We start from the raw sequence: 234,234 nt of genomic DNA on the forward strand, positions 1-234,234 counted from the left end.
ATCCTTTACAATAGCCACAAATAAAATGAAATATCTTGGGGTAACTCTAACCAAATAAGTGAAATACCTGTACAACAAGTCTTTGGGGAAAAAGATTGACGAAAATATCAGAAAATGGCAAGATCTCCCATGTTCTTGAATAGGGATCAACATAGTAAAAATGGCAATCTTACCAAAATCATTCTACAGATTCAAAGCAATCCCCATCAAAATCCCAACACAATTCTTCTCAGACCTTGAAAGAACAATACTCGACTTCATATTTAAAAAAAAAATCCAGGATAGCCAAAACAATCCTGTGCAATAAAGGAACTTCCAGAGGCATCACCATCCCTGACTTCAAGGTCTACCATAGAGCTACAGTAATAAAAGCAGCTTGGTATTGGCATAAGGACAGACATGTAGCCGGGCGGTAGTGGCAAATTCCTTTAATCCTAGCACTCAGGAGGTAGAGGCAGATGGATCTCTGTGAGTTTCAGGCCAGCCTGGTCTACAAGAGTTAGTTCCAGGACAAACTGTAAAACTACAGAGAAACCTTGTTTTGAAGGGAGTGGAAAGAACAGCCATGTGGACCAATGGAATCGATGGAATCAAACTGAAGACCCTGTTACTAATCCACACACCTATAAACACCTGATTTTTGACAAAGAAACTAAAATTATAAAATGGAAAAAAGAAATAATCTTCAACAAATGGTGCTGGCATAACTGAAAATCGACATGTAGAAGAATGCAAATAGATCCGCAACTACTGCAAATGCACAAAACTCAAGTCGAAGTAGATCAAAGACTTCAACATAAAACCTACCACACCGAAACTCATAAAAGAGAAAGAGGGAAGTAGCCTTGAGTGCATTGGCACAGGAGACCACTTCCTAAATATAACTCCAATAGTACAGACACTATGATCAACAATTAATAAATGGGATCTCCTGAAACTGAAAAACTTCTGTAAAGCAAATAACATGGTCAACAAGATAGAACAGTAGCTTGCAGAATGGGAAAAGATCTTCACCAACCCCACATCAGACAGAGGACTAACCTAAAAAATAGACAAAGAGCTCAAGAAACTTGACATTAAATGAACAAATAAGCCAATTTTTAAAAAAACTATGGTACAGACCTAAATAGAGAACTCTCCACAGAGGAATCTCAAGTGGTCAAAAGACACTTAAGGAAATGTTCAACATCCTTAGCTATCAAGGAAAAGTAAATCAAGACAACTCTGAGATACTGTGTTAAACCTGTCAGAATGACCAAGATCAAACACACTTATGACACCTTATCCTGGATAGTATGTGGAGTAAAGGAAGACTCCCCCATTATTGGTGGAACTGCAAACTTGTGTAGACACTTTGGAACTCAGTATGGCTATTTCTCAAAAAATTAGGAATCAGTCTGTCTCAAAACCCAGCAATACCACTCTAAGGCATAAACCCAAAGGATGCTCAATCATACCACAAGGATATTTGCTCAAATATGTTCATAGCAGCATTATTTGCAGTAGCTAGAACCTAAAATCAACTCCTCAACTGAAGAATGGATAAGAAAAATATAGTACATTTACACAACGGAACACTACTCAGTGGTAAAAAAAAAAAAATGACATCTTGAAATTTGCAGACAAATGGACAGAATTAGGAAAAAACCATGCTGAGTGAGATAACCCAGGCTCATAAAAACAAATATAATATGTATTCAGTCATATTTGGCTTTTAGACATAAAGCAAAGAATAACCAGCCTACAGTTCAAATACCCAGAGAACCTAGACAACAAAGAAGACCCTAAGAGAAAAATACATAGATCCACCAAGGAAGAAGAAAAATACAAGATCTTCTGAGTAAACTGGGAGTATGGAGGTGTGTGGGGGGGGTGTAAGGGGAGAAGGAAGAAAGGAAGGATAATGGAGGAAAATGTATAGCTTAATTAAAAACAGTAAGTTATTTTAAAAAAGGAAGAAAAACAATTTAGTTCCAGAAGCCCAGCTATCTTAAATTCTTTTAATCGTAATGTTGGGAGATGTATTCATAGATTTGGTGTACATTATAGCTAAAACAAAGCTTTGAAAATAACTTAAGGATAGATTAAAATGTTTCTGTTAATAGTTTTGAGGTGAAGAAACAAAAAAATATCTAAAGTTTAGAAAAGCATGTAGATGAATGAGGGACTCGTTGAGACCAGGAAACAAGAACAAAGCAGCCCAATTATTATTAACGGATGTGCCTTTATTGCTAGGATTGTTTGAGGAGCAAAGATGATGGCTAATTCCTTTCATCCATTTCTGCCCTCAACTTCCTAATATTAAAATACTGTTAATGAGTGTGTATGCACCCTAAAGATTTAAAGCAGAGCTGACTGACTCTTTTTCATATATAAAAGTTTAGTGATTCTTTTAAGGCTCCCAATGAGGTTACTTTTTGAGATAAGCAATAAAGTGATTGGACATTTCTTTGTAACTGCAAAATGCAGCCTGCCGGCAAAAGAACTGTCTAAGAAAAATACCTTGCTTGCTTCTATGCTGTTAATCTATAACAAGTTGCTTGGGTATGAATGTATACAGATTCCTGAAACAACTTGTTTTCACCTGGAGTATGTAAAATGTTTAATCGTGTAAAGAATATGGAAAAAATGCTGCTTTTTAATTTTATCCATTATAATCATTCACTTGAAAAATAGAATGTAACCAAAAGGTAATTTTTATACTGCTTAAAAGATTTTGCTGGGGTCTATAAGCTGTAAGGGAGAGAATAGTTAGAAGGAAGGATCTGTCTGGCGTCTGGTGTCTGTCTCCTGTAGTGGCTACATGGCTTCTCCTTGAATCTGCCTACTCTTTCTTTTTCAATCTGGCTATATTCTGTTAAGCCATTGGCCAAAAGCAGCTTCTTTATTTAACCAATGGCAATAAAATATATTTACAGCCTATGTAGAGGAATCCCACATCAAATTCCACATCAGTAAGTCAACGATGATAGATGATAGATAGATAGATAGATAGATAGATAGATAGATAGATAGATAGATAGATAGATAGATAGATAGATAGAAAGAAAGAACAGAAAGAACATCTTTGGATAGAAGTAAGAAAAGATATCAAGACAAAAGTAAACCTCCTATGTGAGCCCAAAACTCTCTGTAGCCAATTCTTAAATTATAACAGCACACACAAACACACAGAAGCACAGAGAGAGAGAAAGATAACGAGAAATACAACAAACCCGCAAAACATAAAAAATATCAAAACAAAAACAGAAAAAAAAAAACCAAACCCAAATAAACGGACTGTCAGGTCCAGAAGAAACCGGGGACGAATGATAGACTTTCATGCTACAACCATCCCACAATGCACGCTGGCCTCCAGGCTCACTCAGGATCTGTGACTCCTCTCAGCTCCTCTCTCCCTGGCCCGTACTCTAAATGCAGCTCATTGGCTTCCCTTTCCAAGCTTCTCATTACTACATAACCCTGCTATTTGCCTTGCTGTCTCTTTTATCTTCCTCTCTTGGTCCTCCTCTCTCACGTTCCTCCACTCTTTCTTCTCTCACGGTCAAGTTGAATCTGCTGGCCTTGTTTAGTCTACTACTTTCTCTCCCCACTGTGGATTCTTCCAATAAAACCTTCCCCTCGGATCTACCTGGAAATGGTCAAGTCCTCACCTTATTCACCGATCCAACACAGGTCTTATAATTAATTCATTGTTCATTTCTCTTGCCTGGTCATGTTTAAGTATGATATACTCCAATAGAAACTCCTCTCTGCCCTTTTAGTTTCATTCAGATTGCATTAAATACATACTATTATTCCTTCTGCAAGAAGTCTGGGGTAACGGTTCTCTCTTCAGAGACTTAGCAGTCTCTGAATCACTCTTTTCTGAGCTGAGTCTCAGCTATGGAAAGACAGAAATTGAAACTAAAGAGGAAGAATTTTTGTTCTCGCTCCTCGGCTGTTCCCAACAAGTCCACTTATAACTGGATCCCACTTGTCAGGTGGCTGGTTACCTTTACCCATTGGAGTCGAACAGCCACTCAGGAAGCAGATGGAGCTCTTTGTGTCTCAGAGAAATGGAATCACAGATAGCAGGGGGATTTGAGACATGGGAGAAAGTGTAGGAAGAACCAGCCTGCCTCCATCTTAGGCTTAAAAGCCCTCTTATAGTAAAGACAAAATATTAAAGACAAAAAAATTCTGTTTATGATTAACCCTGCTTTCATGGTTTGGGCTATGCCCATCTGTACCCTTTACTACAAATGGTTCTGTACTGTCTGTTCCAGAAATGGCAACCATGTCTTTGTTTCCAAAGGTTGTTTATAACCATTTTGTAAGCCTATCTTTGTTATAAAAGTTTACATGAACACTCATTACCACCTTTTGACTCCCTGTTACCAGTGACTGCCTCCTTATGCCCCCTTTACAGCCATGTCTTTCTTTCAGGAGCCTGGGTTGGGCTATTGTGTAATTTATGTTCTGCTCCTGTAACCCCCCCTCTTTCACCTGTCATGTCCACCATTTAGAAACTCCCTACCTTGAGCTTTATAAAAATCTTCACTCCCTCACCTCCAATGCTGACCTCTCAAACTCCACCTAAGGGGAGGCAGTTCATGTACATAAATAAAAAAGATGTTTTAATTCATTTGGTCATGAAGATTTGGGTCAGTGATCTGTCTCCTCCAGTCTTTGGGATTAACATGTACTGTAAATAAGATAATTTAACTGATAAATGCAAATTAATTTCAATATGAGAAAAAATTTATTTATTTTAGAAATGGTGTTATTTTCTTTATCTGAATAAAGTGGACTGGGAAAAAGGGGGGCACTAAATGGACTAAGAATAGAACACTGGAAATGTTATTTTCCTGAATGAGATAAGTTTGCATTTATCTAATATTAAAAACATAGACTAAAGACAGTCTACTAGAACTTTACATTTTTATTTCACTTTATTATTTTTTTTTATTTTCCTGCATGCATTTCACAAGTTTGAAAATCAAAGGACAACTTTTGGGGGCTAGTTTTCTTCTTCTACCATGTGAATCCAGGGGTCAAACTCAGCTTATAGAGCTTAGGGGCAGGTACCTTTACCTTCTGAGTCATGTTACTGGCCCTGAATATATACTTTATTAAAGAGTAGCCATGTCCCGTGTGGTGATACACAGCTCTAACTCCAGCTATCTGGGGATTGCATGGAGACCTTGTTGTGAAATAAAGTGTACAAAAGGGAATGGGGTCCATATTAGCATGTGTGAGGTCCAGATGCTTCCAGGCATGTGTGATGTTTAATCTATATATCAATGTAGTAAGATGACAGAGTCCAAAAAAGAGATGCATGTGACCTGCTATTTTCTCCTTTGGGGGATTTGTCAGTACAGTGTAGTGAATAGTCAAACAAAAACAAAATTATTTTGTTCTTATAATTCAAAAATGTGTAAACTATTACAAGATTAAGCATAAAATGCTTAAGAAGGCTCAGTAATTAGTTTTCTCCTAATCTTAAATAAATTGAATAAATAATAAAATTAAAATGGCATGCTTACTCATGAAATTCTCAAAAAAAAAAAAATAAGTCGAGAAAGTAAAATGGCATTGCTTGTAACATGTTCTTAGTCCAGTCATGAAAAAATGGAAACTGAGATATAAATGGAGGCTTTTCTCTGTCCCACACCACCCCACAGCCATTTCCAAATAATCACTCAGAGGCTTATATTAATTATAAAAGTTTGACCAATGGCTCAGGTTTATTACTAGCTAGGTCTTACATTTAAATTAACCCATTTCTATTAATCTATGTGTTTCCACATGGCCATGGAATTACCGATCTGCTGGCATCTTGCTTCTTGGGCGACTGGTTGATGTCTTCCCTTGACTCTGCCCTTCTTCACCTGTATTTTTGCTTGGATTTCTGGCCTAGCTGTATCCAGCCTTGACATAGGCCAAAGCAGCTTTATTTATCAACCAATGAGAGCAACACATATTTACAGCACACAGAAAGACCATCCCACAGCACTGAAAGGTAAATTAATGACCATTTTGACAAACATTCATTATGAACTACGAAGTGTGTTATGTTGAATTTAATCCTGACTATATCTCTCTTCAGGTTGGCCATTGAATTTTGTGAAATAACGTTAACAGTTTCTAAAAAATAATATGTGGAGGCCACAGACACAGCAACCATCTTTTTGTGGTTATTGAATTATTTCAAGGTTTCATTTGTTCTTTGTTTCCTTTCCAACACATTTTTATAGAATTATTTGGAAATTTCATACAATGCATCCCAATTACCCTTGCTTCCCATTCCTCCCAAGTCTACCCTCCCACCCCTCTACCCCACCCCACACACAAACACTCCAAGTACTATATGTGTTGCCCATATATTACTCATTGGAGCATGGTCAAAGCCTTAAAGATAACTGAGTCCTTTCCCATCCCTAACCACAGTTAATGGCTGTGAAGAGCTACACTTCAGCATTTTTATCACAATTTTTAAGGACTCTCCTCCACCGCTTCCCTGTCTAGACACTGTTTGTTTGTTTGTTTATTTTCCTTTTGTAGGGGAGGTTGTTACAGAAGACTTCAATGTCTCTCATTCTGAATTATGAGTCTGGAGTCATTGATACCATTTCAACAGGTGTTTCCTTGCCTATAACAGCCAGCAGCCACATGGACATTAATAGGGTCCCAGCATGGATCATTGACATCAACACGGTTCACAGTGGCAGCATGGACCACAGACATCCACATGGCCTCTGGCTGCAGCATGAAAGATGCACATCAACATAATCTCTGGGGGCAGCATAGACAATAGACTTCATCATATCTTCCTGAAGCAGTACAATGGACATCAACATACATCCCAGTAGCAGATTAGACCACAGACAACAACATGACCTCAGGCTGCAGCCCAGGCTAGGGGAAGCTACTTGTCTTCTAGAGGTCGTATGGACCAAGACCATCAACATAATCTAAGGCTGCAGCAATGATCAGGGAAGGGACACCAGCATGGCCTCTGGTGGCAACATGAGTCATGAACAGCAAGGCTTTTGCTGATATAGTTCAGACCAGGGTACCAACATGGGCTCCAATGGCAACATGGACCATGGACATCAACAAAGGCCTCTAGCAGTAGCACAGATCATTGATATCAGCATGGCCCTGTGGCACAGTGGACAAAGGATGTCAAGATTGCTTGAAGTGGCAGCACAGACCATGGCCCAAGCCATGAACATCAATCAACATAGACTCTAGTGGTAGCATACACCACAAAGGCTAACAGGGCCCCTGATGGTAGCAGGAACCATGGTGTCAATTTGGCCTCGCGGCAGCATCTCAAACTATAAATATTAACATGGCCTCAGTGGACAGGAGAGACCACTAACTTCAATTTAGTTCCCTAGAAGGGAACACGGACCAGAGACATCCATTTGGTCTCAAGTAACAACTTGGTCCACAGGTATCAACATAGCTTGCAGCAGTCACAAGAGGAGAAAGATGCGAGCTGCCAGCTGGAAACTTGCCGATACTGGACAAATATCTAAGCATGTTTTCCCATTCTTAAAAGTTCCTGTTTGCTTTCTTCAAGACAGCTGCTTGCTGATTGCCACTGATACACAGACTGGACCACTAGCCACTACTGTTTTCCAACTAAAGAGTTCATGATGAGTAGCTGGTCAGAACAGGGATCCACCTTTGAGGGAATTTGGGATAACCTAAGTCTGTGTTCCCAGGCCATGATCACCCATACTTGGCTATTGTAGGAGGTCCTACTGTTTATGTGTTGCTTTCATTGGTTAATCAATAAAGAAACTGCTTGGCCTGATAGGGAAGAAGTTAGGTAGGCAGAGAAGACAGAACTGAATTCTGGGAAGAAGGAAGCAGAGTCAGAGAGCCACCATAAAGATACCAGGTCAGACATGCTAAATCTTTCCCGGTAAGCCAGGACCTCGTGGTGAACACAAGATTGGATTAAATCAAGATGTGAAAGTTAGCCAATATGAGGCTAGAGCTAATGGCCAAGCAGTGTTTTAATTAATACAGTTTCTGTGTGATTGTTTCAGGAGTAAGCTAGCTGGGCGGCCAAGACAAACAAAGGGACCCTCTCTCCATCAACACTTGGCTACAAAACAAACCATTTGTTATCACTCTTGAGATTTAATTGCCCAGTTGGCACAGTCCACAATCACCTAGAAGAACATGCCTGAGGCAGTGACCTCCATAGGAGCTGGTACAATGGAGTAAAAAAAAAAAATAAGGGAGAGAGAGTTTAACACAGATTTTTGCTGTTTGTTCGTGGCTTGCCATAGAGAGATTTCCTGATTCAGCAACAGCAGCAGAAAAAAAAGCTGCGTTATTTTAAAGCGCGGCTTCCTGGGGCTGTGCCACCAGTGCAAACTCTGGCTTTATGTTTGTGTTCTCGCTTGGGATCGGAAGGAGAGTGCTCTGAGACCGTGAGGATGACTCAGAGCTCCCCGCCTGCTCCTGGGCAGAAGGCAGAATCAGGCTTAGGCAGGCAGAAGAGCATGGCGAATTCCTGCCGCCATACAGAGACATGTTTTCAGACTGCACAGTGCTCTGCATGTCAGATTTGGATGTAACTTGGATGAAAAGAATTTCTGTGCTGCACGCTCAGTCTCAGAATTAAAGTGCTGAGTGCCACTCCTACCTGGTGGCCCCAGAGCTAGCACAAAATGGTACGTCATCCATTTTGAAATTTTCCTGACTCAGCAGCAGGAACAAACCTGTGTTGTTTTAAAATGCTGGCTTTCTGGGCCATCCTGCCAGGGCAAACTCTGACTGTTGGAGGCAGGAGGGCCGGCAACAGAGAGAGGACTTGAGTGTTGTCTGTTGCAGCTTGTTTGATGGCAAGGGCCTTGAAACACTGTTGACTTGTGGCACTGAACATGGCTACAGCCAATACCTCAGCCATGTGACTGGAAAGCTAAGGAATGGGCTGCATCTAGCCGGCAAAGCCACGCCTTTAGTCCTACTGAGATTGCTTGGTAAATTAAAGACCCATGTGGTCATAAAAAGAGAGATATACAGTAAAGAGAGATTCAAAGACAGAGAGAATTTCTGAATGGTTTAAAGTGTGTTAAAAATATATGCAGACTAAAAGTTGAAGTTCTTAAAGCAAAAAACAAAAAAAGGAAGAGAGTTGTTGTGTGTGGTAGTACACACCTTTAATCCCAACACTTGCGAGGCAGAGGGAGATAGACCTCTGTGACTTCAAGGTGTGGTAGCACACGCCTTTAATCCCAGTGCCTAAAAGGCAGAGACAAACAGATCTCTGTGAGTTCAAGGTGCAGTAGCAAACACCTTTAATCCCAATGCCTGGGAGGCAGAGACAGGCGGATCTCTGAGAGTTCAAAGACAGCCTGGTCTAAAGAGTTATTCCAGGTCAAAGATATATGCTCAAAAAGCAAAAAATTAACCTAGGAATGTCACAGCTTAGATTCTTAAGTGCCTAGTGATTTAAAGGCGCAAATCAAAAGTGCTCCTGGATAGTAAAAAATTGCAGATTCACAATAGGACAGATTCAGACCACTAAATGAGTCACACTATTGGATGAATGTACGTAGACTTGGGAGAGAGAAGAAAAAGAATATAGAGAATAAAGTTAATGGTTTAAAAAAAAGGTAAAATCTTTAAAGAGACAGAGTATAGATAGTTAAGAGATTAAAAGAAATAAAGAAAAATAAGCCACGTAAAAATGGAAAATTCACAGAGAGTCTGGATTATGTACATTGTGTTTTCTTTAAAAATTTTTGACTGTGAAGGAGCTAAGTACAGAGAGACATTTCATTATATGGGCTGCCAAGTGGAACCAGAACGGATATCATGAGGGTATGATTTCAGAATTTGGATCTAAGGATATGATACTTTGGGAAAGAGATTCTTCTTTTGTTTTCACAGAGGATCAGACCTTGTGGATTGCATTTATCCCGATATGGTATGATAGACCACGCCCTCCTGAAGGGTTGGTGTGAACACCTTCAGAAAATTGCTTTGCTCAACTGCCAACTGAGATGAAACTAGCACACAGGTTATACCATGAAAGACCTAATTAACGATGCCCCCATTCAGCAGGAAGCAGTTTGGAGAGAAAAAACTGCGCCCATGATCCCAAATATGGTTTATAAATGTTCTTTTACATTTAAAGGGGGATATGATATAGATATGAATAATTTGCATTAGTATAGATTTTGCATTATTGATAGAGATTTAAGGTCAATTTTGTTATATGTATAAGTGTTTCTGATTTTGATTAAGGTATTGTGATTGTGTAGTTCATTTAAATATGTACTGTATAATTAAGAAATATAGGTAGTTAATGGATAATCATCGATAATAGTAAAGCCTGTAGTCATGTTAGTTAGATTTTCTAGATATATAGAGATATATTTTAGATAGACATTCTTCATGTCTTTCAAAGATTACAGAATAGGACATTTAATGTTTTAATAACTGAGGACTTTTCATGACAATGAGACACTCTGCTCCTGGCAGCACCAATGTACTTCAAAAGGAAGATGGCCATCAAAGAGGCTCGTTATGGAGTTTGATAGCCATTTGGGCAAGAAACTGGACTGTTGCATAAACTGGACACAGAGAACCCACAGAGAGAGGACTACTGAACTTGCCTAAGGTGAGATGATCTTTCGGTGTTCCTGATTCATGAAAGAGTCTGTGAGACATTCTTCAGGACAAGCAGATAGTGACTGCCTTTGAAATTTCCTGCTTTGTGGAAATGTCTGCTGGAAACTATGGGCCTGTAGGCCAAAGAGAGATGCCCCAACGGTACAGAGAAACTTTGGGTGACTGTCCAGGCAGGGAGATGTCTCTGTCATTTCTAGAGTTTTAAAAGTTGCTTTTTTCTTGTTTGCTTAGGTAGTATTGTATCTTTCTGGAGTCTTTGATGGAGTTAAGAATAGTTAGTTATAGTTATAGTTTTCCTTAGTTATGATAAAGATTATTGTAACTTTTACTTGATAACTGTTTTGTTATATGTAATTTTGCTATGTTAAAGTTAAAGCTTTTTTTGTTTGTTTGTTTAAACCGAAAAAGGGGACATGATGGAGGAAGGTCATTAGTTAAATAAAAAGAAACTGCTTGGTCCTCATTGGTTAGAACAAAGGTAGGTGGAGTAAACAGAACAAAACGCTGGGAGGAAGAGGAAGTGAGCTCAGACTCCACAGCTCTCCTCTCGGGAGCAGATGCCTCAGAGAGACGCCATGCCCCAGCTCCGACCCAGGATGGACTTAGGCTAGAATCTTCCTGGTAAGACCGGTGCTCAGAGATTATTAGAGATGGGTTGATCAGGATATCAGAATTAGCCAGTGAGGGCTAGAGCTAAAAGGCCAAGCAGTGATTAAAAGAATACAGTGTCCGTGTAATTATTTCGGGGCATAAGCTAGCCAAGCAGGCGGCTGGGGTGTTGGGGACACAGCCACGCCGCTCCTATTACTACAAAAAATGTAATGTATAATTAAGAAATATAGGTTAATAAATAATCCTCAATAATAGTCAAGTTTGTAGTCATGTTAGTTAGAATTTCTAGATGTGCATAGATAAATCTCAGATGGATAGGCATTCTTCACATCTTTCAAAGACTACAGAATATGGCATTTAAAATATTTTAATAACAGGGTTTTTCATGACAATGAGACATGTCTGCTCCTGGAAACACCAATCTATATAGAAGAGGCCCCTTATGGAGTTTGTTAGCCATCTAGGCAAGAAACTGTTCTTGCCTGGACTGTTGCATAAACTGGAAATGAAAAACTCACAGAGAGAGGACTGCTGAATTTGCCTAAAGTTGAGATGTTCCTTCGGGGTTCCTGATTCATAAAAGAAAAGAGTCTGCAAGACATTCTGCAGGACACAGAAGAAAGTAACTGAACTGTCTTTAAAATTTCCTGCTTCATGAAAAAGTCTTCTGGATACTATGTGCCTGTAGGCTGAAGATGGATGCCCCAATGGTACAAAATGACTTTGGGTGACTGTCTAGGAATTGAGATGTCTCTGAAACTTCTAGAGTTTTGAAAATTTCTTACAATGTACTTCCTGTTTACTTAGGTAATATTACATCTTTCTGGACTCTTTGCTGGAGCTGAAGAATAGATAGATAGTTATAGTTTTCCATAGTTATGATAAAAGATAAAATAGATAAAAATATTTTGACTGTAATTCTTGCTTAATAACTGTTTTGTTATATGTAACTTTACGATGTTTAAGTGGAAGCCTTTTTTTTGTTTAAACAGAAAAGGGGAAATAGTGTCGGAGGTCCTTTTGTATTTGTATTGTTTTCATTGGTTGAATAAAGAAACTGCCTTGGCCTTTAGATGGGGAAGAACTTAGATAGGTGGAGAAAAGAGAGTTCAATGCTAGGAGAAAGAAGGCAGGCAAAGAGAGCTGCCGTGGAGTGGCCAGAGTCAGATATGCTGAATTTTTCCCAGTAAGTCACAACCCCGTGGTGACATACAGAATATTAGAAATGGGTTGAATCAAGGTGTGAGAGTCAGCCAATAAGAAGCTAGAGCTTATGAGCCAAGCAGTAATTTAATTAATACAATTTCTGTGTGGTTATTTCAGGGGTTAAGCTCGCAGGGCAGCAGGACACAGACGGTTCCTTTTACAACATTTTAAAAGATAACTAAATGAAGCTGTAACTGTAGATAACATGCTACCAATCTCCCATGATCACTTTGACACACTCTCTACACAAGCTGTGAGACGACTGCACACTGTAAAGTGTAGCTGTAGGGTTTGCTACAAATCCACCTCCTACGTATGTTGTTCCTGCCACTGCTGATCCCATTGTCACTCAGGTAGGCATGATCTCCTTCTCCTCGGATGGGAACCCTAAAACAAAAAACAAACAAAATTTCTGCAGTTGACCACTGCATTCCCCCAGCAATGATATCTCACTCGTGTCCACTGCTTGTTTATAGCACAAATCACAGAAAGGCAGAGTCCATGAGGAATCACCTGCACTAGTGTTACACCCAGTGACTTTTCCATTCTCAAGGTTCCATTTGGTGACCACACCTTTGTCACTCATCCATGTTTAACCATGTACTGTGTGTAAAAAGCATTTGACAGGTGCTTGCTACCATGTTCACAAGAACTTCATCCATGAGTAGCATCCCAAGGGTGGTTTTCAATTCTACCTTGAAGTACTTTTCACATGTATGAAAGTGGAAGAAAAAGCACTTAGTAAATTCTAAAGGTCTTTAATGATAGACATTTACCATTGCAGTGAAATGGGTCTGTTCAAAATGGCCATGCTCACATCCAAGTGCTGCCTTGGGTGCCCTTTGATGATGAGACTTTAGAGAACATTCCCAATGCCCCTGGAGTCTGTTTCTGTAACAGGTGCAGCTGTGCACACAGCTGTCTGACAAGTCCTGTCTAGCAGTTCTGTCTGCATCCTACAAGGGCAGTTAGCAGTAAGGAAAGATCTTTAAGTAGTGATAGCAGACAGCTTCTACCCCTGATGCCATAATCAGGCTAAAGACTTGGAGTAAAGTAATATTAAATAAAGCTAATTGATTAAAATTCATTAGGATGTGGACTTTATTGGGGACTGTCTATTGCATGTAACACACAACCAACACCAAGGACATCTCCAGTCCAAGGGTTTATTTTTCTTCCATACCAGTACATTTCCCTTCACATGACTCAGCAATTCACCTTTGACAACCACGACTCACACAGTCACAACACTTGAACACAGTAGGAGAAAATGCATTCTGAAAACATACAAGTTGTTATATTCGGTGTTGTCTGCCCACATCCAAGGTTGGTGTGATGACTCTCTGTGCAGGCTAATCCAGTGCTCAAATGTCCCCTTGTATCTCTTCAGGAAATTCTGTCATAAAACAGAAAACTAATATGTGTCTCTCAACTTCAGATACCATTGAGCGTCTCCAACTTACAGCTTCTTTTCAGGATATCATCAGGTTTGAACTGAGAGTAATTGATTTGGAACCTAAATAATCCTCAGTTCTCAGTGGATATATTTTACTGCCATAACCCATAGTATACTGACAACCACCCCTCCTTCCGTAGCTGAGAAAGTACCTTGTTAAATCAGTATTTACAGTTATTAACAGCTGTCACCTTAAGTTTGCAACACCTGCCAGTTTGGGCAAAGACTTACATGACCATGTATACTTATGTTTGGTATGGGAGGTCCTTCTGTGTGTTGCTTTTATTGATTAATGAATAAAGAAACTGCTTTGGACCTATAGCAAGGTAGAACTTAGGTAGGCAGGGAAAGCTAGGCTGAATGCTGGGAGAAACAAGGGTGCAATCAGAAAGAAACAATGGAGCTACCACCAGAGTCAGACATGCCGAAATTTTGCTGGTAAGCCACTGCCACATGGCAATACACCGATTCATAAAAAATGGGTAAATTAATATGTAAGAGTTAGCCAGTAGCTTAACTCCCCAGTCATTCAGCAGGGGCTGCTACCCTCTGCTAAGGCCTCTCTCTCCCTAACCCATCCCATCTTTCACCCAGGAACCTCCTCCCTTCTTCCTCCTTTCCGTGGGGCCACAAGATCTACCATCTCAGCCTGTTTGGGCATTGGGACTGGGTGCTGAGGGCAACAGGGTGGGCGGAAGTTCCTTTGCTTCAATAGCCTGCCTGCAGCAAGGTAGGTTTTTTGTCAGCGAGGTCCCTGGCCAGCAAGGGAACCTGATCCTGTTCCAGAAGATCCATCGGAGGGGTGAGTGTGTTCTTGGCCCACAGCAGGAGCCAGGAAATGGAGCACAGACATTCCCTGACTCCCTTCACTCCCCGGTCATTCGGCAGGGGCTGCTCCTCTCTGATAAGGCCTCTCACTCCCTAACCCATCCCAGCTTGTACCCAGGAAACACCTCCCTTCTTGCTCCCTTCCCCGGGGAAAAAGATCCACCAACTCAGCCTGTTTGGGCGTTAAGACCGGGTGCTGAGGGCAACGGAGTAGGCAGGAGTGGGCAGGAGTTCCTTTGCTTCAATAGCCTGCCTGCAGCAAGGTAGGCCTTTTGTCAGCGAGGACCCTGGCAAGCAAGGGAACCTCATCCTGTTCCATAAGATCTATCAGATAGCATTTGAAGGAAAAGATGGGCAGGCACCAAGGCAAGAATTCCTCCTCCAATCTGAAAAACAACATGAAAACACCAGAACCCAGTAATCTTACAACAGAAGGTCTCAAACACCCTAATCCAGAAGAAGTAGAAAAAAAATGATATTATGAAAGTGATAGAATCCCTTAAACAGCATGTAAAAAATGCCCTTATAGAAATGGATGAGAAGTATAACAAAAAGTTTGAAGAAAAGAATAAATAAGTAAATGATACCCTGGGAAACCAAGAAAAAACAAACAAACAGGTAATGTAAACAGTTCAAAAATTGAAAACTGAAATGGAGGCAAGGAAGAAAACACAAACCAAGGGCCGGCTGGATATGGAAAATCTAGGTCAACGAATAGAGACTACAGAAACAAGCATAACCAATATAATACAAGATATAGAAGAAAGAATCTCAGATTCTGAAGACACCAGAGAGAAAATTAACGCACTGATCAAAGAAAACAGCAAATCCAACAAATTCTCATCACAAAACATTCAGGAAATGATGGAGGAAGGTCATTGGTTAAATAAAAAGAAACTGCTTGGTCCTCATTGGTTAGAAGATAGGTGGGAGGAGTAAACAGAACAGAATGCTGGGAGGAAGAGGAAGTGAGCTCAGACTCCACAGCTCTCCGCTTGGGAGCAGACGCCTCAGAGAGAGGCCGTGCTCCCGGCTCCGGGCAGAGGCACGCAATGAAGCAAGCTGCCAGGTCAGACATGCTGAATCTTTCCCGGTAAGACCGGTGCTCACAGTTTATTAGAGATGGGTTGATCGGGATATCAGAATTAGCCAGTAAGGGCTAGAGCTAAAGGGCCAAGCAGTGATTAAATGAATACAGTTTGTGTGTTGTTATTTCGGGCATAAGCTAGCCAGGCGGCTGGGGTGTTGGGGACGCAGTCCCGCCGCCCTTATTACTACAAGGAAATATGGGACACAATAAAAAGACCAAACTTAAGAATAATAGGGATAGAAGAAGGAGAAGAAGTACAGCTCAACGGTCCAGAAAATGTATTTAACAAAATTATAGAAGAAAACTTTCCCAACATAGAGAAAGATATTCCTTTGAATATTCAAGAAGCATACAGAACACCAAATAGACTGGATCAAAAAAAAAATCCCCTCGCCATATAATAATCAAAACACAAAACATACAGATTAAAGAAAGAATATTAAGAGCTGCAAAGGAAAAAGGTCAAGTAACTTATAAAGGTAAACCTATCAGACTTACACATGACTTCTCTATGGAAACCATGAAACCAAGAGGGTCCTGGATAGAGGTTCTGCAGAAACTAAGAGACCATGGATGCAGACTACTATACCCAGACAAGCTATCATTCACTATCAATGGAGAAAACAAAATATTCCAGGATAAAAACAAATTTAAACAATACGTAGCCACAAATCCAGCCTTACAGAAAGTAATAGAAGGAAAATCACAACCCAAGGAATCCAACATTGCCGACACTGCCTACAATAACTCAGACATCTAGCAACCCTTCACCAGCACAACTCAAAGAAGGAAAATACACAAACCCTACTACCAAAAAAATAATAACAACCGGAGTCAACAACCACTGGTCATTAATATCACTTAATATCAATGTATTCAATTCACCTATAAAAAGACACAGGCTAAGAGATTGGATACAAATACAGGATCCAACATTCTACTGTTTACAAGAAACACACCTCAACCACAAAGGCAGACATCTACTCAGAGTAAAGGGTTGGAAAAAGGTTTTTCAAGCAAATAGACCTAAGAAACAAGCAGGTGTGGCCATACTAATTTCTAATAAATCTGACTTCTAACTACAATCAATTAGAAGAGAACAACATGGTCATTTTATACTCATAACAGAAACAATTCATAAGGATGAAGTCTTAATATCACAATTCATAGGGGAATATCTATGCCTCAATATAAAAGCACCCACTTATGGAAAAGAAACATTACTAGAACTCAAGGCAAACATCAAACCAAACAACCTAATAGTAGGAGACTTCAACACACCTCTCTCACCAATGGACAGGTCAATCAGACAGAAACCTAACAGAGAAATAAGAGAATTAGTGGACGTAATAAAGCAAATGGATTAACAGACATCTATAGAACATTCCAGCCAAATAGAAAAGAATATACCTTCTTCTCTGCAGCTTATGTAACCTTCTCGAAAATTGACCATATACTCAGTAACAAAGCAAACCTCCACAGATACAAAAAAATTTTAGTGACCACCTGTGTCTTATTGGATCACCACAGATAAAAGTTAGAATTCAACAACAATGCTACCCCCAGAAAGCTGACAAACTCATGGAAACTGAACAGTCAACTACAGAACCACACCTGGGTCAAGGAAGAAATAAAGAAAGAAATTAAAGTCTTCCTTGAATTTAATGAAAATAAAGACACAACATACTCAAACCTATGGGACACGATGAAAGCAGTGCTAATAAGAAAGTTCATAGCACTAAGTGCTCACTTTAAAGAAAACGGAGAAAGCATACATTGGAGACTGAACAGCACACCTTAAAGCTCTAGAAAAAAAAGCAGACTCACCTAGGAGGAGTAGAAGACTGGAAATAATCAACCTGAGGGCGGAAATCAACAAAATAGAAACACAGAAAACAATCCAAAGAATCAATGAAACAAAAAGTTGGTTCTTGGAGAAAATCAACAGGATCAAAAAACCCCTATCCAAACTAATCAAACGACAGAGAGAGAACAGACAAATAAATAAGATCAGAAATGAAAAGGGGACATAACCACAGACACAGAGGAAATTCAGAGAATCATTAGATCTTACTACAAAAGCCTGTATGCCACAAAACTGGAAAATGCAAAGAAATGAACATTTTATTAGATAAGTACCATATACCAAAGTTAAACCAAGACAGGTGAACAATCTAAATAGACCTGTGAGTTGCGAAGAATTAGAAACTGTTATCAAAAATCTCCCTTCCAAAAAAACCCCAGGACCAGATGGTTTCAATGCAGAATTCTACCAGAACTTCAAGAAGAACTAAAACCTATACTCCTAATGTATTTCACAATACAGAAACATAAGAGTCATTGCCAAATTCCGTTTATGAAGCTACAGTTACTCTGATACAAAAACTGCACAAAGACTCAACCAAGAAAGAGAATTACAGGCCAATTTCACTCATGAACATTGACGCAAAAAATCTCAATAAAATACTAGCAAACTGATTCCAAGAACACATTAGAAAAATTATCCATTATGATCAAGTAGGCTTTATCCCAGAAATGCAGGGCTGGTTCAACATATGCAAATCTATCAATGTAATCCATCATATAAATAAACTACAAGAAAAAAAACATATGATCATCTCATTAGATGCTGAAAAAGCATTTGACAAAATTCAACATCCCTTTATGATAAAAGTCTTGGAGAGATTAGGGATACAAATGTCATACCTAAATATAATAAAAGCTCTTTACAGCAAGCCGACAGCTAACATCAAATTAAACAAAGAGAAACTCAAAGCCATCCCACTAAAATCAGGAACACGACAAGGCTGTCCACTCTCTCCATACCTCTTCAATATAGTGCTTGAAGTTCTAGCAATAGCAATAAGACAACATAAGGGGATCAAGGGGATTTGAATTGGGAAGGAAAAAGTTAAACTTTCGTTATTTGCAGATGATATGATAGCATACATAAGCAACCCCAAAAACTCTACCAAATAACTCCTACAGCTGATAAACACCTTTAGTAAGGTGGCAGGATACAAGATCAATTCCAAAAAATTAGTTGCCCTCCTATACACTGAGGATAAGGATGCAGAGAAGGAAATCAGAGAAGCATCACCTTTCACAATAGCCACAAATAGCATAAAATATCTTGGGGTAACTCTGACCAAGGAAGTGAAAGATCTATTTGAAGAAAGAAATTGAAGAGGATACCAGAAAATTGAAGGATCTCCCTTGCTCTTGGATTGGGAGGATCAACATAGTAAAAATGGCAATTCCACAAAAGCAATCTGTAGATTCAGTGCAATCCCCATCAAAATCCCATCAAAATTCTTCACAGACCTTTAGAGGACAATAATCAACTTTATATGGAAAAGCAAAAAACCAAGGATAGCCAAAACAATCTTATATAATAAAGAAATGTCTGGAGGCATTACCATCCCTGACTTCAAACTCTATTACAGAGCTACAATAATTAAAACAGCTTGGTATTGGCATAAAAACAGAGAAGTCGACCAATGGAATCAAATAGAAGACCCGGATTTTAACCCACAAACCTATGAACACCTGATTTTCGACAAAGGAGCTAAAAGTATACAGTGGAAGAAAGAGAGCATCTTCAACAAATGGTGTTGGCAGAACTGGTTGTCAACCTGTACAAGAATGAAAATAGATCCATATCTATCACCATGCACAAAACTCAAGTCCAAATGGATTAAAGACCTCAATATCAGTCTGAACACACTGAACCTGATAGAAGAGAAAGTGGGAAGTACTCTACAACACTTGGGCACAGGAGACCACTTCCTGCATATAACCCCAGCAGCACAGACATTAAGGGCAACATTAAATAAATGGGACCTCTTGAAACTGAGAAGCTTCTGTAAAGCAAAGGACACTGTCACTGAGACAAAAAGGCAACCCACTGACTGTGAGGAGATCTTCACCAACTCCACAACAGACAAAGGTCTGATCTCCAAAATATATAAAGAACTCAAGAAACTAGGCTTTAAAATGCTAATAAACCCAATTTTAAAAATGGGGCACTGAACTGAACAGAGAAATCTCAACAGAAGAAGTTCAAATGACCAAAAGACACTTAAGGTCATGCTCAAACTCCTTAGTGATCAGGGAAATGCAAATCAAAACAACTTTGAGATACCATCTTATAACTGTCTGAATGGCTAAAATCAAAAACACCAATGATAGCCTTTGCTGGAGAGAATGTGGAGTAAGGGGTACACTCATCTATTGCTGGTGGAAATGCAAACTTGTCCAACCATTTTGGAAAGCAGTGTGGCGGTTTCTCAGGAAATTTGGGATCAACCTACCCCAGGACACAGCAATACCACTCTTGGGAATATACCCAAGAGATGCCCTATCATATGACAAGAGCATTTGTTCAACTATGTTCATAGCAGTATTATTTGTAATAGCCAGAACCTGGAAACAACCTAGATGCCCTTCAATGGAAGAATGGATGAAGAAAGTGTGGAATATATACACATTAGAGTACTACGCTGAGTAAAAAACAATGACTTCTTGAATTTTGCATGCAAATAGATGGAAATAGAAAACACTATCCTGAGTGAGGTAACCCAGACCCAAAAAGATGAACATGGGATGTACTCACTGATATTTGGTTTCTAGCCATAAATAAAGGACATTGAGCCTATAATTCGTGATCCTAGAGAAGCTAAATAAGAAGGTGAATCCAAAGAAAAACATATAGTTATCCTCCTGGATATTGGAAGTAGACAAGATTGCTGGGCAAAACTTGGGAACTGGGGGCGGGGTTGGGATGGGGGAAAGGGGCTATGGGAAGAAAAAGTGAGAAGGGAAGGATGGGGAGAGCTTGGGGGAATGGGATGGTTGGGATAAAGGAAGGGTGGTATGGGAGCAGGGAAGTATATATCTTAATTAAGGGAGCCATTTTAGGGTTGGCAAGAGTCTTGACTCTAGAGGGGTTCCCAGGGTCCATAGAGATGTCCCTGGGCAACTGAGGAGAGAGAGCCTGAAATGGCCCTATCCTATAGCCATACTAATGACTATTTTGCATATCACCATAGAACCTTCATCTGGCAATGGATGTAGATAGAGACAGAGACCCACATTGCAGCCCTGGACTGAGCTCCCAAAGTCCAAATGAGGAGCAGAAAGAGGGAGAACATAAGCAAGGTGTTCAGGACCAAAAGGGGTGCACCCACCCACTGAAACTGTGGGGCTGATCTAACTGGAGCTCACCAAGGCCAGCTGGACTGGGACTGAAAAAGCATGGGATAAAACTGGACTCTCTGAACATGACGGACAATGAGGGCTGCTGAGAAGCCAAGAACAATGAATGGCACTGGGTTTTGATCCTACTGCATGTACTGGCTTTGCGGGAGCCTAGCCTGTTTGGATGCTCACCTTCCTAGACCTGGATGGAGCGGGGAGGACCTTGGACTTTGCACAGGGCAGGGAATCCTGACTGCTCTTTGGACTGGAGAGGGAGGGGGAGGGGAGTGGGGGATGAGGAATGGGAGGAGGGGGAGGGAAAAGGGAGGCGAGGAGGAGGCAGAAATGTTTAATTACAAAAAAAGAAAGAAAAAAAAGAGTTAGCCAGTATGAAGCTTAAGCTAATGGCCAAGCAGTAATTTAAATAATATAGTTTCTGTATGATTATTTCAGGTTTAAGCTAAACTGGCAGCCAGAAAGAACAAGTGCCCTCCTTATAACAATCATGTTTCTCAGTCAAATATATGTCTGGCCATGCAGGATGACTATTAGCATTACAAGAGAGAGTGCCTTTGGAGTATCTCAGGAATACAGCCAGATGGGTTACTATCACAAGTGGCACATATTAATATATGTCCCCCTGTCCCCTGTATGCCCCAGGTGGAATCCTCCCTCATGCTGCAGCCTTAAGGTCCCTATCTTAAGGCAGTAAATATTCAACAGAACAAACAACAAACCAATTTTGATCATTTCTTACCAGCTCCTCTTGGTTGTCAAATCGAGCTAGTTGAGCCCCTAGTGCCCTGCAGTAGTTCTGGCTGAATGTCCAGTTTTCCTTGTCTTCAGAAAAATAAAAACATTTATTTCCAAATCCAATCCAGTTCCTTGGGCAAACAGCATAGGTATTGTTGCGTGAGATCTGTTCCGTCTTTCCTGCTTTTGTAATGACAAAATAAAGAGAACTCCTCACTTCTCTGGATTTTACTGTGGACAAATACCAGCATGCAAACATGGCATAGTCAAACAAGTTTTTAATACCAAAACTTCGCTTGAAGGCTTTCTGTTATCATATCACATACATTAAATCCATATGAATATATGCTAGCTCTCGTTAGAGACTGTCAGAATGGCTATTATCAATAAATCTCACAGCATATACCAGAAGGGACACTGATTTATTGCTGGTGGGAGTATAAACTGATACATCCAGTGTGGAGGCTCCTTTAAAAAGTTACAAATAGACCTTTGGTGACTCAGCTATGCCACTCCTGGGTATATATGAGAGAACCCTACATCATAACACAGAGACCTGCACATCCATGTCTACTGCTGCCCTGTGTACAATAGCAGCAAAATGAACCTGACCTAGATGTCCATCAACTGATGAACAGATAATGAAATTGTAATATATGAATAAAACGGAACGTTATTCAGACACAAAGAAAAATGAAGCCTGTAAAAAAGTGGTGGACCTAGAAAGTATAATATTAAACAAGGTCACACAAGCTCAGAAAGAAAGAGACCCCATGTACTCCCTCATATGCTTGTCTCAGCCCATAATGCACAGCTGTTGAGTGTGAGCATGGTGTAACACGTAGAAAGGAGAACGAGGAAGAGTGTTGTAAGGTGGTAAGCAAGAACAGGACTCAGCAAAGGGCTCATAAGCCATGAATAGGGCTATAAAGAGCATGACTTTTCTAGTTTCAACTTTGTTGTGTTTTTTTTCTAATTTGTGACGAATAAGAATGTAAAAATTTAAATATAGTGAAAGTCTAAACCTTAACCAAAGCTCCATGGCTTCAGAATGGTTATTCTGTATTCAGTGAGATTCATAGGATTTGGGAGGTGTCAAGTGCGTAAGTGGCTATGCTAATGGAACTATAATATGTTCATTTGTGAGTCCGTCATAATAAAGTAATGTGTGTGTGTGTGAGTGTGTGTGTGTGTGTGTGTGTGTGTGTGTGTGTGTGTGTGTGAAACTCTTAAGGCAGCAAGGTTTCTGAGAACCACTTGGAAAAATAACAGGTATTTTTATTTCATAACTTTTATTTTTCTTCTTTGACAGGTAGGAATGACTATATGACTCTGTGGAAGGGCTACTGAGGATAGAAATAAATGATTTGATAAGAAATATTAAATACTAGAAATGACGATCACACATTTATTTTTAGTGGAGAGCAATTTGTTGTAGTTGTTCCCAGTTCTTATACACACTACCATGAGGCTTTAATGAAAGGAACAAATGCAACAGGCCCTGAGGGTGACTGTTATGTAGAGCCTCCTGACAGTTTACATTATACATACTAAGTCTTGTAGGCAAATGTTTGTCCATGTTTAGACTTGTATATTATTCATTCACATGATTAAAGTTGATTTTACAAAACAATACCATGAATCATTATACCAGCTATGGCAGGGAAGCTGTACAAGACTTTAGCACATTATTCTGAATAGTCTAAAACTAAAAGCTCAGGAACAGCATATTTCTGGAACATTCTATTTAATATTTTCAGACTATAGTTGAAGATGTTAACATAAACCATGGATCGTGGTGGTTCTTTACCGTCCTTAACCATATTACTCTTCACTGTGCTCACTGACCCTCGCTGCAGCAGGTTCCTTGAGGCTGCTACTGGGTTTTTTTTCTCCTTGTCCTCTACATTGAATAGTTTCCCCATGTAGGCATGTCTCCCACATCGCTCTAGAGGTTGCTGAATGTCCTCTTCCTAGGGATGCTGAGCCTGGCCGCCTGTGTTGTTCCTTCACTGCATCTTCCTGCTAGACCCTAAGTTCCCAGAGAACAGGAATTTCCAGTGTGTTTTCTCTCTGCCCTTCACACAGTGCCTGGCTCACGGTGCTCAGTAAGTGCAAATGACAGTGTGGATGTGGACAGAATGCTGCAGGATCTGGAGAATGTTACTCACCTGACAATGACAAAGCAATAGAAAGTACAATCACAGCTCCAATGAGGACAATGATCACTGCATAACAGCAGTAAAGCCAAGCAGGAGACACGGGGGAGACAATTTTGAGACATTTTTCTTGGAGCTTTTTACCTGAAAAATATTAATATAAGAATGCCAACTTGGAGAATTTCTTAAGAAAAATTAAAGAAACTTAGCACAAACTTTACAATCCCCTACATGTATCTGAAAGAGTGCTGCAAACCCCTTTCAAAGAAGGCCCTGGTCCATAAAGGATGGCCATGGTAGAAAGAAGACTAGAGATACTAGAAACAGAACTTCCCTGGGGTCTTCTGATTACTGAACTGAGGGTGTATCATGAAAGGGCAGGAACCTAAAGGAGTGAGGATCACAGTGAAAAACAACAACAGTCAGCTGGATTTCTCTTCAGAAAGTGCTCTGGTTAAGAGTAATGAAAACATTAGGGAAAACTCAGTGTAAATAGACCTATTAACACACTAAGAAAAGAGGAAAATAGAAATATCAATACACAGCAAAATTATGCAAAAACAGGAATTAGAGCAACTTCCTCAACCCTATAAAAGTTATCAATTAAACACAAAACAATAAATCCAACTACACTCTGCTTCATTCCCAAGGGTGCAGTTATTAATGCTTTCCCAGCAATCAGGAGCAGGAGTAGGACGTCTGATCTCTGTTCCAGGATGACTTCACAGGAGTCCATCAAGGGTAAAGAAATAGGGTCACAAAGCTGGAAAATTCCTCAGGACTTAAAATGACTCTTCCACAGGACACAGGTTCAATTCCCAGCGCTCACAAGATAGCTTACAACTGTGCCAACTCCAGTTCCAGGGGACTCATCGCCCTCTATAGGTACCAGGTACTCATGTTACGAACAAGCGTGCAGGCAAAACAGCCATATACGTAAGATTCTTAAAGAAATAAAAGAAGGTTTACACTTCTTGAAACCAGATAAAGGGTTTCTCATCACAGATGATGCAGTTTTATCTGCATAAAAATTATGACAAGCCTATAAAAGACTACTGAATATAAAATATGAATTTACAAAGCTGCAAGATACAATGTCACCATGGTAAAGTCAGTTGTATTTTCTTGTCAAATGGAAATTAAAGTCTAAGACAGCACCATTTACAGTAATGACAGAAACCATAAAATTGTAAAGGTTCATAATCAGCACAATAATTAAGTACATTTAAAGTTATGAAAAAAATCAGGACAGGGCTAGATTGTTGGGTCAGTTGTTAAGAGCACTTGTTGCTCTTGCAGAGGACCTGGGTTTGATTCTAGCACCCACATAGTAGCCTACAACCATCTATAATTCCAGTTTCTGGAATCTGACATCCTTTCCTGACCTTGGTGTGCCCTGGAATGCATGTGATGCACAGATATTTATGCAGGCAAAACACTCATATGCATGAAAATTTTAACATAAAAAAGGAAAGAAATCAAGGCAGATCTAAACACATAATTGTTCTGAGATATTTGCTCCTACTCACACTTCAAGAGTGGCAATAAAGTTTAACATAGAATCAGGGGGAAAAGCTAGTGACTAACTGACCAGAATTAGCCATAGAGGTTTTGGAGGACCCAGGATACAATTAGAGAGACATAGGAAGTGGTAGGAAGGGGTTGAGATAGGTTTGCAAGACCTTTTGTATCTGGACAGGAGAGAGATAGGTCACTGGACACTTATCTACTGCTTCTCTGATCAATCAGGTTTTTACCCCATTATCTAACTCCCAAGTTTTATTCAATAACAGAACAATATAAGAAGTAAAGGCTTCACATGATAAAACGGAACACTCAGTATTGCTCATGTGTAAACAACTCCTGAACAAGTTTATATATGCAACACAGTATCACTTCCTGATGGAGGGGGAAGTGATTGCCTTCAGAAAAAAAAACATAGCATCAAATTATTAAAAAATACTAAGAAGGGGCTGGAGAGATATCTAAGACGTTAAGAGCATTGCCTGCTCTTCCAAAGGTCCTGAGTTCAATTCCCAGCAACCATATGGTGGCTCACAACCATTTGTAATGGGGTCTGGTGCCCTCTTCTGGCCTGCAGGCATACATGGAAGGAATGCTCTGTATACATAATAAATAAATAAATATTTTAAAAAATACTAAGAAAACTAAAAAGAAACTAGAATATTCAAAAGTGATTGTGAAGAAAAGTCGAATTCAGAAAGATCACACTGCCTCATCTCATGATGTATTAGAACAGAAATAAAGACAGCCCGCTGCTAGTAAACAAGTAGACAGAACAATATAGCAGAATAAAAGACTCCAGAAATGATATCAGGAACTCATCGTCAACAGATATTTAACAGAGATGTATAGTTTTTAGACAGGAAGAGTGTGGCACCGCTCCAGTATGTGCTACTGAAACAACCTGGTATCTGTCTGCTAAAAACAAGACTCAAGATGAACTGTAGACCCGAGCACGAAGCTCAATATTGTAAAATCATTGGATTCTTTAAAAAGTGGGGAGAATGCTTGTGAACTTGTCTTGGGCAAAAAAAAATCACTAAATAACAGGAGGCTGATGGATTAGTTGCTGATGTGAATCCAAAGTCTTTAAGGAAGGCCAAACTATGCAGCCAGTATGAAGCTGTTTGTCCAGAAAGTCTACAATATGGTGATGTGTCCCCATCCTACCCACATACCCCATGCTGGAAGGAAAGCCTGCATTTAAGGTTAAAGCAAAAGAAAAAGAAACATTTATGTGCATATTTGTAGCAGCATTAAGGATCACTGTAAAAAACAAAAAACAAATGGAACATTTGCAATCACTCAAATGTCTCCAAGCTGGTGACAAGGTAAATGCACCCTCTCTACACAAGAGACAAGTTGGACCACAAGCCCGCACTTGCCTAGAGCAAATGTCTCCACTTTACCAAGGCAAATGTCCCCAAGGCTTCTGATTCAAAACGTTCGTATACTAACCAGCAAGCTTAAGCAAGGTTACAGGCAGTAAGTCACAGAAAATAGTTTCCTTCTGAGTAACTTTTTAAAAAAGACACCCAACTGTTTCCGGAACACCCCAATTGCCGCAACCCTCTTCCTCCTCTCACTTCTCTACAAGTTTCTTGCCAGCTTTTCATAACTTCTTTGTATAACATTTGACTATGTGGTGTCTTTGCACACTTCTGAATTCAGAGCACTGTTTCTGTATCAGTGGTGCTGTGGATACAGTGTTAGAATCTCAACAGCAGTGTATCTGACATGCTGTTGTCTGAAGAGCAGAATATAATGCTGAGACAATGTGAAAGAAGACAAGTGTGAAGTCTCTCCTTCAGGGATCCATTTTTTTGGCATTCTGGAAAAGTAAGTGTGTAAGGGCTGGGGACAGAGGTACAAAGACTCTGCAAGTGGGAATGGGAAAGTTTGGGTAGGGGTAAAGGTGGTCTATATGTCCTTTATAAGTTATTGTTTAATATTTATTTTATGTGTGACTGTTTTGTTTGGACTTATGTATATATGTGTGCTACATGCATGCCTAGTGTTAGGGGACCTCTAAAATATGTGTTGGATCCCTGGAATAGGAGTTAGGGGTATGTATGTGAGCCACCATATGAGCTCTCTTAGAGGCAGGGCTGCTGATTGGCGGGCTTTCTGAGGGGACTGGGCCTGGAATCGGAGGTACAAGACCAGAGTGTGGATGGGGCCCCCACCTGGAGATCACCAACAGTAGTATGGATCACAATTTCCCCATTTATTCACTGATAAATGTAGGTGGGTTCCAAGTACTGGTTTTTGTGAATGGTGTTTGTAGTCAGAGACTGCTCATTCATTTCTGGGCCTCCCAGACCCAAAATAATCACACAGAAACTGTATTGATTGTAATACTGTGTTACTGGTAGGATTCAGTCATTATGCTGGCCCCTGTCATCTGGCAGGATGAACCCAGGCAGTACCCTGGCCAGCCCAGGTTCCAATGGCTGTTGTGTCACTACAGAGTCTATATTCAGTTGCTATCTCTTTAAGAGACAAGCTCTGCCAACTATTGATTTCTTTCCAGCTCTGCCTGCATGGATTATTTGTCTCCCATGAAGCCTCTGGCTCCCACCTGCCTCCTGGCCCCTTGGCCCACCATGGTCTCTCTCTCGCCATTTTACAACACTTAAAATAATATACAATCAAGTACAAATATATCTTGGGGAGGTAGAGAGGAAGTAGACAATATTTACAATAAAACAGTGTCAGATCTGGGGTTAAAATGCACAGTGGGATAAGTACAGCCCACAATAACGTACGTGCTTCTAAAAGTAGCTGAGGAGTTTAATATATTCACCTTTAAGAAATGTTCCTAATGTGATCTCTCTGCCAATGCAAAAATCCCAATAAGCCAAATCACAACATTATTAAATAATATCCGGGTTTAATGGGATTTAATAAGATTCCTGTGCTCTGGGGTGGCCCTGAGGGGGAACCAGGTGGCCACAAACTTCACTACCAGGAGGAAGGAAAAGAGACCACTGAGGGAACCATTCTGGGGAAGCAGTTTAAGTAGACTGGGGGAGTGGTCAAGGGTTTGGCGGGCTGTCTTGACCCTCCTCCAGGGAGGGGTCAAAGCTTGGCGGGCACAGGGACTGGGCCTCCAAAGATGGAGGCCAGAGACCCGGACTTACATTCACCATAATAAAGTTACGTGTATCTTCATTTTAATGGGTGAATCAAAAAACACATCCTGTTCGACATTGAGCTGTGAGCTGTTCCATCTAGTTCACCAGCAGGGGGACCCACTGGCAGGAGAAAAAGCTTCCCAGGACTTTGTTTTAAGCAGCCCTAGGCTTTGTCTCAGGTCTGGAAGGTGAACAAGAAGCTGCCATCTTGGAAGTTCACCGTCTTTATTGCTTAGTCATGGGCTTTCTTAAGGCCTTCACGGCCCCTAATTCCTCAGAAATGCTTGGTTTAGCTGAGAAACAGTAGTATTGTTCGTGAGCTTTCTCTTTTGGTCAGAGGAGCCAGAGGAGGTGAAAGCTTCAGAGAGGCTGCAGTGAGTTCGAGAGAGCAGGGTCGGCAGACAGGAGATGAGAAAGTGAAACTTCCAGAGAATCTGCAGAGAATTCAAGAGAGCTGGGTCCCCGACTTTCACCTAAGTCAGCTGATTTAAGGACTGGTCACTGCCGTGAGAACTTGGCTGCCATTTTCAGCCCATAGACAAGTCTGGAGAAGGAAGGAAAACTTTACTTTTTAATGTTCCTCAGCACATCAGGTGCTCTGGCTTACCATGAGGAATATGTGACTTGGTGGCCCTAAGTGCTTAGCCTCAACTATTAAAGTCAGGGCAACAGTGGACAAACCTGCTGCTCTACCTCAAGGAGAGGCCTGGGTGTGTGCGGAGGGAGAGTCCTTTAGGTGCGCACTGGATGGCATGGGATGGGGCCGAGGGATTCAAGGGGATACAAGGAAGGCCTGGTTAGAAGACTTTCCTCTTCAGTTTGTCCCCCACCTCCCAGACCAGTATTTCCACCACATTGGGGGCCTGTCCACCTAGAGGAACTTAGCCTGATCTCCTGAGGCTGCCACTAGACCTTTAAGCTAACAATAATTGTGAACTCTGTTTTTCAAGAAATATTCTATTCCTAAACAAAAATATTAAAGTAGGGGTATAGTCATGTCTCAGCACTGAAGAGCATTTGCTACCCCTGTAGAGAGAAGATTCGGTTCATTTCCTGCACACACACAGTGGCTCACAATTGCCTAAGTCCAGGTCCAGGGGATTCAACACCTTCTTCTGACCCCTGTGGGCCCAGGCATGCACCTAGTGCACAGATAAGCAGGCAAAACACACATACACGTAAAATGGATTTTAAAAGTTTTAAATTAAAGGGAAAGAGATTTAAAGAATGAAATAGAAACATTTTCCAAAATGAGAGGATACGGTTTTAAAACAACAATCTCCAATGTCCTTTTCCCATCATTTACCATAACCTGAAACTGAAGATGGATTTAGAGGTGGGATCAGTCTCCCATCCCTGACCTACAGAAAATCCTGGGATGCAGCACTAGGTAAAGTAGGACAGAGATTGTTCCCTGGTGCCACAGAATCCTTTAAGACCTGAAGGAGTACACCTGTGTCCTAAGGAAAGGGGAGAATTTCTGACAGCCTGGAGGTTAGGGATGAAAAACCACACGCGGGTTGGGGAGGAGGGGGGAATGCACTGTGGGAGCCCAGAAAGAAAGGTGGGGGGAGGTGTGAGCAGGGGCACTGGATGGCAGCGACATGCCTGAGCATGCCCAGGTTCCTCCAACCTGTCCTCTAGGAATCTGGACACTTACTTTGCTATAGGAACTCAGAAGAGCTGTTTATCTCTCCCTGAGGCAGCAGGTATCTCACAATCAAGTATGAGTGGCTGGGCTGGGTAGCTGTAAATGTCCTTCAGGCTATGGGGAAATGTAATCTGATAGGCAGCTTCTTCAACCCTAACACCCACAACACAGGGCTACAGTTCTTTTAATCACTGTGAATGAGGCAGCCTCATTGGCTACTTCAGTCCACGCGGGCACTCTGTGCCTCCCTCTGGCGGGAGTTTAAAGAGCGCAGATTCAACAAGTTCGCTGTTGGTTGCTCTTCCCCTAACATGTTTAAGTAACATTCGCCATAACAGAATAATACAGAATTGCACTGCTATGCTTCTACCCACCCTAGGGTTCCCCACCCGCTGCCTCACCGATCCGGAGAGACCCCTGTGGCAAACTAAACAGAGGAAGATTCCACTCCCCTGGTGAAGCTCCCCTTTCTCCCTTTAATTTAATTAACGATTCATTAAATACGTACAGTTTTCTCCCACGCGACCCGGGGAGGTGGACTCCGCAGTTGACATTTTTATGAAGGCTATTCGCCACTTATCTTCTTGATGAAGCAAAGAGACTCGGGTGAATGAGATGGACATCTGAGAACAGACAGGAAAAGCCTGTGGGCGTGGTTTAAATAAGCTCTGCCCAGCTGGTCTGTGATTTGTTGCCTGATTAATCATCCTGAATGTTCACCCCTTTGACATAAAAAAAAAGGTATAAAATCTGCTTCTTGTATGAACGGAATTACAAATTCGGAGAGGGACTCTGCAGGAAATGCGTACCGTAAATGAAATGTGTGCTGCAAAGAAAACAAAGGGAACTTTGATTTGTAGATGTTTTAGATTTTGATAGCGCAAATTCTTTTAAATTAGAACACTTTTCTGTGCTGCCAAGGTACGACGACGGGGAGGTTCACTGTCCTGGGGAAATCAAACTAAAAGCAAAACAGCTGCAAAAGGGTGAGATGTAATTGCCAGTCTCTTTTCGAGCCTTGTGAAAAGGGAAGTGTCTGGAAAGCAGCAGCACCTTCCACAGACACTTTTACAAGGCTGATTGCCCTTCAGTGACCAGAGAGGATGTGCAAGCCTGTGAGTTCAGTGCCACTTTTCGCCCTCTTTTTAAAAAAATGTATATTGGAGAGGGGAGAGAATGGGAAGAGAAACAGAGAAAAATGTATAGCTCAATAAAATCAATTTTTAAAAAAAGAAAAAAAAACATTTACTCCATCATATTGGAAAATCTAAAAAAATAAATGTATATCATCTTATGCATATTTGTGTTTTTCTGAACACATATATGTACACCTGTGGATGTCTGGTACTCCTAAACGCCAAAGAGAGCATCGGGTCTCCTGAAACTGAGCCCTCCTTTTATAGAGCCCTCTCTATACTTACTTATTGCTCTTCTCTGTCTCTCACCTTTATGACCATCAGGGTACTCAGAAGACTAGCTTTCCTCACACTATATTAACAGACAGTTCCCACAAAACCAAAGGTTAAGAGCATCATCGGGTACCATCTGACCCCTGTAACAACACCCCCTCCCCCAACTTTCCTATAACTGCCTCTCTGGTATTTCCACCAATGTACTTGAAAAGTGTCTTCACGTGTGGCTTCCACTGTTGTGTGACTGTAAAGAAAGACTCAGAAAATGGAATTTGGGGAAATCTAAATCTGTGTTCACACATTTTGTCTCCAGAGTAAACTCATACCTCCTCTGAGGTGAGAGTTGTGTTTCCACACAAAATGGGCAGTGACTCTCTGGGAATCAGCAGGTTGAGACTGCTTTATTGGAATAGGGAGGGGACCACTCTTCATGGCATGAAGGTTGAGCACATTTAGAGGGGCTGAGGTGTGTGTGTGTGTGTGTGTGTGTGTGGCTACCAGAAAGTTACAGCTGTGTTTATGGATTGATCGGGAACAGATGAGTTCTTTTCATTGCCAGACATTCTGTTTCTGCAGATGTTGCTGAACATCACTCTGGGATTAAGGAATTCTTTATGGTTTGGGGCTACACTGACCATTGCATCCTGACTCAATTCCTCATGACCTGAGGCTCTTATCCCAACTCTAGAAGGGTAAAAGAAAATGGTGGAAAAGAGTTGACATTTGGGGAGGCTGCTGGTGGATCCCAAAGGGGGAATGAGCATGTTGAGAGGCTTTCAGGATAGATAAAAGCTGCTACTCTGGGGGCATAGAGAGTCCAGTGTTGCTTTGGGCCAGGAAAGCAAGGAGTCTCTGTTGGAGGAAGTTGGTGAGAAGCTAAAAAGTCGAGGACCACACAAGAAAGTTAGCACAATTATAACAATTAGGCCTGCCTAGGGGACTACTGACAGTCCCCAAGCAAAGAGGAGGCCTTCCAGAAAGTATTGTCTACTCTTTCTCTTGTGTTTCTTCCCAGTAATTGTCTAGCATTTCCCCTTACTAGGCCAGGTTCACTCACATCAGAACAGCATTCCTTGCCTAGGAAGAACAGGTGCCCCCTCTTTCTGCAGTTCTTAAGTCCAACCCCTGTGGTTTTGGAAGACCACCACAGCCATATAATGAATTGCATTGCTACTTTGTAACTGTATTTTGCTACTGTTATGAATCATAATGTAAATATCCAATAATCAGGATATCTGATATGTGACCCCCAAAAGAGTAGAGACCTGCTGTGGGAGCACATTCAGCTACTTCAGCCAATAGCCTTTAAGATACCAACCCGCATGGGCGTGGTCTCTTATACCTGAAAAAATCAACCTTAAAGGTGTACCAGCTCTCTTGCTTCCAGCTCCAGCAGTTGCTAGACTCTGTTCCTGTTCACACAGAGAACTGTTGTCTAGTACAGTCATCTGTAAGTTTTCCCCTTAAATAAATAACCCTTTTATTATTCACAATTCCGAACTGGTATGGGATTGTTTTGTGACTTACGTCATCAGAGATCCACAGGTTGAGAAACTTTGCTCTAATGCCAGTGTAGGAATGAGGAAAGCAAGCAGGCAAAAAGAAAGTCCTGCTGGGCCTGTCACTCACATGACCAAGAGCCCACTCTCAGCAGGGCTGATCCACCTAAAGCCCTGCTAAAGAGGCTGCAGGAGACAGTCTTTCTCTACTGAGATAATGTGCTTTTCCTTCCCTGGAACTCCAGTCTGTGGTCACCTGTGGAGCTGCACCAAGCAGTCTGTGAAGTTCGCTGGCTTTTCTGAGTGCTAAATCAGAAGATCTGAGCTTCTTCATGCTCTTATTCTCTACTTTAGGGAGCTGGACAAAGCCAGACTTTTCCACTTCTTCTCTGGACCCACCTTGCTGCTTGCTGTCATGTGACTCCTTGTTGATCCTCATGGTGAATGGATGTGTTTGACTTAACAGGATTTTCTCACTGTCTTTTCCATGTTTCTTTCCCCCCTCAAAACATCCAAGTGGCTGCCCAGATTTGTCTTCCTTGTCATTTTCTCCAAAAATTTAAATAATATTGTACTTCAAGGTTTTTGTTTTGTTTTGCTTTTTTTATTTTTTGCATTTTTTTCATTTATTTCCATTTTTAAATTTAAATATAGTTTGTTTATATTTTCAAAGATAACCTTTTTTTTTCTAACATACAATTGATAAATATATAAGATAAGTATCCATACTGCTATTTTCTTTTTAAAAGTAAATTACAAACATCATAATCCTCAAGAATGAAAATACTTTGTCTTTTATTCCTGATACGAAAGCATAATTACATAGGTATTTTGTTGTTTTTAGATTGAAAAACTTGCCTTATAATTTCCCAAAAAATGTAATATAAAATTTTTATTTTATTTGAAACAATGTTTTAAATTTTGCTTAATAAAGTAGCATTAGAATTTGAACATAGCATTTTCTATAGAGGTATTTCTGGAATTTCCTTCAGGAATTTGTTTATTATATAACGACTTTTCTAAAGCAGTATGTGCCCTAAATTTTGAGTCATCTCACTGGTACTTAAACATATATCTTTTGAGGACTAGAGAAAACTGTGGTTCTTATGTTGTATTAAATCATATGTCTGTAAGGTCCTTTTAGCTCATGTCTATGATATGTTTGAGTTTTTTATTATTAAGGAGACTGTAATAACAAAACGATTTATTTAATAAATGAATACAAGGAGAAATCATAAAATATACTTGCTTTATGTCTCTTACTAGTTTCCTACAATCTGAATTCAGGTACTTCTTTTTAAAGACACAAGTCTAAATATTCAAAACTAACATTCATAAATGAGAAGGAGTATGAAACCTTTGTCATTTTAGGTCTAGGTAATATCATTTGCTGGAGTTGGGGTCCAGCTTCCACTGCATCTCCCTTCCCAACCTTCCCATTGAACCACACTGGATCTGAAAACCCCAGGGCCCAGCCCCACAGGGAACTTCCTTAGCTGTGTACATTGAGAGCTGTGCTATTAGAGTTTCCTTTGTTCTGGATCATAAGAAGCATGGTCTACAGCAACTTCCTGTAACTCACCAGAGTTTAAATTACCAGATCAAGAGTGGACTAGAAAGCTAAACACACACACACACACACACACACTAAAAACAAAAAACAAAGAAAAAAATATATATGGACAAGTGACTGACTTCCATGCTACAAACATCCCACAATGCATGCTGGCCTCCAGGCTCACTCAGGACCTGTGACTCCTCTCAGCTCCTCTCTCCTTGGCCTTATTCTAAACTCCAGCTCATTAGCTTCCCTTTCCCAGCCTCTCATTGCTACATAGCCCTGCCATTTTGGCCTTGCTCTCCTTTTATCCTGCTCTCTTGGTCCTCCTCTCTCACTCTCCTCTGCTCTTTATTCTCTCAAGGCCAAGTTGAATCTGCTAGCCAGGTTAGGTCTACTCCTTTCTCTCCCCACTGTGGACTCTTCCAGATGCCTCTGGTGCTCTTCCTCATATCTACAATAAAAACTTCGCCTCAAACCTACAAGGAAAAGGTCATATCCTCACTTCATTCACTGACCAAATAAAAACTATGAGCCAGGACTTGTCATTTATTCCCTGTCCATTTCCTCTTCTTCAGTTATACTTAAATATGGCATACTCCAATAGAGTTACAAACAAAACAGAGGCTCAAAGCATCTCCTCTTCAACAGAGAGCGAGCCGCTGGGCAAACTAACAGTAATGAGGTTCAACTTCTCTGTGATTCCTCTGTGAATCTCCTCTCTGCTCTTTCAGTTTGATTGCATTAAATACATACCTATTTATCCCTCCTGCAGGAGCTCTGTAATGGCTTTGTCTTCAGCAAGCACACAGAAGACTTGGCAGTCTCTGCAGCACTAATCTGTGAGCTACAGGAAGAAAGAAGTTGGAACTAGTGAAGAAGAATTTCTGCTCTCGATTCTAGGCTGTTCCCAATAAGCCCACTTATAACTGGATCCCACTTGTCAGGTGGCTTGTTAACTTCACCCATTGGAGTAGAACAGCCACTCAGGAAGCACATGAAGCACTTTGTCTCATAGGAAAACAGAATCACAGATAAGAGTGGGAATTGAGACATGGGAGAAAGTGTAGGAAGAACAAGCCTGCCTCCATCTTAAGCTTAAAAGCCATCTTATAGTAAAGACAAAATAAATCAATTTCTGTTTATGATTATGCTCACCTGCATCCTGAAGTACAAATGGTTCTGTACTGTCTGTTCCAGGAATGGAAATCATGTCTTAGTTTCTAAACATTGTTTATAACCATCTTGCTACCCTATCTTTGGTTTTAAAAGGTTACATGGCTATAGTGATATTTCATTTGTATTTTAATAAATAATGCTTGTCTGAAGATCATAGAGTAAAGCAGCCACACTGTTCAGCCATACAGCCCAGGCAGTGGGGGCACACACCTTCAATCCCAGTAGCCACACTAGTCAGCCCTAGTGGCCAGGCGGTGGTGGTACAAACCTTTAATCTCAGCACTAGAGAGGAATATAAACAGGAGAAGACAGGTCTCAGCTCTGTCTCATTCTCAGACTACAGACACTAACATGGCCTCGGGAAAGCACAGACCACTAACATCAACGTAGCCGTGCACAGACCAAGAACACCCATATGGTCTCCAGAAACAGCGTGGTCCATGGGTATCAACACAGATTTGTCATGGTCCAGCTTCGACAAAAATACCTCTTGCCGAGGTAGGGGTATGGGGGTTAGAAATACAAGAATATGAAAACACATGAAAAGTAATAATACAGAAGCCATAGAAAAGTACAGGAGGGTATTTCAGTGAATACTGAAATAACCCACATTTATTTTCCCAAAGTTTTTATACCCAATACAAATGAAGGTGGGGAGGTGGAGAGAAAATGTAACAAAAAACTTTGTATACTTGATAGAAAGAACAACTCAAACAGTTAATTCCTTTAACACTTTGAGACATCAAGTCATTAGCATTTTGTTGTTTAAGCAGTGAAGCTGCCTTAGACCGTGAATCCTGAAGACAGCAACTGCCCAGGTGACCTCACAGTTATAAAAGAAGGAGCAGAAGTACATTTGCATATCCTGACCACCTGTCAGGATTGAATGGACCTACTTGTATGGGCTATCTTAATGTCAAAACAATTAAGTAATCACATCCTGAGTTGGAACTTGCAAATATGCTTGTCAGCTACTTTGAGGAACCTACAACTCTCTAACCATCACACAAGGTGGAAACAGGCTCACATTTTGGGGCCTCCACACAGCCTGTAGAGGTAGACAGAACCAATACAGCTGCAGCCGTGCATGCACCATGTACAGCAACATGGCATGTGGTGGCAGCACACAGCATGGAAGTCTTTTGAGATGGCCCAAACCAGAAAATACACTACTCTCCTTGGGCATCCCGCCATTCCTCAGAGACAGGCTGGTCATGAGGGTGCATTAGGGGGCAGAGCCTGTGAGAGTTCCAGGCTGCTGTTTACCATCCTGCCAGCGTTAGGTTTTTTGAGGTCCAATCAAGAAAATGAACAGGTCTCCATTACAGACATACTGATGTTTCTCAGAGACAGGGTGATCATACACTATCACTAGCACCAGTCTGGGCTATGCTCTTGTTGCCCAGAGACAAGGGGATCTTTCGGCTGGCCAGGGTATCTGGGTGCAGATTCCACTGGAGCTCCAGGTCTCTGCACATCTCTGTGCCCTCAGTGAAGGCACTTTAGGTATGACCATCACACCTGAGGGCTGAGGGCAGCTGCACAGCAGTGGAGATTCCAGGTGGAGAACAATAAAAGAAAGAAAAACTCACCCTATGAGTCACCATCTTAAATCAATCTTCAAATATTTTTTAAAAGGTTCTGATAACAGAAATTACATACATACCAAGGCACATTTACTGGAGATAGAGCCATGCTTTCTGTCACTCTTCCCTGACTTTCTAACAGCAGGGCCGCACTCCAGCTCTGGCTTGGATTGCAGCAGCTGTGGCACCCAGGTCTGAGGCTCCTCCTTGGTGACTGCAGACCTGTGATGCAGCCTGCTGCAGGATTCCCAGGGCAGTGGGGAGAGAGTGCAGGAGAGACTCCACTCCTCTGTTTCCCTCTATAGCCCTCTGCAGGAACCCTGTGTTACACCCATCTTGACTCAATCCTGTCACTGTTTGTTTGCTTGTTTGTTTGTTTGTTTGTTTGTTTGTTTGTTTGTTTGTTTTGAGGGGGGATTGAGAAAGGGTTTCTGTGTGTAGCTTTGGAGCCCGTCCTGGCACTTGTTCTTTAGACCAGGCTGGCCTCAAACTCACAGCAATCCACCTGCCTCTGCCTCCCAAGTGCTGGGATGAAAAGCATCTGCCACCACTGCCCAGCTCCTCCCTTCATTTTTAAAAGTACCTGTCATTCATAGGAAAAGCTAATGAAAAAAACTTCATTGTCTGGCCATAAAAGTGGGGGTCACTAATACTGATGTGATTGTAATTCATATGGCCAACCCATAGCAAAACATTACTTAATTTAGAATCACCCATACTCTCCCAAGTACCCATAAGTATAGTCATCTGTGATAATTTTTACCAAAGATGTCACCACAGAATATGAATTGCTTGTGATATTTATTTAAGATAAAAAATTAATGTTGTAACTGTAGATGACATGTTACAGATCTCTCATGATGACTTTGACACATTACACGAGCTGTGAATCTACTAAAGTATAGCTTTGGGCTTGCTACAAATCCACCTCCTAGGTATGTAGTCCCTGCTACTGCTGATCCCTCTGTCAGTCAGGTAGGCATGGTTTCCATCTCCTCGGATGAGAGTCCTAAAACAAAAAACAAACAAAATGTCTGCAGAGTCGGCCACTGCATTCCCTCCCAGCAATGATATCTCACTCGTGTCCACTGCTTGTTTATAGAACAAATCACAGAAAGGCAGAGGCCATGAGGAATCACCAGTACTAGTGTTACACAAAGTGACTTTTTCATTCTCAGGGTTCCACTTGGAGACCACACCTTTGTCACTTATCTATGTTGGACCCTGTACTGTGTGTACAAAGCATTTGACTGTTGCTTTCTGCCATGTTCACATGAAATTCAGCCATGAGTAACATTCAAAGGGGGGTTTTCAATTCTATCTTGAAGAATCTCTCACATGTATGAAAAGGGGAGAAAATTCACTTAGTAAACTCTAAAGGTCTTTAATGATAGACATTCACTGTTCCAGTGAAATGGGTCTGTTCAAAACGGCTATGCTCACATCCAAACACTGTCCTGGGTGCCCTTTGATGATGAGGCTTTAGAGAAGGTTCCCAAAACCCATGGAGTCTCTGCTTCAGTGACAGAAGCAGCTGTGCACACAGCTGTCTGACAAGTCCTGTCCAGCAGTTCCGCGGTGGCTTCCCGGGGATTCAGAGCCCTTAGTGGCCATCAGCAGTTCTGTGTGCATCCCACAAGGGCAGTTAGCAGCAAGGAGAGATTCCAAGTGCTGAGAGCAGACAGCATCTTCCCCAGATGCCATCATCAGGATAAAGATTTGGAGTGAAACAACACTAGGTGACTCTGACAGATGTAAATTCGGTGGGTTGTGGAGTTACTGGGAACTGCCTGTTGCATGTAACACACAATCAGCACCAAGGCACACCTCCAGCCCAAGGGTTTCTCCCTTTCCAGTTCAGTTCTCTTCACAAGACTCAGTCTTTCACCTTTCACAACGACAACTCACACAATCACAACACATGAACACAGTAGGAAGAAAAGCATTCTGAACACATACAAGTTGTTATATTCAGTGTTGTCTGTCCACATCCAAGGCTTATTTGATGACTCTCTGTGCAGTCCGATCCAGGCAGCAGAATGCCCATATTTTCTATTCAGGAAATCCTGTCAAAAACACAGAAAGCAAAGACATGTGTCTCTCAGTTTCAGATGAGCCTTGAGTCCTACAGCAGGTTTGAACTGAGGGCCAGGAACTTTAGAGCCTAAATAACCCTCAGTTCTCAGTGAATGCATTTTCCTATCATAAACCATAGTAAATTGACAGCTACCCATTTCTCTGGGGCTGTAAAAGTCCCTTGTTAAGTCTGTAATTACAGTTATTAACAGTTGTCACCTTAAGTTTGCAACACCTGTCAGCTCAGACAAAGACTTACATGACCACCATGTTTCTCTGTCAAATGTACGTCTGGCCATGCAGGTTGACTATAAGCACTACAGGAGAGAATGTCTTTGGAGTATCTCAGGGTGAAAGCCAGATGGGTTACTATCACAAATGGCACATACTAATATGTGCCCCCCGGTGCCTTGTATGCCTGGGGTGGAATCTTTCCTCATGCAGCAGCCTTAAGGTTCCTATCTCAAGGCAGAAAATATTCAGCAGAACAAACAACAAACCTACTTTGATCATTTCTTACCAGCTCCTTTTGGTTCTCAAAGTTAGCTAGTTGGGCATTTAGTACCATGCAGTAGTTCTGGCTGGATGTCTGGTTTCTCATGTCTTCAGAAAAATAAAAACATTTATTTCCAAATCCAATCCATTTTCTTGGGCAAGAAGCATAGATATTGTTGCTTGAGATCTGTTCTGTCTTTCCTGCTTTTGTAATGACAAAATTAAGAGAACTCCTCACTTCTCTGGATTTAACTATGGGCAAATACCAACATACAAACATGGCATGGTCAAATGGGTTTTTTGATACCAAACTTTGATTAAGGCCTTCCTGTTATCATCTACACATACATTAAATCCACATGAATGTATGCTAGCGCTCATTAGAGGCTGTCAGAATGACATTATCAAGAAATCTCACAGCAGAACTCTGCAGAAATAGGGGCGCTAATTTATTGCTGGTGGGAGTATAAACAGATACATCCAGTATGGAGGCTCCTTTTAAAAGTTACAAACAGACCTTTCGTGACTCAGCTATGCCACTCCTGGGCATATATAAGAGAACACACCTCATAACCCAGAGACTTGCACGTCGCTTTGTATATTGCTGCCCACGTACAATAATAACAAAAGAACCTGACCAAGAAGCCCATCAATTGATGAATAGATAATGAACATGTGGTACATGTGTAAAACAGAAAGTTATTTAGACATAAGGAAAAATTGAAACTTGTAGAAAAGTGGGGGAATCTACAAAGTATAATATTAAATTAAGTTACACAAGCTCAGCAAGAAAGAGACCCATGCACTCCCTCATATGCTTGTCCCAGCCTGGGATGCACAGTATGAACAGCTATGAGTGAGGAGATGGTGTAACACGTAGACAGGAGAACAAGGAAGAGTGATGTAAGGTGATGAATGAGGACATAATGCAGTAAGGACACATACGCCATGAGTAGGGCTATAAAGAGCATTGTTTTTCTAGTTTCAGTGTTTGTGATATTTTTTTTTCTCATTGTGGCAAATAAGTGTATGAAGATGTAAATATAGTGAAAATCTAAAACCATAACAAATGTTCCATGGCTTCAGAATGGCTTTTCTAATTGGGTAGAAGTTCAGTGAGATTCACAGGGTTTGAGATTTAGCCAGTGTTTGAGTGGCTATGCTAATATAGCAGTGTGATGTGTTAATTTGTGAGTCCATCACAATAGAGTGATTGTATGTGTGTGTGTGTAAGCTCTGAATGTGCAAGCTTTCAGAGAACTGCTTAGAAAAACAACAAATATTTTTTCATAACTTTGCCTTTTTCTTCCTTTAACACATAAAAATGACTGCATGGCTCTTTTGAAGGGCTACTGAGCCTAGAAATAAATGATTTGATAAGAAATATTAAATACTAGAAACGACCCCAATGCACTTATTTTTGGTGGAGGTAGATTAGCTGTAGATGTTCCCTGTTCCAATACTCAGTACCAAGAGGCTTTAATGACGGGGACAAACAGGGCAACAGCCACTTCTTTTCATCTGAGTCTTTGCAGAGATACATGATAGTATAGGTTACAATGACTAAGTCTTACTGGCAAATTTTGTCCATGTTTAGACTTGTGTATTATTCACTGACACGGTTAAAGTTGATTTTATTTTGTTTATCGAGACAGGGTTTCTCTGTAGCTTTGGAACCTGTCCTGGAACTAGCTCTTGGAGAACAGGCTGATTTTGAACTCACAGAGATCCTCCTGTCTCTGTCTCCTGAGTACTGGAATTGAAGGCATGCACAACCACTGCCCAAAGTTGATTTTATAAAACAGTATCATGGAACATTTATTCCAGCTATGGCAGGAAAACTGTACAAGATTTTATCACATTATTTAGAACAGTCTAAAACGAAAAGCCTAAGAATCACATATTTCTGGAACATTCTATTTAGTATTTTCAGACCATGGTAGAAGACATTAACGGAAACCAAGAGCCATGGTTGGGATGAGATGTTCTGTACCTTCCCCAACCGTATTACTCTTTACTGCCTTCAGTGCCCCTAGCTGCAGCAGGCTCCTACTTGGTTTTTTTCTCCTTGTCCTCTGTATTAAATCGTTCCTCCAAGTAGACATATGTCTTCTGCATCTCTGTCTAGAGGTTGCTAAATGTTATCTTCCCAGGGATGCTGAGCCTGCACACCACAGTCTGTGCTGTTCCTTCACTGCATCTTCCTGCTAGACCCTAAGTTCCCAGAGAACAGGAATTTTTAGTGTGTTTTATCTCATGCCCTTTCCACATTGCCTGGCTCACAGTGCTCAGTAAGTGTAACTGAGGATGTGGACAGAATGCTGCAGGATCTGGAGATGTCACTCACCTAACAAAAAAATAAGAAGTGTAATCCCAGGTACAGTGATGACGATGATCTGTGGACAGTAGCAGAAACACCTAGAAAACCTGGGGGAGACAATTCTGAGACATTGTCCTTGTTGCTTTTCATCTGTAAAATATGAATATAAGAATGCTAACTTCTAGATTTTCTTAAGGAAACTAAAAGAAACATGATAAACACCCACTTTACAATTGCCTACAAGTGCCTGAAAGAGTGCTGCAAACCCTTTTCAAAGAAGGCCTTGGTCCCTGCCTGCACCAAGCAGGGTAGGCGCTTTGTTTGCGAGCTGCTCCATCAGCACAGAGGCCTGAGCTCTCAGCCCCAGCAGAGACAGCTTTGGGGGGAGTTTCTGGCCCCGCCCGGAGCCAGCCTGAGACAGGGAGCTCAGAGGTTCCTTGGCCCCCTATCCTTCTTGGGCTCTCTGCAGGGCCTCTACTCCCGGCATACCGCCTCTTTCTTCCTAGCCCACCCAGCTTCCATCCAGAACCCTCCCCACTTCGGCCCCACCGCCCTCTTTCGGCACATAACATCACCCAGCCCAGACTGTCTGGGCACTGGGTCCAAATCCTGGGGCACCCAAGTGTGTGGGAGTTCCTTTGCTTCTATGGCCTGCCTACACCAAGCAGGGAAGGCGCTTGTTTGTGAGCTGCTCCATCGGCACAGAGGCCTGATCTCTTGGCGCCAGGAGAGACAGAGTTGGGGCACCAGGACAGCCATCGTTGGGGAGAGCCAACATTGGCGAGAGCCAGCGTTGGGTAGGCAAGGAGACCTGATCCAGTAAAAGAAGATCGATAAGGGAGCATTTGGAAGAAGAGATGGGCAGACGCCAAGGCAAGAATTCGACCAAAAAGCTGAAAAGCAACATGAAGCCACCAGAAATCAGCGACCTCACAACGGGAGGACATAAACACCTTAATCAAAAAGAAGTAGAAAAGATTGACTTCATGAAAGTGATTGACGCCCTTAAACAGCATGTAAAGAATGCCCTTATAGAAATGGATGAGAAATATAACAGAAAGTTTGAAGAATTGAATAAATCAGTGAATGATACCCTAGAAAACCAAGGAAAAACAGTCAAACAGATAATGGAAACAGTTCAAGACTTGAAAACTGAAATGGAGGCAAAGGAGAAAACACAAACAGAGGGCCGGCTGGACATGGAAAATTTAAGTAAACAAACAGAGTCTACAGAAACAAGCATAACCAACAGAATACAAGAGTTAGAAGAAAGAATCTCAGATTCTGAAGATACCATAGAGAAAATAAACACACTGATCAAAGAAAACAGCAAGTCCAACAAACTCTCATCACAAAACATTCAGGAAATATGGGACACAATAAAAAGACCAAACCTGAGAATAATAGGAGTAGAAGAAGGAGAAGTGCAGCTCAATGGTCCAGAAAATATATTTAATAAAATTATAGAAGAAAACTTTGCCAACCTAAAGAAAGATATACCTATGAAGGTTCAAGAAGCATACAGAACACCGAATAGGCTGGATCAAAAAAAAACATCCCCTCACCATATAATTATCAAAACACAAAGCATACAGAATAAGGAAAGAATATTAAGAGCTGCAAAGGAAAAAGGCCAAATTACTTATAAAAGTAAACCTATCAGACTTACACCTGACTTCTCCATGGAAACCATGAAGCCAGAAGGTCCTGGATAGATGTACTGCAGAAACTGAGAAACCATGGATGCAAGCCCAGACTACTATACCCAGCCAAGCTTTCATTCACTATAAATGGAGAAAATAAAATTTTCCAGGATAAAAACAAATTTAAACAATACACAGCCACAAATCCAGCTTTACAGAAAGTAATAGAAGGAAAATCACTAACCAAGGAGTCCAACAATGACCACAATAACTCAGACATCTAGAGACCCTTCACCAACACAAATCAAGGAAGGGAAACACACAAACTCTACGACTAAAAAAGTGACCGGAGTTAACAACCACTGGTCATTAATATCACTTAATGTCAATGGACTCAACTCACCTATAAAAAGGCACAGGCTGAGAGATTGGATAAAAAAACAGGATCCAACATTCTGCTGTTTACAAGAAACACACCTCAACCACAAAGACAGGCACCTACTCAGAGTAAAGGGCTGGGAAAAGCTTATCAAGCAAATGGATCTAAGAAACAAGCAGGTGTGGCCATACTAATCCCTAACAAAGTTGACTTCAAACTTAAATCAATCAGAAGAGATGGATAAGGGCATTTTATACTCAGAACAGGAACAGTTCATCAGGATAAGTCTCAATCCTGAATATCTATGCCCCTAATATAAAAGCACCCACGTACATAAAAGAAACATTGCTAAAACTCAAGGCAGCCATCAAACTGCACACACTAATAGTAGGAGACTTCAACACTCCTCTCTCACCAATGGACAGGTCAATCAGACAGAACCGAACAGAGAAATAAGAGAATTAATAGAGGTAATAAATCAAATGGACTTAACAGACATCTATAGAACATTCCACCCAAATAGGAAAGAATATACCTTCTCTGCAGCTCATGGAACTTTCTCAAAAATCGACCACATAGTCGGTAACAAAGCAAACATCCACAGTTACAAAAAAATATTAGTAACCACCTGTGTCTTATCGGATCACCATGGATTAAAGTTAGAATTCAACAACAATGCTACCCCCAGAAAGCCTACAAATTCATGGAAACTGAACAGTCAACTACTGAACCATACCTGGATTAAAGAAGAAATAAAGAAAGAAATTAAAGTCTTCCTGGAATTCAATGAAAATAAAGAAACAACATACTCAAACTTATGGGAAACTATGAAAGCAGTCCTAAGAGGAAAGTTCATAGCACTATGTGCCCACTTAAAGAAAACAGAGAAAGCTCACATTGGAGACTTAACAGCCCACCTGAAAGCTCTAGAAAAAAAGAAGCAGATTCACCTAGGAGAAGTAGAAGACTGGAAATAATCAAACTGAGGGCTGAAATCAACAAAATAGAAACACAGAAAACAATACAAAGAATCAATGAAACAAAAAGCTGGTGCCTGGAGAAAATCAACAAGATTGACAAACCCCTATCCAACTAATCAAACGGTAGAGAGCAAATTTGCAAATTAATAAGATCAGAAATGAAAAGGGGGACATAACCACAGACACAGAGGAAATTCAGAGAATCATTAGAGCTTACTACAAAAGCCTATATGCCACAAAACTGGAAAAATGTAAAGGAAATGGACACTTTTTTAGATAAATACCATATAACAAAGTTAAACCAGGACCAGGTGAACAATCTAAATAGACCTGTTAGTTGTGAAGAATTAGAAGAGGTTATCAAAAACCTCCCTACCAAAAAAAGCCCAGGACCAGATGGTTTCAATGCGGAATTCTACCAGAACTTCCAAGAAGACCTAATACCTATACTCCTTAATGTATTTCACAATATAGAAACAGAAGAGGCATTGCCAAATTCCTTTTATGAAGCTACAGTTACTCTGATACCAAAACCGCACAAGGCTCAACCAAGAAAGAGAATTATAGACCAATCTCACTCATGAACATTGATGCAAAAATCCTCAACAAAATACTGGCAAACCGAATCCAAGAACACATCAGAAAAATTATCCCTTATGATCAAGTAGGCTTCATTCCTAGATGAAGGGCTGGTACAACATACGAAAATCTATCAATGTAATCCAGCATATAAATAAACTGAAAGAAAAAAACCATATGATCATTTCATTAGATGCTGAAAAAGCATTTGACAAAATACAACATCCCTTTATGATAAAAGTATTGGAGAGATTAGGGATACAAGGGTCATACCTAAATATAATAAAAGCTATATACAACAAGCCGACAGCTAACATCAAATTAAGTGGAGAGAAACTCAAAGCCATCCCACTAAAATCAGGAACACGACAAGGCTGTCCACTCTCGCCATACCTCTTCAATATAATGCTTGAAGTTCTAGCAATAAGAAAACATAAGGGGATCAAGGGGATTCGAATTGGAAAGGAAGAAGTGAAACTTTCGTTATTTGCAGATGATATGATAGTGTACATAAGTGACCCCCAAAACTCCACCAAAGAACTTTTACAGCTGATAAACAGCTTTAGTAATGTGGCAGGATACAAGATCAATTCCAAAAAATCAGTCGCCCTCTTATACACAAAGGATATGGAAGCAGAGAGAGAAATCAGAGAAGCCTCACCATTCACGATAGCCACAAACAGCATAAAATATCTTGGGGTAACTCTAACCAAGAAAGTGAAAGATCTATTTGACAAGAACTTTAAGGCATTGAAGAAAGAAATTGAGGAGTATACCAGAAAATGGAAGGTCCTCCCTTGGTCATGGATTGGGAGGATCAACATAGTAAAAATGGCAATTCTACCAAAGGCAATTTATAGATTCAATACAATCCCCATCAAGGTCCCATCAAAATTCTTCACAGATCTTGAGAGGACAATAATCAACTTTATATGGAAAAACAAAAAACCCAGGATAGCCAAAACAATCCTATACAATAAAGGATTGTCTGAAGGCATTACCATCCCTGACTTCAAACTCTATTACAGAGCTACAGTGATGAAAACAGTGTGGTACTGGCATAAAAACAGAGAAGTCGACCAATGTAATCGCATAGAAGACCCGAATTTTAACCCACAAACCTATGAACACCTCATTTTTGATAAAGGAGCCAAAAGTATACAATGGAAGAAAGAAAGCATCAACAAATGGTGCAGGCATAACTGGATGTCAACCTGTAGACGAATGAAAATAGACCCATATCTATCACCATGCACAAAACTCAAGTCCAAATGGATTAAAGACCTCACTATCAGTCAGAACACATTGAACCCAATAGAAGAGAAAGTGGGAAGTACCCTACAACAGATGGGCACAGGAGATCGCTTCCTATGTGTAACCCCAACAGCACAGACATTAAGGGCAACATTGAATAAATGGGACCTACTAAAACTGAGAAGCTTCTGTAAAGCAAAGGACACTGTCACCAAGACAAAAAGGCAACCTACTGACTGGGAGAAGATCTTCACCAACCCCGCAACAGACAAAGGTCTGATCTCCAAAATATATAGAGAACTCAGGAAACTAGACTTTAAAATGCTAATTAACCCAATTAAAAAATGGGGCACTGAACTGAACAGAGAATTCTCAGCAGAGGAAGTTCAAATGGCCAAAAGACACTTAAGGTCATGCTCAACCTCCTTAGCGATCAGGGAAATGCAAATCAAAACAACTTTGAGATATCATCTTACACCTGTCCGAATGGCTAAAATAAAAAACACCAATGATAGCCTTTGCTGGAGAGGCTGTGGAGGAAGGGGTACCCTCATCCATTGCTGGTGGGAATGCAATCTTGTGCAACCACTTTGGAAATCAGTGTTTCGGTTTCTCAGAAAATTTGGCATCAACCTACCTCTGGACCCAGCAATACCACTCCTGGGAATATATGACAACAGCATTTGTTCCACCATGTTCATAGCAGTATTATTTGTAATAGCCAGAACCTGGAAACAACCTAGATGCCCCTCAATGGAAGAATGGATGAAGAAAGTGTGGAATATCTACACATTAGAGTACTACGCTGTGGTAAAAAACAATGACTTCTCGAATTTTGCATGCAAATGGATGGAAATAAAAAACACTATTCTGAGTGAGGTAACCCAGACCCAAAAAGATGAATATGGGATGTACTCACTCATAATTGGTTTCTAGCCATAAATAAGGGTCACGGAGTCTACAATTGGTGATCCTAAAGAAGCTAAGTAAGAAGGTGAACCAAAGGAAAAACATATAGTTACCCTCTTGGCTATGGGAAGTAGACAAAATTGCTGGGGAGAAAATTGGGATCTTGGGGGTTGGGTGGGATGGGGGTAAGGGGAGATGGGGAGAGGAAAGGGAGAAGGGGAGGATGGCGGGAACTTGGGGAAAAAGGAGGATTGGGATAAAGGAAGGTTGGATAGGGGAGCATGGAAGCACAATTCCTAGTTAAGGGAGCCACCTTAGGGTTGGCAAGAGACTTGAACCTAGAGTGGCTCCCAGGAGCCCAAGCCGAGGTCCCCAGTTAATTCCTTGGGCAGCTGAGGATAGGGAACCTGAAATGACCCTAGCCTATAGCAATACTGACGAATATCTAGCATATCATCATAGAACCTTCATCTGGTGATGGATGGAGATAGAGACAGAGACCCACACTGGAGCACTGGACTGAGCTCCCAAGGTCCCAATGAGGAGCAGAAGGAGGAAGAACATGAGCAAAGAAGTCGGGACCACGAGGGGTGCACCCACCCACTGAGACACTGGAGCTGATCTACTGGGAGCTCACCAAGGCCAGCTAGACTGTGACTGAAAAAGCATGGGATAAAACTGGACTCTCTGAACATGGTGAACAATGAGGGCTGATGAGAAGCCAAGGACAATGGCACGGGGTTTTGATCCTAAGCAATGTGCTGGCTTTGTGGGAGCCTAGCCAGGTTGGATGTTCACCTTCCTAGATATGGACAGAGGGGGGACGACCTAGGACTTACCACAGGGCAGGGAACCCTGACTGCCCTTTGGACTGGAGAGGGAGGGGTGATGGAGGAAGGTCATTGGCTAATAAAGGAACTGCCTCGGCCCATTTCATTGGTTAGAAGATAGGTGGGAGGAGTAGACAGAACAAAACGCTGGGAGGAAGAAGAAGTGAGGTCAGACTCGACAGCTCTCCTCTCGGGAGCAGACACCTCAGAGAGAGACGCCATGCCCAGCTCCCAGGAAGACGCACGTGATGAAGTTCCGACCCAGGATGGACTTAGGCTAGAATCTTCCCGGTAAGACCAGTGCTATACATATGATAAGAAATGGGCTAGTCCAGGTGCGAGAGTTAGCCTAGAAGAGGCTAGGTAGAAATGAGCCAAGCGGTGTTTAAATGAATACAGTGTCTATGTAATTATTTCGGGTAAAGCTAGCGGGGCAGGCGGCTGGGGTGATGGGGACGCAGCCCCGCTGCCCTTATTACTACAGAGGGGGAGAGGAGTGGGAGGAAGGGGAGAAGGGTGGGAGGAGGGGGAGGGAAATGGGAGGCTGGGAGGAGGTGGAAACTTGGTTTTTTTTTTCCTTTTCTCAATAAAAAATATAAATAAATAAATAAAAATAAAAAAAAAGAAGAAGTCCTTGGTCCATAAAGGATGGCCATGATGGAAAGAAGACTAGAAATGCTAGAAACAGAACTTCCCCGGGGGTCTTTTAGTTACTGAACTGAGGGTGTATCATGAAAGAGCAAGAACCTAAAGGAGTGAGGATCACAATGAAAAACAACAACACAGTCGGCTGGATTTCTCTCCACAAAGTGCTCTGGTTAGGAGTAACGAAAACATTAGGGAGAACTCACTGTAATTACACCAATTCACATACTAAGAAAAGAGGAAAAATAGAAATATTACTATAAATAGCAAAATGATGCAAAATTAGGAATTAGAAGAACTTCCTCAACACTAGAAAAGTTATCAATTAAAAACAAAACAATAAATCCCACTACAATCTGCTTCACTCCCAAGGGTGCAGTTATGAATGCTTTCCCAGGAATCGGGAGCAGAAATAGGATGTCTGCTCTCTACTCCAGGATGACTTCACAGGAGGTCCAGCCAGGGCAAAGAAACAGGTTCATGAGGAGGAGAATTCCTCAAGAGTTAAGATCACTCGTTGCTCTTCCAGAGGACACAGGTTCAATTCCCAGTGCTCACAAGGTAGCTTACAACTGTGCCAACTCCAGTTCCAAGGGACTCATCCCCCTCTATAGGCACTAGGCACTCATGTGATGCACAAAAGTGCAGACAAAACAGCCATATACATAAGATAAGATTCAGGAAGAAAGAAAGGAAGAAAGAAAGGAAGAAAGAAAGGAAGAAAGAAAGAAAGAAAGAAAGAAAGAAAGAAAGAAAGAAAGAAAGAAAGGAGGTTTACACTTCTTGAAAACAGATGAAGTGTTTCTCTTCACAGATGACGTGGTTCTATCTGCATAAAAATTATAACAAATCTACAAAAGACTATTAGATGTTAAAAAATGAGTTTAAAAAAACTGTAGGACATAATGTCAGCATGGTGAATTTAGCTGCATTTTCCTGTCAAATGGAAATTAATATCTAAGACAACACCATTTACAGTAATACCAAAACCCATAACATATAAATCTTTAAAAAGTTCATTATTAAAACTACATTTAAAATTATAAATAAATAGTGACAAGGCTAGAGAATTCGCTCAGGGGTCAAGAACACTTGTTGCCCTTGCAGAGGACCTGGGTATGAGTCCAGAGCTCACATAGTAGCTTACAACCATCTAGAATTCCAGTTTCAGGAATCTGACACCCTTTCCTAACTTTGTTGGGCACTAGGAATGCATGTGATGCAGATATTTATGCATGCAAAACACTCATATGCATAAATTTTTTAAAATAAAAAATGGAAAGAAATAAAGGCACATAATTGTTGCAAGATAAGTGTTCGCACTGGCATTCCAAGATCGCAAATAAGGTTTAACATTGAATCAGAAGTGCAGCAAGAAACTAGAAGACCAGAATTAGTAGTAGAAGTCTTGAAGGAGCAAGGATATAAAGAAAGATGATGGAAGAAGGTCATTGGTTAAGTAATAAAGAAACTGCTTGGCCTCATAGGTTAAAACATAGGTGGGAGGAGTAAACAGAACAGAATGCTGGGAGGAAGAGGAAGTGAGCTTAGACTCGACAGCTCTCCTCACGGGGACAGATGCCTCAGAGAGACACCATGCTCCCCTCACCCGGCTGGCCATGAAGCTCCGACCCAGGATGGATGTAGGCTAGAATCTCCCTGGTAAGGCACCTCATGGGCTACACAGATTATATGAAATGGGCTAGTCCAGGTGCAAGAGTTAGCCGAGAAGAGGCTAGATAGAAATGGGCCAAGCAGTGTTTAAAAGAATACAATTTGTGTGTTGTTATTTCAGGGCATAAGCTAGCCAGGCAACCGGGGTGCTGGGGACGCAGCCCCGCCGCTCTTATTACTACAGAAAGAGACACTGGAAGTAGTAGGAAGGAGCTGAGAAAGATTCATAAGCCCATTTAGATCAGGAAAGAAGAGAAACAGATTACCATTCTCCATTGCTTTTCTGATCAATCAGGTTTTTTTTTTTTCGAAACAGGGTTTCTTCATAGCTTTTTTGATAAGTAAAATTATAACAGTAGTGAATAACTCTGCTGATACGTTAAGCAATATCAGGCCAAAGTACAAATCCAGGTTTATTCTGAGCAAAACATACCCGGGTAGTCCAGGAAAGAGGACAAGCCACATGGGGAAGTCTATGGGTCAGAACTAAAATATCCTCAGAAGTGGGGCCGCTACTTGGCAGGCTTTCTTTGGGCAGGGTATGGAGAGGGCCCGTCCAGGGAAGTGTAGTATTAGGAGCAGCGGGGCTGCATCCCCAGCACCCCGGCCGCCTGGCTAGCTTATGCCCCGAAATAACAACACACAAATTGTATTCATTTAAACACTGTTTGGCCCATTATATCTATCCTCTTCTCGGCTAACTCTTAACCATTTCTAATAATCTGTGTAGCATCAGTCTTACCGGGAAAGATTCTAGCCTACGTCCATCCTGGGTCGAAGCTTCATCGTGTGTGCCTCAGAGAGCAGAGCTATCACGTCTGTCCGGGAGAGGGGAGCATGGCGTCTCTGAGCTCACTTCCTCTTCCTCCCAGCATTCTGTTCTGTTTACTCCACCCACCTATGTTCTAACCTATCAGGGCAAGCAGTTTCTTTATTTAATTAAACAATGACCTTCCTCCATCAGGGAAGATCCCCAACAGTTTTTACACCATTATCTGACTCACAAGTTTTATTCCAAACAGAACAATAAATGTAAATGCTACATAATAAAATAAAACACTCACTATTACTCATATATCAACAATTCCTGAACAAGTTTATATATGCAACACAGTTTCACTTACGGGGTTGGGGGTGAGATTGTCTTCAGAAAAAAAAATTATAGCATCAAACTAATGAAAATTAAAAAGAAACCAGAATAATCAAAAATGATTCTGAAGAAGGGTCAAATTCAGAGAGATCACACTGCCTAATCTCATGACTCCTGGGAAGAGGAAAAAAGACACAGCCTAATTCCTCAACCCCCTATCCTTCTTGGGCTCTCTGCAGGGCCTCTACTCCCTGCATACTGCCTCTTTCTTCCTATCCCACCCAGCTTGCATCCAGAACCCTCCCCCATTCTGTCCCCCTGCCCTGTTTGGGCACATAACATCACCCAGCTCAGCCTGTCTGGGTGCTGGGTCCGAATCCTCAGGGCAACCAGGCGGGCAGGAGTTCCTTTGTCTCAATAGCCTGCCTGCACCAAGCAAGGTAGGCGCTTTGTTTACGAGCTACCCAACCAGCACGGAGACCTAATCTCTGTGCCAGGAGAGCCAGCATTGGGGAGAGCCATCATTCGGCACGGAGATCTGATCTTGGCACCAGGAGAGCCATCACTGGGGAGAGCCATCACTGGGAAGGTACATCAGTAGGCAAGGAGACCTGATCCTCTAAAAGAAGATCCATAGGGGAGCATTCGGAGGAAGAGATTGGCAGGCGCCAATGCAAGAATTCACCCAAGAATCTGAAAAGCAACATGAAACCACCAGAAACCAGCGACCTCACAACAGGAGGAAAGGAACACCTTAATCAAGAAGAAGTAGAAAAAAATTGACTTTATGAAAGTGATTGACGCCCTTAAACAGCATGTAAAGAATGCCCTTATAGAAATGGATGAGAAATATAACAGAAAGTTTGAAGAACTGAATAAATCAGTGAATGAGTCCCTAGAAAACCAAGGAAAAGCAATCAAACAGATAATGGAAACAGTTCAAGACTTGAAAACTGAAATGGAGGCAAAGGAGAAAACACAAACAGAGGGCCGGCTGGACATGGAAAATTTAAGTAAACAGAGACTACAGAAACAAGCATAACCAACAGAATACAAGAGTTAGAAGAAAGAATCTCAGATTCTGAAGATACCATAGAGAAAATAAACACACTGATCAAAGAAAACAGCAAGTCCAACAAACTCTCATCACAAAACATTCAGGAAATCTGAGACACAATAAAAAGACCAAATCTAAGAATAATAGGAGTAGAAGAAGAAGAGCAGCTCAAAGGTCCAGAAAATATATTTAATAAAATAATAGAAGAAAACTTTCCCAACCTAAAGAAAGATATACCTATGAAGGTTCAAGAAGCATACAGAACACCGAATAGGCTGGATCAAAAGAAAACATCCCCTCACCATATAATTATCAAAACACAAAGCATACAGAATAAAGAAAGAATATTAAGAGCTGCAAAGGAAAAAGGTCAAGTAACTTATAAAGGTAAACCTATCAGACTTACACCTGACTTCTCCATGGAAACCATGAAAGCCAGAAGGTCCTGGATAGATGTACTGCAAAAACTAAGAGACCATGGATGCAAGCCCAGACTACTATACCCAGCCAAGCTTTCATTCACTATAAATGGAGAAAATAAAATTTTCCAGGATAAAAACAAATTTAAACAATACATAGCCATAAATCCAGCCTTACAGAAAGTAATAGAAGGAAAATCACTAACCAAGGAGTCCAACAATGACCACAATAACTCAGACATCTAGAGACCCTTCACCAACACAAATCAAAGAAGGGAAACACACAAACTCTACGACTAAAAAAGTGACCGGAGTTAACAACCAATGGTCATTAATATCACTTAATGTCATTTACTCAACTCACCTATAAAAAGGCACAGGCTGAGAGATTGGATAAAAAAACAGGATCCAACATTCTGCTGTTTACAAGAAACACACCTCAACCACAAAGACGGGCACCTACTCAGAGTAAAGGGCTGGGAAAAGACTTATCAAGCAAATGGACCTAAGAAACAAGCAGGTGTGGCCATACTAATTTCTAACAAAGTTGACTTCAAACTTAAATCAATCAAAAGAGATGGAGAGGGGCATTTTATACTCAGAACAGGAACAGTTCATCAGGATGAAGTCTCAATCCTGAATATCTATGCCCCTAATATAAAAGCACCCACGTACGTAAAAGAAACATTGCTAAAACTCAAGGCAGCCATCAATTCGCACACAATAATAATAGGAGACTTAAACACTCCTCTCTCACCAATGGACAGGTCAATCAGACAGAAACCTAACAGAGAAATAAGAGAATTAATGGAAGTAATAAAGCAAATGGACTTAACAGACATCTATAGAACATTCCACCCAAATAGGAAAGAATATACCTTCTCTGCAGCTCATGGAACCTTCTCGAAAATTGACCACATAGTCAGTAACAAAGCAAACATACACAGTTACAAAAAAATACTAGTAACCACCTGTGTCTTATCGGATCACCATGGATTAAAGTTAGAATTCAACAACAATGCTACCCCCAGAAAGCCTACAAATTCATGGAAACTGAACAGTCAACTACTGAACCATACCTGGATTAAGGAAGAAAGAAATTAAAGTCTTCCTGGAATTCAATGAAAATAAAGAAACAACATACTCAAAATTATGGGACACTATGAAATCAGTCCTAAGAGAAAGGTTCATAGCACTAAGTGCCCACTTAAAGAAAACAGAGAAAGCACACATTGGAGACTTAACAGCCCACCTGAAAGCTCTAGAAAAAAAAGCAGACTCACCTAGGAGGAGTAGAAGACTGGAAATAATCAAACTGAGGGCTGAAATCAACAAAATAGAAACACAGAAAACAATACAAAGGATCAATGAAACAAAAAGTTGGTTCTTGGAGAAAATCAACAAGATCTAAAAACCCCTATCCAAACTAATCAAACTAGAAGACTAGGGGTCTTCTAGTTACTGAACTGAGGGTGAATCATGAAAGAGCAGGAACCTAAGGGAGTGAGGATCATAATGAAAGTAGTAGTAGAAGTCTTGAAGGAGCCAGGATATAAAGAGAGAGACACTGGACGTAGTAGGAAAGAGCTGAGAAATATTCATGACACCATTTAGATCAGAAAAGAAGAGAGACCAATTACCAGTCACTTCTCCTTTGCTTTTGTGATCTATCAGGTGTTTTGATAAGTAAAAATATAATGGTAGTGAATAACTCTGCTGATATGATAACTCAGATCAGGCCAAAGTACTAAATCCAGGTTTATTCTGAGCAAAACATACAGGACAAGCCACATATGGAAGTCTATAGGCCAGACCTAAAATATCCTCAGGGCTAAGGCCACTGCTTGGCAAGGTTTCTTTAGGCAGGTTATGGAGAGGGCAGGTCCAGGGAAGATCCCCAACAGTTTTTACTCCATTATCTGATTCACAAGTTTTATTCAAAACAGAACAATAAATGGAAATGCTACATAATAAAATAAAACACTCAATATTGCTCATATGTCAACAATTCCTGAACAAGTTTATATATGCGACACAGTTTCACTTACGGGGTGAGGGGTGAGATTGCCTTCAGAAAAAAAATTATAGCATCAAACGTATGAAAATTAAAAAGAAACTAGAATACTCAAAAATGATTCTGAAGAAGGGTTGAATTCAGAGAGATCACACTGCCTAATCTAATAACTTATGGGAAGAGGAAAAAAGACACAGCCTGGTACTAGCAAAAGAGTAGACACTAGGACAATTCAGCAGGAAAAAAAAGGCTCCAGAAATGATACCAAACACTAATGGTGAAGAGATATTTAACAGAGATGAGTGGTTTTTAGACAGGAAAGGGTGGATCGCTCCATCCAGTATATGCCACTGAAACAACCTGGTGTCTGTCTGCTAAAAACAAGATTGTAGACCTGAGCACAAAGCTCAATGTTGTAAAGTCACTGAATTCTTTATAAAATGGAGAGAATGTTTGTGAACTTGTCTTGGGCAAAATCATCTTAGATTCAAGAGTAAAATCACTGTCTAAATAACAGGAGGTTGAATAATTAGATGTTGATATGAACTTCATGATTTTCTTTTAGAAAGGCAATCTTGTGCAGTCACTATGAAGCTGTTTGTCCAGGAAGTGTACAATACAGTGATGTGCCCCCATCCTACCCACATACTTCATGCTGGAAGGAAAGCCTGAATTTAAGGTTCAAGAAAAAAGAAAAAGAAACCTTTATGTGAATATTAGTAGCAGTTTTAAGGATCATTGTAAAACATGAAACATTTGCCATCTTTCAAATGTTCCCAAGCTAATGCCAGGTTAAACAAAAAAAAAAAAAACAAAAAAAAAAAACAAAAAAAAACTCTCAACACAAGAAACAAGTTGGACAGATGCCTGCATTTGCCTAATTAACTTTTCAACTGATTATATATGATTTATTTAATAAGTTAATATTCAAAATACAGTGCCAGAGCATTTGCACATGCCAGCAATGTTTGTCACGAGGCACCTGTGCTCATGTTGCATTGATGGCGCCCCACAGCTGCTCCTGTTTGTTTTTGTGTTTTTCAGGGGCACCTGACCCCCTGCTATGTAAATATCATTACCACGGGTTACAATTGTCCCAACCTTATGCAAATCAGCTGGCAGGCTGCATAACTTGTAAACCTTTTCTGCCCAGGGGCTATAACAGACAGAAGAGTAAAGACTACAAGGGTTTTCTGATGATGCTTCAATGAAAACCATCATCTCCTCCTTAGTCATCCCAAGTTGGTTTGAAAAACTTGGCCATAGACTTATAAAGACCTTGAGCCACAGCAGGCTTATCGCTGGGTGGGAGTCCCTGGAACCAAGCTCTCTGTGTGACTTCTGAAAGTGCATCAATTCTGATTTGGCTAAAACTGAAGACAAATACTGGGATCGTGAATCTGTGTCGTACTCCAGCCACAGCATCGCAGCTTCTCGAGCTGTTTCTTCCTTTTCTGCATTTAGATTGCCACTGCTGAGAATGTCCATCAGGAGGTCGTGGGGCAGTGGCCACGGCTGAGAATGTCCATCAGGAGGTCGTGGGGCACTTGCCACTGCTGAGAATTTCCATCAGGAGGTCGTGGGGCAGTTGCCACGGCTGAGAACATCTATCAGGAGGTCGTGGGGCAATTGCCACTTCTGAGAATGTCCATCAGGAGGTCGTGGGGCAGTGGCCACGGCTGAGAATGTCCATCAGGAGGTCGTGGGGCAGTTGCAATGTTGAGAATGTCCATCAGGAGGTCGTGGGGCAGTTGCAACGCTGAGAATGTCTATCAGGAGGTCGTAGGGCAGTTGCAATGCTGAGAATGTCCATCTGGAGGTCGTGGAGCAGTTGCAATGCTGAGAATGTCTATCAGGAGGTCGTGGGGCAGTTGCTATGGCTGAGAATGTCTATCAGGAGGTCGTGGGGCAGTTGCTATGGCTGAGAATGTCTATCAGGAGGTCGTGGGGCAGTTGCTATGGCTGAGAATGTCTATCAGGAGGTCGTGCGGCAGTTGCTATGGCTTAGAATGTCTATCAGGAGGTCGCAGGGCAGTTGCTATGGCTGAGAATGTCCATCAGGAGGTCGTGGGGCAGTTGCCATGGCTGAGAATGTCTATCAGGAGGTCGTGGGGCAGCTGTATGAAGGCTTCTGGTGGACACAGCAGTGAACTTTGCTCCACCGTTCTTTCAGCACTCTGCTTTAGCTCGTCACAGCCAAAGAGATGAGCAAAACTCATCAACTGAACACAGCTCTCTGCATTCATTTTTTAATTAAATATCCCCGACAATGCTATAATTCATCTTTTACCTGTAGGAAGCAAGCTGTTTGCTGGAGCTGCTCTACAGTGCTGTCATTTTCTGCCAAGTTCCCCACGCGTGCGTTAGCTGCCACACCCACATTCCTCAGGCGGACGTGCCTCCGCCTGCTTTCCCTTAGTCCAGATCATGCCACTCCACCAGCCTGCACTTACAGGGATGCACACACAGCAGGGACCTGGCTTAGCATGAACCCAAGGCACTAGCTCCCTTCCACACACTTCCTGGGTTGGCCTACCGCCTGTGCCCACCACGCCCTAGTCCACTCCTGCAGCCTTTCTGGCAGCTCCCAGGTGCCCAGGGTTGCACCCACCTTCATCTGGCCCACCACACCCTTTCCACTTGCCTAGTTCTTACACCACTTTACCAGTCCAAATGTCCCAAAGGCTTCTGACTCAGACGTTCCTGTTCTTATACTAATCAGCAAGCTTAAGCAAGCTTAAAGGCAGTGGGCCACAGAAAAGTCTCCTCCCAGCTTACTTTGAAAAGAAACCCGAACTGCCACAACTTGTTTCTTCTTCTCACTTTTCAACAAGTTTCCTGCCAGCTTTTCACAACTTCTTTGTATAATGTTTGACTGTGTTGTGCTTGCATGCTTCTGAACTTATAGGCTTCCTTGTGATTTCTAGTTTTGCATCATGCTTTAAAAAGAAAAATCTTTCCAAATCCAAGAAAATAATAATATAAACTCCTATCTGATTTTAGCTAGTTCTGACTGATGCGGCAGTGTTAGACTTTCAATGCCTGACTAATTTCTCTCAACCTGTCACCAGGTCCATCCATGATAGCACCAAAGGCATCGCCCCATCATCTCTTATTGCTGCATTATATTTGGGAGGATGGACCACAATTTTCCCCATTTATTCACTGATAGATGCAGGTTGGTTCCATGTGCTGGTTACTTTGAACAGTGTTATAATACACAAGCAAGTAGAAATATCTCTTGGGGAGGTAGAGAGGAAGTAGACAATATTTACAATAAAGTGGTGTCCGATCTGGTGTTAAAAGGCTCAGTGGGATGATTACAGTTCACAATAACACGGTGTTTCTAAAAATAGCTGAGGTGATTCCTAATATATTGATCATAATGAAACAATGAACGTGTTAATTTTAATGTGTCAATCAAAACACACATCCTACTCTGACCATGAGCTGTTCAGTCTTTCATCAGCAGGGGGCCCCACTGACTAGAGAAAGAGCTTGCCAGGCCTTTGTTTTAAGCAGCCCTAGGCTTTGTCTCAGGTCTGGAAAGTGATGAAGAAACTACCATCTTGGAAGTTCTCCATCTTTATTGCTTAGTCATGGGCTCTCCTACGGCCTTCATGGTATTTATCTGGCCCCTAATCCCTCAGAAATACTTGGTATACCTGAGAAACAGTAGTGTTGTTCATGAGCTTTCCCTTTTGGTATTAGTCAGAGGAGGTGAAAGCGTCAGAGAAGCTGCATAGAGTTTGAGAGAGCTGGGTCCCTAACTTTCACCCAAGTCAGTTGCTTTATGGACTTCCGCCCAGTGCCATGAGAACTTGGCTGCAGTTTTCAGCCCATAGATAAGTCCAAAGAAAGAAGAAAATTTTTACTTTTGTAATTTCTCCCAGAATAGTAGGTGTTTTGGCTACTTTGAGGAATAAGTGACTTGGTGGTACCTGAGGGGTTACCCACAACTCAAAACTGGGGACAGCAAATCAGACAGAGACCTGCTGCTCTATCATAAAGAGGGTGGGTTCTTCAGTCTTTTTGAGAATTTTGGGTAAGAGGTGGGGGCACTTTAGGTGTGCACTGAATGGCAGAGACATGCCTGAGCATGCCCAGGTTCCTCCAACCAGTCCAGTAGAAATCCAGACACCTACTTTGCTATAAAAACTCAGAAGGGCTGTTCAGCAAAGCCCACCCCCCACCTGGGGGCGTGGGAAACTAACAACTGTCTCCAGAATGCCTGCTTCTGCAGTGCTTCCTCCTGCTTCCTGTGGCCATATTCCATGTATCTGGCCTTTTTGGCATTAAATTCCACTCCTCACTAATCAGTTTACTTGATGATCTTTATGAGATCATTGATGATTTGATTTTATGAACGCAATGATGATTACTTAGATCAATGATTTAATTGGACCTTCTCGGTTAGGACAATAAAGATGGGTAGGGAAATGGTTTTGGTTATTTGGCTACGTGTTCCAATAAGAGATACAAAAAAGGCAAACATAGACTGAAAGTCAGCCTCCCCTTTGTTAGAGGTGAGATTTGCCAAGGAAGGAAACTAAGAAGGAAGTTTAATGCACTATCGACCCATGAATTCTGCCTCTGGAAAAACAGGCTGATGATCAAGAAAATTTTGTCCCTGCACCCAAGGTAGGCCAGCGTTCCTTGGTCATACAGCTTACAGAATTAATTACAGGCACCTTGAAGAAACAAACTTATGAAAAGAAATTAAATGACGCTATTGTGTGTAGGGGAAAACTGATGGTTAGCTGAGCACTCCTTTAAAGTTTCTCTAGAGTCCTTGCGGTGCACTGTGTGGATGCAGGAATGGACTGAAATGCCCATGATCCACAATCCCAGGAACACACTGCTCTGCCCATGAACCCCACAGCCACCTTAACCAGGCCTGCCGCCCATCCACAAGCCTTTCTGCCCAGGACACTTCTGTCTCAGGTAAGTCTTTCCCAGAAGGAGCCCCACCTCAGGTGCATGCCCTGTGCCTGAGGCTCTTGCCCAGAGTGCCTGCACATAGCCCCTCAGATCTTACCTCCTACCAAATGCTGCTCTTCGTTGTTCCCGTTGATGGACGCCGGCGGGTTCTCACCTATCACCTCCTGCAGCTCTTCCTCGTCCCCGTTGATGGACGCGGGCAGGTTCTCACCTATCACCTCCTGCAGCTCTTCCTCGTCCCCGTTGATGGACGCGGGCAGGTTGTCACCTATCTCATCTGGCGGCTCGTCCTCGTCGCTGTTGAACAAGCCGCCAGAGTCCTCAGACATGAAGGGCGCAGCGCCTGGCTAAACACTCCTTCACTCACGAGGCTCTCAGGATCAACTGGCTCTAGTCTCTGGCACCACCTCTGACCTGTTGCATCCTTGGAGCAAGGGCGGTCCCGGGGCGGGGAGGCGCTGCAGCGGACCAACCCTAGAGCATTTCTCATCCTCCTCCACAACCCTGACTCAAGCTTCTCGTCGGGCCACGCCCCTCGGCCCCAGCCTCAACCTGAACCCACAGCAAGGATCAAAATTTCTCTACCCCCAACAACAAGCAGGCAAGCAATATGCAAATAGCTCCTGGGGAGCGGTTGTGTAAGTGAATTCCAGGGGCTGAGGTGTTGCTTCCACCAGAATAACCACCTTGACTGTTAAGTGAGATTTTTGTCAGGAGCCTTGGGATCATTTCAAGCGCCCTGTCATTTGTCATCCTCACAGTTCAGCTTTCTTGGCCTAAGAAGATCGCTTTTTAGTAAAATGGGAAGGGAAAAAATGTAAACATGTAAACCTAGATAAGAGTCCATGCAGACAAGTTCCTCAGCTGAACACCTCAGTGCAGGCCCTGCCGAGCTCTCCAGAAGGAAGTCCCCTGAGCACACCTGGGCGACAGATCTTGTAGAACACTCAGGAAGAGTGGCACGTGGGCCAGCCCCTGCATGACTGAGGTGATTTCAACAAACAAAACCGGATGACAATATTCCAGTGCCAACAAAGTTGTAGGGTCTGGCTGTAGAATTCGTTTCAGGCATTATGAGTGGCACGTTTACTACAGATGATAACTTTCTCTCTCTCCCTCTCTCCCTCTCTTCTTCTCTTCCTCTCTCTCCCTCTGTTCCTTTCCTCCTCTGTCCCTCTTTCCCTCTCCTCCTCTCTTCCTCTCCCTTTCTTTCTATTTTGTTTTGTTTTTCCAGACAGGGTTTCTCTGTTTAACAGCCCTGGCTGTCCAGGAACTCGCTCCATAGATGAAGCTGGTCTCTATTCACAGAAGTCCACCTACCTCTGCCTCACAAATGCTGAGATTAAAGGATTGCACTACCACCTCTTGGCCAAAATTTTTTTATAGTCTTTTAATCTTTTCTTACTCGTTTTATGTCTAAATACGAAAAGTTCCCCAAAAGTCAAAAAGAAGACAGAGTTCCTTATGTAAAAGCAAAGAGCCTTTATTTTATGCAAGTTGGAAACTCGGTCTCACCGCATGTCCAATGTATTGGAATAAACAGAGAGTCCTGAGCTCAGTTAGAGTTGGGTTTTTATAGTAGTAAAGGTGGGGGTCAGAGGTTTCTGAGGTTCAGGACTCATGATTGGCTGACATTTGTCGAGGGGTGTCCTGGTGAGTGTAGGTAATCCTATTTACAGGAGTTAGAAAGTTAGGCATTTCCTTTGGATGGTCTGTTTTTGGATTGTGCTCTGGTAATCTCAGTTTGTTGTCCTTCGGTCCTTCTTGCAACCAGGTATTGCTTCAGGGTAAACTACTGAGACTCAGGCCTCTATTAAATTTACCGATGGCTGAGTCTTATTCTGGCAGGTGATAATGGTTTGAAGTAAAGAACTTTTGGGTGATATGTTCATATTTAGCTTATCATGGCTGGCTCCTACAATTCAAAGGAGAAAAGTGAAAGCAGCATAAGGAGGAAGTGGAGAGGATTAGAATTCTCAAGGTTTGTTCCAATAGAAAGATCAGCAAACCAAAAATAATTGTGGGGCTGTGTGGACCACGGACAGACTTTACATCTTTCTTCCATTACCTGGAAATGAAATAGTTAATTCAGGGCTGCCTCCTCTTTTTTTCCCCTTCCCCAAGAAAGGGAACTAACAATCTCTTGGCAAAATTTTAGGATGCTAGCTCTATATTATCTTCAGATGTCATCGCTGTATATTATTCATGTGTTCTTCTTTACCTCCTCATACATGCGCCTTGGTGGATTAGTGGAGCCAGAACCTGGTCTATAGATCGGGACATTTTATTTCCCTTGTCCCATGAGTGCTGGGATGCAGGCTGCACACTGCGGTGGTCTTTCTCAGGGGTGAATCACAGGTCTCAAAACTCAATCCTCAGGAAGCTGCAGGGGCCACGACACTGGGACATTTCAAGGTGACTTCTAAGTGCAGGACTCTGAAAGAGGCCAGCTAAGGCTGGGAAGAGATCTCAACACAAACACTAGGGTGTGAACACTCTTGGTCCTTGCCCAGTGGAGTGACAGCAGTGGAACCAAGGATGATGTAGTCACAGCTCCAGAATCTTACAGCAGCTGAGTCTCATCTCAGAACTGACCTCACCTCACAGCAGGGCTACCAAATTAGGAAGCCATGTGTGGATTAATTCAAGGTGGAGGCGACGCCCTCATGATCCAATGCCCCCTACAGACTGCATCCATCAGCAGAGACCTAGCCTCTCCAGCTTGGCTTCTGCCTGGGCACTAGATATCTGAACACAACAGAGGCCATATCACACTATACCCCTTTGGCCATCAGTTCAGGTCATGTGACTCCTGCAGTCAGCTGTAGGAATGTATCACTGCTGGGTGTTTTAAAAACCAGGGTGTAATTTCCTTGATTTTTATGCCAAAGCAGACAATGCTTTAGGTCCTGCCAAAATCCTGTGAGGCAAATCAGAGCCTCCAAACAACCTCAGTGGGCACATTGTGTGATTCCTTTATAGTAGAAAGGATGTCTCCAGTCTCCCCACCTTCTCCTCTCCCTCCTTTCCGCCCTCTCTTCTTACCTCCCCTAACCTCTCTGTCTCTCTCCATTTCCTGTTTGAGTATGTGTGTGTGTGTGCAAACATGCATACTTCTGTATCAACCTCAGATCCTCAGCAGCAGGAGCTGTATTTGCTTATTTATCTTGGACAATCTGACTTGTATGCAATGAAACCTCAATGTAGTTTTTATTTGGATCACCCTGATAACTAAGGATATTGACCATTTCTTTATGTGTTTCTTAACCATTTGTGTTCATCTTTTGAAAAATCTCTGGTGAGATATATACAACACTTTTTTAAGTTGGGTTATTGTTTATTTGATGTCCTGTTTTTTAATCCAACGCATATTTTCAATATTGGCAATTTATCAGATGTGTGGTTGGCAAAACATTTCCATAAACAGGCTGTTCAGGACCCTGGTACAGCAATAAGTCTTCCTCAGGATAAGGTATTGAGCTCCCCCCAAAAAACCCTCAGCTATTGGGGTCACAGACGCCATGTAGCCACTTAGCAGAAACATGTAGCTAGAAGCAAACTACAAAAATCAAAAAACAAGATAGTACATTAGAGACTTTCCCAGAACTATGGACTTTGGTGGATTGTATGCTCTCATTTTGGCAGGAATTGCTGGTTACATGTTGGGTTCCCAGACCTGAATGGTACTTCCGTCATGGTGTCTGTTGAGCTAAGCTTTGGTGGCCTGCTAAGTTCTAGGAACCATACACATTCCTCAAAGATCCTGTGGAACTTTGGGTATTCGTCAAATTATGGATTCACCTGTGTACAGAGGGGTTTTTTGGTCTCCTTAGAGCCATGTTTCAACAGAATTTATTCTGTTTTCCATAGTGGAGTAGACAGTTGAGCAAGCAAGATCCTATAGTGAGAACTGGGAGCCACCAACCAGTTTTCAAATCAGGATACCGATAGTTTTTATTAATTATAAATATTTAGCATAACTTAGGTTTGTTTCTGGCTAGCTCTATTAACTTAGATTCAACCTGTTTCTCTTTATGTACCTTTTGCCTTGGGGATTTTAAACCTTTTCTATTGTTACACCTATCTTTCACTGCTTCTGTATCTGACTGGATAGAGGCTGGTTGGCTTCTTGCCCTGGGGTTGTCTCTCCTTCTCTCATCTTATTCTTCCTCTCATTCTTCCTTCTGCTCAGCCTAGATTTCTCCTCCTATTTGTTCTCTCTGTCTGCCAGCGCTGCCTGTTCTTTCTCTGCCTAGCTCTTTCTCAGAACAATCAGGTGCCATAGGCAGGCAATGTGAAACAAATGAACCATATCTTTCCATAAGTAAACAAATGCAGCATAAACAAAAGTTTCTCACCTTTACACAGCTAAAGTAATGTTCTGCAGCATAAACAAATGTAATACATTTTTGCCTAGCTAAAATAATATTCTACAAAGCCCAGCAGCCAAAGAGTTACTGCTGTAGCTAAGAGACACCAGCCAGAGCTCCCTGGAGCCATTGACCATGGGAAGGACCCTGCAGGGCTTCCTCTCCAGATTCTTCACAAGAGCTGCCCACTCATGCTCCAGAAGACTCCAGAAAGGAACCCATATGTCCACCTTGATGCTATGAAACACTCAGGTTGTGCTGTTAACAGAGGGAGACACGTTTCTTGTGAAGACTGTGATGGAAACGTCAGCGAAGGGTTCAACACTTCAGCGTCTAAGATGATTTTGTTCCAGAATAATATCCGAAGTCAGGCTCACATGAGTTGAGTCGTCACCCACAAGCTCATTCATGTGTTCAATCATTGTCGGGCTCATGTCCAATGGTTTACCAATATCAGACATTTGGCATGCTCAGAGAGATCATGAACTTTAACTGTGAGGTCCAACTCTCTGACTCCTTGTTCAGAAGAAATTGTTTATGTCCATGAGGCTACAGATTCAAGCCACAAGCCTCAGAGGAGACTGTTCGCTTGTGAATGAAAGCTTCAGGTTGATTTTGGTTTAAAACAACAATACAAGCATTGAAGAAGGAAAAAAAACAAAACAAAAATGGATCACAGGGAGAGTGAGCTGTTGGAAACACCATCGAGCAGCAGAGGGCAGAAGTGCACCACGGAGGAGCTTCAGTTGCACTCTACAAGGTCATTTTGCAATGCTCTCCACGTGCAGCTCAGATTTTATTTAAATATTTATTTGAATCAAATTTGGCATGCATCGGTGCCAACAGATTAGAAACCAAATGCAGGTCTAGATACTCTCAAGCGACTGCATTTCCCTCAATGATATATTGCTCTTGCTTAAGCCCCTTTGTAGGGTTAAGACAGCCCCTTTAGGGGGCGGGGTTTGCCTCTGTCAAATGCCTGCCAATAAATGGGCGCGCGGGGAGGCAGCTTGGCCCTTTTTTCCTTCCTACCTCCTGTACTATGCTGGAACTTCGGTTCTGTAAGTTTTTCATTAAAGTGGTAAATATTCTTTAATATCTGCATTGCATTTATTTTACGCCGATACACTCCTTGACTTAGGAAGTCTTTCAGGTCCTTTTTGGGATACGGCAGTCTGTGTTTCTGATTTATACTTAAATCCCAGGGTTTTGTCTCGGATCTTGGGCTGTATGCCAGAGGCAGGAATGGGTGGGGATTTATCAGGAAAAGGAAGCAAAAGTCACAATCAGGTTGGGACTTGGCTCTTGACTCACATAAGGAATAAAAGGTGACAGTTCTGTCTCCAGGTGCAAATCCATACAGAGAGTGTCTGAAAGTGGTGAGAGTCAGGATGACTTAACATTTCCCAAGAGCCAGATGCTGCTTTCATGGACAGGGAAGCATTTGTGTTGAATTTCTTAGTGCTACCCTTGGCATTTTAGAGGTACCTGAGAGCCTGGGATCAATGAGGATGGATTCCTAGAAGTGCACTTGTGGGTGTTTTGGTCTTTGTGCAAGCAGCACAGAGTGCACTCACACAGCTTCCCCAGCACAGCCTATGTCACACCTATGGCTGTGGCTCCTAAGCCACAAACCTGTACAGCACAGTCCATGCTTAATTCTGTACTCCTTTGAAACACACGGGTATTTGTATATCAAAACATTTCTAAATACAGAAAAGCTGTACCAAAAAATAATAAAATAATATTAATAATCCACAACAGGTTTCTTTCTTGGACTATGAAGGGACTAGTGTGCTCCCAGGAGGATTCTGTTTCACAGTGCCTTTAAGCAAGATGTTATTTGCCTGGCTTTGGGGATCTTGGGGCTGAGAGATAGAGTCAGGCAGGCAGGTTAATGGATAGATCATGGCCCTTTTTCTTCACCAGTGGACCCACAGCCTCCTATTGAGTATCTTTTCTTCCTTTCCACTTGATCTCTTTGTATATGAATTGGAATCTAGAGAAATTAAAGTTCAGGCAGGGTAACAAAGATCTGGAGAGGCCTCTCTGCTTCCAGAGCCACTTTCAAGGCAGCCACATTTGCTGCTTTGTTCCCTGGACCTTTGGGGATTCCCTTTTAAGATCTTTTACACTTCACAATGGCATCGTCTCTTGGCAGACATATGATGTCTCACATAGCTAGGATATTTTTGTTGTTCTTATTTATTTATTCTCAGTGTGAGGTGAGTACCCCCTCTCTATATAAAGAGTCCATGGACATGGGCTATGTCAAGTGAATAGCAACTATCTGTGTCCACAGGGAGGGCATTGTCCTTCTCACAGTGAAAAGCTGGCTTAAGGCCAGAAGAACAGCCCTTTATGCAAAAGGCACTCGGGTGAGGGACTGGACACACACCTTTGCATCCAACGTGAAAGCTGGGTCCCAGCATAGCTGTTCTGTCCTTGAACAAAACTTCTCCCATTCCTCAGGTCTGGTGTTGGACTGCACTGACCACTTTCAGAAGCACAGATACCACTTTCAGAAGCACAGCTACTTCCACATGGTTGTATATCATTGTACTTCCACATGGTTGGAAGAGCCATTCTGAAGTTATGGAGTGCTGAAGGAGTGGCAGGGCTGCGTTCCTGGCACCTGGCCACACACATGGCTAGCTTTATACCCGAAATAATTACACAGAAACTGTATTCTTTTAAACACTGCCTGGCCCATTAGTTCCAGCCTCTTATTGGCTAGCTCTTACATATTGATCTAACCCATTCCTAATATTCTGTGTAGCCCACAAGGTGGCTTACCAGGGAAGATCTTAACCTGCAGCTGTATGGAGTAGGAGAATCATGGCGACTGCCTAATTCAGCTTCTTTCTCCCAGCATTCTGTTCTGTCTACTCCGCCAACCTAATTTTCTGTCCTATCAGGGCCAAGGCAGTCTCTTTATTTAACCAATGAAATTAACACAAAACAGAAGACTCTCTCCCATCAATGGAGCTTAGTTTGGTTTTAGAATTTCACTGTCAATTATGTGTTTATGAACTCACCACTAAATGAGAAAAACCTATGTAAAAGCTGACACTAGTAAAACCATTTTCTTCATAACTTTTTCATGACTCACAGGCCATTGGACTGCATCCTGTCCTTCCTTGTCACCATATTTCACTGTATTTGTCAGGGTTCTCTAGAGCAACAGAACTTATAGAATGAATCTTCTCTGTCTATAGAAAGGTTATTTATTAGAATGACTTACAGCTAGTCCAATAATGACTGCCTATGAACAGAAAGTCCAATCTATGAGACTGGATGTCTCAGATGGTCTTCTGGAGATGCTGGAATCCCGAAGAAGTAGGCTCTAATGCAGCGGTTCTCAACCTTCCTAATGCTGGGAGCCTTTAATGCAGTTTCTCATGTAGTGTTGACCCCCAATCCTAAAATTATTTTCATTGCTACTTCATAACTGTATTTGCTCCTCCTATGAATCATAATGTAAATATCCATAAGCAGGATATCTGATATGTGACCCCAAAGGATTAGAGACCCACGAGTTGAGAAACACTGTTCCAATGCCAGTGTAGGAATGGACCTGCCAGCATGAGGAAAACAAGCAGGGGAAGAGCAAATCCTGCTGGGCCTGTCACTCACCTGGCCAAGAGCCCACCCTCAGTGATGCTGATCCAACTAAAGCCATGGTAAAGAGGTGGCAGGAGAAAGTGTTTTTTTTTTTTTTTTTTTTTTTTTTTTACTGAGATAGGGTGCTTTTCCTTCCCTGAAATTCCTCTCTGCCATTTTGGCCATGCTCTCTCTTTATCTTGCTCTCTTGGTCCTCCTCTCACACGCTCCTCTGCTCTTTCTTCTCTCCTGGCCAAGTTGAATCTGCTGGCCAGGTTTAGTCTACTCCTTTCTCTCCCCACTGTGGACTCTTCCAGGTGCCTCTGGCTGCTCTTCCTCATATCTACAATAAAAGCTTCCCCTCAAACCTACAGGGAAATGGTGATGTCCTCACTTTATTCACTGACCAAACAAAAACTATGACTCAGGATTCTTAATTATTCACTGACCATTTTCTCTTGTCCAGTTATACTTAAGCATGACATAGTCCAAAAGAATTACTGCTATATGAGAGGCCCCCAAGCTTCTCCTCTACTGTAGAGAGAGACCCAATGTGAAAATCTAACTTTCATGAGCTTCAGCTCCTCTGTGATTCCTCTGTGAAGCTGCTCTTGCCCTTTCAGTTTGATTCAGATGGCATTCAATGCACACCTATTCATCCTTCCTGCAGGAGCTCTGGTGTGGTGATTGATTTCAGCAGGTACAGAGAAGACTTGGCAGTCTCTGCAACACTGATCTCTGAACTGGGTCTCAGCGGCAGGAAGACAGAAGTTGAAACTAAAGAGGAAGAATTTCTGTTTTCAATCCTCGGGTGTTCCCAATTAGCCTACTTATAACTGGATCCCACTTGTCAGGTGCCTTGTTAACTTTGTCCATTGGAGTAGAAAAGCCACTCAGGAAGCAGATGAAGCTCTTTCGATCTCAGAGAAACAAAATCACAACATAGGAGGGCAATTGGGACATGGGATGAAGTGTAGGAAGAATCAGCCTGCCCCTGTCTTAGACTTTAAAGCCATGTTATAGTAAAGACAAAATAGGTCTACTCTGTTTATGATTAAACCATAAATTTCTGTTTTCATGGATTGGGCAATGGCCACCTGTACCCTTATCTACAAATAGTTCTGTACTGCCTGTCCCAGGAATGGGAATCATGCCTTTGTTTCCAAACATTTTTTATAACCATCTTGTAATCCTATCTTGGTTATAAAAGGTTACATGAACACCCATTACCACCTTTTGACTCCCTGTTGCCAATGACTACTTCCTTACGCCCCCTTGACAGCCATGTCTTTCTTTCAGGAGCCTGTGATGGGCTATTGTGTAATTTATGTTCTGATCCTGTAATCCCACCTCTTTCACCTGTCATGACCACCATTTGGAAACTTCCTACCCCTGAGGTTTATAAAAATCTTGTCTCCCTCAACTGCCATGCTGACCTCTCAAACCCCACTTCAGAGGGAGGCATTTCATGTACACAAATAAAAAAGCATGCTTTTTTTTTTTTTTTTTGGTTTTTCGAGATAGGGTTTCTCTGTAGCTTTGGTGTCTGTCCCAGAACTAGCTCTTGTAGACCAGGCTGGCCTCGAACTCCCAGAGATCCGCCTGCCTCCGCCTCCCGAGTGCTGGGATTAAAGGCATGCGCCACCACCGTCCGGCAGCATGCTTTAATTAATTAATTTGGTCATGAAGATTTGAGTAAGTGATCTTTCTCTTCCAGTCTTGAGATTAGTATGTACTGTAAATAAGATAATTAAAACTGCTAAACACAAAGTAATTTCCATAGGACAAAATATTTATTTGAGAAATAGTGTCACACTGTTTATTTGAAATAAAATGGATTGAAACAAAAGGGGAACAAAATAAACTATGAATAGAACACAGAGAAATGTTATTTTGCTGGATTTTATGATTGTAATTCAGGTTTATGAAGTGAGTACAAACCCATAGCGAACACTTATTTAATTTAGAATCACCCATAGGCCTCCAAGTACCTGTAGGTATAGTCCTCTCTGATAGCTGTTATCTCTGATGTCACCACGGGTTAGGTGTTGATTTTGATAATAGTATAAGATAAAGAAATGAGGCTGCAGCTGTAGATAACATGATACAGGGTTCTCATAACTGCTTTAGCACAGTCTACACAAGCTGTGAGACGGCTGCACACTGTAAAGTATAGCTGCTGGGTTTGCTACAAATCCACTTCCTACTTATGTAGTTCCTGCCACTGCTGATCCCTCTGCCACTCAGGTAGGCATGGTTTCCTTCTCCTCGGATGGGAACCCTAAAACAAAAAAACAAACAAATTTCTGCAGAGTCAGCCACTGCATTCCCCCAGCAATGATGTCTCACTCGTGTCCACTGCTTGTTTATAGCACGGATCACAGAAAGGCAGAGTCCATGATGAATCACCAGCACTAGTGTTACACCCAGTGACGTTTCCATTCTCAGGGTTCCATTTAATAACCACACCTTTCTCACTCATCCATGTTGGACCCTGTACTGTGTGTACAAAGCATTTGACCGCTGCTCTCTGCCATGTCCACAGGAGCTTCATTCAGCCATGGGTAGCATTGCAAGGGGGGTCTTCAATTCTACCTTGAAGAATTTCTCACATGTATGAAAGTGGAAGAAAATGCACTTAGAAAACTCTAAAGGTCTTTACTGATGGACATTCACTGTTCCAGTGAAATGGGTCTGTTCAAAATGGCTATGCTCACATCCAAGTGCTGTCCTGGGTGCTCTTTGATGATGAGACTTTAGAGAAGGTTCCCAATACCCATGGAGTCTGCTTCAGTGATAAGAGCAACTGTGCACATAGCTATCTGACAAGACTTGTACAGGAGCTGTGCAGTAACTTCCTGGGGTTTCAGAGCCCTTAGTGGTCATCAGCAGTTCTGTCTGCATCCCACATGGGCAGTTATCAGCAAGGGAAGATTTCCATGTGCTGAGAGCAGACAGCATCTTCCCCAGATGCCATCATCAGGCTAAAGATTTGGAGTGAAACAACACTAGGTGACTCTGACAGATGTAAATTTGCCGGGATGTGGAGTTACTGGGTACTGGCTGTTGCATGTAACACACAACCAGCCCTAAGGCACACCGCCAGCCCAAGGGTTTCTCCCTTTCCAGTTCAGTTCTCTTCACATGACTCAGCCTTTCACCTTTCACAACAACTCACACAATCACAGCACATGAACACAGTAGGAGGAAAAGCATTCTGAACACATACAAGTTGTTATATTCAGTGTTGTTTGTAAACATCCAAGGCTGCTCTGATGACTCTCTGTGCAGGCCGATCCAGGCAGCAGAATCCCCATTGAATCTATTCAGGAAATTCTGTCAAAAACACAGAAAGGAAACACATGTGTCTCTCAGTTCCAGATGTCCCTTGAGTCTCTGTCCTACAGCGACCTCTCCGGATTGCAGCTGGTTTGAACTGAGGGTCATCAACTGTGGAGCCTAAATAACACACAGTTCTCAGTGGATGCATTTTCCTATCATAACCCATAACATACTGACAACCACCCATCCTTCTGTCACTGAGAAGGGCCCTCGTTAAGTCTGTATTTACAGTTAGTAACAGTTGTCACCTTAAGTTTGCAACACCTGCCAGCTCGGACAAAGACTTGCATGACCACCATGATTCTCAAATGTATGTGTGACCTAGCACGTTGACTATTAGCATTACAGATGAGAATATCCTTGGAATGTCTCAGGGCTACAGCCAGATGTGTTACCATCACAAATGGCACATGCTAATCTGTGTCCCGTGTCCCCCAGTACCTAGGGTGGGAATCTTCCTCATGTTCCAGCTTTAAGCTCTCTTTCTCAAGGCAATACATATTCCACAGGAATAAACAACAAACCAACTCATGATCCTTTCTTACCAACTCCTCCAGACTGTCAAAGTGAGTAAGATAGGCCCCCAGCTCCATGCAGGAGGTCTGGCTGGATGTCCAGTTACTTGTGTGTTCAGAAAAATAAAAACATTTACTTCCAAATCCAATCCAGTCTTTTGGGCATGTGACATAGCCAACTTCCCGGCTCGCAATGGCCTTGTCTTCCTTTCTCCCTAGAATGTGCACAGTGCAAATACATATAATAGATAAACATTTCCATGTCTTGGTTCTTTGGCTAACCATTCAATCTCCATTGTGAGGTGTGTGTTTAGACTGTACCTTTCATTACTGATCACTTAGAGACTCCTCCTAGCATGGTGGTCTCCAGTCAAGAACCTTCATGTGGGACTTTAAGGAAAAGCAACCACATGATGGCTCACAGCTATCTGTAGTGATATATAGTGCCCTCTTCTGGCCTGCAGGTATACATGCAGACAGAATACTGAGAATACTGTATATAAAATAAATAGATAGATAGATAAATCCTTTTTTAAAAAAAAAAGTTACAAATAGACGTTTGGTGACTCAGCTATGCCACTCCTGGGCATATATGAGAGGACACTACACCATAACACAGAGACCTGCTTGAACGTGTCTACTGCTGCCCTGTGTATAATAGGAGCAAAATGGACCTGACCTAGATGCCCATCAACTGATGAACAGATAATAAAAATGTGGTACATGTGTAACACAGAAAGTTATCCAGACATAAAGAAATAGAAACTTGTAGAAAAGTGGGGGATGTACAAAGTATAATATTAAATAAGGTCACACAAACTCAGCAAGAAGGAGACCCCATGCACTCCCTCATATGCTTGTCCCCGGCTATAATGTACATTGTGAACAACTGTGAGAGTGGGCATGGAGTTACATGTAAAAGGGAGAACAAGGAAGGGTGACATAAGGTGACAAGGAAGCACAGGATTAAAGCAGAGCCCAAAGTCATAAAAAGTTATAAAAAGCATTACATTTCTAGTTTCAAATTTGCTAGTTTTTTTCTAATTTATGGCTGATAATCGTGTAAAAATGTAAATACAAAGAAAATATAAAACCATAACCAAAGCTCTATGGCTTTAGTTTGGCTTTCCTAACTGGGTAGAAATTCAGTAAGATGCACAGGGTTTGGGACTTGGTCAGTGTTTGAGTGATTACGTTAAGGGTGCAGTGTGATGTGTTCATTTGTGGGTCTATAACAACACAGTGATTGTGTGTGGGGGTATATGTAAGAATTTCTGAATGCAGGACTGATGATAAAAATAACATTTTTCTTTCATAACTTTGCCTTTTTCTTCCTTTAACAGGTAAGAATGACTACAAGGCTCCTTGGAAGGGCTTCTGAGGATAGAAATAAATGATTTGATAAGAAATATTAAATACTAGAAATGACGATCACATATTTATTTTTAGTGGAGAGCAATTTGTTGTAGCTGTTCCCAATTCTTATACACACTACCATGAGGCTTTAATGAAAGGAACAAATGCAACAGGCCCTGAGGGTGACTGTTAAGTAGAGCCTCCTGACAGTTTACATTATACATACTAAGTCTTGTGGGCAAAAGTTTGTTTGTGTTTAGACTTGTACATTAGTCACTGACATGGTTAAAGTTGATTTTATAAAACAATATCATGAATCATTACTCCAGCTATGGCAGGGAAGCTGTCCAAGACTTTAGCACATTATTCTGAATAGTCTAAAACTAAAAGCTGATGAACAGCGTATTTCTGGATCATTCTATTTAATATTTTCAGACCATAGGTGAAAATATTAACTGAAACCATGAATCATGAAGTGGTGGAGTGTTCTGTACCTTCCCCAACCATATTACTCTTCACTGTCCTCACTGCCCCTAGCTGTAGAAGCTTCCTTGAAGCTCCTACTTGGGTTTTTTCTTCTTGTGTTCTGCCTAAATTGTTCCCCCAGGATGACATGTCTCCTGCATCTCTCTAGAGGGATGCTTCTTCCCAGGGATGCTGAGCCTGGCCTCCTGTGCACACCACAGCCTGTGCTGTTCCTTCACTGCATCTTCCTGCTAGACCCTAAGTTCCCAGAGAACAGGAATTTCCAGTGTGTTTTCTCTTCTGCCCTTCACACAGTGCCTGGCTCACAGGGCTCAGTAAGTGTAACTGACAGTGTGGATGTGGACAGAATGCTGCAGGATCTGGAGAATGTCACTCACCTGACAATGACAGAGCCACAGAAAGTGCAATCACAGCTGCAGTGAGGACGATGATCACTGCATAGCAGCAGAGAAGCCTAGCAGGAGACACAGGGGAGACGATTCTGAGATGTTGTCCTTGTTGCTCTTTATCTGTAAAATACAAATATAAGAATGCCTACTTTGAAAATTACATAAGGAAAATAAAAGAATCTTAAAAGAAAAACGCACTTTACACTTGCCTACAACTACCTTAAAAAATGTTTTTTTCTTTAAAGAAACCCTGGTCCATAAAGGATGGCCATGCTGGAAAGAAGGCCAGATATGCCTGAAACACAGCTTGACCTAGGGTCCTCTAGTTACTGAACTAAGAGTAATCTACTGCCTAATCTTGAGGATCCCATGAATCTCAGATCTCACTCGCATGCAAGGATGGACCGTACATCCCATGCCATGTGGGTAGATGAGCAAATGTCTAATCCACAAGGGTGGAGGAGACAAAATTCCTTTGGGAAGACACTGGCTTCAGCCTTTCTAGGGGCAGAAATGACCTCCATAGTCCAGAAGCCAAGACTGACTGTCCAGTGCCTTATGTTTGGTGACAGCCGTGGGAAGCAGTGTTTTCAGTGTACTAGATTGGCTCTGGAGATGGTGTTTTTGTTGTTGGAGCAGAGCTAGGATATGCCAGGGCAGTCTGTTGGGACATTGGTCAGCCTGTTTTTGAGAAAAGAATCACTTGTCTTTTGCTGTCACCTGCAGTGGGCAATGGCAGCTTGGGAAGGAGAACTGCTTCGTTTCTGTATGAAAAGGGAGTTCATTATTGATGCTTCCTTTTGCTTAGGAAACCCCTTTCTCTCCATAGTAAGGTGTTGCATGTGCTATGCTGCAGATGTATTTGAAACCAGTGTGTATATGTTGACTCTAAGACTGGAAGCAAGTGCTAGAGCCCAGGTAAGAACACTTAGTTCTGCCACTGGGAAGCTGTGTGAAGGGTTGGGATTTGCTTCTACTAAGTGTGGCTTTTGGGACTAGTGGCGTTCTGCCAGTGCCCATGTCAGAGGAGCTACAGTCAGCAAGAGAGCTTAGGGAGTTCAATTCACTGAATAATAAATCTAACCCCCCGCCAAGAGGCAAATCCCGATGGAGGGGGTGTCATGGGAAGGGAGGGAGGAGGTGAGGTTGAGTTACAAAATGCCCCTTGCTTCTGCTCTCATTCCTTCTGATTGCTGTGGCCCTGTTCCTGCTGTGTCTGGCCTTGGTATCATTAAATCCCACTCCTCACTGGGCACTTTACTTGTAGATCATAATGAAGATTATTTTTGTGGGAGCAATGATGCTTAGTTAGATCAATGATTTAATTCAACTTTCTGAGTTTGCCTAAAAGATACAGGTATTTAAGACAGTAAAGATGATTAGGAAAATGGTTTAGGTTATTGGGACAATTGCTCCAATAAGAGATATAAAAAAAGGCAAAAATACACAAAAAGTTACCTTCCCCTTTGTTAGATGTGAGATTTGTCAAGGATGGAAACTAAGAAGGAAGTTTCACACATATAAACCCATGAATTCTGCCTGTGAAAAAGCAGACTGATGATCAAGAAAACTTTGTCTCTGTACCCAAACTTAGGCCACAGTTCCTTGGTCATGTAGCTTACAGAATTAATCACAGGCCCCAGTATGAACCTTGAAGAAACAAACTTGTGAAAAGAAATTAAATGATCCTATTGTATATAAAGGAGAACTGATTGTTAGCTGAGCACTCCTTTAAAGTTTCTCTAGAGTCCTTGTGGTACACTTGAAGGAGTCGTAGGCAGATGCAGGAATGGACTAAAGTGCCCATGTCCACAATCCCAGGGACTCACTGCTCTGCCCACGGACCCCAGTGCTACATTGTGGCCTGCGGAACATCCACGTGCCAAGAACATATCTGTTTCGGGTAAGTCTTTCCTGCGGAGGGAGCCCACCTCAGAAAGTGCCCTCAGGCTTGTGCCCAGAGTCCCAGCACATCTCCCCTCGCCCCTGGGCTCTCACCTGTCATCTCCTGCAGCTCGTTGCCATCTCTGTTGATGGACGAGGACAAGATGTTCAAGTCCTCAGACATAATGGCCTTAGCGCCTGGCTCTGCGATTCCCCAATTCACCAGGCTCTTAGAATCATTTCACCTGGGTCTCAACCCACAACTCTGCCGGACCTCGCTTCCAGAAAAAAAAAAAACGCCTTTCAAATTGGCGGCAAACTCCTCCTGCTGCTCTCCACAGGACTATGGTCTTCCAGCTAACTGGCCAGAAGCCACTGGCTCCACCCACAGCCTCCAGCTGCCTTTTCAGGTGTGGCTGGACTTTCAGAAAGCCAGTGAGAAGCAGAGGAGAGAAATGCTCAGGGAGGAATTAATTCACTGAGGGCATCTGAAAGCCAAAAGACAGTAAACTGGTCTACATACAGACAGAACACTTATATGAGGTGAAAGAATGGAATTTTTGTCTTAGGTATAACAGAAATAAAAGGAAAATAAAAATAGGAAAAATAAGAATAAGGAGAGATATAAAGGGAGCATCAGGGAACAAATATAACAAAGAACATTTCAAAGAATTATAGGGGAGACAGCTGAGAAGACAAAGAAAGGGGAAAACAAGAGGATAAAGAACAGAACAGGCCAGGCATTGGAGGTGCACACCTTCATTCCCAGCACCCGGGAGGCAGAAGCAGGTGGATTTCTGTGAGTTCAAGGCCAGCTTGTTCTACAGATCGAATTTGAGGACAGCCAAGGCTGTTATACAAGGGAAACCCTGTCTCAGAAAACCATAAATAAATAAATAAATAAATAAGTAAATAAATAAATTAGAAAAAAAGATTAGGAAGAGGAAGAACAACCAACAAAGAGAAAAATAAACTAAGCTTTGGCCTCAGGTACAGTTCCCCTGTGTGTCTGGGCAGCAGTCCAAGAGTTTGTCTACCCACATCTCCTCTCCAGCTTCTCTGACTGCTGGGGACTGGGCCCCTCAGCAGCAGGGTTCCCTTGAGTACAGCACATCCTGCTGAGTAAGGGGTTTATTGTAGGCTGTTCCCATCTGTAAAACAATCTGGGGCTTTTTCAGGGGGTGATGAATATATGGGCAAAAGGGTTAGAAGACAGAGCAAGTGTCTCATAGTGGAAGGAAGGAGGTCAGAGGACATGGAGGGGTTATTGGAGAAGTGTTGTGGGGTGGATAGTGGGCATGACCCAAATAAAAGGCTGTGATTTATTATTAGCAAGTATCGAGCAGCCTGACCCTTGATGGAGGGAAAGTTAGGAAATCTCAGTGGCTGATGAGGCTCTTGAGAGAGTGTGTATTGAGCATGTGTAGGGGGCTGTGAAGTGAGATTTTCTTTGTCTCAGAGATAAGCAGTTCCACTATGGCCAGGGTCTAGGGGCAAATGTCCAGCCTACAGTGACTATGTCTAGGTGTTTAGAGAAATAAACCAGGGGTAATGTGTGTCCTCTCCAAACTTTTGTGAAAGTGTTTTTGAGGACTTGTCCTTGGTTAGCATGTGAAAGGTTAGTGTGGAAGCCAAAGAACAGACCTAAGTGTATTTATGGGGGAAAGAGAGGATGGAGGGGGAGGGTGACTGGTCTAGGGGCCCCTTAGAGCCATGATAGAGAGCTGAGCAGCAAGGGAAATGTTGAGGGTCCCTATGCAGAGGAGTTAAAGAGACCTGGTAATGCAAGCAGCTCACATTGGTTTGGGGGCGGGGGGCAAAGAGTTCCTCTAACCTGACTGTGGGAATACTTCTCCTCCTGAGATTGACAGGCCCAGATAGGTGACTGATGGCTGGCAGATCTGGGCCTTGTCTCTGGAAATCTTATAGCTACCAGAGTCCAGTTAAGAGGATCATGGAGTGTAGGAGATCCGTGTGTGGAGAAGGCTGCATAAGCAGAGATCGTTTGCATAGTGGAGAAGGAGATGAGATGAGTCCAGGTTGCTGAGGTTCTTTGGTAAGATCTGGTCAAAGTAGTGGGGCTGTCTCAGAATCCCAGGGCAGGCAGAATGTCTACGTCCTCCAAAGTGAAGGCAAAAGGAGCTTGGGAGAATGGGTGCAGAGGGAAGTAAAGAAGTCATATTTAAGATCAAATATAGAAAAAATGGCAGCTGAGTAGGGGATTGAGGGATGGCTTTTGAATGGCTGAGCATCCACAGGGAAGGTGTGAACAATTAATTGCCTGGGTGGTTTTCTTTTTTGTTGTTTGTTTGTTTGTTTGTTTGTTTGTTGAGATAGAGTTTTTCTGTGTAGCTTTGGTGCTGGTCCTGAAACTAGCTCTTATAGACCAGGCTGGCCTTCAATGCTCAGAGATCAGCCTTCCTCTGCCTCCAGAGTGCTGTGATTACCACTGTCTGGCAACTAGGGTGTTTATCTGGAAGTCCTGGACCAGGTGATAAGCACACTTGGGCTTATTAACACCTCGTTGGGGGCATTATGGAGAGAGCTAGTGAGAGTGTGAAAGGGCTGCTTGCAGAGACCAGGGAAGCAGTCAAGCTCAGCCATGAAAATCTACAAGCATGGGGGTGGGAAGTCTTCAGGAGATGGAGATTGTTAAGTGAGTCAGTAGAAGCAGGTTTAGTTTTGGATCAGTATCCAGGAAAAACATAAGAGAAACCCTGTCTTTAAAGAAAAAAAAGGAAGAAATAAAGGAGGGGCCCCTGCAGGTGTCATACAGGCAAGGAAACCCCATGAAGAGATAAGAATGAAAACCCATGCAGATTGACTTCATCAATCTGCATCAGACTTCAGGAAGTCTAATAACAGGTGGTTTAATCCCAATACATTTAAGTCCAGTATAGTTTGGAAAAGAGCTTCCTGGTGTCATACAATCCCCTTTGCAAAAGGAAGCTGTTGGAGGAGGGCTCACCCACTGACAAGAAATGGATAAGCTGGACACAGAAGAAAATTAATAACAAGCTACCAATACAGGCTGAACTGTCTTTGAAATTTAAGATGGGCATCCAAGAGGCTCCTTATGGAGTTCGCTAGCCATTTGGGCAAGAAATTGCTCCTGCCTGGACTACTGAACTGGACATGCAGAACCCACAAAGAACTGACTGGTAAACTGGTCTAAAGGTGAGATGATCCTTCAGGGTTCCTGCTTCGTGAAAGAGTCTGGGAGACATTCTGCAGGATACAGAATAAAGTGACTGAACTGTTTTTGAAATTTTCTGCTTCATGGAAAAGTCTGCCGGATACTATGTGCCTGTAGGCTGAAGATGGATGCCCCAACAGTATTGAAGAGCACTGGGTGACTGTCCAGGTAGCAAGCTGTCTCTGTCATTTCTAGAGCTATGGAAGTTGCTTACAATGCACTTTCTGTTTACTTACTGATTGGCCAGTAGCCAGGCAGAAGGTATAGGCAGGACAACTAGAACAGGAGAATTCTAGGAAGAGGAAAGCCTCAGTCTGCACTTGTCACTCAGGCCCAGAGAAAGCAAGATGAGAATGTGTCACTGATAAAAGGTACCAAGCCACGTGGCTAACATAGAAAAGAATTATGGGTTAATTTAAGATGTAAGAGTTAGTTAATAAGAAGCCTGAGCCAATAGGCCAACCAATTTATAATTAATGTAGGCCTCTGAGTGTTTCTTTGTGATTGAATGGCTGCTGAACAGGGCAGGACAGAAACCTCTGTCAACAACCAGCTAATATGGTTTAAAAAGCAAGACCCCCTGAAGCAACGGTCCAGATGGTACAATAACCATGACAGCTTTAGAACTGCTCACTGACATGAACCTACCACACAGGATACCCCATGAAAGACCTGATTAACAGAGCTCCCATCAACATGAAGTAGTCTGGAGAACAATGCCCAAATTCCCTAAATGATTGTTTATAAATGTTTGTTTACATTTATAGGGGTATATGCTATAGAGATGAGTACTTTGCATTGGTATGGATCTTGGTTTATTGACACAGATTTCAGGTCAATTTTGTTATTTGTACATTTCTGCTCTTGATTCAGGTATTGTGTTTTTGTAGTTGATTTTAAAATGTAATGTATACTTAGAAATACACTTTAATAGTCATCTGTAATAGTCAAGCTTGTATTCATGTTATCAGGCTTTATAGATGTACAGAGATATATTTCAGATTTATAGGTATTCTTCAAACCTTTCAAGGACTTAAGTAATACAGCATTGAGATGTTTTAAAGAACTTAGGTCTTTTAATGACAATGAGACACATCTGCTCCTAGCAGCAGCAATCTACCTCAAGAGGATGATGGGCATCGAAGAGGCTCCTTATGGAGTTTGTTAGCCATTTGAGCAAGAAGCTGCTCTTTTCTGGACTGATTGATGTATGATGTATGAACTTGACATTTAGAAGTCACAGAAAAATGACTGCTGAACTTGCCTAAAAGTTAGATAGTCCTTCAGTCTGCCAGACATTCTGTAGGATACAGAAGAAAATGACTAAAACACTGCCTATAGAGGCAAAACACCTTTCAAATTTCCTGCTTCATGGAAAAGTCTGCCAGATATTATGGCCCACAGGCTAAAGATGGATTCCCAAATATTACAGAAGAGCTTTGGGTGACTGTCCAGGCAGCGAGATGTCTCTGTCAATTTTAGAGTTTTGGAAGTTGCTTAAAAAGTGCTTCCTGTTTACTTAGGTAATATACCCTTCTGGAGACTTTGATGGAGTTGAAGAATAAATGGTTGGTGGCGGGGAAGAGACAGAAATCTTTAATAAATAAATAAATTTAAAAAAAAGAATAAATGACTATATTATAGTTTTCCTTAGTTATGATAAATAATAAAGTAGATATAAATATTGTAATGGTATTTTTTACTTGATACATGCTTTTTATATGTAGTTTTACTATGTTAAAGTTAAAATTTCCTTTTTACTTAGACAGAAGCAGTCTACACCTACACCTGTATGCTTAACATTCCTGGATTCTCTGGAGATATGTGGACTTAAGGACCTTTGTGCTATATTTCCAACAGAAAGAGAAAGAGAGAGAGAGAGAGAGAGAGAGAGAGAGAGAGAGAGAGAGAGAGAGAGAGAGAGAGAATAAATAAAAGGAGGGAAGAAAAACTCTGCTTCCTGAGTTAGGAAATTGTTTGTTAGGAGGCAGGATAGAGAAACAGGGACAATGATGTGGACACCATAAGGAAAGGAAAAGAAACTGCTTGCTCTTTTAGACAAGGTGAGAAGACACACTTGAAGACACAGAAGCTGAGAGAACTAACCATCCCCTTAACACAGAAAACATGAACACACCCAGGATCTCCTCTTCTAATGAGGGCCCTTTCAGATCCCACTGCTAAGCCTGTCTGCAAGGACGCCCACCCCCATGCAGCTGCTGACAGACTTCCACTGCTCAGTCTGACTGCTTCCCTGGTCTCTACGTCAGTGTGATTTCTTATTCTTATCTATTCTGTCCTCTGTTATGGAAACTGCCCTCCACCTTACCTGCACCTTTTTTTTTCCTTTTCTTTCTCTCAAATGTCAGGGAGATAGTCCTGAAGTTATTGTCTGAAGCCTTTTTTCAATTCTTTTATCTTTTTATCTATAAAATTAGGAACTCACATAGGTACCTTAGATTCCGGGGTAATCTACTGGGTGTTCATAGGAAAGCTCTTGGTCTCTTTCTTCAGACTTTTCTTTAACTGCTGTTTTTAGCTCTTATGTTTTAGAGATTGAAGTGACAAACATCGCACCCCATGGACAAGACAGTCAACAGTCATGACTCAATGACATGCAATGGCTCCTAGGGTTAAATAAATAGCAACACAAGGTTCTTCTGCACTACTGCAGGAAAACTCCCTTCAAACAAACTCACGGCCTCAGAACCCAGCAGTTGCCCATTGCAAGATTTGTGTGTGTGTGTGTGTGTGTGTGTGTGGTTTTATTTCTAGGATTTTTTTTTCTGGCTTAAGTATTCTGCCTCCCTGGGAGAACGAAAGGGGTCTTTTTTCCCACCCCTCCTTCAGGACACTTTTCTCTTTCCGCTTTTGGAGACTTTCTCCCCTCTGCCTTGAGGACAAGGATGGGACAAGATTACCTGGAAAGGCTTGCTTTCTTCTGTTCTTGTCCCACCGACATCTGTGGAAAAGATGGGCTGGACATGCAAGATGTGGATTAAGAATTATATCTTGGCCTCTCCCCTTCCACATGGCTCTATGTGTGTTTGGTTCCCTTACACTTGCTACATGTATATTTCCTTTTTAACCAAGAGGAACATACCTCGGTAATGTTTTCTGAGGTCCCTGCCGGTGATAAGGTCTGTTCATTTCTTCTACTGGATCAAAAAAGTAATATCGGCCTTCAAATTTTGAGTTCTTTTGTTTTTGAAATGTTACTTTGCATAATATATGCCGTGTCCTGAAGGAAATAGGGAGATTCTTTTGTGAATATCCACCTCGTTAGTGGCCAGCAGATTTATTGTGTGGTGGCAGAAGAGCAGGGAATCCTCCCAAAATCTCTAGATACCTACAGAAAGTAAATTCACAGAATACCTCGGACAATCCTACCTTAAATAAGCGTTAAAAGTTAAAACTAAAGATATAAAGCTTGGTCCCTGCAAACGAAAGTAACTCCAGAGTCATAGTCTGTGTTTAGGAGCAAAAAATGTGCAGTACAGGCTAGCCTCGAGCTCAGATACTGCTAACTCTGTTTCTTCAGCATATGATACTGGCCTGGGCCACCAGAACAGGCTATAACTATATTTGCAGGGTTTTTGTTGTTGTTGTTGTTGTTGTTGTTTTTGGTTTTTGTTTTTTTGGTTTTTTTTTTTGTTTTTTTTTTTTTTTTTTGGTTGAAGCTTCTTGATTACTTAACCTGCTCAGTTCTTCATTGTGCTTTGGGAGGTTGAAGCACAGGGCTGGGCGCCCCCTCGCGCTCCTTCCGAGTATCGCACTCCCACATGTCCCGCCAGCTCCCAGGCCAGGACGAGTCTGCTCTAAATCACACCCCAGTCTTGCAGCCCTCCACCCTCTTCCTCTGCCCTGGCGCCCCACATTCTGAGATTAGTGCTCAGACAAAGGCTGCACACGGAGATGGCCTGTCGGGACCTCAACACTGAGACCCTTGTCACTGACTTCTGAGTGCAAGGACTACAGGAGAGGCCAATTCGGGCTGGGAAGAGATCTCAACAGGAGCAGTGGTGCCTGAAGACTCGGGGTCCTTGCCCAGTGGAGCAACAACAGGAGAACCAAGGATACGGTAGACACAGCTCCAGAATCTTCCAACAACTAGGCCTCATCTCAGAAAGCTGCCCTCACCTCAGAGCAAGGCTGTGAAATTAGGAAGCCATGTGTGGATTAATTCATTGGTGGAGGCTGAGCCTTCATGATCCAATCCCCGTCACTGCATCCATCAACTTAGACCTAGCACAACAGAGGCCATATAGGACTATCTCCTGTGCGCATGAGTTCAGGCCATGTGACTCTGGCAGTCAACTGTAGGAATGTCTCACTGCTGTGTGTGTTTTAGAACCAGGATGCACTTTCCTTAACTTTCTTCACCTAAGCAGACATCTTCTGTGGATGGTGTAGTGAAATAGAGGCAAAGCAGAGCCTCCAAGCAACCTCAGTGGGCACAGTGTGTGATTCCTATGTATTAGAAAGGAAATCTCCAGTCTCCCCGTTTTGTCTTCTCTCCCTCCATTCTCCCTGCCTCTGTCTCTGACACTCTTCCCTCCGTGTGTGTGGGGGAGGGGGGTATGCAAACATGGATGCTCTGTATCAACCTCAGAACCTCATCAGCAGGATCTGTTTTAGTTTAATTATCTTGGTCATTCTGACTTGTATACAATGAAATCTCAATGTAGTATTGATTTACATTGCCCTGATAACTATGGATATTGACCATATCTTTGTGTTTCTCAACCATTTGTGTCCGTCTTTTGAGAAATCTCTCTTGAGATGTATACAACACTTTTAAAATTGGGTTATCTGACGTCCTGTTTTTGGAGTCCTATACATATTTCAAATATAGGTGACATATCAGATGTGAGGTTGGTAAAAACATTTTCATTTCTGAAGGTTGCCCAGTTGTCTGAATGGCAGTTTCCTTTACCGTGCAAAAGCTTCTTGGTTTCAAGGGACCCCATTTAATTATTATTGATTTAGTGCCTGTTCTAACAGTATCTTGTTCACAAAGTCTCTTTCTGTTCCAATGAGCTCAAGGCTATTCAACACTTTCTTTCCTGCCAGATTCACTGTGTCTGGTTTTACTTTGCTGTCTTTGACTCAATAGGAGATGAGTTTAGTGCAGAGCAGTAAGAATGAACGAGACTGCATTTCCTGACAGGCAGCCATTCAGTTTGACCAGCACTGTTTGTTGAAGATGCGGTCTGTTTTCTCATGCATATGTATAGTTTCTTTATTAAACATCAGGTGTCCATAGGTGTGTGGACTTACATCTCCATCTTCAGTTCAATGCTGATGCTCAATGTGTCTGTTTTTATGCCAAGCTGTTCTTGTTACTATAGCTCTGGAGTAGAATTTGAGATCTCAGATGGTGAGACCCCCAGCAGTTCTTTTCTTCTTCAGAACTCTTTTAGCTATCCCGGGGTTTTTATCTTTCCATATACAATAGAGAATTGTCCTTTTAAGACTTGTGAAGGATTGTGTTGGGATATCGATGGGGAGTGCATTGAATCTACAGATTGCTTTATGTAGAAGAGCCATTTTCATTATATCAGTCCTACCAATCCCTGACCGTGCAGGAACTTTCCATTTTCTTTTTTTTTTCCCCCTTTTTCTTTTCTTTTTTTTTATTGAGAAAAGGAAGAAAAAAAAAACAAGTTTCCACCTCCTCCCAGCCTCCCATTTCCCTTCCCCTCCTCCCACCCTTCCCCCCCTCCTCCCACCCTTCTCTCCCTCCTCCCACTCCTCTCCCCCTCCTTCTCCAGTCCAAAGAGCAGTCAGGGTTCCCTGCCCTGTGGTAAGTCCTAGGTCCTCCCCCCTCTGTCCATATCTAGGAAGGTGAACATCCATACTGTCACCAAGACAAAAAGGCAACCTACTGCCTGGGAGAAGATCTTCACCAACCCCGCAACAGACAAAGGTCTGATCTCCAAAATATATAGAGAACTCAGGAAACTAGACTTTAAAATTCTAATCAACCCAATTAAAAAAAAAAGGAACTTTCCATTTTCTTATACCTTCTTCAATTTCTTTCTGCAGTGTTTTAAGGTTTTTTTTTTTTATCATAGAAGTCTTTCACTTGTTTGGTTAGAATTATGACAAGATATTTTAAATTTTTGAGGCTTTTATGAAACATGTCGTTTCTATGCCAAACACGAAGTGATTTTAATAGGAGAAAGTATTTATTTATTTGAAAATAGTGATATAAATTAAAAAATAAAATGGATTGAAATAAAGGAAGCACTATATGAACTATGAATAGAACACAGAGAAATGTTATTTTATTGAATAATATGATTGTAATTAAGGTTATAATGTGAATACAAACCCATACCAAACTCTTATTTCATTTAGAATCACCCATAGTCTCCCAAGTACCCATAAGTATAGTCCTCTATGATAGTTTTCATCAGCACAGATTATGAGTTAATTTTGATAAAATTACATAAGTTTTGGGGTTTTTTTTATTTTATTTTTTTGTTTTCTTTTCTGTTTTTCGAGACAGGGTTTCTCTGTAGCTTTGGAGCCTGTCCTGGAACTAGCTCTGTAGACCAGGCTGGTCTCGAACTCACAGAGATCCGCCTGCCTCTGCCTCGGAGTGCTGGGATTAAAGGCGTGTGCCACCATCGCCTGGCATAGAACTACATAAGTTAAAGAAATAAACCTGTAGCTGTAGATATCATGTTACAGATCTCTCATGATGACTTTGACACATTCTCTACACAAGCTGTGTGCTGTAGGAATTCCTGCAGCCAGTAGCCTTTAAGGTACCCACCCTCTAGGGCGTGGCCTCCTATACTATATATGCTGACTTCAAGCTTGCATTCAGCATCTCTCCTTGTTTTCCAGATGCTGGAATCACTTGCTGTGTCCTGTTGGAGCACAACATTAGATCTGTGGGACTATCCCTAAAAAATAACCTTTTCTTATACTAAATTCTGAGCTAGTGTGGGACTTCTTTTTTAGTGACCTTCATCAATTGTGAAACTTCTGGACACTGTAAAGCATAGCTGTGGGGCTTGCTACAAATCCAATTCCTTCCTATGTTGTTCCTGCCACTGCTGATTCCTCTGTCACTCAGGTAGGCGTGTTCTCCTTCTCCTCGGATGAGAGTCCTAAAACAAAAAACAAACAAATTTCTGCAGAGTCGGCCACTGCATTCCCCCAGCAATGATGTCTCACTCGTGTCCACTTCTTGTTTATAGCACGAATCACAGAAAGGCAGAGGCCATGAGGAATCACCAGCACTAGTGTTACACCCAGTGACTTTTCCATTCTCAGGGTTCCACTTGGTGACCACACCTTTGTCACTCATCCATGTTGGACCCTGTACTGTGTGTACAAAACATTTGACTGCTGCCATCTGCCATGTTCACATGAACTTCATTCAGCCATGAGTAACATTCAAAGGGGAGTTTTCAATTCTATCTTGAGAATTTCTCACAGGTATGAAACTGGGAGAAAATGCACTTAGTAAACTCTAAAGGTCTTTACTGATGGACATTCATTGTTCCATTGAAATTGGTCTGTTCAAAATGGCTATGCTCACATCCAAACACTGTCCTGGGTGCCCTTTGATGATGAGACTTTAGAGAAGGTCCCCAATACCCATAGAGTCTCTGCTACTGTGACAGGAGCAGCTGTGCACACAGCTGTCTGACAAGTCCTGTCCAGCAGTTGTGCAGTGGCTTCCTGGGGTATCAGAACCCTTAGTGGCCATCAGCAGTTCTGTCTGTGATGTGGGAGTGTCATTTATTAATCTGTTGATTTCATTGGTTAAGCAATAAAGAAACTGCTAGGCCCATTTGATAGGCCCACCCTTAGGTGGGTGGAGTAAACAGAACAGAATGCTGGGAGGAAAAGGAAGTGAGGTCAGAGCCGACAGCTCTCCTCTCGGGAGCAGACGCCTCAGGAGAGAAGCCATGCTCCAGGCTCCTGGGCAGACACACGCAATGAAGCTCTGAACTAGAATCTTCCCGGTAAGACTGGTGCTCACAGATTGTTAGAGATGGGTTGATCGGTATATCAGAATTAGCCAGTAAGGGCCAGAGCAGTGATTAAATGAATACAGTGTCTGTGTAATTATTTTGGGGCATAAGCTAACCGGGCAGGCGGCTGGGGTGTTGGGGACGCAGCCCCGCCGCCCATATTACTACAAATGACGCCCAGACATGTGGCTAACTGAGTCCACAGAAAGCCTGAGAAAGCTTGGAAAAGAATAGAGTAAAGCATGTTTCTTGTGGCAATCTCTTGGGTCTACTCTGCTTGCCAGAGGCAAGCAAGTGCCTCATCTAAGAGAGGCTTCCTGACTCAGCTTTAGCTGCAAAGCCTTGCAGCTCATTAAGAGGTCCTGCCACGAAACACTTAAATGGTGTTGAGGAAAAGCTGAACGCATGCTTTTGTTTTCAGCCGTAGCAGGAAAAAAGCTGCGCCATTTAAAAATGCCGGCTTTCTGGGCCATCCTGCCAGGGCAAACTCTGACTGTTTGAGGCAGGAGGGCCGGCTACCGAGAGAGGATTTGAGTGTTGTCTGTTGTAGCTCGCTGGCTGGCAGGGACCTTGAAACGCCAGTTGTGGCTATAAACATGGCTACAGCCAGTACCTCAGCCATGAGGCTGGAAAGCTAAGGATCCAGCCGTCAAAGCCACACCTTTAGTCCTACAGATATTGCTTAGTAAATTAAAGGCTCTTGTGGTCAGAAAAAGAGAGATATACAGTAAAGAGAGATTCAAAGACAGAGAAAATTTCTGAATGGTTTAAAGTGTGTTAAAAATATATGAAGGCTAAAAGTTAAAATTCTTAAAGTAAACCTCTGTGACTTCAAGGTGTGGTAGCACACGCCTTTAATCCCAGTGCCTAAAAGGCAGAGACAAACAGATCTCTGTGAGTTCAAGGTGTAATAGCAAACACCTTTAATCCCAATGCCTGGGAGGCAGAGACAGGCGGATCTCTGAGAGTTCAAAGACAGCCTGGTCTACAGGGTTATTCCAGGTCAAAGATATACGCTCAAAAAGCAAAAAGTTAACTTAGGAATGTCACAGCTTAGATTCTTAAGCGCCTAGTGATTTAAAGACGCAAATCAAAAGTGGTCCTAGATAGTAAAAAATTGCAGATTCACAATAGGACAGATTCAGACCACTAAATGAGTCACACTGTTGGATGAATGTACGTTGGCTTGGGAGAGAGAAGAAAAAGAATATAGAGAATAAAGTTAATGGTTTAAAAAAAATGGTAAAGTCTTTAAAGAGACAGAGTACAGTTAAGAGATTAAAAGAAATAAAGAAAAATAAGCGACGTAAAAATGGAAAATTCACAGAGAGTCTGGATTATGTACATTGTGTTTTCTTTAAAATTTTTGACTGTGAAAGAGCTAAGTACAGAGAGACATTTCATTATATGGGCTGCCAACTGGAACCAGAACGGATATCATGAGGGTATGATTTCAGAATTTGGATCTAAAAATATGATACTTTGGAAAAGAGATTCTTCTTTTGTTTTCACAGAGGATCAGACCTTGTGGATTGCATTTATCCCGATTTGGTATGATGGACCACGCCCTCCTGAAGGGTTGGTGTGAACACCTTCAGAAAATTGCTTCGCTCAACTGCCAACTGAGATGACCCTGGCACACAGGTTATACCATGAAAGACCTAATTAATGATGCCCCCATTCAGCAGGAAGCAGTTTGGAGAGAAAAAACTGCGCCCATGTTCCCAAATATGGTTTATAAATGTTCTTTTACATTTAAAGGGAGATATGATATAGATATGAATAATTTGCATTAGTATAGATTTTGCTTTATTTATACAGATTTAAGGTCAATTTTGTTATATGTATAAGTGTTTCTGCTATTAAGGTATTGTGATTGTGTAGTTCATTTAAATATGTACTGTATAATTAAGAAATATAGGTTGTTAATGGATAATCATCGATAATAGTAAAGCTTGTAGTCATGTTAGTTAGATTTTCTAGATATATAGAGATATATTTTAGATAGACATTCTTCATGTCTTTCAAAGATTACAGAATAGGACATTTAATGTTTTAATAACTGAGGACATTTCATGACAATGAGACACTCTGCTCCTGGCAGTACCAATCTACTTCAAGAGGAAGATGGGCATCGAAGAGGATCGTTATGGAGTTTGATAGCCATTTGGGCAAGAAACTGCTCTTGCCTGGACTGTTGCATAAACTGGACACAAAGAACCCGCAGAGAGAGGACTGCTGAACTTGCCTAAAGGTGAGACGGTCTTTTGGGGTTCATGACTCATGAAAGAGTCTGTGAGACATTCTGCAGGATACAGCAGATAGTGACTGAACTGTCCTTGAATTTTCCTGCTTTATGGAAGTGTCTGCTGAATACCATGGGCCTGGAGGCTGAAGATGGATGCCCCAACGGTACAGAGGAACTTTGGGTGACTGTCCAGGCAGCGAGATGTCTCTGTCATTTCTAGAGTTTTCTTATTTCTTGTTTACTTAGGTAGTGTTATATCCTTCTGGAGTCTTTGCTGGAGTTGAAGAATGAATAGATAGTTATAGTTTTCCTTAGTTATGATAAAAGATAAAATAGATATAAATATTGTAACTGTAATTCTTGCTTGAAAGCTGTTTTGCTATATGTAATTTTACTATGTTAAAGTTAAAGCCTTTCTTTTTTTGTTTAAACAGAAAAAGGGGAAGTGATGTGGGAGTGCCATATATTAATCTGTTGATTTCATTGGTTAAGCAATAAAGAAACTGCTAGGCCCATTTGATAGGCCCACCCTTAGGTGGGTGGAGTAAACAGAACAGAATGCCGGGAGGAAAAGGAAGTGAGGTCAGAGCCGACAGCTCTCCTCTCGGGAGCAGACGCCTCAGGAGAGAAGCCATGCTCCAGGCTCCTGGGCAGACACACGCGATGAAGCTCTGAACTAGAATCTTCCCGGTAAGACCGGTGCTCACAGATTGTTAGAGATGGGTTGATCGGTATATCAGAATTAGCCAGTAAGGGCCAGAGCAGTGATTAAATGAATACAGTGTCTGTGTAATTATTTCGGGGCATAAGCTAGCCGAGCAGGCGACTGGGGTGTTGGGGACGCAGACCCGCCGCCGCCAATATTACTACATGTCTGCATCCCACAAGGGCAGTTAGCAGCAAGGAGAGATTTCCAAGTGCTGATAGCAGACAGCATCTTCCCCAGATGCCATCATCAGGCTAAAGATTTGGAGTGAAACAACACTAGGTGACTCTAACACATGTAAATTTACCAGGTAGTGGATACTGGGGACTCCATGTAACACACAACCAGCCCCAAGGCACACCTCCAGCCCAAGGGATTCTCCCTTTCCAGTTCTGTTCTCTTCACATGACTCAGCCTTTTACCGTTCACAACCACAACTCACACAATCACAGCACATGAACACAGTAGGAGGAGAAGTATTCTGAACACATACAAGTTGTTATATTCAGTGTTGTCTGTCCACTTCCAAGGATGCTCTGATGACTCTCTGTGCAGGCCAATCCAGGCGGTAGAATCCCCCTTATATCTTTGCAGGAAATTCTGTCAAAAACACAGACAGCAAATACATGTGTTTCTCAGCTTCAGATGCCCCTTGAGTCTCTGTTCTACAGTATCCTCTCCAGATGGCAGCAGGTTTGAACTGAGAGTCATCAACTTTGGAGTCTAAATAACTGTCATTTCTCAGTGGATACATTGTACAGCCATAACCCATAGTATGCATACAACCACCTATCCTTCTGTGGCTGAGAAAGTCCCTTGTTAAGTCTGTATTTACAGTTATTAACACTTGTCACCTTAAGTTTGCAACAACTGCCAGCACGAACAAAGACTTGTATGACAACCATGATTCTCAAATGTATGTTTCGCCTTAGAGGTTGACTATTAGCACTACAGGAGAGAATATCTTTGGAATGTCTCAGGGCTACAGTCAGATGTGTTACCATCACAAATGGCACATGCTAACATGAGCCCCATGTCCCCCAATGTCTAGGGTGGGACCTTCCTCATGTTTGAGCTTTAAGCTCTCTATCTCAAGGCAATACATATTTCACAGGAGCAAACAACAAACCCAACTCCCGATCCTTTCTTACCAGCTCCTCCAGACTGTCAAACTGAGTTAGATGCCCCCCCTGCTCCATGCAGGAGGTCTCGCTGTATGTCCAGTTACTTGTGTGTTCAGAAAAATAAAAACATTTACTTCCAAATCCAATCCAGTTTCTTGGGCAGGTACCATTGACAGCTTCAGGACTTGCAATGGCCATTTCTTCCTTTCTCACTGGAATGTACACAGTGCAAATACATATCATAGATAAACACTTCCATGTCTTGGATCTTTGGCTAACCATTCAATCTCCATTGTGAGGTGTGTGTTTAGACTGTACCTTTCATTACTGATCACTAAGAGACTCCTCCTAGCATGGTGGTCTCCAATCAAGAACCTTCATGTGGGACTCTACGGAAATGTTTCTTTTCTTTGTATTTCAAGTTTGGGAACAGAATCTCTCTATGTCCCCCTGCCAGGCTTGGATCTCACTCTGTGGACTATACTTGTCTGGATTTTGTAATAATCCACCTGTCTGTACGTCCTGAGTGCAGGGACTAAAAACACCATACCCTGAACAAAATCATAGTCATTACCCCTTGAGGACTCTTCCTGATTGCTGGAATCCTTCAGGTTCCTTTCCTATAATCCTGCTTCCCATCCTGCTTTTTTTAATTTATTAGATTTAAAAAATACCAATCCAAGTTCACACCCCCTCCAATCCTCACAGATGGTAAGACACACTGCTTTGTGGAAGTTCCAAGGCCCTCCCTACTATATCTAGGCTGAGAAGATATACATCCAAAGAGAATCGGTTTCCCAAAAGCCAGTACATGCAATAGGGATAAATCCTGGTGTCACTGCCTGTGACCCCTCAGTCTGCCCCAGCCATACAACTGTCAACCACATTCAGAGGGACTAGTTTGGTCCTATGCTTGTTCCTTCCCAGCCCAGCTGGAGTTGGTGAGCTCCCATTAGCTCAGGTAGATTGTTTCAGTGGGTGAACCCATCATGGTCTTGGAGCATAGGGGTGAGGAGAGAAGGGAGGGTGAAAGGTGAAAATGGGGGGGAGAGGAGGGTTGAGGAGAACTTAAGGGAATGGGATAGTCGAGATTAAGGAAAGACAGACCAGAGCAAGGAAAGATATCTTGATTGAGGGAGTCATTATTGGGTTAGCAGAAACCTGTCTCTAGAGTAATTCCCAGGAATACACAAGGCTGATTCCAACTAAGACCCTAAGCAATAGAGGAGAGGGGTCCATTCTTGACTTGCCCTTTAGTCAGACTGATGACTATCTTAAATATCACCACAGAACTTTCATCCAGCAACTGTCAGAAACAGAAACCCACATTGGACACTGGACTAAGCTGCCAAAGTCCAGTTGAAGAGTTGGAATAATGAGAATACATCCTGCTTTCGTAAATACCAGCATGCAAAACAAGACATGGTCAAATAATTTGCTGATACCAAAACTTTGATTAATGCCTTCCTGTTATCATGTGCATATATGTTAAAACCACATGAATGTATGCTGGCTCTTGTTAGAGGCTGTCAGAATGGCAATTACCAAGAAATCTCACTGCAGATATCAGAACTCTGCAAAGATGGGGACACTTATTTATTGCTGGTGGGAGTATAAACTGAAACATCCAGTATGGAGGCTCCTTTAAAAAGTTACAAACAGACCTTTGGTGACTCAGCTATGCCACTCCTGGGCATATGTGAGAGAACACTACATCATAACACAGAGACCTGCACATCCATGTCTACTGCTGCCCTGTGTACAATAGTACAAAATGGACCTGACCTAGATGTCCATCAACTGATGAACAGAAAATGAAAATGTGGTACATGTGTAAAACAGGAAGTTAATCAGACATACAGAAATTGAAACTTGTAGAAAAGTGGGGGACCTACAAGTATAATATTTAATAAGATCACACAAGCTCAGCAAGAAAGAGACTCCATGCACTACCTCATATGCTTGCCCCAGCCTGGGATGCACAGTGTGAACATCTGTGAATAAGGACATGATGTAACACTTAGGAGAACAAGGAGAGTGACATAAGGTGACAAAGAAGGACAGGAAGCAACCAAAGGGCCAAAAGTCATAAAAACGTTATAAAGATCAACACTTTTCTAGTTTCAACTTTGCTGGTGTTTTTTCTATATTTTGGCTAATAAGCGTCTAAAAAGGTAAATACAATGAAACTCTAAAACCATAACCAAAGCTCCAAGGCTTCAGAGTGGCTATTCTAACTGTTTGGAAAGTCAGTAAGAAGCACACGGTCTTTTTCTTCCTTTAACAGGTAAGAATGACTACATGGATCTTTGGAAGGGTTACTGAGTATAGAAATAAATGATTTGATAAGAAATATTAAATACTAGAAATGGCACTCACACACTTATTTTTAGTGGAGGATAAATTGTTGTGACTGTTTCCAGTTCTTATACACACCACCATGTAGATTCAATGGAAGGAATTAATGCAACAGGCCCTGAGGGTGACTGTTACTTAGAGCCATATGACAGTTTAGATTATACATACTAAGTCTTGTGGGCAAATGTTTCTCCATGTTTAGAAGGTGTATTATTCATTGACATGGTTAAAGTTGATTACATAGAACAATATCATGAATCATTACTCCAGCTATGGCAGGGAAGCTGTACAAGACTTTATCACATTATTCTGAAAGTCTAAAACTAAAAGCTGAGGAACAGCATATTTCTGGATCACTATTTAATATTTTCAGACCAGAGGAGATGATATTAACTGAAACCATGGATCGTGGGGTGGTGGGGTGTTCGGTACCTTCCCCAACCATATTCCTCTTCATTGCCCTCACTGTCCCTAGCCTTAGCACCTTCCTGAAGCTCCTCCTTTGGGCTTTTTTTTTTTTTTTTTGGTTTTTCGAGACAGGGTTTCTCTGTGGTTTTGGAGCCTGAATTCTTCCCCCAGGTGGACATGTCTCCTGCATCTCTCTAGAGGGATGCTTCTTCCCAGGGATGCTGAGCCTGGCCTCCTGTGCACACCACAGCCTGTGCTGTTCCTTCACTGCATCTTCCTGCTAGACCCTAAGTTCCCAGAGAACAGGAATTTCCAGTGTATTTTCTCTCTGCCCTTCCCACAGTGCCTGGCTCACAGTGCTCAGTGAGTGTAACTGACAGTGTTGATGTGGACAGAATGCTGCAGGATCTGGAGAATGTCACTCACCTGACAATGACAGAGCCACAGAAAGTGCAATCACAGCTGCAGTGAGGACCATGATCACTGCATAGCAGCAGTGAAGCCTAGCAGGAGACACGGGGGAGACGATTCTGAGATGTTGTCCTTGTTGCTCTTTATCTGTAAAATACAAATATAAGAATGCCTACTTTGAAAATTACATAAGGAAAATAAAAGAATCTTACAACAAAAACGCACTTTACACTTGCCTACAACTACCTTAAAAAATGTTTTTTTCTTTAAAGAAACCCTGGTCCATAAAGGATGGCCATGCTGGAAAGAAGGCCAGATATGCCTGAAACACAGCTTGACCCAGGGTCCTTAGTTACTGAACTAAGAGTAATCTACTGCCTAACCTTGAGGATCCCATGAATCTCAGATCTCACTCACATGCAAGGATGGACCGTACATCCCATGCCATGTGGGTAGATGAGCAAATGTCCACACCACGAGGGTGGATGAGACAAAATTTCCACTGGAAGAGACTGGCTACAGTCTTTCTAGGGGCAGAAATGACATCCATAGTCCAGAAGCCGAGACTTACTGTTCAGTGCTTTGTGTGTGGTGACAGCTGTGGTACACTTGAAGGAGTCGTCGCGCAGATGCAGGAATGGACTAAAGTGTCCTTAGTCCACAATTCCAGGGACAAAGTTTTCTACCCATGAACCCCACTGCCACCTTGACGTGGCCTGCCGCCCATCCACAAGTCTTCCTGCACAGAACACAAGGGTCTCAGGTAGGCCTTTCCCTGTGGAGGAAGCCCCACTCTGGGAAGTGCTCTGAGGCTTGTAACCAGAGTCCCCTTGCCCCTAGGCTCTCATCTGTCATCTCCTGAAGCTTGTCGTCAGTCATCCCCGTTGATGGACAAGGACAAGTCCTCAGACCTGATAGACACAGCGCCTCACTCCACGATCCCCCATTCACCAGGCTCTCGGGACCAACTTGTCTCAGCCTGCAACTCCAACCTGGTGGGTACCCAGGTCTCCAGGCTGTGGCTTGCTCCTCCAGCCACAACAGGACTCATACTTCAAGGTTGCTACCTCAATGGAATCAAACTCAGGCAGCTGCTCTCCACAGGCTGACAGACTGCGGGTGCAATCATCTAGGTACCGTTCATCTGGCCTGATGCCTATTTCAGCTCCGCACTTAAATAGAACAGCTGGTTGTAAAATGATTAACCTAAGCTGATGGAGGCTTCTTAAGCATCTGAGAAAATAGCTCTTTGTGAATGATAGATCCTTGACCTGCTGAGAAAGCTGCTGACAGTCTGTTCTTATTTTCCTAGGCTTATAACTTTATATTTCTTTATTTTTACATTCTTATTTCTAGAATCTACAATTTTATTTTCTTATTCTTAGACTTGTCACAAACTGACACACATACACCCTTTCCAGTTCAGTTCTCTTCACAAGACTTAGTCTTTCACCTTCACAACCACAACTAACACAATCACAGCACATGAACACAGTAGGAGGCGAAGCATTCTGAACACATACAAGTTGCTATATTCAGTGTGGTCTGTCCACATCCAAGGCTGCTCTGATGACTTGCCCAGAGACAAGAAGATCTTTTGGCTGGGCAGGGTATGTGGGCGCAGAATCCACTAGAGCTCCGGGTCTCTGCACATCTCTGTGCAGGCACTTTAGGTATGACCATCACACCTACATTCTTTCTGCCACTCTTCCCTGACTTTCTAACAGCAGGGCCTCACTCCGGCTCTGCCTTGGATTGCAGCAGCTGTGGCATCCATGTCCGAGGCCCCTCCTTGGTGATTGCAGACCTGTGATGCAGCCTGCTACAGGATTCCCAGGGCAGTGGGGAGAGAGTGTGGGAGAGACTCCACTCCTCTGCCTCCCTGTAGCCCTCTGCCGAACATTCAAGTGCCTTTCTGCCCAGAACACATCTGTTTCAGGTAAGTCTTTCCCGTGGAGGGAGCTCACCTCAGGAAGTGCCCTCAGGCTTGTGCCCAGAGCTCCCTGTGCATCACCCCTCGCCCCTGGGCTCTCACCTGTCATCTCCTGCAGCTCATGTCGTCCCGTTGAAGGATGAGGACAGGCCGCTCAAGTCCTCACTCATGAGGGCCTTAGCTCCTGGCTCCGCGATTCCCTCATTCACTAGGATCTCGGGGGAAATTCTTGCGCAGTTCCAACCACGTGTGGAGCCACTGACCACACCTTTCGGGCACAAAGTGACTCAACCCACTTTGGAAATTTAACTCCATTGTGTCACCTGGCACAGTGCGTCATCTGGCCCGATGCCTCGCGCCACCACTCACAGCCTCCAGCTGCCTTCTCAGGTATGTATGGACTGGCAGAGAGTGAGGGAGGAGCAGAGGGGAGAAATGCTGGGGAAGGAATTCACTGAGGTCATCTGAAAGCCAAAAGAGTGTAAACAGACATACAGACAGACAGAGCACTCATATGAGGTAAAAAAGAAAAAAAAGAAAAAGAAAAGAAAAGAAAGGAAGGAAGGAACGAACGAGGTTAGGAAGAAAAAGAAAAAAATAAGAGAATTGTGGTCTTAGGTATAACAGGAATAAGAAAAATAAAAATGGAAGAAGGAAGAATAAGAAAAGATGTAAAGGGAAACATCAGGGAAGAAGTAAAAGGAAGAACATCTCAAAGAATTAGAAGGGGGACAACAAGAAGACAAAGAAATGGGAAAAACAACAGGGAAAAAGAACAGAACAGGCCAGGCAGTGCAGGTGCACACCTTCATTCCCAGCACCTGGGAGGCAGAAGCAGGTGGATTTCTGTGAGTTCAAGGCCACCCTGGTCTACAGTTCCAGTTCCAGGACAGCCAAGGCTGTTACACAAGGGAAACTCTGTCTCAAAAAACCATAAATAAATAAGTAAATAAATAAATTAGAAAAAAAGAGTAGGAAGAGAAACAACCAACAGAGAGGAAAATAAAATGAAGAACTAAGCTTTGGCCTCAGATACAGTTCCCGTGTGTGTCTGGGCAGCAGGCTAATAGTTTGTTTACCCACGTCTCCTCTCCAGCTTCTCTGACTTCCTGGAAGCCCACTGGGGGCTGGGCCCCATGGTAGCAGGGTTCCCTTGAGTACAGTACATCCTGCTGTGTGAGGGGTTTATTTTAGGTTGCTCCCATCTATAAAACAATTTGGGGCTTTTTCAGGGGGTGATCCGATTTATGGGCAAAAGGGGCAAAAGGGTTACAAGACAGGGCAAGTGTCTCAAAACAGAGGGAAGGAGATCAGAGGACGTGGAGGGGTTAGTGGAGAAGTGTTGTGAGGTGGATAGTGAGCTTGGCCCAAATACTAGGCTGTGGTTTATTATTAGTAAGTACAGAGAGGCAGACTCTAGATGAAGGGAAGGTTAGGAAATCTCAGTGGCACGAGGCCCTTGAGTGAGTGTGTACTGAGCATGTGTAGGGGGCTGTGAAGTGAGGTTCTCTTAGCAGGGACCAGCCTCAGCAAAGCAGTGGGTCTGGAATCTGTGATGTCTGGAAGGCAGAATGAACACACAAACCAGGATTCTGATGCAAGCTGACAACAGGACAAGTTCATAGCTGCAGGCCAAGTTCTTCCTCTTCTGCTTTTTCTTGGTCTACTTCTGATGCTGCTGCTGCTTCCCTAACCTTCAAGCTTCAGTTTTTTATTGCAAATTTTACACAAGGAAAATGATTCTTTTTTCTAGCCATGGGTTAATCATTACCTGGGCAAAGCAGTTCACAAAAGTGCAAAGATTCTTTGAAGTCAGAACATCATCATTCATTATGACATTTTCCCAGTTGCCAAGCCCCATGACACCTACTATTTTCTTAATTCATAGATGTGTTACCATCACAAATGGCACATCCTAACATGTGCCCCATACACCCCAAAGTCTAGGGTGGGAACCTTTGTCATATTTCAGCTTTAAGCTCTCTAACTCAAGGCAATACATATTCCACAGGAGCAAACAACAAACCAACTCCCAATCCTTTCTTTTTTTTTAATTTTTATTTTTTTTTAAATATTTATTTATTATGTATACAATATTCTGTCTGTGTGTATGCCTGCAGGCCAGAAGAGGGCACCAGACCTCATTACAGATGGTTGTGAGCCACCATGTGGTTGCTGGGAATTGAACTCAGGACCTTTGGAAGAGCAGGCAATGCTCTTAACCACTGAGCCATCTCTCCAGCCCCCCCCCCCAATCCTTTCTTACCAGCTCCTCCAGACTGTCAAATTGAGTTAGATGAGCCCCCAGCTCCATGCAGAAGGTCTGGCTGGATGTCCAGTTACTTGTGTGTTCAGAAAAATAAAAACATTTACTTCGAAATCCAGTGTCTTGGACAGGTGGCAAAACCACCTTCAGGGCTCTCAATGGCTGTTTTTTTACTTTCTTGCTAAAATGTACACAATGCAAATAAATATCATAAATAAACATTTCTGTGTCTTATCTCTTTGGCTAAGCATTCAATCTCCATTGTGTGGTATGTTTTTAGACTCTACTCTACATTATTGATCACTAAGAAACTACTCCTAGCATGGTGGTCTCTAGTCAAGGACCTTCATGTGAGACTCTAAGGAAACGCTTCTCTTCTTTGTATTGTGAGTTTGGAGACAGAATCTCTCTATGTCCCCTGCCTGGCCTGGATCTCACTCTGTGGACTATACTTGTCTGGATTTTGTAGTAATTCTCCTGACTAAGCTTCCTGAGTGCAGGGACTGAAGACACAATACCCTGACTGCTTCCTTGGTTTCTACATCATGTAATTTTCTTATTGTTATCTATTCTTTTCTCTGTCCTGGAAACTGCCCTCCACCTGACCTACGTCCTCTTCTTCCTTTTCTTTCTCTCAAATGTCAGTGAGATAGTCCTGAAGTTTCCATCTGAACCCTTTTGCAATTCTTTTATCTTTTTATCAGTGAAACTAGGAACCCACAAAGGTACCTTGATTCCCAGGTAATATCTTGGGTGGTCATAGGAAAGCTCTTGGTCTCTGTCTTTAGAGTTTTTCTTTAATTGCTGTTTCTAGCTCTCATGTTTTGGAGATTGAACTGACAAACATCGCACTCCATGGGCAAGACGGTTTATAGTCATGACTCAATGACATGCAATGGCTCCTATTGTAAAATAAATAGCAACATAAGGTTCCTCTAGACTACAGCAGGAAAACTCCCTTCAAACAAACTCAAGGCCTCAGAATCCAGCAGTTGCCCATTGAAAGATTTTTTTTCCTGTGGTTTTATTTCTAGGAAGTCTTTTTCTTGCTTAAGTATTCTGCCTCCCTGGGAGAATGAAAGGGGTCCCTTTTCCCACTCCTCGTTAAGGACACTCCCCCTCCCCCCCCCCCCCCCGCCTTGAAGACAACAACAAGACAAGATCACCTGGAAAGCCTTGCTTTCTTCTATTCTTCTGCCACCATCATCTGTGGGGCTAAAGGCCTGGACGTGTGAGGTGTGAAATAATACTTTTATCTCTTTCTCTCCCCTTCCACATGGCTCTATGTGTGTTTTGGGTCCCTTACACTTGCTCCACGTGTATATCCATGTAAACCAAGAGGAGGAAGTGGATACACCCCGGTAGTGATTTCTGAGGTCCCTACTGGTGATAAAGTCAGTTCATTTCTTCTACTGGATCATAAAAGTAATATTTAACTTCAAAATTGAGTTTTTCTGTTTTTGAAATGTTACTCTGCATAATATATACGGTGTCCTGAAGGAAATCAAGAGATTCTCTTGTGAACATTCACCTCCTTTGTAGCCAGCAGAAGTATTGTGTGGTGACAGGAAGGCAGGGGAATCCTCCCAAATATCTTGGTACTTACAGGAAGGAAATTCACAGTATACCTGAGACAATCCTACCTTAACTATGTGTAGGCCCATATTTCTATATGGTATGGCAGTCAGGCTATCAAGCCATGAGACCCTTCTGAGGGGTCATGGACCCTTTTAGACAAGCTGTCGCTAACCTAACAAAACGTCAGGATATTGTTTTGTTCTTTTTTATGTAATTTGGAGGATGTCTGATAGAAATGCAGATTTAAGTCTATGGGACAGCTAGCATACAGAGCAGACAGGTAGTTGTGACGGTGACTAAAAGCCATTTACCTGGTTACCTAGGAGACAGAAGGCTAATGTATTTTACCCCTCACTTTATGTTTTAGTATAAAATCTGTTTGGAAAATAAAGTGAGAGGAATTCTTCAACATGTGAACTCAGGACTTCTTGAGGGACCACTGAGAATCTCCCTCCCAATAAAGCCATGTGAGTTTTATCTTTTTATATCTGCACCTCCATGCCGGTCCAGAAAGAGATAATTTATGTCAGAGTTTATGTTGGGGTCTAGTTGAGAAAATAACATTGGGTCTGGACTAACACTGGACTCCAAGAACTATGCATTAAAACTAAAGATATAAAGCTCAGTTTCTGCCAACAAAAGTAGCTCCAGAGTCACAGTCTGTGATTGGGAACAAGAAATGTGCAGTACAGGCTGGTCTCAAACTCAGATACTCCTGCCTCTGCCTTCTTCAGCATATGGCACTGGCCTGGGTCACCAGAACAGACTAAGCTATGTTTGCCGTTTTTCTAGTAGAAGCTTCTTCTTGATTACTTAACCTGCTCAGTTCTACACTGTACTTTGAGAGGAAGAAGCACAGGGCTGGGCGCCCCCTTGCGCTTTTTCCGGGTAATGCACTCCAAAAGGGCCTGCCAGCTCCCAGCCAGGACCAGTCTGCTCTAAGCCTCACCCCAGGCTTGCAGTCCTCTACACTCTTCATCTGCCCTGGTGCCCCACATTCACAGAGGGAGATCACTGCTCAGACAAGGCTGCACACGGAGATGGCCTGTCTGGACCTCAACACTGGGACCCTTGTCACTGACTTCTAAGTGCGGGACTACAGGAGAGGCCAATTCGGGCTGGGAAGAGATCTCAATAGGAACAGTAGTGCCTGAAGATTCAGGGTCCTTGCCCAGTGGAGTAACAACAGTGGAACCAAAGATAAGGTAGACACAACTCCAGAATCTGCCAACAGCTAGGCCTGGTCTCAGAAAGCTGCCCTCACCTCACAGCAAGGCTATCAAATTAGGAAGCCATGTGTAGATTAATTCTTTGATGGGGGCTGAGCCCTCATGATCCAATCCCACTACTTACTGCATCCATCAGCTGAGAACGAGCCTCCCCTGCTCGGCCTCTGTAGGGTACCAGACATCTGAACACAACAGTGGCCATATAGGACTATCCCCTGTGCCCATGAGTTCAGACCCTGTGACTACTGCAGTCACCTGTAGGAATGTCTCACTGCTGAGTGTTTTAAGAATGAGGGTTTTAAAAAAAAAATGAGGGTATAATTTCCTTGACTTTCTTTACCAAAGCAGACAATGTTGCAGGTCCTGCCATCTTCCTGTGGATCGTGGAGTGAAATAGAGGCAAAGTAGATCCCCCAGCAACCTCAGTAGGCACACTGGGTGATCCCTGTATATTAGAAAGGAAGTCTCCAATTGCCCCCTCTTCGCTTTTTCTTCCTTCCTTCCTCTATCCCTCCCTCAACCCACCTGTCTTTCTCTCCACTCCGTGTGTGTGTGTGTGTGTGTGTGTGTGTGTGTGTGTGTGTGTGTGTGCAAACATGCATGCTCTCTCTATCAACCCCAGAACCTCACCAGCAGGAGCTGGTTTTTGTTTATTTATCTTGGACATTCTGACTTGTATACAATGAAATCTCAATGTAGCTTCTATTTGCATCGCTATAATAACTAAGGATATTGACCATTTCTTTAAGTGTTTCTCAGTCATTTGTGTCCATCTTTTGAAAACTTTCTGGTGAGATGTATACAACACTTTTTAATTGGGTTATGTGTTTCTCTAACTCCTGTTAGAGAACAAAAACTCCTGTTTTTGGAGTCCTATACATATTTTAATTATTTGCAATATATCAGATGTGAGTTGGTAAAAATATTTTCATTTCTGCAGGCTGCCACATTGTTGAATGGCAGTGTCCACTACTGTGCAAAAGCTTATTGGTTTCAAGGGGCCCCATTTATTTTATTGATTTTAGTGCCTGTTCTAATATTATCCTGTTCAGAAAACCTCTTCCTGTGCCAACGAGCTCAAGACTATTCAACATTTTCTCTCCTGCCAGGTTCATTGTGTCTGGTTTTATGTTGTCGTCTTTGATTCAATTGGAGCTGAGTTTAGTGCAGAGTAGTAAGAATGAACGTGACTGCATTTCCTGACATGCAGCCATTCAGGTTGACCAGCACTATTTGTTGAAGATGCTGTCTTTTTTTTTCTCATGCCTATGCATGGTTTCTTTATCAAAAATCAGATATCCATAGGTGTGTGGACTTCAGTTCAATGCTGATGCTCAATGTGTCTGTTTTTATGCCAAACCCATGCTGTTCTTATTACAATAGCTCTGGAGTAGAATTTGAGATTTCAGATGGTGAGATTTTCAGCAGTTCTCCTACTGTTCAGAACTATTTTTGCTATCCTGGGGGGTTCGTGCCTCCATACACAGCTGCGAACTGTCCTTTCAAGACTTGTGAAGGATTGTGTTCAGATTTTGATGGAAAGTGCATTGAATCTGTAGATTGCTTTATGGAGAAGAACCATTTTCAGTATATCAGTCCTACCAATCTCTGAACATGCTGGAACTTTCCATTTTCTGATACCTTCTTCAATTCTTTCTTCAGTGTTTTAATTGTGTGTTTTTTTTTATTTGTTTTTTTTTTTTTTTTTTTTGATTTTTCAAGAGTATTTTATTCTTTTTTTTTTTTGGTGTGGCATTTATTTTATTTATTTATTTATTTATTAAAGATTTCTGTCTCTTCCCCGCCACCGCCTCCCATTTCCCTCCCCCTCCCCCAATTAAGTCTCCCCCCAGCCCGAAAAGCAATCAGGGTTCCCTGTCCTGTGGGAAGTCCAAGGAACCCCCACCTCCATCCAGGTCTAGTAAGTTGAGCTTCCAAACTGCCTAGGCTCCCACAAAGCCAGTGCGTGCAGTAGGATCAGAAACCCATTGCCATTGTTCTTGAGTTCTCAGTAGTCCTCATTGTCCGCTATGTTCAGAGAGTCCGGTTTTATCCCAGGCTTTTCCAGACCCAGGCCTGCTGGCCTTGGTGAGTTCCCAATAGAACATCCCCATTGTTTCAGTGTGTGGGTGCACCCCTCGCGGTCCTGAGTTCCATGCTCGTGCTCTCTCTCCTTCTGCTCCTGATTTGGACCTTGAGATTTCAGTCCTGTGCTCCAATTTGGGTCTCTGTCTCTGTCTCCTTTCATCGCTTGCTGAAGGTTAATATTCAGGAGGATGCCTATATGTTTTTCTTTGGGTTCTCCTTATTTAGCTTCTCTAGGATCACTAATTATAAGCTCAATGTCCTTGGTTTATGGCTAGAAACCAAATATGAGTGAGTACATCCCATGTTCCTCTTTTTGGGTCTGGCTTACCTCACTCAGGATAGTGTTTTCTATTTCCATCCATTTGTATGCAAAATTCATGAAGTCCTTGTTTTTTATTGCTGAGTAGTACTCTAATATGTATAAATTCCATACTTTCTTCATCCATTCTTCCATTGAAGGGCATCTAGGTTGTTTCCAGGTTCTGGCTATCACAAACAATGCTGCTATGAACATTGTAGAGCATATACTTTTGTTGTATGATAAGGCCTCTCTTGGGTATATTCCCAAGAGTGGTATTGCTGGGTCCAGGGGTAAGTTGATCCCGAATTTCCTGAGAAACCGCCATACTGCCTTCCAAAGTGGTTGCACAAGTTTGCATTCCCACCAGCAATGGATGAGTGTACCCCTTTCTCCACAACCTCTCCAACAAAGGCTATCATTGGTATTTTTTATTTTAGCCATTCTGACAGGTGTAAGATGGTATCTTAAAGTTGTCTTGATTTGCATTTCCCTGATCGCTAAGGAAGTTGAGCATGACCTTAAGTGTCTTTTGGCCATTTGAAGTTCTTCTGTTGAGAATTCTCTGTTCAGCTCAATGCCCCATTTTATAATTGGGTTGATTAGCCTTTTACGGTCTAGTTTCTTGAGTTCTTTATATATTTTGGAGATCAGACCTTTGTCAGTTGCGGGGTTGGTGAAGATCTTCTCCCAGTTGGTGGGTTGCCTTTGTGTCTTAGTGACAGTGTCCTTTGCTTTACAGAAGCTTCTCAGTCTCAGGAGGTCCCATTTATTCAATGAGGTCCTTAATGTCTGTGCTGCTGGGGTTATACGTAAGAAGTGGTCTCCTGTGCCCATGTGTTGTAGAGTACTTCCCATTTTCTCTTCTATCAGGTTCACTGTGTTCAAACTGATATTGAGGTCTTTAATCCATTTGGACTTGAGTTTTGTGCATGGTGATAGATATGGATCTATTTTCATTCTTCTACAGGTTGACATCCAGTTTTGCCAGCACAATTTGTTGAAGATGCTCTCTTTTTTCCATTGTATACTTTTAGCTCCTTTATCGAAAATCAGGTGTTCATAGGTTTGTGGGTTAATGTCAGGGTCTTCTATTCGATTCCATTGGTCGACTTCTCTGTTTTTATGCCAATACCAAGCTGTTTTCAATACTGTAGCTCTGTAGTAGAGTTTGAAGTCAGGGATGGTAATGCCTCCAGACGATCCTTTGATGTATAAGATTGTTTTGGCTATCCTGGGTTTTTTGTTTTTCCATATAAAGTTGATTATTGTCTTCTCCAGATCTGTGAAGAATTTTGATGGGATTTTGATGGGGATTGCATTGAATCTATAGATTGCTTTTGGTAGAATTGCCATTTTTACTATGTTGATCCTCCCAATCCAGGAGCAAGGAAGATCTTTCCATTTTCTGGTGTCCTCTTCAATTTCTTTCTTCAAAGACTTAAAGTTCTTGTCAAATAGATCTTTCACATCCTTGGTCAGAGTTACCCCAAGATATTTTATGCTATTTGTGGCTATCGTGAAAGGTGATGCTTCTCTAATTTCCCTCTCTGTTTCCTTATCCTTAGTGTATAGGAAGGCCACTGATTTTTTGGAGTTGATCTTGTATCCTGCCACATTACTAAAGGTGTTTATCAGCTGTAGGAGTTCTTTGGTAGAGTTTTTGGGGTCGCTTATGTATACTATCATATCATCTGCAAATAACGAGAGCTTAACTTCTTCTCTTCCGATACGAATCCCCTTGATCCCTTTATGTTGTCTTATTGCTATTGCTAGAACTTCAAGCACTATATTGAAGAGGTATGGAGAGAGTGGACAGCCTTGTCGTGTTCCTGATTTTAGTGGGATGGCTTTGAGTTTTTCTCCATTTAATTTAATGTTAGCTGACGGCTTGCTGTAAATAGCTTTTATTATATTTAGGTATGACCCTTGTATCCCTAATCTCTCCAATACTTTTATCATAAAGGGGTGTTGAATTTTGTCAAATGCTTTTTCAGCATCTAATGAAATGATCATATGGTTTTTTTCTTTCAGTTTATTTATATGCTGGATTACATTGATAGATTTTCGTATGTTGAACCAGCCCTGCATCTCTGGGATGAAGCCTACTTGATCATAATGGATAATTTTTCTAATGTGTTCTTGGATTCGGTTTGCCAGTATTTTATTGAGAATTTTTGCATCGATATTCATGAGTGAGATCGGCCTGTAATTTTCTTTCTTGGTTGGGTCTTTGTGTGGTTTTGGTATCAGGGTAACTGTAGCTTCATAAAAGGAATTTGGCAATGACTCTTCTGTTTCTATATTGTGAAATACATTAAGGAGTATAGGTATTAGCTCTTCTTGGAAGTTCTGGTAGAATTCTGCATTGAAACCATCTGGTCCTGGGCTTTTTTTGGAAGGTAGATTTTTGATAACGGTTTCTAGCTCTTCGCGACTAACAGGTCTATTTAGATCGTTCACCTGGTCTTGGTTTAGCTTTGGTATGTGGTACTTATCTAAAAAAATGTCCATTTCTTTTGCATTTTCTAGTTTTGTGGCATACAGGCTTTTGTAGTAAGATCTAATGAGTCTTTGAATTTCCTCTGTGTCTGTGGTTATGTCCCCCTTTTCATTTCTGATCTTATTTATTTGCGTGTTCTCTCTCTGTCGTTTAATTAGTTTGGATAGGGGTTTGTCGATCTTGTTGATTTTCTCCAAGAACCAACTTTTTGTTTCATTGATTCTTTGGACTGTTTTCTGCGTTTCTATTTTGTTGATTTCCGCCCTCAGTTTTATTATTTCCAGTCTTCTACTCCTTCTGGGCGCATCTGCTTCTTTTTTTTCTAAAGCTTTCAGGTGTGCTGTTAAGTCTCCGATGTATGCTTTCTCTGTTTTCTTTAAGTGGGCACTTAGTGCTATGAACTTTCCTCTTAGCACTGCTTTCATAGTGTCCCATAGGTTTGAGTATGTTGTCCCTTTATTTTCATTAAATTCAAGGAAGACTTTAATTTCTTTCTTGATTTCTTCCTTGACCCAGGTGTGGTTCAGTAGTTGACTGTTCAGTTTCCATGAGTTTGTCGGCTTTCTGGAGGTAGAATTGTTGTTGAATTCTAACTTTAATCCGTGGTGATCTGATAAGACACAGGTGGACACTGATATTTTTTTGTATCTGTGGAGGTTTCCTTTGTTTCCGAGTATGTGGTCAATTTTCGAGAAGGTTCCATGGGCTGCAGAGAAGAAGGTATATTCTTTCCTATTTGGGTGGAATGTTCTATAGATATCTGTTAAGTCCATTTGCTTCATTACCTCCAGTAGTTCTCTTACTTCTCTATTAGGTTTCTGTCTGATTGACCTGTCCATTGCTGAGAGAGGTGTATTGAAGTCTCCTACTACTAGTGTGTGTGGTTTGATGTCTGCCTTGAGTTTTAGTAATATTTCTTTTACATACGTGGGTGCTTTTATATTAGGGGCGTAAATATTCAGGATTGAGACTTCATCCTGACCAATTGTTCCTGTTATGAATATAAAGTGTCCATCTCGATCTCTTCGGATTGATTTTAGTTTGAAGTCAGTTTTGTTAGAAATTAATATGGCCACACCTGCTTTTTTCTTAGGACCATTTGCTTGAAAGATCTTTTCCCAGCCCTTTACTCTGAGTAGATGCCTGTCTTTGTGGTTGAGATGTGTTTCTTGCAAACAGCAGAATGTTGGATCCTGTTTTCGTATCCAATCTCTTAGCCTGTGCCTTTTTATAGGTGAATTGAGACCATTAATATTAAGTGATATTAATGACCAGTGGTTGTTTACGCCAGATATTCTTATTGTTTTTGGAAGAAGAATTTGTGTGTCTCCCTTCTTTGAGTTGTGCTAGTGAAGGGTCGCTAGATGCCTGAGTTATTGTAAGCAGTGTTGGCAATGTTGGATTCCTTGGGTTGCGATTTTCCTTCTATTACTTTCTGTAGGGCTGGATTCGTGGCTACATATTGTTTAAATTTGTTTTTATCCTGGAATGTCTTGATTTCTCCATTTATAGTGAACGAAAGCTTGGCTGGGTATAGTAGTCTGGGCTTGCATCCATGGTCTCTTAGCTTCTGCAGTACTTCTATCCAGGACCTTCTGGCTTTCATTGTTTCCATAGAGAAATCAGGTGTAAGTCTGATCGGTTTACCTTTATAAGTTACTTGGCCTTTTTCCTTTGCAGCTCTTAGTATTCTTTCTTTAACCTGTATATTTTGTGTTTTGATTATTATATGGCGAGGGGATGTTTTCCTTTGATCCAGTCTGTTTGGTGTTCTATATGCTTCTTGAATATTCAAAGGAATATCTTTCTTTATGTTGGGAAAGTTTTCTTCCATAATTTTGTTCAAAATATTTTCTGGGCCTTTGAGCTGTGACTCTTCTCCTTCTTCTATTCCTATTATTCTTAGATTTGGTCTTTTTATTGTGTCCCATATTTCCTGAATGTTTTGTGATGAGAATTTGTTGGCTTTGCAGTTTTCTTTGATCAGAGCGTTTATTTTCTCTATGTTGTCCTCAGAATCTGAGATTCTTTCTTCTATTTCTTGTATTCTATTGATTATGCTTGTTTCTGTAGGCTCTGCTCGTTGACCTAGATTTTCCATATCCAGCTGGTCCTCAGTTTGTGTTTTCTTCCTTGCTTCCATTTCAGTTTTCAATTCTTGAACTGTTTCCATTACCTGTTTGATCGTTCTTTCTTGGTTTCCCAGGGTATTATGTACGTATTTACTCATTTCTTCAAATTTTTGGTTATACTTCTCATCCATTTCTATAAGGGCATTTTTCACATGTTGTTTAAGGGACTCTACAGCTTTCATAAAGTCAATTTTTTCCACTTCTTCTGTGTTATGGTGTTGGAGACCTTCTGTTGTAAGATCGTTGGGTTCTGGTGTTTTCATGTTGTTTTTCAGATTATTGGGTGAATTCTTTCCTTGGCGCCTGCCCATCTTCTCCTATCGATGCTATCTAAGGGGTCTTTTAAAACTGGTTCAGGTTCCCCTGCTGGCCAGGGGCTCCTCTTACAAAATGCCCTTGCTCTGTTTCCTGGTTCCTGCCGGGGGCCAAGATCCCTCTCACCCCTCAGAAAGGTCTTCAGGAATAGGACCCGGCTCCTCCTTTGCCACGAACCTCCCCAACCGAAGGCCTACCTCTCTGGTTTAATTGTAGTGGGGCGATCTGTTCTTGGTGTTGCGCGCGGTCCCTGCAGCCTGCTTCTGCTGCTGGGACGGTTCCCGCCGCCAGCAGCCTGTGTCCTCTGCTGCCGCTCTGGTTCCAGTGGGTCCCCGCCGGCAGCGCTGGGCGTCCTCCGGCCGCGTTCCGCCGCCCGGTGTTCCGGCCGCGTTCCGCCGCCCGGTGTTCCGGCCGCGTTCCGCCGCCCGGTGTTCCGGCCGCGTTCCGCCGCCCGGTGTTCCGGCCGCGTTCCGCCGCCCGGTGTTCCGGCCGCGTTCCGCCGCCCGGTGTTCCGGCCGCGTTCCGCCGCCCGGTGTTCCGGCCGCGTTCCGCCGCCCGGTGTTCCGGCCGCGTTCCGTTCCGCCGCCCGGTGTTCCGGCCGCGTTCCGTTCCGCCGCCCGGTGTTCCGGCCGCGTTGCGTTCCGCCGCCCGGTGTTCCGGCCGCGTTGCGTTCCGCCGCCCGGTGTTCCGGCCGCGTTGCGTTCCGCCGCCCGGTGTTCCGGCCGCGTTGCGTTCCGCCGCCCGGTGTTCCGGCCGCGTTGCGTTCCGCCGCCCGGTGTTCCGGCCGCGTTGCGTTCCGCCGCCCGGTGTTCCGGCCGCGTTGCGTTCCGCCGCCCGGTGTTCCGGCCGCGTTGCGTTCCGCCGCCCGGTGTTCCGGCCGCGTTGCGTTCCGCCGCCCGGTGTTCCGGCCGCGTTGCGTTCCGCCGCCCGGTGTTCCGGCCGCGTTGCGTTCCGCCGCCCGGTGTTCCGGCCGCGTTGCGTTCCGCCGCCCGGTGTTCCGGCCGCGTTGCGTTCCGCCGCCCGGTGTTCCGGCCGCGTTGCGTTCCGCCGCCCGGTGTTCCGGCCGCGTTGCGTTCCGCCGCCCGGTGTTCCGGCCGCGTTGCGTTCCGCCGCCCGGTGTTCCGGCCGCGTTGCGTTCCGCCGCCCGGTGTTCCGGCCGCGTTGCGTTCCCTGTGTTTTTTTTTTAAATCATAGAAGTTTTTCACTTGTTTGGTTAGAGTTACCACACGATACTTTAAATTTTTCGAGGCTTTTATGAAAGGTGTTGTTTACATGTGAGTTAATTTTTTTTTGTTCTGTTACTTCTGGAAGTGTTCACCATCTGTAGGAGTTTCCTAGTAGAATTTTTTTTTTTAATTTATTTATTTATTAAGGATTTCTGCCTCCTCCCCGCAACCGCCTCCCATTTCCCTCCCCCTCCCCCAATCAAGTCACCCTCCCTCATCTGCTCTAAGAGCAATAAGTCCTAGTAGAATTTTTAAGATCACTTATGTATATTAACATATCATTTACAACTAAAAATGTGTTTACTTCTTCCTTGCCTGTTGGTATCCCCTGATCGCCAAGTCTCAATATATGGTGGATGACACTTATCGATTTATATATACTGGATCATCCCTGCATCTCTGGGATGAGGTCAACTTGATCACGGAAGATGACTTTTTGGTGATCTTAGAATTATTTTTACAGGTATTTTATTGAGCATTTTTGCATCTATTTTCATAAGGGAACTTGATCCGCAACACTTTTTTGACAGATCTTTCTCTAGTTTAAAAATAGGTTAATTGTGGCCTCATAAAAGAACTAGCCAAAGTTCCATTTGCCTTTATTTGGTGGGATAATTTGAGACACATTGACATTTTTTAAGTCTATTAAAAATTCTGTTATGAATCCATCTGACACTGGGTTTTGCTGTTGTTAGAGTTTTTCTTATTGCTTCTATTTCACTAGGGATTGTAGGCCTGTTTAAATGTTTGTCTTCTCTTGATTTAACTTTGGTAGGTGAGATTCATCAACAAGTTTATCCATCTCTTTTAGGTTTTCTAATATGGTGTATTACAGGTTTCTAAAGTAAGCCCTTATTAGTCTGGGTTTCTACACGGTCTTATTATATCCCCCATTAGTTTCCAATTGTATTGTTTGAGATCTCTGGGTCTTTTAGTTAATGTAGGTAAGGTATTATTAATCTTAAACTGATTTCCTCAAAGAACCAACTCTGTTTCATTGATACTTTGAGTGAATTCGTGTTTATCTATCTTATGGTATCATCACTGAGTTTGATTATTTCTTCTCCTCTACTTACCAAGTATTGTAAGGTATTCACCAGAGAAGAACACTCAGACATGGGTTTAAACAAACAAAAAGTATTTATTGGCCATCCAGTGACTAAACAGGGTGTTCAGGACCCTGGTATGTAGTAATAGGATGTGGGTCTGCTTTTCAACCTGGCAGCCGGAGAGGAGTGCAGACCCTTTGTTCTGTCCTGCCACCTGGCTAGATTAACCCCCAAAATAATTACACAGAAACTGTATTCATGCAAACATTGCCTGGCTCATCATCTCTAGCCTCTTATTGGCTAACTCTCACATCTTGCTTTAACCCATGAACTCTCACATCTTGCTTTAACCCATGTCTGTTAATCTGTGTGTTACCATGAGGTAGTGTCTTACTGGGAAAGATTCATCATGTCTGACTCTGGCAACTCCATGGCGGCTCTCTGTCTGCCTTCTTCGCAGCATCCTGTTCTCTTTTTCTCACCTACCTATGTTTCTGCTCTATCAAAAGGCCAAGGCAGTTTCTTTATTTGACAAATGAAAGCAACACATAGAAAGAAGAACCTCCTACATCATTGGTACAGCAATAAGTCTTCCTCAGAATGAGGGACTGAGTTAAAAAAAAAAAAAACGCTCACCTAATGTGTTGATACACCTGACTTAATAAGAACAAGTAGCCAGAAGCAAGCTACAGAAGTCAAAAACCAAGATTAGCAAATTTAGAGACTTTCCCAGAACAATGGACTTTGATGGTTGAACATAGTCATTATGGCAGGAATTACTGCCTACATGTTGGGATCCAAGACCTGAGTGGTACTTCCATCATGGTGTCAGTTGAGCTAAGGCTTGGTGACTTCATACATTTCTCAAAGTTCCTCTGGATCTTGGGACATTCATCAAATCATAGATTCACCTGGGTGCAGAGGATTATTTTGTCTCCTTAGGACCATGTCTCAACAGAATTTATTCTATTTTCCATAATGGAATAGACAGTTGAGCAAGCACAGTCCTGTAGTGAGAGCTTGGAGCATAAGGATTAATTGTCCAACCATGACCTTACGTAGACAAGGAGAATATAGATTGATACCAATTGTTAGATTCTTGATGTTCTGTCCTTTATCTTTCCTGAATGCTACTTCTGACCATGGCTAAACTTTCTCTAATTATCAGGTTGGCATAAAAGCTACAAGTTTCTCCCAGTGCCATACAGAGACCTGCTTGTCTCATCAAGAGAGGTTCAATTCTCTTCAATTCTGAAAAACAGCCCTGTTTAAGTACTCTGACCGGGCTTTCTGATGAGAAACAGAATTATTTAGATAGTCCAGGTGTATGTCGACCTGAACACTGAGTTACTGGAAGTTTCCATCCGCATAAATAGGGCTGAATTTCCAATTGCAATGGAGGCTGTAATACCTGCCTCCACCAACAGGGGAATGAAATGGAGATGGCTCACAGAACATAGAAAACCCCAAGTCCAACATTGACCCAGGCCCTTTCTTCATCTTCATTACAGAGGAACACCTGTGGTACAATATGCATAAGGTCACACCAGAGGGGGTTCTCCAGTACAAACTATTCAGAAGATGTGTACTTGATCAAGCACTGAATTAGTTCAAGAAAGCCAGGTAGTCTCTGGGACTTGAAATACACTTGATGCCATTCCTGGAAGTGACCTCATGTGTATGGTTACACTGCAGAGGGGAACAATCTAAGGGATGTCCTAGTGACATTAAATAGGCACCATTACCCCTGAGATTCGCACAGGGTGAGATTAGTTGGTCCATTTACAACGGCTAGGTTTGGAAGCAGAACTTGTTGATCAGTTCCATTCACAAAATACTACGTGGGTGTGGGATCTAGGCAAAGCTAGTTTTCCTGACCTATGTATAGTTGGGAGTGGTTAAAGAACTGGTACATTCTTTCTAGCATCCTCAACATTGAGGGTCTAGCATCTGCTGCTTCCTGAACCGTTATCATTCCGGTTGCCAACAAAACCCATAGTGAAAAGGGCTTGCCATCACTGAGGGCTTGTATTCTGCTGGTGCTAAGATAAGTCAGTTTGGGTTGGTGAACTGGATGATGATGGTTTCTGCAGCAGGCTTTTTCTTTTGGTTCACCAACCAGCTCCCAGATCATCACATTGAGAGTTCTTATTCATTATAAATCTTTGGCCTGACTTAGCCTCGTTTATGACTAGCTCTTTTAACATAAATTAGTCTGTTTTTCCTTATCTACCTTTTGCCTTGTTTTTTCTTTTAATATTTTTTTCTATATAACTTATTTTCATGACTTCTGTATCTGACTGGATGCAAGTTGCTTGGCTTCTTGCCCCAGGATTGTCTCTCATTCTCTGATCTTCTTCCTCTCATTCTTCTTTTTCTCTTCTCAGCCTAGATTTGTCCTCCTATTTATTCCTTCAACAAGCTTGCCCTGCCTGTCCTTTCTCTGCCGAGCTAATGACCACTCAGCTTTCTTACAACAATCATGTGCCATAGGCAGGCAATGTGAAACAAATGTAACACATCTTTCCATAGCTAAACATATGCAGCATAAACAACAGTTTCACACCTTTACACAGCTAAAGTAATGTTCTGCAGCATAAACGAATGTAATACATCTTTGCCTAGTTAAAATAATACTCCACAGCAGTTTCCTCTCTAAGACTATGAAGGGACTTGTGTGCTCCCAGAAGGATTTAGTTTCACAATGGCATCAAGCAGAATGGTATTTGCTTGGCTTTTGGCAGCTTGAAGTTGATGGGTAGAGTCAGGCAGGCAGGGTACTGAATATACGTTAACACTTTTTCTTTACCAATGTACACACAGTTCCAGGTATTCTTCTCCTTTCCATGATTTAGCAAACCATCCCCCAGTAGCATCTAGGTGAAATGTTTTATAGAAATCTACCTGGAAGGTGGTTGGTTGGGATAGACTGGCTATGACATGCCTAGTTCCAGTCTTTTTTAATCTTCATAAAGAAGTTCCTGGCTTATGGAGGGTTGGTGTCCTTTCCACTGATGACAAAAAAGAGAAAATAGAACAAACATAATTATAGGGCCTATGTCAGTCTTATCTTTAGGGAGTCAGAGGACCTGCTGATGACCCCTCTGTCCTTATGATGGGTAGTCTACCTATGCTGGGTGTGCTGTGTGCACAGGGGACACCAGTGATGCTGTAGCAGTGTGAGGACCACAGGGTATGAGACTTTCCATATTTGCTCAAGGCTCCGTGTCAGGATCTCTTTACCCACACAAGGTTGCTAGGACCATCTGTCCTCTGATGAAGGCAGGGAGTACAGGTCCCTCATTCAGCAAGAACCACCACCCATTTGTCTCCTGTTGAGTTTATTTTCTTTTTGTCCATTTGATGTCTTTGTATAAAGATGAGGCTCTAGAACAACTAAAGTACAGGCAGAGTATCCAAGTATTGAAGAAGCCACTCTTCTTCTAAAGCCAATTTCAGGGCAGCCATATTTGCTGCTTTCTTCCCTGGACCTTTACAGATTCCCATTTGAGGCCTTTTACACTACAAAATGGCGACCTCTCTTGTCAGACATATGGCTTCTTACATGAATAGGATGTTTTTGTTGTTTTTTTTTTTATTTATTTATTGTCAGTGTGAGGTGAGGAGCCCCCTCACTCTGTGGAAGGTACCATGGACATAGGCAATGGCAAGTGAATAGCAACTGTGTCCACAGGGAAGGCTTTGTTCAGAAGCACAGCCCTTTATGCAGAAGCCCCTCTGGTGAGGGACTGAACCCACACCTTTGTGTCAAAGGTGAAATCTGTAGACCCAGAATAGCTGTTCTCACCTTTAACAAAACTTCTCCCATTCAGTATCTCCTCAGGTCTGGTATTGGACTGCACTGATCACTTTGAGAAGTGCACGTGCCAAGAAGCCTAGGGTAAGGACAGAGACCCCTCATCCTGTTGTAAATGTGGTACTCTCACCCAAGACGAAGAGGTCAGGATGACACTTTATGAACTTGAAGTGTTTATTGAGGCACTCAGACTTGGCCAGTGTCACACACTCTTGCAAATATAAGTCTACAATCAGCCACTAGCTGAGTGAGCAGGTACTTTTTAAAGACAAAAACCACAAGTTTGGCAAATTCCACTAGCCTCAAACACTTAGCAAGTCACAAACCTACATTTCTCCTTGTACTTCCACACAGTTGGAATAGCCATTGTCTATTTTGTTGGTGTTCGCAAAAGCCAACTTTTACTATCATTGATTCTTTGTATTGTTTTCTTTGTTTCTATTTTGTTGATTTCACCTCTTAATTAGATTATTTCCTGCCATCTAGTCCTCCTGGGTAAGTATGCTTCTTTTTGTTCAAGAGTTTTCAGGTATTCTGTTAGCTCATTAGTGTGGGATTTGTTTCTAACTTCTTTATGTAGGCATTTAGTGCTATGAGCTTTCCTCTTAACACTGCTTTTAGTGTGTCCCATAAATTGGGGAATGTTTTGTGGTCATTTTCCTTGAATTTTAAAAAATCTTTAATTTTTTCTTTTATTTCTTCATTGACCCATTGGTGATTCAGGTGAACATTGTTTAATTTCCATGTGTTTGTGGGCTTTCTAAAATTAATATTGCTGTTTAATTCTAGTTTCAAGCCGTGGTGATCCAATACAATCCATGGGATTAATCCATTTTTTTTTGTCTGTTGAAGTTTGCTTTGTTACCTAGTATGTGGTCAGTTTTTGTGAAGGTTCCATGAGGTGCTGAAAAGAAGGTATAATATTAATGTATGGATGGAACGTTATATAGATATTTGTTAAGTCCATTTAAGTCATAACATTTGTTAGGTTTTTTTTTATTTCTCTGTTAATTTTTTGTCTGTCTGACCTGTCTGGAGGTGAGAGTGGAGTCTTGAAGTCTCCCACTATTAGTGTGTGGGGTTTAATGTGGGATTTAAACTATAGTAGTGTTTTTACATATGAGGGTGTCCTTGTATTTGAGGGATGGATGTTCAGTATTGAGATTTCCTCTTGATGGATTTTTCCTGTGACTAATATGATATATTCATCTTTGTCTCTTTTGATTGATTTTAATTTGGTCTGTTTTGTTAAATATTAGGATAGCAGGATAACAACACCCACTTGTTTCTTAGGGTCCATTTAATTGGAAAACATTTTTCCAACTCTTTACTCTGATGCGATGTCTGTCTTTGATGTTGAAGTGTGTTTCTTGTATGCAGAAGAAGGATGGGTTCTGTTTTTGTAATAAGTCTGTTAACCTGTATCTTTTTATAGGTGTGTAAAGTCTATTTATATTAAGGGATATTAATGTCCAGTGATTGCTATCTCCTGTTTATTTAGTTTTCTTTGTTGGTGATGTTATTTTGTCTGTTTTCCCCTTCTTTGGGATTTGTTACTGTGAGATTATTAATTGTCTGTGTTTTTGTTGATGTAGCCAACTTTCTTGGGTTGGAGTTTCCCTTCTAGTACTTTGGGTAGGGCTGGGTCTGTGGCTAGGTATTGGTTAAATCTGGTTTTGTCATGGAATATCTTGTTTTGTCCTTCTATGGTGATTGAAAGTTTTGCTGGGTATAGTAGTCTAGGCTGGCATCTGTAGTCTATGTCTGCATAACACTTGACCTCGATCTTTTGGCTTTTATTGTTTCCATTGAGATACCAGGTATAATTCTGATAGGTCTGCCTTTATATGATACTTGGCCTTTTTCCTTTGCAGCTCTTAATATTCTTTCTTTATTCTGTATGTTTAGTGTTTTGATTATTATGTGATGAGGGGACATTTTTTTAGATCCAGCCTATTGGGTGTCTGTAAGCTTCATGTATCTTCATATGTATATCTTTTTTTAGGTTGAGAAAGTTTTCTACTATAATTTTATTGAATATATTTTCTGTGCTTTTGAGTTGGACTTCTCCTTTTTCTATCCCTATATTCTTATGTTTGTCTCTTCATAGTTTCCCATATTTCCTGGATATTTTGTGTTAAACTTTTGTTACATTTAATGTTTTCTTTGGCTGGTGAGTCTATTTCTTCTATTGTATCTTCAGCGTTCGAGATTCTTTCTTACATCTCTTTTATTCTGCTGTTTATGCTTGCATTTGTACTTCCTGATCATTTCTTTGTGGTTTTCATTTCTATAATTCTCTTGGTTTATGTTTTCTTTATTGTCTCTATTTCTGTTTTCAAGTCTTGAATCATTTCTTTCATCTGTTTGATTGTTTTTTCTTGGTCTTCTTTAAGGGATTTTTTGATTTCTTTGCATTTTTTGTTTGTCTTTTCCTCCATTTCTTTGAGGGAATTTTTTATTTCCTTCTTAAGAGCCTCAAACATTTTAATTTTTAGGTCATTTTAAAGCTATTTTTTTAGGTCATATTCTTCTGTCATCTGTATTTGGATGTTCAATTCTTGCTATTGTAGGGCCACTAGTTTTTGTTGATGTTGTGTTACTCTTTGTGGTGTTCAGTGTGTTCTTACCTTTTCTATCCATCTTTTCCTCTGATTGGTATAGTTGGGGCTGTGTTTCTGGTGATCAATCTTTCAGGTGCTAGTAGATCCAAGGCTCAGATGGTTGCTCCTCATGGTGCAGTCAGAGCCATGGTTCCAGTCACTCTGGGGGTCACTCAGCACTCTGGGGGATCACTCTGTATTTCTAGGCATTATTGGGCCTTCTCACATGTAGGTTGCTTGCTTGGGGCTGCTCATGCTGGGGTTACTGCTTGGGCCTGTTCCAGCAGAGGTCACTGACTCAGGCCTATTCCCACAGATATCTCTGGCTTGAACCTGCTCCCCCAGGGTTTGCTGATTCGCACCTGGTTCAGCAGAGGTCTCTGGCTCAGGCCTGCTCCCTCAGTGGTGGCTTCCTTGTATGTGCTCCTATGAAGGTCATTGCCTTGGTCCTGCAACTGTGGAGGTCATTGGCTTGAGTCTGCTCCTGTGGAGGTAGCTGCCTCTGGCCTGCTCCCAGTCTGGTCACAGGCTCAGTCCTGTTCCCACAGATGTCCCTGGCTTGGACCTGCTCCCACAGAGGTGTCTGACTTGGGCCTGCTCTCTCAGCAGTTGCTCCCTTGTCAGGCTTCATTTTCATTCTGTGAAAACACATAAACATGCCTTTATCCCCATAATAATACATGGTCAGACCTCTTTCATAAACCAGTAGATGATTCTTTCCATTTAATTAGGGTAAATTAATAGAGGTGCCTTCATGTCAAAGTCAATCCATTGCAGATTTTCCAGCAGCATCCACATTTTAAAAATTTAAAACAAATAATGCATGATTGGAAATATTATACACAGCTAAGCATGGCTTCTTGTTAGTAGTGTTTTCTCAGGTGTCTGTTTGCTAGATGTAAGCACATCTCATTTAAGAGAGGCTTCCTGATGTAACTTGAGCTGTAATAACTTTGCAGCCCTTTTAAAAAGATCTGCCACAAAGCACTTAAATGGTGATTATGAATAGCCAACAGCATGCTTCTTGTTGGTGACAGGGACCTTGAAACTCTATAGAGTTGTGGCAATAAACATGGCTCTTGCCAGTACCTCTGTCATGAAGCTAGATTCTGTCTGGTTTTCCCACCTATACTTCCTGCCTGGCCAAACAGGGTTTATTTAAAACGTGATTGACAGAATACAGACAATTTTCCCACACCACTTCCCCCTCTTTAAAAAAAAGGAAAATATTTATAGTTAATTTTTTGGGAATGTGGGTGTAGTATTTAAGGCTACTTTTTGCTGGTTGGGAGTGCTGATAATCTTATGGGGAACCTAAGGAAATTTTAGAGTTATGATTAAGTCTAATCATACATAAAGTATCCTGTGAGGCTTTGTCATCTTAAGCAGCAGTCTGAAAGTGTTTTGGATGTAGAACTCAGACATCTGGGCCATCTCTTTTTATTGGAGATTTTTTAGGTGGTCTTCCTTGATCGAACCTGATTTTTTTTATTTATAATGAATCTACAGCTTTTTATTTTATTTTTTTGAAACAAAAGTAAATCCTCTTTTCCAAAGTAACATACCTTTTGACTTTAATTTTGATGCCTCAGTATCTTTAAAATACCTATCTTGGATTAATTTAGCAGCATTTAAAGTAAATATATTTTAGAAGCTGTAATTGTCCCATACCAAAATCCAAAATGGCTTTAAATGTATTACTTGGTATTGCAGTGGAAGAAGGTATTCCAGGTTGTTAAGCTCCCATTAAGGTTTCATTCCCTTTTCTGGGATCTTGTAATAATCACCATTTGCCTGATTTCTTTTTTGTAACAAAAATGGGAGAATCCCAAGAAAAATTATAAGGCACAATGTGATCATTTTCGAGCTGTTCCTTATTAACTGCTGAGTTACTTGTATTTTTTCCTCTGTCAGGGCCATTGATTCACTGACACACGTTCATCAGATTTCCAATTTATAGGGTTTGCATGGAATTCAATGACTCCTTCTAAAAATATCCTAAACCTGCTGAGTGGGGTCTTTGCTGTGGAGACAAAGAAGACACGTGTCCACTATTCTTCTTTCCAAAATCTTGACTTGGCAACAATCTTGTTAAAACATTTGATCACTACTGAATTGGGAGTATATAAGTAGACTCCATCCGGCTCATAACATCTTGTCCCCACAGAGTTGAAAGCAGGGGGAGAATAATATATGGTTGAAAAGTTCCTTCATGCCCTTCTTCATCTCTCCAAGTTAATTCATCACTACTTTGCTGAGGACTCTGTAAGTGAACAATTCCTTGCAATTGTGTTATGGTACATTATTTAGGCCAAGCAAAAGCCATTGATTAACAGTGATTACAGACACATCTGCATCCATGTCCAGAAAACCAGAAAAACTTCTTCCATTAATAAACAAGTTTTTGCTGCAGCACCAAGTTGAGCATATACATTAAAATTCAACTGATTATCTAAATCTCTATAATTACCTTTTCCTGCAAGCATGTTAAAAGTAATAAGAATATTTTGAGCCCTACTAATATTAGCTCTAAGTTCACATTGCTCAAGGAATGATTTCCACAATAAATAATCTCCTCCAGACAAACAATCTCTAGCCAGTTGTTTCCAAGCTACAGGAGGCAAAGCTTCAATTGCTATTGTCTCCAAAATTGCTTGAGTAAAAAGGAGCCATTGACCTGTATTGAGAACAGGCAATTATTAACTCTTCAAGTTGCTTGAAAGGTATAGATGTGTGGACTCAACTACATTTTCTTGAGCATCCTGCTGTTCTATACCTGGAAATAAATCAAATCCTTGAATATCTTCTTTCTTGGCTGTTCTCCTTGTAATGTGATAATAGTCAAAGTCTGTCAAGAATTTGCAGACTTCTGGACCACAGGAATCATAGAAAATTTTTTTTACTTTAATAGTTGAATCCTCAGGAGGATCTAAATCTGCCACCTCTGAGGGGGAAGGAGAGGGAACGCTCCTTCGTGAGCTTCTCCGTGAACTGCTGCCTGAGCATTTTCACAAGCTCCTTTGTGAGCTTTTTTGCAAGGAAGAAATCTAAACTGCTTCCAATTTTCTTTTATTTAAAGAGTCCATCAGATACCTCAGCCCCTTAGGTTAAGGCTGATCTACAACAGTCTTAGATCCTTTACATAAATGTTCTTCAACATTCGTAGTTAAGAGTGGGAAACCTGTGTCAGGACACGTATGATCCCCTTTTAAGATTTTTATCTCATCATCAGAAACCTATCTTTTGAATTATATCTCATCCTCAGTATCTGATGTGACATCATTATCAGATGATTTTACAGAAGCATCTTCATTAAGCAGTTCCTTCAATGAAGGAGAAGGCTTATTTGATTTTCGGAGCAATTTCAGTCTTTGAGGATGAAGGTCTAAACTGTATTGAATAAATGTCTAGAGGTTAAAAACATCTACTAGAATTTTCTCTAGACCATGTTCATCATAATATTGCTATATTTTAACTGGAATACACTGCCAAGGATCTGCATCCAAGGTTCCTGCTCAGGAAACCAAGGTCAAATCTTTTCAATGAATTCCAAAATTTTACAGTTGCTCACGCCCTACCTTAGCATCTTTGGTCTTTAAAGTATCTTTAAGGAAATGTACAGACAGTTGTTTACTATTTCCTTGGCCCATACTTATTTTTACACTTATACACAAGTTACTTCTTATTTAGCTTTCACACTTCACAGGTAACCTCATTTTATTATTTACGCTGTGTATTTACTTACCTTTATATTTACTACACATGACTCCTGGATAAGCTTGCACAGTTCCACTTTTCTGAGCGCACTCTTAACCTGCTGTACCCATCACATTAATCCCATGCTCAGCCCACTTTGGGTGTCACATTGTTGGACCCCGCTCCAGCAGGAATCAACAGGAGCTACCTGGGAGGAGGATGTGAGGTTAAGAAAATGGCAGATTGAGAGAAACCGAGACAGAAATACAGGATAGACCAAGAGGACTGAGGTTCCTCCAGTCCTGAGTTTATTTCTTAATCAGTATATATACTAATTACAGGCAAAAGGCAGAACAACAACAAAAAAGCAGTACAGTCGGTTAACTGCCTCCCCACATTGTCCTTGTTCATTTTCTGGACTAAAAACAAAAAACAAAACAAAACAAGCAAACAAAAAAACACTGGCAGGGTGGTAAGCAGCAGCCTGGATCTCTTGCAGACTCTGCCCTTTGACCACCCTGATTCTGAGGAATGGAGCCATATCCAAGGTGGAGTATTGCTTTCTAGGTGGGCCTTTTCAAAGAATCTCCATAGTGTGTGATGCCAGCAGATGCCATGTTGCTGTATGTGATTCGTGACAAAACTGGGGCTGTGCTGGTTCTGTGGTTCTATCTGGTGCTGCAGGATGTGCTAATATTTTTGGATCATGTTACTGGAGATCATATGGATGTCCCTGGTCTGTGCTCCCACATGGGGTTATTGGTTGTTAGTGGCATGTGCTGTCCAAAAGGTAATGTTGAGATGCTACTGGGGGCCAAGTTGATACCATGGTTCCCATTGCAAACAGGGGCCTTGTTGGCCTCTGTGATCTGTTCTTCCACTGGTGGCCATGTTGATGTTCACGAATTTTGGTCATGGTCTGTGCTGCCAACATGTTGGCATCCCTTGTTTACTATGCCATCGGGGTGTCGAGAGACACCTATTTGGGGTGACTTCTGCCACGATCCTTGCCATGGGGGGTTGGTGTGCTCCAGGGTAGGAGTGTGAGGATTGGAAATGTTAAGTAGGAGGAATAGAGATATATTGTCTAAGGTTTCTGTCCTGCCTGTTTCCCGCAGTCTTTAAGTACCAAAGAAATCACACAGAGGTCTACATTAGTTATAAACTGATTGGCCCATTATCTGAGGCTTCTTATTAACTCTTATAACTTATATTAGCCCCTTATTCCACTTTATCTGAAGGTCAGAGAGTTTGAGGATGCTCAAAATTGTGTCTACACATCCTGTCCTAGGGGTGTGGTTACTTGCTTCTTTTGACATTGACATGACCCATACAGGTAGATCAGGATATTCAAAAGTCAGGATATTCAAGCATATTTCTGCTCCTACTTTTGAAATAGAAGGTTTGACCATGGGAGTGGGTGCCTTCAGGATACTTGGTCTAGGGTGGACTCACTGCTTAAACAACAGTATGCTAGTGACTTAATCACTCAAAGTATTGAAGCAAATAAATGTGCTACTTGTCCTTTGTATGATGTTAAAGTAGTCTTTTGTCTTCTTCTCTCTGCTGTATTGGGGTATAAAAGTGTATGGAAAATTAAACCTGGACAAATTTTCAGTATTCACTGGAATTCCCTCCTGGTACTTTCCTATGTTTCCTGTTTTATTATTTTTACTCACATCTTTGTATTCTTTACTAACACTTCTAATCCCCATGTTCATACCATGGTCAGTGGTATTTTTGTCAAAGTTGGTCTCTGGCACATTACACAAGTTGTGAAACTACTGGACATGGCCAAATATAGCTGTAGGGCTTGCTACAAATCCACTTCTTAAGCGTGTAGTTCCTGGCACTGCTGATTCCTTTGTCACTCAGGTAGGCATATTGTTCTTCTCCTCGGATGGGAACCCTAAAACAAAAAAAAACAAACAAATTTCTGCTGAGTCCGCCACTACATTCCCTCCAACAATGATAGCTCACTCATGTCCACTGCTTTTTTATAGAACGAATCACAGAAAGGCAGAGGCCAAGAGGAATCACCAGCACTAGTGTTACACCCAGTGACTTTTACATTCTCAGGGTTCCACTTGGTGACCACACCTTTGTCACTCATCCATGGTGGACCCTGTACTGTGTGTACAAAGCATTTGACTGGTGCTCTCTGCCATGTCCACATGAGCTTCATTCAGCCATGTGTAGCATCGCAAGGGTTGTTTTCAATTCTATCTTGAAGAATTTCTCACATGTATGAAAGGGGGAGAAAATGAACTTAGTCAATTGCTAAAGGTTTTTTAATGATAGACATTCACTGTCCCAGTGAAATGGGTCTGTTCAAAATGGCTATGCTGACATCCAAGTGCTGTCCTGGGTGCTCTTTGATGATGAGACTTTAGAGAACGCTCCCAATGCCACTGGAGTCTGTTTCTGTGACAGGTGCAGCTGTGCACACAGCTGTCTGACAAGTCCTACCCAGCAGTTGTGCGTGGCTTCCTGTGGTTTCAGAGCCCTTAATGGCCATCAGTTCTGTCTGCATCCCACCAGGGCAGTTAGAAGCAAGGAGAGATTTCCAAGTGCTGACAGCAGTCAGCATCTACCCCAGATGCCATCATCAAACCAAAGATTTGGAGTAAAATAACACTAGGTGACTCTGACAGATGTAAATTTGCTGGGATGTGGAGTTACTGGGGACAGGCTATTGCATTAACATACAACCAACGCCAAGGCACACCTCCAGCCCAAGGGTTTATTTTTCTTCCATACCAGTGCAGTTGGCTTCACATGACTCAGCCTTATTTCTCTCATAGCCACAACTCACACACATCAAAATACATGAACACAGAAGAAGAAAAGAGTTCTGAAAACATACAAGTTGTTATATTCGGTGTTGTCTGTCCACATACAAGGGTGGTGTGATGACTTCCTGTGCAGGCCAATCCAGTGGTCAGAAGGTCCTTTGTATCTCTTCAGGAACTTCTGTCATAAAACACAGAAAACAAATATATGTGTCTCTCAACATCAGATACCATTGAGTGTCTCCAAACTACAGCCTCCTCTTGGCATGGCAGCAAGGATGATCTGAGGGTCATTGACTTTGGAGACTAAATAATTCTCAGTTCTCAGTGGATGTATTTTATATCCATAATCCACAGTAAAGTAACAACCACCCTTCCTTCTGTGGTTGAGAAAGTCCCTTGTTAAGCCTGTATTTACAGTTATTAACAGTTGTCACCTTAAGTTTGCAATACCTGCCAGCTAGACTTACATTACCACCATGTTTCTCTGTCAAATATATTTCTGGCCATGCAGGATGACTATTAGCATTACAGGAGAGAGTGCCTTTGGAGTATCTCAGGAATACAGCCAGATGGGTTACTATCACAAATGGCACATACAAATATGTGTCCCCCTGTCCCCTGTATGCCCCAGGTGGAATCCTCCCTCATGCTGCAGCCTTAAGGTCCCTATCTTAAGGCAGTAAATATTCAACAGAACAAACAAACCCATTTTGATCATTTCTTACCAGCTCCTCTTGGTTGTCAAATCGAGCTAGTTGAGCCCCTAGTGCCCTGCAGTAGTTCTGGCTGAATGTCCAGTTTTCCATGTCTTCAGAAAAATAAAAACATTTATTTCCAAATCCAATCCAGTTCCTTGGGCAAACAGCATAGGTATTGTTGCGTGAGATCTGTTCCGTCTTTCCTGCTTTTGTAATGATAAAATAAAGAGAACTCCTCACTTCTCTGGATTTTACTGTGGACAAATACCAGCATGCAAACATGGCATAGTCAAACAAGTTTTTAATACCAAAACTTTGCTTGAAGGCTTTCTGTTATCATATCACATACATTAAATCCATATGAATATATGCTAGCTCTCGTTAGAGACTGTCAGAATGGCTATTATCAATAAATCTCACAGCATATACCAGAAGGGACACTGATTTATTGCTGGTGGGAGTATAAACTGATACATCCAGTGTGGAGGCTCCTTTAAAAAGTTACAAATAGACCTTTGGTGACTCAGCTATGCCACTCCTGGGTATATATGAGAGAACCCTACATCATAACACAGAGACCTGCACATCCATGTCTACTGCAGCCCTGTGTACAATAGCAGCAAAATGGACCTGACCTAGATGTCCATCAACTGATGAACAGATAATGAAATTGTAATATATGAATAAAACGGAATGTTATTCAGACACAGAGAAAAATGAAGCCTGTAAAAAAGTGGTGGACCTACAAAGTATAATATTAAACAAAGTCACACAAGCCCAGAAAGAAAGAGTCCCCATGTACTCCCTCATATGCTTGTCTCAGCCCATAATGCACGGCTGTTGAGTGTGAGCATGGTGTAACACGTAGAGAGGAGAACGAGGAAGAGTGTTGTAAGGTGGTAAGCAAGAACAGGACTCAGCAAAGGGCTCATAGCCATGAATAGGGCTATAAAGAGCATGACTTTTCTAGTTTCAACTTTGTTGTGTGTTTTTTTCTAATTTGTAACCAATAAAAATGTAAAAATTTAAATATAGTGAAAGTCTAAACCTTAACCAAAGCTCCATGGCTTCAGAACGGTTATTCTGTATTCAGTGAGATTCATAGGATTTGGGACGTGTCAAGTGCGTAAGTGGCTATGCTAATGGAACTATAATATGTTCATTTGTGAGTCCGTCATAATAAAGTAATGTGTGTGTGTGTGAGTGTGTGTGTGTGTGTGTGTGTGTGTGTAACTCTTAAGGCAGCAAGGTTTCTGAGAACCACTTGGAAAAATAACAGGTATTTTTATTTCATAACTTTTATTTTTCTTCTTTGACAAGTAAGAATGACTATATGACTCTGTGGAAGGGCTACTGAGGGTAGAAATAAATGATTTGATAAGAAATATTAAATACTAGAAATGACGATCACACATTTATTTTTAGTGGAGAGCAATTTGTTGTAGTTGTTCCCAGTTCTTATACACACTACCATGAGGCTTTAATGAAAGGAACAAATGCAACAGGCCCTGAGGGTGACTGTTATGTAGAGCCTCCTGACAGTTTAGATTATACATACTAAGTCTTGTAGGCAAATGTTTGTCCATGTTTAGACTTGTATATTATTCATTGACATGGTTAAAGTTGATTTTACAAAACAATACCATGAATCATTATACCAGCTATGGCAGGGAAGCTGTACAAGACTTTAGCACATTATTCTGAATAGTCTAAAACTAAAAGCTCAGGAACAGCATATTTCTGGAACATTCTATTTAATATTTTCAGACTATAGTTGAAGATGTTAACATAAACCATGGATCATGGTGGTTCTTTACCGTCCTTAACCATATTACTCTTCACTGTGCTCACTGACCCTCGCTGCAGCAGGTTCCTTGAGGCTGCTATTGGGTTTTTTTTCTCCTTGTCCTCTACATTGAATAGTTTCCCCATGTAGGCATGTCTCCCACATCGCTCTAGAGGTTGCTGAATGTCCTCTTCCTAGGGATGCTGAGCCTGGCCGCCTGTGTTGTTCCTTCACTGCATCTTCCTGCTAGACCCTAAGTTCCCAGAGAACAGGAATTTCCAGTGTGTTTTCTCTCTGCCCTTCACACAGTGCCTGGCTCACGGTGCTCAGTAAGTGCAACTGACAGTGTGGATGTGGACAGAATGCTGCAGGATCTGGAGAATGTTACTCACCTGACAATGACAAAGCAATAGAAAGTACAATCACAGCTCCAATGAGGACAATGATCACTGCATAGCAGCAGTAAAGCCAAGCAGGAGACACGGGGGAGAAAATTTTGAGACATTTTTCTTGGAGCTTTTTACCTGAAAAATATTAATATAAGAATGCCAACTTGGAGAATTTCTTAAGAAAAATTAAAGAAACTTAGCACAAACTTTACAATCCCCTACATGTATCTGAAAGAGTGCTGCAAACCCTTTCAAAGAAGGCCCTGGTCCATAAAGGATGGCCATGGTAGAAAGAAGACTAGAGATACTAGAAACAGAACTTCCCTGGGGTCTTCTGATTACTAAACTGAGGGTGTATCATGAAAGGGCAGGAACCTAAAGGAGTGAGGATCACAGTGAAAAACAACAACAGTCAGCTGGATTTCTCTTCAGAAAGTGCTCTGGTTAGGAGTAATGAAAACATTAGGGAAAACTCAGTGTAAATAGACCTATTAACACACTAAGAAAAGAGGAAAATAGAAATATCAATACACAGCAAAATTATGCAAAAATAGGAATTAGAGCAACTTCCTCAACCCTATAAAAGTTATCAATTAAAAACAAAACAATAAATCCAACTAGACTCTGCTTCATTCCCAAGGGTGCAGTTATTTATGCTTTCCCAGCAGTCAGGAGCAGGAGTAGGATGTCTGCTCTCTGTTCCAGGATGACTTCACAGGAGTCCATCAAGGGTAAAGAAATAGGGTCACGAAGCTGCAAAATTCCTCAGGACTTAAAATGACTCTTCCACAGGACACAGGTTCAATTCCCAGTGCTCACAAGAAAGCTCACAACTGTGCCAACTCCAGTTCCAGGGGACTCATCGCCCTCTATAGGTACCAGGCGCTCATGTTACAAACAAACGTGCAGGCAAAACAGCCATATACATAAGATTCTTAAAGAAATAAAAGAAGGTTTACACTTCTTGAAAACAGATGAAGTGTTTCTCATCACAGATGATGCAGTTTTATCTGCATAAAAATTATGACAAGCCTATAAAAGACTACTGAATATAAAATATGAATTTACAAAGCTGCAAGATACAATGTCACCATGGTAAAGTCAGTTGTATTTTCTTGTCAAATGGAAATTAAAGTCTAAGACAGCACCATTTACAGTAATGACAGAAACCATAAAATTGTAAAGGTTCATAATCAGCACAATAATTAAGTACATTTAAAGTTATGAAAAAATCAGGACAGGGCTAGATTGTTGGGTCAGTTGTTAAGAGCACTTGTTGCTCTTGCAGAGGACCTGGGTTTGATTCTAGCACCCACATAGTAGCCTACAACCATATACAATTCCAGTTTCTGGAATCTAACATCCTTTCCTGACCTTGGTGTGCACTGGAATGCATGTGATGCACAGATATTTATGCAGGCAAAACACTCATATGCATGAAAATTTTAACATAAAAAAGGAAAGAAATCAAGACAGATCTAAACACATAATTGTTCTGAGATATTTGCTCATACTCACACTTCAAGAGTGGCAATAAAGTTTAACATAGAATCAGGGGGAAAAGCTAGTGACTAACTGACCAGAATTAGCCATAGAGGTTTTGGAGGACCCAGGATACAATTAGAGAGACATAGGAAGTGGTAGGAAGGGGTTGAGATAGGTTTGCAAGCCCTTTTGTATCTGGAAAAGAGAAAGAGGTCACTGGACACTTATCTACTGCTTCTCTGATCAATCAGGTTTTTACCCCATTATCTGACTCCCAAGTTTTATTCAATAACAGAACAATATAAGAAGTAAAGGCTTCACATGATAAAACGGAACACTCAATATTGCTCATGTGTAAACAACTCCTGAACAAGTTTATATATGCAACACAGTATCACTTCCTGATGGAGGGGGAAGTGATTGCCTTCAGAAAAAAAAACATAGCATCAAATTATTAAAAAATACTAAGAAGTGGCTGGAGAGATATCTCAGACATTAAGAGCATTGCCTGCTCTTCCAAAGGTCCTGAGTTCAATTCCCAGCAACCATATGGTGGCTCACAACTATTTGTAATGGGGTCTGGTGCCCTCTTCTGCCCTGCAGGCATACATGGAAGGAATGCTCCGTATACATAATAAATAAATAAATATTTTAAAAAATACTAAGAAAACTAAAAAGAAACTAGAATATTCAAAAATGATTATGAAGAAAGGTCAAATTCAGAAAGATCACACTGCCTCATCTCATGATTTATTAGAACAGAAATAAAGACAGCTTGCTGCTAGTAAACAAGTAGACAGAACAATATAGCAGAATAAAAAACTCCAGAAATGATATCAAGCACTCATCATCAACAGATATTTAACAGAGATGTACAGTTTTTAGACAGGGAGAGTGTGGCACCGCTCCAGTATGTGCTCCTGAAACAACCTGGTATCTGCCTGCTAAAAACAAGACTCAAGATGAACTGTAGACCCAAGCACAAAGCTCAATATTGTAAAATCATTGGATTTTTTAAAAAGTGGGGAGAATGTTTGTGAACTTGTCTTGGGCAAAAAAATCACTAAATAACAGGAGGTTGATGAATTAGTTGCTGATGTGAATCCAAAGTCTTTAAGGAAGGCAAAACTATGCAGCCAGTATGAAGCTGTTTGTCCAGAAAGTCTACAATATGGTGATGTGCCCCCATCCTACCCACATACCCCATGCTGGAAGGAAAGCCTGCATTTAAGGTTAAAGCAAAAGAAAAAGAAACATTTATGTGCATATTTGTAGCAGCATTAAGGATCACTGTAAAAAAATGGAACATTTAAAATCACTCAAATGTCCCCAAGCTGATGACAAGGTAAATGCACCCTCTCTACACAAGAGACAAGTTGGACCACAAGCCTGCACTTGCCTAGAGCAAATGTCTCCACTTTACCAAGGCAAATGTCCCCAAGGCTTCTGATTCAAAACGTTCGTATACTAATCAGAAAGCTTAAGCAAGGTTACAGGCAGTAAGTCACAGAAAATAGTTTCCTTCTGAGTAACTTTTTAAAAAAGACACCCAACTGTTTCCGGAACACCCCAATTGCCGCAACCCTCTTCCTCCTCTCACTTCTCTACAAGTTTCTTGCCAGCTTTTCATAACTTCTTTGTATAACATTTGACTATGTGGTGTCTTTGCACACTTCTGAATTCAGAGCACTGTTTCTGTATCAGTGGTGCTGTGGATACAGTGTTAGAATCTCAACAGCAGTGTATCTGACATGCTGTAGTCTGAAGAGCAGAATATAATGCTGAGACAATGTGAAAGAAGACAAGTGTGAAGTCTCTCCTTCAGGGATCCATTTTTTTGGCATTCTGGAAAAGTAAGTGTGTAAGGGCTGGGGACAGAGGTACAAAGACTCTGCAAGTGAGAATGGGAAAGTTTGGGTAGGGGTAAAAGTGGTCTATATGTCCTTTATAAGTTATTGTTTAATATTTATTTTATGTGTGACTGTTTTGTTTGGACTTATGTATATATGTGTGCTACATGCATGCCTAGTGTTAGGGGACCTCTAAAATATGTGTTGGATCCCTGGAATAGGAGTTAGGGGTATGTATGTGAGCCACCATATGAGCTCTCTTAGAGGCAGGGCTGCTGATTGGAGGGCTTTCTGAGGGGACTGGGCCTGGAATCGGTGGTACAAGACCAGAGTGTGGATGGGGCCCCCACCTGGAGATCACCAACAGTAGTATGGATCACAATTTCCCAATTTATTCACTGATAAATGTAGGTGGGTTCCAAGTACTGGTTTTTGTGAATGGTGTTTGTAGTCAGAGACTGCTCATTCATTTCTGGGCCTCCCAGACCCAAAATAATCACACAGAAACTGTATTGATTGTAATACTGTGTTACTGGTAGGATTCAGTCATTATGCTGGCCCCTGTCATCTGGCAGGATGAACCCAGGCAGTACCCTGGCCAGCCCAGGTTCCAATGGCTGTTGTGTCACTACACAGTCTATATTCAGTTGCTATCTCTTTAAGAGACAAGCTCTGCCAACTATCGATTTTTTTCCAGCTCTGCCTGCATGGAGTATTTGTCTCCCATGAAGCTCTGGCTCCCACCTGCCTCCTGGCCCCTTGGCCCACCATGGTCTCTCTCCCACTATTTTACAACACTTAAAATAATATACAATCAAGTACAAATATCTCTTGGGGAGGTAGAGAGGAAGTAGACAATACTGTCAATAAAGCGGTGTCAGATCTGGGGTTAAAAGGCACAGTGGGATGAGTAGAGCCCACAATAACGTACGTGCTTCTAAAAGTAGCTGAGGAGTTTAATATATTCACCTTTAAGAAATGTTCCTAATGTGATCTCTCTGCCAATGCAAAAATCCCAATAAGCCATATCACATTATTAAATAATATCCGGGTTTAATGGGATTTAATAAGATTCCTGTGCTCTGGGGTGGCCCTGAGGGTGAACCAGGTGGCCATAAACGTCACTACCAAGAGGAAGGAAAAGAGACCACTAAGGGAACCATTCTGGTGAAGCAGTTTAAGTAGACTGGGGGAGTAGTCAAGGGTTTGGCGGGCTGTCTTGACCCTCCTCCAGGGAGGAGTCAAAGCTTGGCGGGCACAGGGACTGGGCCTCCAAAGATGGAGGCCAGAGACCCGGACTTACATTCACCATAATAAAGCTACGTGTATCTTCATTTTAATGGGTGAATCAAAAAACACATCCTGTTCGACATTGAGTTGTGAGCTGTTCCATCTGGTTCACCAGCAGGGGGCCCCACTGGCAGGAGAAAAAGCTTCCCAGGACTTTGTTTTAAGCAGCCCTAGGCTTTGTCTCAGGTCTGGAAGGTGAAGAAGAAGCCGCCATCTTGGAAGTTCACCATCTTTATTGCTTAGTCATGGGCTCTCTTAAGGCCTTCACGGAATTTATCTAGCCCCTAATCCCTCAGAAATACTTGGTTTAGCTGAGAAACAGTAGTATTGTTCGTGAGCTTTCTCTTTTGGTCAGAGGAGCCAGAGGAGGTGAAAGCTTCAGAGAGGCTTCAATGAGTTCAAGAGAGCAGGGTCGGCAGACAGGAGATGAGAAAGTGAAACTGTCAGAGAATCTGCAGAGAATTCAAGAGAGCTGGGTCCCCGACTTTCACCTAAGTCAGCTGCTTTAAGGACTGGTCACTGCCATGAGAACTTGGCTGCCGTTTTCAGCCCATAGACAAGTCTGGAGAAGGAAGGAAAACTTTACTTTTTAATGTTCCTCAGCACATCAGGTGCTCTGGCTTACCATGAGGAATATGTGACTTGGTGGCCCTAAGTGCTTAGCCTCAACTCTTAAAGTCAGGGCAACAGAGGACATACCTGCTGCTCTACCTCGAGGAGAGGCCTGGGTGTGTGCGGAGGGAGAGTCCTTTAGGTGCGCACTGGATGGCATGGGATGGGGCCGAGGGATTCAAGGGGATACAAGGAAGGCCTGGTTAGAAGGCTTTCCTCTTCAGTTTGTCCCCCACCTCCCAGACCAGTATGTCCACCACATTGGGGGCCTGTCCACCTAGAGGAACTTAGCCTGATCTCCTGAGGCTGCCACTAGACCTTTAAGCTAACAATAATTGTGAACTCTGTTTTTCAAGAAATATTCTATTCCTAAACAAAAATATTAAAGTAGGGGTATAGTCATGTCTCAGCACTGAAGAGCATTTGCTACCCCTGTAGAGAGAAGATTCGGTTCATTTCCAGCACACACACAGTGGCTCACAATTGCCTAAGTCCAGGTCCAGGGTTTCAACACTGTCTTCTGACCCCTGTGGGCACCAGGCATGCACCTAGTGCACAGACAAGCAGGCAAAACACACATACACGTAAAATGGATTTTAAAAGTTTTAAATTAAAGGGAAAGAGATTTAAAGAATGAAATAGAAACATTTTCCAAAATGAGAGGATACGGTTTTAAAACAGCAATCTCCAATGTCCTTTTCCCATCATTTACCATAACCTGAAACTGAAGATGGATTTAGAGGTGGGATCAATCTACCATCCCTGACCTACAGAAAATGCTGGGATGCAGCACTAGGTAAAGTAGGACAGAGATTGTTCCCTGGTGCCACAGAATCCTTTAAGACCTGAAGGAGTACACCTGTGTCCTAAGGAAAGGGGAGAATTTCTGACAGCCTGGAGGTTAGGGATGAAAAAGCACAGGCGGGTTGGGGAGGAGGGGGGAATGCACTGTGGGAGCCCAGAAAGGAAGATGGGGGGAGGAGTGAGCAGGGGCACTTTAGGGGCACTGGATGGCAGCGACATGCCTGAGCATGCCCAGGTTCCCCCAACCTGTCTTCTATGAATCTGGACACTTACTTTGCTATAGGAACTCAGAAGAGCTGTTTATCTCTCCCTGAGGCAGCAGATATCTCACAATCAAGTACCAGTGGCTGGGCTGGGCAGCTGTAAATGTCCTTCAGGCTATGGGGAAATGTAATCTGATAGGCAGCTTCTTCAACCCTAACACCCACAACACAGGGCTACAATTCTTTTAATCACAGTGAGTGAGGCAGCCTCATTGGCTACTTCAGTCCACACAGGCACTCTGTGCCTCCCTCTGGGGGGAGTTTAAAGAGCGCAGATTCAACAAGTTCGCTGTTGGTTGCTCTTCCTCAAACATGTTTAAGTAACATTCGCCATAACAGAATAATACAGAATTGCACTGCTGTGCTCCTACTCACCCTAGGGTTCCCCACCCGCTGCCTCACCGATCCGGAGAGACCCCTGTGGCAAACTAAACAGAGGAAGATTCCACTCCCCTGGTGAAGCTCCCCTTTCTCCCTTTAATTTAATTAACGATTCATTAAGTACGTACGGTTTTCTCCCACGCGACCCGGGGAGGTGGACTCCGCAGTTGACATTTTTATGAAGGCTATTCACCACTTATCGTCTTGATGAAGCAAAGAGACTCCGGTGAATGAGATGGACATCTGAGAACAGACCTGAAAAGCCTGTGGGCGTGGTTTAAATAAGCTCTGCCCAGCTGGTCTGTGATTTGTTGCCTGATTAATCATCCTGAATATTCACCCCTTTGACATTAAAAAAAAAGGCATAAAATCTGCTTCTTGTATGAACGGAATTACAACTTCGGAGAAGAACTCTGCAGGAAATGTGTACCGTAAATGAAATGTGTACTGCAAAGGAAACAAAGGGAACTTTGATTTGTAGAAGTTTTAGATTTTGATAGCGCAAATTCTTTTAAATTAGAGCACTTTTAAATTAGGACACTTTTCTCTGCTGCCAAGGTACGACGACGGGGAGGTTCACTATCCTGGGGAAATCAAACTAAAAGCAAAACAGCTGCAAAAGGGTGAGATGTAGTTGCCAGTCGCTTTTCGAGCCTTGTGAAAAGGGAAGTTTCTGGAAAGCAGCAGCACCTTCCACAGACACTTTTACAAGGCTGATTGCCCTTCAGTGACCAGAGAGGATGTGCAAGCCTGTGAGTTCAGTGCCACTTTTCTCCCTCTTTTAAAAAAATGTATATTGGAGAGGGGAGAGAATGGGAAGAGAAACAGAGAAAAATGTATAGCTCAATAAAATCAATTTTAAAAAAAGGAAAAAAAAACATTTACTCCATCATATTGGAAAATCCAAAAAAATAAATGTATATTATCTTATGCATATTTGTGTTTTTCTGAACACATATATGTGCACCTGTGGATGCCTGGTACTCCTAAACGCCAAAGAGAGCATCAGGTCTCCTGAAACTGAGCCCTCCTTTTATAGAGCCCTCTCAATACTTACTTATTGCTCTTCTCTGTCTCTCACCTTTATGACCATCAGGGTACTCAGAAGACTAGCTTTCCTCGCAATATATTAACAGACAGTTGCCACAAAACCAAAGGTTAAGAGCATCATCGGGTACCATCTGACCCCTGTAACAACACCCCCTCCCCCAACTTTCCTATAACTGCCTCTCTGGTATTTCCACCAATGTGCTTGAAAAGTGTCTTCACGTGTGGCTTCCACTGTTGTGTGACTGTAAAGAAAGACTCCATTGCCAACTCAGAAAATGGAATTTGGGGAAATCTAAATCTGTGTTCACTCATTTTGTCTCCAGAGTAAACTCATACCTCCTCTGAGGTGAGAGTTGTGTTTCCACACAAAATGGGCAGTGACTCTCTGGGAATCAGCAGGTTGAGACTGCTTTATTGGAATAGGGAGGGGACCACTCTTCATGGCATGAAGGTTGAGCACATTTAGAGGGGCTGAGGTGTGTGTGTGTGTGTGTGTGTGTGTGTGTGTGTGTGTGTGTGTGTGTCTACCAGAAAGTCACAGCTGTGTTTATGGATTGATCGGGAACAGATGAGTTCTTTTCATTGCCAGACATTCTGTTTCTGCAGATGGAACTGAACATCACTCTGGGGCTAAGGAATTCTTTATGGTTTGGGGCTACACTGACCATTGCATCCTGACTCAATTCCTCATGACCTGAGGCTCTTATCCCAACTCTAGAAGGGTAAAAGAAAATGGTGGAAAAGAGTTGACTTTTGGGGAGGCTGCTGGTGGATCCCAAAGGTGGAATGAGCATGTTGAGATGCCCTCAGGATAGATAAAAGCTGCTAGTCTGGGGGCATAGAGAGTCCAGTGTTGCTTTGGGCCTGGAAAGCAAGGAGTCTCTGTTGGAGGAAGTTGGTGAGAAGCTAAAAAGTCAAGGACCACACAAGAAAGTTAGCACACTTATAACAATTAGGCCTGCCAAGGGGACTACTGACAGTCCCCAAGCAAAGAGGAGGCCTTCCAGAAAGTATTGTCTACTCTTTCTCTTGTGTTTCTTCCCAGTAATTGTCTAGCATTTCCCCTTACTAGGCCAGGTTCACTCACATCAGAACAGCATTCCTTGCCCAGGAAGAACAGGTGCCCCCTCTTTCTGCAGTTCTTAAGTCCAACCCCTGTGGTTTTGGAAGACCACCACAGCCAGGGAATCTCTGAGTTTGTAGCATGGCTGTGCTTTGTTGTACCAGGGTCATGACTTCCTTCATATGGTTGCTCAGTTGGGTGTGCTGTAACTCTTGGAGTCCTATTGCTATACCAATGGTAGCTGCCCCTCTAGAGCCTTTTCCAGCAGTACTGAAGGAGAATGAGGCTTCTGTTTTCCCTGAAATGATGAACAAGATATTAATAGGTTTCCCATGCAGGAGAACACTGGAGTCTGGAGTGAAAAAGACTGTGACACGTTTCCCCCCAGGGTACCTAGTGTAAGTGCAGTCCTGGCAGGCAAAGTAAGTCCCATTTGATGCCCTTGCCTTTGGAACCGAGTGGACATAATTTGTTTCTGATCCTACACAGTTGGCTTCTCTGATTATCTGAACCAGGGTTCTGGCTAAGTGGCGCAATTTGTTGACTAGTCAGTTTGTGTTAAGTTAGATATGCCTACTCTGTACCTTTCCTTTGACTCTACTAGTCTTTCTAGAAATTGACAGTCAGTGGAGGAAGTGGGGGGGACAACTTCAGAGATAGTAGATCAAAGCCTGATTAGAATAGGGAATGTAGGTAAATTAGAATATTAGCTTGGAGGGCAGTGGTTGTGGGGAAGGAGTGTGTTGGCTTTCTAAGGGCAGATTAAAGGAGTCGAAAAAGGAAGCAAAAGAGAAGCAAGTCTGACCTTCACAGAGGACCGTGTTGATTTGGTGAAACAAAGTGGGGAATGAGTCATCTCATATGGAAAGTCAACAGAGTCCTTCACTGCTGACTTCCTCCCAGGGTTTGGTTAGGTTGCATCAGCATAGGGAAAGGGATCTTTGGTTAGCTCTGCTCTCCGGGAAAAAACTCACATGTTTACAGTTCCAGACAGGTCTCTTTATTGTTTTGCTTTAATTCTAATTCTCTTGCTCTAATTGTCCATAATTTCTTAGCTCTAATTCTGTCTCAATTCTAATTCCAATTCCAATTCTCTGTTACAAATCTCTGTTCCAATTCATTCTTGTTCTAAATACTCTATCTTCTTCTTCTTCTACTTCTTTTCTTTTTCGTCTTTGTCTTCATTTTTCTAAATTCTTTACACTTCCAATCTTATTTCTTCCCAATCTTATTTCTTATACTGTGAAAAATTTGCAATCATATATATATATATATATGTGCGTGTGTGTGTGTTCTATATATATATTCCCAACCATGTATATGTATATATATGTGTGTGTGTGTGTGTGTGTGTATGTATGTATAATCATTCAATAGCAACTTGGTAGCAAAAAACAAAACTACAAGGAAAATTAGCAGGGACACAGGCATTTTTAAAACATAAACAGCAAATCTCATCAGCTCATTTGTAGCTAATCACAGATTCTGTTGTGCGTATGTTTCCACTGTCTCTAAAGGGCTCCCTACAGGTTACAGAAGGAGAAAACTAAACCATGGAAAGATCTAAGGAAAACGCAAAGAATACAAGCATTATTTTACATTTCTTAAGTGTGATTAATCATATCTGGACATGGTTAGTCAGTTAGGTGCTATTGATCTCTTGAAGGGCTTTGACACCTGTAATACCACCCTAATTTGTCATAAATCTTTAAAGCGCTTAGATTCACCAAGACCAGACACCTGCAGTTCCAATCCGCGATAGTCCCCCTGTGATCACTCCACAAGTTCTTATATCTGGCCAAATCATACTATGAGGGAGTTAGAGAATGGGCTTCTACATTTTATTTTATTGCAGTGTGGGACAAATGGTTTGACTTTTATTTTATTTGATAGAACACAGGCAGCCAGAGCTTGCTTAAAAGGAAACGCTTGCACGTGCGTACAGAGACTTAATTAAGCAGCCGAACAATGCATAAAGTAGTCACGCAGTGCATAACGTAGCTATGCATCGCATAAAATGGCCATGGAAGCATGACATAGCCACGCAACACATGACGTTTCATGCTACTTATGACTTGGTGACCTATGGTCGCAGGGCCCCTGGGCTGGCTGGGTGATCTCCTGAATGCCTATGGGCTGGGAGGGGCGGGGTACCGGAGGTGGGAGAGAGTGTCAGTATAATGCTGGAATCCTAACAGTCATCCTACCAACAGAACACAGGAAGACTGTGCCCAGAATATGAGGAATCCACTTCAGAGGAGCATGTTATCGCACAAGAGAATCTGCAGTTAGAGACAGTATTCAAAAGGCAATACTTTTAACAGGCAGTGCCTATGTGAGTTTAACCTTCATCAAGCTGACCTCTGCTTATGGGCTGGACTTCTAAATGTCAGCAGATCCACTGACATGAGGATCCCATGAATCCCACTCACTCACATGGAATCACATCTCACTTGCATGGAAGGATGAACTATGCATCCTTGCCATATGGGTAGATGAGCTAATGTGGATGAGACACGGGAACAAACTGGCTGCAACCTTTCTAGGGGCAGAAATGACATCCATAGTCCAGAAGCCGAGACTTACTGTCCAGTGCTGTGTGTGGTGACAGCTGTGGGAAGGAGTGTCTTAAGTGTACAAGATTGACTCTAGAGATGGTGTCTTTGTTGCTGGAGCAGAGTTAAGATATGGTAGGGCAGTCTGTTGGGACATTGGTCAGCCTGTTTTTGAGAAAAGAATCATTTGTATTTTTTGCTGTTGCCTGCAGTGGGCAATGGCTAAAGGAGAACTCCTTCGTTTCTGTACGAAAAGGGAGTTCATTAATGATGTTTCCTTTTGCTTAAGAAACCCCTTTCTCTCAAGAGTAAGGTTGCATGTGTTATGCTGCAGATGTATTTGAAACCAGTGTATATGTTGACTCTAAGACTGGAAGCAAGTGCTAGAGCCCAGGTAGGAATACTTAGTTCTACCACTGGGATGCTGTGTGAAGGGTAGGGATTCGCTGCTACTAAGTGTGGGCTTGTGGGACTAGTGGGGTTCTGCCAGGGCCCATGTCAGAGGAGCTACAGTCAGCAAGGGAGCTTAGGGAGTTCAACTGACCAAACAACAAAGATAAAGCCTGGAAGGTTTGGCCCTCATAAATTCGCAGCAGGCATTCCCACACCTAGCTGCCATCCCCAACAGTGAGTGGCACAGCCTTGCAGTGCAGGACACCAGGGCGCTCAGGTCAAGCTTGGCCCCATGGCGCGCATCTTCTGCCAACCTTACCTCCTGTGGCTAGTCTTTCAGCAGTCCCTAGCTCAGTCCCACGAACTGGCCTCACCTCCCACCCTCCACGACAACCACAAGAATGGCCGAAACTTTCCCTTTTCCCTATGCAAGAGGGCACGCTATGTGCTGACATCCGGAGGTGTGGGGAAGCCAAGGGAGAGGATGAGATATCGGGGGCTGTGGGGGAGCTTCCACCGGAACAACAGCCTTGACTGTTAAGTGAGATTTTTGGCACTCGTTGGGGTCAATTCAAAGGCCCGGTTATTTGTCATCCTCACAGTTCAGTTTTCTCGGCCTTAGAAGACCGCTCTTTGGTAAAATGGGTGGGGAAAAATATAAAAATATGAACCTGGATAGAGTCACTGCAATCGAGTCCCTCGGCTGAACACCTCAGTGCAGGCCCTGCCGAGCTCTCCAGAAGGAAGTCCCCTGAGCACCCCCGGGTGACAGAACTGGTACAGTGGCATGTGGCCGCCCCTGTACGACTAAGCTTAGTGATTTCAACAAACAAAATAGGACGAGAGAATATTCCAGTCCCAACAAATTTGCAAGGTCTGGCTTAGAATTTGTTTCTGCCATTACGGTGGCACGTTTACTACATGTGATAATTTTTCTTACTTGGAGAAGCTTGAAAGTACCATAAAGAGGAAGTGAGGAGGGTTAGAATTCTCAAGGTTTGTACCAATACAAAGATCAGCAAACCAAAAATAATTTTGGGGCTGTGTGGACCACGGACAGACTTTACATCTTTCTTTCATTACCTTGAAATGAAATAGAGTTAATTCAGGTCTGCTTCTCTCTTTTTTTCCCTTCTACCAAGAAAGGGATCTAACAATCTCGTGGTGAGATTTTAGGATGCTGGCTCTATATTATCATCAGATGTCATTGTTGTACATTATTCATGAGTTCTTGTTTACCTCCTCATACATGCGCCTTAGTGGCTTAGTGGAGCCAGAACCTGCTCTATAGTAGGGACATTTATTTCCCCTGCCCCTGGCTTTCTCACTGTGGCCTGATAGAGGTTACAATACCGTGATTTTAATGAGCAAGGAACCAAGGAATTGCATACTTGAGATCTCAAGCCCAAGATTTAGTCTCTTTTCCAGCTTCTAGAGCATGTGAGTACTGTCATAATTAACAGTGACCAAAGACCACAGTGTGCTTACGATTTTTGGTTTTAGTTGGTTTTTGTTTTTTTTGTTTTTTTTTTTTTTTGGTGTAGTATGAAGTTTTTGTAGTGAACAGTAGACAGCTTAAGTGAATTCATAATTAGCAATTGTAATCATAAAGTGTCATAGAGGAAAGGTGGACTGTGATAGCAACTAGGGAGACCACCTGTATAAAGATGGCTTTAAATAGGGGAGTTTTAAGTGTTTTTGAAACTATTAATAAAATTATGGTTTTATTCCACTAAAAAAAAATCATGGCTTTTGGGTGAAGATGCTATGTCACTACTTCTGGGCTTCTAATAAAAACACATACGTTATGAACTTTTTTGTTTTCCTTATTTGGTTGGTCGGTTTTTCAATACAGGGTTTCTCTGTGTAACAGTCCTAGCTCTTATAGATTGCTGGGCACATGGCCAACAAAGATGCCCTGAGAGGAAGTTGGAGAGGCAGGTCCCAAGTTGTTTACCCTAAGACCCTATTCTACATGGAAGTAAGGCGAGGTGACATCAGCACATGAACAGCTTGTGGATAATAGGGTAAATGTAGGACACCTGAGCGCATGATAGGGTGACCTTTAAAATGATTGTTTGGCTCCTTTTACACACACACACACACACATGATTCTGCAGGTTTTTTGCTTTAAATGATGCTTGTTGCTAGATAATAAATGAGATCCTGCTTGACTTGACTCCACTTCATCTGACTGTATGGAGGATTAAGGGGGGCTGGGGAAAGGGCCAGGAAGCAGTGCCCTTACCTTTCCTAGGACCCAGTCCATCCTCATTCAGGAAGCATAATTACATGGAGATTCAACTCAGGGTACATGTCATTTCTTCCAAGGAGAAGGGTTCTAGAGATAGGCTACCTGTAGTACCTTAAGGGCCTAAGGGGCTGCCCTGGTCTAACTTATAAAGGTGGTGTAGAAATCATTTGGGCTGTTAGCCACCTATGGTCTTGGTTGTGAAAGCTTGGTGGAGCCTCTGACTTTCAGGGTCATTTAGATTGCTAGCCACCTCCAGTCTTGCTTGTAAGAGCTTAATATGACCTGACCCAACATATAACACCGATCAGCAGGTTGATAATAACTTCCAATTATCAGCTTTCTGGATGAAAGAACAAGATTTCATTGGAAAGACAATCCTGTATGCTTAATATTCCTGGTTTCTCTGGAGATCTGTGGGCTCAAGGACCTTCGTGTTATGCTCCCAACAGAAAGAGAGAGAGACAGACAAAGACAAAGAGACATAGAAACAGTGAGGAGAGAGAGAGAGAGAGAGAGAGAGAGAGAGAGAGAGAGAGAGAGAGAGAGAGAAAGAGGGAAGAAGGGAGGGAGAAAGATATAAGAGGAGGGAGGAAAAATCTATACTTTCTGACTTAGAAAATTGTTTGTTAGGAGGCAGGATAGAAAAACAGAAACAATTATGGGGACATGTAGTAAGGAGACTGCTTGTTTGTTCCCGGCTGCTTAGCCCTGAAATAATAACACAGAAATCATATTATTAGCAATACTGTTTGGTCAATAGCTTAAGCATATTTCTGGCTAACTCATATTAAATTGACCCATCTCCATTAATCTGTGTATCACCACAAGGCTGTGACATACCGGGTAAAGTTCCAGCGTCTGCCTCTGGCAGGGCTCTATGACTTCTCTTTACTAGCCTTGTTTCTCCCAGTATTCAGTTTAGTTTTTCCTGCCTATTCCTATTCTGCTCTCCACAGGCCTAAGACAGTCCTTTATTAACTAATGCTATTCATAGCATACAGAGGGGAATCCCACATCTCCTCCCCTTTTCTGTTTAAATAAAAAGGACGATTTTAACTTGAACTTAGTAAAATTACATAGAATAAAACAGGTATCAAGCAAGAATTAGTTAAAATATTTATATCTACTTTATCTTTTATCATAATTAAAGAAAACTATAGTTATCTATTCGTCAACTCCATCAAAGACTCCAGAAGGATAAAATGTTACAAATTATAAAATATTATGAAGTAAACAGGAAGTACATTGTAAGAAGCTTCCAAAACTCTAGAATTGACAGAGACATTTCACTTCCTGTACAGTCACCCAAAGCTCTTCTGTAAGAGAAGAAAAAAAAAACTGCTCGCTCTTTTAGACAGCAGCAACAGCAACCAGGCCCACTCCAATGCAGCTGCTGACAGACTTCAACTGCCAAGCCTGACTGCTTCCCTGCCAGAAAGGAGGGCCCTCCCAATATCTCCAGGGCCTAACAAGATGGAAATTCATGGTATACCTACATTGCAATCCTACATTGACTATGCATTAAAAGTTAAAACTAAAGATATAAAGCTTGGTAACTGCCAATGAAAGTAACTCCAGAGTCGTGTAAAGCAGGTCATACCAGAGTCAGTGCATTTGTGTTTGGGAGAGAAAAGTGTGTAGTCCAGGCTGACTTCGAACTCAGACACTCCTGCCTCTGCCTCTACAGCATATCCTACGGGACTGGGTCACTAGAACCAGCATGAGCTTTCTTAGCGAGTTTAGTAGTTGAAGCTTCCTCTTTATGAAGTAGAGTGCTAAAGAAGCAAAGGCTGGAGAGTCCCCTAGTTCCCCCTCCAGGAAACACACTCCCGTGGCCTACAGGCTCCAAGGCCAGGACTACTTCTCTCTCTCTGCCCCACAGCTCATGCCTGCACCTGCCCTGGCACCCAGCATTCACAGCAGGAGATCAGTGCTCAGAGGAAGGCTGCACACTGGGGTGGCCTTCCACAGGGGTCAATCAGAGGTCTCAAAACTCAGTCCTTGGGAAACTGCAGGGGCCATGACACTGGGACACTTATCACTGACTTCTAAGTGCTGGACTCAAGGAGAGGCCAGGTAAGGCTGGGAAGAGATCTCAATAGGAACACTAATGTGTGAACACTTGTGGTCCTTGCCCAGTGGAATGACAGCAGTGGAACTGAGGATAAGACAGACAGGGCTCCAGAATCTTCCAACAGCTAAGTCTCATCTGAGAAACCTGCCCTCACCTCACAGCAAGGCTATAGAATTATGAAGCCATGTGTGGATTAATCCATTGGTGGAGGCTAAGCCCTCATAATCTAATCCCCTCACTATATGCATCATGACATCAAGTCTTTTTATTACTTATAACTGCTTGGCTTAGCTTAGTCTCTTTCATGGCTAGCTATTTTAACATAAATTCACATGTTTTCTTATATACCTTTTGCCCTGAGGCTCTTCAACCTTTTCATTCTTTATAACTTTCACTACTTCTGACTGGATGGAGGTTGCTTGGCTTCTTGCCCTGGCATTGTATCTTCGTCTTTTTATTCTTTCTTCTGTCTTTTCAACCTAAACCTCCTCCTATTCTCTCTACAGCTCAGCCCTGTCTATTCTTTCTCGCCCTAGCTAATGTCCGTTCAGCTTTCTTAGAACAATCAGGTGCCATAGGCAGGCAATGTGAAACAAATCAACACATCCTTCCATAGTTAAACAAATGTAGCATAAACAAAATTAATACATCTTTGCCTAGCTAAAATAATATTCCACAAAAGTTTCTTTCTGAGACTATGAAGGGATTGGTGTGCTCCCAGGATAAGTCAGTTTCACAATGCCATCAAGCAAGATGCTTGCCTTGTTTGTGGCCACTTGGGGCTGAGGGACGGAGTTAGGGAGATAGAGTACACGGCCCTTTTTCTTCACCAGTGGACACACAGTCCCAGGGGTTTTTCTCCTCTCCATGATTAAACAAACCATCCCTCAATAGCATCTAGGTGCAGTATTTTACAAAAATCTACATGAAAAGTGGACGGTTGGGTCTTAGTAGATAGACTGGCTATGAGCTTCCTGATTCCAGCAATCCTTAATCTCCACAAAGAAGTTCCTGGCTTATGGATGGTTGGGGTCTTTTTCACTGGTGGCAAAACAGAGAGAATAGGACAACTGTAATTATATGACCCATGTCAGTCTTTTCTTTAGTGAGTCATAGGATCTGCTGATGGCCCCTCTGTCCTTATGATGTGTTGTTTACCTATGCTGGGTGTGCTGTGTGCACAGGGGACCCCAGTGATGATGTAGCAGTGTGAGGACCACAGGGTATGGGATTTTCCATACTTGCTCAAGGCTCCCTGTCAGGATCTCTTTACCCACCACACAAGGTTGCCAGGCTGGAACTTGTGGGCAGGTACCAGGCAAACATGCAGCCTCACAAACTGTCTGATGAATGGTCCCTGTGACTATTGCAGGACAAGGATGGACAGAGGGAAGGAATGATTTCTGTCTTAGGAGCTTCTTCATACGGGATGCATCTCTCTCTTAGGAGAGCAAAAGTCAGGAGATTGGTCCAGTATTCACCAGTCTCAAGGAATTACCTAAACCATGTTTCCTTTCTATTTATCCTTCCTGTCTTCTCTGAGTTTTGTGTCCTGTATGTACAATGTGGTTTTCAATCAATATTTGGTACCTTATACAGATTTAGGAAAGCTTTGGCCAGAAAGACCAGGCCATTGTTAGATCTCAGGGAGAAGGGAGACTGCAATCTGGTAATGATATCTGGACCTGAGTCATTCAGCAGTTATAGTTGCCTGCAGATTGGTGGCCTGGTGCAGTTTAGTGACCATCTGTCTTCTGATAAAGGCAGGAAGTATAGGTCCCTCATTCGGCAGAAACAACCACCCATTTGTCTTCAGTTGACTATCTTTTCTTCATCTTAGTTTCTTTGTACACAGATTGGGACCTAGAACAGTTAAAGTGCAGGAAGGAAGTCAGGCCATGGTGGTGCTTGCCTTTAATCCCAAATCTAGGGAGGCAGAGACAGGCAGATCTTTGTGAGTTCAAGGACTGCCAGGTCTAAAAGAGCTAGTTCCAGGATGGCCAGGGCTGTTACACAGAGAAACCCTGTCTTGAAAACCAAAATAAAAACTAAAGTGTAAGGCAGGGTAACTAAGTACTAAAGAGGCCTCTCTGCTTCTAGAGCCAATTTCAGGGCAGCCATATTTGCTGCTTTGTGTCCTGAATCTTTGTGGATTCCCTTTTGAGGGCTTCTACACTATACAATGGCTACCTCTCTTGGCATCTTACATGGCCAGGATATTTTTGTTGTTGTTGTTGTTTTATGGATTTATTTATGCCCAGTGTGAGATGAGGAGCCCCCTCTCTCTATAGAAGGTCCATAGACATGAGCTATGGCAAGTGTATAGCAACTGTGTCTACAGGGAGGGCTTTGCCCTTCTCACAGGGAAGTGCTTGTTAAGGCCAGAAGCATAGCCCTTTATGCAGTAGCCCATCGAGTGAGGGATTGAACTCACACCTTTGTGTCCAAGGTGAAATCTGTGACCCCTGCACGGCTTTTCTGACCTTGAACACAATGTCTTCCATTCAGTATCTCCTAGGTCTGGTGTTGGACTGCACTGTTCACTTTCAGAACTGTAGATGCCAAGGAGCCCAGGTTGGAGGTCAGAGACCCGTCATCCTGTTGTAAACGGGATACTCTCAGCCCAGACGAGGAGGCCAGGATGAGCACTTTAGAAACTTGAAGTGCTTATTGAGCCACACAGATTTGGAAATGTAATTCTAGAATGATCCATGAGCTGAGTGAACAGGGACTTTTAAAGACAAAACCACAAATCTGGCATATTCTACTAGCCTCAAACACTTAACAAGTCCCAAAACCTAGGTATCTCATTGTACTTCCACAGAGTTGGAACAGGCATTCTGAAGTCATGGAGCTTTGGTTATGGTTTTAGAATTTCACTGTCAATTGCATGTTTATGAATTTATTCACCGCTAAATAAAAAAAAAAACTTATGACAGAGCTGACACCAGAAAAACCATTTTTTTCATAACCTTTTTCATGATTCACAGGTAGTTTACCTGTATCCTGTCCTTCCTTGTCACCATATGTCAGGGTTCTCTAGAGCAGAGAATTATAGAATGAATCTTCTCTGACTATTGGAAGAGTATTTATTAGAATGACTTGCAGGCTGTGATCCAGCTAGTCCAACAATGGCTGCCTATGAACACAAAATCTAAGAATCCAGAAGTTGCTCAATCTATGAGATGGATGTCTCAGATGGTCTTCTGTAGATGCTGGAATCCCAAAGAAGTAGGCTCTAATGCAGTGGTTCTCTACCTTCCTAAGGCTATGAGCCTTTAATACAGTTGTTTCTCATGGTGTGTTTACACCTAACCATATAATGAATTGCATTGCTACTTTGTAACTGTATTTTGCTACTGTTATGAATCATAATGTAAATATCCAATAATCAGGATATCTGATATGTGACCCCCAAAAGAGTAGAGACCTGCTGTGGGAGCACATTCAGCTACTTCAGCCAATAGCCTTTAAGATACCAACCTGCGTGGGCGTGGTCTCTTATACCTGAAAAAAATCAACCTTAAAGGTGTACCAGCTCTCTTGCTTCCAGCTCCAGCAGTTGCTAGACTCTGTTCCTGTTCACACAGAAAACTGTTGTCTAGTACAGTCATCTGTAAGTTTTCCCCTTAAATAAATAACCCTTTTATTATTCACAATTCCGAACTGGTGTGGGATTGTTTTGTGACTTACGTCATCAGAGATCCACAGGTTGAGAAACTTTGCTCTAATGCCAGTGTAGGAATGAGGAAAGCAAGCAGGCAAAAAGAAAGTCCTGCTGGGCCTGTCACTCACATGACCAAGAGCCCACTCTCAGCAGGGCTGATCCACCTAAAGCCCTGCTAAAGAGGCTGCAGAAGACAGTCTTTCTCTACTGAGATAATGTGCTTTTCCTTCCCTGGAACTCCAGTCTGTGGTCACCTGGGGAGCTGCACCAAGCAGTCTGTGAAGCTCGCTGGCTTTTCTGAGTGCTAAATTAGAAGATCTGAGCTTCTTCATGCTCTTATTCTCCACTTTAGGGAACTGGACAAAGCCAGACTTTTTCACTTCTTCTCTGGACCCACCTTGCTGCTTGCTGTCATGTGACTCCTTGTTGATCCTCATGGTGAATGGATGTGTTTGACTTAACAGGATTTTCTCACTGTCTTTTCCATGTTTCTTTCCCCCCTCAAAACATCCACAGTGGCTGCCCAGATTTGTCTTCCTTGTCATTTTCTCCAAAAATTTAAATAATATTGTACTTCAAGGTTTTTGTTTTGTTTTACTTTTTTTATTTTTTGCATTTTTTCATTTATTTCCATTTTTAAATTTAAATATAGTTTGTTTATATTTTCAAAGATAACCTTTTTTTCTAACATACAATTGATAAATATATAAGATAAGTATCCATACTGCTATTTTCTTTTTAAAAGTAAATTACAAACATCATAATCCTCAAGAATGAAAATACTTTGTCTTTTATTCCTGATACGAAAGCATAATTACATAGCTATTTTGTTGTTTTTAGATTGAAAAACTTGCCTAAAATTTCCCAAATTATGTAATATAAAATTTTTATTTTATTTGAAACAGTGTTTTAAATTTTGCTTAATAAAGTAGCATTAGAATTTGAACATAGCATTTTCTATAGAGCTATTTCTGGCATTTCCTTCAGGAATTTTTTTATCATATAAGGACTTTTCTAAAGCAGTATGTGCCCTAAATTTTGAGTCATCTCACTGGTACTTAAACATATATCTTTTGAGGACTAGAGAAAACTGTGGTTCTTATGCTGTATTAAATCATATGTCTGTAAGGTCCTTTTAGCTCACGTCTATGATATGTTTGAGTTTTTTATTATTAAGGAGACTGTAATAACAAAACGATTTATTTAATAAATGAATACAAGGAGAAATCATAAAATATACTTGCTTTATGTCTCTTACTAGTTTCCTACAATCTGAATTCAGGTACTTCTTTTTAAAGATACAAATCTAAATATTCAAAACTAACATTCATAAATGAGGAGTATGAAACCTTTGTCATTTTAGGTCTAGGTAACATCATTTGCTGGAGTTGGGGTCCAGCTTCCACTGCATCTCCCCTCCCCACCTTCCCTTTGACCCACACTGGATCTAAAAACCCCAGGGCCCAGCCCCACAGGGAACTTCCTTAGCTGTGTACATTGAGAGCTGTGCTGTTAGAGTTTCCTTTGTTCTGGATCATAAGAAGCATGGTCTACAGCAACTTCCTGTAACTCATCACAGTTCAAATTACCAGATCAAGAGTGGACTAGAAAGCTAAACACACACACACACACACACACACACACACACACACTAAAACAAAAAACAAAGAAAAAAATATATATGGACAAGTGACTGACTTCCATGCTACAAACATCCCACAATGCATGCTGGCCTCCAGGCTCACTCAGGACCTGTGACTCCTCTCAGCTCCTCTCTCCTTGGCCCTATTCTAAACTCCAGCTCATTAGCTTCCCTTTCCCAGGCTCTCATTGCTACATAGCCCTGCCATTTTGGCCTTGCTCTCCTTTTATCCTGCTCTCTTGGTCCTCCTCTCTCACTCTCCTCTGCTCTTTATTCTCTCAAGGCCAAGTTGAATCTGCTAGCCAGGTTAGGTCTACTCCTTCCTCTCCCCACTGTGGACTCTTCCAGATGCCGCTTGTGCTCTTCCTCATATCTACAATAAAAACTTTGCCTCAAACCTACAAGGAAATTGTCATGTCCTCACTTCATTCACTGACCAAATAAAAACTATGACCCAGGACTTGTCATTTATTCCCTGTCCATTTCCTCTTCTTCAGTTATACTTAAATATGGCATACTCCAATAGAGTTACAAACAAAACAGAGGCTCAAAGCATCTCCTCTTCAACAGAGAGCGAGCCGCTGGGCAAACTAACATTAATGAGGTTCAACTTCTCTGTGATTCCTCTGTGAATCTCCTTTCTGCTCTTTCAGTTTGATTGCATTAAATACATACCTATTTATCCCTCCTGCAGGAGCTCTGTAATGGCTTTGTCTTCAGCAAGCACACAAAGACTTGGCAGTCTCTGCAGCACTAATCTGTGAGCTACAGGAAGAAAGAAGTTGGAACTAGTGAAGAAGAATTTCTGCTCTCGATTCCAGGCGGTTCCCAATAAGCCCACTTATAACCGGATCCCACTTGTCAGGTGGCTTGTTAACTTCACCCATTGGAGTAGAACAGCCACTCAGGAAGCACATGAAGTTCTTTGTCTCTCAGAGAAATGGAATCACAGATAAGAGTGGGAATTGAGACATAGGATGAGGCGTAGGAAGAACCAGCCTGCCTCCATCTTAGGCTTAAAAGCCATCTTATAGGAAAGACAAAATAAATCAATTTCTGTTTATGATTATGCTCACCTGTATCCTGAAGTACAAATGGTTCTGTACTGTCTGTTCCAGGAATGGAAATCATGACTTAATTTCTAAACATTGTTTATAACCATCTTGCAACCCTATCTTTGTTTTTAAAAGGTTACATGGCTGTAGTGATATTTCATTTGTATTTTAATAAATAATGCTTGTCTGAAGATCAGAGAGTAAAGCAGCCACACTGTTCAGCCATACAGCCAAGGCAGTGGTGGCACACACCTTCAATCCCAGTAGCCACACTAGTTAGCCATAGAGGCCAGGCAGTGGGGTCACACACCTTCAATTCCAGTAGCCACACTAGTCAGCCATAGTGGCCAGGTGGTGGTGGTACAAACCTTTAATCCCAGCACTAGAGAGGAATATAAACAGGAGAAGACAGGTCTCAGCTCTGTCTCATTCTGAGGATTCCCAGAAGTGGGACTGCCATTTTAGTCTGAGGTAGAGGAAAGAGCCAGTTGCTGGCTGCTTCGCTTTTCGTATCTTCAGGTTGAACCGCAATGTCTGTCTCTCAGTTTTTATTAGTCTTGCTACATGTTATTACTACCTTTTGACTCCCTGTTGCTCATGACTACCTCAATATGCCTACTTTGCAAACATGTTTTTGTTTAAGGAACCTGTGGAGCACTAATATGTAAGCTTATGTTCTGCTCCTATAACCCCACCTCTTTTGTCTGTCAAGTTCACCATTTGGTAACTCCCTTGATGTGGGAAACTCCCTTGTATGCTGTGATACCATTGGTTAATAAAGAAGCTTCTTTGGACCTATTGCAGCGCTGAATAAGACAAGGCAGAAATTCCAAGCAGATAGAGGAGAGAGTACACGGAGACAGATGCTACATACTGGACAGAACCTTACTGGTGGGCCATAGCCACAGGGCAATTCACAGATTAATAAAAATGGGTTAAATTTTTTTTGTTTGTTTTTTCAGAAAGAGTTTCTATGCAGATTTGGAAGCTATCCTGGAACTAGCTCATGTAGACAAGCTGGCCTGGAACACGCAGAGATCCACCTAACCTCTGTCTCCTGAGTGCTGGAATTAAAGACGTGTGCCACCACTGCCTGGCTAGAAATGGATTCATTTAAGATATAAGAGCTAGCCAATAAAAAGCATGAGCTATTAGGCCAAGCAGTGCTATAATAATAGTTTCTGTGTGGTTATTTCAGGTCTGGGCAGTCAGGAAACAAACAAGTGGCCTCCAACTACACCCCCTACCCTTGTGCTTCATAAAAATCTTGTCTCCCTCACCACCTATACTTACCACTCAATCCTCACCTTAGGGGGAGACACCCCATGTACACAAATAAAAAAAGCATGCTTTGATTAATTTGGTCATGAAGAATGGGTCAGTGATCTTTCTCCTCCAATCTCTGGGATTAACCTGTACTGTAAATAAGATAATTAAAAATGCTGAATGCTAACTAATTTCAATATGAGGAAGTAATCATTTATTTTAGAAAGTGTCATGCTGTTTATCTGAAATAAAGTGGATTGAAAAAAAGAGGGGATGCTAAATGCACTAAGAACAGAACACTGAAACATGCTATTTTCCTAAATGAGATAATCTTGCATCGCCTCTGGTGGCATCCTGGGCAAGGAATGTTAACATGGCTTGAAGAGGCAGTACAGACCATGGCCCAAGCCATGAACATCAGCATGGCCTCCAGTGGTAGCACAGACCACAGAAGCCCACAGAGCCCCTGGTGGTAACAGGAGTCATGGTATCCACATGACCCCTAGCAGCATCTCAGTCTACAGACACTAACATGGCCTCGGGAAAGCACAGACCACTAATATCAACGTAGCCGTGCACAGACCAAGAACACCCATATGGTCTCCAGAAACAGCGTGGTCCATGGGTATCAACACAGATTTGTCATGGTCCAGCCTCGACAAAAATACCTCTTGCTGAGGTAGGGGTATGGGGGTTAGAAATACAAGAATATGAAAACACATGAAAAGTAATAATACAGAAGCCATAGAAAAGTACAGGAGGGTATTTCAGTGAATACTGAAATAACCCACATTTATTTTCCCAAAGTTTTTATACCCAATACAAATGGGGGTAGGGAGGTGGAGAGAGAATGTAACAAAAAACTTTGTATACTTGATAGAAAGAACAACTCAAACAGTTAATTCCTTTAACACTTTGAGACCTCAAATCATTAGCATTTTGTTGTTTAAGCAGTGAAGCTGCCTTAGACCATGAATCCTGAAGACAGCGACTGCCCAGGTGACCTCATAGTCATAAAATAAGGAGCAGAAGTACGTTTGCATATCCTGACCACCTGTCAGGATTGAATGGACCTACTTGTATGGGCTATCTTAACGTCAAAACAATTAAGTAATCACATACTGAGTTGGAACTTGCAAATATGCTTGTCAGCTACTTTGAGCAACCTACAACTCTCTAACCATCAGACAAGGTGGAAACAGGCTCACATTGGGCCTCCACACAGCCTGTAGAGGTAGACAGTACTAGCACAGCCCCAGCTGTGGCACGCACCATGTACAGCAACATGGCATGTGGTGGCAGCACACACCATGGAAGTCTTTTGAGATGGCCCAAACCAGAAAATACACTACTCTCCTTGGGCATCCCGCCATTCGTCAGAGACAGGGTGGTCATGAGGGTGCATTAGGGGGCAGAGCCTGTGAGAGTTCCAGGCTGCTGTTTACCATCCTGCCAGCGTTAGGTTTTTTGAGGTCCAATCAAGAAAATGAACAGGTCTCCATTACAGACATACTGATGTTTCTCAGAGACAGGGTGATCACACACTATCACTAGTACCAGTCTGGGCTATGCTCTTGTTACCCAAAGACAAGGGGATCTTTCGGATGGGCAGGCTCTCTGAGGGCAGAATCCACTGGAACTTCAGGTCTCTGCACATCTCTGTGCCCTCAATGAAGGCACTTTAGGTATGACCATCACACCTGTGGGCTGAGGGCAGCTGCACAGCAGTGGAGATTCCAGGTGGAGAACAAAAAAGAAAGAAAAATCCACCCTACGAGTCACCATTTTGGATCAATTTTAAAATATTTTTTAAAAGGTTCTGATAACAGAAGTTATAGATGTTCCAAGGCACATTTACTGGAGATATAGCCATTCTCTCTGCCACTCTTCCTTGACTTTCTAACAGCAGGGCCTCACTCCAGCTCTGGCTTGGGTTTCAGCAGCTGTGGCACCCAGGTCTGAGGCTCCTCCTTGGTGACTGCAGACCTGTGAAGCAGCCTGCTGCAGGATTTCCAGGGCAGTGGGGAGAGAGTGCTGGAGAGACTCCACTCCTCTGCCTCCCCTTCTAGGCCCCTGCAGGAGCCCTGTGTTTCACCCATCTTGACTCAATCCTGTCACTGTTTGTTTGTTTTGAGGGGAGATTGAGAAAGGGTTTCTGTGTGTAGCTTTGGAGCCTGTCCTGGCACTTGTTCTTTAGACCAGGCTGGCCTCAAACTCACAGCAATCCACCTGCCTCTGCCTCCTAAGTGCTGGGATGAAAAGCATCTGCGACCACTGCCCAGCTCCTCCCTTCATTTTTAAAAGTACCTGTCATTCAAAGGAAAAGCTAATGAAAAAAATTTCATTGTTTGGCCATAAAAGTGGGGGCCACTAATACTGATGTGATTGTAATTCATATGGCCAACCCATAGCAAAACACTTACTTAATTTAGAATCACCCATACTCTCCCAAGTACACGTAAGTATAGTCGTCTGTGATAATTTTTACCAATGATGTCACCACAGAATATGAATTGCTTGTGATATTTATTTAAGATAAAAAAATTAATGTTGTAACTGTAGATGACATGTTACAGATCTCTCATGATGACTTTGACACATTACACGAGCTATGAATCTACTAAAGTATAGCTTTGGGCTTGCTACAAATCCAGCTCCTAGGTATGTAGTCCCTGCTACTGCTGATCCCTCTGTCACTCAGGTAGGCATGGTTTCCAACTCCTCGGATGAGAGTCCTAAAACAAAAGCCAGACAAAATTTCTGCAGAGTCGGCCACTGCATTCCCCCAGCAATGATATCTCACTCGTGTCCACTGCTTGTTTATAGCACGGATCACAGAAAGGCAGAGTCCATGAGGAACAACCAGCACTGCTGTTACACCCAGTGACTTTTCCATTCTCAGGGTTCCACTTGGTGACCACACCTTTGTCACTCATCCATGGTGGACCCTGTACTGTGTATACAAAGCATTTGACTGCTGCTCTCTGCCATGTTCACATGAGCTTCATTCAGCCATGGGTAGCATTGCAAGGGGGGTCTTCAATTCTACCTTGAAGTACTTTTCACAAGTATGAAAGGGGGAGAAAATGCACTTAGTAAACTCTAAAGGTCTTTAATGATAGACATTCACTGTTCCAGAGAATGGGTCTGTTCAAAATGGCTATGCTCACATCCAAACACTGTCCTGGGTAATCTTGATGATGAGACTTTAGAGAAGGTTCCCAATAGACGTGGAGTCTCTGCTTCAGTGACAGGAGCAGCTGTGCACACAGCTGTCTGACAAGTCCTGTCCAGCAGGTCTGCAGTGGCTTCCTGGGGATTCAGAGCCCTTAGTGGTCATCAGCAGTTCTGTCTGCATCCCACAAGGGCAGTTAGCAGCAAGGAGAGATTTCCAAGTGCTGACAGCAGACAGCATCTTCCCCAGATGCCATCATCAGGCTAAAGATTTGGAGTGAAACAACACTAGGTGACTCTAACACATGTAAATTTATCAGGTTGTGGATACTGGGGACTCCATGTAACACACAGCCAGACCCAAGGAAGACCTCCAGCCCAAGGGTTTCTCCCTTTCCAGTTACATTTTCTTCACACGACTCAGCCTTTCACCTTTCACAACCACAACTCACACAATCACAGCACATGAACACAGTAGGAGGAAAAGCATTCTGAACACATACAAGTTGTTATATTCAGTGTTGTCTGTCCACATCCAAGGATGCTCTGATGATTCTCTGTGCAGGCCGATCCAGGCGGCAGAATCCCCCTTGACTCTATTCAGGAAATCCTGTCAAAAATACAGAAAGCAAAGACATGTGTCTCTCAGTTTCAGATGAGCCTTGACTCTCTGCCCTACAGTGTCCTCTCCGGATGGCAGCAGGTTTGAACTGAGGGCCAGGAATTTTAGAGCCTAAATCACCCTCAGTTCTCAGTGAATGCATTTTCCTGTCATAAACCATAGTAAACTGACAGCTACCCATTTCTCTGGGGCTGTAAAAGTCCCTTGTTAAGTCTGTAATTACAGTTATTAACAGTTGTCACCTTAAGTTTGCAACACCTGCCAGCTCAGACAAAGACTTGTATGACCACCATGATTCTCAAATGTATGTTTGGCCTTGCACGTTGACTATGAGAACTATAGGAGAGAATATCTTTGGAATGTCTCAGGGCTACAGTCAGATGTGTTACCATCACAAATGGCACATGCTAACATGTGCCCCATGTGCCCAACGCCTAGGGTGAAACCTTCCTCATCTTCCAGCTTTAAGCTCTCTATCACAAGGCAATACATATTCCACATGAGCAAACAAAAAACCAACTCCCAATCCTTTCTTACCAGCTCCTCCTGACTGTCAAATTGAGTTAGATTAGCCCCCAGCTTCATGCAGAAAATCTGGCTGGATATCCAGGTACTTGCGTTTTCAGACAAATAAAAACATTTACTTCCAAATGCAATCCAGTCTCTTGGGCAGGTATCATTCCCAGCTTCAGGGCTCACAATGGCCGGGTTTTTTTCTCTCACTAAAATATCCACAATGCAAATACATATTATGAATAAACATTTCTGTGTCTCATCTCTTTGGCTAAGCATTCACTCTCCACTGTGAGGTGTGTGTTTGACTGTAGCTTTCATTACTGATCACTAAGAGACTCCTCCTAGCATGGTGGTTTCCCATCAAGAACCTTCATGTAGGACTCTAAGGATATGCTTGTCTTTTTTGTATTTTGAGTTTGCAGACAGAATCTCTCTATGTCCCCCTTCCTTGCCTGGATCTCACTCTGTGAACTATACTTATCTGAATGCATTTTATAGCCCTATTCATTGCTTATGGGCCCTTGCTGCATCCTGTCCTTCCTTGTCACCTTACATCACTCTTCCTTGTTCTCCTGTCTACATAGTACAACATGCTCACACTCAGAGCTGATCACACTGTGCATTATAGGCTGGGACATGCATATGAGGGAGTGCATGGGGGTCTCTTTCTTTCAGAATTCCTGGCTGTGCCTCCTGAGTGCAGGGACTAAAGACACCATACCCTAAACAAATCATAGTCATTATCCTACTAGGACTCCACCTGATGGCTGGAATTCTACACGTTCCTTTCCTATGATCCTGCATCACATCCTGCTTTTGTAATGACCAAATAGAGAAAACATCTCACTTCTCTGGATTTGACTATGGCAAAATACCAGCATGCACAACATGGCGTGATCTAATAGTTTTTGATACCAAAACTTTGATTGAGGCCTTCCTGGTATCATGTCATGTATACACTAAATCCATATGAATGTATGCTGACTCTCATTGGAGGCTTTCAAAATGACAATTATCAAGAAATCTCACAGCAGATGTCAGAACTCTGCAGAAATAGGGAGACTTATTCACTGTTGGTGGGAGTATAAACTGATAAACCCAGTATTGAGACACCTTTTAAAAGTTACAAACAGACCTTTTGTGACTCAGCTATGTCATTCCTGGGCATATGTGAGAGAACACTACATCATAACACAGAGACCTGCACATCCATGTCTACTGCTGCCCCATGTACAATAGCAGCAAAATGGATTTGACCTAGATGTCCATCAACTGATGAACAGATAAAGAAAATGTGGTACATGTGTAAAACAGAAAGTTATTCAGATATAAAGAAATTGAAACTTGTACAAAATTGGGGATCTACAAAGTAAAATATTAAATAAAGTCACACAAACTCAGCAAGAAAGAGACCCCATGCACTCTCTCATATGCTTGTCCCAGCCTGGGATGCACAGTGTGAACAGCTGTGAGTGTGGGCATGGTGTAACACATAGACAGGAGAACAAGGGAGGGTGACAAAAGGTGACAAGGAAGGACAGGATGCAGCAAGGGACCATAAGCCAATAATAGGACTATAAAGAGCATTGTTTTTCTAGTTTCAACTTTGCTGGTATTTTTTGCCAATTTGTGGCTGATAAGTGTATAAAAATGCAAATACAGTGAAAGTCTAAAACCATATCCAAAGCTTTATGGCTTCAGAATGTCTTTTCTAACTGTGTGGAAGTTGAGTGAGATATACAAGATTTGGGACTTGGCCAGTGTTTGAGTGGCTATGCTAATGGAGCGGTGTGATGTGTTCATTTGTGGGTCTATCACGATAGAGTAATTTGTGTGTGTGTGTGTGTGTGTGTGTGTAAGAATCTCCAAATGCAGCACTTGTTAAAAAGTAACATTTTTCTTTCATAAATTTGCCTTTTTCTTCCAATAACAGATAAGAACAAATGCATGGCTCTTTTCAAGAGCTAGTGAACCTGGAAGTAAGTGATTGATAAGAAATATTAAATACTAGAAAGGACCCACACATATTTTTTAGTGGAAGGCAATTTGGTGTAGCTGTCCCCAGCTCTTATGCTCAGTACCACGAGGCTTTAATGAAAGGAACAAATGCAACGGCACTGAGGACAACTGTCACTTCTTTTTATCTGAGTCTTTTCAGAGACACATTACAGTTTAGGTTACACTGTCTAAGTCTTGTGAGCATGTGTTTCCATGTTTGACTTGTGTATTATTCATTGCCGTGGCTAACGTTGATTTTATAAAACAATATCATGAATTATTTACTCCACCTATTGCAAGAAAGTTGTAAAGATTTTATCACATTATTCAGAATAGTCTAAAACTAGAAGCTTGGGATCACATATGTCTGGAATAATCTACCCATAGTTGAAGATGTTAACATAAACCATGGGTTATGGGGGTTTTCTACCTCCCCAACCATACCATTCTTCACTGCCCTCATTGCCCCTAGCTCTTCCTTTGAGTTTTCCTCTCCTTGATCTCTGCCTCAAATAGTTTCCCCAGGTAAACATGTTTCCTATATCTCTCTAGAGGTTGCTGAATGTGCTCTTCCCAGTGATGTTGAGCCTCGCCTCCTGTGTAACCACAGTCTGCGCTGTTCCTTCACTGCATCTTCCACCTAGAACCTAAGTTCCGAGAGAACAGAAATTTCCAGTGTGTTTTCTCTCTGCCCTTCCCACAATGCCTGGCTCACAGTGCTCAGTAAGTGTAACTGACAGTGTGGATGTGGACAGAATGCTGCAGGATCTGGAGAATGTCACTCACCTGAAAAATAAACTGAAAATAGAATCACAGATACAATGATGACGATCACTGCATAGCACCAGCGAGGCCTAGCAAGACACATGGGGGAGACGATTCCGAGACATTTTTCTTGGAGCTTTTTACCTGAAAAATATTAATATAAGAATGCCAACTTGGAGAATTTCTTAAGAAAAATTAAAGCACAAACATCCACTTACAAACCTCTACAAGTATCTGAAAGAGTGCTGCAAACCCCTTTCAAGGAAGGCCTTGGTCCATAAAGAATGGCCATAGTAGAAAGAAGACTAAAGATACTAGAAACAGAACTTCCCTGGGGTCTTCTGGTTAGTGAACTGAGGGTGTATCAGGAAAGGCAGGAACCTAAAGGAGTGAGGATCACAGTGAAAAACAACAACAGTCAGCTGGATTTCTCTTCACAAAGTGCTCTGGTTAGGAGTAATGAAAACATTAGGGAAAACTCAGTGTAAATAGACCTATTAACACACTAAGAAAAGAGGAAAATAGAAATATCAATACACAGCAAAATTATGCAAAAATAGGAATTAGAGCAACTTCCTCAACCCTATAAAAGTTATCAATTAAAAACAAAATAATAAATCCAACTACACTCTGCTTCATTCCCAAGGGTGCAGTTATTAATGCTTTCCCAGCAATCAGGAGCAGGAGTAGGACGTCTGATCTCTGTTCCAGGATGACTTCACAGGAGTCCATCAAGGGTAAAGAAATAGGGTCACAAAGCTGGAAAATTCCTCAGGACTTAAAATGACTCTTCCACAGGACACAGGTTCAATTCCCAGTGCTCACAAGGTAGCTTACAACTGTGCCAACTCCAGTTCCAGGGGACTCATCGCCCTCTATAGGTACCAGGCGCTCATGTTACGAACAAACGTGCAGGCAAAACAGCCATATACATAAGATTCTTAAAGAAATAGAAGAAGGTTTACACTTCTTGAAAACAGAGGAAGTGTTTCTCATCACAGATGATGCAGTTTTATCTGCATAAAAAATATGACAAATGTATAAAAGACTACTGAATATAAAATATGAATTTACAAAGCTGCAAGATACAATGTAAATGCAAGATATATGGTAAAGTCAGTTTTATTTTCTCATCAAATAGAAATTAAAGTCTAAGACAGCACCATTTACAGTAATGACAGAAACCATAACATTATAAAGCTAAAAAAGGTTCATAATCAGCACAATAATTAACTACATTTAAAGTTATGAAGAAATCAGGACAGTGCTAGGTTGTTGGGTCAGTTGTTAAGAGCACTTGTTGCTCTTGCAGAGGACCTGGGTTTGATTCTAGCACCCACATAGTAGCCTACAACCATCTATAATTCCAGTTTCTGGAATCTGACATCCTTTCCTGACCTTGGTGTGCACTGGAATGCATGGGATGCACAGATATTTATGCAGGCAAAACACTCATATGCATGAAAATTTTAACATAAAAAAGGAAAGAAATCAAGACAGATCTAGACACATAATTGTTCTAAGATATTTGCTCACACTCACACTCCAAGAGTGGCAATAGAGTTTAACATTGAATCAGGGGGAAAAGCTCGTGACTAGCTGACCAGAATTAGCCATAGAGGTTTTGGAGGACCTAGGATACAAATAGAGAGACATGGGAAGTGGTAGGAAGGGGTTGAGAAAGGTTTGCAAGCCCTTTTGTATCTGGAAAAGAGAAAGAGGTCACTGGACACTTATCTACTGCTTCTCTGATCAATCAGGTTTTTACCCCATTATCTGACTCCCAAGTTTTATTCAATAACAGAACAATATAAGAAGTAACGGCTTCACATGATAAAACGGAACACTCAATAATGATCATGTGTAAACAACTCCTGAACAAGTTTATATATGCAACACAGTATCACTTCCTGGTGAAGAGTGAAAGTGATTGCCTTCAGAAAAAAAAACATAGCATCAAATTATTAAAAAATACTGAGAAGGGGCTGGAGAGATGGCTCAGAGGTTAAGAGCATTGCCTGCTCTTCCAAAGGTCCTGAGTTCAATTCCCAGCAACCATATGGTGGCTCACAACCATCTGTAATGGGATCTGGTGCCCTCTTCTGGCCTTCAGGCATACATGGAAGGAATGCTCTGTATACATAATAAATAAATAAATATTTTAAAAAATACTAAGAAAACTAAAAAGAAACTAGAATGTTCAAAAATGATTATGAAGAAGGGTCAATTTCAGAAAGATCATGCCTCATGCCATGATTTATGAGAACAGAAATAAAGACAGCCTGGTACTAGTAAACAAGTAGACAGAACAATATAGCAGAAAAAAAGACTGCAGAAATGATATCAGGCACTCATCGTCAACAGATATTTAACAGAGATGTACAGTTTTTAGACAGGGAGAGTGTGGCACCTCTCCAGTATGTGCTACTGAAACAACCTGGTATCTGCCTGCTAAAAACAAGACTCAAGATGAACTGTAGACCCGAGCACGAAGCTCAATATTGTAAAATCATTGGATTCTTTAAAAAGTGGGGAGAATGCTTGTGAACTTGTCTTGGGCAAAAAAATCACTAAATAACAGGAGGTTGATGGATTAGATGCTGATGTGAATCTAAAGTCTTTCAGGAAGGCAAAACTATGCAGCCAGTATGAAGCCGTTTGTCCAGGAAGTCTACAATATGGTGATGTGCCCCCATCCTACCCACATACCCCATGCTGGAAGGAAAGCCTGCATCTAAGGTTTAAGAAAAAGAAAAAGAAACCTTTATGTGCATATTTGTAGCAGCATTAAGGATCGCTGTAAAAAAATGGAACATTTACAATCATTCACTCATTCCCCAAGCTGATAGCAAGGTAAATAAACACTCTTAACACAAGAAACAAGTTGGACACAAGCCTACACATGCCTAGTTAATTTTTAACTGATTATATACAATTTATTTAATAAATTAATGTCATTCAAAATATAGTGCGAGAGCATTTGAACATGCCAGCAATGTTTGTCACGAGGCACCTGTGCTCACGTTGCATTGATGGTGCCCCACAGCTGCTTGTGCCCCACAGCTGCTTGTGCCAGAGCAACGCTAGTGTCTGTCCTCCTGCACACTCAGTGCACACAATTCCTGCATGGCTCACCTTCCTACCCCACCCCTCAAACATACACACATCAGGTTAAAAAAATAACACCTGAGAGATACCTATACACAATCACTGTACAGTAATGCTTGTATAAAGATGTAATGACCTGGTTAATTCAGTCTAAACCTTTTTAAGATGGAGAACAACATCGGCAGCAGGTGGTTATATGCATGAGCCAATGTTAATGTAAAACAGAAGGTGGAGACATTTACTAATTAAAGATCCACAATGACCAGCACAATGAGGGACTAGCAATTCATTTCCATGCTCACTTACAGGTCCACACCTGGAAAGTGGCCAGCTGACTGGACAACCTGTATTCTAGATAGACAAGTACAGGCAGTGGGAAGGGAATGCATGCACCTGGGAGAAGAGTGAGACTGGTCCCGCAGTCACAGCTTCCCTGTGTGATACCACAGACACAGAGATCTTCCTCAGCAACAGTACAGCATTGGAAAGACGTCTCTAGACTGACATGAACATTAGTGTTAAGTGCAGCTGAATTATGCTAAAAAAAACTGTATTCCAGGACTTTAGAAGTACGGGAATATCAATACATATACTAAAATAACCTCAGCACAATTTGGTATACCACACTAGCAACTGGAAATTCCTTTTAAAAGTGAAGTTCTGGACTGTACATACACAGGGCTAACAAATTAGATAATCCAGACTCTTATGCTCACATGATACACATCAAAGTCTCTCAATTATCAAATAACCTATTTCATATTACAGAAGCATATCTTTCTGTATAACACACAGATATACATTGTTCTGATGCAAATATTAAGTAGGCCATAAAATTAAAATGTATCAGAGATAGATTGTTATGTACTCATACTTAGTCCTTTTATATCCTCCGGTTTAGCAAAGGATATCACTAATCTCGCATGTGCACCCCCTCAACTCCCCTATACAGGGGGAAGTGCAACCATTTCTCCATCCAGTTCAAACTCCTCAGTTCCATCTGGTGGAAAAAAGTAAGCTAGTGGCTTCCATGGAGATTTTTTAAGACCGGGTGGATATTTTCCCGCAGTGCATCGGAAATCTCTCCCTAGCTCTCACAGTACACGTTCAGATATGTGCTGCCGCAGAGACCACCGATCAAGTCCCAAATCATATTGGCAGGTGACATATTTAGTTCATTCATTTAAATGGGTTTCTCGCATAAACACACAAAGAGAATTTGAAATCACAACAGCTCTAACACAGGGACCAGAGTACCTTTTAGCAGGGATGTTGGCTGCCATTTATTTTTATTCGCATCATATATTTCCAGTTACTGAAGACCATCTACAGTGCCAGAGGGCAGTCTTATGCCAGAACTGGTAGCAATATGCAACCCCCAATAGAGAAAATTTTATGGCCAAAAGCTGCAGCTGAAGCAAAAGATCTGCTAGTCTGCCCCACAGCCATCTCTACCCACAAGTCAGACCTCGGAAAGTAACAGTACCTGAGGTTCAATGTTATCACATAAATACTGTCATAAACCACATCGGCTGCTCTCCACTGCCAAGCACACGGGAAGGGGCTCCCCACTGTCCACTCAATCTTATCAGTGTCGTATCTTTCTACAGTCCTACGATTAAGTTCTCCACCAACACTGTCTCCTCCAATTGCATAGATACAGCCTTCACAGCAAAACAAGGGTGGCTTCGTGAGGATGAAGAGCATCTGCGTCTTTGGAAACCAGGTACTTTGTTGGGCATCACACCAGTAAAAGCAATTCACAGTTCAAAGGCGGTCCGCAGTTTCCCTGTCTTACTGTGTTTGTTTTTGTGTTTTTCAGGGGCAGCTGACCCCTGCTATGTAAATATCATTATCACGGGTTACAATTGTCCCAAATTTATGCAAATGAGCTGGCAGGCTGCATAACTTGTAAACCTTTTCTGCCCAGGGGCTATAACAGACAGAAGAGTAAAGACTACAAGGGTTTTCTGATGATGCTTCAGTGAGAACCACCATTTCCTCCTTAGTCATCCCAAGTTGGTTTGAAAAACTTGGCCATAGACTTATAAAGACCTTGAGCCACAGCAGGCTTATTGCTAGGTGGGAGCCCCTGGAACCAAGCTCTCTGTGTGACTTCTGAAAGTGCATCAATTCTGATTTGGCTAAAACCGAAGACAAATACTGGGATCGTGAATCTGTGTCGTACTCCAGCCACAGCATCGCAGCTTCTCGAGCTGTTTCTTCCTTTTCTGCATTTAGATTGCCACTGCTGAGAATGTCCATCAGGAGGTCGTGGGGCAATTGCCACGGCTGAGAATGTCCATCAGGAGGTCGTGGGGCAATTGCCACGGCTGAGAATGTCCATCAGGAGGTCATGGGGCAGTTGCAATGCTGAGAATGTCCATCAGGAGGTCGTGGGGCAATTGCCACGGCTGAGAATGTCTATCAGGAGGTCGTGCGGCAGCTGTATGAAGGCTTCTGGTGGACACAGCAGTGAACTTTGCTCCACCCATCTTTCAGCACTGTGCTTTAGCTCTTCACAGCCAAAGAGATCAGCAAAACTCATCAACTGAACACAGCTCTCTGCATTCATTTTTTAATGAAATATTCCCGACAATGATATAATACATCTTCTACCTGTAGGAAGCAAGCTGTTTGCTGGAGCTGCTCTACAGTGCTGTCATTTTCTGGCAAATTCCCCTTGTGTGTGCGTTAGTTGCCACACCCACATTCCTCAGGCGGACATGCCTCCGCCTGCTTTCCCTTAGTCCAGATCATGCCACTCCGCCAGCCTGCACTTACAGGGATGCACACACAGCAGGGGCCTGGCTTAGCAGGAACCCAAAGCACTAGCTCCCTTCCACACACTTCCTGGGTTGGCCTACCGCCTGTGCCCACCACGCCCTAGTCCACTCCTGCAGCCTTTCTGGTAGCTTCCAGGTGCCCAGGGTTGCACCCACCTTCATCTGGCCCACCACACCCTTTCCACTTGCCTAGTTCTTACACCACTTTACCAGTCCAAATGTCCCAAAGGCTTCTGACTCAGACGTTCCTGTTCTTATACTAATCAGCAAGCTTAAGCAAGTTTAAAGGCAGTGGGCCGCAGAAAAGTCTCCTTCCAGCTTACTTTGAAAAGAAACCCGAACTGCCACAACTTGCTTCTTCTTCTCACTTTTCAACAAGTTTCCTGCCAGCTTTTCGAAACTTCTTTGTATAATGTTTGACGGTGTTGTTCTTGCATGCTTCTGAATTTATACGCTTCCTTGTGATTTCTAGTTTTGCATCATGCTTTAAAAAGAAAAATTTTTCCAAAACCAAGAAAATAATAATATAAACTCCCGTCTTATTTTAGCTAGTTCTGCCTGATGAGCGGTGATAGGCTTTCAATGCCTGACTAATTTCTCTCAATCTGTCACCCAGATCCATCCATGATAGCACCAAAGGCATCGCCCCATCATCTCTTATTGCTGCACTATATTTGGGAGGATGGACCACAATTTTCCTCATTTATTCACAGATAGATACAGGTGGGTTCCATGTGCTGGTTATTGTGAACAGTGTTATAATACACAATCAAGTACAAATATCTCTTGGGTAGGTAGAGAGGAAGTAGACAATATTTACAATAAAGTGGTGTCAGATCTGGTGTTAAAAGGCTCAGTAGGATGATTACAGTTCACAATAACATGGTGTTTCTAAAAATAGCTGAGGTGATTCCTAATATATTCATCATAATGAAACAATGAACGTGTTAATTTTAATGTGTCAATCAAAACACAGATCCTACTCTGATCATGAGCTGTTCAGTCTTTCATCAGCAGGGGGCCCCAGTGACAGGAGAAAGAGCTTGCCAGGCCTTTGTTTTAAGCAGCCCTAGGCTTGGTCTGAGGTCTGGAAGGTGATGAAGAAGCTACCATCTTGGAAGTTCTCCATCTTTATTGCTTAGTCATGGGCTCTCTTAAGGCCTAACGGAATTTATCTGGCCCCTAATCCCTCAGAAATACTTGGTTTAGCTGAGAAACAGTAGTGTTGTTCATGAGCTTTCCCTTTTGGTATTAGTCAGAGGAGGTGAAAGCTTCAGAGAAGCTGCAGAGAGTTTGAGAGAGCTGGGTCCCCAACTTTCACCTAAGTCAGTTGCTTTATAGACTTCTGTCCATTGCCATGAGAACTAGGCTGCAGTTTTCACCCCATAGATAAGTCCAAAAAAAGAAGGAAATCTTTACATTTGTAATTTCGCTTAGAATAGTAGGTGTTTTGCCTACTTTGAGGAATAAGTGACTTGGTGGTACCTGAGGGCCTAGCCACAACTCAAAGCTGGGGACAGCAAAGCAGACCGAGACCTGCTGCTCTACCATAAGGAGGGTGGGTTCTTTAGTCTGTTTGAGAATCATGGGTAAGAGGTGGGGGCACTTTAGGTGTACACTAGATGGCACGGGCTAGGGCTCAGGGATTCAAGAGAGGCCTGGTTAGAAGGCTTTCCTCTTCAGTTTGTCCCCCAACTCCCAGAACAGTATTTCCACCACATCAGGGGCCTGTCCACCTAGAGGAACTTAGCCTGATCTCCTGAGGCTGCCATTAGACCGCTGATTTAACAATAATTGTGAACTCCATTTTTCAAGAAATATTCTACTCCTAAACAAAAATATTAAAGTAGGGATATTGTCATGTCTCAGAAATGAAGAGCATTTGCTGCCCTTTCCGAGAGAGGACTCTCTTCATTTCCAGCACCCAAACAGTGTCTCACAATTGCCTAAGTCCAGGTCCACGGGATTCAACACCTTCTTTTGATATTGTGGGCAGCAGGCATGCACCTAGTGCACAGACAAGCAGGCAAAACACACATACACGTAAAAAGGATTTCAAAAGTTTTAAATTAAAGGGAAAGAGATTTAAAGAATGAAATGGAAACTTTCCAAAATGAGAGGATATGGTTTTAAAACAGCAATCTCCAATGTCCTTTTCCCATCGTTTATCATAACCTGAAACTGTAGATGGATTTAGGGGTGGGATCAGTCTCCCATCCCCGACCTACAGAAAATCCTGGGATGCAGCACTAGGTAAAGTAGGACAGAGATTGTTCCCTGGTGCCACAGAATCCTTTAAGACCTGAAGGAGTACACCTGTGTCCCAAGGAAAGGGGAGAATTTCTGACAGCCTGGAGGTTAGGGATGAAAAAGCACAGGCGGGTTGGGGAGGAGGGGGGAATGCACTGTGGGAGCCCAGAAAAGAAGGTGGAGGGGAGGTGTGAGCAGAGGCACTTTAGGGGCACTGGATGGCAGCGACATGCCTGAGCATGCCCAGGTTCCTCCAACCAGTCCAGTAGAAATCCAGACACCTACTTTGCTATACAAACTCAGAAGGGCTATTCAGCAAAGCCCCCCTACCCCGGGGGTGGGAAACTGACAAGTGTCTCCAGAATGCCTGCTTCTGCAGTGCTTCCTCCTGCTTCCTGTGGCCCTGTTCCCTGTATCTGGCCTTGGTGGCATTAAATTCCACTACTCACTGATCAGATTACTTGATGATCTTTATGAGATCATTGATGATTTGATTTTATGAACGCAATGGTGATTACTTAGATCAATGATTTAATTGGACTTTCTCGGTTAGGCCAATAAAGATGGCTAGGGAAATAGTTTCGGTTATTTGGCGAAGTGTTCCAATAAAAGGAGAAAAAAGGCAAAAATAGGCTAAAGTCACCTTCCCCTTTGTTAGAGGTAGGATTTGCCAAGGATGGAAACTAAGAAGGAAGTTTAATGCATTATGGACCCATGAATTCTGCCTCTGGAAAAACAGTCTGATGATCAAGAAAATTTTGTCCCTGCACCCAAGGTAGGCCAGAGTTCTTTGGTCATGTAGCTTATAGAATTAATCACAGGCCCCAGTATCCACCTTGAAGAAACAAACTTGTGAAAAGAAATTAAATGACGCTATTTTATTGTGTGTAGGGGAAAACTGATGGTTAGCTGAGCACTCCTTTAAAGTTTCTCTAGAGTCGTTGCGGTGCACTGTGTGGAGGCAGGAATGGACTAAAGTGCCCATGGTCCACAAACCCAGGGACACACTACTCTGCCCACGAACCCCACAGCCACCTTAACCAGGCCTGCTGCCCATCCACAAGCCTTTCTGCCCAGGACACATCTGTCTCAGGTAAGTCTTTCCGGGAAGGAGCCCCACACCAGTGCAGGCCCCGTGCCTGAGGCTCGTGCCCAGAGTGCCTGCGCATAGCCCCTCGGATCTTACCTTCTACCAAAAGCTGCTCTTCGTCTTCCCCGTTGATGGTCGCGGGCAGGTTCTCACCTATCTCCTCCTGTAGCTCTTCGTCGTCCCCGTTGAAGGACGCGGGCAGGTTCTCACCTATCACCTCCTGCAGCTCGTCGTCATTGCTGTTGGACAAGCCGCCAGAGCCCTCAGACACGAAGGGTGCAGTGCCTGGCTCCACACTCCTTCACTCACAAGGCTCTGGGGATCAACTGGCCCTAGTCTCTGGCACCGACCTGTTGTATTCTTGGGAGCAAGGGCGGTCCTGGGCAGAGGTGCACTGCAGAGGACCAACCCTAGAGCATTAGTCATCCTCCTCCTCAACCCTGACTCAAACTTGTCGTCGGGCCACGCCCCTCGGCAGCAGCCTAGTCTGGAACCCAAAGCAAGGATCAAAATTTCTCTACCCCTAACAACAAGCAGTTAAGCAATATGCAAATAGCTCCCGGGGAGCAGTTGTGTAAGTGAATTCCAGGGGCTGAGGTGTTGCTTCCACCTGAATAACCACCTTGACTGTTAAGTGAGATTTTTGTCAGGAGCCTTGGGATCATTTCAAGAGCCCTGTAGTTTGTCATCCTCACAGTTCAGCTTTCTTGGCCTAAGAAGATCGCTTTTTAGTAAAATGGGAAGGGAAAAAATCTAAATATGTAAACCTAGATAAGAGTCCATGCAGACAAGTTCCTCAGCTGAACACCTCAGTGCAGGCCCTGCCGAGCTTTCCAGAAGGAAGTCCCCTGAGCATACCTGGGCCATAGATCTTGTAGAACACTCAGGAAGAGTGGCATGTGGGCCAGCCCCTGCATGACTGAGGTGATTTCAACAAACAAAACCGGATGACAATATTCCAGTGCCAACAAAGTTGTAGGGTCTGGCTGTAGAATTTGTTTCAGGCATTATGAGCGGCACGTTTACTACAGATGATAACTTTCTCTCTCTCCCTCTCTCCCTCTCTTCCTCTCTTCCTCCATCTCCCTCTCTTCCTTCCCTCCTCTCTCCCTCTCTCCCTCTTTCCCTCTCCTCCTCTCTTCCTCTCCCTTTCTTTCTGTTTTGTTTTACTTTTCCAGACAGGGTTTCTCTGTTTAACAGCCGTGGCTGTCCCAGAACTCGCTCCATAGATGAGGCTGGTCTCTAATTCACAGAAGTCCACCTACCTCTGCCCCCCAACTGCTGAGATTAAAGGATTGCACTACCACCTCTTGGCCAAATTTTTTTTATAATCTTTTGATCTTTTCTTACTCGTTTTATGTCTAAATACGCAAAGTTCCCCAAAAGTCAAAAAGATGACAGAGTTCCTTATGTGAAAGCAAAGAGCCTTTATTTTATGCAAGTTGGAAACTCGGTCTCACCGCATGTCTCTATTTATTGGAATAAACAGAGAGTCCTGAGCTCAGTTAGAGTTGGGTTTTTATAGTAGTAAAGGTGGGGGTTAGAGGTTTCTGGTTCAGGACTCATGATTGGCTGACATTTGTTGAGGGGTGTCCTGGTGAGTGTAGGTAATCCTATCTACAGGGGTTAGAAAGTTAGGCATTTCCTTTGGATGGTCTGTTTTTGGATTGTGCTCTGGTAATCTCAGTTTGTTGTCCTTCGGTCCTTCTTGCAACCAGGTATTGCTTCAATGTAAACTACTGAGACTCAGGCCTCTATTAATTTACTGATGGCTGAGTCTTACTCTGGCAGGTGATAATGGTTGGAAGTAAAGAACTTTTGGGTGATCTGTTCATACTTAGCTTATCATGGCTGGCTCCTACAACTCAAAGGAGAAAAGTGAAAGTAGCATAAGGAGGAAGAGGAGAGGATTAGAATTCTCAAGGTTTGTACCATTAGAAATATCAGCAAACCAAAAATAATTGTGGGGCTGTGTGGACCACGGACAGACTTTACATCTTTCTTCCATTACCTGGAAATGAAATAGTTAATTCAGGGCTGCCTCCTCTTTTTTTCCCCTTCCCCAAGAAAGGGAACTAACAATCTCTTGGTAAAATTTTAGGAAGCTGGCTCTAAATTATCTTCAGATGTCATCGCTGTATATTATTCATGTGTTCTTCTTTACCTCCTCATACATGCACCCTAGTGGATTAGTGGAGCCAGAACCTGGTCTATAGATTGGGACATTTTATTTCTTTTGTCCCATGAGTGCTGGGATGCAGGCTGCACACTGGGGTGGTCTTTCTCAGGGGTGAATCACATGTATCAAAACTCAATCCTCAGGAAGCTGCAGGGGCCACGACACTGGTACATTTCAAGGTGACTTCTAAGTGCAGGACTCTGAAAGAGGCCAGCTAAGGCTGGGAAGAGATCTCAACACAAACACTAGGGTATGAACACCCTTGGTCCTTGCCCAGTAGAGTGACAGCAATGGAACCAAGGATGATGTAGTCACAGCTCCAGAATCTTCCAGCAGCTGAGTCTCATCTCAGAACTGACCTCACCTCACAGCAGGGCTACCAAATTAGGAAGCCATGTGTGGATTAATTCAAGGTGGAGGCGACGCCCTCATGATCCAATGCCCCCTACAGACTGCATCCATCAGCTGAGACCTAGCCTCTCCAGCTTGGCTTCTGCCTGGGCACTAGATATCTGAACACAACAGAGGCCATATCACACTATACCCCTTTGGCCATCAGTTCAGGTCATGTGACTCCTGCAGTCAGCTGTAGGAATGTATCACTGCTGGGTGTTTTAAGAACCAGGGTGTAATTTCCTTGATTTTTATACCAAAGCAGACAATGCTTTAGGTCCTGCCATCTTCCTGTGAGGCAAATCAGAGCCTCCAAACAACCTCAGTGGGCACATTGTGTGATTCCTATATAGTAGAAAGGATGTCTCCAGTCTCCCTACCTTCTCCTCTCCCTCCTTTACACCCTCTCTTCCTACCTCCCCCCACCTCTCTGTCTCTCTCCACTTCCTGTTTGAGTATGTGTGTGTGTGCAAACATGCATGCTTCTGTATCAATCTCAGGTCCTCACCAGCAGGAGCTGTATTTGCTTATTTATCTTGGACAAACTGACTTGTATGCAATGAAATCTCAATGTAGTTTTTATTTGGATCACCCTGATAACTAAGGATATTGACCATTTCTTTATGTGTTTCTTAGCCATTTGTGTTCATCTTTTGAAAAATCTCTGGTGAGATATATACAACAATTTTTTAAGTTGGGTTATTGTTTATTTGATGTCCTGTTTTTTAATCCAACGCATATTTTAAATATTGGCAATTTATCAGATGTGCGGTTGGCAAAACATTTCCATAAACAGGCTGTTCGGGACCCTGGTACAGCAATAAGTCTTCCTCAGGATTAGGTATTGAGCCCCCCCAAAAAAACCCTCAGCTATTGGGGCCACAGACCCCATGTAGCCACGTAGCAGAAACAGGTAGCCAGAAGCAAACTACAAAAATCAAAAACCAAGATAGTACATTAGAGACTTTCCCAGAACTATGGACTTTGGTGGATTGTATGCTCTCATTTTGGCAGGAATTGCTGGTTACATGTTGGGTTCCCAGACCTGAACGGTACTTCCATCATGGTGTCTGTTGAGCTAAGCTTTGGTGACCTGCTAAGTTCTGGGAACCGTATACATTCCTCAAAGATCCTGTGGAACTTTGGGCATTCGTCAAATTATGGATTCTCCTGTGTACAGAGGGGTTTTTTTTGGTCTCCTTAGAGCCATGTTTCAACAGAATTTATTCTGTTTTCCATAGTAGAGTAGACAGTTGAGCAAGCAAGATCCTGTAGTGAGAACTGGGAGCCACCAACCAGTTTTCAAATCAGGATACCGATAGTTTTTATTAATTATAAATATTTAGCATAACTTAGGTTTGTTTCTGGCTAGCTCTATTAACTTAGATTCAACCTGTTTCTCTTTATGCACCTTTTGCCTTGGGGATTTTAAACCTTTTCTATTGTTACACCTATCTTCCACTGCTTCTGTATCTGACTGGATAGAGGCTGGTTGGCTTCTTGCCCTGGGGTTGTCTCTCCTTTCTCATCTTATTCTTCCTCTCATTCTTCCTTCTGCTCAGCCTAGATTTCTCCTCCTATTTGTTCTCTCTGTCTGCCAGTGCTACCTGTTCTTTCTCTGCCTAGCTCTTTTCAGAACAATCAGGTGCCATAGGCAGGCAATGTGAAACAAATGAACCATATCTTTCCATAAGTAAACAAATGCAGCATAAACAAAAGTTTCTCACCTTTACACAGCTAAAGTAATGTTCTGCAGCATAAACAAATGTAATACATTTTTGCCTAGCTAAAATAATATTCTACGAAGCCCAGCAGCCAAAGAGTTACTGCTGTAGCTAAGAGACACCAGCCAGAGCTCCCTGGAGCCATTGACCATGGGAAGGACCCTGCAGGGCTTCCTCTCCAGATTCTTCACAAGAGCTGCCCACTCATGCTCCAGAAGACTCCAGAAAGGAACCCATATGTCCACCTAGATGCTATGAAACACTCAGGTTGTGCCGTTAACAGAGGGAGACACGTTTCTTGTGAAGACTGTGATGGAAACGTCAGCTAAGGGTTCAACACTTCAGCGTCTAAGATGATTTTGTTCCAGAATGATATCCGAAGTCAGGCTCACATGAGTTGAGTCGTCACCCACAAGCTCATTCATGTGTTCAATCATTGTCGGGCTCATGTCCAATGGTTTACCAATATCAGACATTTGGCATGCTCAGAGAGATCATGAACTTTAACTGTGAGGTCCAACTCTCTGACTCCTTGTTCAGAAGAAATTGTTTATGTCCATGAGGCTACAGATTCAAGCCACAAGCCTCAGAGGAGACTGTTCGCTTGTGAATGAAAGCTTCAGGTTGGTTTTGGTTTAAAACAACAATACAAGCATTGAAGAAGGAAAAAAAAAACGAAACAAAAATGGATCACAGGGAGAATGAGCTGTTGGAAACACCATGAGCAGCAGAGGGCAGAAGTGCACCACGGAGGAGCTTCAGTTGAACTCTACAAGGTCATTTTGCAATGCTCTCCACGTGCAGCTCAGATTTTATTTAAATATTATTTTGAATCAAATTTGGCATGCATCGGTGCCAACAGATTAGAAACCAAATGCAGGTCTAGATACTCTCAAGCGACTGCATTTCCCTCAATGATATATTGCTCTTGCTTAAGCCCCTTTGTACGGTTAAGACAGCCCCTTTAGGGGGCGGGGTTTGCCTCTGTTGAATGCCTGCCAATAAATGGGCGCGCAGGGAGGCGGCTTGGCCCTTTTTTCCTTCCTACCTCCTGTACTAAGCTGGAACTTCAGTTCTGTAAGTTTTTCATTAAAGTGGTAAATATTCTTTAATATCTGCATTGCATTTATTTTACGCCGATACACTCCTTGACTTAGGAAGTCTTTCAGGTCCTTTTTGGGATACGGCAGTCTGTGTTTCTGATTTATACTTAAATCCCAGCATTTTGTCTAGGATCTTGGGCTGTATGCCAGAGGCAGGATATGGGTGGGGATTTATCAGGGTAAGGAAGCAAAAGTCACAATCAGGTTGGGACTTGGCTCTTGACTCACATAAGGAATAAAAGGTGACAGTTCTGTCTCCAGGTGCAAAGCCATACAGAGAGTGTCTGAAAGTGGTGAGAGTCAGGATGACTTAACATTTCCCCAAGAGCCAGATGCTGCTTTCATGGACAGAGAAGCATTCATGTTGAATTTCTTAGTGCTACCCTTGGTATTTTACAGGTACCTGAGAGCCTGGGATCAATGAGGATGGATTCCTAGAAGTGCACTTGTGGGTGTTTTGGTCTTTGAACAAGCAGCACAGAGTGCACTCACACAGCTTCCCCAGCACAGCCTATGTCACACCTATGGCTGTGACTCCTAAGCCACAAACCTGTACAGCACAGTCCATGCTTAATTCTGTACTCTTTGAAACACATGGGTGTTTGTATATCAAAACATTTTTTTTTTAATTTATTTATTTATTAAGGATTTCTGCCTCCTCCCCGCAACCGCCTCCCATTTCCCTCCCCCTCCCCCAATCAAGTCCACCTCCCTCATCTGCTGGAAGAGCAATCAGTGTTCCCTGACCTGTGGGAAGCCCAAGGACCGCCCACCTCTATCCAGGTCTAGTAAGGTGAGCATCCAAACTGCCTAGGCTCCCCCAAAGGCAGTAAGTGCAGTAGGATCAAAACCCCACTGCGATTGTTCTTGAGTTCTCAGTATTCCTCATTATCCGCTATGTTCAGCTAGTCCGGATTTATCCCATGCTTTTTCAGACCCGGGCCAGCTGGCCTTGGTGAGTTCCCGATAGAACATCCCCATTGTCTCAGTGTGTGGGTGCACCCCTCCCGGTCCTAAATACAGAAAAGCTGTACCAAAACAAATAATAAAATAATATTAATAATCCACAACAGGTTTCTTTCTAGGACTATGAAGGGACTAGTGTGCTCCCAGGAGGATTCTGTTTCACAGTGCCTTTAAGCAAGATGTTATTTGCCTGGCTTTGTGGATCTTGGGGCTGAGGGATGGAGTCAGGCAGGCAGGTTAATGGATAGATCATGGCCCTTTTTCTTCACCAGTGGACCCACAGTCCCAGGGGAGTCACTGCTTTCTGACAAAGCAAATCATCCCCCAATAGCATCTAGGTGCAATGTTTTAGAGATATCTATTGGGACAGTGAGTGGTTTGGTCTCAGTGGGTAGACTGGCTATGAATTGCCTGGTTGCAGTCATACTTAATACCTATAAATAAGTTTCTGGCTTAATGAGGGTTGGGGCCTTTTGACTTGAGACAAAAATAGAAAATAGAACAACCATAGTTATAGGACCCGTATCAGTCCTGTCTTTAGGGAGTCAGAGGACCTGGTGATGACCCCTCTGTCCTTATGATGTGTAGTCTACCTATGCTGGTGTGTTGTGTGCACAGGGGACACCAGTGATGCTGTAGCAGTGTGAGGACCACAGGGTATGAGACTTTCCGTATTTGCTAAAGCCTCTGTGTTGGAATCTCTTTACGCACACAAGGTTGCCAGGCTGGAACTTGTGGGCAGGCTCCAGGCAAACATGCAGCCTCACCAACTATCTGATGAATAGTCCCTGTGACTGTTGCAGGACATGCATGGACATAGGGAAGAAATGATTAGTCATTTCTGTTTTAGGAGCTTCATAATGCAGAATGCATCTCTCCCTTAGGAAAGAAAAAGGCACCAGATTGGTCCAGTATTCACCAGTCTCAAGAACATGCCTAGATCACGTTTCCTTTCTATTTATCTTCCTGTCTTCCCTTAACTTTGTGTCCTACATGTAGTTTCCAATCGACATTTAGGACCTTAGACAAATTTAGGAAAATGTTGGCAAGGAATACCAGGCTGTTGTTGGACCCCAGGCAGAGGAAACCTTCATTCTGGGAATAATAGCTGGACCTGAGTCATTCAGCAGTTATAATATCACACTGATGGGTAGCCGGGTAGAATCTGTTGATCATCTGTCCTCTGATAAAGGCAGGAAGTACAGGTTCCTCATTCAGGAAGAAATACCATCCATTTGTCTCCTATTGAGTATCTTTTCTTCCTTTCCACTTGATCTCTTTGTATATGAATTGGAATCTAGAGAAATTAAAGTTCAGGCAGGGTAACCAAGATCTGGAGAGGCCTCTCTGCTTCCAGAGCCACTTTCAAGGCAGCCACATTTGCTGCTTTGTTCCCTGGACCTTTGGGGATTCCCTTTTAAGGTCTTTTACACTTCACAATGGCATCCTCTCTTGGCAGACATAAGATGTCTCACTTGGCTAGGATATTTTTGTTGTTCTTTATTTATTCTCGGTGTGAGGTGAGTACCCCCTCTCTATATAAAGAGTCCCTTGGACATGGGCTATGGCAAGTGAATAGCAACTACCTGTGTCCACAGGGAGGGCATTGTCCTTCTCACAGTGAAGAACCAGAAGCACAGCCCTTTATGCAGAAGGCCCTCGGGTGAGGACCTGGACACACACCTTTGCATCCAACGTGAAAGCTGGGCCCCAGCATAGCTGTTCTGTCCTTGAACAAAACTTCTCCCATTCCTCAGGTCTGGTGTTGGACTGCACTGACCACTTTCAGAAGCACAGATACTTCTTTCAGAAGCACAGATACTTCCACATGGTTGTATATCATTGTACTTCCACATGGTTGGAAGAGCCATTCTGAAGTCATAGAGTGTTGAAGGAGCAGCAGGGCTGCGTTCCTGGCACCCGGCTGCACACTTGGCTAGCTTTATACCTGAAATAATTACACAGAAACTGTATTCTTTTAAACACTGCCTGGCCCATTAGTTCCAGCCTCTTATTGGCTAGCTCTTACATATTGATCTAACCCATTTCTAATAATCTGTGTAGCCCACGAGATGGCTTACCAGGGAAGATCTTAACCTGCAGCTGTGTTGGGTGGGAGAATCATGGCGACTGCCTGACTCAGCTTCTTTCTCCCAGCATTCTGTTCTGTCTACTCCGCCAACCTAATTTTCTGTCCTATCAGGGCCAAGGCAATCTCTTTATTTAACCAATGAAATTAACACAAAACAGAAGACTCTGCCCCCATCAATGGAGCCTTAGTTTGGTTTTAGAATTTCACTGTCAATTATGTGTTTATGAACTCACCACTAAATAAGAAAAACCAATGTAAGAGCTGACACTAGTAAAACCATTTTCTTCATAACTTTTTCATAACTCACAGGCCATTGGACTGCATCCTGTCCTTCCTTGTCACCATATTTCACTGTATTTGTCAGGGTTCTCTAGAGCAACAGAACTTATAGAATGACTCTTTTCTGTCTATAGAAAGGTTATTTATTAGAATGACTTACAGCTAGTCCAATAATGACTGCCTATGAACAGAAAGTCCAAGAATCCAGAACTTGCTCAATCTATGAGACTGGATGTCTCAGATGGTCTTCTAGAGATGCTGGAATCCGGAAGAAGTAGGCTCTAATGCAGTGGTTCTCAACCTTCCTAATCCTGGGAGCCTTTAATGCAGTTTCTCATGTTGTGGTGACCCCCAATCCTAAAATTATTTTCATTGCTACTTCATAACTGTATTTGCTCCTCCTATGAATCATAATGTAAATATCCATAAGCAGGATATCTGAGATGTACTCCAAAGGATTAGAGACCCACGGGATGAGAAACACTGCTCTAATGCCAGTGTAGGAATGGACCTGCCAGCATGAGGAAAACAAGCAGGGAAAGAGCAAATCCTGCTGGGCCTGTCACTCACCTGGCCAAGAGCCCACCCTCAGTGAGGCTGATCCAACTAAAGCCATGGTAAAGAGGTGGCAGGACAAAGGGAAGCAGTTCATGTACACAAATAAAAAAGCATGTTTTTTTTTGTTTTGTTTTTGGTTTTTTTTTGTTTTTTTTTTTTTTTTGGTTTTTCGAGACAGGGTTTCTCTGTAGCTTTGGTTCCTGTCGCAGAACTAGCTCTTGTAGACCAGGCTGGCCTCGGACTCCCAAAAATCAGCCTGCCTCTGCCTCCCGAGTGCTGGGATTAAAGGCATGCGCCACCACCACCCAGCAGCATGCTTTAATTAATTAATTTGGTCATGAAGATTTGAGTAAGTGATTTTTCTCCCTCAGTCTTGGGATTAGTATGTACTGTAAATAAGATAATTAAAATTGCTAAACACAAAGTAATTTCCATAGAACAAAATATTTATTTATTTGAGAAATAGTGTCACACTGTTTATTTGAAATAAAATGGATTGAAACAAAAGAGGAACAAAATGAACTATAAATAGAACACAGAGAAATGTTATTTTGCTGGATTTTATGATTGTAATTCAGGTTTATGAAGTGAGTACAAACCCATAGCGAACACTTATTTAATTTAGAATCACCCATAGGCCTCAAGTACCTGTAGGTATAGTCCTCTCTGATAGCTGTTATCTATGATGTCACCACGGGTTAGGTGTTGATTTTGATAATTTTATAAGATAAAGAAATGAGGCTGCAGCTGTAGATAACATGATACGGCTCTCATAACTGCTTTGACACAGTCTACACAAGCTGTGAGACAACTGCACAATGTAAAGTATAGCTGTAGGGTTTGCTACAAATCCACTTCCTAGGTATGTAGTTCCTGCCACTGCTGATCCCTCTGCCACTCAGGTAGGCATGTTGTCCTTCTCCTCGGATGAGAGTCCTAAAACAAAAAAACAAACAAATTTCTGCAGCGTCGGCCACTGCATTCCCCCAGCAATGATGTCTCACTCGTGTCCACTGCTTGTTTAGAGCACAGATCACAGAAAGGCAGAGGCCATGAGGAATCACCAGCACTAGTGTTACACCCAGTGACGTTTCCATTCCCAGGGTTACATTTGGTGACCACACCTTTCTCACTCATCCATGTTGGACCCTGTACTGTGTGTACAAAGCATTTGACTGATGCTCTCTGCCATGTCCACACGAGCTTCATTCAGCCATGGTAGCATTGCAAGGGGTGTTTTCAATTCTATCTTGAAGAATTTCTCACATGTATTAAAGGGGGAGAAAATGCACTTAGTAAACTCTAAAGGTCTTTACTGACGGACATTCACTGTTCCAGTGAATGGGTCTGTTCAAAATGGCTATGCTCACATCCATCACATATGCTGTCCTGGGTGCTCTTTGATGATGAGATATTAGAGAAGGTTCCCAATACCCATGGAGTCTGCTTCAGTGATAAGAGCAACTGTGCACATAGCTATCTGACAAGACTTATACAGCAGCTGTGCAGTAACTTCCTGGGGTTTCAGAGCCCTTAGTGGCCATCAGCAGTTCTGTCTGCATCCCACAAGGGCAGTTAGCAGCAAGGAGAGATTTCCAAGTGCTGAGAGCAGACAGCATCTTCCCCAGATGCCATCATCAGGCTAAAGATTTGGAGTGAAACAACACTAGGTGACTCTGACACATGTAAATTTACCAGGTTGTGGATACTGGGGACTCTGCATGTAACACACAGCAAGACCCAAGGCACACCTCCAATCCAAGGGTTTCTCCCTTTCCAGTTACATTTTCTTCACATTACTCAGCCTTTCACCTTTCACAACCACAATTCACACAATCACAGCACATGAGCACAGTAGGAGGAAAAGCATTCTGAACACATACAAGTTGTTATATTCAGTGTTGTCTGTCCACATCCAAGGCTGCTCTGATGACTCTCTGTGCAGGCCGATCCAGGCAGCAGAATCCCCCTTGAATCTATTCAGGAAATTCTGTCAAAAACACAGAAAGCAAATACATGTGTCTCTCAGTTCCAGATGTCCCTTGAGTCTCTGTCCTACAGTGTCCTCTCCGGATGGCAGCTGGTTTGAACTAAGGGTCATCAACTGTGGAGCCTAAATAACACATAGTTCTCAGTGGATGCATTTTCCTATCATAACCCATAACATACTGACAACCACCCATCCTTGTGTCGCCGAGAAGGGCCCTCGTTGAGTCTGTGTTTACAGTTAGTAACAGTTGTCACCTTAAGTTTGCAACACCTGCCAGTTCCGACAAAGACTTGCATGACCACCATGTATGTGTGACCTTGTAAGTTGACTATTAGCACTACAGATGAGAATATCATTGGAATGTCTCAGGGCTACAGCCAGATGTGTTACCATCACAAATGGCACATGCTAATGTGTGTCCCGTGTCCCCCAGTACCTAGGGTGGGAATCTTCCTCATGTTCCAGGTTTAAGCTCTCTTTCTCAAGGCAATACATATTCCACAGGAATAAACAACAAACCAACTCCCGATCCTTTCTTACCAACTCCTCCAGACTGTCAAAGTGAGTAAGATGGGCCCCCAGCTCCATGCAGGAGGTCTGGCTGGATGTCCAGTTACTTGTGTGTTCAGAAAAATAAAAACATTTAGTTCCAAATCCAATCCAGTCTTTTGGGCAGGTGACATAGCCAACTTCAGGGCTCGCAATGGCCTTTTCTTCCTTTCTCACTAGAATGTACACAGTGCAAATACATATCATAAATAAACATTTCCATGTCTTATCTCTTTGGCTAACCATTCACTCTCCACTGTGAGCTGTGTGTTTGACTGTACCTTTTATTACTGATCACTAAGGGACTCCTCCTAGCATGGTAGTCTCCAATCAACAACCTTCATGTGGGACTTTAAGGAAAAGCTTCTCTTCTTTGTCTTGTGAGTTTGGGGACAGAATCTTTAACTGTCCCCCTGCCTGACTTGGATCTCACTCTGTGGACTATACTTGTCTGGATTTTGTAATAATCCACCTGGCAGTGCCTCCTAAGAGCAGGGACTGAAGACACCATACCCTGAACAAAATCATAGTCATTACCCCATGAGGATTTCCCTGATTGCTAGAATCCTACAGATTGCTTTCCTATGATCCTGCTTCACATCCTGCTTTTATTTAATTAATTAGATTTAAAAAATACCAATCCAAGTTCCCACTCCCTCTCTTCCTTCCATTCCCTCCACACATCCTCCCATGCCCTCAAATCCTCAGAGATGGTAAGACACATTGCTTTGTGGAAGTTCCAAGGCCCTCCCTACTATATCTAGGCTGAGAAAGATATACATCCAAAGAGAACTGGTTCCCAAAAGGTCAGTACATGCAATGGGGATAAATCCTGGTGTCACCGCCTGTGACCCCTCAGTCTGCCCCAGCCATACAACTGTCAACCACATTCAGAGGGACTAATTTGGTCCTATGCTTGTTCCTTCCTTGGTAAGCTCCCATTAGCTCATCAGGTAGATTGTTTCAGTGGGTGAACCTGTCATGGTCTTGGAGCATGGGGGTGAGGTGAGAAGGAATGGTGGAAGTTGAAAAGGAGCGGGAAAGGGGAGGGTTGAGGAGAACTTGAGGGAATGGGATAGTCAAGATCAAGGAAGGACAGACGAGAGCAAGGAAAAGTATCTTGATTGAGGGGTCATTATAGGGTTAGCAGAAACCTGACTCTAGAGTGATTCCCAGGAATCCACAAGCCTGATTTCAGCTAAGACCCTAAGCAATAGAGGAGAGGGGCACAATCTTGATTTCCCTCTAGTCAGACTGAGGAATATCTTAAATATCACCATGGAACTTTCATCCAGCAACTGACAGAAACAGAAACAGAAACCCACATAGGAGCACTGGATTAAGCTGCCTAAGTCCAGTTGAAGAGTGGGAGGAACAAGAACACATCCTGCATTTGTAATGACCAAATAAAGACTCCTCACTTCTCTGGATTTAAACTATGGAGAAATACCAGCATGCAAAACAAGGCATGGTCAAATAATTTTTTGATACCAAAACGTTGATTAAGGCATTCCTGTTATCATGTGCACATACATTAAATCCACATGAATATATGCTGGCTCTCATTAGAGGCTGTCAGAATGGCAATTATCAAGAATCTCACAACAGATGTCAGAACTCTGCAGAAATAGGGACGTTTATTTATTGCTGATGGGACTATATGATGGGGTAGTGTCATATATCAATCTGTTGATTTCATTGGTTAAGCAATAAAGAAACTGCTAGGCCCATTTGATAGGCCCACCCTTAGGTGGGTGGAGTAAACAGAACGGAATGCTGGGAGAAAGAAACTGAGTCAGGGAGTTGCCATGATTCTCCCAGTCCAGGCAGATGCAGGCTAAGATCATTCCTGGTAAACCAGCTCTTGGGCTACACAGATTATTAGAAATGGGCTAGTCCAGTTGCGAGAGCTAGCCTAGAAGAGGCTAGATAGAAATGGGCCAAGTGGTATTTAAAAGAATACAGTTTCCTTGTAATTATTTCGGGTAAAGCTAGCCGTGCGGGCGGCCAGGTGCCAGGGATGCAGCCCCACCGCTCCTATTTCAACAGATGGTGCCCAGACGTGATGGACTAAATCCACTTAAAAACCTGAGAAGGCTTAAAAATAAGGGAGAGAAAGTTTAACACAGATTTTTGCTGTTTGTTGGTGGTGTGCTGTAGAGAGATTTCCTGATTCCGCAACAGCAGCAGAACAAACGCTGTGTCATTTTAAAGCGCAGCTTCCTGGGGCTGTGCTGCCAGCATAAACTCTGGCTTTAAAGCATTTCAATGGATTTCATGGGACTGGATGTTTGTGTTCCTGCTTGGGATCGGAAGGAGAGTGCTCTGAGACCCTGGGGATGGCTCAGCAATCCCTGCCAGGCAGATGGCAGAATCAGGCTTAGGCAGGCGGAAGAACATGGTGGATTCCTGCCCACAGAGACTTGTTTTCAGACTGTGCAGTGCTCTGCGTGTCAGATTTGGTTGTAACTTGGATAAAAAGAGTTTATGTGCTGCACGCTCAGTCTCAGAATTAAACTGCTGAGTGCGGCTCCAATGTGGACTTGCTGTGTGCCTGGAACTGTGCACAGCTCAGGGGCACCAAATGGATCTGAGGCAGGAGCGACTGCTCCATGCTGAACCATGCTGATCGGTAGGAACTACCGTAATTACCATAAAAACAGCGCAGTTAAGGTTTAGACTGGGCAGGGAACAGGCTGTACCTTATTACCGTATTACCTGTACATGCAACTTCAGTTAGGGAACCTGAAATGACCCTAGCCTATAGCAATACTGACGAATATCTTGCATATCATCATAGAACCTTCATCTGGTGATGGATGGAGATAGAGACAGAGACCCACACTGGAGCACTGGACTGAGCTTCCAAGGTCCCAATGAGGAGCAGAAGGAGGGAGAACATGAGCAAAGAAGTCGGGACCACAAGGGGTGCACCCACCCACTGAGACAGTGGAGCTGGTCTACTGGGAGCTCACCAAGGCCAGCTGGACTGTGACTGAAAAAGCATCGGTTAAAACTGGACTCTCTGAACATGGCGAACAATGAGGGCTGATGAGAAGCCAAGGACAATGTCACGGGGTTTTGAGCCTGCGCAATGTGCTGGCTTTGTGGGAGCCTAGCCAGTTTGGATGTTCACCTTCCTAGATATGGACAGAGTGGGGAGGACCTAGGACTTACCTCAGGGCAGGGAAGCCTGACTGCTCTTTGGACTGGAGAGGGAGGGGGAGAGGAGTGGGAGGAGGGGGAGAAGGGTGGGAGAAGGGGAAGAAGGGTGGGAGGAGGGGAAGGGAAATGGGAGGCTGGGAGGAGATGGAAACTTGGTTTTTTTCTTCCTTTTCTCAATAAAAAAAAAGAAAGAAATGCTCCTGGATAGTAAAAAATTGCAGATTCACAATAGGACAGATTCAGACCACTAAATGAGTCACACTGTTGGATGAATGTACATAGGCTTGAGAGAGAGAAGAAAAAGAATATAGAGAATAAAGTTAATGGTTTTAAAAAAAAGGTAAAGTCTTTAAAGAGACAGAGTACAGATAGTTATAGATTAAAAGAAATAAAGAAAAATAAGCCACGTAAAAATGGAAAATTCACAGAGTCTGGATTATGTACATTGTGTTTTCTTTAAAATTTTTGACTGTGAAGGAGCTAAGTACAGAGAGACATTTCGTTACATGGGCTGCCAAGCTAAATCAGAATGGATATAAGGGTATTACGATTTCAAAATTTGGATCTAAGAATATGATGCTTTGGAGAGGGTCTTCTTTTGTTTTCACAGAGGACCAGACCCTGTGGATTTCTTCTATTCCAATTTGGTATGATAGACCACACCCTCTCCAAAGCATTGGAGAGGTTGTTGTGAACATCTTCAGAAAATTGCTTCCCTCAACTGCCAACTGAAATGAAACTAGCACACAGGTTATACCATGAAAGACCTAATTTACGACGCCCCCATTCAGCAGGAAGCAGTTTGGAGAGAAAAAACTGCGCCCATGTTCCCAAAATATTGTTTATAAATGTTCTTTTACATTTAAAGGGGGATATGATATAGATATGAATAATTTGCATTAGTATAGATTTTGCTTTATTGATAGAGATTTAAGGTCAATTTTGTTATATGTATATGTAATTCTTCTCTTGATTAAGGTATTGTGATTGTGTAGTTCATTTAAAATATAATGTATAATTAAGAAATATAGGTTGTTGATGGATAATCATTGATAATAGTAAAGCTTGTAGTCATGTTACTTAGATTTTCTAGATATATAGAGATATATTTCAGATAGGCATTCTTCATATCTCTCAAAGGCTGCAGAATATGGCATTTAAAATATTTTAATAACTTAGGACTTTTCATGACAATAAGACACTCTGGTCCTGGCAGCACCAATCTACTTTGAGAGGAAGATGGGCATCGAAGAGGATCCTTATGGAGTTTGATAGCCATTTGGGCAAGAAACTGCTCTTGCCTGAACTGTTGCATAAAATGGACACAGAGAACCCGCAGAGAGAGGACTGCTGAACTTGCCTAAAGGTGAGACGGTCTTTTGGGGTTCATGACTCATGAAAGAGTCTGTGAGACATTCTGTAGGATTTAGCAGAAAGTGACTGAACTGTCTTTGGAATTTCCTGCTTGATGAAAATGTCTGCTGGATACTATGGGCCTGAAGGCTGAAGATGGATGCCCCAACGGTACAAAAGAACTTCGGGTGACTGTCCAGGCAGCGAGATGTTTCTGTCATTTCTAGAGTTTTCTTATTTCTTGTTTACTTAGATAGTATTATATCCTTCTGGAGTCTTTGATGGAGTTGAAGAATGAATAGATAGTTATAGTTTTCCTTAGTTATGATAAAAGATAAAATAGATATAAATATTGTAACTGTAATTCTTGCTTGATAACTGTTTTGCTATATGTAATTTTACTATGTTAAAGTTAAAGCCTTACTTTTTTGTTTAAACAGAAAAAGAGGAAGTGATGGGGGAGTGTCATATATCAATCTGTTGAATTCATTGGTTAAGCAATAAAGAAACTGCTAGGCCCATTTGATAGGCCCACCCTTAGGTGGGTGGAGTAAACAGAACGGAATGCTGGGAGAAAGAAACTGAGTCAGGGAGTCGCCATGATTCTCCCAGTCCAGGCAGACGCAGGCTAAGATCATTCCTGGTAAGCCAGCTCTTGGGCTACATAGATTATTAGAAATGGGCTAGTCCAGGTGCAAAAGCTAGCCTAGAAGAGGCTAGATAGAAATGGACCAAGCGGTGCTTCAAAGATACAGTTTCCATGTAATTATTTCGGGGAATAAGCCATGTGGGTGGCTGGGGTGCTGGGGACGCAGCCCCCCCCCCCCGCTCTTATTTCAACAGCAGAAATAGGGACGTTTATTTATTGCTGATGGGACTATAAACTGAAACATCCAGTATGGGGGCTCCTTTAAAAAGTTACAAATAGGGGGCTGGAGAGATGGCTCAGTGGTTAAGAACACTGCTTGTTCTTCCAAAGGTCCTGAGTTCAATTTCTAGCAACCACATGATGGCTCACAGCTATCTATAGTGATATCTCGTGCCCTCTTCTGGCATGCAGACAGAATACTGAGAATACTGTATATATAATAAATAAATAAATCATTTTTTTTAAAAAAAGTTACAAATAGACGTTTGGTGACTCAGCTATGCCACTCCTGGGCATATATGAGAGGACACTACACCATAACACAGAGACCTGCTCGAACGTGTCTACTGCTGCCTTGTGTACAATAGGAGCAAAATGGACCTGACCTAGATGCCCATCAACTGATGAACAGATAATAAAAATGTGGTACATGTGTAACACAGAAAGTTATCCAGACATAAAGAAATAGAAACTTGCAGAAAAGTGGGGGGTGTACAAATTATAATATTAAAGAAGGTCACACAAACTCAGCAAGAAGGAGACCCCATGCACTCCCTCATATGCTTGTCCCCGGCTACAATGTACAGTGTGAACAACTGTGAGAGTGGGCATGGAGTTATATGTAAAGGGGAGAACAAGGAAGGGTAACATAAGGTAACAAGGAAGCACAGGATTAAAGCAGAGCCCAAAGTCATAAAAAGTTGTAAAAAGTATTACATTTCTGGTTTCAACTTTGCTGTTTTTTTTCTAATTTATGCTGATAAGCGTGTAAAAATGTAAATACAAAGAAAATATAAAACCATAACCAAAGCTCTATGGCTTTAGTTTGGCTTTCCTAACTGGGTAGAAATTCAGTAAGATGCACAGGGTTTGGGACTTGGTCAATGTTTGAGTGATTATGTTAAGGGTGCAGTGTGATGTGTTCATTTGTGAGTCTATAACAACAGAGTGATTGTGTGTGTGGGGGTATATGTAAGAATTTCTGAATGCAGGACTGATTAGAAAAATAACATTATTCTTTCATAACTTTGCCTTTTTCTTCCTTTAACAGGTAAGAATGACTACAAGGTTCCTTGGAAGGGCTTCTGAGGATAGAAATAAATGATTTGATAAGAAATATTAAATACTAGAAATGACGATCACATATTTATTTTCAGTGGAGAGCAATTTGTTGTAGCTGTTCCCAGTTCGTATACACACTACCATGAGGCATTAATGAAAGGAACCAATGCAACAGGCCCTGAGGGTGACTGTTAAGTAGAGCCTCCTGACAGTTTACATTATACATACTAAGTCTTGTGAGCAAAAGTTTGTTTGTGTTTAGACTTGTACATTAGTCACTGACATGGTTAAAGTTGATTTTATAAAACAATATCATGAATCATTACTCCAGCTATGGCAGGGAAGCTGTACAAGACTTTAGCACATTATTCTGAATAGTCTAAAACTAAAAGCTGATGAACAGTGTATTTCTGGATCATTCTGTTTAATATTTTCAGACCATAGGTGAAAATATTAACTGAAACCATGAATCATGAAGTGGTGGAGTGTTCTGTATCTTCCCCAACCATATTAATCTTCACTGCCCTCACTGCCCCTAGCTATAGAAGCTTCCTTGAGACTCCTACTTGGGTTTTTCTTCTTGTGTTCTGCCTAAATTGTTCCTCCAGGATGACATGTCTCCTGCATCTCTCTAGAGAGATGCTTCTTCCCAGAGATGCTGAGCCTGGCTTCCTGTGCACACCACAGCCTGTGCTGTTCCTTCACTGCATCTTCCTGCTAGACCCTAAGTTCCCAGAGAACAGGAATTTCCAGTGTGTTTTCTCTTCTGCCCTTCACACAGTGCCTGCCTCAGTAAGTGTAACTGACAATGTGGATATGGACAGAATGCTGCAGGATCTGGAGAATGTCACTCACCTGACAATGACAGAGCCACAGAAAGTGCAATCACAGCTCCAGTGAGGACGATGATCACTGCATAGCAGCAGTGAAGCCTAGCAGGAGACACGGGGGAGACGATTCTGAGATGTTGTCCTTGTTGCTCTTTATCTGTAAAATACGAATATAAGAATGCCTACCCTGAAAATTACATAAGGCAAATAAAAGAATCTTACAAGAAAAACGCACTTTACACTTGCCTACAACTACCTTAAAAATGTTTTTTTCTTTAAAGAAACCCTGGTCCATAAAGGATGGCCATGCTGGAAAGAAGGCCAGATATGCCTGAAACACAGCTTGACCCAGGGTCCTTAGTTACTGAACTAAGAGTAATCTACTGCCTAACCTTGAAGATCCCATGAATCTCAGATCTCACTCGCATGCAAGGATGGACCGTACATCCCATGCCATGTGGGTAGATGAGCAAATGTCCAATCCACGAGGGTGGATGAGACAAAATTCCTTTGGGAAGAAACTGGCTTCAGCTTTTCTAGGGGCAGAAATGACATCCATAGTCCAGAAGCCAAGACTGACTGTCCAGTGCCCTGTGTGTGGTGACAGCTGTGGGAAGCAGTTTCTTCAGTGGACAAGATTGGCTCTGGAGATGGTGTTTTTGTTGTTGGAGCAGAGCTAGGATATAACAGGGCTGTCTGTTGGGACATTGGTCAGCCTGTTTTTGAGAAAAGAATCACTTGTCTTTTGCTGTCGCCTGCAGTGGGCAATGACAGCTTGGGAAGGAGAACTGCTTCGTTTCTGTATGAAAAGGGAGTTCATTATTGATGTTTCCTTTTGCTTAGGAAACCCCTTTCTCTCCAGAGTAAGGTTGCATGTGTTATGCTGCAGATGTATTTGAAACCAGTGTATATGTTGACTCTAAGACTGGAAGCAAGTGCTAGAGCCCAGGTAAGAACACTTAGTTCTGCCACTGGGAAGCTGTGTGAAGGGTTGGGATTTGCTTCTACTAAGTGTGGCTTTTGGGACAGGTGGCGTTCTGCCAGTGCCCATATCAGAGTAGCTACAGTCAGCAAGAGAGCTTAGGGAGTTCAATTCACTGAATAGTAAATCTAACCCCCACCCCAAGAGGCAAATCCTGATGGAGGGGGTGTCATGGGAAGGGAGGGAGGAGGTGAGGTTGAGTTACAAAATGCCCCTTGCTTCTGCTCTCATTCCTTCTGATTGCTGTGGCCCTGTTCCTGCTGTGTCTGGCCATGGTATCATTAAATCCCACTCCTCACTGGGCACTTTACTTGTAGATCATAATGAAGATTATTTTTGTGGGAGCAATGATGCTTAGTTAGATCAATGATTTAATTCAACTTTCTGAGTTTGCCTAAAAGATACAGGTATTTAAGACAGTAAAGATGATTAGGAAAATGGTTTAGGTTATTGGGACAATTGGTCCAATAAGAGATATAAAAAAGGCAAAAATACACAAAAAGTTACCTTCCCCTTTGTTAGATGTGAGATTTGTCAAGGATGGAAACTAAGAAAGAAGTTTCACACATATAAACCCATGAATTCTGCCTGTGGAAAAACAGACTGATGATCAAGAAAACTTTGTCTCTGTACCCAAACTTAGGCCACAGTTCCTTGGTCATGTAGCTTACAGAATTAATCACAGGCCCCAGTATGAACCTTGAAGAAACAAACTTGTGAAAAGAAATTAAATGATCCTATTGTGTATAAAGGAGAACTGATTGTTAGCTGAGCACTCCTTTAAAGTTTCTCTAGAGTCCTTGTGGTACACTTGAAGGAGTCCTAGGCAGATGCAGGAATGGACTAAAGTGCCCATGTCCACAATCCCAGGGACTCACTGCTCTGCCCACGGACCCCAGTGCTACATTGTGGCCTGCGGAACATCCACGTGCCCAGGACATATCTGTTTCAGGTAAGTCTTTCCCGCGGAGGGAGCCCACCTCAGGAAGTGCCCTCAGGCTTGTGCCCAGAATCCCAGCCCATCTCCCCTCGCCCCTGGGCTCTCACCTGTCATCTCCTGCAGCAGCTCGTTGTCTTCCCTGTTGATGGACGAGGACGGGATGTTCAAGTCCTCAGACATAATGGCCTTAGCGCCTGGCTCTGCGATTCCCCAATTCACCAGGCTCTTAGAATCATTTCACCTGGGTCTCAACGGACAACTCTGCCAGACCACGCTTCCAGGAAAAGAAAAGAAAAGAAAAGAAAAGAAAAGAGAAGAGAAGAGAAGAGAAGAGAAGAGAAGAGAAGAGAGGAGAGAAGAGAAGAGAAGAGAAGAGAAGAGAAGAAAAGAAAAGAAAAGAAAAGAAAAGAAAAGAAAAGAAAAGAAAAGAAAAGAAAAGAAAAAAATTGGCGGCAAACTCCACCCACTGCTCTCCACAGGACTATCATCTTCCAGCTAACTGGCCAGAAGCCACTGTCTCCACCCACAGCCTCCAGCTGCCTTTTCAAGTGTGGCTGGACTTTCAGAAAGCAAGGGAGAAGCAGAGGGGAGAAATGCTCAGGGAGGAATTAATTCACTGAGGGCATCTGAAAGCCAAAAGACAGTAAACTGGTCTACATACAGACAGAACACTCATATGAGGTGAAAGAATGGAATTTTTGTCTTAGGTATAACAGAAATAAGAGGAAAATAAAAATAGGAAAAATAAGAATAAGGAGAGATATAAAGGGAGCATCAGGGAACAAATATAACAAAGAACATTTCAAAGAATTATAAGGGAGACAGCTGAGAAGACAAAGAAAGGGGAACACAAGAGGATAAAGAACAGAACAGGCATTGGAGGTGCACACCTTCATTCCCAGCACCCAAGAGGCAGAAGCAGGTGGATTTCTGTGAGTTCAAGGCCAGCTTGTTCTACAGATAGAATTTGAGGACAGCCAAGGCTGTTATACAAGGGAAACCCTGTCTCAAAAAAAACATAAATAAATAAATAAATTAGAAAAAAATAAGATTAGGAAGAGAAAGAACAACCAACAAAGAGAAAAATAAAATAAACTAAGCTTTGGCTCTCAGGTACAGTCCCCCTGTGTGTCTGGGCATCTGTTCAATAGTTTGTCTACCCACATCTCCTCTCCAGCTTCTCTGACTTCCTGGGAGCCTGGTAGGGGCTGGGCCCCTCGGCAGCAGGGTTTCCTTGAGTACAGCACATCCTGCTGAGTAAGGGGTTTATTTTAGGCTGTTTCCATCTGGAAAAAATCTGGGGCTTTTTCAGGTGGTGATCCAATCTACTGGCAAAAGGGTTAGAAGACAGAGCAAGTGTCTCATAGTGGAGCAAAGGACCTCAGAGGACGTGGAGGGGTTATTGGAGAAGTGTTGTGGGGTGGGTGGATAGTGGGCGTGGTCCAAACATGAGGCTGTGATTTATTATTAGTAAGTATGGAGCAGCTCTGGATGGAGGGAAAGTTAGGAAATCTCAGTGGCTGATGAGGCCCTTGAGTGAGTGTGGACTCAGCATGTGAAGTGAGATTTTGTTTGTCTCGGAGATAAGCAGTTCCACTGTGGCCAGGGTCTAGGGGCAAATGTCCAGCCTGCAGTGACTTATGTCTAGATGTTTAGGGAAATAAACCAGGGGGAAATGGTGTCCTCTCCCAACTTTTGTCAAATTGTTTTGAGGACTTGTCCTTGGTTAGCATGTGAAAGACTAGTATGGAAGCCAGAGGACAGACTTAAGTGTGTTTATGGAAGAAAGGAGGGATGGAGGGAGAGGGTGACTGCTCTAGGGGCCCCTTAGAGCCATCATAGAGAGGCTGAGCAGCAAGGGAAATGTTGAGGATCTTTATGCAGAGGAATTAAAGAGGCCTGGTAGTGCAAGCAGCTCACTTTTGGTTTGTGGGTGCGGAAGGCAAGGAGTTCCTCTAACCTGGCCCTGGGAATAATTCTCCCTCTCCTGCGATTGACAGACCCAGATAGGTGACTGATGACTGACAGATCTGGGCCTTTTTCTGGAATCTTATATCCACAAGAGGCCAGTTAAGAGGGTCGTGTAGTGTTGGAGATCGGTCTGTGGAGAAGGATGCATAAGCAGAGATCATCTGCATAGTGGAGAAGGAGATGAGGGGACAAGTCCAGGTTGGTGAGGCCCTTTTGTAAGACCTGGCCAAAGTAGTGGGGCTGTCTCAGAATCCCTGGAGCAAAATCATCCAGATAAGATGCTGGGCAGAGTGTCTGTGTCCTCCCATATGAAAGCAAAAGGGGCTTCAGAGTTTGGATGCAGCGGGATAATAAAGAGGGCATCTTTAAGATCATAGATAGAAATGATGGCAGCAGAGGAGGGGATGAAGAAATGGCTTGTGAATGGATTAGCAACCACAGGGAAGGTGTGAACAATTAATTGCCTGGGTGTTTTTCCTTTTCTCTCTCTCTCTCTCTCTCTCTTTTTTTTTTTTTTTTTTTGAGACAGGGTTTCTCTGTGTAGCTTTGGTGGCTGTCCTGGAACTAGCTCTTGTAGACCAGGCTGGCCTTGAACGTTCAGAGATCATCCTTCCATTGCCTCCTGAGTGCTGGGATCACCACTGCCTGGCAACTAGTGTGTTTTTCTGGAAGTCCTGGACCAGGTGATAAGCAAACTTGGGCTTACTAACACCTAGTTGGGGGCATTATGGAGAGAGCTAGTGAGAGTGTAAAAGGGCTGCTTGCAGAGACCAGGGAAGCAGTCAAGCTCAGCCATGGAAATCTGCAAGCATGGGGGTGGGAAGTCTTCAGGAGATGGAGATTGCTAAGTAAGTCAATAAGCAAGTTTAGGATTTGGCATCCAGAGAAAGATATAAGAGAAACCCCGTCTTTAAAAAACAGAAGAAATAAAGGAGGGGTCCCTGCAGGTATCATCCAGGGAAGGGAACCCCATGAAGAGATAAGAATGAAAACCCGTGCAGATTGACTTCATCAACCTGGATCCGACTTCAGGGAGTGTAATAACAGTGGTTTATTCCCAATTAATCTACACCCAGTATAGTTTAGAAAAGAACTTCCTGGTACAGTACAATCCCCATTGCACAAGGAAGCATAATTACATTGAGACTCAACTCAGGGTACACATCATTTCTTCCAAGAAAATAGGTTCTAGAGATAGGCTACCTGTGCTAGCTTAAGGGCCTAAATGTTTGACCTGTTCTCATTCATAAGGATAGTGTAGAGATCATTTGGGCTGTTAGCCAGCTGTGGTACTGGTTGTGGGATTTTGGTGGAGCCCCTAGTTATCAGGGTCATTTAGATTACTTGCTACATCCAGTCTTGGTTGTAAAAACTTGATATGGTCTGATCCAACAGATCACCAGGATGTTAATAAGTTCCAAGTCTCAGCATTTTGGATGGAAAAACAGGATTTTCATTTTTCCCACTGGAAAATCTACCCTGTATGCTGTGAGATTCCTTTCTGTAAGATACGAATATGTTTTATTATCACTAACCAGATTAAAGAATCTTTTTTGGCCAATAGCTCAGTAAAGTAAAATCAGGCAGCAAATCTGAACAGAGACATAGAGGGAACGTAGAGGGAATCAGGGAGACACCATGTAGTTGAGGAAGGAGGCAGACTTCAAGTAATTTCTGAAGGAGATAGATGCCCAAAAACCCTATTGGTGAACCACAAGGCTTGTGGTAAAATATAAAATAATAGGAATGGGTTAATTAAAAATGTAAGAGTGTAAGCTATTGGCCAAGCAGTCTTGTAATTAATACAGTTTCTGTGTGATTTTTCAGGTCAGGGTTGCTGGAAAGGAACAAATTGTCTCTGCTTATAAAAATGGTTCCCATTGTGGGGCAACAACATCAACATAAATCCTGAGAGAGCTTGGGAAGAAATTCTAGGCACAAAAGACAGAGTTAAGCACAGCTTTTTGGTAGCAGCATTTTCTCAGGTGGACTCTGTTTGCTAGAAGCAAGCAGAGGCACGATTCTTTTAAGAGAAGGCTTCTTGAGTTAGCAGTAGCAGCAAAAACCGTGCAGCTCCCTTGAGAAGGCTTTCTGGTTCATGCTCTATACGTGAAGAGGTCTGGATCTTTCAAGAGGCCAAGCACTTGGATGGGGTTTGTGGAAAGCATATTGCAACATACTTGATTGCAGCATGGGCCAACCGCTCCCCAAAGTTGATGTGGTACACAGGACTCCAAGTGGGTGGTCCCAGAGCTGGCAGTAAGGGTACCTCCACCATATTGAAAGGCTGAGAGAGGCAGAGACAGCCTCTAGGGCCATTGAAACAAAACCGCTTATCATTTTAAAACCCTCCTTGTAAATAAAGGATTTCAGATCCACAATAAAGATAGATTTAAACAAAAATAAACCGTGGAACAGGTCATATGTGTTTCAAAAATGTACGTAAGCTTGGGAGAGAGAAGAAAAAGAGTAGAGACAGTTATAAAAGCAAAAGGTCTTTGGGGTTGTTTTTTGCTTTTTTGGTTTTTTTTTGTTTGTTTGTTTGTTTGTTTGAGGCAAGGATTTCCTGTAGCTCTGAATCCTGTCCTGGAGCTAGCTCTTGTAGATCAGACTGGTCTCGAACTCACAGAGATCCACCTACCTCTGCCTCCTGAATGCTGGGATTAAAGGTGTGCACCACTACTGTCCAGAAAAAAAGAAATAGTTTTAAAAAATAAAACAAAGTTTTTAAAGAGACAATAAAAGTAATATAAAAGAGTACATACAATCATATATTAAAGGAGTAAGGAAAAATAAGCCACATAAAGATGGAATGTACACAGAGAGTCTGGATTGTGTGTATTATTGTGTTTTCTTTGAAGTTTTTGACTTCAGGAAGACATTTGATAGTGGGGCTGCTAAACTAAACCAACAAACAAATTTTAAAGGTATCTTAATTTCAAAATTTAGGTCTAAGGATATGTTACTTTTGAAAAGAGTTTCTGTTTTTGCTTCCACTGAGGATTGAATGCAATGAATTTCTTACTGGCTGTTGTGGGGCAATGGTCTTGTACCCTTAATGATTTGTCACTTGTATTGGATTAATAAACTGGTAATTGGGCAGTAGCCAGGCAGAAAGTATAGACAGGATGTCTTTCTTCCTTAAGTATTTTACCTTGTTGGGAGAAGGAAAGGTTTTTTTTTTTCCCCACTCCCTCTTAAGGACACTTTTCTCCTCCCCCTTAAGGACACTTTCTCCCCTCCACCTTGAGGACAAGGACAGGACAAGATTACCTGGAAAGTCTTGCTTTCTTCTATTCTTGTCCCACCGTCATCTGTGGGGCTGATGGCCTGGACGTGTGAGGTGTGGATTAAGAATTTTATCTCAGTCTCTCTCCTTCCATATGACTTTATGTGTGTTTTGGATCCCTTACACTTGCTCCACGTGTATTTCCTTTTTAGCTAAAAGGAGGGAATGGCTATACCCCGGTAGCGTTTTCTGGGGTCCCTACTGGTGATAAGGTCAGTTCATTTCTTCTAGTGGATCAAAAAAGTAACATTGACTTCAAATTTTCATTTATTCCGTTTTTGAAATGTTACTTTGCATAATATATACCATGTCCTGAAAGAAATCAGGAGATTCTTTTGTGAACATTCACCTTGTTAGTGGCCAGCAGAATTATTGTGTGGTGGTGGAAGGGCAGGGAATCCTCCCAAAATCTCTAGTGAGTTACAGAAAGGAAATTCACAGTATAACTGAGACAATCCTACCTTAACTATGTGTTAAAAGTTAAAACTAAAGATATAAAGCTTGGGCCTGCAAACGAAAGTAACTCAAGAGTCACAGTCTGTGTTTAGGAGCATAAAATGTGCAGTACAGACTGGTCTCGAACTCAGATACTCCTCCTCTTCCTCTTCAGCATATGACACTGGCCTGGGCCACCAAAACGGACATTAACTATATTTGCAGTTTTTCTAGTTGAAGCTTCTTCATGATTATTGGACCTGCTCAGTTCTACACTGTACTTTGAGGGGTTGAAGCACAGGGCTGGGCGCCCCCTTGTGGTTGTTCCGGGTAATGCACTCCCACATGGTCTGCCAGCTCCCAGCCAGGACCAGTCTGCTCTAAGCCACACCCCAGGCTTGCAGCCCTCTCCACTCTTCATCTGCCCTGGCACCCCACATTCACAGAGGGAGATCACTGCTCAGACAAAGGCTGCACACGGAGATGGCCTGTTGGGGCCTCAACACTGGGACCCTTGTAACTGACTTCTAAGTGCAGGGACTACAGCAGAGGCTGGGAAGAGATCTCAACAGGAACAGCAGTGCCGACGTTTGTGCTTCCCAGTGGAGTGACAGCAGCAGAACCAAGTATAAGACAGTCACAGCTCCAGAATCTTCCAACAGCTAAGCCTCGTCTCAGAAAGTTGCCCTCACCTCACAGCAAGGCTGTGAAATTAGGAAGCCATGTGTGGATTAATTCATTGGTGGAGGCTGAGCCCTCAAGACCCAATTCTGCTAACTGACTGCTTCCATCAGCTAAGACCTAGCCTCCCCCGCTCAGTCTGCAGGGCCCTAGATTTGTGAATACAACAGAGGCCATATAGGACTATCCCCTGTACCCATGAGTTCAGACCCTGTGACTCCTGCAGTCAACTGTAGGAATGTCTCACTACTTGGTGTATTATGAACCAGAGTGTAATTTCCTTGACTTTCTTTACCAAAGCAGACAGTGTTGCAGGTCCTGCCATCTTCCTGTGGATTGTGAAGTGAAATAGAGGCAAAGCAGAGCCTCCAAGGAACCTCAGTGGGCACAGTGTGTGATTTCTATATATTACAAAGGACGTCTGAAGTCTCCCCCATTCGTCTTCCTCTCCCTCCATTCTCCCTGCCTCTGTCTCTGACACTCTTCCCTCCCTCCCTCTCTCTCTCTCTCTCTCTCTCTCTCTCTCTCTCTCTCTCTCTCTCTCTCTCTCTCTCTGTGTGTGTGTGTGTGTGTGCAGACATGCATGCTCTCTGTATCAACCTCAGCACCTCACCAGCAGGATTTGGTTTTTGTTTATTTATCTTGGACATTCTGACTTGTATACAATGAAATCTCAATGTAGCTTTTATTTGCATTGCCCTGATAACTAAGGATATTGACCATTTCTTTAAGTCATTTGTGTCCATCTTTTGAAAAATCTTTGATTAGATGTATACAACAGTTTTTAAATTGGGTTATTTGTTTCTCTGATGGCCTGTTTTGAGAGTCCTATACATATTTTAAATATTGGTGATATATCAGATGTGTGGTTGGTAAAAACATTTTTATTTCTGCAGGCTGCCACGTTGTCAAATAGCAGTGTCCTTTACTGTGCAGAAGCTTCTCATTTTCAAGGGGCCCCATTTATTTATTATTACGTTCATGCCTGTTCTAACTGTATCCTGTTCAGAAAGTCTCTTCCTGTGCCAATGAGCCCAAGGCTATTCAACACTTTCTCTCCTGCCAGGTTCACTGTGTCTGGTTTATGTTGCTGTCTTTCACCCAACTGGAGTTGAGTTTAGTTCAGAGTGGTAAGAATGAATGAGACTGAATTTCCTGACATGCAGCCATTCAGATTGACCAGCACTATTTGTTGGAGATGCCGTCTGTTTTCTCATGCATATGTATGGTTTATCAAAAATCAGGTGTCCATAGGTGTGTGGACTTACATGTCTGTCTTAAGTTCAATGCTGATGATCAATGTGTCTGTTTTTAATACCAAACCCAGGCTGTTCTTATTACTATAGCTCTGGAGTAGAATTTGAGATCGTAATGGTGAGACCTCCAGCAGTTCTTTTTCTCTTCAGGACTGTTTTTGCTATCCCGGGGCCGGGGGGGGGGGGGGTCGTGCTTCCATACACAGCTACAAACTTCCTTTTAAGACTTGTGAAGGATTGTGTTGGGATATTGATGGGGAGTGCATTGAATCTGTAGATTGCTTTATGGAGAAGAGCCATTTACATTGTATCAGTCCTACTAATCCTTGAGTATGCAGGAATTTTCTATTTTCTGATACCTTCTTCAATTTCAGTCTTCAGTGTTTTAAGGATTTTTATAATATTAGTCTTTCACTTGTTTGGTTACAGTTGCCACAAGATGTTTTAAATCTTTCGAGGCTTTAATGAAACGTGTCATTTACATGTGTGTTAATTTTTTGTCCTGCTAATGCTGAAAGTGTTCATTATCTGTAGGAGTTTACTAGTAGAATTTTTAAGATCACTTGTGTATATGATCATATCATTTGTAACTAAAGATGTGTTTACTTCTTCCTTGCCTGTTGGTATCCCCTAAATACCTCAGTTATCCTCATTGTCCTAGCTAAGAGCTCAAGTACTAGATGGACTAGGTATGGGCAGATGGGCGTCCTTCTCTTATTTATGACTTACTGTGGATGTTTTAAGTTTCTCTCCATTCACTTTAGTGCTGGCTGTGGGTGAGCTATAAACCGCCTTTGTTGTGTTGACATTTGTCCCATGTACCCACAGTCTCTCCACAATGTTTACCATGAAAAGATGTTTGATTTTATCAAAGGCCTTCTCCGGCTAATTTGATGATCATATTTTTTTTTCAGTCTGGATATCTGGTAGATGACATTTATTGAGTCATGTATACTGAATGATCCCTGCATCTCTTGTATGAAGCCAACTTTATCATGGCAATTGATCTTTTTGAGACTCTTGGGATTCTGTTTACAAGTATTTTATTGAGCATTTTTTGCACCTATGTTAATAAGGGAACTTGTTCTGCAATACTCATTATTGAAAGCTTTATCTAGTGTAGATATCAGGGTAATTGTGGCTGCATAAAAAAGTATTCCTTATGTCTTAATTTTGTGGGATAATTTGAGGAATGCTGACATTAATTCTTTTAAATCTCTTAGAATTCTGTACTGAATCCATCTGACCCTCGGGTTGGTAGGATTTTTATTATTGCTTATATTTCACTAGGGATTGTAGGTCTGTTTCAATGTTTATCTGCTCTTGATTTTAGTTTGGTAGGTGATATGCATCAACAAATTTATCCATTTATTTTAGGTTTTCTTATTCAGTGAATGACAGGTTTTTAAAGTATTACTTATTACTGTGGGTTTCTTCACTGTCTGTTATTATATCCCCATTGGTCTTCAATTATATGACTTGGGATCACTTCTGTGTGTCTTTTTGTTAATTTGGGTAAGGCTTTATGAATCTTAAACTGATTTTCTCAAAGAACAAACTCTGTTTCATTGATTCTTTGAATGATTTTTGTTTCTATTTTATTGTTACCAACACTTAGTTTGATTATTTATTCCCATCTACTTGCTAAGTATTCTAGAGTAACCACGAGGGAAGAACACTCAGACATGGGTTCAAATGAACAAAAAAAATCTTTATTGGCCATCCAGCAACTAAACTGGGTGTTCAGGACCCTGGTACATCAGTAAATCTTCCTCAGGATGAGGGATTGACCAAAAACAAAACCAAACCCCTCACCTACTGGGTTGAAATACCCCACTTAGCAAGAAGAGTTAGCCAGAAGCAAACTACAGGAGTCAGAAATCAGGAGTAATATAGAGACTTTCCCAGAACTGTGGACTTGATGAGTTGTACGCTCTCATTTTGGCAGGAATTGCTGCCTACATGTTGGGTTCCAATCATGGTGTCAGTTGAGCTAAGGTTTAATAACCTGATAAGTTCTGGGAAACTCATACATTCATCAAAGATCCTCTGGATCTTTGAACATTTGTCAAATCATGGATTCACCTAGGTGCAGAGGGTTGTTTTTGTCTCCTTAGCACAATGTTTCAACATAATTTTTTCTGTTTTCCATAGCTGAGAAGAAAGTTGAGCAAGCAGGGTCCTGTAGTGAGAGTTGGGAGCAAAAGGATTAATTGTCCAGCCATAGGCTTAAGTAGATTAAAAGAGCATAGATTGGTACCAGGTGTTAGATTCCAGATATTTCTGCCCTTTTAATTTTCCTAAATATTATTTCTGACCATGGCTAAACTTTTTCTAATTATAAGATTGGCATACAAGCAACAAGTTTTACCCAGTGCCATACAGAAACGTACTTGTCTTATAAAGAGGGGTTCAATCCTCTTCAATTCTGAAAAACAACCCTGGTTAAGGAATTTCCTGATAGGAAACAGAATTATTTGAATATTCCAGGTGTATGTCTACTTAAACACTGAGTTTCTCAAAGTATTTATCCCACACAAATAAAGCTGAACTTCCAGCAGCAATGGAGGCTGTGATGGCTGCCGCCACCTACAGGGGAATGAAAATGGAGACGGCTCACAGGACACAGGATAGCCCAAGTCCAAGACTGACTTGGGCCCTGTCTCCTTCTCCAGTATAGATGAACACCTGTGGTATAATATGTACAAGGTCACAACAGAGTGGGTTCTCCAGCGCAGGCAATACTGATGATATAAACTTGATCGAGTCCTAAATTAGTACAAGAATGCCAGGTAGTCTCTGGGCCTAGAAATACACTTGCTGCCATTCCTGGAATTGACCTGATGTGTATAGTTAGACAAATCTGCGTAGGGGAAGTATCTAAGGGGTATCCTGATGACATTAAATAGGCACCAATACCCCTGAGATTCACCCAGGGTGAGATTAGTTGGTACATTTACAGCTGTTAGGTTTGAAAACAGAACTTGTTGATTTGTTCCATTCCCAACATATATGTGGACTTAGGATCTAGGCATATCTATTTATCCTGACCTATGTATAGTTGTGGATGGTTAAGGAACTGTTTTATCCTTCCTAGCATCCTCAACACTAAGGGGCTGGCTTATGTTGCCTACTGGACCTTTGTGTTTGTAGTTGCCAAAGGAATTCATAGTGAAATTGGAGTTTGGGAGCTTGCTATCACTGAGGGCTTGTATTCTGGTGGTGCCAAGTTGTGTCAGTTTGGGTCAATGGACTGGATGATGATGGTTTCCTCTACTTTTTCTATTGGGCCACCAACCAGCTCCCAATTCATGACACTGAGAGGTTTTTTATTAATTATAAATGTTTGGCATAACTTAGACTTATTTCTGGGTAGGCTCTTTTAACTTAAATTCAGCTGTTTCTCTTTATCTACCTTTTGCCTTGGAACTTTTTAACGTTTTCTATTGCTACACCTATCTTTCACTGCTTCTGTGTCTGACTGGGTGGAGGTGACTGGCTTCTTGCCCTGGGGTTGTCTCTCCTTCTCTCATCTTATTCTTCCTCTCGGTCTTCCTTCTTCTCAGCCTAGATTTCTCATCCTATTTATTCTCTGTCTGCCAGCCCTGCCTGTCCTTTCTCTGCCTAGCTAATTGCCCTTCAGCTCTTGCTTAGAACAAATCAGGTGCCATAGGTAGGCAACGTGAAACAAATGCAACACATTGCTTCATAGTTAAACAAATGCAGCATAAACGAAAGTTTAACGCCTTTAGTCAGCTAAAGTAATGTTCTGCAGCATAAACAAACGCAATACATCTTTGCCTAGTTAAAATAATATGCTATGAAGCCCAGCAGCAGAAAAGCAGCTAAGGAGCCACTGCTGCAGCTAAGCTACTCCAGCTAGGGCTCACTGGAGCTACTGACCATGAGAAGCCCCTCCAGGGCTTCCTCTTCAGCCTCTTTACAAGAGCTGCCCACTCATACTACAGAAGACTCCAGAAAGGAAACCATATGTCAACCTTGATGCTATGAAACACTCAGGTTGTGCTGTAAACAAAGGGAGACTCGTTTCTTGCGAAGACTGTGATGGAAGCCTCAGCGAAGGATTCATTGCTTCAGTGTCTAAAACAGTTTTGTTCCAGAATAATATCCGAAGTCAGGCTCACATGAGTTGAGTCATCACCCACAAGCTCATTCATGTGTTCGATCATTGTTGGGTTCATGTCTAGTGGTTTACCAATGTTAGACATTTGGCATGCTCAGAGAGATCACGAACTTTAACTGTGAGGTCCAACTCTCTGACTTCTTGTTACAGAAGAAATTGTTTGTCTATGAGGCTACAGATTCAAGCCGCAAGCCTCAGTAGAGACTATTCGCTTGTGAATGAAAGCTTCAGGTTGCATTTTAGTTTAAAACAACACCAAGAACATTGAAGAAGAAAAAAAAAAACAGAAATGATCAGATAGAATGGTTGGAAACACCATCGAGCAGTAGAGGGCAGAAGTGCACCACGGAGGAGCTTCCAGTCAAGCCTGACCAGGTCATTTTCACAACACTTTCTATGTGCAGCTCAGATTTTATTTAAATGTTTATTTGAATCAAATTTGGCATGCAGCCATGCAAACAGATTAGAAACCAAATTCAGGTCTAGTGTACTCTCTAGCGACTGCATTTCCCTAAAGGATATATTGCTCTTGTTTAAGCTCCTTTACTTAGGACGTCTTTCAGCTCATTTTTGGCACATGGCAGTCCTGTGTTTCTAGTTTATGCTTAAATCCCAGCGTTTTGTCTAGGATCTTGGGCTGCACGTGAGAAGCAGTAAGGAAGCAATCGTCCTAAACAGGGTGGGACTTGGCTCCCTACCCAAGGCAGGAGTCAAATGCAACAGTTCTGTCCCCAGGGGTAAAGCCATATAGAGAAGGTCTGAGAGTAGTGAAAGTCAGGATGATTTAAATTTTCCCCCAAGAGCTGGATGCTGTTTTCATGGACAGAGAAGCATTCGTGTTGACTTTCTTAGTGTTACCCTTGGCATTTTACAGGCATCTGAAAGCCTGGGAACAATGAGGGCTGATTCCTAGAAGTGCACTTGTGGGTGTTTTTGTCTTTAAGCAAGCAGCTCAGAGTGCACTCACACAGCTTCCCCAGCACAGCCTATGTCACACCTATGGCTGTGGCTCCTAAGCCACAAACCTGTACAGCGTAGTACATGCTTCATTCTGTACTGTGTTGAAACACAAGGGTGTTTGTATATCAAAACATTTCTAAATACAGAAAAGCTACAACAAAAAATAATACAATAATAATAATAATAATCAGCAACAGTTTTATTTCTAGGACTATGAAGGGACTAGTGTGCTCCCAGGAGGATTCAGTTTCACAATGCCATCAAGCAAGATGATATATGCCTGGCTTTTGACAGCTTGGGGCTGAGGAATGGAGTCAGGCAGGCAGGGTACTGGATAGATCATGGCCCTTTTTCTTCACTACTGGACCCACAGTCCCAGGGGTGTTGCTGGTCTTAGTAAAAAAGCAAACCATCCCCCAATAGCATCTAGGTACAATATTTTACAGAAATCAATTGGGATTGTGGGTGGCAGGGCCTCAATGGTTAGACTGTCTATGAACATAGATTGGTACCAATTGTTAGATTCTTGATGTTCTGCCCTTTATCTTTACTGAATGCTATTTCTGACCATGGCTAAACTTTCTCTAATTATCAGATTGGCATAAAAGAAACAAGTTTCTCCAAGTTCCATAGAGACCTGCTTGTCTCATCAAGAGGGATTCAATCCTCTTCAATTCTGAAAAACAGCCCTGTTTAAGTACTCTGACTGGGCTTCCTGATAGGAAACAGAATTATTTAGATAGTCCAGGTGTATGTCGACCTTAACACTGAGTTGCTGGAAGTTTCTATCCCGCATAAATAGGGCTGAATTTCCAGCTGCAATGGAGGCTATCATGCCTGCCTCTACCAACAGGGGAATGAAAATGGAGATGGCTCACAGAACACAGAAAACCCCAAGTCCAACATTGACCCAAGCCCTTTCTTCATCTTCATTACAGAGGAACACCTGTGGTACAATATGCATAAGGTCACAACAGAGGGGTTCTCCAGTACAAACTATTCAGAAGATGTGTACTTGATCAAGCACTGAATTAGTTCAAGAAAGCCAGGCAGTCTCTGGGACTTGAAATACACTTGATGCCATTCCTGGAATTGACCTGATGTGTACGGTTACATAAATCTGCAGAGGGGAACAATCTAGGGGGTGTCCTAGTGACATTAAATAGGCACCATTGCCTATTTCTTCTATTGTATCTTCAGCGTTCGAGATTCTTTCTTACATCTCTTTTATTCTGCTGTTTATGCTTGCATTTGTAGCTCCTGATCATTTCTTCGTGGTTTTCATTTCTATAATTCTCTTGGTTTATGTTTTCTTCATTGTCTCTATTTCTGTTTTCAAGTCTTGATTCATTTCTTTCATCTGTTTGATTGTTTTTTCTTGGTCTTCTTTAAGGGATTTTTTGATTTCTTTCCATTTTTTGTTTGTCTTTTCCTCCATTTCTTTGAGGGATTTTTTTATTTCCTTCTTAAGAGCCTCAAACATTTTATTTTTTAGGTCATTTTAAAGCTATGTTTTAGGTCATATTCTTCTGTCATCTGTATTTGGATGTTCAATTCTTGCTATTGTAGGGCCACTAGTTTTTGTTGATGTTGTGTTACTCTTTGTGGTGTTGAGTGTGTTCTTACCTTTTCTATCCATCTTTTCCTCTGATTGGTATAGTTGGGGCTGTGTTTCTGGTGATCAATCTTTCAGATGCTAGTAGATCCAAGGCTCAGATGGTTGCTCCTCATGGTGCAGTCAGAGCCATGGTTCCAGTCACTCTGGGGGTCACTCAGCACTCTGGGGGATCACTCTGTATTTCCGGGCATTATTGGGCCTTCTCACATGTAGGCTGCTTGCTTGGGGCTGCTTATGCTGGGGTTACTGCTTGGGCCTGTTCCAGCAGAGGTCACTGACTCAGGCCTATTCCCACAGATATCTCTGGCTTGAGCCTGTTCCCTCAGGGTTTGATGATTCGCACCTGGTTCAGCAGAGGTCTCTGGCTCAGGCCTGCTCCCTCAGTGGTGGCTCCCTTGTATGTGCTCCTATGAAGGTCATTGCCTTGGTCCTGCAACTGTGGAGGTCATTGGCTTGAGTCTGCTCCTGTGGAGGTAACTGCCTCTGGTCTGCTCCCAGCTCTGGTCACAGGCTCACTCCTATTCCCACAGATGTCCCTGGCTTGGACCTGCTCCCACAGAGGTCTCTGACTTGGGCCTGCTCTCTCAGCAGTTGCTCCCTTGTCAGGCTTCATTTTCATTCTGTGAAAACCCGCAAACATGCCTTTATCCCCATAATAATACATGGTCAGAGCTCTTTCATAAACCAGTAGATGATTCTTTCCATTTAATTCGGGTAAATTAATAGAGGTGCTTTCATGTCAAAGTCAATCCATTGCAGATTTTCCAGCAGCATCCACATTTTAAAAATTTAAAACAAATAATGCATGATTGGAAATATTATACACAGCTAAGCATGGCTTCTTGTTAGTAGTGTTTTCTCAGGTGTCTGTTTGCTAGATGTAAGCACATCTCATTTAAGAGAGGCTTCCTGATGTAGCTTTAGCTGTAATAACTTTGTAGCCCTTTTAAAAGGATCTGCCACAAAGCACTTAAATGGTGATTATGAATAGCCAACAGCATGCTTCTTGTTGGTGACAGGGACCTTGAAACTCCATAGAGTTGTGACAATAAACATGGCTCTTGCCAGTATCTCTGCCATGAACCAAGACTCTGTCTGGTTTTCCCACCTATACTTCCTGCCTGGCCAATTAGGGTTTATTTAAAACATGATTGACAGAATACAGACAATTTTCCCACACCACTTCCCCCTCTTTAAAAAAAAAGGAAAATATTTATAGTTAATTTTTTGGGAATGTGGGTGCAGTATTTAAGGCTACTTTTTGCTGGTTGGGGGTGCTCATAATTTTATGGGGACCTAAAGAAAATTTAGAGTTATGATTAAGTCCTGACTGAAGTATCCTGTGAGGCTTGGTCATCTTAAGAAGCAGTCTGAAAGTGTTTTGGATGTAGAACTCAGACATCTGGGCCATCTGTTTTTATTGGGGATTTTTTAGGTGGTCTTCCTTGATCGAACCTGATTTTTTTTTTATGTAGAATGAGTCTACAGCTTTTTATTTTATTTTTTTTAAACAAAAGTAAATCCTCTTTTCCAAAGTAACATACTTTTGACTTTAATTTTGAAGCCAAGGCATTTTTAAAATACCTATCTTGGATTAATTTAGCCGGAATAAATATCTCTTAGAAGCTGTAATTTTCCCACACCAAAATCCAAAATGGCTTTAAATGTATTACTTGGTATAGCAGTGGAAGAAGGTATTCCAGGTTGTTAAGCTCCCATTAAGGTTTCATTCCCTTTTCGAGAATCTTGTAATAATCACCATTTACCTGATTTCTTTTTTGTAACAAAAATGGGAGAATCCCAAGGAAAATTATAAGACACAATGTGACCATTTTCGAGCTGTTCCTTACTAACTGCTGAGTTACTTGTACTTTTTCCTCTGTCAGGGCCATTGATTCACTCACACACATTCATCAGATTTCCAATTTATAGGGTTTGCATGGAATTCAATGACTCCTTCTAAAAATATCCTAAACCTGCTGAGTGGGGTCTTTGCTGTGGAGACAAAGAAGACACGTGTCCACTATTCTTCTCTCCAAAATCTTGACTTGGCAACAATCCTTGTTAAAACATTTGATCTCTACTGAATTGGGACTGCATAAGTTGACTCCATCTGGCTCATAACATCTTGTCCCCACAGAGTTGAAAGCAGGTGGAGAATAATATATGGTTGAAGAGTTCCTTCATGCCCTTCTTCATCTCTCCAAGTTAATTCATCACTACTTTGCTGAGGACTCTGTAACTGAACAATTCCTTGCAATTGTGTTATGGTACATTGTTTAGGCCAGGCAAACGCCTTTGATTAACAGTCATTACAGACAAATCTGCATCCATGTCCAGAAAAACCAGAAAAACTTCTTCCATTAATAAACAAGTTTTAGCTGCAGCACCGAGTTGAGCATATACTGCCACATTAAAATTTAACTGATTATCTAAATCTCTATAATTACCCTTTCCTGCTAGCATGTTAAAAGTAATAAGAATATTGTGAGCCCTAATAATATTAGCTGTAAGTTCACATTGCTCAAGGAATGATTTCCACAATAAATAATCTCCTCCAGACAAACAATCTCTAGCCAGTTGTTTCCAAGCTACAGGCAGCCAAGCTTCAATTGCTATTGTCTCAAAAATTGCTTGAGTAAAAAGGAGCCATCAGCCTGTATTGAGAACAGGCAATTATTAACTCTTCAAGTTGCTTGAAAGGTATAGATATGTAGACTCAACTACATTTCCATGAGCATCCTGCTGTTCTATACCTGGAAATAAATCAAATCCTTGAATATCTTCTTTCTTGGCTGTTCTCCTTGTAATGAGATAATAGTCAAAGTCTGTCAAGAATTTGCAGACTTCTGGACCACAGCAATCATAGAAAATTTCTTTCCTCAGGAGGATCTAAATCTGCCACCTCTGAGGGAGAAGGAGAAGCAACGCTCCTTTGTGAATGCTCCATGAACTACTGCATGAGCATCTTCACAGGGTCCTTTGTGAGCTATTTTGCAAGGAAGAAATCTAAACTGCTTCCAATTTTCTTTTATTTAAAGAATCCATCAGATACCTCAGCCCCTTAGGATAAGGCTGTTCGACAACAGTCTTAGATCATTTACATAAATGTTCTTCAACATTCGTAGTCAAGAGTGGGAAACCTGTATCATGACACGTAGGATCTCTTTTTATATTTTTATCTCATCATCAGAAACCTATCTTTTGAATTATATCTCATCATCAGTATCTGATGTGATATCATTATCAGATGATTTTATAGAAGCATCTTCATTAAGCAGTTCCTTCAGTGAAGGAGAAGACTTATTTTACTTTTACTTGATTTTCGGAGCAATTTCAGCCTTTGAGGATGAAGATCTAAACTGTATTGAATAAATGTCTAGAGGTTAAAAATATCTACTAGAATTTTCTCTAGACCATGCTCATCATAATATTGCTATATTTTAACTGGAATACACTGCCAAGGATCTGCATCTAACGTTCCTGCTCAGGAAACCAAGGACAAATCTTTTCAATGAATTCCAAAATTTTACAGTTGCTGATGCACTACCTTAGCATCTTTGGCTATTAAAATATCTTAAGGAAATGTACAGACAACTGTTTACTATTTCCTTGGCCCATAATTATTTTTACACTTATACTCAAGTTACTTCTTGTTTAGCTTTCACACTTCACAGCTAACCTCATTTTATTATTTACGCTGTGTATTGACTTACCTTCATGTTTACTACACATGGCTCCTGGATAAGCTTGCACAGTTCCACTTTTCTGAGCGCACTCTTAACCTGCTGTACCCATCACATTAATCCCATGCTCAGCCCACTTTGGGTGCCACTGTGTTGGACCCAGCTCCAGCAGGAATCAACAGGAGCTACCTGGGAGAAGGGTGTGAGGTTAAGAAAATGGCAGACAGAGAAACCAAGACAGAAATACAGGATAGACCAAGAGGACTGAGGTTCCTCCAGCCCCGAGTTTATTTCTTAATCAGCATACATACTAATTTCAGGCAAAAGGCAGAACAAAAAAAAAGCAGTACAATCGGTTAACTGCCTCCCCACATTGTCCTTTGTCATTTTCTGGACTAAAAACAAAAAACAAAACAAAACAAGCAAACAAAAAAACACTGGCAGGGTGGTAAGCAGCAGCCTGGATCTCTTGCAGACTCTGCCGTTTGACCACCTTGACTGTGAGGAATGGAGCCATATCCAAGGTGGAGTATTGCTTTCTAGGTGGGCCTTTTCGAAGAATCTCCATAGTGTGTGATGCCAGCAGATGCCATGTTGCTGTATGTGGTTCGTGATACAACTGGGGTTGTTCTGGTGCTGTGGTTCTATCTGGTGCTGCAGGATGTGCTAATATTTTTGGATCATGTTACTGGAGATCATATGGATGTCCCTGGTCTGTGCTCCCACATGGGGTTATGTGATTGTTAGTGGCATGTGCTGTCCAAAAGGTAATGTTGAGATGCTACTGGGGGCCAAGTTGATACCATGGTTCCCATTGCAAACAGGGGCCTTGTTGGCCTCTGTGATCTGTTCTTCCACTGGTGGCCATGTTGATGTTCACGAATTTTGGTCATGGTCTGTGCTGCCAACATGTTGGCATCCCTTGTCTACTATGCCATCGGGGTGTCGAGAGACACCTATTTGGGGTGACTTCTGCCACGATCCTTGCCATGGGGGGTTTGTGTGCTCCAGGGTAGGAGTGTGAGGATTGGAAATGTTAAGTAGGAGGAATAGAGATATATTGTCTAAGGTTTCTGTCCTGCCTGGTTCCCGCAGTCTTTAAGTACCAAAGAAATCACACAGAGGTCTACATTAGTTATAAACTGATTGGCCCATTATCTGAGGCTTCTTATTAACTCTTATAACTTATATTAGCCCCTTATTCCACTTTATCTGAAGGTCAGAGAGTTTGAGGATGCTCAAAATTGTGTCTACACATCCTGTCCTAGGGGTGTGGTTACTTGCTTCTTTTGACATTGACATGACCCATACAGGTAGATCAGGATATTCAAAAGTCAGGATATTCAAGCATATTTCTGCTCCTACTTTTGAAATAGAAGGTTTGACCATGGGAGTGGGTGCCTTCAGGATACTTGGTCTAGGGTGGACTCACTGCTTAAACAACAGTATGCTAGTGACTTAATCACTCAAAGTATTGAAGCAAATAAATGTGCTACTTGTCCTTTGTATGATGTTAAAGTAGTCTTTTGTCTTCTTCTCTCTGCTGTATTGGGGTATAAAAGTGTATGGAAAATTAAACCTGGACAAATTTTCAGTATTCACTGGAATTCCCTCCTGGTACTTTCCTATGTTTCCTGTTTTATTATTTTTACTCACATCTTTGTATTCTTTACTAACACTTCTAATCCCCATGTTCATACCATGGTCAGTGGTATTTTTGTCAAAGTTGGTCTCTGGCACATTACACAAGTTGTGAAACTACTGGATATGGCCAAATATAGCTGTAGGGCTTGCTACAAATCCACTTCTTAAGCGTGTAGTTCCTGGCACTGCTGATTCCTTTGTCACTCAGGTAGGCATATTGTTCTTCTCCTCGGATGGGAACCCTAAAACAAAAAAAAACAAACAAATTTCTGCTGAGTCCGCCACTACATTCCCTCCAACAATGATAGCTCACTCATGTCCACTGCTTTTTTATAGAACGAATCACAGAAAGGCAGAGGCCATGAGGAATCACCAGCACTAGTGTTACACCCAGTGACTTTTACATTCTCAGGGTTCCACTTGGTGACCACACCTTTGTCACTCATCCATGGTGGACTCTGTACTGTGTGTACAAAGCATTTGACTGGTGCTCTCTGCCATGTCCACATTAGCTTCATTCAGCCATGTGTAGCATCGCAAGGGTTGTTTTCAATTCTATCTTGAAGAATTTCTCACATGTATGAAAGGGGGAGAAAATGAACTTAGTAAATTGCTAAAGGTTTTTTAATGATAGACATTCACTGTCCCAGTGAAATGGGTCTGTTCAAAATGGCTATGCTGACATCCAAGTGCTGTCCTGGGTGCTCTTTGATGATGAGACTTTTGAGAACGCTCCCAATGCCACTGGAGTCTGTTTCTGTGACAGGTGCAGCTGTGCACACAGCTGTCTGACAAGTCCTACCCAGCAGTTGTGCGTGGCTTCCTGTGGTTTCAGAGCCCTTAATGGCCATCAGTTCTGTCTGCATCCCACCAGGGCAGTTAGAAGCAAGGAGAGATTTCCAAGTGCTGACAGCAGTCAGCATCTACCCCAGATGCCATCATCAAACCAAAGATTTGGAGTAAAATAACACTAGGTGACTCTGACAGATGTAAATTTGCTGGGATGTGGAGTTACTGGGGACAGGCTATTGCATTAACATACAACCAACGCCAAGGCACACCTCCAGCCCAAGGGTTTATTTTTCTTCCATACCAGTGCAGTTGGCTTCACATGACTCAGCCTTATTTCTCTCATAGCCACAACTCACACACATCAAAATACATGAACACAGAAGAAGAAAAGAGTTCTGAAAACATACAAGTTGTTATATTCGGTGTTGTCTGTCCACATACAAGGGTGGTGTGATGACTTCCTGTGCAGGCCAATCCAGTGGTCAGAAGGTCCTTTGTATCTCTTCAGGAACTTCTGTCATAAAACACAGAAAACAAATATATGTGTCTCTCAACATCAGATACCATTGAGTGTCTCCAAACTACAGCCTCCTCTTGGCATGGCAGCAAGGATGATCTGAGGGTCATTGACTTTGGAGACTAAATAATTCTCAGTTCTCAGTGGATGTATTTTATATCCATAATCCACAGTAAAGTAACAACCACCCTTCCTTCTGTGGTTGAGAAAGTCCCTTGTTAAGCCTGTATTTACAGTTATTAACAGTTGTCACCTTAAGTTTGTAATACCTGCCAGCTAGACTTACATCACCACCATGTTTCTCTGTCAAATATATTTCTGGCCATGCAGGTTGACTATTAGCATTACAGGAGAGAGTGCCTTTGGAGTATCTCAGGAATACAGCCAGATGGGTTACTATCACAAATGGCACATACAAATATGTGTCCCCCTGTCCCCGGTATGCCCCAGGTGGAATCCTCCCTCATGCTGCAGCCTTAAGGTCCCTATCTTAAGGCAGTAAATATTCAACAGAACAAACAACAAACCAATTTTGATCATTTCTTACCAGCTCCTCTTGGTTGTCAAATTGAGCTAGTTGAGCCCCTAGTGCCCTGCAGTAATTCTGGCTGAATGTCCAGTTTTCCATGTCTTCAGAAAAATAAAAACATTTATTTCCAAATCCAATCCAGTTTCTTGGGCAAACAGCATAGGTATTGTTGCATGAGATCTGTTCCGTCTTTCCTGCTTTTGTAATGATAAAATAAAGAGAACTCCTCACTTCTCTGGATTTTACTGTGGACAAATACCAGCATGCAAACATGGCAGAGTCACACAAGTTTTTAATGCCAAAACTTTGCTTGAAGACTTTCTGTTATCATATCACATACATTAGATCCATATGAATATATGCTAGCTCTCGTTAGAGACTGTCAGAATGGCTATTATAAATCTCACAGCATATATCAGAAGGGACACTTATTTATTGCTGGTGGGAGTATAAACTGATACATCCAGTATGGAGGCTCCTTTAACAAGTTACAAACAGACCTTTTGTGACTCAGCTATGCCACTCCTGGACATATGTGAGAGAACACTACACCATAACACAGAGACTTGCACATCCATGTCTACTGCTGTCCCATGTACAATGGCAGCAAAATGGACCTAACTAGATGTCCATCAACTGATGAACAGATAATGAAATTGTAATATATGAATAAAACGGAATGTTATTCAGACACAGAGAAAAATGAAGCTTGTAAAAAAGTGGTGGACCTAGAAAGTATAATATTAAACAAGGTCACACAAGCCCAGAAAGAAAGAGACCCCATGTACTCCCTCATATGCTTGTCTCAGCCCATAATGCACAGCTGTTGAGTGTGAGCATGGTGTAACACGTAGAAAGGAGAACGAGGAAGAGTGTTGTAAGGTGATAAGCAAGAACAGGACTCAGCAAAGGGCTCATAAGCCATGAATAGGGCTATAAAGAGCATGACTTTTCTAGTTTCAACTTTGTTGTGTTTTTTTTTCTAATTTGTGACGAATAAGAATGTAAAAATGTAAATATAGTGAAAGTCTAAACCTTAACCAAAGCTCCATGGCTTCAGAACAGTTATTCTGTATTCAATGAGATTCATAGGATTTGGGAAGTGTCAAGTGCTTAAATGGCTATGCTAATGGAACTATAATATGTTCATTTGTGAGTCCATCATAATAAAGTAATTTGTGTGTGTGTGTGTGTGTGTGTGTGTGTGTGCGCGAAACTCTTAAGGCAGCAAGGTTTCTGAGAACCACTTAGAAAAATAACAGGTATTTTTATTTTATAACTTTTATTTTTCTTCTTTGACAGGTAAGAATGACTATATGACTCTGTGGAAGAGCTACTAAGGATAGAAATAAATGATTTGATAAGAAATATTAAATACTAGAAATGACGATCACACACTTATTTTTAGTGGAGAGCAATTTGTTGTAGCTGTTCCCAGTTCTTATACACACTACCATGAGGCTTTAATGAAAGGAACAAATGCAACAGGCCCTGAGGGTGACTGTTGTGTAGAGCATCCTGACAGTTTACATTATACATACTAAGTCTTGTGGGCAAATGTTTGTCCATGTTTAGACTGTGTATTATTCATTGACATGGTTAAACTTGATTTTATAAAACAATATATGAACCATTACTCCAGATGTGGCAGGAAGGCTGTACAAGATTTTATCACATTATTTAGAATAGTCTAAAACTAGAAGCTCAGCAACAGCATATTTCTGGAACATTCTATTTAATATTTTCAGACTATAGTTGAAGATGTTAACATAAACCATGGGTCATGGTGGTTCTTTACAGTCCCCAACCATATTACTCTTCACTACACTCATTGCCCCTAGCTGCAGCAGTTTCCTTGAGGCTGCTACTGTTTTTTTTTTCTCCTTGTCCTCTGCATTAAATATTTTTCCCATGTAGGCATATGTCTCCCACATCGCTCTAGAGGTTGCTGAATGTCCAATTCCTAGGGATGCTGAGCCTGGCCGCCTGTGTTGTTCCTTCACTGCATCTTCCTGCTAGATCCTAAGTTCCCAGAGAACAGGTATTTCCAGTGTGTTCTCTCTCTTGCCCCTCACAGTGCCTGGCTCACAGTGTTCAGTAAGTGTAATGGACAGTGTGGATGTGGACAGAATGCTGCAGGATCTGGAGAATGTCACTCACCTGACAATGACAGAGCCACAGAAAGTGCAATCACAGCTCCAATGAGGACTATGATCACTGCATAGCAGCAGTAAAGCCTAGCAGGAAACACGGAGGAGACAATTCCAAGACATTTTTCTTGGAGCTTTTTACCTGAAAAATATTAATATAAGAATGCCAACTTGGAGAATTTCTTAAGAAAAATTAAAGAAAATTAGCACAAACATCCACTTTACAATCCCCTACGAGTATCTGAAAGAGTGCTGCAAACCCCTTTCAAAGAAGGCCCTGGTCCATAAAGGATGGCCATGGTAGAAAGAAGACTAGAGATGCTAGAAACAGAACTTCCCATGGGTCTTCTGGTTACTGAACTGAGGGTGAATCATGAAAGGGCAGGAACCTAACGGAGTGAGGATCACAGTGAAAAACAACAACAGTCAGCAGAATTTCTCTTCAGAAAGTGCTCTGGTTAGGAGTAATGAAAACATTAGGGAAAACTCAGTGTAAATAGACCTATTAACACACTAAGAAAAGAGGAAAATAGAAATATCAATACACAGCAAAATTATGCAAAAATAGGAATTAGAGCAACTTCCTCAACCCTATAAAAGTTATCAATTAAAAACAAAACAATAAATCCAACTACACTCTGCTTCATTCCCAAGGGTGCAGTTATTAATGCTTTCCCAGCAGTCAGGAGCAGGAGTAGGATGTCTGCTCTCTGTTCCAGGATGACTTCACAGGAGTCCACCAAGGGTAAAGAAATAGGGTCACGAAGCTGCAAAATTCCTCAGGACTTACAATGACTCTTCCACAGGACACAGGTTCAATTCCCAGTGCTCACAAAGTAGCTTACAACTGTGCCAACTCCAGTTCCAGGGGACTCATCGCCTTCTATAGGTACCAGGCGCTCATGTTACAAACAAACGTGCAGGCAAAACAGTCATATACATAAGATATGATTCTTAAAGAAATAAAAAAAGGTTTATACTTCTTGAAAACAGATGAAGTGTTTCTCATCACAGATGATGTAGTTCTATCCGCATAAAAATTATGACAAATGTATAAAAGACTACTGAATATAAAATATGAATTTACAAAGCTGCAAGATACAATGTAAATGCAAGATATATGGTAAAGTCAGTTGTATTTTCTCGTCAAATGGAAATTAAAATCTAAGACAGCACCATTTACAGTAATGACAGAAACCATAAAATTACAAAGCTAAAAAAGGTTCATAATCAGCACAATAATTAACTACATTTAAAGTTACGAAAAAATCAGGACAGGGCTAGATTGTTGGGTCAGTTGTTAAAGAGCACTTGTTGCTCTTGCAGAGGACCTGGGTTTGATTCTAGCACCCGCATAGTAGCCTACAACCATCTATAATTCCAGTTTCTGGAATCTGACATCCTTTCCTGACCTTGCAGTGTATTGGAATGCATGTGATGCACAGATATTTATGCAGGCAAAACACTCATATGCATGACAATTTTAAAATAAAAAAAGGAAAGAAATCAAGACAGATCTAGACACATAATTGTTCTGAGATATTTGCTCACACTCAAACTCGAAGAGTGGCAATAGAGTTTAACATTGAATCAGGGGCAGAGCTAGTGACTAGTTGACCAGAATTAGCCATAGAGGTTTTGGAGGACCCAGGATACAAATAGAGAGACAGAGGAAGTGGTAGGAAGGGGTTGAGAAAGGTTTGCAAGCCCTTTTGTATCTGGAAAAAAGAGAGAGAGGTCACTGGACACTTATCTACTGCTTCTCTGATCAATCAGGTTTTTATCTCATTATCTGACTCCCAAGTTTTATTCAATAACAGAACAATATAAGAAGTAAAGGCTTCACATGATAAAACAGAACACTCAATGTTGCTCATGTGTAAACAACTCCTGAACTAGTTTATATATGCAACACAATATCACTTCCTGGTGGAGGGGGAAGTGATTGCCTTCAGAAAAAAAACCACAGAATCAAATTATTAAAAAATACTGAGAAGGGGCTGGAGAGATGGCTCAGAGGTAAGAGCATTGCCTGCTCTTCCAAAGGTCCTGAGTTCAATTCCCAGCAACCATATGGTGGCTTACAATCATCTGTAATGGGATCTCGTGCCCTCTTCTGGCCTGTAGGCATACATGGAAGAAATGCTCTGTATACATAATAAATAAATAAATATTTTAAAAAATACTAAAAAAAACTAAAAAGAAACTAGAATATTCAAAAATGATTATGAAGAAGGGTCGAATTCAGAAAGATCACACTGCCTCATCACATGATTTATTAGAACAGAAATAAAGACAGCCTGGTGCTAGTAAACAAGTAGACAGAACAATATAGCAGAAAACAAGACTCCAGAAATGATATCAGGCACTCATCGTCAACAGATATTTAACAGAGATGTACAGTTTTTAGACAGGGAGAGTGTGGCACCTCTCCAGTATGTGCTCCTGAAACAACCTGGTATCTGTCTGCTAAAAACAAGACTTAAGATGAACTGTAGACCCAAGCACGAAGTTCAATATTGTAAAGTCATTGGATTCTTTAAAAAGTGGGGAGAATGTTTGTGAACTTGTCTTGGTCAAAAAAAAATCACTAAATAACAGGAGGTTGATGAATTAGATGCTGATGTGAATCTAAAGTCTTTCTTTCAGGAAGGCAAAACTATGCAGCCAGTATGAAGCTGTTTGTCCAGGAAGTCTACAATATGGTGATGTGCCCCCATACTACCCACCTACCCCATGCTGGAAGGAAAGCCTGCATTTAAGGTTTAAGAAAAAGGAAAAGAAATATTTATGTGCATATTTGTAGCAGTATTAAAGATCACTGTAAAAAAAATGGAACATTTAAAATCACTCAAATGTCCCCAATCTGATGACAAGGTAAACACATTCTCTCTACACAAGAGACAAGTTGGACCACAAGCCTGCACTTGCCTAGTTCTTATACCGCTTTACCAGGGCAAATGTCCCCAAGGCTTCTGACTCAAACGTTCCTATACTAATCAGCAAGCTTAAGCAAGTTTACAGGCAGTAAGTCACAGAAAATAGTCTCCTTCTTAGTAACTTTTAAAAAAAGACACCCACTGTTTCCGGAACACCCCAATTGCCGCAACCCTCTTCCTCCTCTCACTTCTCTACAAGTTTCTTGCCAGCTTTTCATAACTTCTTTGTATAACATTTGACTATGTGGTGTGTTTGCACACTTCTGAATTCAGAGCACTGTTTCTGTATCAGTGGTGCTGTGGATCCATTGTTAGAATCTCACCAGCAGTGTATCTGACATGCTATTGTCTGAAGAGCATTGTCAGAAGAGCAGAATGTAATGCTGAGACAATGAGAATGAAGACAAGTGTGAAGTCTCTGCTTCAGGGATCTATTTTTTGGCATTCTGGAAAAGTAAGTGTATAAGGGCTGGGGTACAATGACTCTGCAAGTAGGAATGGGAAAGTTTGGGTAGGGGTGAAGGTGGTCTATATGTCCTTTATAAGTTATTGTTTAATATTTATTTTGTGTGTGTTACTGTTTTGTTTGGACTTATGTATATATGTGTGCTACATGCATGCCTAGTGTTAGGGGACCTCTGAAATATGTGTTGGATCCCAGGAATAGGAGTTAAGGGTATGTGTGTGAGCCACCATATAGGCTCTCTTAGAGGCAGGGCTGCTGATTGGCGGGCTTTCTGAGGGGACTGGGCCTGGAATCGGAGGTACAAGACCAGAGTGTGAATGGGGCTCCCACCTAGAGATCACCAACAGTAGTATGGATCACAATTTCCCCATTTATTCACTGATAAATGTAGGTGGGTTCCAAGTACTGGTTTTTGTGAATGGTGTTTGTAGTCAGAGACTGCTCGTTCATTTCTGGGCCTCCCAGACCCAAAATAATGACACAGAAACTGTATTGATTGTAATACTGTGTTACTGGTAGGATTCAGTCATTATGCTGGCCCCTGTCATCTGGCAGGATGAACCCAGGCAGTACCCTGGCCAGCCCAGGTTCCAATGGCTGTTGTGTCACTACAGAGTCTATATTCAGTTGCTATCTCTTTAAGAGACAAGCTCTGCCAACTATCGATTTTTTTTCTAGCTCTGCCTGCATGGAGTATTTGTCTCCCATGAAGCCTCTGGCTCCCACCTACCTCCTGGCCCCTTGGCCCACCATGGTCTCTCTCTCGCCATTTTACAACTCTTAAAATAATATACAATCAAGTACAAATATCTCTTGGGGAGGTAGAGAGGAAGTAGACAATTCTGTCAATAAAGCGGTGTCAGATCTGGGGTTAAAAGGCACAGTGGGATGAGTAGAGCCCACAATAACGTACGTGCTTCTAAAAGTAGCTGAGGAGTTTAATATATTCACCTTTAAGAAATGTTCCTAATGTGATCTCTCTGCCAATGCAAAAATCCCAATAAGCCAAATCACAATCTTATTAAATAATATCCGGGTTTAATGGGATTTAATAAGATTCCTGTGCTCTGGGGTGGTCCTGAGGGGGAACCAGGTGGCCACAAACTTCACTACCAGGAGGAAGGAAAAAAGACCACTGAGGGAACCATTCTGGGGAAGCAGTTTAAGTAGACTGGGGGAGTGGTCAAGGGTTTGGCGGGCTGTCTTGACCCTCCTCCAGGGAGGGGTCAAAGCTTGGCGGGCACAGGGACTGGGCCTCCAAAGGTGGAGGCCAGAGACCCGGACTTACATTCACCATAATAAAGCTACGTGTATCTTCATTTTAATGGGTGAATCAAAAAACACATCCTGTTCCACATTGAGCTGTGAGCTGTTCCATCTAGTTCACCAGCAGGGGGACCCACTGGCAGGAGAAAAAGCTTCCCAGGACTTTGTTTTAAGCAGCCCTAGGCTTTGTCTCAGGTCTGGAAGGTGAAGAAGAAGCTGCCATCTTGGAAGTTCACCATCTTTATTGCTTAGTCATGGGCTTTCTTAAGGCCTTCACGGCCCCTAATTCCTCAGAAATGCTTGGTTTAGCTGAGAAACAGTAGTATTGTTCGTGAGCTTTCTCTTTTGGTCAGAGGAGCCAGAGGAGGTGAAAGCTTCAGAGAGGCTGCAGTGAGTTCGAGAGAGCAGGGTCGGCAGACAGGAGATGAGAAAGTGAAACTTCCAGAGAATCTGCAGAGAATTCAAGAGAGCTGGGTCCCCGACTTTCACCTAAGTCAGCTGATTTAAGGACTGGTCACTGCCATGAGAACTTGGCTGCCATTTTCAGCCCATAGACAAGTCTGGAGAAGGAAGGAAAACTTTACTTTTTAATGTTCCTCAGCACATCAGGTGCTCTGGCTTACCATGAGGAATATGTGACTTGGTGGCCCTAAGTGCTTAGCCTCAACTATTAAAGTCAGGGCAACAGTGGACAAACCTGCTGCTCTACCTCAAGGAGAGGCCTGGGTGTGTGCAGAGGGAGAGTCCTTTAGGTGCGCACTGGATGGCATGGGATGGGGCCGAGGGATTCAAGGGGATACAAGGAAGGCCTGGTTAGAAGACTTTCCTCTTCAGTTTGTCCCCCACCTCCCAGACCAGTATTTCCACCACATTGGGGGCCTGTCCACCTAGAGGAACTTAGCCTGATCTCCTGAGGCTGCCACTAGACCTTTAAGCTAACAATAATTGTGAACTCTGTTTTTCAAGAAATATTCTATTCCTAAACAAAAATATTAAAGTAGGGGTATAGTCATGTCTCAGCACTGAAGAGCATTTGCTACCCCTGTAGAGAGAAGATTCGGTTCATTTCCTGCACACACACAGTGGCTCACAATTGCCTAAGTCCAGGTCCAGGGGATTCAATACCTTCTTCTGACCCCTGTGGGCCCAGGCATGCACCTAGTGCACAGATAAGCAGGCAAAACACACATACACGTAAAATGGATTTTAAAAGTTTTAAATTAAAGGGAAAGAGATTTAAAGAATGAAATAGAAACATTTTCCAAAATGAGAGGATACGGTTTTAAAACAACAATCTCCAATGTCCTTTTCCCATCATTTACCATAACCTGAAACTGAAGATGGATTTAGAGGTGGGATCAATCTCCCATCCCTGACCTACAGAAAATGCTGGGATGCAGCACTAGGTAAAGTAGGACAGAGATTGTTCCCTGGTGCCACAGAATCCTTTAAGACCTGAAGGAGTACACCTGTGTCCTAAGGAAAGGGGAGAATTTCTGACAGCCTGGAGGTTAGGGATGAAAAACCACACGCGGGTTGGGGGGAGGGGGGAATGCACTGTGGGAGCCCAGAAAGAAAGGTGGGGGGAGGTGTGAGCAGGGGCACTGGATGGCAGCGACATGCCTGAGCATGCCCAGGTTCCTCCAACCTGTCCTCTAGGAATCTGGACACTTACTTTGCTATAGGAACTCAGAAGAGCTGTTTATCTCTCCCTGAGGCAGCAGGTATCTCACAATCAAGTATGAGTGGCTGGGCTGGGTAGCTGTAAATGTCCTTCAGGCTATGGGGAAATGTAATCTGATAGGCAGCTTCTTCAACCCTAACACCCACAACACAGGGCTACAGTTCTTTTAATCACTGTGAATGAGGCAGCCTCATTGGCTACTTCAGTCCACGCGGGCACTCTGTGCCTCCCTCTGGCGGGAGTTTAAAGAGCGCAGATTCAACAAGTTCGCTGTTGGTTGTCTTCCTCAAACTTGTTTAAGTAACATTCGCCATAACAGAATAATACAGAATTGCACTGCTGTGCTCCTACTCACCCCAGGGTACCCCACCCGCTGCCTCACCGATCCGGAGAGACCCCTGTGGCAAACTAAACAGAGGAAGATTCCACTCCCCTGGTGAAGCTCCCCTTTCTCCCTTTAATTTAATTAACGATTCATTAAATACGTACGGTTTTCTCCCACGCGACCCGGGGAGGTGGACTCTGCAGTTGACATTTTTATGAAGGCTATTCACCACTTGTCCTCTTGATGAAGCAAAGAGACTCGGGTGAATGAGATGGACGTCTGAGAACAGACCGGAAAAGCCTGTGGGCGTGGTTTAAATAACCTCTGCCCAGCTGGTCTGTGATTTGTTGCTTGATTAATCATCCTGAATATTCACCCCTTTGACATTAAAAAAAAAAAAAAAGGCATAAAATCTGCTTCTTGTAGGAACGGAATTACAAAATTCAGAGAAGAACTCTGCAGGAAATGTGTACCGTAAATGAAATGTGTACTGCAAAGAAAACAAAGGGAACTTTGATTTGTAGATGTTTTAGATTTTGATAGCGCAAATTCTTTTAAATTAGAGCACTTTTAAATAGAACACTTTTCTCTGCTGCCAAGGTACGACGACGGGGAGGTTCACTGTCCTGGGGAAATCAAACTAAAAGCAAAACAGCTGCAAAAGGGTGAGATGTAGTTGCCAGTCGCTTTTCGAGCCTTGTGAAAAGGGAAGTTTCTGGAAAGCAGCAGCACCTTCCACAGACACTTTTACAAGGCTGATTGCCCTTCAGTGACCAGAGAGGATGTGCAAGCCTGTGAGTTCAGTGCCACTTTTCGCCCTCTTTTAAAAAAATGTATATTGGAGAGGGGAGAGAATGGGAAGAGAAACAGAGAAAAATGTATAGCTCAATAAAATCAATTTAAAAAAAAGAAAAAAAACATTTACTCCATCATATTGGAAAATCTAAAAAAATAAATGTATATTATCTTATGCATATCTGTGTTTTTCTGAACACATATATGTACACCTGTGGATGCCTGGTACTCCTAAACGCCAAAGAGAGCATCTGCTCTCCTGAAACTGAGCCCTCCTTTTATAGAGCCCTCTCAATACTTACTTATTGCTCTTCTCTGTCTCTCACCTTTATGACCATCAGGGTACTCAGAAGACTAGCTTTCCTCACACTATATTAACAGACAGTTCCCACAAAACCAAAGGCTAAGAGCATCATCGGGTACCATCTGACCCCTGTAACAACACCCCCTCCCCCAACTTTCCTATAACTGCCTCTCTGGTATTTCCACCAATGTACTTGAAAAGTGTCTTCACGTGTGGCTTCCACTGTTGTGTGACTGTAAAGAAAGACTCCATTGCCACCTCAGAAAATGGAATTTGGGGAACTCTAAATCTGTGTTCACTCATTTTGTCTCCAGAGTAAACTCATACTTCCTCTGAGGTGAGAGTTGTGTTTCCACACAAAATGAGCAGTGACTCTCTGGGAATCAGCAGGTTTAGACTGCTTTATTGGAATAGGAAGGGGACCACTCTTTCCATGGCATGAAGGCTGAGCACATTTAGAGGGGCTGGAGTGTGTGTGTGTGTGTGTGTGTGTGTGTGTGTGTGTGTGTGTGTGTTTGTGTGTGTGTGTCTACCAGAAATTCACAGCTGTGTTTATGGATTGATCGGGAACAGATGAGTTCTTTTCATTGCCAGACATTCTGTTTCTGCAGAGGGAGCTAAACAGCACTCTGGGGCTAAGGAATTCTTTATGGTTTGGGGCTACACTGACCATTGCATCCTGACTCAATTCCTCATGACCTGAGGCTCTTATCCCAACTCTAGAAGGGTAAAAAAGAAAATGGTGGAAAAGAGTTGGCATTTGGGGAGGCTGCTGGTGGATCCCAAAGGTGGAATGAGCACGTTGAGAGGCCCTCAGGATAGATAAAAGCTTCTACTCTGGGGGCATAGACAGTCCAGTGTTGCTTTGGGCCAGGAAAGCAAGGAGTCTCTGTTGGAGGAAGTTGGTGAGAAGCTAAAAAGTCAAGGACCACACAAGAAAGTTAGCACAATTATAACAATTAGGCCTGCCAAGGGGACTACTGACAGTCCCCAAGCAGAGAGGGAGCCTTCCAGAAAGTATTGTCTACTCTTTCTCTTGTGTTTCTTGCCAGTAATTGTCTAGCATTTCCCCTTACTAGGCCAGGTTCACTCACATCAGAACAGCATTCTTTGCCTAGGAAAAACAAATGCCCCCTCTTTCTGCAGTTCTTAAGTCCAACCCCTGTGGTTTTACAGGACCACCACAGCCAGGGAATCTCTGAGTTTGTAGCATGGCTGTGCTTTGCTGTACCAGGGTCATGACTTCCTTTATATGGTTGCTCAGTTGGCTGTGCTGTACCTCTTGGAGTCCTATTGCTGCGCCAATGGTAGCTGCCCCTCTAGAGCTTTCTCCAGCAGTACTGAAGGAGAATGAGGCTTCTGTTTTCCCTGAAATGATGAACAAGATATTAATAAGTTTCCCATGCCAGGAGAACACTGGAGTCTGGAGTGAAAAAGACTGTGACACGTTTCCCCCCAGGGTACCTAGTGTAAGTGCAGTCCTGGCAGGCAAAGTAAGTCCCATTTGATGCCCTTGCCTTTGGAACCGAGTGGACATAATTTGTTTCTGATCCTACACAGTTGGCTTCTCTGATTATCTGAACCAGGGTTCTGGCTAAGTGGAGCAATTTGTTGACTAGTCAGTTTGTGTTAAGTTAGATATGCCTACTCTGTACATTTTTTTTGACTCTGCTAGTCTTTCTAGAAATTGACAGTCAGTGGAGGAAGTGGGGGGGACAACTTCAGAGATAGTAGATCAAAGCCTGATTAGAATAGGGAATGTAGGTAAATTAGAATATTAGCTTGGAGGGCAGTGGTTGTGGGGAAGGAGTGTGTTGGCTTTCTAAGGGCAGATTAAAGGAGTCAAAAAAGGAAGCAAAAGAGAAGCAAGTCTGACCTTCACAGAGGACCGTGTTGATTTGGTGAAACAAAGTGGGGAATGAGTCATCTCATATGGAAAGTCAACAGAGTCCTTCACTGCTGACTTCCTCCCAGGGTTCAGTTAGGTTGCATCAGCATAGGGAAAGGGATCTTTGGTTAGCTCTGCTCTCCGGGAAAAAACTCACATGTTTACAGTTCCAGACAGGTCTCTTTATTGTTTTGCTTTAATTCTAATTCTCATGCTCTAATTGTCTATAATTTCTTAGCTCTAATTCTGTCTCAATTCTAATTCCAATTCCAATTCTCTGTTACAAATCTCTGTTCCAATTCATTCTTGTTCTAAATACTCTATCTTCTTCTTCTTCTACTTGTTTTCTTTTTCGTCTTTGTCTTCATTTTTCTAAATTCTTTACACTTCCAATCTTATTTCTTCCCAATTTTATTTCTTATACTGTGAAAAATTTGCAATCATATATATGTGTGTGTGTGTGTGTGTTCCATATATATATTCCCAATCATGTATATGTATATATATATATGTGTGTGTGTGTGTGTGTGTGTGTGTGTGTGTGTGTGTATAATCATTCAATAGCAACTTGGTAGTAAAAAACAAAACTACAAGGAAAATTAGCAGGGACACAGGCATTTTTAAAAAATAAACAGCAAATCTCATCAGCTCGTTTGTAGCTAATCACAGAATCTGTTGTGCGTATGTTTCCACTGTCTCTTAAAGGGCTCCCTACAGGTTACAGAAGGAGAAAACTAAACCATGGAAAGAAAGATCTAAGGAAAACGCAAAGAATACAAGCATTATTTTACATTTCTTAAGTGTGATTAATAATATCTGGACATGGTTAGTCAGTTAGGTGCTATTGATCTCTTGAAGGGCTTTGACACCTGTAATACCACCCTAATTTGTCATAAATCTTTAAAGCGCTTAGCTTCAGCAAGACCAGACACCTGCAGTTCCGCTCCGCGATAGTCCCCCTGTGATCACTCCACAAGTTCTTATATCTGGCCAAATCATACTATGAGGGAGTTAGAGAATGGGCTTCTACATTTTATTTTATTGCAGTGTGGAACAAAAGGTTTGACTTTTATTTTATTTGATAGAACACAGGCAGCCAGAGCTTGCTTAAAAGGAAATGCTTGCACGTGCGTACAGAGACTTAATTAAGCAGCCGATCATTGCATTACGAAGCCACGCAGTGCATAACATAGCTATGCATCGCATAAAATGGCCATGCAAGCATGACATAGCCACGCAACACATGACGTTTCATGCTACTTATGACTTGGTGACCTATGGTCGCAGGGCCCCTGGGCTGGCTGGGTGATCTCCTGAATGCCTATGGGCTGGGAGGGGCGGGGTACCGGAGGTGGGAGGGAGTGTCAGTATAACGCTGGAATCCTAACAGTCATCCTACTAACAGAACACAGGAAGACTGTGCCCAGAATATGAGGAATACACTTCAGAGGAGCATGTTATCGCACAAGAGAATCTGCAGTTAGAGACAGTATTCAAAAGGCAATACTTTTAACAGGCAGTGCCTATGTGAGTTTAACCTTCATCAAGCTGACCTCTGCTTATGGGCTGGACTTCTAAATTTCAGCAGATCCACTGACATGAGGATCCCATGAATCCCACTCACTCACATGGAGTCACATCTCACTTGCATGGAAGGATGAACCATGCATCCCATGCCATGTGGGTAGATGAGCTAATGTGGATGAGACAAAATTCCCACTGGAAGAAACTGGCTGCAACCTTTCTAGGGGCAGAAATGACATCCATAGTTCAGAAGCCAAGACGTAGTGTCCAGTGCTGTGTGTGGTGACAGCTGTGGGAAGGAGTGTCTTAAGTGTACAAGATTGACTCTAGAGATGGTGTCTTTGTTGCTGGAGCAGAGTTAAGATATGGTAGGGCAGTCTGTTGGGACATTGGTCAGCCTGTTTTTGAGAAAAGAATCATTTGTATTTTTTGCTGTTGCCTGCAGTGGGCAATGGCTGAAGGAGAACTGCTTCGTTTCTGTATGAAAAGGGAGTTCATTAATGATGTTTCCTTTTGCTTAGGAAACCCCTTTCTCTCCAGAGTAAGGTGTTGCATGTGTTATGCTGCAGATGTATTTGAAACCAGTGTATATGTTGACTCTAAGACTGGAAGCAAGTGCTAGAGCCCAGGTAGGAACACTTAGTTCTGCCTTGGGAAGCTGTGTGAAAGGTAGGGATTCGCTGCGACTAAGTGTGGGCTTGTGGGACTAGTGGGGTTCTGCCAGGGCCCATGTCAGAGGAGCTACAGTCAGCAAGGGAGCTTAGGAAGTTCAATTGACCTAACAACAAAGCTAAAGCTTGGAGAGGTTCCGCCCTCATCAATTCCCAGCAGGCATTCCCACACCTAGCTGCCAACCCAACCAGTGAGTGGCACAGCCTTGCAGTGCAGGACGCTGGGGCATGCGGGTCAAGCATGGCCCGATGGTGCACAACTTTGGCCGACCTCGCCTCCTGTGGCTTGGCTTCCAGAAGTCCCTAGCTCAGTCTCAAGAACCGGCCTCAGCCTCCTCGGCCACGTCCCTTCCTCCCACCCTCCACGACAACCAAAAGGATGGCCCAAACTTCCCCTTTTCCCTGCACAAGAGGACAGGCTATGTGCTGACATCCGGAGGTGTGGGGAAGCCAAGGGAGAGGATGAGATGCCAGGGGCTGTGGGGGAGCTTCCACCGGAACAACAGCCTTGACTGTTAAGTGAGATTTTTGTCACTCCTTGGGGTCAATGCAAAGGCCCGGTTATTTGTCATCCTCACAGTTCAGTTTTCTCGGCCTTAGAAGACCGCTTTTTGGTAAAATGGGCGGGGAAAAACATAAAGATATGAACCTGGATAGATTCACTGCAATCCAATCCCTCGGCTGAGCACCTCATTGCAGGCCCTGCCAAGCTCTCCAGAAGGAAGTCCCCTGAGCACCCCCGGGTGACAGAACTGGTACAGTGGCATGTGGCTGCCCCTGAACGACTAAGCTTAGTGATTTCAACAAACAAAATAGGACGAGAGAATATTCCAGTCCCAACAAATTTGCAAGGTCTGGCTTAGACCTTATCACACGTTTACTACATGTGATAATTTTTCTTACTTGGAGAAGCTTGAAAGTACCATAAAGAGGAAGTGGGGAGGGTTAGAATTCTCAAGGTTTGTACCAATAGAAAGATTAGCAAACCAAAAATAACTTTTGGGCTATGTGGATCACGGACAGACTTTACATCTTTCTTCCATTACCTTGAAATGAAATAGAGTTAATTCAGGTCTGCCTTCTCTCTTTTTTTCCCTTCTACCAAGAAAGGGATCTAACAATCTCGTGGTGAGATTTTAGGATGCTGGCTCTATATTATCATCAGATGTCATTGTTGTACATTATTCATGAGCTCTTGTTTACCTCCTCATACATGCGCCTTAGTGGCTTAGTGGAGCCAGAACCTGCTCTATAGTAGGGACATTTATTTCCCCTGCCCCTGGCTTTCTCACTGTGGCCTGATAGAGGTTACAATACCGTGATTTTAATGAGCAAGGAACCAAGGAATTGCATACTTGAGATCTCAAGCCTAAGCTTTAGTCTCTTTTTCAGCTTCTAGAGCATGTGAGTACTGTCATAATTAACAGTGACCAAAGACCACAGTGTGCTTACAATTTTTGGTTTTTGGTTTTGGTTGTTTTTTTTTTTTTTTGGTGTAGTATGAAGTTTTTGTAGTGAACGGTAGACAGCTTAAGTGAATTCATAATTAGCAATTGTAATCATAAAGTGTCATAGAGGAAAGGTGAACTGTGATAGCAACTAGGGAGACCACCTGTATAAAGATGGCTTTAAATAGGGGAGTTTTAAGTGTTTTTGAAACTATTAATAAAATTATGGTTTTATTCCACTAAAAAAAATCATGGCTTTTGGGTGAAGATGCTATGTATCTACTTCTGGGCTTCTAATAAAAACACATACGTTATGAACTTTTTTGTTTTCCTTTGTTTGGTTGGTCGGTTTTTCAATACAGGGTTTCTCTGTGTAACAGTCCTAGCTCTTATTGATTGCTGGGCACATGGCCAACAAAGATGCCCTGAGAGGAAGTTGGAGAGGCAGGTCCCAAGTTGTTTACCCTAAGACCCTATTCTACATGGAAGTAAGGCGAGGTGACATCAGCACATGAACAGCTTGTGGGTAATAGGGTAAATGTAGGACACCTGAGCGCATGATAGGGTGACCTTTAAAATGATTGTTTGGCTCCTTTTACACACACACACACACACATGATTCTGCAGGTTTTTTGCTTTAAATGATGCTTGTTGCTAGATAATAAATGAGATCCTGCTTGACTTGACTCTGCTTCATCTGACTGTATGGAGGATTAAGGGGGGCTGGGGAAAGGGCCAGGAAGCAGTGCCCTTACCTTTCCTAGGACCCAGTCCATCCTCATTCAGGAAGCATAATTACATGGAGATTCAACTCAGGGTACATGTCATTTCTTCCAAGGAGAAGGGTTCTAGAGATAGGCTACCTGTAGTACCTTAAGGGCCTAAGGGGCTGCCCTGGTCTAACTTATAAAGGTGGTGTAGAAATCATTTGGGCTGTTAGCCACCTATGGTCTTGGTTGTGAAAGCTTGGTGGAGCCTCTGACTTTCAGGGTCATTTAGATTGCTAGCCACCTCCAGTCTTGCTTGTAAGAGCTTAATATGACCTGACCCAACATATAACACAGATCAGCAGGTTGATAATAACTTCCAATTATCAGCTTTCTGGATGAAAGAACAAGATTTCATTGGAAAGACAATCCTGTATGCTTAATATTCCTGGTTTCTCTGGAGATCTGTGGGCTCAAGGACCTTCGTGTTATGCTCCCAACAGAAAGAGAGAGAGACAGACAAAGACAAAGAGACATAGAAACAGTGAGGAGAGAGAGAGAGAGAGAGAGAGAGAGAGAGAGAGAGAGAGAGAGAGGAAGAGGGAAGAAGGGAGGGAGAAAGATATAAGAGGAGGGAGGAAAAATCTGTACTTTCTGACTTAGAAAATTGTTAGGAGGCAGGATAGAAAAACAGAAACAATTATGGGGACATGTAGTAAGGAGACTGCTTGTTTGTTCCCGGCTGCTTAGCCCTGAAATAATAACACAGAAATCATATTATTAGCAATACTGTTTGGTCAATAGCTTAAGCATATTTCTGGCTAACTCATATTAAATTGACCCATCTCCATTAATCTGTGTATCACCACAAGGTTGTGACATACCGGGTAAAGTTCCAGCGTCTGCCTCTGGCAGGGCTATATGACTTCTCTTTACTAGGCTTGTTTCTCCCAGTATTCAGTTTAGTTTTTCCTGCCTATTCCTATTCTGCTCTCCACAGGCCTAAGACAGTCCTTTATTAACTAATGCTATTCATAGCATACAGAGGGGAATCCCACATCTCCTCCCCTTTTCTGTTTAAATAAAAAGGACGATTTTAACTTGAACTTAGTAAAATTACATAGAATAAAACAGGTATCAAGCAAGAATTAGTTAAAATATTTATATCTACTTTATCTTTTATCATAATTAAAGAAAACTATAATTATCTATTCGTCAACTCCATCAAAGACTCCAGAAGGATAAAATGTTACAAATTATAAAATATTATGAAGTAAACAGGAAGTACATTGTAAGAAGCTTCTAAAACTCTAGAATTGACAGAGACATTTCACTTCCTGTACAGTCACCCAAAGCTCTTCTGTAAGAGAATAAAAAGGAAACTGCTCGCTCTTTTAGACAACAGCAACCAGGCCCACTCCAATGCAGCTGCTGACAGACTTCAACTGCCAAGCCTGACTGCTTCCCTGCCAGAAAGGAGGGCCCTCCCAATATCTCCAGGGCCTAACAAGATGGAAATTCATGGTATACCTACATTGCAATCCTACATTGACTATGCATTAAAAGTTGAAACTAAAGATATAAAGCTTGGTAACTGCCAATGAAAGTAACTCCAGAGTCGTGTAAAGCAGGTCATACCAGAGTCAGTGCATTTGTGTTTGGGAGAGAAAAGTGGGTAGTCCAGGCTGACTTCGAACTCAGACACTCCTGCCTCTGCCTCTACAGCATATCCTACGGGACTGGGTCACTAGAACCAGCATGAGCTTTCTTAGCGAGTATAGTAGTTGAAGCTTCCTCTTTATGAAGTAGAGTGCTAAAGAATTTCCCACTGTTCTTGCTGAGGTTGAAGCAAAGGCTGGAGAGTCCCCTAGTTCCCCCTCCAGGAAACACACTCCCCGTGGCCTACAGGCTCCAAGGCCAGGACTACTCCTCTCTCTCTGCCCCACAGCTCATGCCTGCACCTGCCCTGGCACCCAGCATTCACAGCAGATCAGTGCTCAGAGGAAGGCTGCACACTGGGGTGGCCTTCCACAGGGGTCAATCAGAGGTCTCAAAACTCAGTCCTTGGGAAACTGCAGGGGCCATGACACTGGGACACTTATCACTGACTTCTAAGTGCTGGACTCAAGGAGAGGCCAGGTAAGGCTGGGAAGAGATCTCAATAGGAACACTAATGTGTGAACACTTGTGGTCCTTGCCCAGTGGAATGACAGCAGTGGAACTGAGGATAAGACAGACAGGGCTCCAGAATCTTCCAACAGCTAAGTCTCATCTGAGAAACCTGCCCTCACCTCACAGCAAGGCTATAGAATTATGAAGCCATGTGTGGATTAATCCATTGGTGGAGGCTAAGCCCTCATAATCTAATACCCTCACTATATGCATCATGACACCAAGTCTTTTTATTACTTATAACTGCTTGGCTTAGCTTAGTCTCTTTCATGGCTAGCTATTTTAACATAAATTCACATGTTTTCTTATATACCTTTTGCCCTGAGGCTCTTCAACCTTTTCATTCTTTATAACTTTCACTACTTCTGACTGGATGGATGTTGCTTGGCTTCTTGCCCTGGCATTGTATCTTCGTCTTTTTATTCTTTCTTCTGTCTTTTCAATCTAAACCTCCTCCTATTCTCTCTACAGCTCAGCCCTGTCTATTCTTTCTCGCCCTAGCTAATGTCCGTTCAGCTTTCTTAGAACAATCAGGTGCCATAGGCAGGCAATGTGAAACAAATCAACACATCCTTCCATAGTTAAACAAATGTAGCATAAACAAAATTAATACATCTTTGCCTAGCTAAAATAATATTCCACAAAAGTTTCTTTCTGAGACTATGAAGGGATTGGTGTGCTCCCAGGATAAGTCAGTTTCACAATGCCATCAAGCAAGATACTTGCCTTGTTTGTGGCCACTTGGGGCTGAGGGACGGAGTTAGGGAGATAGAGTACACGGCCCTTTTTCTTCACCAGTGGACACACAGTCCCAGGGGTTTTTCTCCTCTCCATGATTAAACAAACCATCCCTCAATAGCATCTAGGTGCAGTATTTTACAAAAATCTACATGAAAAGTGGGCGGTTGGGTCTTAGTAGATAGACTGGCTATGAGCTTCCTGATTCCAGCAATCCTTAATCTCCACAAAGAAGTTCCTGGCTTATGGATGGTTGGGGTCTTTTTCACTGGTGGCAAAACAGAGAGAATAGGACAACTGTAATTATATGACCCATGTCAGTCTTTTCTTTAGTGAGTCATAGGATCTGCCGATGACCCCTCTGTCCTTAAGATGTGTAGCCTTCCTATGCTCGGTGTGCTGTGTGCACAGGGGACCCCAGTGATGCTGTAGCAGTGTGAGGACCACAGGGTATGAGACTTTACATGTTTGCTCAAGGCTCCCTGTCAGGATCTTTTTACCCACCACACAAGGTTGCCAGGCTGGAACTTGTGGGCAGGTACCAGGCAAACATGCAGCCTCACAAACTGTCTGATGAATGGTCCCTGTGACTATTGCAGGACAAGGATGGACAGAGGGAAGGAATGATTTCTGTCTTAGGAGCTTCTTCATACGGGATGCATCTCTCTCTTAGGAGAGCAAAAGTCAGGAGATTGGTCCAGTATTCACCAGTCTCAAGGAATTACCTAAACCATGTTTCCTTTCTATTTATCCTTCCTGTCTTCTCTGAGTTTTGTGTCCTGTATGTACAATGTGGTTTCCAATCAATATTTGGTACCTTATACAGATTTAGGAAAGCTTTGACCAGAAAGACCAGGCCATTGTTAGATCTCGGGGAGAAGGGAGACTGCAGTCTGGTAATGATATCTGGACCTGAGTCATTCAGCAGTTGTAGTTGCCTGCAGATTGGTGGCCTGGTGCAGTTTAGTGACCATCTGTCTTCTGATAAAGGCAGGAAGTATAGGTCCCTCATTCGGCAGAAACAACCACCAATTTGTCTTCCGTTGACTATCTTTTCTTCAACTTAGTTTCTTTGTACACAGATTGGGACCTAGAACAGTTAAAGTGCAGGAAGGAAGTCAGGCCATGGTGGTGCTTGCCTTTAATCCCAAAACTAGGGAGGCAGAGACAGGCAGATCTTTGTGAGTTCAAGGACTCTCAGGTCTAAAAGAGCTAGTTCCAGGATGGCCAGGGCTGTTACACAGAGAAACCCTGTCTTGAAAACCAAAATAAAAACTAAAGTGTAAGGCAGGGTAACTAAGTACTAAAGAGGCCTCTCTGCTTCTAGAGCCAATTTCAGGGCAGCCATATTTGCTGCTTTGTGTCCTGAATCTTTGTGGATTCCCTTTTGAGGGCTTCTACACTATACAATGGCTACCTCTCTTGGCATCTTACATGGCCAGGATATTTTTGTTGTTGTTGTTGTTTTATGGATTTATTTATGCCCAGTGTAAGATGAGGAGCCCCCTCTCTCTATAGAAGGTCCATAGACATGAGCTATGGCAAGTGTATAGCAACTGTGTCTACAGGGAGGGCTTTGCCCTTCTCACAGGGAAGTGCTTGTTAAGGCCAGAAGCATAGCCCTTTATGGAGTAGCCCATCGAGTGAGGGATTGAACTCACACCTTTGTGTCCAAGGTGAAATCTGTGACCCCTGCACGGTTTTTCTGACCTTGAACACAATGTCTTCCATTCAGTATCTCCTAGGTCTGGTGTTGGACCGCACTGACCACTTTCAGAACTGTAGATGCCAAGGAGCCCAGGTTGGAGGTCAGAGACCCGTCATCCTGTTGTAAACGGGATACTCTCAGCCCAGACGAGGAGGCCAGGATGAGCACTTTAGAAACTTGAAGTGCTTATTGAGCCACACAGATTTGGAAATGTAATTCTAGAATGATCCATGAGCTGAGTGAACAGGGACTTTTAAAGACAAAACCACAAATCTGGCATATTCTACTAGCCTCAAACACTTAACAAGTCCCAAAACCTAGGTATCTCATTGTACTTCCACAGAGTTGGAACAGGCATTCTGAAGTCATGGAGCTTTGGCTATGGTTTTAGAATTTCACTGTCAATTGCATGTTTATGAATTTATTCACCGCTAAATAAAAAAAAACTTATGACAGAGCTGACACCAGAAAAACCATTTTTTTCATAACCTTTTTCATGATTCACAGGTAGTTTACCTGTATCCTGTCCTTCCTTGTCACCATATGTCAGGGTTCTCTAGAGCAGAGAATTATAGAATGAATCTTCTCTGACTATTGGAAGAGTATTTATTAGAATGACTTGCAGGCTGTGATCCAGCTAGTCCAACAATGGCTGCCTATGAACACAAAATCTAAGAATCCAGAAGTTGCTCAATCTATGAGATGGATGTCTCAGATGGTCTTCTGTAGATGCTGGAATCCCAAAGAAGTAGGCTCTAATGCAGTGGTTCTCTACCTTCCTAAGGCTATGAGCCTTTAATACAGCTGTTTCTCATGGTGTGTTTACACCTAACCATATAATGAATTGCATTGCTACTTTGTAACTGTATTTTGCTACTATTATGAATCATAATGTAAATATCCAATAATCAGGATATCTGATATGTGACCCCCAAAAGAGTAGAGACCTGCTGTGGGAGCACATTCAGCTACTTCAGCCAATAGCCTTTAAGATACCAACCCGCATGGGCGTGGTCTCTTATACCTGAAAAAATCAACCTTAAAGGTGTACCAGCTCTCTTGCTTCCAGCTCCAGCAGTTGCTAGACTCTGTTCCTGTTCACACAGAGAACTGTTGTCTAGTACAGTCATCTGTAAGTTTTCCCCTTAAATAAATAACCCTTTTATTATTCACAATTCCGAACTGGTGTGGGATTGTTTTGTGACTTACGTCATCAGAGATCCACAGGTTGAGAAACTTTGCTCTAATGCCAGTGTAGGAATGAGGAAAGCAAGCAGGCAAAAAGAAAGTCCTGCTGGGCCTGTCACTCACATGACCAAGAGCCCACTCTCAGCAGGGCTGATCCACCTAAAGCCCTGCTAAAGAGGCTGCAGGAGACAGTCTTTCTCTACTGAGATAATGTGCTTTTCCTTCCCTGGAACTCCAGTCTGTGGTCACCTGTGGAGCTGCACCAAGCAGTCTGTGAAGTTCGCTGGCTTTTCTGAGTGCTAAATTAGAAGATCTGAGCTTCTTCACGCTCCTATTCTCTACTTTAGGGAGCTGGACAAAGCCAGACTTTTTCACTTCTTCTCTGGACCCACCTTGCTGCTTGCTGTCATGTGACTCCTTGTTGATCCTCATGGTGAATGGATGTGTTTGACTTAACAGGATTTTCTCACTGTCTTTTCCATGTTTCTTTCCCCCCTCAAAACATCCACAGTGGCTGCCCAGATTTGTCTTCCTTGTCATTTTCTCCAAAAATTGAAATAATATTGTACTTCAAGGTTTTTGTTTTGTTTTACTTTTTTTTATTTTTTGCATTTTTTCATTTATTTCCATTTTTAAATTTAAATACAGTTTGTTTATATTTTCAAAGATAACCTTTTTTTCTAACATACAATTGATAAATATATAAGATAAGTATCCATACTGCTATTTTCTTTTTAAAAGTAAATTACAAACATCATAATCCTCAAGAATGAAAATACTTTGTCTTTTATTCCTGATACGAAAGCATAATTACATAGCTATTTTGTTGTTTTTAGATTGAAAAACTTGCCTAAAATTTCCCAAATTATGTAATATAAAATTTTTATTTTATTTGAAACAATGTTTTAAATTTTGCTTAATAAAGTAGCATTAGAATTTGAACATAGCATTTTCTATAGAGGTATTTCTGGCATTTACTTCAGGAATTTTTTTATCATATAAGGACTTTTCTAAAGCAGTATGTGCCCTAAATTTTGAGTCATCTCACTGGTACTTAAACATATATCTTTTGAGGACTAGAGAAAACTGTGGTTCTTATGCTGTATTAAATCATATGTCTGTAAGGTCCTTTTAGCTCATGTCTATGATATGTTTGAGTTTTTTATTATTAAGGAGACTGTAATAACAAAACGATTTATTTAATAAATGAATACAAGGAGAAATCATAAAATATACTTGCTTTATGTCTCTTACTAGTTTCCTACAATCTGAATTCAGGTACTTCTTTTCAAAGACACAAATCTAAATATTCAAAACTAACATTCATAAATGAGAAGGAGTATGAAACCTTTGTCATTTTAGGTCTAGGTAATATCATTTGCTGGAGTTGGGGTCCAGCTTCCACTGCATCTCCCCTCCCCACCTTCCCTTTGACCCACACTGGATCTAAAAGCCCCAGGGCCCAGCCCCACAGGGAACTTCCTTAGCTGTGTACATTGAGAGCTGTGCTGTTAGAGTTTCCTTTGTTCTGGATCATAAGAAGCATGGTCTACAGCAACTTCCTGTAACTCATCACAGTTCAAATTACCAGATCAAGAGTGGACTAGAAAGCTAAACACACACACACACACACACACACACACACACACACACACACACACACTAAAAACAAAAAACAAAGAAAAAAATATATATGGACAAGTGACTGACTTCCATGCTACAAACATCCCACAATGCATGCTGGCCTCCAGGCTCACTCAGGACCTGTGACTCCTCTCAGCTCCTCTCTCCTTGGCCCTATTCTAAACTCCAGTTCATTAGCTTCCCTTTCCCAGCCTCTCATTGCTACATAGCCCTGCCATTTTGGCCATGCTCTCCTTTTATCCTGCTCTCTTGGTCCTCCTCTCTCACTCTCCTCTGCTCTTTATTCTCTCAAGGCCAAGTTGAATCTGCTAGCCAGGTTAGGTCTACTCCTTCCTCTCCCCACTGTGGACTCTTCCAGATGCCTCTTGTGCTCTTCCTCATATCTACAATAAAAACTTTGCCTCAAACCTAAAGGAAATGGTCATGTCCTCACTTCATTCACTGACCAAATAAA

General features: G+C 42.3%; 4 protein-coding genes, 1 long non-coding RNA gene and 1 pseudogene across 8 annotated transcripts; 1 reads left to right on the top strand and 5 right to left on the bottom strand.

Annotated features, from left to right (window-relative positions):
• Positions 1 to 12,530: 12,530 nt before the first annotated feature.
• LOC142855949 (C-type lectin domain family 2 member D11-like) lies at positions 12,531 to 61,152 on the bottom strand. 2 transcript variants are annotated; one of them, XM_075982621.1, is made up of 5 exons: positions 60,899 to 61,152; positions 23,963 to 24,094; positions 21,796 to 21,971; positions 13,755 to 13,861; positions 12,531 to 12,852 (listed from the first exon to the last, which is right to left on the bottom strand). In XM_075982621.1, the coding sequence occupies exons 1-5, from the start codon at positions 61,128 to 61,130 to the stop codon at positions 12,708 to 12,710; spliced, it is 792 nt and encodes a 263-aa protein (XP_075838736.1). In that variant the 5' UTR covers positions 61,131 to 61,152; the 3' UTR covers positions 12,531 to 12,707. The 2 variants fall into 2 exon arrangements, with proteins under 2 accessions (XP_075838736.1, XP_075838737.1); XM_075982622.1 differs by lacking the exon at positions 60,899 to 61,152 and adding an exon at positions 30,771 to 30,915 and having other exon boundaries at positions 21,796 to 21,974.
• Positions 38,224 to 77,032, bottom strand: LOC142855964 (C-type lectin domain family 2 member H-like). The gene is made up of 5 exons (XM_075982649.1): positions 76,861 to 77,032; positions 74,851 to 74,982; positions 72,662 to 72,846; positions 39,456 to 39,562; positions 38,224 to 38,505 (listed from the first exon to the last, which is right to left on the bottom strand). The coding sequence occupies exons 1-5, from the start codon at positions 76,928 to 76,930 to the stop codon at positions 38,391 to 38,393; spliced, it is 609 nt and encodes a 202-aa protein (XP_075838764.1). The 5' UTR covers positions 76,931 to 77,032; the 3' UTR covers positions 38,224 to 38,390.
• Positions 70,590 to 134,554, bottom strand: LOC142855950 (C-type lectin domain family 2 member D11-like). Of its 3 annotated transcripts, none has more exons than XM_075982624.1 (6): positions 134,409 to 134,554; positions 127,599 to 127,730; positions 95,210 to 95,341; positions 92,045 to 92,229; positions 91,387 to 91,493; positions 70,590 to 71,055 (listed from the first exon to the last, which is right to left on the bottom strand). In XM_075982624.1, the coding sequence occupies exons 1-6, from the start codon at positions 134,452 to 134,454 to the stop codon at positions 70,911 to 70,913; spliced, it is 747 nt and encodes a 248-aa protein (XP_075838739.1). In that variant the 5' UTR covers positions 134,455 to 134,554; the 3' UTR covers positions 70,590 to 70,910. The 3 variants fall into 3 exon arrangements, with proteins under 3 accessions (XP_075838739.1, XP_075838738.1, XP_075838740.1); XM_075982623.1 differs by lacking the exon at positions 70,590 to 71,055 and adding an exon at positions 86,527 to 87,066; XM_075982625.1 differs by lacking the exons at positions 70,590 to 71,055; positions 91,387 to 91,493; positions 92,045 to 92,229; positions 95,210 to 95,341 and adding exons at positions 122,145 to 123,836; positions 124,794 to 124,900; positions 125,448 to 125,623 and having other exon boundaries at positions 134,409 to 134,548.
• Positions 130,696 to 151,208, top strand: LOC142855967 (uncharacterized). Its single transcript, XR_012911568.1, has 2 exons — positions 130,696 to 130,933; positions 149,673 to 151,208. It is a non-coding gene; the product is annotated as an uncharacterized LOC142855967 (long non-coding RNA).
• Positions 151,209 to 153,808: 2,600 nt separating this feature from the next.
• Positions 153,809 to 219,260, bottom strand: LOC142855699 (uncharacterized). The gene is made up of 11 exons (XM_075982145.1): positions 219,158 to 219,260; positions 212,324 to 212,455; positions 186,745 to 186,876; positions 179,433 to 179,617; positions 178,786 to 178,892; positions 177,698 to 177,838; positions 167,705 to 167,907; positions 158,396 to 158,518; positions 155,633 to 155,817; positions 154,977 to 155,083; positions 153,809 to 154,034 (listed from the first exon to the last, which is right to left on the bottom strand). Exons 1-11 carry the CDS (start codon positions 219,201 to 219,203, stop codon positions 153,920 to 153,922), a joined length of 1,476 nt encoding a protein of 491 aa, XP_075838260.1. The 5' UTR covers positions 219,204 to 219,260; the 3' UTR covers positions 153,809 to 153,919.
• LOC142855700 (kelch repeat and BTB domain-containing protein 2 pseudogene) lies at positions 163,243 to 167,687 on the bottom strand (annotated as a pseudogene).
• Positions 219,261 to 234,234: the final 14,974 nt, after the last annotated feature.

Source organism: Microtus pennsylvanicus, chromosome 8 (assembly GCF_037038515.1).
Source record: "Microtus pennsylvanicus isolate mMicPen1 chromosome 8, mMicPen1.hap1, whole genome shotgun sequence".
Taxonomy (NCBI): domain Eukaryota; kingdom Metazoa; phylum Chordata; class Mammalia; order Rodentia; family Cricetidae; genus Microtus; species Microtus pennsylvanicus.

Excerpts from the sequence above, each read along its gene's own strand:
- LOC142855949 (XM_075982621.1), bottom strand. The coding sequence starts at position 61,130 with ATGTCTGAGGACTCTGGCGGCTTGTTCAACAGCGACGAGGACGAGCCG. Across the intron at positions 21,972-23,962 it reads TATTGCTTTGTCATTGTCAG|GAAAGACGGAACAGATCTCA; the intron begins GTGAGTAACATT and ends TTACAAAAGCAG. Across the intron at positions 13,862-21,795 it reads TTGACAACCAAGAGGAGCTG|AATTTCCTGAAGAGATACAA; the intron begins GTAAGAAATGAT and ends GTTTTATGACAG.
- LOC142855964 (XM_075982649.1), bottom strand. The coding sequence starts at position 76,930 with ATGTCTGAGGACTTGAACATCTTGTCCTCGTCCATCAACAGAGATGGC. Across the intron at positions 72,847-74,850 it reads TGTGGCTCTGTCATTGTCAG|GGAGAAAGGAAGACAAGGCC; the intron begins GTGAGTGACATT and ends TGCACATTCTAG. Across the intron at positions 39,563-72,661 it reads TTGACAGTCTGGAGGAGTTG|GATTTCCTGAATAGAAAATA; the intron begins GTAAGAAAGGAT and ends TGTTTTTGACAG.
- LOC142855950 (XM_075982623.1), bottom strand. The coding sequence starts at position 134,454 with ATGTCAACTGCGGAGTCCACCTCCCCGGGTCGCGTGGGAGAAAACC. Across the intron at positions 92,230-95,209 it reads TGTGGCTCTGTCATTGTCAG|TGAGAAAGGAAGAAATGGCC; the intron begins GTGAGTGACATT and ends TGTACATTCCAG. Across the intron at positions 87,067-91,386 it reads AACACTGAATATAACAACTT|GACTCTCATCCGAGGAGAAG; the intron begins GTATGTGTTCAG and ends TTTTTGTTTTAG.
- LOC142855699 (XM_075982145.1), bottom strand. The coding sequence starts at position 219,203 with ATGTCAACTGCAGAGTCCACCTCCCCGGGTCGCGTGGGAGAAAACC. Across the intron at positions 158,519-167,704 it reads AGAGCAGCTTTTGGTAGAAG|GTAAAAAGCTCCAAGAAAAA; the intron begins GTAAGATCCGAG and ends AATATTTTTCAG. Across the intron at positions 155,084-155,632 it reads TTGACAGTCAGGAGGAGCTG|GATTTCCTGAATAGAGTCAA; the intron begins GTAAGAAAGGAT and ends TATTTTTGACAG.